The 214,964-nt window shown below is 50.8% G+C and overlaps 55 non-coding genes across 55 annotated transcripts; 29 read left to right on the top strand and 26 right to left on the bottom strand.

Annotated features, from left to right (window-relative positions):
* Positions 1-240: 240 nt before the first annotated feature.
* trnar-ccu (transfer RNA arginine (anticodon CCU)) lies at positions 241-313 on the bottom strand. Its single transcript has one exon. It is a non-coding gene; the product is annotated as a tRNA-Arg (tRNA).
* A 3,642-nt stretch (positions 314-3,955) lies between these two features.
* Positions 3,956-4,028, top strand: trnar-ucu (transfer RNA arginine (anticodon UCU)). The gene has a single exon. It is a non-coding gene; the product is annotated as a tRNA-Arg (tRNA).
* Positions 4,029-4,652: 624 nt separating this feature from the next.
* Positions 4,653-4,725, top strand: trnar-ucu (transfer RNA arginine (anticodon UCU)). The gene has a single exon. It is a non-coding gene; the product is annotated as a tRNA-Arg (tRNA).
* A 14,670-nt stretch (positions 4,726-19,395) lies between these two features.
* On the bottom strand, positions 19,396-19,468 carry trnar-ucu (transfer RNA arginine (anticodon UCU)). The gene has a single exon. It is a non-coding gene; the product is annotated as a tRNA-Arg (tRNA).
* A 5,036-nt stretch (positions 19,469-24,504) lies between these two features.
* On the top strand, positions 24,505-24,577 carry trnar-ccu (transfer RNA arginine (anticodon CCU)). The gene has a single exon. It is a non-coding gene; the product is annotated as a tRNA-Arg (tRNA).
* Positions 24,578-28,535: 3,958 nt separating this feature from the next.
* On the top strand, positions 28,536-28,608 carry trnar-ccu (transfer RNA arginine (anticodon CCU)). Its single transcript has one exon. It is a non-coding gene; the product is annotated as a tRNA-Arg (tRNA).
* Positions 28,609-35,721: 7,113 nt separating this feature from the next.
* On the top strand, positions 35,722-35,794 carry trnar-ccu (transfer RNA arginine (anticodon CCU)). Its single transcript has one exon. It is a non-coding gene; the product is annotated as a tRNA-Arg (tRNA).
* A 624-nt stretch (positions 35,795-36,418) lies between these two features.
* On the top strand, positions 36,419-36,491 carry trnar-ccu (transfer RNA arginine (anticodon CCU)). Its single transcript has one exon. It is a non-coding gene; the product is annotated as a tRNA-Arg (tRNA).
* A 4,955-nt stretch (positions 36,492-41,446) lies between these two features.
* On the bottom strand, positions 41,447-41,519 carry trnar-ucu (transfer RNA arginine (anticodon UCU)). Its single transcript has one exon. It is a non-coding gene; the product is annotated as a tRNA-Arg (tRNA).
* A 2,889-nt stretch (positions 41,520-44,408) lies between these two features.
* On the top strand, positions 44,409-44,481 carry trnar-ccu (transfer RNA arginine (anticodon CCU)). The gene has a single exon. It is a non-coding gene; the product is annotated as a tRNA-Arg (tRNA).
* A 630-nt stretch (positions 44,482-45,111) lies between these two features.
* On the top strand, positions 45,112-45,184 carry trnar-ccu (transfer RNA arginine (anticodon CCU)). The gene has a single exon. It is a non-coding gene; the product is annotated as a tRNA-Arg (tRNA).
* Positions 45,185-48,017: 2,833 nt separating this feature from the next.
* Positions 48,018-48,090, bottom strand: trnar-ucu (transfer RNA arginine (anticodon UCU)). Its single transcript has one exon. It is a non-coding gene; the product is annotated as a tRNA-Arg (tRNA).
* Positions 48,091-54,332: 6,242 nt separating this feature from the next.
* Positions 54,333-54,405, bottom strand: trnar-ccu (transfer RNA arginine (anticodon CCU)). Its single transcript has one exon. It is a non-coding gene; the product is annotated as a tRNA-Arg (tRNA).
* A 2,879-nt stretch (positions 54,406-57,284) lies between these two features.
* Positions 57,285-57,357, top strand: trnar-ccu (transfer RNA arginine (anticodon CCU)). The gene has a single exon. It is a non-coding gene; the product is annotated as a tRNA-Arg (tRNA).
* Positions 57,358-57,981: 624 nt separating this feature from the next.
* On the top strand, positions 57,982-58,054 carry trnar-ccu (transfer RNA arginine (anticodon CCU)). The gene has a single exon. It is a non-coding gene; the product is annotated as a tRNA-Arg (tRNA).
* Positions 58,055-63,009: 4,955 nt separating this feature from the next.
* trnar-ucu (transfer RNA arginine (anticodon UCU)) lies at positions 63,010-63,082 on the bottom strand. The gene has a single exon. It is a non-coding gene; the product is annotated as a tRNA-Arg (tRNA).
* A 2,889-nt stretch (positions 63,083-65,971) lies between these two features.
* trnar-ccu (transfer RNA arginine (anticodon CCU)) lies at positions 65,972-66,044 on the top strand. Its single transcript has one exon. It is a non-coding gene; the product is annotated as a tRNA-Arg (tRNA).
* Positions 66,045-66,674: 630 nt separating this feature from the next.
* trnar-ccu (transfer RNA arginine (anticodon CCU)) lies at positions 66,675-66,747 on the top strand. Its single transcript has one exon. It is a non-coding gene; the product is annotated as a tRNA-Arg (tRNA).
* A 2,833-nt stretch (positions 66,748-69,580) lies between these two features.
* trnar-ucu (transfer RNA arginine (anticodon UCU)) lies at positions 69,581-69,653 on the bottom strand. The gene has a single exon. It is a non-coding gene; the product is annotated as a tRNA-Arg (tRNA).
* A 6,242-nt stretch (positions 69,654-75,895) lies between these two features.
* On the bottom strand, positions 75,896-75,968 carry trnar-ccu (transfer RNA arginine (anticodon CCU)). The gene has a single exon. It is a non-coding gene; the product is annotated as a tRNA-Arg (tRNA).
* A 2,879-nt stretch (positions 75,969-78,847) lies between these two features.
* Positions 78,848-78,920, top strand: trnar-ccu (transfer RNA arginine (anticodon CCU)). The gene has a single exon. It is a non-coding gene; the product is annotated as a tRNA-Arg (tRNA).
* A 624-nt stretch (positions 78,921-79,544) lies between these two features.
* Positions 79,545-79,617, top strand: trnar-ccu (transfer RNA arginine (anticodon CCU)). Its single transcript has one exon. It is a non-coding gene; the product is annotated as a tRNA-Arg (tRNA).
* Positions 79,618-84,572: 4,955 nt separating this feature from the next.
* On the bottom strand, positions 84,573-84,645 carry trnar-ucu (transfer RNA arginine (anticodon UCU)). Its single transcript has one exon. It is a non-coding gene; the product is annotated as a tRNA-Arg (tRNA).
* A 2,889-nt stretch (positions 84,646-87,534) lies between these two features.
* Positions 87,535-87,607, top strand: trnar-ccu (transfer RNA arginine (anticodon CCU)). Its single transcript has one exon. It is a non-coding gene; the product is annotated as a tRNA-Arg (tRNA).
* A 630-nt stretch (positions 87,608-88,237) lies between these two features.
* trnar-ccu (transfer RNA arginine (anticodon CCU)) lies at positions 88,238-88,310 on the top strand. Its single transcript has one exon. It is a non-coding gene; the product is annotated as a tRNA-Arg (tRNA).
* A 2,833-nt stretch (positions 88,311-91,143) lies between these two features.
* trnar-ucu (transfer RNA arginine (anticodon UCU)) lies at positions 91,144-91,216 on the bottom strand. The gene has a single exon. It is a non-coding gene; the product is annotated as a tRNA-Arg (tRNA).
* A 6,242-nt stretch (positions 91,217-97,458) lies between these two features.
* Positions 97,459-97,531, bottom strand: trnar-ccu (transfer RNA arginine (anticodon CCU)). The gene has a single exon. It is a non-coding gene; the product is annotated as a tRNA-Arg (tRNA).
* A 2,879-nt stretch (positions 97,532-100,410) lies between these two features.
* Positions 100,411-100,483, top strand: trnar-ccu (transfer RNA arginine (anticodon CCU)). Its single transcript has one exon. It is a non-coding gene; the product is annotated as a tRNA-Arg (tRNA).
* Positions 100,484-101,107: 624 nt separating this feature from the next.
* On the top strand, positions 101,108-101,180 carry trnar-ccu (transfer RNA arginine (anticodon CCU)). Its single transcript has one exon. It is a non-coding gene; the product is annotated as a tRNA-Arg (tRNA).
* Positions 101,181-108,522: 7,342 nt separating this feature from the next.
* On the top strand, positions 108,523-108,595 carry trnar-ccu (transfer RNA arginine (anticodon CCU)). The gene has a single exon. It is a non-coding gene; the product is annotated as a tRNA-Arg (tRNA).
* Positions 108,596-110,670: 2,075 nt separating this feature from the next.
* trnar-ccu (transfer RNA arginine (anticodon CCU)) lies at positions 110,671-110,743 on the bottom strand. Its single transcript has one exon. It is a non-coding gene; the product is annotated as a tRNA-Arg (tRNA).
* Positions 110,744-113,568: 2,825 nt separating this feature from the next.
* Positions 113,569-113,641, top strand: trnar-ccu (transfer RNA arginine (anticodon CCU)). The gene has a single exon. It is a non-coding gene; the product is annotated as a tRNA-Arg (tRNA).
* A 1,634-nt stretch (positions 113,642-115,275) lies between these two features.
* Positions 115,276-115,348, bottom strand: trnar-ccu (transfer RNA arginine (anticodon CCU)). The gene has a single exon. It is a non-coding gene; the product is annotated as a tRNA-Arg (tRNA).
* Positions 115,349-115,746: 398 nt separating this feature from the next.
* trnar-ccu (transfer RNA arginine (anticodon CCU)) lies at positions 115,747-115,819 on the bottom strand. Its single transcript has one exon. It is a non-coding gene; the product is annotated as a tRNA-Arg (tRNA).
* A 6,374-nt stretch (positions 115,820-122,193) lies between these two features.
* On the top strand, positions 122,194-122,266 carry trnak-cuu (transfer RNA lysine (anticodon CUU)). The gene has a single exon. It is a non-coding gene; the product is annotated as a tRNA-Lys (tRNA).
* A 3,078-nt stretch (positions 122,267-125,344) lies between these two features.
* On the bottom strand, positions 125,345-125,417 carry trnar-ccu (transfer RNA arginine (anticodon CCU)). The gene has a single exon. It is a non-coding gene; the product is annotated as a tRNA-Arg (tRNA).
* Positions 125,418-126,029: 612 nt separating this feature from the next.
* On the bottom strand, positions 126,030-126,102 carry trnar-ucu (transfer RNA arginine (anticodon UCU)). Its single transcript has one exon. It is a non-coding gene; the product is annotated as a tRNA-Arg (tRNA).
* An 844-nt stretch (positions 126,103-126,946) lies between these two features.
* Positions 126,947-127,019, top strand: trnar-ccu (transfer RNA arginine (anticodon CCU)). The gene has a single exon. It is a non-coding gene; the product is annotated as a tRNA-Arg (tRNA).
* Positions 127,020-137,252: 10,233 nt separating this feature from the next.
* Positions 137,253-137,325, bottom strand: trnar-ccu (transfer RNA arginine (anticodon CCU)). The gene has a single exon. It is a non-coding gene; the product is annotated as a tRNA-Arg (tRNA).
* An 844-nt stretch (positions 137,326-138,169) lies between these two features.
* Positions 138,170-138,242, top strand: trnar-ccu (transfer RNA arginine (anticodon CCU)). The gene has a single exon. It is a non-coding gene; the product is annotated as a tRNA-Arg (tRNA).
* A 10,235-nt stretch (positions 138,243-148,477) lies between these two features.
* On the bottom strand, positions 148,478-148,550 carry trnar-ccu (transfer RNA arginine (anticodon CCU)). Its single transcript has one exon. It is a non-coding gene; the product is annotated as a tRNA-Arg (tRNA).
* Positions 148,551-149,394: 844 nt separating this feature from the next.
* Positions 149,395-149,467, top strand: trnar-ccu (transfer RNA arginine (anticodon CCU)). The gene has a single exon. It is a non-coding gene; the product is annotated as a tRNA-Arg (tRNA).
* Positions 149,468-155,321: 5,854 nt separating this feature from the next.
* On the bottom strand, positions 155,322-155,394 carry trnar-ccu (transfer RNA arginine (anticodon CCU)). The gene has a single exon. It is a non-coding gene; the product is annotated as a tRNA-Arg (tRNA).
* A 621-nt stretch (positions 155,395-156,015) lies between these two features.
* trnar-ccu (transfer RNA arginine (anticodon CCU)) lies at positions 156,016-156,088 on the top strand. The gene has a single exon. It is a non-coding gene; the product is annotated as a tRNA-Arg (tRNA).
* Positions 156,089-171,507: 15,419 nt separating this feature from the next.
* Positions 171,508-171,580, bottom strand: trnar-ccu (transfer RNA arginine (anticodon CCU)). The gene has a single exon. It is a non-coding gene; the product is annotated as a tRNA-Arg (tRNA).
* Positions 171,581-172,348: 768 nt separating this feature from the next.
* Positions 172,349-172,421, top strand: trnar-ccu (transfer RNA arginine (anticodon CCU)). The gene has a single exon. It is a non-coding gene; the product is annotated as a tRNA-Arg (tRNA).
* Positions 172,422-185,051: 12,630 nt separating this feature from the next.
* Positions 185,052-185,124, bottom strand: trnar-ccu (transfer RNA arginine (anticodon CCU)). Its single transcript has one exon. It is a non-coding gene; the product is annotated as a tRNA-Arg (tRNA).
* An 840-nt stretch (positions 185,125-185,964) lies between these two features.
* Positions 185,965-186,037, top strand: trnar-ccu (transfer RNA arginine (anticodon CCU)). Its single transcript has one exon. It is a non-coding gene; the product is annotated as a tRNA-Arg (tRNA).
* A 5,219-nt stretch (positions 186,038-191,256) lies between these two features.
* On the bottom strand, positions 191,257-191,329 carry trnar-ccu (transfer RNA arginine (anticodon CCU)). Its single transcript has one exon. It is a non-coding gene; the product is annotated as a tRNA-Arg (tRNA).
* A 613-nt stretch (positions 191,330-191,942) lies between these two features.
* trnar-ccu (transfer RNA arginine (anticodon CCU)) lies at positions 191,943-192,015 on the bottom strand. Its single transcript has one exon. It is a non-coding gene; the product is annotated as a tRNA-Arg (tRNA).
* Positions 192,016-192,849: 834 nt separating this feature from the next.
* On the top strand, positions 192,850-192,922 carry trnar-ccu (transfer RNA arginine (anticodon CCU)). Its single transcript has one exon. It is a non-coding gene; the product is annotated as a tRNA-Arg (tRNA).
* A 1,333-nt stretch (positions 192,923-194,255) lies between these two features.
* trnar-ccu (transfer RNA arginine (anticodon CCU)) lies at positions 194,256-194,328 on the bottom strand. Its single transcript has one exon. It is a non-coding gene; the product is annotated as a tRNA-Arg (tRNA).
* A 9,471-nt stretch (positions 194,329-203,799) lies between these two features.
* trnar-ccu (transfer RNA arginine (anticodon CCU)) lies at positions 203,800-203,872 on the bottom strand. Its single transcript has one exon. It is a non-coding gene; the product is annotated as a tRNA-Arg (tRNA).
* Positions 203,873-204,716: 844 nt separating this feature from the next.
* Positions 204,717-204,789, top strand: trnar-ccu (transfer RNA arginine (anticodon CCU)). The gene has a single exon. It is a non-coding gene; the product is annotated as a tRNA-Arg (tRNA).
* Positions 204,790-212,735: 7,946 nt separating this feature from the next.
* Positions 212,736-212,808, bottom strand: trnar-ccu (transfer RNA arginine (anticodon CCU)). The gene has a single exon. It is a non-coding gene; the product is annotated as a tRNA-Arg (tRNA).
* Between the last annotated feature and the right edge of the window lie 2,156 nt (positions 212,809-214,964).

Here is a 214,964-nt window from a genome sequence, read left to right as displayed (position 1 = left end):
CGTAAGGCCACAGTGCTAACCACTGTGCCACCCATCCCACTCCCGGCCTCTTCACCTTGCAAAGATTATCTTCCAGCGTTTACCCAATTGTTCTTTGGGAATCTGCTTTTCCTTCATCTCACTAAAGTCGTCGGGATTTTTAAAGAAAGCAGATTGGAGCTGACGCGAATTTGAATTGAGATCGAGATTGAATTGAGGGGTTGCATTGAGCCAGAGGGAGAATGTTTAAAAAAGGAACCACACCCCAGATGGGACTTGAACCCACAATCCCTGGCTTAGGAGGCCAGTGCCTTATCCATTAGGCCACTAGGGCCACAGGCTGAGAAGTGAAATTTGGACATCTTGATCGATTTATTGTCACATGTATCGAGGTACAGTGATAAGCATTTTTCTGTGGCCAAGGAAACGTACACAATACGTACACAGTAGACAAAAAGAATAATCGACAAAGTACATCGACAAATAGTGATTGGTTACAGTGCAGAACAAGGGGCCAAACAAAGCAAATACATGAGCAATAGCAGCACAGGGTATCGTGAACAGTGTTCTTACAGGATATACATCAGTCCGAGGGAGAGTCGTTGAGGAGTCTAGTAGCTGTGGAGAAGAAGCTGTTTCTATATCTGGATGTGGGAGTCTTCAGACTTCTGTATATTCTGCCTGGCTCTTTGGCAGGTCCATGAAACAAATTCATCCCAATCCCCTCCTTCTGCGCCTTGCAAATTGTCCCTTCCAGAAGGTCATAACAAATAGGAACAGGAGGAGGCCATTCGGCCCTTTGAGCCTGCTCTGCCGTTTAATAAGCCCATGGCTGCTCTGACACTCACTAAGCTCACGTTCCTGCCTTCTCTCCGCGTTCCCCTACTCACTTCCTCTGCTCAACTTAAAGATGCCTCTCCATTAAATATCCATGGATCAAAAATGATAGCGACAAAGTCAAAGAAATGGGAAATACAGGAATCCAAAGGAAGGACCCTGACCCCATCCATTACACACACTGCTGAAAACGCCATGGTGTCGATCTTTAACTGGACATCACTCCAGTGGCGACTCAAACCCGCTCTCCCTGGCTCAGGAGGCTAGGACCTTACCATCCCGTCCATGAGGTTCATCGCGCACTGTTACCCACCTGAGGACACGATCAGGTGGTACTCCCCTTGGCTAGATCTGGCCTCTATTCATCCTGGAACGCAATGAGAGCCACTTCTCCTCCACGAAATATCATCTCTCCCCCTCAGCCCTCATCTCCAACAATGTGTGAAGAATGACGAAGATTGACTTGTGATTTTCGTCATTAAGCCCCTGGCCATGAGGGTTGAGATCACATCCAATCAGCTGCTTCCGTTTCTTCCCGCCCTCCCCCTCGGTAACTGGGCTAAAGCTCCTCTGAGATTCCTGCTGTCCCAATGCTGAACTCGTATCTTTTTCCTAGTTGCTCCCCAATCTCCCCTCGCGCCCTCTTGTTCATGAGAACCGAATCCCGGTGCCTCAGCCCGAGACCCAACACCCTGATACCCAACACCCTGATACCCAACACCCTGATACCCAACACCCTGATACCCAACACCCTGATACCCAACACTCTGATACCCAACACCCTGATACCCAACACTCTGATACCCAACACCCTGATACCCAACACCCTGATACCCAACACTCTGATACCCAACACCCTGATACCCAACACTCTGATACCCAACACCCTGATACCCAACACCCTGATACCCAACACTCTGATACCCAACACCCTGACACCCAACACCCTGATACCCAACACCCCGATACCCAACACTCTGATACCCAACACCCTGATACCCAACACTCTGATACCCAACACCCTGATACCCAACACCCTGATACCCAACACCCTGATATCCAACACCCTGATACCCAACACTCTGATACCCAACACCCTGATACCCAACACCCTGATACCCAACACTCTGATACCCAACACCCTGATACCCAACACTCTGATACCCAACACCCTGATACCCAACACCCCGATACCCAACACCCTGATACCCAACACTCTGATACCCAACACCCTGATACCCAACACCCTGATACCCAACACCCCGATACCCAACACTCTGATACCCAACACCCTGATACCCAACACTCTGATACCCAACACCCTGATACCCAACACCCTGATACCCAACACTCTGATACCCAACACCCTGATACCCAACACCCTGATACCCAACACTCTGATACCCAACACCCTGATACCCAACACCCTGATACCCAACACCCCGATACCCAACACTCTGATACCCAACACCCTGATACCCACCACTCTGATACCCAACACCCTGATACCCAACACCCTGATACCCAACACCCTGATACCCAACACTCTGATACCCAACACCCTGATACCCAACACCCTGATACCCAACACCCTGATACCCAACACCCTGATACCCAACACCCTGATACCCAACACCCTGATACCCAACACCCTGATACCCAACACTCTGATACCCAACACCCTGATACCCAACACCCTGATACCCAACACCCTGATACCCAACACCCTGATACCCAACACCCTGATACCCAACACCCTGATACCCAACACCCTGATACCCAACACTCTGATACCCAACACCCTGATACCCAACACCCTGATACCCAACACTCTGCCCGGCTGTGCCAGCTGATAGTCAATGGGTCTTGCTCCCTGGGTACTGCCCCCCTCTCGATCAAATCTGCTGTCACCAGCCCACCCACATCACCAAACCGACTCTTGGCCAAAAATTGATCTCATATAATATTCTGTCCTGCACACGGTCAGTTTGAATTCCCTCCCCCAACCTCTCCACCTTTCTCCCCCCTGTGTGCTTTAGATCGGAATGCTACTTCAAACACCGCTCGTTGACCTCGGTTGGGTCACCTCTCTGTATCTCTTCCTGAGGTGGCTGGATGGTAAATTTTAGACAGATAGATAGAATTTACAGTGCAAAAGGAGGCCATTTGGCCCATCGAGTCTGCAATGGAACCTGGAAAGAGCACCCCATGCATCTACCCTCTCCCCGTCACCAGTAACTCCACCTAAACTTTTGTGCACGAAGGGGCAATTTAGCGTGGCCAATCCTCCTAACCTGCACTTCTTTGAACGATGGGAGGAAACCCACGCAGACACGGTGGGGAAAAGTGCAAACTCCACACAGACAGTAACGCAATGGCGGGACTGAACCCGGAACTCTGTAGCTCTGAGGCAGCAGTGCTAACCAAAAACATGCGTCACCCCAGATGGGACTCGAACCCACAATCCCTGACTGAGAAAGCTAGTGCCTTATCCATTAGGCCACTGGGGCTATATGCGCGAAGTAACGACTCCATGGTCCCTGATGACCACAGACTAATTTTTCCTTTGCCCCCCTAGCATTCAAAAGGTGAGGTGGAGTTACGTGGATATGGTGGAGGCGTGAGCTGAAGTCAGGTGCTGCTTCCAAGGGTCGGTGCAGACCCGATGGGCCGAATGGCCTCCTTCTGCACTGTAGATTCTATGATTCACTGATTCTATGCCGGCCTCGCTCTGCATCACACCAACTCTCCAGCCAACTCAGCTAAACAATCTGTATTTGGTTGGAACAAGCTCCTGAGAAGATCCTTGGATCATTAAAGGGGCTAGATAAATGCAGGCTATCGTTGTTGATGGCTCCAAGAATACATTACATTGTGTACTTATGCATGTCCTATATTTCTCTCATGTACGGAACGATCTGTCTGGACTGTACCCAGAACAATACTTTTCACTGTACCTCGGTACACATGACCATAAATTACATTCAGATTCCAATTCAGGATGTAGTTAGCAATGGCGGGAGAAAAAAGTTTCCATTCATGATGAACACTTTGAGAAACACGAGACATTTCAGAGATGTTCGGTCCCCATCGGCAGCCTAGTTTCAATTGTGCTTTGATTGAGGCAGAACAGCATGTAGCCCCAGTGGCCTAATGGATAAGGCACTGGCCTTCTAAGCCAGGGATTGTGGGTTCGAGTCCCATCTGGGGTGGTGTGTGTATTTTGAAACATTCTCTCGCTGGCTCCTCAGAACCTCTCTGTTCAAATTCATTCCAGCTCCAATCTGCTCTCTTCAACAATCCCCATGGTGACAGTGAGCTGAGGGAAGCAGATTCAATAAAAGCATCGAGGTAATTGGATGGCAGCTCCAACAAGCAAGGAAGTTGTCACAGAGTCGCTTCATCACTCTTCCTGATTCAAATGGCATTGCCTGTGCCCTATCTACCAAGCTTGGACGCACATCTGGAGCTATCCTCGGTATTGGGGTGGCAGGTTGGTACAGTGGTCAGCACTGTTGCTTCACATGACCAGGTTCCTGGCTTCAGTCACTGTCTGTGCGGAGTCTGCATGTTCTCTCCGTGTCTGCGGGGTTTCTTCCGGGTGCTCCGGTTTACTCCCGCAGTCCAAAGATGTGCCAGCCATGAACACCTTGAACAGAAAATGCTGGACAATCTCTGCAGGTCTGGCAGCTTCTGTGGAGCGAGAAGGGAGCTAATGTTTTGACTCTTTGTCAGCATCTGCGGTCTTTGGCTTTTATTAACACCCTTGAAACTTGAGAAGATTAACGCATTTCAGAGCTGTCAATTGCTCTTAGATTGGCTGCATGTCAAATGTAGCCCCAGTGGCCTAATGGATAAAGCACTGGCCTTCTAAGCCAGGGATTGTGGGTTCGAGTCCCATCTGGGGTGGGGGCCCATTTTTAAACATTCACCCTCTGGCTCATCACAGCCCTGTGTCAACTTTATCTCAATTCAAATTCACTTCAGCTCCAAGCTTGCTCTCTTTAACGAGGCCATTCGGCCCTTCGAGCCTGCCTTGCCCTTCAATGCTACTGTGGCTGATCCTCTTTCTCAACGGTGTCCCCTGCGCTTGGCCACACCCCTTCCTGCCTTTAGAGTCCAGAAATCTATCTACTTCCTCCTTAAATATATATACATTTATTCCACACATTCACCACCCTCTGAATGAAGACATTTCTCCACATCTCAGTCCGAAATGGCCTGCTCTGTATCCTCAGCCTGTGACCCTTGTTATAGACACCCCTCCCCCCAGCCAGAGGGAACACAGTCTGTCCAACCCTGTCAGCATTTTATAAATTTCAATTAGATCCCCTCTCATTCTTCCAAATTCCAGGGAATGCAGGTCCAGTTGACTCAATCACTCCTCATCCGCCAATCCTGCCATCCCAGGAATTAGTCTGGTGAACCTTCGCTGCACTCCCTCTCGGGCAAGTATATCCTTTCTTAGGTCAGGAGACCAAAACTGCCCACAATACTCCAGGTGTGGCCTTACCAAGGCTCTGTACAGCCGCAGTAACACATCCTTCCTCGTGTACGAACTGGTCTGTAATTCCCTTATTCCCGCTCCTTCCCGTTTTAAATAGCGGAGTTGCATTTGCCACCCTCCAAACTGCCGGGACTCTCCAGGTCCCTGTCTCTCCAATCCTGCCCTCTTGCCCTTCCCTGAGTTCCATCGCTCCATCGTTGGCGGCCGTGCCTGGTCCCTATGTTCTGGGATTCCATCCCTAAACACCCACCAGCTCCCTTCCCCTGTCTCCACAAGATCTCAACGCTGCTTAAACCTTGCCCCTTGGCCCTCGGTTTTGCTCACCTCTCCTGGTACCTTCCAGGTGAGGGTGGGTGTAACATTGTTGGAGCACGCTCCTGTGAAGAGCCTTGGGACGTTAAAGGGGCTTGATAAAGGCAGGTTGCTGTTGTAGATAGCTCCAGGATGTTATTTGCGACGACAGGTTTGACAGGTGAAAATAGTTTCCACTCAGGATGCGCACTTTGAAAGTTGAGAAACATGCAGAGTTTCAGGTTTGTCAATTGCTCTTAGATGGTCCCAGATTGGAAAGAGCAAAGGGGTTGATGTTAAGTTCAGGGCGGGTGTGGGGTTTGGAGTGCAAAGTCCACCACACACTGACCCAAGGCCAGAACTAAACCCAGATGAAATGAAAAATGAAAAACACTTATTGTCACAAGTAGGCTTCAAATGAAGTTACTGTGAAAAGCCCCTAGTCGCCACATTCCAGCGCCTGTTCGGGGAGGCTGTTACGGGAATTGAACCGTGCTGCTGGCCTGCCTTGGTCTTCTTTCAAAGCCAGCGATTTAGCCCGGTGCTAAACAGATCGCTGGTGCTGTGAGGCCACAGTGCTAACCACTGTGCCACCCATCCCACTCCCGGCCTCTTCACCTTGCAAAGATTATCTTCCAGCGTTTACCCAATTGTTCTTCGGGAATCTGCTTTTCCTTCATCTCACTAAAGTCGTGGAGATTTTCAAAGGGAGCAGATTGGAGGTGACGTGGATTTGAATTGAGATTGAGATTAAATTGAGGGGTTAAATGAGCCAGAGGAAAAACGTTTAAGAAGGAACCCCACCCCAGATGGGACTTGAACCCACAACCCCTGGCTTAGGAGGCCAGTGCCTTATCCATTGGGCCAGAAGGGCTACATGGTAGTGAGTGAAATTTGGAAGACTTGATTGACTGATTGTCACATGTACCGAAGTCCAGTGAAAAGCATTTTTTGCGGCCAAGGAAACGTACACAGTACGTACACAGTAGACAAAAAGAATAATCGACAAAGTACATTGACAAATAGTGATCGGTCACAGTGCGGGACAAGGGGCCAAACAAAGCAAATACATGAGCAAGAGCAGCTCAGGGTATCGTGAATAGGGTTTGTACAGGGAACAGATCAGTGCGAGGGAGAGTCGTTGAGGAGTCTAGTAGCTGTGGGGAAGAAGCTGTTTCTATATCAGGATGTGGGGGTCTTCAGACCTCTGTATATTCTGCCTGGCTCTTTGGCAGGTCCATGAAACAAATTCATCCCAATCCCCTCCTTCTGCGCCTTGCAAATTGTCCCTTCCAGAAGGTCATAACAAATAGGAACAGGACGAGGCCATTCGGCCCTTCGAGCCTGCTCTGCCGTTTAATAAGCCCATGGCTGCTCTGACACTCACTAAGCTCACGTTCCTGCCTTCTCTCCGCGTTCCCCTACTCACTTAAAGGTGCCTCTCCATTAAATATCCATGGATCAAAAATGATAGCGACAAAGTCAAAGAAATGGGAAATACAGAAATCCAAAGGAAGGACCCTGACCCCATCCATTACACACACTGCTGAAAACGCCATGGTGTCGATCTTTAACTGGACATCACTCCAGTGGCGACTCAAACCCGCTCTCCCTGGCTCAGGAGGCTAGGACCTTACCATCCCGTCCATGAGGTTCATCGCGCACTCATACCTACCTAAGTACACTATCAGGTGGTACTCCCCTTGGCTAGATCTGGCCTCTATTCATCCTGGAACGCAATGAGAGCCACTTCTCCTCCACGAAATATCATCTCTCCCCCTCAGTCCTCATCTCCAACAATGTTGAAGAATGACGAAGATTGACTTGTGATTTTCTTCATTAAGCCCCTGGCCATGAGGGTTGAGACCTCATCCAATCAGCTGCTTCCGTTTCTTCCCGCCCTCCCCCTCGGTAACTGGGCTAAACCTCCTCTGAGATTCCTGCTGTCCCAATGCTGAACTCGTCCCTTTTTCCTAGTTGCTCCCCAATCTCTCCTCGCGCCCTCTTGTTCATGAGAACCGCATCCCGGTGCCTCAGCCCGATACCCAACACTCTGATACCCAACACCCTGATACCCAACACCCTGATACCCAACACTCTGATACCCAACACCCTGATACCCAACACCCTGATATCCAACACCCTGATACCCAACACCCTGATACCCAACACCCTGATACCCAACACCCTGATATCCAACACCCTGATACCCAACACCCTGATACCCAACACCCTGATACCCAACACCCTGATACCCAACACCCTGATATCCAACACCCTGATACCCAACACCCTGATACCCAACACCCTGATACCCAACACCCTGATACCCAACACCCTGATACCCAACACTCTGATACCCAACACCCTGATACCCAACACCCTGATACCCAACACTCTGATACCCAACACCCTGATACCCAACACTCTGATACCCAACACCCTGATACCCAACATCCTGATACCCAACACCCTGATACCCAACACTCTGATTCCCAACACCCTGATACCCAACACCCTGATACCCAACACCCTGATACCCAACACCCTGATACCCAACACTCTGATACCCAACACCCTGATACCCAACACCCTGATACCCAACACCCTGATACCCAACGCTCTGCCCGGCCGTGCCAGCTGATAGTCAACGGGTCTTGCTCCCTGGGTACTGCCCCCCTCTCGATCAAATCTGCTGTCACCAGCCCACCCACATCACCAAACCAACTCTTGGCAAAGAATCGATCTCATATAATATTCTGCCCTGCACGCGAGTTTCACAGACCTGAAACTCTGCATGTTTCTCAACTTTCAAACTGCGCATCCTGAGTGGAAACTATTTTCACCTGTCAAACCTGTCGTCGCTAGCAACATCCTGGAGCTATCTACAACAGCAACCTGCCTTTATCTAGCCCCTTTCACGTCCCAAGGCTCTTCACAGGAGCGTGCTCCAACACAATGTTACACCCACCCTCACCTGGAAGGTGCCAGGAGAGGTGATCAAAACCGGGAGCCAAGGGGCAAGGTTTAAGCAGCATTGAGATCTTGTGGAGACAGGGGTAGAGAGCTGGAGGGGGTTTAGGGATGGAATCCCAGAGCATAGGGCCCAGGCACGGCCGCCAATGATGGAGCGATGGAACTCAGGGAAGGACAAGAGGGCAGGATTGGAGAGACAGGGACCTGGAGAGTCCCGGCAGTTTGGAGGGTGGCAAATGTAACTCCGCTATTTAAAACAGGAAGGAGGGGGAAAAACAGGGAATTACAGACCGGTTCGTACACGAGGAAGGATGTGTTACTGCGGCTGTACTGAGCCTTGGTAAGGCCACACCTGGAGTATTGTGGGCAGTTTTGGTCTCCTTACCTAAGAAAGGATATACTTGCCCTCGAGGGAGCGCAGCGAAGGTTCACCAGACTAATTCCTGGGATGGCAGGATTGGCGGATGAGGAGAGATTGAGTCAACTGGACCTGCATTCCCTGGAATTTGGACGAATGAGAGGGGTTCTAATTGAAATTTATAAAATGCTGACAGTGTTGGACAGACTGTGTTACCTCTGGCTGGGGGGGAGGGGTGTCTAGAACAAGTAGTTGCTTTGTTTGGCCCCTTGTTCTGCACTGTGACCGATCACTGTTTGTCGATGTACTTTGTCGATTATTCTTTTTGTCTACTGTGTACGTACTGCGTTCGTTTCCTTGGCCACAGAAAAATGCTTTACCATTCTCGCCAGCCCGGTACTCCACAAGCCCGGTAGTGGTGGCGGCCCTGAGGGTGTGGGGACAGTGGCGGCTACACCCGAGGCTGGAGGGGGCGTCGGTGCGGGCATCGATCTGTGGGAATCATGGGCGGGATTCTCCGACCCCCCCGCTGGGTCGGAGAATCGCCGGGGGCGCGCCGTGAATCCCGCCCCCGCCGGCTGTCGAATTCTCTGGCCCCGGGGATTTGGCGGGGGCGGGAATCGCGCCGCGCCAGTCAGCGGCCGCTGGCAGCGGCTCCCCCGGCGATTCTACGGCCCGCGATGGGCAGAGTGGCCGCCTGTTTTTTTTGCCGGTCCCGCCGGCACAAATTAGAGTAGGTCCTTACCGGTGGGACCTGGCGGCGCGGGCGGCCTCCGGGGTTCTCGGGGGGCCGCGGGGGTGTCTGGCCCCGGGGGGGTGCCCCCACGGTGGCCTGGCCCGCGATCGGGGCCCACCGATCCGCGGGCGGGCCTGTTCCGTGGGGGCACTCTATTCCTCCGCGCCGGGCGGCTGTAACGGTCCGCCAATGCCGCAGCGGAGACGAAGCCCCCTGTGCATGCGCTGGGGTGACGTCAGCACACGCTGGCACTCCCGCGCATGCGCCAACTCTCGCCAGCCGGCGGAGGCCCTTCGCCGCCCGCCGGTGTGGCGCAAACCACTCCGGGGCCGGCCTAGCCCCTGAAGGTGAGGAGGATTCCGCACCTTTGGGGCGTCCCGACGCGAATGAGCGTTTTGGGGATCTATTCGTGTGGAGCTGCTACTCGAGCTTGGAGGGGTTGGAGGAGGAATTTGAGTTGCCCGCCCGGAATGGGTTGCGGTATTTGCAGGTGAGTGATTTTGTCAGGAAGAAGGTACCGACCTGTCCCCACCTGCCGTCCCAGGGGCTACAGGACAAGGCGGTGTCACAAACAGGGGTAGGTGAGGGCTGAGTGTCAGACGTCTATGAAGAGTTGATGGATTGGGAGGGGTGGTGAAGCGTAAGTGGAAGGAAGAGTTGGGGAGGGAGTTGGAGGCTGGTTTGTTGGAGGAGGCTTTGAGGAGGGCGGACGCATCCTCCCGGTGTGCTAGGCCAAGCCTTATTCAGTTTCAGGTGGTCCACAGTGCATATGACCGCGGCCAGGATGAGCAGGTTTTTTGAAGGGGATAGGTGTGGGCGGTGGGCCCGCGAACCATGCCTACATGTTTTGGGCCTGTCCGAAGCTTGCGGGATTCTGGCGGGGGTTCGCCGACCTTATGTCGGAGGCCTTGAGGTTGAAGGTGGTCCCGAGTCCAGAAGTGGCGAACTTTGGAGTGTCAGAAGACCCGTGAGTCCAGGGGGGCGAGAGAGAGGCTGACGTCTTGGCCATTCTCCCGGGTAGCCCGGAGACGGATCCTATTGAAATGGCGGGACTCGGGGCCGTCGAAACCAGGGGGTTGGGTGGGTGACCTGGAAGAGTTCCTCAGGCTGGAGAAGATAAAGTTGGCCTTGAGAGGGTTTGTGGGGGGATTTGCCCGGAGATGTGGCCGTTCATCAACTTCTTCAAATATAGTTAAGATGTCAGCGGTGGGGGGTGGTTGACAAAAAGAAAATGCTGGAAGTACTCAGTAGGTTAGGCAGCAACCGCCGAGGGGAACAAAATTCATGTTACAGATCGAAGACTCTGTTTATCTCCCTAGATGCCGCCTGAACCTGCTGACTATCGCAGCACGTTTTGTTTTAATTTCAGATTTCCAGCGCCTGCGGGATTTGGCTTTTGTATCGGTGTCTGTAGAAGGAATACGGACCAGATAATAACGTCAAGAACGTCTTCAGTTCTTTAGCCTCTCGGCATTTGGCTGCAGTTCATTTATTTGGGCGGCACGGTGGCACAGTGGTTGGCACTGCTGCCTCACAGCGCCAGGGACCCGGGTTCAGTTCCGGCCTCGGGTGACTGTCCGTGTGGAGTTTGCACGCTCTCCCCGTGTCTGCGTGGGTCTCACCCCACTCCACAAAGATGTGCAGGGTAGCTGGGGTCACGGGGATAGGACGGGGGAGTGGGCCTAGATAGGGTGCTCTTTCAGGGGGTCGGTGCAGACTCGATGGGCCGAATGGCCTCTTTCTCCACTGTAGGTATTCAATGATTTGATTAACAGTTCAGTTGAGGTGAAGCTGTGCCATTGGTCTGGGGACCAATGCTTGTTATTGATCAGGAAACAGCCAATCGATCGCGGTAATCCTGCCGAACATGAATTCTCACCTGTGGAAGATAAGGACGAGTGGGTATTCGGAGAGTCTGCTCGAGGTCTGATCAACCATGACAGTCTTCGATCTCCAGCAAATGCAATGTATTGTTATCAGTGTATGTTTAATTGTTAATAGCAGTTTCTATTGTTTGTCTCATTCCTGTAACAGTCAATAAAATGTTTTAATTGCTATTTTTTAGCTGAGTCATGCATAAATTTACAATTGCTGCCTTATTTCTTAAATGTCAGGTATTGCTGCTGCCTTTTCTCTCCATTTTCTTCAAGGACAGGACTGATTCCAGTGAGTGAATGGCATTCATTAATGTCTGCCTTCATTCATTTGTTTAGTGGTAGGTTTTTGAGGAGATTCTTAATGGGAGGAAGAGGGGAATTTCTCAGCGTAGCACGATCTTATCTGAAAACAGGGCCACCCGGGCTTTGCTCATTCAGTCACAGGACCCCGTATAAGCCAATATTTATTACCTCCTTAAATACATCTGAGTGGTTTGCTGGGCCGCTCCTGAAGGTAGCTAAGAGCCAACCGCATAATAATAATGTTTATTCGTGTCACAAGTAGGCTTACATTAACACTGCGATGAGGTTACTGTGCAAAACCCCTAGTCGCCACTGTTTGGGTACACGGAGGGAGAATTCAGAATGTCCAATTCACCAAACAAGCACGCCTTTCGGGACTTGTGGGAGGAAACCGGAGTAAGCCCACGCAGACACGGGGAGAACGTGCAGACTCCGCACAGACAGTGACCCAAGCTGGAAATCGAACCCGGGTCCCTGGCGCTGTGAAGCAACAGTGCTAACGTGCTGCTCTTATTGCTGTGGGCCTAGAGTCACATATGGGCCAGGTACAGTAAGTATGGCAGATTTATTTCACCATCGGATGGGTCAATCCAGTAATTTCCAGATTTATTTGAATTAAATGAATGAAAATGAAAATCGCTTATTGTCACAAGTAGGCTTCAATGAAGTTACTGTGAACAGCCCCTAGTCGCCACATTCCAGCGCCTGTTCGGGGAGGCCGGTACAGGAATTGAACCGTGCTGCTGGCCTGCCTTGGTTTGCTTTCAAAGCCAGCGATTTAGCCCTGTGCCAAACAGAATGGGGAGGGGGGATGTTAATCGCTGATGTATTTTATTACATTTCACCCTCAGCAGTAATAAACCTGCAGATTGAGCAAATAATTGACAACTTCAATTCCCACACAGGCCAAAGTGAGATAGGAAGAATGGGGTGGTCATTTATTACTTGAAAGGTACAAACCTTGATGAGGTGGAGGAACAAAGAGATCTTAAAGAAGAAATTCACCGATCACAAAATGTTACACCATAGGTTAGCAAAGCCATTATTAAAAAATCAAACCAAGGACTAAATGAAATGAAATGAAAATCGCTTATTGTCACAAGTAGGCTTCAAATGAAGTTACTGTGAAAAGCCCCTAGTCGCCACATTCCGGCGCCTGTTCAGGGAGGCTGTTACGGGAATTGAACCGTGCTGCTGGCCTGCCTTGGTCTGCTTTCAAAGCCAGTGATTTAGCCCAGTAAATCAGTGTTTCCCAAACTGTGGGAGCGATGGCATGGTGGTTAGCACTGTTGCCCCACAACGCCAGGGAGCTGGGTTCGATTCCGGCCTCGGGTGACTGGCTGTGTGGAGTTTGCACGTTCTCCCCGTGCCTGCGTGGGTTTCCTCCGGGTGCTCCGGTTTCCTCCCACAGTCCAACAGTGTGCAGATTTGATGGATTGGCCGTGATAAATTGCCCACTTAGTGTGCAGGTTGGGCGGGGCAGTGGACCTGGGCAGAGTACTCTTTCGGAGGGTCAGTGCAGGCTGGCCTCCTTCTGCACTGTAGAGATTCTATTTCCCGATGTAACCCCACTTTAACACTTGAAAATTAAGTAGACCCCTGATGCCAACAAAAACATGAAGCAGCTACAGTAACATTCAGGATATAGTTATTAAAGTTCACATATTCTTGACCAACATCTCATAAATGCAGCATATAAATAGGAAGATATGTAATTTAAAGAATATGTGATTTGTTATAATTTTATGTGCCCGCCAGTCCATCACTCCAGCTCATGGCCTTTGGTTAGGGACAGTAGATGCTGTTGGTGATGACATTTGCATTCAGCATTACTGAACTATAGAAACATCACCCCCAAGGTTCGTTAAAGGCCATCTTGACATCATTGATTTTAACGTGCGATAATCAAATAATCTTTCAATTCTCTGCTGAGGATTTCAGTCCCTCACCCACACCCCAACACACTGTAAGCAGCCACACCCCCCTGCCCTATTACACACACAGTACGCGCTGTAAGCAACCCCTCTCAACTACATCCCCCCGCCACATACATGGGTCAACCAGCCCACGGTAGCCAGTAGGAAGGTGCAGCAGCTCTGTCAGCCCAAATCCCAGCCCAAGGCCCCATCCCGAGCCTATATGTAAGATGAGCAGGGCAAGAACAGATCCGGACATCTCCTGGGGCTCAGTGTCAATGAGGGGCGCACTCATAGATGGAGGAGGGGGGACATCGTGATCCCATTAACTCCCCCCTGGGGTTGCCACCCAAGGTTTAGCTGCCATTGGACTTGGCTTTATTTCTGGAAATTGAAAAGTAGGGAAGTTATGTTAAACCTGTCTCGAATTTTGGTTCGACTAAGAGTACTGTATGCAGGAGAGGCTAGATAAACCCGGTTTGTTCTCACTGGAACGACGGAGGTTGAGAGGCGACCTGATAGAGGTCTACAAGATTATGAGGGGCATGGACAGAGTGGATAGTCAGATGCTCTTTCCTCGGGTAGGAGAGTCAAGTACTAGGGGACAGAGGTTTAAAGTGCGTGGGGAAAAGTTTAGAACAGATGTGCGAGGCACGTTTTTTACACAGAGGGTGGTAAATATATGGGCCGCGCTGCCTGGGGAGGTGGTGGGAGCAGGTACGATAGCGGCATTTAAGGAGCATCTGGACAAACGTGTGAATAGGGTGGGAATGGAAGGATACGGACTCCGTAAGTGCAGACGGTTTTAGTTTGGGCAAGTACCATAGTCGGCGCAGGCTTGGAGGGCCGAAGGGCCTGTTCCTGTGCTCTATTGTTCTTTGTGCTTTGTTCTGGTTAACATTTTATAAAAAGATTATAGAGGAACAAGAGAGGGTGCTGAGAAGATTTACAAGGATGATAACAGAAATGTGTGGGTAGAAATATCAGGGAAGGATTGAAGAGGCTGGCTCTCTTGAAAGAGGGAGACTCGGGAATGAGTGAATAGAGGTCTTTACGATTATGAAAGAGTGGGATCAAAGAGAATGTTTTCTCTTGGTGGAGGGGGAAGTTGAACGAGAGGCGATCAAAAAGAAATCACCGAGAAATTCAAGAGGGAATTCAGAAGAAAGATCTTTATCCAATTCGTGGCAAGAACGTGGAACACGGTACAACTGGGAATGATTGAAGTAAATAATATTAATGTTGGAGAGTCACACGGTCTCCCAACTTGCATAGGGTCCCAGGGTGGCCATGGGAGCTGTTGGCCAGACCCCCACCGACATGTGGTGATGCCAAAAGAAAGCGGTGAGTTGGGGAAATCTCTACCACCTAGGGGCCTCGCGGAGGATCGGGTGGTTTCTTTGGCAGCCTCGGGGGAGTGAGGTCAGAGGCCACGGGAGGCGGATGAAGCGTGGGCAGGTGAAGAAGGAGCCTGTGAGAGAGGCCCAAGGTCTGTGTCGGTGACCAGGGACCTGGGGGCAGCAAAGTGGTACGAGGGTATTCAGTAACTACCGGGCAACGAAGACAGTCCAGATCGCCCGGAGTACCCCCAGAGTTCGAAAAGCCCCGAGATGCCAATTGTGGTCCTGTTATGTTTCTGGGGGGGGGGGGGGGGGTTTACCTTTACTCACAGTACCAACAAATGATAACTGTATTGCCACGCTGTAGGTTACTTCACCAATTGAGTTTATTGCTGAGGTGTTGCTCACGGTCTAAGATGGAAGCGGGAAAATCTCCCAGGTGCCTCTGATGATGTCACCATGGAATCATGTGACACACTACACAGAGCAGCATGGGTTACAATCCATAACATCAGCAGGTCCAGATGGCAAAGTAATTTAGGGCTCAGATGTTTGAGTGGAACTAACACCAGGTGTGCTGATTCTCAACCTTGTCTTTGCCGTCCTTCAAGTTCACTTTTAAGTCTGAGGCACTCTCAATTCCGACGAGACGAGAGTAGAGAGTAATCGAGGCTTTATGACACAGAGATGTGTGGCCTCCTACAGCAGCTGCCGAAATGGCTGCAGTTCGGAGAGCAGACACATTTATACTCCGCCTATTGGGCGGAGCCAGCAGGCAGGGATCTATCCCCGTACCTGTAGTACAGGGACCTTACCGTAATACCCTCGTATACAGTATATACAATACAACAGCGGTGACTACCACAAAGCCTTAATCCCCATTTTGAGGAGGGTGGGGAATAAATAGGAGGTAAAACGGGCAAGGGTCCAGAATCACAAGCCCTCACTTCCACTGAGAGTCAGGCATTCCAGCTCATCCTCGTTTGGCAACACCGCAGATTCGGAGCGCGTGGTGAACCACTGTAATAGGAGATGTAAGGTAGGACCTGCACTACAGGTTCACCGGTAGCTCCTGCCGGCTGGCTCCGCCCAGGGAGAACTGTATAAATATGCATGACCTCCAGTGCCCTGCCATTTCGCCAGCTGCAGCAGGAGGCCCCGCATCTGACTGTAATAAAGCCACAGTTGTCCCCAACTTTAGTCTCTGTGCAATTGATCGCGCATCAGAGCGCGGAGTACAGCTCTTCGCGGTTTCTTTGATTCGGGGTGTCGAACAATTGTCGTCCGCTGTAAGGTGTCTGCTTGGTTTTTTTCTCACAAACATTTTATTAAGGCATTTATGGTTTTATAACAACTAAAGATACAAATAAAAATGTAAACATAATTCAATGCGTAACACAACCCTCCATCTCTCACTGTTCCCGACTAACTAACCTAAACCAAACTAACCTAACTCTCCTATTGCCTAGCCCCCCCCCCCCCCCCCCCCCCCACCCCACTATTGAACTAGTTTTCCCCGAAGAAGTCGATGAACAGCTACCGCCTCCAAACGAACCCCAACATTGATCCTCGCAGGGCGAGCTTAATTTTCTCAAGCCTGAGAAACCCAGCCAGTCGTTAACCCAAACTCCCGCTTTCGGGGGCTCCGGGTCCCTACATGCTAATAAGGTCCGTCTCCGGGCTACCAAGGAGGCAACGGCCAAAACGTCAGACTCTCTCACCCCCTGGACTTCCGGGTCTTCCGAAACTCCAAATACCGCCAGCTCTGGACTCGGTGCCGCCCCTCGTTTTTAGCACCGTGGACATGACATCTGCAGATCCCCGCCAGAATTCCCTAAGCTTCGGACATGCCCAAAACATGTGGAGATGATTTGCGGGCCCTCCTGCACACCCCACACCTGTCCTCCACCCCGGAAAACCGGCTCATCCGGGCCACTGCCATTTGTGCCGGTGAACCGCCTTGAATTGAATCCGGCTGAGCCTGGCACATGATGAGGATGCGTTGAACCTGCTCAGAGCCTCCTCCCACAGACCCGCCTCTAACTCCTTTCCAAAGGAGTCTGCTCGCTAAAGAGATGCTTTTTCATGTGTGCATTTAGCAGTTTAATGCCAGTGGAATAAAGAATCATTGATCTGGGCGGCAAGGCGGTGAGCACTGCTGCGCCACAGCTCCAGCGACCTGGGTTCGATTCCGGCCTCAGGTGACGGTCTGTGTGGAGCTTGAACCTTCTCCCCGTGTCTGCGTGGGTTTCCTCCGGGTGCTCCGGTTTACTCCCACAGTCCAAAGATGTGCAGGTGAGGTGGGTCGGCCGGGCTAAATTGCCCCTTAGTGTGCAGGGATGTGCAAGTTAGGTTATTAAGGCGTGGGGTGGATCGGGGTGTGGACACGGGCAGAGTATTCATTCAAAGGGTCAGTGCAGACTTGATGGGCCAAACGGCCTTTTCTGCATTGTGGTTTTTCTCTGCTAATTGTTTCCATCCATGAACACCTTGAACAGAAAATGCTGGACAATCTCTGCAGGTCTGACAGCTTCTGTGGAGCGAGAAGGGAGCTAATGTTTTGACTCTTTGTCAACATCTGCGGTCATTGGCTTTTATTGACACCTTGAAACGTGAGAAGCTTAACGCATTTCAGAGCTGTCAATTGCTCTTAGATTGGCTGTGTGTCAGATGTAGCCCCAGTGGCCTAATGGATAAGGCACTGGCCTCCTAAGCTGGGGATTGTGGGATCAAGTCCCATCTGGGGTGGTTCTCATTTTTAAACATTCACCCTCTGGCTCATCACAGCCCTGTGTCAACTTTATCAAATTCAAATTCACTTCAGCTCCAAGCTTGCTCTCTTTAAGGAGGTCATTTGGCCCTTCGAGCCTGCCTTGCCCTTCAATACTATTGTGGCTGATCCTCTATCTCAAGGGTGTTCTCCCGCGCTCTCGCCACACCCCTTCCTGCCTTTAGAGTCCAGAAATCTCTCTACTTCCTCCTTAAATATATATACATTTATTCCACACATTCACCACCCTCTGAATGAAGACATTTCTCCTCATCTCAGTCTGAAATGGCCTACTCTGTATCCTCAGCCTGTGACCCCTTGTACTAGACAACCACCCACCAGCCCCCCCACCCCCCCCCCCCGCCCCCGGCCAAAGGGAACACAGTCTGTCCAACCCTGTCAGCATTTTATAAATTTCAATTAGATCCCCTCTCATTCTTCGGAATGCCAGGGAATACAGGTCCAGTTGACTCAATAACTCCTCATCCGCCAATCCTGCCATCCCAGGAATTAGTCTGGTGAACCTTCGCTGAGCCCCCTCTAGGGCAAGTATATCCTTTCTTAGGTAAGGAGACCAAAACTGCCCACAATACTCCAGGTGTGGCCTTACCAAGGCTCTGTACAGTCGCACAAAGACATCCTTGCTCTTGTACGAACTGGTCTGTAATTCCCTTATTCCCCCTCCTTCCCGTTTTAAATAGCGGAGTTACATTTGCCACCCTCCAAACTGCCGGGACTCTCCAGGTCACTGTCTCTCCAATCCTGCCCTCTTGCCCTTCCCTGAGTTCCATTGGCGGCTGTGCCTGGGCCCTATGTTCTGGGATTCCATCCCTAAACCCCCTCCAGCTCTCTACCCCTGTCTCCACAAGATCTCAACACTGCTTAAACCTTGCCCCTTGGCCCTCGGTTCTGATCACCTCTCCTGGCACCTTCCAGATGAGGCTGGATGTAACATTGTGTTGGAGCACGCTCCTGTGAAGAGCCTTGGGACATTAAAGGGGCTAGATAAAGGCAGGTTGCTGTTGTAGATAGCTCCAGGATGTTATTTGCGACGACAGGTTTGACAGGTGAAAATAGTTTAGACTCAGGATGCGCACTTTGAAAGTTGAGAAACATGCAGAGTTTCAGTTTTGTCAATTGCTCTTAGATGGTCCCAGATTGGAAAGAGCAAAGGGGTTGATGTTAAGTTCAGGGCGGGGGTGGGGTTGGAGGGCAAACTCCACCACACACTGACCCAAGGCCAGAACTGAACCCAGATCACTGGTGCCGTGAGGCCACAGTGCTAACCACTGTGCCACCCATCCCACTCCCGGCCTCTTCACCTTGCAAAGATTATCTTCCAGCGTTTACCCAATTGTTCTTCGGGAATCTGCTTTTCCTTCATCTCACTAAAGTCGTGGGGATTTTTAAAGAGAGCAGATTGGAGCTGACGTGAATTTGAATTGAGATCGAGATTGAATTGAGGGGTTAAATGAGCCAGAGGGAGAATGTTTAAAATTGAGCGCCACCCCAGATGGGACTTGAACCCACAATCCCTGGCTTAGAAAGCCAGTGCCTTATCCATTAGGCCACTGGGGCCAAATGCCGATAAGTGAAATTTGGACGTCTTGATCGATTTATTGTCACATGTACCGAGGTACAGTGATAAGCATTTTTCTGTGGCCAAGGAAACGTACGCAATACGTACACAGTAGACAAAAAGAATAATCGACAAAGTACATCAACAAACAGTGATTGGTTACAGTGCAGAACAAGGGGCCAAACAAAGCAAATACATGAGCAATAGCAGCACAGGGTATCGTGAACAGTGTTCTTACAGGATATACATCAGTCCGAGGGAGAGTCGTTGAGGAGTCTAGTAGCTGTGGAGAAGAAGCTGTTTCTATATCTGGATGTGGGGGTCTTCAGACCTCTGTATATTCTGCCTGGCTCTTTGGCAGGTCCATGAAACAAATTCATCCCAATCCCCTCCTTCTGCGCCTTGCAAATTGTCCCTTCCAGAAGGTCATAACAAATAGGAACAGGACGAGGCCATTCGGCCCTTCGAGCCTGCTCTGCCGTTTAATAAGCCCATGGCTGCTCTGACACTCACTAAGCTCACGTTCCTGCCTTCTCTCCGCGTTCCCCTACTCACTTCCTCTGCTCAACTTAAAGGTGCCTCTCAATTAAATATCCATGGATCAAAAATGATAGCGACAAAGTCAAAGAAATGGGAAATACAGGAATCCAAAGGAAGGACCCTGACCCCATCCATTACACACACTGCTGAAAACGCCATGGTGTCGATCTTTAACTGGACATCACCCCAGTGGCGACTCAAACCCGCTCTCCCTGGCTCAGGAGGCTAGGACCTTACCATCCCGTCCATGAAGTTCATCGCGCACTGATACCCACCTGAGGACACTATCAGGTGGTACTCCCCTTGGCTAGATCTGGCCTCTATTCATCCTGGAACGCAATGAGAGCCACTTCTCCTCCACGAAATATCATCTCTCCCCCTCAGCCCTCATCTCCAACAATGTGTGAAGAATGACGAAGATTGACTTGTGATTTTCTTCATTAAGCCCCTGGTCATGAGGGTTGAGACCACATCCAATCAGCTGCTTCCGTTGCTTCCCGCCGTCCCCCTCGGTAACTGGGCTAAACCTCCTCTGAGATTCCTGCTGTCCCAGTGCTGAACTCGTATCTTTTTCCTAGTTGCTCCCCAATCTCCCCTTGCGCCCTCTTGTTCATGAGAACCGAATCCCGGTGCCTCAGCCCGATACCCAACACCCTGATACCCAACACCCTGGTACCCAACACCCTGATACCCAACACCCTGATACCAAACACTCTGATACCCAACACCCTGATACCCAACACCCTGATACCCAACACCCTGATACCCAACACCCTGATACCCAACACCCTGACACCCAACACCCTGATACCCAACACCCTGATACCCAACACCCTGATACCCAACACCCTGATACCCAACACCCTGATACCCAACACCCTGATACCCAACACCCTGATACCCAACACTCTGATACCCAACACCCTGACACCCAACACCCTGACACCCAACTCCCTGATACCCAACACCCTGATACCCAACACCCTGATACCCAACACCCTGATACCCAACACCCTGATACCCAACACTCTGATACCCAACACCCTGACACCCAACACCCTGACACCCAACACCCTGACACCCAACACCCTGATACCCAACACCCTGATACCCAACACCCTGATACCCAACACCCTGATGCCCAACACCCTGATACCCAACACTCAGATACCCAACACCCTGATACCCAACACCCTGATACCCAACACCCTGATAACCAACACCCTGATACCCAACACCCTGATACCCAACACCCTGATACCCAACACCCCGATACCCAACACCCCGATACCCAACACCCTGATACCCAACACCCTGATACCCAACACCCTGATACCCAACACTCTGATACCCAACACCCTGATACCAAACACCCTGATACCCAACACCCTGATACCCAACACTCTGATACCCAACACTCTGATACCCAACACCCTGATACCCAACACCCTGATACCCAACACCCTGATACCCAACACCCTGATACCCAACACCCTGATACCCAACACCCTGATACCCAACACCCTGATACCCAACACCCTGATACCCAACACTCTGATACCCAACACCCTGATACCCAACACCCTGATACCCAACACCCAGATACCCAACACCCTGATACCCAACACCCTGATACCCAACACCCTGATACCCAACACTCTGATACCCAACACCCTGATACCCAACACTCTGATACCCAACACCCTGATACCCAACACCCTGACACCCAACACCCTGACACCCAACACCCTGATACCCAACACCCTGATACCCCACACCCTGATACCCAACACCCTGATACCCAACACCCTGATACCCAACACTCTGATACCCAACACCCTGATACCTAACACCCTGATGCCCAACACCCTGATACCCAACACTCTGATACCCAACACCCTGATACCCAACACCCTGATACCCAACACCCTGATACCCAACACCCTGACACCCAACACCCTGACACCCAACACCCTGATACCCAACACCCTGATACCCAACACCCTGATACCCAACACCCTGATACCCAACACTCTGATACCCAACACCCTGATACCCAACACCCTGATACCCAACACCCTGATACCCAACACCCTGATACCCAACACCCTGATACCCAACACCCTGATACCCAACACCCTGATACCCAACACCCTGATACCCAACACCCTGATATCCAACACCCTGATACCCAACACCCTGATACCCAACACTCTGATACCCAACACCCTGATACCCAACACCCTGATACCCCACACCCTGATACCCAACACCCTGATACCCAACACCCTGATACCCAACACTCTGATACCCAACACCCTGATACCCAACACCCTGATGCCCAACACCCTGATACCCAACACCCTGATACCCAACACCCTGATACCCAACACCCTGATACCCAACACTCTGACCGGCCGTGCCAGCTGATAGGCAATGGGTCTTGCTCCCTGGGTACTGCCCCCCTCTCGATCAAATCTGCTGTCACCAGCCCACCCACATCACCAAACCAACTCTTGGCCAAGAATTGATCTCATATAATATTCTGTCCTGCACGCGGTCTGTTTGAATTCCCTCCCCCAACCTCTCCACCTTTCTCCCCCCTGTGTGCTTTAGATCGGAATGCTACTTCAAACACCGCTCGTTGACCTCGGTTTGATCACCTCTCCGTATCTCTTCCTGAGGTGGCTGGATGGTAAATTTTAGACAGATAGATAGAATTTACAGTGCAGAAGGAGACCATTTGGCCCATCGAGTCTGCAATGTAACCTGGAAAGAGCACCCCATGCATCTACCCTATCCCCGTAACCCAGTAACTCCACCTAAACGTTTGTTCACTAAGGGGCAATTTAGCGTGGCCAATCCTCCTAACCTGCACTTCTTTGGACGATGGGAGGAAACCCACGCAGACACGGTGGGGCAAAGTGCAAACTCCACACAGACAGTCACACAAGGGCAGAATTGAACCCGGAACTCTGTAGCTCTGAGGCAGCAGTGCTAACCAAAAATATGCTTCACCCCAGATGGGACTCAAACCCACAATCCCTGACTTAGAAAGCTAGTGCCTTATCCATTAGGCCACTGGGGCTACATGCAGTGAGTAAAGACTCCATGGTCCCAGATGACCACAGACTAATTTTTCCTTTGCCCCCATAGCATTCAAAAGGTAAGGTGGAGTTACGGGGATATGGTGGAGGCGTGAGCTGAAGTCAGGTGCTGCTTCCAAGGGTCGGTGCAGACCCGATGGGCCGAATGGCCTCCTTCTGCACTGTAGATTCGATGATTCACTGATTCTATGCCGGCCTCGCTCTGCATCACACCAACTCTCCAGCCAACTCAGCTAAACAATCTGTATTTGGTTGGAACAGGCTCCTGAGAAGAGCCTTGGAGCATTAAAGGGGCTAGATAAATGCAGGCTATCGTTGTTGATGGCGCCAAGAATACAGTACAATGTGTACTTATGCATGTCCTATATTTTTCTCATCTACGGAACGATCTGTCTGGACTGTACGCAGAACAATACTTTTCACTGCACCTCGGTACACTTGACAATAAATTAAATTCAGATTCCAATTCAGGATGTTGTTAGCAATGGCGGGTGAAAATAGTTTCCATTCATGATGAAGGGGCTGTTTAGCACAGGGCTAAATCACTGGCTTTGAAAGCAAACCGAGGCAGGCCAGCAGCACGGTTCAATTTCCGTATCAGCCTCCCTGAGCAGGTGCCGGAATGTGCCAACTAGGGGCTTTTCACAGTAACTACATTGAAGCCTACTTGTGACAATAAGTGATTTTCATTTCATTTCAAGAGTGCTTTACTGGCTGTCAGTACTTTGATACATCTTGAGACATTTTGTAACTGCTAGTTTTTTTTGTGGGCAGCACGGTAGCATTATGGATAGCACAATTGCTTCACAGCTCCAGGGTGCCAGGTTCGATTCCGGCTAGGGTCACTGTCTGTGTGGAGTCTGCACGTCCTCCCCATGTGTGCGTGGGTTTCCTCCGGAGGTGCTCCGGTTTCCTCCCACAGTCCAAAGATGTGCAGGTTAGGTGGATTGGCCGTGATAAATTGCCCTTAGTGTCCAAAATTGCCCTTAGTGTTGGGTGGGGTTACTGGGTTATGGGGATAGGGTGGAGGTGTTGACCTTGGGTAGGATGCTCTTTCCAAGAGCCGGTGCAGACTTGATGGGCCGAATGGCCTCCTTCTGCACTGTAAATTCTATGATGAGCACTTTGAGAAACACGAGGCCTTTCAGAGATGTTCGTTCCCCATCGGCAGACTCTTTTCAATTGTGCTTTGATTGAGGTTGGGCCGCATGTAGCCCCAGTGGCCTAGTGGATAAGGCACTGGCTTCCTAAGCCAGGGATTGTGGTTCAAGTCCCATCTGGGGTGGTGTGTGAATTTTGAAACATTCTCTCGCTGGCTCTTCAGAACCTCTCCATTCAAATTCATTCCAGCTCCAATCTGCTCTCTGGTTGGCTGCATATTAAATGTAGCCCCAGTGGCCTAATGGATAAGGCACTGGCCTCCTAAGCCAGGGATTGCGGGTTCAAGCCCCATCTGGGGTGGTTCTTATTTTTAAACATTCACCCTCTGGCTCATCACAGCCCTGCGTCAACTTTATCTCAATTCAAATTCACTTCAGCTCCAAGCTTGCTCTCTTTAACGAGGCCATTAGGCCCTTCGAGCCTGCCTTGCCCTTCAATACTATTGTGGGTGATCCTCTATCTCAACGGTGTCCCCCGTGCTCTCGCCACACCCCTTCCTGCCTTTAGAGTCCAGAAATCTATCTACTTCCTCCTTAAATATATATACATTTATTCCACACATTCACCACCCTCTGAATGAAGACATTTCTCCACATCTCAGTCCGAAATGGCCAGCTCTGTATCCTCAGCCTGTGACCTCTTGTTCTAGACACCCCTCCCCCCCAGCCAGAGGGAACACAGTCTGTCCAACCCTGTCAGCATTTTATAAATTTCAATTAGATCCCCTCTCATTCTTCCAAATTCCAGGGAATGCAGGTCCAGTTGACTCAATCTCTCCTCATCCGCCAATCCTGCCATCCCAGGAATTAGTCTGGTGAACCTTCGCTGCGCTCCCTCTAGGACAAGTATATCCTTTCTTAGGTAAGGAGACCAAAACTGTGCACAATACTCCAGGTGTGGCCTTACCAAGGCTCTGTACAGTCGCACTAAGACATCTTTGCTCTTGTACGAACTGGTCTGTAATTCCCATATTCCCGCTCCTTCCCGTTTTAAATAGCGGAGTTACATTTGCCACCCTCCAAACTGCCGGGACTCTCCAGGTCTCTGTCTCTCCAATCCTGCCCTCTTGCCCTTCCCTGAGTTCCATCGCTCCATCGTTGGCGGCCGTGCCTGGGCCCTATGCTCTGGGATTCTATCCCTAAACCCCCTTCAGCTCTCTACCCCTGTCTCCACAAGATCTCAACGCTGCTTAAACCTTGCCCCTTGGCCCCCGGTTTTGATCACCTCTTCTGGTATCTTCCAGATGAGGCTGGATGTAGCATTGTGTTGGAGCACGCTCCTGTGAAGAGCCTTGGGTCGTGAAAGGGGCTAGATAAAGGCAGGTTGCTGTTGTAGATAGCTCCAGGATGTTATTTGCGACGACAGGTTTGACAGGTGAAAATAGTTTCCACTCAGGATGCGCAATTTGAAAGTTGAGAAACATGCAGAGTTTCAGTTTTGTCAATTGCTCTTAGATGGTCCCAGATTGGAAAGAGCAAAGGGGTTGATGTTAAGTTCAGGGCGGGGGTGGGGTTGGAGGGCAAACTCCACCACACACTGACCCAAGGCCAGAACTGAACCCAGATCGCTGGTGCTGTGAGGCCACAGTGCTAACCACTGTGCCAGCCATCCCACTCCCGGCCTCTTCACCTTGCAAAGATTATCTTCCAGCGTTTATCCAATTGTTCTTCGGGAATCTGCTTTTCCTTCATCTCACTAAAGTCGTGGGGATTTTTAAAGAGAGCAGATTGCAGCTGACGTGAATTTGAATTGAGATTGAATTGAGGGGTTAAATGAGCCAGAGGGAGAATGTTTAAAATTGAGCACCACCCCAGATGGGACTTGAACCCACAATCCCTGGCTTAGAAACCCAGTGCCTTATCCATTCGGCCACTAGGGCCACATGCCAATAAGTGAAATTTGGACGTCTTGATCGATTGATTGATTTATTGTCACATGTACCGAAGTCCAGTGATAAGCATTTTTCTGTGGCCAAGGAAACGTACGCAGTACGTACACAGTGGACCAAAAGAATAATCGACAAAGTACATCAACAAACAGTGATTGGTTACAGTGCAGAACAAGGGGCCAAACAAAGCAAATACATGAGCAGGAGCAGCATAGGGCGTCGTGAATAGTGCACTTACAGGGAACAGATCAGTCCAAGGGGGAGTCGTTGAGGAGTCTAGTAGCTGTGGGGAAGAAGCTGTTCCTATATCTAGATACAAACAAAGAACAAACAAAGAACAAAGAAAAGTACAGCACAGGAACAGGCCCTTCGGCCTTCCAAGCCCGTGCCGACCATGCTGCCCGACTAAACTACAATCTTCTACACTTCCTGGGTCCGTATCCCTCTATTCCCATCCTATTCATGTATTTGTCAAGATGTCCCTTAAATGTCACTAGCGTCCCTGCTTCCACCACCTCCTCCGGTAGCGAGTTCCAGGCACCCACTACCCTCTGCTTAAAAAACCTGCCTCATACATCTACTCTAAACCTTGCCCTCGCACCTTAAACCTATGCCCCCTAGTAATTGACCCCTCTACCCTGGGGAAAAGCCTCTGACTATCCACTCTGTCTATGCCCCTCATAATTTTGTAGACCTCTATCAGGTCTCCCCTCAACCTCCTTTGTTCCAGTGAGAACAAACCGAGTTCATTCAACCGCTCCACATAGCTAATGCCCTCCATACCAGGCAACATTCTGGTAAATCTCTTCTGCACCCTCTCTAAAGCCTCCACATCCTTCTGATAGTGTGGCGACCAGAATTGAACACTATACTCCAAGTGTGGCCTAACTAAGGTTCTATACAGCTGCAACATGACTTGCCAATTCTTATACTCAATGCCCCGGCTAATGAAGGCAAGCATGCCGTATGCCTTCTTGACTACCTTCTCCACCTGTGTTGCCCCTTTCAGTGACTTGTGGACCTGTACTCCAAGATCTCTTTGACTTTCAATACTCTTGAGGGTTCTACCATTCACTGTATATTCCCTACCATTAGACCTTCCAAAATGCATTATCTCACATTTGTCCGGATTAAACTCCATCTGCCATCTCTCCGCCCAAGTCTCCAAAAAATCTAAATCCTGCTGTATCCTCTGACAGTCCTCATCGCTATCCGCAATTCCACCAACCTTTGTGTCGTCTGCAAACATACTAATCAGACCAGTTACATTTTCCTCCAAATCATTTATCTCTACTACAAACAGCAAAGGTCCCAGCACTGATCCCTGTGGAACACCACTGGTCACAGCCCTCCAATTAGAAAAGCATCCTTCCATTGCTACTCTCTGCCGTCTATGACCTAGCCAGTTCTGTATCCACCTTGCCAGCTCACCCCTGAACCCGTGTGACTTCACCTTTTGTACTAGTCTACCATGAGGGACCTTGTCAAATTCCTTACTGAAGTCCATATAGACAACATCCACTGCCCTACCTGCATCAATCATCTTAGTGACCTCCTCGAAAAAGATGTGCGGGTCTTCAGACTGACCTGCACGTCTTAGGACTGTGGGAGGAAACCCACGCAGATACGGTGGGGGAAAGGGCAAACTCCACACAGACATTCGCACAAGGGCAGAATTGAATCCGGAACCCTGGAGCTGTGAGGCAGCAGTGCTAACTACTGTGCCACCCAAGCCGCCCCCAAAATAATCATCACCCCAGATGGGACTTGAACCCACAACCCATGGTTGAAGAAGCCAATGCTTTATCCATTAGGCCACTGGGGCTACATGCAGTGAGTGAAGACTCCATGGTCCCAGATGACCACAGACTGATTTTTCCTTTGCCCCACAGTATCCAAAAGGTTAGGTGGAGTTACGGGGATAAGGTGGAGGCGTGAGCTGAAGTCAGGTGCTATTTCCAAGGGCCGGTGCAGACCCGATGGGCCGAATGGCCTCCTTCTGCGCTGTAGATTCTATGATTCACTGATTCTATGCCGGCCTCGCTCTGCATCACGCCAACTCTCCAGCCAACTAAGCTAAACAATCTGTATTTGGTTGGAACAGGCTCCTAAGAGCCTTGGAGCATTAAACGGGCTAGATAAATGCAGGCTATCGTTGTTGTGTACAGAACAATACTTTTCACTGTACCTCGGGACACATGACCATAAATTAAATTCAAATTCCAATTCAGGGTGTTGTTAGCAATGGCGGGTGAAAATAGTTTCCATTCATGATGAGCACTTTGAGAAACACGAGACATTTCAGAGATGTTCGGTCCCCATCAGCAGCCTCTTTTCTATTGTGCTTTGATTGAGGCAGAGCAACACGTAGCCCCAGTGGCCTAATGGATAAGGCACTGGCCTCCTAAGCCAGGGATTGTGGGTTCAAGTCCCATCTGGGGTGGTGTGTGTATTTTGAAACATTCTCTCGCTGGCTCCTCAGAACCTCTCCGTTCAAATTCATTCCAGCTCCAATCTGCTCTCTTCAACAAACCCCATGGCAACAGTGAGCCGAGGAAAGCAGATTCAGTAAAAGCATCGAGGCAATTGGATAAACACCGTAAGATAAGATTTGTCGAGGAAAGAGGAAGGGAGTGGGATTAACTGCAAAACTCCAGCAAAGAGCTAGGACAGGACAGTGGGCCGAAGGGCCCCATTCAGCCCTGTCAGATTCTTGGCAAGTTCACACATCTGAAATGTTGGGCAGAATTCTCCGTTTGAGTCCAAGCTTTGATGCCGGGACTGAATTGCTTGCAGTGCCCGCCCCCATTGGGGGCGCTATTTGTCAACCAATTCATGACGTGCCAATGGGCCAGCACTCTGTCCACGTGAATCGGGACCAATTCTTCTTCCTGCCGCTTTGGATTCGCTGGGGCCGGAATTGGCGCTGGAGAGCTTGACAATGGAGATGCTTATAAACACCCATTGCATCCGAGACGATGGCTCCACGAAGAGCTGCTCCCCCCCCCCCCTCCCCGCCACAATTTGCGGATGTGGAGCATGATCGAATGTTGGATGTGGCACAGGAGAGGTGGGATGCCCTCTTACGCAGGGTGGGCAGGAGGCTGTCACCTCACAGTGGTCAACCGGGCCTGGGCGGAGGTGGCAGAGGCGGTGAGTGTTGAGAACCTCACCAGGCGGACTGGCACGCAGTGATGCAAGTAGGTGAACCTCCTCCATAGGGCAGCTCGGGTGAGTCACCGCCTCATTTCCCCTGGCATCATTCCTGGCATCACAGTTGAACCTTCGCCACATTGATTGTTGGGTATTTGTGGACGGATTTCTCCGAGGTCAGTGGTGCACGCTGTCATTTGCCACCTGTAGTGTATTGCAAATCCAATGTGCATGTTGTTCATGTGCACTTCCTATACGGAATAGTACCAGCAGAGGGAGTCTCAAGAATCTGTTTTCATAAAGGGGCTGATGTTTTGTGTGTTCTGGATCACAAACAGGTCACCAACACTGGAAGTGGTGCAACTCTATTTTATTATAAGGTTAACTATATTAACATACTTGAACTGTGGGTAAATGCAAAACCAGCTTTAACTGTTGACCCTTGCCAAGTCCTAACCAGGTGATGCACTCAGCACATGGTGAATGTCTGTGTTGCAGGCTGTGAGCTCTGTGCTCCGAGCTGGCTGCTACTCGAATCAGCCGGAACTCTCCTCTCCCCCGTCTTTATAGTGCATGTGCTCTCACTGGTGATTGGCTGCAGTGTTGTGTATGGTGATTGGTCCCACTGTGTGTCCATCAGTGTGTGTGTGAGTCTGCACCATAATATACTGGTGTATATTATGACATCCCCCCTTTTATATAAAGAACATGTGCCTGCGTGACAATAAATATCGTGTTGTGAATGTACCTGACTATGAGTGTGCGTGTTACTTACATGACTATGTACATGAGGCTATTCTATTTACACGGGAAGGTGCCTGGTGCAGAGAAATAGGGTGACACACCAACAACGAAATGAACATTATATACAAACTACTGGAACGATGAAACAGGATAACAGAACAGATCAAAGAGTCCAACATCGTAAAACTCATAAGTCAAGTCTCTGAGGTGGGCGACGAATTCTGGTTGACCGCCTCAAGGGTGGGTCAGGAGCCACCGGCTGAGGAACGGGCTGGGCCACGGCAGAGTGAGGAGGATGCAGAGTATTCGGAATCTCCACATAGTCCAGGTTGGGGACAACAGGAGGGCGTGGCACCGGTGGAGGATCACGTAGCGAGCGTGGAACGAGCCGAAGGGCACGCCGATTGCGGTGGCGAATGGAACCATCTGGCAGACGAACCAGGAACGAGCGAGGAGACACCTGCCGAAGAACCACAGCAGTTGCAGACCAGCCACCCTCCGGAAGATGGATGCGGACATTGTCATCCGGCGCCAGAGCAGGGAGATCAGTCGCCCGAGCGTCATGCGCCGCCTTGACTGTTCCATCCGCTGAAGGACCGGAACCTGGTCGAGGTCTGGGACGTGAATGGACGGCACCGTGGTCCTGAGGGTGCGACCCATGAGCAGCTGGGCTGGCGACAGGCCCGTGGACAGTGGGGCCGAACGATAGGCCAGCAAGGCGAGGTAGAAGTCGGATCCTGCAAGGCAGCCTTGCAGAGGAGCCATTTGACGATGTGGATGCCTTTTTTCGCTTTGCCGTTGGATTGGGGGTGCAGGGGACTGGGTGTCACATGCACAAAGTTGTACCTGCTGGCAAAGTTGGACCATTCCTGGCTCGCGAAGCAGGGGCCATTGTCCGACATCACAGTGAGTGGGATGCCGTGACGAGCAAAGGTCTCCTTGCAGGCACGGATGACCGCCGATGATGTGATGTCGTGCAGGCGTACGACCTCCGGGGAGTTCGAAAAATAGTCTACAATCAGAACATAGTCCCTGCCGAGCGCATGGAACAGGTCAACGCCTACCTTAGACCAAGAGGACGTGACCAACTCTTGGAGCTGTAGGGTCTCACGTGGTTGGACCAGCTGGAACCGCTGACAGGTGGGGCAGTTGAGCACTGTGTTGGCGATGTCCTCATTGATGCCGGGCCAGTACACAGCCTCTCGGGCCCTCCAGCGGCACTTCTCCACGCCAAGGTGGCCCTCGTGTAGCTGTTCCAAAACGAGCTGGCGCATGCTGTGCGGGATCACGATGCGGTCCAGCTTCAGGACGACATCATCGACTATGCCAGATCGTCTCTGATATTGTAGAACTGCGGGCATTGGCCCTTGAGCCACCCGTCCGTCATGTGGCGCATGACACGCTGTAGTAGGGGGTCAGCTGCAGTCTCGCACCGAATGTGGATAAGACGTTCATCCGTGACCGGCAGATTGGAGGCTGTGAAGGCCACAGGGGCGTCAACTTGCCAGACAAACCCCTCTGGGTCACACGGGGTGTTGACTACCCTGGACAAAGCGACGGCTATGATCAGGTCCTTGCCTGGGGTGTATAGGAGCTGGAAATCATACCGCCGGAGTTTAAACAGAATGCGATGGAGGCAAGGGGTCATATCATTCAGGTCCCCTCTCATTCGTCTAAATTCCAGGGAATGCAGGTCCAGTTGACTCAATCTCTCCTCATCCGCCAATCCTGCCATCCCAGGAATTAGTCTGGTGAACCTTCGCTGCGCTCCCTCTAGGGCAAGTATATCCTTTCTTAGGCAAGGGGACCAAAACTGCCCACAATACTCCAGGTGTGGCCTTACCAAGGCTCTGTACAGTCGCACAAAGACATCCTTCCTCGTGTACGAACCGGTCTGTAATTCCCTGTTTTTCCCCCTCCTTCCCGTTTTAAATAGCGGAGTTACATTTGCCACCCTCCAAACTGCCGGGGCTCTCCAGGTCTCTGTCTCTCCAATCCTGCCCTCTTGTCCTTCCCTGAGTTCCATCGCTCCGTCGTTGGCGGCCGTGCCTGGGCCCTATGTTCTGGGATTCCATCCCTAAACCCCCTCCAGCTCTCTACCCCTGTCTCCACAAGATCTCAACGCTGCTTAAACCTTGCCCCTTGGCCCTCGGTTTTGATCACCTCTCCTGGTATCTTCCAGATGAGGCTGGATGTAACATTGTGTTGGAGCACGCTCCTGTGAAGAGCCTTGGGACGTTAAAGGGGCTAGATAAAGGCAGGTTGCTGTTGTAGATAGCTCCAGGATGTTGTTAGCGACGACAGGTTTGACAGGTGAAAATAGTTTCCACTCAGGATGCGCACTTTGAAAGTTGAGAAACATGCAGAGTTTCAAGTTTGTCAATTGCTCTCAGATGGTCCCAGATTGGAAAGAGCAAAGGGGTTGATGTTAAGTTCAGGGCGGGGGTGGGGTTGGAGTGCAAAGTCCACCACACACTGACCCAAGGCCAGAACTAAACCCAGATAACTGATGCCGTAAGGCCACAGTGCTAACCACTGTGCCACCCATCCCACTCCCGGCCTCTTCACCTTGCAAAGATTATCTTCCAGCGTTTACCCAATTGTTCTTCGGGAATCTGCTTTTCCTTCATCTCACTAAAGTCGTGGGGATTTTTAAAGAGAGCAGATTGGAGCTGACGTGAATTTGAATTGAGATGAGATTGAATTGAGGGGTTGCAATGAGCCAGACGGAGAATGTTTAAAACTGAGCCTCACCCAAGATGGGACTTGAACCCACAATCGCTGGCTTAGGAGGCCGGTGCCTTACCCATTAGGCCACTGGGGCTACATGCTGATTTATTGTCACCTGTACCGAGGTACAGTGATAAGCATTTTTCTGTGGCCAAGGAAACATACGCAGTACGTACACAGTAGACAAAAAGAATAATCGACAAAGTACATCGACAAATAGTGATTGGTTACAGTGCAGAACAAGGGGCCAAACAAATCAAATACATGAGCAATAGCAGCACAGGGTATCGTGAGCAGTGTTCTTACAGGATATACATCAGTCCGAGAGAGAGTCGTTGAGGAGTCTAGTAGCTGTGGGGAAGAAGCTGTTTCTATATCAGGATGTGGGGGTCTTCAGACCTCTGTATGTTCTGCCTGGCTCGTTGGCAGATCCATGAAACAAATTCATCCCAATCCCCTCCTTCTGCGCTTTGCAAATTGTCCCTTCCAGAAGGTCATACCAAATAGGAACAGGAGGTGGCCATTCGGCCCTTCGAGCCTGCTCTGCCGTTTAATAAGCCCATGGCTGCTCTGACACTCACTAAGCTCACGTTCCTGCCTTCTCTCCGCGTTCCCCTACTCACTTCAGCTGCTCAACTTAAAGGTGCCTCTCCATTAAATATCCATGGATCAAAAATGATAGCGACAAAGTCAAAGAAATGGGAAATACAGGAATCCAAAGGAAGGACCCTGACCCCATCCATTACACACACTGCTGAAAACGCCATGGTGTCGATCTTTAACTGGACATCACTCCAGTGGCGACTCAAACCCGCTCTCCCTGGCTCAGGAGGCTAGGACCTTACCATCCCGTCCATGAGGTTCATCGCGCACTGATACCCACCTGAGGACACTATCAGGTGGTACTCCTCTTGGCTAGATCTGGCCTCTATTCATCCTGGAACGCAATGAGAGCCACTTCTCCTCCACGAAAAATCATCTCTCCCCCTCAGTCCTCATCTCCAACAATGTGTGAAGAATGACGAAGATTGACTTGTGATTTTCTTCATTAAGCCGCTGGCCATGAGGGTTGAGACCACATCCAATCAGCTGCTTCCGTTGCTTCCTGCCGTCCCCCTCAGTAACTGGGCTAAAGCTCCTCTGAGATTCCTGCTGTCCCAATGCTGAACTCGTATCTTTTTTCTAGTTGCTCCCCAATCTCCCCTCGCGCCCTCTTGTTCATGAGAACCGAATCCCGTTGCCTCAGCCCGAGACCCAACACCCTGATACCCAACACCCTGATACCCAACACCCTGATACCCAACACCCTGATACCCAACACCCTGATACCCAACACTCTGATACCCAACACCCTGATACCCAACACCCTGATACCCAACACCCTGATACCCAACACCCTGATACCCAACACTCTGATACCCAACACCCTGATACCCAACACCCTGATACCCAACACCCTGATACCCAACACTCTGATACCCAACACCCTGATACCCAACACCCTGATACCCAACACCCTGATACCCAACACTCTGATACCCAACACTCTGATACCCAACACCCTGATACCCAACACCCGGATACCCAACACCCTGATACCCAACACCCTGATACCCAACACTCTGCCCGGCTGTGCCAGCTGATACTCAATGGGTCTTGCTCCCTGGGTACTGCCCCCCTCTTGATCAAATCTGCTGTCACCAGCGCACCCACATCACCAAACCAACTCTTGGCCAAGAATTGATCTCATATAATATTCTGTCCTGCACGCGGTCTGTTTGAATTCCCTCCCCCAACCTCTCCACCTTTCTCCCCCCTGTGTGCTTTAGATCGGAATGCTACTTCAAACACCGCTCGTTGACCTCGGTTTGGTCACCTCTCTGTATCTCTTCCTGAGGTGGCTGGATGGTAAATTTTAGACAGATAGATAGAATTTACAGTGCAAAAGGAGGCCATTTGGCCCATCGAGTCTGCAATGGAACCTGGAAAGAGCACCCCATGCATCTACCCTATCCCCGTCACCAGTAACTCCACCTAAACTTTTGTGCACGAAGGGGCAATTTAGCGTGGCCAATCCTCCTAACCTGCACATCTTTGGACGATGGGAGGAAACCTACGCAGACACGGTGGGGAAAAGTGCAAACTCCACACAGACAGTAACGCAAGGGTGGAACTGAACCCGGAACTCTGTAGCTCTGAGGCAGCAGTGCTAACCAAAAACATGCGTCACCCCAGATGGGACTCGAACCCACAATCCCTGACTTAGAAAGCTAGTGCCTTATCCATTAGGCCACTGGGGCTACATGCAGTGAGTAAAGACTCCATGGTCCCTGATGACCACAGACTAATTTTTCCTTTGCCCCCATAGCATCCAAAAGGTTAGGTGGAGTTACGGGGATATGGTGGAGGCGTGAGCTGAAGTCAGGTGCTGCTTCCAAGGGTCGGTGCAGACCCGATGGGCCGAATGGCCTCCTTCTGCACTATACATTCTATGATTCACTGATTCTATGCCGGCCTCGCTCTGCATCACACCAACTCTCCAGCCAACTCAGCAAAACAATCTGTATTTGGTTGGAACAAGCTCCTGAGAAGAGCCTTGGATCATTGAAGGGGCTAGATAAACGCAGGCTATCATTGTTGATGGCTCCAAGAATACATTACATTGTGTACTTATGCATGTCCTATATTTCTCTCATGTACGGAACGATCTGTCTGGACTGTACACAGATCAATACTTTTCACTGTACCTCGGTACACATGACCATAAATTACATTCAGATTCCAATTCAGGATGTAGTTAGCAATGGCGGGAGAAAAAAGTTTCCATTCATGATGAACACTTTGAGAAACACGAGACATTTCAGAGATGTTCGGTCCCCATCGGCAGCCTGGTTTCAGTTGTGCTTTGATTGAGGCAGAACAGCACATAGCCCCAGTGGCCTAATGGATAAGGCACTGGCCTCCTAAGCCAGGGATTGTGGGTTCGAGTCCCATCTGGGGTGGTGTGTGTATTTTGAAACATTCTCTCGCTGGCTCCTCAGAACATCTCCATTCAAATTCATTCCAGCTCCAATCTGCTCTCTTCAACAATCCCCATGGTGACAGTGAGCTGAGGGAAGCAGATTCAATAAAAGCATCGAGGCAATTGGATGGCAGCTCCAACAAGCAAGGAAGTTGTCACAGAGTCGCTTCATCACTCTTCCTGATTCAAATGGCATTGCCTGTGCCCTATCTACCAAGCTTGGATGCACATCTGGAGCCATCCTCTGTATTGGGGTGGCAGGTTGGTACAGTGGTCAGCACTGTTGCTTCACATGACCAGGTTCCTGGCTTCAGTCACTGTCTGTGCGGAGTCTGCATGTTCTCTCCGTGTCTGCGGGGTTTCTTCCGGGTGCTCCGGTTTACTCCCGCAGTCCAAAGATGTGCCAGCCATGAACACCTTGAACAGAAAATGCTGGACAATCTCTGCAGGTCTGACAGCTTCTGTGGAGCGAGAAGGGAGCTAATGTTTTGACTCTTTGTCAGCATCTGCGGTCTTTGGCTTTTATTAACACCCTTGAAACTTGAGAAGCTTAACGCATTTCAGAGCTGTCATTTGCTCTTAGATTGGCTGCATGTCAAATGTAGCCCCAGTGGCCTAATGGATAAGGCACTGGCCTCCTAAGCCAGGGATTGTGGGTTCGAGTCCCATCTGGGGTGGTTCTCATTTTTAAACATTCACCCTCTGGCTCATCACAGCCCTGTGTCAACTTTATCTCAATTCAAATTCACTTCAGCTCCAAGCTTGCTCTCTTTAACGAGGCCATTAGGCCCTTCGAGCCTGCCTTGCCCTTCAATGCTATTGTGGCTGATCCTCTATCTCAACGGTGTCCCCTGCGCTCTCGCCACACCCCTTCCTGCCTTTAGAGTCCAGAAATCTATCTACTTCCTCCTTAAATATATATACATTTATTCCACACATTCAACACCCTCTGAATGAAGACATTTCTCCACATCTCAGTCCAAAATGGCCTGCTCTGTATCCTCAGCCTGTGACCCCTTGCTTTAGACACCCCTCCCCCCAGCCAGAGGGAACACAGTCTGTCCAACCCTGTCAGCATTTTATAAATTTCAATTAGATCCCCTCTCATTCTTCCAAATTCCAGGGAATGCAGGTCCAGTTGACTCAATCACTCCTCATCCGCCAATCCTGCCATCCCAGGAATTAGTCTGGTGAACCTTCGCTGCGCTCCCTCTCGGGCAAGTATATCCTTTCTTAGGTCAGGAGACCAAAACTGCCCACAATACTCCAGGTGTGGCCTTACCAAGGCTCTGTACAGCCGCAGTAAGACATTTTTGCTCTTGTACGAACTGGTCTGTAATTCCCCTATTCCCGCGCCTTCCCGTTTTAAATAGCGGAGTTACATTTGCCAACCTCCAAACTGCCGGGACTCTCCAGGTCTCTGTCTCTCCAATCCTGCCCTCTTGCCCTTCCCTGAGTTCCATCGCTCCATCGTTGGCGGCCGTGCCTGGGCCCTATGTTCTGGGATTCCATCCCTAAACCCCTCCAGCTCCCTTCCCCTGTCTCCACAAGATCTCAACACTGCTTAAACCTTGCCCCTTGGCCCTCGGTTTTGATCACCTCTCCTGGTATCTTCCAGGTGAGGCTGGATGTAACATTGTGTTGCAGCACGCTCCTGTGAAGAGCCTTGGGTCGTTAAAGGGGGTGGATAAAGGCAGGTTGCTGTTGTAGATAGCTCCAGGATGTTATTTGCGACAACAGGTTTGACAGGTGAAAATAGTTTCCACTCAGGATGCGCACTTTGAAAGTTGAGAAACATGCAGAGTTTCAGTTTTGTCAATTGCTCTTAGATGGTCCCAGATTGGAAAGAGCAAAGGGGTTGATGTTAAGTTCAGGGCGGGGGTGGGGTTGGGGGGCAAACTCCACCACACACTGACCCAAGGCCAGAACTGAACCCAGATCACTAGTGCCGTGAGGCCACAGTGCTAACCACTGTGCTACCCATCCCACTCCCGGCCTCGTCACCTTGCAAAGATTATCTTCCAGCGTTTACCCAATTGTTCTTCGGGAATCTGCTTTTCCTTCATCTCACTAAAGTCGTCGGGATTTTTAAAGAGAGCAGATTGGAGCTGACGTGAATTTGAATTGAGATTGAATTGAGGGGTTAAATGAGCCAGAGGGAGAATGTTTAAAATTGAGCCTCACCCCAGATGGGACTTGAACCCACAATCCCTGGCTTAGAAAGCCAGTGCCTTATCCATCAGGCCACTAGGGCCACATGCCAATATGTGAAATTTGGACGTCTTGATTGATTGATTGATTTATTGTCACATGGGCCGAAGTCCAGTGATAAGCATTTTTCTGCAGCCAAGGAAACGTACGCAGTACGTACACAGTGGACCAAAAGAATAATCGACAAAGTACATCGACAAATAGTGATTGGTTACAGTGCAGAACAAGGGGCCAAACAAAGCAAATACATGAGCAGGAGCAGCATAGGGCATCGTGAATAGTGTACTTACAGGGACCAGATCAGTCCGAGGGGGAGTCGTTGAGGAGTCTTGTAGCTGTGGGGAAGAAGCTGTTCCTATATCTAGATACAAACAAAGAACAAACAAAGAACAAAGAAAAGTACAGCACAGGAACAGGCCCTTCGGCCTTCCAAGCCCGTGCCGACCATGCTGCCCGACTAAACTACAATCTTCTACACTTCCTGGGTCCGTATCCCTCTATTCCCATCCTATTCATGTATTTGTCAAGATGCCCATTAAATGTCACTAGCGTCCCTGCTTCCACCACCTCCTCCGGTAGCGAGTTCCAGGCACCCACTCCCCTCTGCTTAAAAAAACTGCCTCATACATCTACTCTAAACCTTGCCCCTCTCACCTTAAACCTATGCCCCCTAGTAATTGACCCCTCTACCCTGGGGAAAAGCCTCTGACTATCCACTCTGTCTATGCCCCTCATAATTTTGTAGACCTCTATCAGGTCGCCCCTCAACCTCCTTCGTTCCAGTGAGAACAAACCGAGTTCATTCAACCGCTCCACATAGCTAATGCCCTCCATACCAGGCAACATTCTGGTAAATCTCTTCTGCACCCTCTCTAAAGCCTCCACATCCTTCTGGTAGTGTGGCGACCAGAATTGAACACTATACTCCAAGTGTGGCCTAACTAAGGTTCTATACAGCTGCAACATGACTTGCCAATTCTTATACTCAATGCCCCGGCTAATGAAGGCAAGCATGCCGTATGCCTTCTTGACTACCTTCTCCACCTGTGTTGCCCCTTTCAGTGACCTGTGGACCTGTACTCCAAGATCTCTTTGACTTTCAATACTCTTGAGGGTTCTACCATTCACTGTATATTCCCTACCTGCATTAGACCTTCCAAAATGCATTACCTCACATTTGTCCGGATTAAACTCCATCTGCCATCTCTCCGCCCAAGTCTCCAAAAAATCTAAATCCTGCTGTATCCTCTGACAGTCCTCATCGCTATCCGCAATTCCACCAACCTTTGTGTCATCTGCAAACATACTAATCAGACCAGTTACATTTTCCTCCAAATCATTTATCGCTACTACAAACAGCAAAGGCCCCAGCACTGATTCCTGTGGAACACCACTGGTCACAGGCCTCCAATTAGAAAAGCATCCTTCCATTGCTACTCTCTGCCGTCTATGACCTAGCCAGTTCTGTATCCACCTTGCCAGCTCACCCCTGATCCCGTGTGACTTCACCTTTTGTACTAGTCTACCATGAGGGACCTTGTCAAATTCCTTACTGAAGTCCATATAGACAACATCCACTGCCCTACCTGCACCAATCATCTTAGTGACCTCCTCGAAAAAGATGTGCGGGTCTTCAGACTGACCTGCACGTCTTAGGACTGTGGGAGGAAACCCACGCAGATACGGTGGGGGAAAGGGCAAACTCCACACAGACATTCGCACAAGGGCAGAATTGAATCCGGAACCCTGGAGCTGTGAGGCAGCAGTGCTAACTACTGTGCCACCCGAGCCGCCCCCAAAACATTCATCACCCCAGATGGGACTTAAACCCACAACCCTTGGTTGAGGAAGCCAATGCTTTATCCAGTAAGCCACTGGGTAAACATGCTCGAAGTAAAGACTCCATGGTCCCAGATGACCACAGACTAATTTTTCCTTTGCCCCACGGTATCCATAAGGTAAGGTGGAGTTACGGGGAGTAGGTGGAGGCGTGAGCTGAAGTCAGGTGCTATTTCCAAGGGCCGGTGCAGACCTGATGGGCCGAATGGCCTCCTTCTGCACTGTAGATTCTATGATTCACTGATTCTATGCCGGCCTCGCTCTGCATCACGCCAACTCTCCAGCCAACTCAGCTAAACAATCTGTATTTGGTTGGAACAGGCTCCTGAGAAGAGCCTTGGAGCATTAAAGGGGACATGTAGCCCCAGTGGCCTAATGGATAAGGCACTGGCCTCGTAAACCAGGGATTATGGTTTCGAGTCCCATCTGGGGTGGTGTGTGTGTTTTGAAACATTCTCTCGCACGGGCTCCTCAGAACCTCGCCATTCAATCTCCATTCAAATTCGTTCCAGCTCCAATCTGCTCTCTTCAACAATCCCCATGGCGACAGTGAGCTGAGGGAAGCAGATTCAGTAAAAGCATCGAGGCAATTGGATAAACATTGGAAGATAAGATTTGTTGAGGAAAGAGGAAGGGAGTGGGATTAACTGCAGAGCTCCAGCAAAGAGCTAGGACAGTACAATGGGCCGAAGGGCCCCGTTCGGCACTGTCAGATTCTTGGCAAGTCCACACATCTGAAATGTTGGGCAGAATTCTCCGTTTGAGTCTAAGTGTTGACGCCGGGACTGAATTGCTTGCAGTGCCTGCCCCCATTGGGGGGCGGTATTTGTCAACTATCATCAGAGCCTTGTGTCAACTCCGCTCCGCCGGTGGCGGCCGTGCCTGGGCCCTATGTTCTGGGATTCCATCCCTAAACCCCCTCCAGCTCTCTACCCCTGTCTCCACAAGATCTCAATGCTGCTTAAACCTTGCCCCTTGGCCCTCGGTTTTGATCACCTCTCCTGGCACCTTCCAGGTGAGGCTGGGTGTAACATCGTGTTGGAGCGCGCTCCTGTGAAGAGCCTTGGGACGTTAAAGGGGCTAGATAAAGGCAGGTTGCTGTTGTAGATAGCTCCAGGATGTTGCTAGCGACGACAGGTTTGACAGGTGAAAATAGTTTCCACTCAGGATGCGCACTTTGCAAGTTGAGAAACATGCAGAGTTTCAGGTTTGTCAGTTGCTATTAGATGGTCCCAGTTTGGAAAGAGCAAAGGGGTTGATGTTAAGTTCACGGTGGGGTGGGGTTGGAGGGCAAACTCCACCACACACTGACCCAAGGCCAGAACTGAACCCAGATCACTGGTGCCGTGAGGCCACAGTGCTAACCACTGTGCCACCCATCCCACTCCCGGCCTCTTCACCTTGCAAAGATTATCTTCCAGCGTTTACCCAATTGTTCTTCGGGAATCTGCTTTTCCTTCATCTCACTAAAGTTGTCGGGATTTTTAAAGAGAGCAGATTGGAGCTGACGTGAATTTGAATTGAGATTGAGATTGAATTGAGGGGTTAAATGAGCCAGAGGGAGAATGTTTAAAATTGAGCCCACCCCAGATGGGACTTGAACCCACAATCCCTGGCTTAGAAAGCCAGTGCCTTATCCATTAGGCCACTAGGGCCACAGGCTGATAAGTGAAATTTGGACGTCTTGATCGATTTATTGTCACATGTACCGAGGTACAGTGATAAGCATTTTTCTGCGGCCAAGGAAACGTACGCAGTACGTACACAGTAGACAAAAAGAATAATCGACAAAGTACATCGACAAATAGTGATTGGTTACAGTGCAGAACAAGGGGCCAAACAAAGCAAATACATGAGCAATAGCAGCACAGGGTATCGTGAACAGTGTTCTTACAGGATATACATCAGTGCGAGGGAGAGTCGTTGAGGAGTCTAGTAGCTGTGGGGAAGAAGCTGTTTCTATATCAGGATGTGGGGGTCTTCAGACCTCTGTATATTCTGCCTGGCTCTTTGGCAGGTCCATGAAACAAATTCATCCCAATCCCCTCCTTCTGCGCCTTGCAAATTGTCCCTTCCAGAAGGTCATAACAAATAGGACAGGAGGAGGCCATTCGGCCCTTTCAGCCTGCTCTGCCGTTTAATAAGCCCATGGCTGCTCTGACACTCACTAAGCTCACGTTCCTGCCTTCTCTCCACGTTCCCCTACTCACTTCAGCTGCTCAACTTAAAGGTGCCTCTCCATTAAATATCCATGGATCAAAAATGATAGCGACAAAGTCAAAGAAATGGGAAATACAGGAATCCAAAGGAAGGACCCTGACCCCATCCATTACACACACTGCTGAAAACGCCATGGTGTCGATCTTTAACTGGACATCACTCCAGTGGCGACTCAAACCCGCTCTCCCTGGCTCAGGAGGCTAGGACCTTACCATCCCATCCATGAGGTTCATCGCGCACTGTTACCCACCTAAGGACACGATCAGGTGGTACTCCTCTTGGCTAGATCTGGCCTCTATTCATCCTGGAACGCAATGAGAGCCACTTCTCCTCCACGAAAAATCATCTCTCCCCCTCAGCCCTCATCTCCAACAACGTGTGAAGAATTGACGATTGACTTGTGATTTTCTTCATTACGCCCCTGGTCATGAGGGTTGAGACCACATCCAATCAGCTGCTTCCGTTGCTTCCTGCCGTCCCCCTCGGTAACTGGGCTAAACCTCCTCTGAGATTCCTGCTGTCCCAATGCTGAACACGTCCCTTTTTTCTAGTTGCTCCCAAATCTCTCCTCGCGCCCTCTTGTTCATGAGAACCGAATCCCGGTGCCTCAGCCCGATACCCAACACCCTGATACCCAACACCCTGATACCCAACACCCTGATACCCAACACCCTGATACCCAACACTCTGATACCCAACACCCTGATACCCAACACTCTGATACCCAACACCCTGATACCCAACACCCTGATACCCAACACCCTGATACCCAACACTCTGATACCCAACACCCTGATACCCAACACCCTGATACCCAACACCCTGGTACCCAACACCCTGATACCCAACACCCTGATACCCAACACCCTGATACCCAACACCCTGATACCCAACACTCTGATACCCAACACTCTGATACACAACACCCTGATACCCAACACTCTGATACCCAACACCCTGATACCCAACACCCTGATACCCAACACCCTGATACCCAACACCCTGATACCCAACACTCTGCCCGGCCGTGCCAGCTGATAGTCAATGGCTCTTGCACCCTGGGTACTGCCCCCCTCTCGATCAAATCTGCTGTCACCAGCCCACCCACATCACCAAACCAACTCTTGGACAAGAATTGATCTCATATAATATTCTGTCCTGCACGCGGTCTGTTTGAATTCCCTCCCCCAACCTCTGCACCTTTCTCCCCCCTGTGTGCTTTAGATCGGAATGCTACTTCAAACACCGCTCGTTGACCTCGGTTTGATCACCTCTCCGTATATCTTCCTGAGGCGGCTGGATGGTAAATTGTAGACAGATAGATAGAATTTGCAGTGCAAAAGGAGGCCATTTGGCCCATCGAGTCTGCAATGGAACCTGGAAAGAGCACCCCATGCATCTACCCTATCCCCGTAACCCAGTAACTCCACCTAAACTTTTGTGCACGAAGGGGCAATTTAGCGTGGCCAATCCTCCTAACCTGCACATCTTTGGACTGTGGGAGGAAACCCACGCAGACACGGTGGGGAAAAGTGCAAACTCCACACAGACAGTCACACAAGGGCGGAATTGAACCCGGAACTCTGTAGCTCTGAGGCAGCAGTGCTAACCAAAAACATGCTTCACCCCAGATGGGACTCAAACACACAACCCATGACTTAGAAAGCTAGTGCCTTATCCATTAGGCCACTGGGGCTCCATGCAGTGAATAAAGACTCCATAGTCCCAGATGACCATAGACTAATTTTTCCTTTGCCCCATAGCATCCAAAAGGTAAGGTGGAGTTACGGGGATAAGGTGGAGGCGTGAGCTGAAGTCAGGTGCTGCTTCCAAGGGCCGGTGCAGACCCGATGGGCCGAATGGCCTCCTTCTGCACTGTAGATTCTATGATTCACTGATTCTATGCCGGCCTCGCTCTGCATCACGCCAACTCTCCCGCCAACTCAGCTAAACAATCTGTATTTGGTTGGAACAGGCTCCTGAGAAGAGCCTTGGAGCATTAAAGGGGCTAGATAAATGCAGGCTATCGTTGTTGATGGCACCAAGAATACATTACATTGTGTACTTATGCATGTCCTATATTTCTCTCATGTACGGAATGATCAGTCTGGACTGTACACAGAACAATACTTTTCACTGTACCTCGGTACACGTGACAATAAATTAAATTCAGATTCCAATTCAGGATGTTGTTAGCAATGGCGGGTGAAAATAGTTTCCATTCATGACGAGCACTTTGAGAAACACGAGACATTTCAGAGATGTTCGGTCCCCATCGGCAGCCTAGTTTCAATTGTGCTTTGATTGAGGTTGCGTGACATGTAGCCCCAGTGGCCTAATGGATAAGGCACTGACCTCCTAAGCCAGGGATTGTGGGTTCAAGTCCCATCTGGGGTGGTGTGTGTATTTTGAAACATTCTCTCGCTGGCTCCTCAGAGCCCCTCAATTCAATCTCCATTCAAATTCATTCCAGCTCCAATCTGCTCTCTTCAACAATCCCCGTGGCCACAGGGAGCTAAGGGAAGCAGATTCAGTAAAAGCACCGAGGCAATTGGATGGTAGCTCCAACAAGGAAGCTGTCACAGAGTCGCTTCATCACTCTTCCTGATTCAAATGGCATTGCCTGTGCCCTATCTCCCAAGCTTGGACGCACATCTGGAGCCATCCTCTGTATTGGGGTGGCAGGTTGGTACAGTGGTCAGCACTGTTGCTTCACAAGGCCAGGGGCCTGGCTTCAGTCACTAACTGTGCGGAGTCTGCATGTTCTCTCCGTGTCTGCGGGGTTTCTTCCGGGTGCTCCGGTTTCCTCCCACAGTCCAAAGATGTGCCAGCCATGAACACCTTGAACAGAAAATGCTGGACAATCTCTGCAGGTCTGACAGCTTCTGTGGAGCGAGAAGGGAGCTAATGTTTTGACTCTTTGTCAGCATCTGCGGTCATTGGCTTTTATTGACACCTTGAAACCTGAGAAGCTTAACGCATTTCAGAGCTGTCAATTGCTCTTAGATTGGCTGCGTGTCAAATGTAGCCCCAGTGGCCTAATGGATAAGGCACTGGCCTCCTCAGCCAGGGATTGTGGGTTCGAGTCCCATCTGGGGTGGTTCTCATTTTTAAACATTCACCCTCTGGCCCATCACAGCCCTGTGTCAACTTTATCTCAATTCAAATTCACTTCATCTCCGAGCTTGCTCTCTTTAAGGAGGCCATTTGGCCCTTCGAGCCTGCCTTGCCCTTCAATATAGAACATGGAACAATACAGCGCAGTACAGGCCCTTCGGCCCACGATGTTGCACCGAAACAAAAGCCATCTAACCTACACTATGCCATTATCATCCATATGTTTATCCAATAAACTTTTAAATGCCCTCAATGTTGGCGAGTTCACTACTGTTGCAGGTAGGGCATTCCACGGCCTCACCACTCTTTGCGTAAAGAACCTACGTCTGTCCTATATCTATTACCCCTCAGTTTAAAGTTATGTCCCCTCGTGCCAGCCATTTCCATCCGCGGGAGAAGGCTCTCACTGTCCACCCTATCTAACCCCCTGATCATTTTGTATGCCTCTATTAAGTCTCCTCTTAACCTTCTTCTCTCCAACGAAAACAACCTCAAGTCCATCAGCCTTTCCTCATAAGATTTTCCCTCCATACCAGGCAACATCCTGGTAAATCTCCTCTACACCCGCTCCAAAGCCTCCATGTCCTTCCTATAATGCGGTGACCAGAACTGTACGCAATACTCCAAATGCAGCCGTACCAGAGTTCTGTACAGCTGCAACATGACGTCCTGACTCCGGAACTCAATCCCTCTACCAATAAAGGCCAACACTCCATAGGCCTTCTTCACAACCCTATCAACCTGGGTGGCAACTTTCAGGGATCTATGTACATGGACACCTAGATCCCTCTGCTCATCCACACTTCCAAGAACTTTACCATTAGCCAAATATTCCGCATTCCTGTTATTCCTTCCAAAGTGAATCACCTCACACTTCTCTACATTAAACTCCATTTGCCACCTCTCAGCCCAGCTCTGCAGCTTATCTATATCCCTCTGTAACCTGCTACATCCTTCCACACTATCGACAACACCACCGACTTTAGTATCGTCTGCAAATTTACTCACCCACCCTTCTGCGCCTTCCTCTAGGTCATTGATAAAAATGACAAACAGCAACGGCCCCAGAACAGATCCTTGTGGTACGCCACTTGTAACTAAACTCCATTCTGAACATTTCCCATCAACCACCACCCTCTGTCTTCTTTCAGCTAGCCAATTTCTGATCCACATCTCTAAATCACCCTCAATCCCCAGCCTCCGTATTTTCTGCAGTAGCCTACCGTGGGGAACCTTATCAAACGCTTTGCTGAAATCCATTTACACCACATCAACTGCTCTACCCTCGTCTACCTGTTCAGTCACCTTCTCAAAGAACTCAATAAGGTTTGTGAGGCATGACCTACCCTTCACAAAGCCATGCTGACTATCCCTGATCATATTATTAGTACTAACCAGGCCTGAGTCTGCTTAGCTTCCGAGATCAGACGAGATCTGACGAGAATACTATTGTGGCTGATCCTCTATCTTAAGGGTGTTCTCCTGCGCTCTCGCCACACCCCTTACTGCCTTTAGAGTCCAGAAATCTACTTCCTCCTTAAATATATATACATTTATTCCACACATTCACTACCCTCTGAATGAAGACATTTCTCCTCATCTCAGTCCGAAATGGCCTTCTCTGTATCCTCAGCCTGTGACCCCTTGTTCTAGACACCCCTCCCCCCAGCCAGAGGAATACAGTCTGTCCAACCCTGTCAGCATTTTATAAATTTCAATTAGATCCCCTCTCATTCTTCCAAATTCCAGGGAATGCAGGTCCAGTTGACTCAATCTCTCCTCATCCACCAATCCTGCCATCCCAGGAATTAGTCTGGTGAACCTTCGCGGTGCTCCCTCTAGGGCAAGTATATCCTTTCTTAGGTAAGGAGACCAAAACTGCCCACAATACTCCAGGTGTGGCCTTACCAAGGCTCAGTACAGCCGCAGTGAGACATCCTTCCTCTTGTACGAACCGGTCTGTAATTCCCTGTTTTTCCCCCTCCTTCCCGTTTTAAATAGCGGAGTTACATTTGCCACCCTCCAAACAGCCGGTGCTCTCCAGGTCTCTGTCTCTCCAATCCTGCCCTCTTGTCCTTCCCTGAGTTCCATCGCTCCGTCGTTGGCGGCCGTGCCTGGGCCCTATGTTCTGGGATTCCATCCCTAAACCCCCTCCAGCTCTCTACCCCTGTCTCCACAAGATCTCAACGCTGCTTAAACCTTGCCCCTTGGCCCCCGGTTTTGATCACCTCTCCTGGTATCTTTCAGATGAGGCTGGATGTAACATTGTGTTGGAGCACGCTCCTGTGAAGAGCCTTGGGTCGTTAAAGGGGGTGGATAAAGGCAGGTTGCTGTTGTAGATAGCTCCAGGATGTTATTGGCGACGACAGATTTGACAGGTGAAAATAGTTTCCACTCAGGATGCGCACTTTGAAAGTTGAGAAACATGCAGAGTTTCAGGTTTGTCAATTGCTCTTAGATGGTCCCAGATTGGAAAGAGCAAAGGGGTTGATGTTAAGTTCAGGGCGGGGGTGGGGTTGGAGGGCAAACTCCACCACACACTGACCCAAGGCCAGAACTGAACCCAGATCGCTGGTGCTGTGAGGCCACAGTGCTAACCACTGTGCCAGCCATCCCACTCCCGGCCGCTTCACCTTGCAAAGATTATCTTCCAGCGTTTATCCAATTGTTCTTCGGGAATCTGCTTTTCCTTCATATCACTAAAGTCGTGGGGATTTTTAAAGAGAGCAGATTGTAGCTGACGTGAATTTGAATTGAGATTGAGATTGAATTGAGGGGTTGAATGAGCCAGAGGGAGAATGTTTAAAATTGAGCACCACCCCAGATGGGACTTGAACCCACAATCCCTGGCTTAGAAAGCCAGTGCCTTATCCATTAGGCCACTAGGGCCACATACCAATAAGTGAAATTTGGACGTCTTGATTGATTGATTGATTTATTGTCACATGTACCGAAGTCCAGTGATAAGCACTTTTCTGCAGCCAAGGAAACGTACGCAGTACGTACACAGTGGACCAAAAGAATAATCGACAAAGTACATCAACAAACAGTGATTGGTTACAGTGCAGAACAAGGGGCCAAACAAAGCAAATACATGAGCAGGAGCAGCATAGGGCGTAGTGAATAGTGTTCTTACAGGGAACAGATCTGTCCGTGGGAGAGTCGTTGAGGAGTCTTGTAGCTGTGGGGAAGAAGCTGTTCCTATATCTAGATACAAACAAAGAACAAACAAAGAACAAAGAAAAGTACAGCACAGGAACAGGCCCTTCGGCCCTCCAAGCCCGTGCCGACCATGCTGCCCGACTAAACTACAATCTTCTACACTTCCTGGGTCCGTATCCCTCTATTCCCATCCTATTCATGTATTTGTCAAGATGCCCCTTAAATGTCACTAGCGTCCCTGCTTCCACCGCCTCCTCCGGTAGCGAGTTCCAGGCACCCACTACCCTCTGCTTAAAAAACCTGCCTCATACATCTACTCTAAACCTTGCCCCTCTCACCTTAAACCTATGCCCCCTAGTAATTGACCCCTCTACCCTGGGGAAAAGCCTCTGACTATCCACTCTGTCTATGCCCCTCATAATTTTGTAGACCTCTATCAGGTCTCCCCTCAACCTCCTTTGTTCCAGTGAGAACAAACCGAGTTCATTCAACCGCTCCACATAGCTAATGCCCTCCATACCAGGCAACATTCTGGTAAATCTCTTCTGCACCCTCTCTAAAGCCTCCACATCCTTCTGGTAGTGTGGCGACCAGAATTGAACACTATACTCCAAGTGTGGCCTAACTAAGGTTCTATACAGCTGCAACATGACTTGCCAATTCTTATACTCAATGCCCCGGCTAATGAAGGCAAGCATGCCGTATGCCTTCTTGACTACCTTCTCCACCTGTGTTGCCCCTTTCAGTGACTTGTGGACCTGTACTCCAAGATCTCTTTGACTTTCAATACTCTTGAGGGTTCTACCATTCACTGTATATTCCCTACCATTAGACCTTCCAAAATGCATTACCTCACATTTGTCCGGATTAAACTCCATCTGCCATCTCTCCGCCCAAGTCTCCAAAAAATCTAAATCCTGCTGTATCCTCTGACAGTCCTCATCGCTATCCGCAATTCCACCAACCTTTGTGTCGTCTGCAAACATACTAATCAGACCAGTTACATTTTCCTCCAAATCATTTATCTCTACTACAAACAGCAAAGGTCCCAGCACTGATCCCTGTGGAACACCACTGGTCACAGCCCTCCAATTAGAAAAGCATCCTTCCATTGCTACTCTCTGCCGTCTATGACCTAGCCAGTTCTGTATCCACCTTGCCAGCTCACCCCTGATCCCGTGTAACTTCACGTTTTGTACTAGTCTACCATGAGGGACCTTGTCAAATTCCTTACTGAAGTCCATATAGACAACATCCACTGCCCTACCTGCATCAATCATCTTAGTGACCTCCTCGAAAAAGATGTGCGGGTCTTCAGACTGACCTGCACGTCTTAGGACTGTGGGAGGAAACCCACGCAGATACGGTGGGGGAAAGGGCAAACTCCACACAGACATTCGCACAAGGGCAGAATTGAATCCGGAACCCTGGAGCTGTGAGGCAGCAGTGCTAACTACTGTGCCACCCGAGCCGCCCCCAAAATATTCATCACCCCAAATGGAACTTGAACCCACAACCCCTGGTTGAAGAAGCCAATGCTTTATCCAGTAGGCCACAGGGTAACCATGCTCGAAGTAACGACTCCATGGTCCCAGATGACCACAGACTGATTTTTCCTTTGCCCCACGGTATCCAAAAGGTTACGTGGAGTTACGGGGATAAGGTGGAGGCGTGAGCTGAAGTCAGGTGCTTCCAAGGGCCGGTGCAGACCCGATGGGCCGAATGGCCTCCTTCTGCGCTGTAGATTCTATGATTCACTGATTCTATGCCGGCCTCGCTCTGCATCACGCCAACTCTCCAGCCAACTCAGCTAAACAATCTGTATTTGGTTGGAACAAGCTCCTGAGAAGAGCCTTGGAGCATTAAACGGGCTAGATAAATGCAGGCTATCGTTGTTGTGTACAGAACAATACTTTTCACTGTACCTCGGGACACATGACCATAAATTAAATTCAAATTCCAATTCAGGGTGTAGTTAGCAATGGCGGGTGAAAATAGTTTCCATTCATGATGAGCACTTTGAGAAACACGAGACATTTCAGAGATGTTCGGTCCCCATCAGCAGCCTCTTTTCAATTGTGCTTTGATTGATGCCGTGACTGAATTGCTTGCAGTGCCCGCCCCCATTGGGGGCGCTATTTGTCAACCAATTCATGACGTGCCAATGGGCCAGCACTCTGTCCACGTGAATCGGGACCATTTCTTCTTCTTGCCGCTTTGGATTCGCTGGGGCCGGAATTGGCGCTGGAGAGCTTGACAATGGAGATGCTTATAAACACCCATTGCATCCGAGACGATGGCTCCACGAAGAGCTGCTCCCCCACCCCCCCCTCCCCGCCACAATTTGCGGATGTGGAGCGTGATCGAATGTTGGATGTGGCAGAGGAGAGGTGGGATGCCCTCTTACGCAGGGTGGGCAGGAGGCTGTCACCTCACAGTGGTCAACCGGGCCTGGGCGGAGGTGGCAGAGGCGGTGAGTGTTGAGAACCTCACCAGGCGGACTGGCACGCAGTGATGCAAGTAGGTGAACCTCCTCCATAGGGCAGCTCGGGTGAGTCACCGCCTCGTTTCCCCTGGCATCATTCCTGGCATCACAGTTGAACCTTCGCCACATTGATTGTTGGGTATTTGTGGGCGGATTTCTCCGAGGTCAGTGGTGCACGCTGTCATTTGCCACCTGTAGTGTATTGCAAATCCAATGTGCATGTTGTTCATGTGCACTTCCTATACGGAATAGTACCAGCAGAGGGAGTCTCAAGAATCTGTTTTCATAAAGGGGCTGATGTTTTGTGTGTTCTGGATCACAAACAGGTCACCAACACTGGAAGTGGTGCAACTCTATTTTATTATAAGGTTAACTATATTAACATACTTGAACTGTGGGTAAATGCAAAACCAGCTTTAACTGTTGACCCGTGCCAAGTCCTAACCAGGTGATGCACTCAGCACATGGTGAATGTCTGTGTTGCAGGCTGTGAGCTCTGTGCTCCGAGCTGGCTGCTACTAGAATCAGCCGGAACTCTCCTCTCCCCCATCTTTATAGTGCATGTGCTCTCACTGGTGATTGGCTACGGTGTTGTGTGTGGTGATTGGTCCCACTGCATGTCCATCAGTGTGTGTGTGAGTCTGCACCATAATATACTGGTGTATATTATGACATCCCCCCTTTTATATAAAGAACATGTGCCTGCGTGACAATAAATATCGTGTTGTGAATGTACCTGACTATGAGTGTGCGTGTTACTTACATGACTATGTACATGAGGCTATTCTATTTACACGGGAAGGTGCCTGGTGCAGAGAAATAGGGTGACACACCAACAACGAAATGAACATTATATACAAACTACTGGAACGATGAAACAGGATAACAGAACAGATCAAAGAGTCCAACATCATAAAACTCATAAGACAAGTCTCTGAGGTGGGCGACGAATTCTGGTTGACCGCCTCAAGGGTGGGTCAGGAGCCACCGGCTGAGGAACGGGCTGGGCCACGGCAGAGTGAGGAGGATGCAGAGTATTCGGAATCTCCACATAGTTCAGGTTGGGGACAACAGGAGGGCGTGGCACCGGTGGAGGATCACGTAGCGAGCGTGGAACAAGACGAAGGGCACGCCGATTGCGGCGGCGAATGGAACCATCTGGCAGACGAACCAGGAACGAGCGAGGAGACACCTGCCGAAGAACCACAGCAGTTGCAGAGCAGCCACCCTCCGGAAGATGGATGCGGACGTTGTCATCCGGCGCCAGAGCAGGGAGATCAGTCGCCCGAGCGTCATGCGCCGCCTTGACTGTTCCATCCGCTGAAGGACCGGAACCTGGTCGAGGTCTGGGACGTGAATGGACGGCACTGTGGTCCTGAGGGTGCGACCCATGAGCAGCTGGGCTGGCGACAGGCCCGTGGACAGTGGGGCCGAACGATAGGCCAGCAAGGCGAGGTTGAAGTCGGATCCTGCAAGGCAGCCTTGCAGAGGAGCCATTTGACGATGTGGATGCCTTTTTTCGCTTTGCCGTTGGATTGGGGGTACAGGGGACTGGATGTCACATGCACAAAGTTGTACCACCTGGCAAAGTTGGACCATTCCTGGCTCGCGAAGCAGGGGCCATTGTCCGACATCACAGTGAGTGGGATGCCGTGTCGAGCAAAGGTCTCCTTGCAGGCACGGATGACCGCCGATGATGTGATGTCGTGCAGGCGTACGACCTCCGGGTAGTTCAAAAAATAGTCTGCAATCAGAACATAGTCCCTGCCCTGCGCATGGAACAGGTCAACGCCTACCTTAGACCAAGAGGATGTGACCAACTCATGGGGCTGTAGGGTCTCACGTGGTTGGACCAGCTGGAACCGCTGACAGGTGGGGCAGTTGAGCACAGTGTTGGCGATGTCCTCATTGATGCCGGGCCAGTACACAGCCTCTCGGGCCCTCCAGCGGCACTTCTCCACGCCAAGATGGCCCTCGTGTAGCTGTTCCAAAACGAGCTGGCGCATGCTGTGCGGGATCACGATGCGGTCCAGCTTCAGGAAGACATCATCGACTATGCCAGATCGTCTCTGATATTGTAGAACTGCGGGTATTGGCCCTTGAGCCACCCGTCCGTCATGTGGCGCATGACACGCTGTAGTAGGGGGTCAGCTGCAGTCTCGCACCGAATGTGGATAAGACGTTCATCCGTGACCGGCAGATTGGAGGCTGTGAAGGCCACAGGGGCGTCAACTTGCCAGACTAGCCCCTCTGGGTCACACGGGGTGTTGACTACCCTGGACAAAGCGACGGCTATGATCAGGTCCTTGCCTGGGGTGTATAGGAGCTGGAAATCATACCGCCGGAGTTTAAACAGAATGCGTTGGAGGCAAGGGGTCATATCATTCAGGTCCCCTCTCATTCGTCTAAATTCCAGGGAATGCAGGTCCAGTTGACTCAATCTCTCCTCATCCGTCAATCCTGCCATCCCAGGAATTTGTCTGGTGAACCTTCGCTGCGCTCCCTCTAGGGCAAGTATATCCTTTCTTAGGTAAGGGGACCAAAACTGCCCACAATACTCCAGGTGTGGCCTTACCAAGGCTCAGTACAGTCGCACAAAGACATCCTTCCTCGTGTACGAACCGGTCTGTAATTCCCTGTTTTTCCCCCTCCTTCCCGTTTTAAATAGCGGAGTTACATTTGCCACCCTCCAAACTGCCGGGGCTCTCCAGGTCTCTGTCTCTCCAATCCTGCCCTCTTGCCCTTCCCTGAGTTCCATCGCTCCGTCCTTGGCGGCCGTACCTGGGCCCTATGTTCTGGGATTCCATCCCTAAACCCCCTCCAGCTCTCTACCCCTGTCTCCACAAGATCTCAACGCTGCTTAAACCTTGCCCCTTGGCCCTCGGTTTTGATCACCTCTCCTGGTATCTTCCAGATGAGGCTGGATGTAACATTGTGTTGGAGCACGCTCCTGTGAAGAGCCTTGGGACGTTAAAGGGGCTAGATAAAGGCAGGTTGCTGTTGTAGATAGCTCCAGGATGTTGTTAGCGACGACAGGTTTGACAGGTGAAAATAGTTTCCACTCAGGATGCGCACTTTGAAAGTTGAGAAACATGCAGAGTTTCAGGTTTGTCAGTTGCTCTTAGATGGTCCCAGATTGGAAAGAGCAAAGGGGTTGATGTTAAGTTCAGGGCGGGGGTGGGGTTGGAGTGCAAAGTCCACCACACACTGACCCAAGGCCAGAACTAAACCCAGATAACTGATGCCGTAAGGCCACAGTGCTAACCACTGTGCCACCCATCCCACTCCCGGCCTCTTCACCTTGCAAAGATTATCTTCCAGCGTTTACCCAATTGTTCTTCGGGAATCTGCTTTTCCTTCATCTCACTAAAGTCGTGGGGATTTTTAAAGAGAGCAGATTGGAGCTGACGTGAATTTGAATTGAGATTGAGATTGAATTGAGGGGTTATAATGAGCCAGAGGGAGAATGTTTAAATTTGAGCCTCACCCCAGATGGGACTTGAACCCACAATCGCTGGCTTAGGAGGCCGGTGCCTTACCCATTAGGCCACTGGGGCTACATGCTGATTTATTGTCACCTGTACCGAGGTACAGTGATAAGCATTTTTCTGTGGCCAAGGAAACGTACGCAGTACGTACACAGTAGACAAAAAGAATAATCGACAAAGTACATCGACAAATAGTGATTGGTTACAGTGCAGAACAAGGGGCCAAACAAATCAAATACATGAGCAATAGCAGCACAGGGTATCGTGAGCAGTGTTCTTACAGGATATACATCAGTCCGAGAGAGAGTCGTTGAGGAGTCTAGTAGCTGTGGAGAAGAAGCTGTTTCTCTATCTGGATGTGGGGGTCTTCAGACCTCTGTATATTCTGCCTCGCTCTTTGGCAGGTCCATGAAACAAATTCATCCCAATCCCCTCCTTCTGCGCTTTGCAAATTGTCCCTTCCAGAAGGTCATACCAAATAGGAACAGGAGGTGGCCATTCGGCCCTTCGAGCCTGCTCTGCCGTTTAATAAGCCCATGGCTGCTCTGACACTCACTAAGCTCACGTTCCTGCCTTCTCTCCGCGTTCCCCTACTCACTTCAGCTGCTCAACTTAAAGGTGCCTCTCCATTAAATATCCATGGATCAAAAATGATAGTGACAAAGTCAAAGAAATGGGAAATGCAGGAATCCAAAGGAAGGACCCTGACCCCATCCATTACACACACTGCTGAAAACGCCATGGTGTCGATCTTTAACTGGACATCACTCCAGTGGCGACTCAAACCCGCTCTCCCTGGCTCAGGAGGCTAGGACCTTACCATCCCGTCCATGAGGTTCATCGCGCACTGATACCCACCTGAGGACACTATCAGGTGGTACTCCTCTTGGCTAGATCTGGCCTCTATTCATCCTGGAACGCAATGAGAGCCACTTCTCCTCCACGAAAAATCATCTCTCCCCCTCAGTCCTCATCTCCAACAATGTGTGAAGAATGACGAAGATTGACTTGTGATTTTCTTCATTAAGCCGCTGGCCATGAGGGTTGAGACCACATCCAATCAGCTGCTTCCGTTGCTTCCTGCCGTCCCCCTCGGTAACTGGGCTAAAGCTCCTCTGAGATTCCTGCTGTCCCAATGCTGAACTCGTATCTTTTTTCTAGTTGCTCCCCAATCTCCCCTCGCGCCCTCTTGTTCATGAGAACCGAATCCCGTTGCCTCAGCCCGAGACCCAACACCCTGATACCCAACACCCTGATACCCAACACCCTGATACCCAACACCCTGATACCCAACACTCTGATACCCAACACCCTGATACCCAACACCCTGGTACCCAACACTCTGATACCCAACACCCTGATACCCAACACCCTGATACCCAACACCCTGATACCCAACACCCTGATACCCAACACCCTGATACCCAACACTCTGATACCCAACACCCTGATACCCAACACCCTGATACCCAACACCCTGATACCCAACACTCTGATACCCAACACTCTGATACCCAACACCCTGATACCCAACACCCTGATACCCAACACCCTGATACCCAACACTCTGATACCCAACACCCTGATACCCAACACTCTGATACACAACACTCTGATACCCAACACCCTGATACCCAACACTCTGCCCGGCTGTGCCAGCTGATAGTCAATGGGTCTTGCTCCCTGAGTACTGCCCCCCTCTCGATCAAATCTGCTGTCACCAGCGCACCCACATCACCAAACCAACTCTTGGCCAAAAATTGATCTCATATAATATTCTGTTCTGCACGCGGTCTGTTTGAATTCCCTCCCCCAACCTCTCCACCTTTCTCCCCCCTGTGTGCTTTAGATCGGAATGCTACTTCAAACACCGCTCGTTGACCTCGGTTTGGTCACCTCTCTGTATCTCTTCCTGAGGTGGCTGGATGGTAAATTTTAGACAGATAGATAGAATTTACAGTGCAAAAGGAGGCCATTTGGCCCACGAGTCTGCAATGGAACCTGGAAAGAGCACCCCATGCATCTACCCTATCCCCGTCACCAGTAACTCCACCTAAACTTTTGTGCACGAAGGGGCAATTTAGCGTGGCCAATCCTCCTAACCTGCACATCTTTGGACGATGGGAGGAAACCCACGCAGACACGGTGGGGAAAAGTGCAAACTCCACACAGACAGTAACGCAAGGGCGGAACTGAACCCGGAACTCTGTAGCTCTGAGGCAGCAGTGCTAACCAAAAACATGCGTCACCCCAGATGGGACTCAAACCCACAATTCCTGACTTAGAAAGCTAGTGCCTTATCCATTAGGCCACTGGGGCTATATGCACGAAGTAACAACTCCATGGTCCCTGATGACCACAGACTAATTTTTCCTTTGCCCCCATAGCATTCAAAAGGTTAGGTGGAGTTACGGGGATATGGTGGAGGCGTGAGCTGAAGTCAGGTGCTGCTTCCAAGGGTCGGTGCAGACCCGATGGGCCGAATGGCCTCCTTCTGCACTGTAGATTCTATGATTCACTGATTCTATGCCGGCCTCGCTCTGCATCACACCAACTCTCCAGCCAACTCAGCTAAACAATCTGTATTTGGTTGGAACAAGCTCCTGAGAAGAGCCTTGGATCATTAAAGGGGCTAGATAAATGCAGGCTATCGTTGTTGATGGCTCCAAGAATACATTACATTGTGTACTTATGCATGTCCTATATTTCTCTCATGTACGGAACGATCTGTCTGGACTGTACACAGAACAATACTTTTCACTGTACCTCGGTACACATGACAATAAATTAAATTCAGATTCCAATTCAGGGTGTAGTTAGCAATGGCGGGAGAAAAAAGTTTCCATTCGTGATGAACACTTTGAGAAACACGAGACATTTCAGAGATGTTCGGTCCCCATCGGCAGCCTCTTTTCAATTGTGCTTTGATTGAGGCAGAAGACCACGTAGCCCCAGTGGCCTAATGGATAAGGCACTGGCCTCCTAAGCCAGGGATTGTGGGTTCGAGTCCCATCTGGGGTGATGTGTGTATTTTGAAACATTCTCTCGCTGGCTCCTCAGAACCTCTCCATTCAAATTCATTCCAGCTCCAATCTGCTCTCTTCAACAATCCCCATGGTGACAGTGAGCTGAGGGAAGCAGATTCAATAAAAGCATCGAGGTAATTGGATGGCAGCTCCAACAAGCAAGGAAGCTGTCACAGAGTCGCTTCATCACTCTTCCTCATTCAAATGGCATTGCCTGTGCCCTATCTACCAAGCTTGGACGCACATCTGGGGCTATCCTCTGTATTGGGGTGGCAGGTTGGTACAGTGGTCAGCACTGTTGCTTCACAAGGCCAGGGACCTGGCTTCGGTCACTGTCTGTGCGGAGTCTGCATGTTCTCTCCGTGTCTGCGGGGTTTCTTCCGGGTGCTCCGGTTTCCTCCCGCAGTCCAAAGATGTGCCAGCCATGAACACCTTGAACAGAAAATGCTGGACAATCTCTGCAGGTCTGGCAGCTTCTGTGGAGCGAGAAGGGAGCTAATGTTTTGACTCTTTGTCAGCATCTGCGGTCTTTGGCTTTTATTAACACCCTTGAAACTTGAGAAGCTTAACGCATTTCAGAGCTGTCAATTGCTCTTAGATTGGCTGTGTGTCAAATGTAGCCCCAGTGGCCTAATGGATAAGGCACTGGCCTCCTAAGCCAGGGATTGTGGGTTCGAGTCCCATCTGGGGTGGTTCTCATTTTTAAACATTCACCCTCTGGCTCATCACAGCCCTGTGTCAACTTTATCTCAATTCAAATTCACTTCAGCTCCAAGCTTGCTCTCTTTAACGAGGCCATTAGGCCCTTCGAGCCTGCCTTGCCCTTCAATACTATTGTGGCTGATCCTCTATATCAACGGTGTCCCCTGCGCTCTCGCCACACCCCTTCCTGCCTTTAGAGTCCAGAAATCTATCTACTTCCTCCTTAAATATATATACATTTATTCCACACATTCAACACCCTCTGAATGAAGACATTTCTCCACATCTCAGTCCAAAATGGCCTGCTCTGTATCCTCAGCCTGTGACCCCTTGCTTTAGACACCCCTCCCCCCAGCCAGAGGGAACACAGTCTGTCCAACCCTGTCAGCATTTTATAAATTTCAATTAGATCCCCTCTCATTCTTCCAAATTCCAGGGAATGCAGGTCCAGTTGACTCAATCACTCCTCATCCGCCAATCCTGCCATCCCAGGAATTAGTCTGGTGAACCTTCGCTGCGCTCCCTCTCGGGCAAGTATATCCTTTCTTAGGTCAGGAGACCAAAACTGCCCACAATACTCCAGGTGTGGCCTTACCAAGGCTCTGTACAGCCGCAGTAAGACATTTTTGCTCTTGTACGAACTGGTCTGTAATTCCCCTATTCCCGCGCCTTCCCGTTTTAAATAGCGGAGTTACATTTGCCAACCTCCAAACTGCCGGGACTCTCCAGGTCTCTGTCTCTCCAATCCTGCCCTCTTGCCCTTCCCTGAGTTCCATCGCTCCATCGTTGGCGGCCGTGCCTGGGCCCTATGTTCTGGGATTCCATCCCTAAACCCCTCCAGCTCCCTTCCCCTGTCTCCACAAGATCTCAACACTGCTTAAACCTTGCCCCTTGGCCCTCGGTTTTGATCACCTCTCCTGGTATCTTCCAGGTGAGGCTGGATGTAACATTGTGTTGCAGCACGCTCCTGTGAAGAGCCTTGGGTCGTTAAAGGGGGTGGATAAAGGCAGGTTGCTGTTGTAGATAGCTCCAGGATGTTATTTGCGACAACAGGTTTGACAGGTGAAAATAGTTTCCACTCAGGATGCGCACTTTGAAAGTTGAGAAACATGCAGAGTTTCAGTTTTGTCAATTGCTCTTAGATGGTCCCAGATTGGAAAGAGCAAAGGGGTTGATGTTAAGTTCAGGGCGGGGGTGGGGTTGGGGGGCAAACTCCACCACACACTGACCCAAGGCCAGAACTGAACCCAGATCACTAGTGCCGTGAGGCCACAGTGCTAACCACTGTGCTACCCATCCCACTCCCGGCCTCGTCACCTTGCAAAGATTATCTTCCAGCGTTTACCCAATTGTTCTTCGGGAATCTGCTTTTCCTTCATCTCACTAAAGTCGTCGGGATTTTTAAAGAGAGCAGATTGGAGCTGACGTGAATTTGAATTGAGATTGAATTGAGGGGTTAAATGAGCCAGAGGGAGAATGTTTAAAATTGAGCCTCACCCCAGATGGGACTTGAACCCACAATCCCTGGCTTAGAAAGCCAGTGCCTTATCCATCAGGCCACTAGGGCCACATGCCAATATGTGAAATTTGGACGTCTTGATTGATTGATTGATTTATTGTCACATGGGCCGAAGTCCAGTGATAAGCATTTTTCTGCAGCCAAGGAAACGTACGCAGTACGTACACAGTGGACCAAAAGAATAATCGACAAAGTACATCGACAAATAGTGATTGGTTACAGTGCAGAACAAGGGGCCAAACAAAGCAAATACATGAGCAGGAGCAGCATAGGGCATCGTGAATAGTGTACTTACAGGGACCAGATCAGTCCGAGGGGGAGTCGTTGAGGAGTCTTGTAGCTGTGGGGAAGAAGCTGTTCCTATATCTAGATACAAACAAAGAACAAACAAAGAACAAAGAAAAGTACAGCACAGGAACAGGCCCTTCGGCCTTCCAAGCCCGTGCCGACCATGCTGCCCGACTAAACTACAATCTTCTACACTTCCTGGGTCCGTATCCCTCTATTCCCATCCTATTCATGTATTTGTCAAGATGCCCATTAAATGTCACTAGCGTCCCTGCTTCCACCACCTCCTCCGGTAGCGAGTTCCAGGCACCCACTCCCCTCTGCTTAAAAAAACTGCCTCATACATCTACTCTAAACCTTGCCCCTCTCACCTTAAACCTATGCCCCCTAGTAATTGACCCCTCTACCCTGGGGAAAAGCCTCTGACTATCCACTCTGTCTATGCCCCTCATAATTTTGTAGACCTCTATCAGGTCGCCCCTCAACCTCCTTCGTTCCAGTGAGAACAAACCGAGTTCATTCAACCGCTCCACATAGCTAATGCCCTCCATACCAGGCAACATTCTGGTAAATCTCTTCTGCACCCTCTCTAAAGCCTCCACATCCTTCTGGTAGTGTGGCGACCAGAATTGAACACTATACTCCAAGTGTGGCCTAACTAAGGTTCTATACAGCTGCAACATGACTTGCCAATTCTTATACTCAATGCCCCGGCTAATGAAGGCAAGCATGCCGTATGCCTTCTTGACTACCTTCTCCACCTGTGTTGCCCCTTTCAGTGACCTGTGGACCTGTACTCCAAGATCTCTTTGACTTTCAATACTCTTGAGGGTTCTACCATTCACTGTATATTCCCTACCTGCATTAGACCTTCCAAAATGCATTACCTCACATTTGTCCGGATTAAACTCCATCTGCCATCTCTCCGCCCAAGTCTCCAAAAAATCTAAATCCTGCTGTATCCTCTGACAGTCCTCATCGCTATCCGCAATTCCACCAACCTTTGTGTCATCTGCAAACATACTAATCAGACCAGTTACATTTTCCTCCAAATCATTTATCGCTACTACAAACAGCAAAGGCCCCAGCACTGATTCCTGTGGAACACCACTGGTCACAGGCCTCCAATTAGAAAAGCATCCTTCCATTGCTACTCTCTGCCGTCTATGACCTAGCCAGTTCTGTATCCACCTTGCCAGCTCACCCCTGATCCCGTGTGACTTCACCTTTTGTACTAGTCTACCATGAGGGACCTTGTCAAATTCCTTACTGAAGTCCATATAGACAACATCCACTGCCCTACCTGCACCAATCATCTTAGTGACCTCCTCGAAAAAGATGTGCGGGTCTTCAGACTGACCTGCACGTCTTAGGACTGTGGGAGGAAACCCACGCAGATACGGTGGGGGAAAGGGCAAACTCCACACAGACATTCGCACAAGGGCAGAATTGAATCCGGAACCCTGGAGCTGTGAGGCAGCAGTGCTAACTACTGTGCCACCCGAGCCGCCCCCAAAACATTCATCACCCCAGATGGGACTTAAACCCACAACCCTTGGTTGAGGAAGCCAATGCTTTATCCAGTAAGCCACTGGGTAAACATGCTCGAAGTAAAGACTCCATGGTCCCAGATGACCACAGACTAATTTTTCCTTTGCCCCACGGTATCCATAAGGTAAGGTGGAGTTACGGGGAGTAGGTGGAGGCGTGAGCTGAAGTCAGGTGCTATTTCCAAGGGCCGGTGCAGACCTGATGGGCCGAATGGCCTCCTTCTGCACTGTAGATTCTATGATTCACTGATTCTATGCCGGCCTCGCTCTGCATCACGCCAACTCTCCAGCCAACTCAGCTAAACAATCTGTATTTGGTTGGAACAGGCTCCTGAGAAGAGCCTTGGAGCATTAAAGGGGACATGTAGCCCCAGTGGCCTAATGGATAAGGCACTGGCCTCGTAAACCAGGGATTATGGTTTCGAGTCCCATCTGGGGTGGTGTGTGTGTTTTGAAACATTCTCTCGCACGGGCTCCTCAGAACCTCGCCATTCAATCTCCATTCAAATTCGTTCCAGCTCCAATCTGCTCTCTTCAACAATCCCCATGGCGACAGTGAGCTGAGGGAAGCAGATTCAGTAAAAGCATCGAGGCAATTGGATAAACATTGGAAGATAAGATTTGTTGAGGAAAGAGGAAGGGAGTGGGATTAACTGCAGAGCTCCAGCAAAGAGCTAGGACAGTACAATGGGCCGAAGGGCCCCGTTCGGCACTGTCAGATTCTTGGCAAGTCCACACATCTGAAATGTTGGGCAGAATTCTCCGTTTGAGTCTAAGTGTTGACGCCGGGACTGAATTGCTTGCAGTGCCTGCCCCCATTGGGGGGCGGTATTTGTCAACTATCATCAGAGCCTTGTGTCAACTCCGCTCCGCCGGTGGCGGCCGTGCCTGGGCCCTATGTTCTGGGATTCCATCCCTAAACCCCCTCCAGCTCTCTACCCCTGTCTCCACAAGATCTCAATGCTGCTTAAACCTTGCCCCTTGGCCCTCGGTTTTGATCACCTCTCCTGGCACCTTCCAGGTGAGGCTGGGTGTAACATCGTGTTGGAGCGCGCTCCTGTGAAGAGCCTTGGGACGTTAAAGGGGCTAGATAAAGGCAGGTTGCTGTTGTAGATAGCTCCAGGATGTTGCTAGCGACGACAGGTTTGACAGGTGAAAATAGTTTCCACTCAGGATGCGCACTTTGCAAGTTGAGAAACATGCAGAGTTTCAGGTTTGTCAGTTGCTATTAGATGGTCCCAGTTTGGAAAGAGCAAAGGGGTTGATGTTAAGTTCACGGTGGGGTGGGGTTGGAGGGCAAACTCCACCACACACTGACCCAAGGCCAGAACTGAACCCAGATCACTGGTGCCGTGAGGCCACAGTGCTAACCACTGTGCCACCCATCCCACTCCCGGCCTCTTCACCTTGCAAAGATTATCTTCCAGCGTTTACCCAATTGTTCTTCGGGAATCTGCTTTTCCTTCATCTCACTAAAGTTGTCGGGATTTTTAAAGAGAGCAGATTGGAGCTGACGTGAATTTGAATTGAGATTGAGATTGAATTGAGGGGTTAAATGAGCCAGAGGGAGAATGTTTAAAATTGAGCCCACCCCAGATGGGACTTGAACCCACAATCCCTGGCTTAGAAAGCCAGTGCCTTATCCATTAGGCCACTAGGGCCACAGGCTGATAAGTGAAATTTGGACGTCTTGATCGATTTATTGTCACATGTACCGAGGTACAGTGATAAGCATTTTTCTGCGGCCAAGGAAACGTACGCAGTACGTACACAGTAGACAAAAAGAATAATCGACAAAGTACATCGACAAATAGTGATTGGTTACAGTGCAGAACAAGGGGCCAAACAAAGCAAATACATGAGCAATAGCAGCACAGGGTATCGTGAACAGTGTTCTTACAGGATATACATCAGTGCGAGGGAGAGTCGTTGAGGAGTCTAGTAGCTGTGGGGAAGAAGCTGTTTCTATATCAGGATGTGGGGGTCTTCAGACCTCTGTATATTCTGCCTGGCTCTTTGGCAGGTCCATGAAACAAATTCATCCCAATCCCCTCCTTCTGCGCCTTGCAAATTGTCCCTTCCAGAAGGTCATAACAAATAGGACAGGAGGAGGCCATTCGGCCCTTTCAGCCTGCTCTGCCGTTTAATAAGCCCATGGCTGCTCTGACACTCACTAAGCTCACGTTCCTGCCTTCTCTCCACGTTCCCCTACTCACTTCAGCTGCTCAACTTAAAGGTGCCTCTCCATTAAATATCCATGGATCAAAAATGATAGCGACAAAGTCAAAGAAATGGGAAATACAGGAATCCAAAGGAAGGACCCTGACCCCATCCATTACACACACTGCTGAAAACGCCATGGTGTCGATCTTTAACTGGACATCACTCCAGTGGCGACTCAAACCCGCTCTCCCTGGCTCAGGAGGCTAGGACCTTACCATCCCATCCATGAGGTTCATCGCGCACTGTTACCCACCTAAGGACACGATCAGGTGGTACTCCTCTTGGCTAGATCTGGCCTCTATTCATCCTGGAACGCAATGAGAGCCACTTCTCCTCCACGAAAAATCATCTCTCCCCCTCAGCCCTCATCTCCAACAACGTGTGAAGAATTGACGATTGACTTGTGATTTTCTTCATTACGCCCCTGGTCATGAGGGTTGAGACCACATCCAATCAGCTGCTTCCGTTGCTTCCTGCCGTCCCCCTCGGTAACTGGGCTAAACCTCCTCTGAGATTCCTGCTGTCCCAATGCTGAACACGTCCCTTTTTTCTAGTTGCTCCCAAATCTCTCCTCGCGCCCTCTTGTTCATGAGAACCGAATCCCGGTGCCTCAGCCCGATACCCAACACCCTGATACCCAACACCCTGATACCCAACACCCTGATACCCAACACCCTGATACCCAACACTCTGATACCCAACACCCTGATACCCAACACTCTGATACCCAACACCCTGATACCCAACACCCTGATACCCAACACCCTGATACCCAACACTCTGATACCCAACACCCTGATACCCAACACCCTGATACCCAACACCCTGGTACCCAACACCCTGATACCCAACACCCTGATACCCAACACCCTGATACCCAACACCCTGATACCCAACACTCTGATACCCAACACTCTGATACACAACACCCTGATACCCAACACTCTGATACCCAACACCCTGATACCCAACACCCTGATACCCAACACCCTGATACCCAACACCCTGATACCCAACACTCTGCCCGGCCGTGCCAGCTGATAGTCAATGGCTCTTGCACCCTGGGTACTGCCCCCCTCTCGATCAAATCTGCTGTCACCAGCCCACCCACATCACCAAACCAACTCTTGGACAAGAATTGATCTCATATAATATTCTGTCCTGCACGCGGTCTGTTTGAATTCCCTCCCCCAACCTCTGCACCTTTCTCCCCCCTGTGTGCTTTAGATCGGAATGCTACTTCAAACACCGCTCGTTGACCTCGGTTTGATCACCTCTCCGTATATCTTCCTGAGGCGGCTGGATGGTAAATTGTAGACAGATAGATAGAATTTGCAGTGCAAAAGGAGGCCATTTGGCCCATCGAGTCTGCAATGGAACCTGGAAAGAGCACCCCATGCATCTACCCTATCCCCGTAACCCAGTAACTCCACCTAAACTTTTGTGCACGAAGGGGCAATTTAGCGTGGCCAATCCTCCTAACCTGCACATCTTTGGACTGTGGGAGGAAACCCACGCAGACACGGTGGGGAAAAGTGCAAACTCCACACAGACAGTCACACAAGGGCGGAATTGAACCCGGAACTCTGTAGCTCTGAGGCAGCAGTGCTAACCAAAAACATGCTTCACCCCAGATGGGACTCAAACACACAACCCATGACTTAGAAAGCTAGTGCCTTATCCATTAGGCCACTGGGGCTCCATGCAGTGAATAAAGACTCCATAGTCCCAGATGACCATAGACTAATTTTTCCTTTGCCCCATAGCATCCAAAAGGTAAGGTGGAGTTACGGGGATAAGGTGGAGGCGTGAGCTGAAGTCAGGTGCTGCTTCCAAGGGCCGGTGCAGACCCGATGGGCCGAATGGCCTCCTTCTGCACTGTAGATTCTATGATTCACTGATTCTATGCCGGCCTCGCTCTGCATCACGCCAACTCTCCCGCCAACTCAGCTAAACAATCTGTATTTGGTTGGAACAGGCTCCTGAGAAGAGCCTTGGAGCATTAAAGGGGCTAGATAAATGCAGGCTATCGTTGTTGATGGCACCAAGAATACATTACATTGTGTACTTATGCATGTCCTATATTTCTCTCATGTACGGAATGATCAGTCTGGACTGTACACAGAACAATACTTTTCACTGTACCTCGGTACACGTGACAATAAATTAAATTCAGATTCCAATTCAGGATGTTGTTAGCAATGGCGGGTGAAAATAGTTTCCATTCATGACGAGCACTTTGAGAAACACGAGACATTTCAGAGATGTTCGGTCCCCATCGGCAGCCTAGTTTCAATTGTGCTTTGATTGAGGTTGCGTGACATGTAGCCCCAGTGGCCTAATGGATAAGGCACTGACCTCCTAAGCCAGGGATTGTGGGTTCAAGTCCCATCTGGGGTGGTGTGTGTATTTTGAAACATTCTCTCGCTGGCTCCTCAGAGCCCCTCAATTCAATCTCCATTCAAATTCATTCCAGCTCCAATCTGCTCTCTTCAACAATCCCCGTGGCCACAGGGAGCTAAGGGAAGCAGATTCAGTAAAAGCACCGAGGCAATTGGATGGTAGCTCCAACAAGGAAGCTGTCACAGAGTCGCTTCATCACTCTTCCTGATTCAAATGGCATTGCCTGTGCCCTATCTCCCAAGCTTGGACGCACATCTGGAGCCATCCTCTGTATTGGGGTGGCAGGTTGGTACAGTGGTCAGCACTGTTGCTTCACAAGGCCAGGGGCCTGGCTTCAGTCACTAACTGTGCGGAGTCTGCATGTTCTCTCCGTGTCTGCGGGGTTTCTTCCGGGTGCTCCGGTTTCCTCCCACAGTCCAAAGATGTGCCAGCCATGAACACCTTGAACAGAAAATGCTGGACAATCTCTGCAGGTCTGACAGCTTCTGTGGAGCGAGAAGGGAGCTAATGTTTTGACTCTTTGTCAGCATCTGCGGTCATTGGCTTTTATTGACACCTTGAAACCTGAGAAGCTTAACGCATTTCAGAGCTGTCAATTGCTCTTAGATTGGCTGCGTGTCAAATGTAGCCCCAGTGGCCTAATGGATAAGGCACTGGCCTCCTAAGCCAGGGATTGTGGGTTCGAGTCCCATCTGGGGTGGTTCTCATTTTTAAACATTCACCCTCTGGCCCATCACAGCCCTGTGTCAACTTTATCTCAATTCAAATTCACTTCATCTCCGAGCTTGCTCTCTTTAAGGAGGCCATTTGGCCCTTCGAGCCTGCCTTGCCCTTCAATATAGAACATGGAACAATACAGCGCAGTACAGGCCCTTCGGCCCACGATGTTGCACCGAAACAAAAGCCATCTAACCTACACTATGCCATTATCATCCATATGTTTATCCAATAAACTTTTAAATGCCCTCAATGTTGGCGAGTTCACTACTGTTGCAGGTAGGGCATTCCACGGCCTCACCACTCTTTGCGTAAAGAACCTACGTCTGTCCTATATCTATTACCCCTCAGTTTAAAGTTATGTCCCCTCGTGCCAGCCATTTCCATCCGCGGGAGAAGGCTCTCACTGTCCACCCTATCTAACCCCCTGATCATTTTGTATGCCTCTATTAAGTCTCCTCTTAACCTTCTTCTCTCCAACGAAAACAACCTCAAGTCCATCAGCCTTTCCTCATAAGATTTTCCCTCCATACCAGGCAACATCCTGGTAAATCTCCTCTACACCCGCTCCAAAGCCTCCATGTCCTTCCTATAATGCGGTGACCAGAACTGTACGCAATACTCCAAATGCAGCCGTACCAGAGTTCTGTACAGCTGCAACATGACGTCCTGACTCCGGAACTCAATCCCTCTACCAATAAAGGCCAACACTCCATAGGCCTTCTTCACAACCCTATCAACCTGGGTGGCAACTTTCAGGGATCTATGTACATGGACACCTAGATCCCTCTGCTCATCCACACTTCCAAGAACTTTACCATTAGCCAAATATTCCGCATTCCTGTTATTCCTTCCAAAGTGAATCACCTCACACTTCTCTACATTAAACTCCATTTGCCACCTCTCAGCCCAGCTCTGCAGCTTATCTATATCCCTCTGTAACCTGCTACATCCTTCCACACTATCGACAACACCACCGACTTTAGTATCGTCTGCAAATTTACTCACCCACCCTTCTGCGCCTTCCTCTAGGTCATTGATAAAAATGACAAACAGCAACGGCCCCAGAACAGATCCTTGTGGTACGCCACTTGTAACTAAACTCCATTCTGAACATTTCCCATCAACCACCACCCTCTGTCTTCTTTCAGCTAGCCAATTTCTGATCCACATCTCTAAATCACCCTCAATCCCCAGCCTCCGTATTTTCTGCAGTAGCCTACCGTGGGGAACCTTATCAAACGCTTTGCTGAAATCCATTTACACCACATCAACTGCTCTACCCTCGTCTACCTGTTCAGTCACCTTCTCAAAGAACTCAATAAGGTTTGTGAGGCATGACCTACCCTTCACAAAGCCATGCTGACTATCCCTGATCATATTATTAGTACTAACCAGGCCTGAGTCTGCTTAGCTTCCGAGATCAGACGAGATCTGACGAGAATACTATTGTGGCTGATCCTCTATCTTAAGGGTGTTCTCCTGCGCTCTCGCCACACCCCTTACTGCCTTTAGAGTCCAGAAATCTACTTCCTCCTTAAATATATATACATTTATTCCACACATTCACTACCCTCTGAATGAAGACATTTCTCCTCATCTCAGTCCGAAATGGCCTTCTCTGTATCCTCAGCCTGTGACCCCTTGTTCTAGACACCCCTCCCCCCAGCCAGAGGAATACAGTCTGTCCAACCCTGTCAGCATTTTATAAATTTCAATTAGATCCCCTCTCATTCTTCCAAATTCCAGGGAATGCAGGTCCAGTTGACTCAATCTCTCCTCATCCACCAATCCTGCCATCCCAGGAATTAGTCTGGTGAACCTTCGCGGTGCTCCCTCTAGGGCAAGTATATCCTTTCTTAGGTAAGGAGACCAAAACTGCCCACAATACTCCAGGTGTGGCCTTACCAAGGCTCAGTACAGCCGCAGTGAGACATCCTTCCTCTTGTACGAACCGGTCTGTAATTCCCTGTTTTTCCCCCTCCTTCCCGTTTTAAATAGCGGAGTTACATTTGCCACCCTCCAAACAGCCGGTGCTCTCCAGGTCTCTGTCTCTCCAATCCTGCCCTCTTGTCCTTCCCTGAGTTCCATCGCTCCGTCGTTGGCGGCCGTGCCTGGGCCCTATGTTCTGGGATTCCATCCCTAAACCCCCTCCAGCTCTCTACCCCTGTCTCCACAAGATCTCAACGCTGCTTAAACCTTGCCCCTTGGCCCCCGGTTTTGATCACCTCTCCTGGTATCTTTCAGATGAGGCTGGATGTAACATTGTGTTGGAGCACGCTCCTGTGAAGAGCCTTGGGTCGTTAAAGGGGGTGGATAAAGGCAGGTTGCTGTTGTAGATAGCTCCAGGATGTTATTGGCGACGACAGATTTGACAGGTGAAAATAGTTTCCACTCAGGATGCGCACTTTGAAAGTTGAGAAACATGCAGAGTTTCAGGTTTGTCAATTGCTCTTAGATGGTCCCAGATTGGAAAGAGCAAAGGGGTTGATGTTAAGTTCAGGGCGGGGGTGGGGTTGGAGGGCAAACTCCACCACACACTGACCCAAGGCCAGAACTGAACCCAGATCGCTGGTGCTGTGAGGCCACAGTGCTAACCACTGTGCCAGCCATCCCACTCCCGGCCGCTTCACCTTGCAAAGATTATCTTCCAGCGTTTATCCAATTGTTCTTCGGGAATCTGCTTTTCCTTCATATCACTAAAGTCGTGGGGATTTTTAAAGAGAGCAGATTGTAGCTGACGTGAATTTGAATTGAGATTGAGATTGAATTGAGGGGTTGAATGAGCCAGAGGGAGAATGTTTAAAATTGAGCACCACCCCAGATGGGACTTGAACCCACAATCCCTGGCTTAGAAAGCCAGTGCCTTATCCATTAGGCCACTAGGGCCACATACCAATAAGTGAAATTTGGACGTCTTGATTGATTGATTGATTTATTGTCACATGTACCGAAGTCCAGTGATAAGCACTTTTCTGCAGCCAAGGAAACGTACGCAGTACGTACACAGTGGACCAAAAGAATAATCGACAAAGTACATCAACAAACAGTGATTGGTTACAGTGCAGAACAAGGGGCCAAACAAAGCAAATACATGAGCAGGAGCAGCATAGGGCGTAGTGAATAGTGTTCTTACAGGGAACAGATCTGTCCGTGGGAGAGTCGTTGAGGAGTCTTGTAGCTGTGGGGAAGAAGCTGTTCCTATATCTAGATACAAACAAAGAACAAACAAAGAACAAAGAAAAGTACAGCACAGGAACAGGCCCTTCGGCCCTCCAAGCCCGTGCCGACCATGCTGCCCGACTAAACTACAATCTTCTACACTTCCTGGGTCCGTATCCCTCTATTCCCATCCTATTCATGTATTTGTCAAGATGCCCCTTAAATGTCACTAGCGTCCCTGCTTCCACCGCCTCCTCCGGTAGCGAGTTCCAGGCACCCACTACCCTCTGCTTAAAAAACCTGCCTCATACATCTACTCTAAACCTTGCCCCTCTCACCTTAAACCTATGCCCCCTAGTAATTGACCCCTCTACCCTGGGGAAAAGCCTCTGACTATCCACTCTGTCTATGCCCCTCATAATTTTGTAGACCTCTATCAGGTCTCCCCTCAACCTCCTTTGTTCCAGTGAGAACAAACCGAGTTCATTCAACCGCTCCACATAGCTAATGCCCTCCATACCAGGCAACATTCTGGTAAATCTCTTCTGCACCCTCTCTAAAGCCTCCACATCCTTCTGGTAGTGTGGCGACCAGAATTGAACACTATACTCCAAGTGTGGCCTAACTAAGGTTCTATACAGCTGCAACATGACTTGCCAATTCTTATACTCAATGCCCCGGCTAATGAAGGCAAGCATGCCGTATGCCTTCTTGACTACCTTCTCCACCTGTGTTGCCCCTTTCAGTGACTTGTGGACCTGTACTCCAAGATCTCTTTGACTTTCAATACTCTTGAGGGTTCTACCATTCACTGTATATTCCCTACCATTAGACCTTCCAAAATGCATTACCTCACATTTGTCCGGATTAAACTCCATCTGCCATCTCTCCGCCCAAGTCTCCAAAAAATCTAAATCCTGCTGTATCCTCTGACAGTCCTCATCGCTATCCGCAATTCCACCAACCTTTGTGTCGTCTGCAAACATACTAATCAGACCAGTTACATTTTCCTCCAAATCATTTATCTCTACTACAAACAGCAAAGGTCCCAGCACTGATCCCTGTGGAACACCACTGGTCACAGCCCTCCAATTAGAAAAGCATCCTTCCATTGCTACTCTCTGCCGTCTATGACCTAGCCAGTTCTGTATCCACCTTGCCAGCTCACCCCTGATCCCGTGTAACTTCACGTTTTGTACTAGTCTACCATGAGGGACCTTGTCAAATTCCTTACTGAAGTCCATATAGACAACATCCACTGCCCTACCTGCATCAATCATCTTAGTGACCTCCTCGAAAAAGATGTGCGGGTCTTCAGACTGACCTGCACGTCTTAGGACTGTGGGAGGAAACCCACGCAGATACGGTGGGGGAAAGGGCAAACTCCACACAGACATTCGCACAAGGGCAGAATTGAATCCGGAACCCTGGAGCTGTGAGGCAGCAGTGCTAACTACTGTGCCACCCGAGCCGCCCCCAAAATATTCATCACCCCAAATGGAACTTGAACCCACAACCCCTGGTTGAAGAAGCCAATGCTTTATCCAGTAGGCCACAGGGTAACCATGCTCGAAGTAACGACTCCATGGTCCCAGATGACCACAGACTGATTTTTCCTTTGCCCCACGGTATCCAAAAGGTTACGTGGAGTTACGGGGATAAGGTGGAGGCGTGAGCTGAAGTCAGGTGCTTCCAAGGGCCGGTGCAGACCCGATGGGCCGAATGGCCTCCTTCTGCGCTGTAGATTCTATGATTCACTGATTCTATGCCGGCCTCGCTCTGCATCACGCCAACTCTCCAGCCAACTCAGCTAAACAATCTGTATTTGGTTGGAACAAGCTCCTGAGAAGAGCCTTGGAGCATTAAACGGGCTAGATAAATGCAGGCTATCGTTGTTGTGTACAGAACAATACTTTTCACTGTACCTCGGGACACATGACCATAAATTAAATTCAAATTCCAATTCAGGGTGTAGTTAGCAATGGCGGGTGAAAATAGTTTCCATTCATGATGAGCACTTTGAGAAACACGAGACATTTCAGAGATGTTCGGTCCCCATCAGCAGCCTCTTTTCAATTGTGCTTTGATTGATGCCGTGACTGAATTGCTTGCAGTGCCCGCCCCCATTGGGGGCGCTATTTGTCAACCAATTCATGACGTGCCAATGGGCCAGCACTCTGTCCACGTGAATCGGGACCATTTCTTCTTCTTGCCGCTTTGGATTCGCTGGGGCCGGAATTGGCGCTGGAGAGCTTGACAATGGAGATGCTTATAAACACCCATTGCATCCGAGACGATGGCTCCACGAAGAGCTGCTCCCCCACCCCCCCCTCCCCGCCACAATTTGCGGATGTGGAGCGTGATCGAATGTTGGATGTGGCAGAGGAGAGGTGGGATGCCCTCTTACGCAGGGTGGGCAGGAGGCTGTCACCTCACAGTGGTCAACCGGGCCTGGGCGGAGGTGGCAGAGGCGGTGAGTGTTGAGAACCTCACCAGGCGGACTGGCACGCAGTGATGCAAGTAGGTGAACCTCCTCCATAGGGCAGCTCGGGTGAGTCACCGCCTCGTTTCCCCTGGCATCATTCCTGGCATCACAGTTGAACCTTCGCCACATTGATTGTTGGGTATTTGTGGGCGGATTTCTCCGAGGTCAGTGGTGCACGCTGTCATTTGCCACCTGTAGTGTATTGCAAATCCAATGTGCATGTTGTTCATGTGCACTTCCTATACGGAATAGTACCAGCAGAGGGAGTCTCAAGAATCTGTTTTCATAAAGGGGCTGATGTTTTGTGTGTTCTGGATCACAAACAGGTCACCAACACTGGAAGTGGTGCAACTCTATTTTATTATAAGGTTAACTATATTAACATACTTGAACTGTGGGTAAATGCAAAACCAGCTTTAACTGTTGACCCGTGCCAAGTCCTAACCAGGTGATGCACTCAGCACATGGTGAATGTCTGTGTTGCAGGCTGTGAGCTCTGTGCTCCGAGCTGGCTGCTACTAGAATCAGCCGGAACTCTCCTCTCCCCCATCTTTATAGTGCATGTGCTCTCACTGGTGATTGGCTACGGTGTTGTGTGTGGTGATTGGTCCCACTGCATGTCCATCAGTGTGTGTGTGAGTCTGCACCATAATATACTGGTGTATATTATGACATCCCCCCTTTTATATAAAGAACATGTGCCTGCGTGACAATAAATATCGTGTTGTGAATGTACCTGACTATGAGTGTGCGTGTTACTTACATGACTATGTACATGAGGCTATTCTATTTACACGGGAAGGTGCCTGGTGCAGAGAAATAGGGTGACACACCAACAACGAAATGAACATTATATACAAACTACTGGAACGATGAAACAGGATAACAGAACAGATCAAAGAGTCCAACATCATAAAACTCATAAGACAAGTCTCTGAGGTGGGCGACGAATTCTGGTTGACCGCCTCAAGGGTGGGTCAGGAGCCACCGGCTGAGGAACGGGCTGGGCCACGGCAGAGTGAGGAGGATGCAGAGTATTCGGAATCTCCACATAGTTCAGGTTGGGGACAACAGGAGGGCGTGGCACCGGTGGAGGATCACGTAGCGAGCGTGGAACAAGACGAAGGGCACGCCGATTGCGGCGGCGAATGGAACCATCTGGCAGACGAACCAGGAACGAGCGAGGAGACACCTGCCGAAGAACCACAGCAGTTGCAGAGCAGCCACCCTCCGGAAGATGGATGCGGACGTTGTCATCCGGCGCCAGAGCAGGGAGATCAGTCGCCCGAGCGTCATGCGCCGCCTTGACTGTTCCATCCGCTGAAGGACCGGAACCTGGTCGAGGTCTGGGACGTGAATGGACGGCACTGTGGTCCTGAGGGTGCGACCCATGAGCAGCTGGGCTGGCGACAGGCCCGTGGACAGTGGGGCCGAACGATAGGCCAGCAAGGCGAGGTTGAAGTCGGATCCTGCAAGGCAGCCTTGCAGAGGAGCCATTTGACGATGTGGATGCCTTTTTTCGCTTTGCCGTTGGATTGGGGGTACAGGGGACTGGATGTCACATGCACAAAGTTGTACCACCTGGCAAAGTTGGACCATTCCTGGCTCGCGAAGCAGGGGCCATTGTCCGACATCACAGTGAGTGGGATGCCGTGTCGAGCAAAGGTCTCCTTGCAGGCACGGATGACCGCCGATGATGTGATGTCGTGCAGGCGTACGACCTCCGGGTAGTTCAAAAAATAGTCTGCAATCAGAACATAGTCCCTGCCCTGCGCATGGAACAGGTCAACGCCTACCTTAGACCAAGAGGATGTGACCAACTCATGGGGCTGTAGGGTCTCACGTGGTTGGACCAGCTGGAACCGCTGACAGGTGGGGCAGTTGAGCACTGTGTTGGCGATGTCCTCATTGATGCCGGGCCAGTACACAGCCTCTCGGGCCCTCCAGCGGCACTTCTCCACGCCAAGATGGCCCTCGTGTAGCTGTTCCAAAACGAGCTGGCGCATGCTGTGCGGGATCACGATGCGGTCCAGCTTCAGGAAGACATCATCGACTATGCCAGATCGTCTCTGATATTGTAGAACTGCGGGTATTGGCCCTTGAGCCACCCGTCCGTCATGTGGCGCATGACACGCTGTAGTAGGGGGTCAGCTGCAGTCTCGCACCGAATGTGGATAAGACGTTCATCCGTGACCGGCAGATTGGAGGCTGTGAAGGCCACAGGGGCGTCAACTTGCCAGACTAGCCCCTCTGGGTCACACGGGGTGTTGACTACCCTGGACAAAGCGACGGCTATGATCAGGTCCTTGCCTGGGGTGTATAGGAGCTGGAAATCATACCGCCGGAGTTTAAACAGAATGCGTTGGAGGCAAGGGGTCATATCATTCAGGTCCCCTCTCATTCGTCTAAATTCCAGGGAATGCAGGTCCAGTTGACTCAATCTCTCCTCATCCGTCAATCCTGCCATCCCAGGAATTTGTCTGGTGAACCTTCGCTGCGCTCCCTCTAGGGCAAGTATATCCTTTCTTAGGTAAGGGGACCAAAACTGCCCACAATACTCCAGGTGTGGCCTTACCAAGGCTCAGTACAGTCGCACAAAGACATCCTTCCTCGTGTACGAACCGGTCTGTAATTCCCTGTTTTTCCCCCTCCTTCCCGTTTTAAATAGCGGAGTTACATTTGCCACCCTCCAAACTGCCGGGGCTCTCCAGGTCTCTGTCTCTCCAATCCTGCCCTCTTGCCCTTCCCTGAGTTCCATCGCTCCGTCCTTGGCGGCCGTACCTGGGCCCTATGTTCTGGGATTCCATCCCTAAACCCCCTCCAGCTCTCTACCCCTGTCTCCACAAGATCTCAACGCTGCTTAAACCTTGCCCCTTGGCCCTCGGTTTTGATCACCTCTCCTGGTATCTTCCAGATGAGGCTGGATGTAACATTGTGTTGGAGCACGCTCCTGTGAAGAGCCTTGGGACGTTAAAGGGGCTAGATAAAGGCAGGTTGCTGTTGTAGATAGCTCCAGGATGTTGTTAGCGACGACAGGTTTGACAGGTGAAAATAGTTTCCACTCAGGATGCGCACTTTGAAAGTTGAGAAACATGCAGAGTTTCAGGTTTGTCAGTTGCTCTTAGATGGTCCCAGATTGGAAAGAGCAAAGGGGTTGATGTTAAGTTCAGGGCGGGGGTGGGGTTGGAGTGCAAAGTCCACCACACACTGACCCAAGGCCAGAACTAAACCCAGATAACTGATGCCGTAAGGCCACAGTGCTAACCACTGTGCCACCCATCCCACTCCCGGCCTCTTCACCTTGCAAAGATTATCTTCCAGCGTTTACCCAATTGTTCTTCGGGAATCTGCTTTTCCTTCATCTCACTAAAGTCGTGGGGATTTTTAAAGAGAGCAGATTGGAGCTGACGTGAATTTGAATTGAGATTGAGATTGAATTGAGGGGTTATAATGAGCCAGAGGGAGAATGTTTAAATTTGAGCCTCACCCCAGATGGGACTTGAACCCACAATCGCTGGCTTAGGAGGCCGGTGCCTTACCCATTAGGCCACTGGGGCTACATGCTGATTTATTGTCACCTGTACCGAGGTACAGTGATAAGCATTTTTCTGTGGCCAAGGAAACGTACGCAGTACGTACACAGTAGACAAAAAGAATAATCGACAAAGTACATCGACAAATAGTGATTGGTTACAGTGCAGAACAAGGGGCCAAACAAATCAAATACATGAGCAATAGCAGCACAGGGTATCGTGAGCAGTGTTCTTACAGGATATACATCAGTCCGAGAGAGAGTCGTTGAGGAGTCTAGTAGCTGTGGAGAAGAAGCTGTTTCTCTATCTGGATGTGGGGGTCTTCAGACCTCTGTATATTCTGCCTCGCTCTTTGGCAGGTCCATGAAACAAATTCATCCCAATCCCCTCCTTCTGCGCTTTGCAAATTGTCCCTTCCAGAAGGTCATACCAAATAGGAACAGGAGGTGGCCATTCGGCCCTTCGAGCCTGCTCTGCCGTTTAATAAGCCCATGGCTGCTCTGACACTCACTAAGCTCACGTTCCTGCCTTCTCTCCGCGTTCCCCTACTCACTTCAGCTGCTCAACTTAAAGGTGCCTCTCCATTAAATATCCATGGATCAAAAATGATAGTGACAAAGTCAAAGAAATGGGAAATGCAGGAATCCAAAGGAAGGACCCTGACCCCATCCATTACACACACTGCTGAAAACGCCATGGTGTCGATCTTTAACTGGACATCACTCCAGTGGCGACTCAAACCCGCTCTCCCTGGCTCAGGAGGCTAGGACCTTACCATCCCGTCCATGAGGTTCATCGCGCACTGATACCCACCTGAGGACACTATCAGGTGGTACTCCTCTTGGCTAGATCTGGCCTCTATTCATCCTGGAACGCAATGAGAGCCACTTCTCCTCCACGAAAAATCATCTCTCCCCCTCAGTCCTCATCTCCAACAATGTGTGAAGAATGACGAAGATTGACTTGTGATTTTCTTCATTAAGCCGCTGGCCATGAGGGTTGAGACCACATCCAATCAGCTGCTTCCGTTGCTTCCTGCCGTCCCCCTCGGTAACTGGGCTAAAGCTCCTCTGAGATTCCTGCTGTCCCAATGCTGAACTCGTATCTTTTTTCTAGTTGCTCCCCAATCTCCCCTCGCGCCCTCTTGTTCATGAGAACCGAATCCCGTTGCCTCAGCCCGAGACCCAACACCCTGATACCCAACACCCTGATACCCAACACCCTGATACCCAACACCCTGATACCCAACACTCTGATACCCAACACCCTGATACCCAACACCCTGGTACCCAACACTCTGATACCCAACACCCTGATACCCAACACCCTGATACCCAACACCCTGATACCCAACACCCTGATACCCAACACCCTGATACCCAACACTCTGATACCCAACACCCTGATACCCAACACCCTGATACCCAACACCCTGATACCCAACACTCTGATACCCAACACTCTGATACCCAACACCCTGATACCCAACACCCTGATACCCAACACCCTGATACCCAACACTCTGATACCCAACACCCTGATACCCAACACTCTGATACACAACACTCTGATACCCAACACCCTGATACCCAACACTCTGCCCGGCTGTGCCAGCTGATAGTCAATGGGTCTTGCTCCCTGAGTACTGCCCCCCTCTCGATCAAATCTGCTGTCACCAGCGCACCCACATCACCAAACCAACTCTTGGCCAAAAATTGATCTCATATAATATTCTGTTCTGCACGCGGTCTGTTTGAATTCCCTCCCCCAACCTCTCCACCTTTCTCCCCCCTGTGTGCTTTAGATCGGAATGCTACTTCAAACACCGCTCGTTGACCTCGGTTTGGTCACCTCTCTGTATCTCTTCCTGAGGTGGCTGGATGGTAAATTTTAGACAGATAGATAGAATTTACAGTGCAAAAGGAGGCCATTTGGCCCACGAGTCTGCAATGGAACCTGGAAAGAGCACCCCATGCATCTACCCTATCCCCGTCACCAGTAACTCCACCTAAACTTTTGTGCACGAAGGGGCAATTTAGCGTGGCCAATCCTCCTAACCTGCACATCTTTGGACGATGGGAGGAAACCCACGCAGACACGGTGGGGAAAAGTGCAAACTCCACACAGACAGTAACGCAAGGGCGGAACTGAACCCGGAACTCTGTAGCTCTGAGGCAGCAGTGCTAACCAAAAACATGCGTCACCCCAGATGGGACTCAAACCCACAATTCCTGACTTAGAAAGCTAGTGCCTTATCCATTAGGCCACTGGGGCTATATGCACGAAGTAACAACTCCATGGTCCCTGATGACCACAGACTAATTTTTCCTTTGCCCCCATAGCATTCAAAAGGTTAGGTGGAGTTACGGGGATATGGTGGAGGCGTGAGCTGAAGTCAGGTGCTGCTTCCAAGGGTCGGTGCAGACCCGATGGGCCGAATGGCCTCCTTCTGCACTGTAGATTCTATGATTCACTGATTCTATGCCGGCCTCGCTCTGCATCACACCAACTCTCCAGCCAACTCAGCTAAACAATCTGTATTTGGTTGGAACAAGCTCCTGAGAAGAGCCTTGGATCATTAAAGGGGCTAGATAAATGCAGGCTATCGTTGTTGATGGCTCCAAGAATACATTACATTGTGTACTTATGCATGTCCTATATTTCTCTCATGTACGGAACGATCTGTCTGGACTGTACACAGAACAATACTTTTCACTGTACCTCGGTACACATGACAATAAATTAAATTCAGATTCCAATTCAGGGTGTAGTTAGCAATGGCGGGAGAAAAAAGTTTCCATTCGTGATGAACACTTTGAGAAACACGAGACATTTCAGAGATGTTCGGTCCCCATCGGCAGCCTCTTTTCAATTGTGCTTTGATTGAGGCAGAAGACCACGTAGCCCCAGTGGCCTAATGGATAAGGCACTGGCCTCCTAAGCCAGGGATTGTGGGTTCGAGTCCCATCTGGGGTGATGTGTGTATTTTGAAACATTCTCTCGCTGGCTCCTCAGAACCTCTCCATTCAAATTCATTCCAGCTCCAATCTGCTCTCTTCAACAATCCCCATGGTGACAGTGAGCTGAGGGAAGCAGATTCAATAAAAGCATCGAGGTAATTGGATGGCAGCTCCAACAAGCAAGGAAGCTGTCACAGAGTCGCTTCATCACTCTTCCTCATTCAAATGGCATTGCCTGTGCCCTATCTACCAAGCTTGGACGCACATCTGGGGCTATCCTCTGTATTGGGGTGGCAGGTTGGTACAGTGGTCAGCACTGTTGCTTCACAAGGCCAGGGACCTGGCTTCGGTCACTGTCTGTGCGGAGTCTGCATGTTCTCTCCGTGTCTGCGGGGTTTCTTCCGGGTGCTCCGGTTTCCTCCCGCAGTCCAAAGATGTGCCAGCCATGAACACCTTGAACAGAAAATGCTGGACAATCTCTGCAGGTCTGGCAGCTTCTGTGGAGCGAGAAGGGAGCTAATGTTTTGACTCTTTGTCAGCATCTGCGGTCTTTGGCTTTTATTAACACCCTTGAAACTTGAGAAGCTTAACGCATTTCAGAGCTGTCAATTGCTCTTAGATTGGCTGTGTGTCAAATGTAGCCCCAGTGGCCTAATGGATAAGGCACTGGCCTCCTAAGCCAGGGATTGTGGGTTCGAGTCCCATCTGGGGTGGTTCTCATTTTTAAACATTCACCCTCTGGCTCATCACAGCCCTGTGTCAACTTTATCTCAATTCAAATTCACTTCAGCTCCAAGCTTGCTCTCTTTAACGAGGCCATTAGGCCCTTCGAGCCTGCCTTGCCCTTCAATACTATTGTGGCTGATCCTCTATATCAACGGTGTCCCCTGCGCTCTCGCCACACCCCTTCCTGCCTTTAGAGTCCAGAAATCTATCTACTTCCTCCTTAAATATATATACATTTATTCCACACATTCAACACCCTCTGAATGAAGACATTTCTCCACATCTCAGTCCAAAATGGCCTGCTCTGTATCCTCAGCCTGTGACCCCTTGCTTTAGACACCCCTCCCCCCAGCCAGAGGGAACACAGTCTGTCCAACCCTGTCAGCATTTTATAAATTTCAATTAGATCCCCTCTCATTCTTCCAAATTCCAGGGAATGCAGGTCCAGTTGACTCAATCACTCCTCATCCGCCAATCCTGCCATCCCAGGAATTAGTCTGGTGAACCTTCGCTGCGCTCCCTCTCGGGCAAGTATATCCTTTCTTAGGTCAGGAGACCAAAACTGCCCACAATACTCCAGGTGTGGCCTTACCAAGGCTCTGTACAGCCGCAGTAAGACATTTTTGCTCTTGTACGAACTGGTCTGTAATTCCCCTATTCCCGCGCCTTCCCGTTTTAAATAGCGGAGTTACATTTGCCAACCTCCAAACTGCCGGGACTCTCCAGGTCTCTGTCTCTCCAATCCTGCCCTCTTGCCCTTCCCTGAGTTCCATCGCTCCATCGTTGGCGGCCGTGCCTGGGCCCTATGTTCTGGGATTCCATCCCTAAACCCCTCCAGCTCCCTTCCCCTGTCTCCACAAGATCTCAACACTGCTTAAACCTTGCCCCTTGGCCCTCGGTTTTGATCACCTCTCCTGGTATCTTCCAGGTGAGGCTGGATGTAACATTGTGTTGCAGCACGCTCCTGTGAAGAGCCTTGGGTCGTTAAAGGGGGTGGATAAAGGCAGGTTGCTGTTGTAGATAGCTCCAGGATGTTATTTGCGACAACAGGTTTGACAGGTGAAAATAGTTTCCACTCAGGATGCGCACTTTGAAAGTTGAGAAACATGCAGAGTTTCAGTTTTGTCAATTGCTCTTAGATGGTCCCAGATTGGAAAGAGCAAAGGGGTTGATGTTAAGTTCAGGGCGGGGGTGGGGTTGGGGGGCAAACTCCACCACACACTGACCCAAGGCCAGAACTGAACCCAGATCACTAGTGCCGTGAGGCCACAGTGCTAACCACTGTGCTACCCATCCCACTCCCGGCCTCGTCACCTTGCAAAGATTATCTTCCAGCGTTTACCCAATTGTTCTTCGGGAATCTGCTTTTCCTTCATCTCACTAAAGTCGTCGGGATTTTTAAAGAGAGCAGATTGGAGCTGACGTGAATTTGAATTGAGATTGAATTGAGGGGTTAAATGAGCCAGAGGGAGAATGTTTAAAATTGAGCCTCACCCCAGATGGGACTTGAACCCACAATCCCTGGCTTAGAAAGCCAGTGCCTTATCCATCAGGCCACTAGGGCCACATGCCAATATGTGAAATTTGGACGTCTTGATTGATTGATTGATTTATTGTCACATGGGCCGAAGTCCAGTGATAAGCATTTTTCTGCAGCCAAGGAAACGTACGCAGTACGTACACAGTGGACCAAAAGAATAATCGACAAAGTACATCGACAAATAGTGATTGGTTACAGTGCAGAACAAGGGGCCAAACAAAGCAAATACATGAGCAGGAGCAGCATAGGGCATCGTGAATAGTGTACTTACAGGGACCAGATCAGTCCGAGGGGGAGTCGTTGAGGAGTCTTGTAGCTGTGGGGAAGAAGCTGTTCCTATATCTAGATACAAACAAAGAACAAACAAAGAACAAAGAAAAGTACAGCACAGGAACAGGCCCTTCGGCCTTCCAAGCCCGTGCCGACCATGCTGCCCGACTAAACTACAATCTTCTACACTTCCTGGGTCCGTATCCCTCTATTCCCATCCTATTCATGTATTTGTCAAGATGCCCATTAAATGTCACTAGCGTCCCTGCTTCCACCACCTCCTCCGGTAGCGAGTTCCAGGCACCCACTCCCCTCTGCTTAAAAAAACTGCCTCATACATCTACTCTAAACCTTGCCCCTCTCACCTTAAACCTATGCCCCCTAGTAATTGACCCCTCTACCCTGGGGAAAAGCCTCTGACTATCCACTCTGTCTATGCCCCTCATAATTTTGTAGACCTCTATCAGGTCGCCCCTCAACCTCCTTCGTTCCAGTGAGAACAAACCGAGTTCATTCAACCGCTCCACATAGCTAATGCCCTCCATACCAGGCAACATTCTGGTAAATCTCTTCTGCACCCTCTCTAAAGCCTCCACATCCTTCTGGTAGTGTGGCGACCAGAATTGAACACTATACTCCAAGTGTGGCCTAACTAAGGTTCTATACAGCTGCAACATGACTTGCCAATTCTTATACTCAATGCCCCGGCTAATGAAGGCAAGCATGCCGTATGCCTTCTTGACTACCTTCTCCACCTGTGTTGCCCCTTTCAGTGACCTGTGGACCTGTACTCCAAGATCTCTTTGACTTTCAATACTCTTGAGGGTTCTACCATTCACTGTATATTCCCTACCTGCATTAGACCTTCCAAAATGCATTACCTCACATTTGTCCGGATTAAACTCCATCTGCCATCTCTCCGCCCAAGTCTCCAAAAAATCTAAATCCTGCTGTATCCTCTGACAGTCCTCATCGCTATCCGCAATTCCACCAACCTTTGTGTCATCTGCAAACATACTAATCAGACCAGTTACATTTTCCTCCAAATCATTTATCGCTACTACAAACAGCAAAGGCCCCAGCACTGATTCCTGTGGAACACCACTGGTCACAGGCCTCCAATTAGAAAAGCATCCTTCCATTGCTACTCTCTGCCGTCTATGACCTAGCCAGTTCTGTATCCACCTTGCCAGCTCACCCCTGATCCCGTGTGACTTCACCTTTTGTACTAGTCTACCATGAGGGACCTTGTCAAATTCCTTACTGAAGTCCATATAGACAACATCCACTGCCCTACCTGCACCAATCATCTTAGTGACCTCCTCGAAAAAGATGTGCGGGTCTTCAGACTGACCTGCACGTCTTAGGACTGTGGGAGGAAACCCACGCAGATACGGTGGGGGAAAGGGCAAACTCCACACAGACATTCGCACAAGGGCAGAATTGAATCCGGAACCCTGGAGCTGTGAGGCAGCAGTGCTAACTACTGTGCCACCCGAGCCGCCCCCAAAACATTCATCACCCCAGATGGGACTTAAACCCACAACCCTTGGTTGAGGAAGCCAATGCTTTATCCAGTAAGCCACTGGGTAAACATGCTCGAAGTAAAGACTCCATGGTCCCAGATGACCACAGACTAATTTTTCCTTTGCCCCACGGTATCCATAAGGTAAGGTGGAGTTACGGGGAGTAGGTGGAGGCGTGAGCTGAAGTCAGGTGCTATTTCCAAGGGCCGGTGCAGACCTGATGGGCCGAATGGCCTCCTTCTGCACTGTAGATTCTATGATTCACTGATTCTATGCCGGCCTCGCTCTGCATCACGCCAACTCTCCAGCCAACTCAGCTAAACAATCTGTATTTGGTTGGAACAGGCTCCTGAGAAGAGCCTTGGAGCATTAAAGGGGACATGTAGCCCCAGTGGCCTAATGGATAAGGCACTGGCCTCGTAAACCAGGGATTATGGTTTCGAGTCCCATCTGGGGTGGTGTGTGTGTTTTGAAACATTCTCTCGCACGGGCTCCTCAGAACCTCGCCATTCAATCTCCATTCAAATTCGTTCCAGCTCCAATCTGCTCTCTTCAACAATCCCCATGGCGACAGTGAGCTGAGGGAAGCAGATTCAGTAAAAGCATCGAGGCAATTGGATAAACATTGGAAGATAAGATTTGTTGAGGAAAGAGGAAGGGAGTGGGATTAACTGCAGAGCTCCAGCAAAGAGCTAGGACAGTACAATGGGCCGAAGGGCCCCGTTCGGCACTGTCAGATTCTTGGCAAGTCCACACATCTGAAATGTTGGGCAGAATTCTCCGTTTGAGTCTAAGTGTTGACGCCGGGACTGAATTGCTTGCAGTGCCTGCCCCCATTGGGGGGCGGTATTTGTCAACTATCATCAGAGCCTTGTGTCAACTCCGCTCCGCCGGTGGCGGCCGTGCCTGGGCCCTATGTTCTGGGATTCCATCCCTAAACCCCCTCCAGCTCTCTACCCCTGTCTCCACAAGATCTCAATGCTGCTTAAACCTTGCCCCTTGGCCCTCGGTTTTGATCACCTCTCCTGGCACCTTCCAGGTGAGGCTGGGTGTAACATCGTGTTGGAGCGCGCTCCTGTGAAGAGCCTTGGGACGTTAAAGGGGCTAGATAAAGGCAGGTTGCTGTTGTAGATAGCTCCAGGATGTTGCTAGCGACGACAGGTTTGACAGGTGAAAATAGTTTCCACTCAGGATGCGCACTTTGCAAGTTGAGAAACATGCAGAGTTTCAGGTTTGTCAGTTGCTATTAGATGGTCCCAGTTTGGAAAGAGCAAAGGGGTTGATGTTAAGTTCACGGTGGGGTGGGGTTGGAGGGCAAACTCCACCACACACTGACCCAAGGCCAGAACTGAACCCAGATCACTGGTGCCGTGAGGCCACAGTGCTAACCACTGTGCCACCCATCCCACTCCCGGCCTCTTCACCTTGCAAAGATTATCTTCCAGCGTTTACCCAATTGTTCTTCGGGAATCTGCTTTTCCTTCATCTCACTAAAGTTGTCGGGATTTTTAAAGAGAGCAGATTGGAGCTGACGTGAATTTGAATTGAGATTGAGATTGAATTGAGGGGTTAAATGAGCCAGAGGGAGAATGTTTAAAATTGAGCCCACCCCAGATGGGACTTGAACCCACAATCCCTGGCTTAGAAAGCCAGTGCCTTATCCATTAGGCCACTAGGGCCACAGGCTGATAAGTGAAATTTGGACGTCTTGATCGATTTATTGTCACATGTACCGAGGTACAGTGATAAGCATTTTTCTGCGGCCAAGGAAACGTACGCAGTACGTACACAGTAGACAAAAAGAATAATCGACAAAGTACATCGACAAATAGTGATTGGTTACAGTGCAGAACAAGGGGCCAAACAAAGCAAATACATGAGCAATAGCAGCACAGGGTATCGTGAACAGTGTTCTTACAGGATATACATCAGTGCGAGGGAGAGTCGTTGAGGAGTCTAGTAGCTGTGGGGAAGAAGCTGTTTCTATATCAGGATGTGGGGGTCTTCAGACCTCTGTATATTCTGCCTGGCTCTTTGGCAGGTCCATGAAACAAATTCATCCCAATCCCCTCCTTCTGCGCCTTGCAAATTGTCCCTTCCAGAAGGTCATAACAAATAGGACAGGAGGAGGCCATTCGGCCCTTTCAGCCTGCTCTGCCGTTTAATAAGCCCATGGCTGCTCTGACACTCACTAAGCTCACGTTCCTGCCTTCTCTCCACGTTCCCCTACTCACTTCAGCTGCTCAACTTAAAGGTGCCTCTCCATTAAATATCCATGGATCAAAAATGATAGCGACAAAGTCAAAGAAATGGGAAATACAGGAATCCAAAGGAAGGACCCTGACCCCATCCATTACACACACTGCTGAAAACGCCATGGTGTCGATCTTTAACTGGACATCACTCCAGTGGCGACTCAAACCCGCTCTCCCTGGCTCAGGAGGCTAGGACCTTACCATCCCATCCATGAGGTTCATCGCGCACTGTTACCCACCTAAGGACACGATCAGGTGGTACTCCTCTTGGCTAGATCTGGCCTCTATTCATCCTGGAACGCAATGAGAGCCACTTCTCCTCCACGAAAAATCATCTCTCCCCCTCAGCCCTCATCTCCAACAACGTGTGAAGAATTGACGATTGACTTGTGATTTTCTTCATTACGCCCCTGGTCATGAGGGTTGAGACCACATCCAATCAGCTGCTTCCGTTGCTTCCTGCCGTCCCCCTCGGTAACTGGGCTAAACCTCCTCTGAGATTCCTGCTGTCCCAATGCTGAACACGTCCCTTTTTTCTAGTTGCTCCCAAATCTCTCCTCGCGCCCTCTTGTTCATGAGAACCGAATCCCGGTGCCTCAGCCCGATACCCAACACCCTGATACCCAACACCCTGATACCCAACACCCTGATACCCAACACCCTGATACCCAACACTCTGATACCCAACACCCTGATACCCAACACTCTGATACCCAACACCCTGATACCCAACACCCTGATACCCAACACCCTGATACCCAACACTCTGATACCCAACACCCTGATACCCAACACCCTGATACCCAACACCCTGGTACCCAACACCCTGATACCCAACACCCTGATACCCAACACCCTGATACCCAACACCCTGATACCCAACACTCTGATACCCAACACTCTGATACACAACACCCTGATACCCAACACTCTGATACCCAACACCCTGATACCCAACACCCTGATACCCAACACCCTGATACCCAACACCCTGATACCCAACACTCTGCCCGGCCGTGCCAGCTGATAGTCAATGGCTCTTGCACCCTGGGTACTGCCCCCCTCTCGATCAAATCTGCTGTCACCAGCCCACCCACATCACCAAACCAACTCTTGGACAAGAATTGATCTCATATAATATTCTGTCCTGCACGCGGTCTGTTTGAATTCCCTCCCCCAACCTCTGCACCTTTCTCCCCCCTGTGTGCTTTAGATCGGAATGCTACTTCAAACACCGCTCGTTGACCTCGGTTTGATCACCTCTCCGTATATCTTCCTGAGGCGGCTGGATGGTAAATTGTAGACAGATAGATAGAATTTGCAGTGCAAAAGGAGGCCATTTGGCCCATCGAGTCTGCAATGGAACCTGGAAAGAGCACCCCATGCATCTACCCTATCCCCGTAACCCAGTAACTCCACCTAAACTTTTGTGCACGAAGGGGCAATTTAGCGTGGCCAATCCTCCTAACCTGCACATCTTTGGACTGTGGGAGGAAACCCACGCAGACACGGTGGGGAAAAGTGCAAACTCCACACAGACAGTCACACAAGGGCGGAATTGAACCCGGAACTCTGTAGCTCTGAGGCAGCAGTGCTAACCAAAAACATGCTTCACCCCAGATGGGACTCAAACACACAACCCATGACTTAGAAAGCTAGTGCCTTATCCATTAGGCCACTGGGGCTCCATGCAGTGAATAAAGACTCCATAGTCCCAGATGACCATAGACTAATTTTTCCTTTGCCCCATAGCATCCAAAAGGTAAGGTGGAGTTACGGGGATAAGGTGGAGGCGTGAGCTGAAGTCAGGTGCTGCTTCCAAGGGCCGGTGCAGACCCGATGGGCCGAATGGCCTCCTTCTGCACTGTAGATTCTATGATTCACTGATTCTATGCCGGCCTCGCTCTGCATCACGCCAACTCTCCCGCCAACTCAGCTAAACAATCTGTATTTGGTTGGAACAGGCTCCTGAGAAGAGCCTTGGAGCATTAAAGGGGCTAGATAAATGCAGGCTATCGTTGTTGATGGCACCAAGAATACATTACATTGTGTACTTATGCATGTCCTATATTTCTCTCATGTACGGAATGATCAGTCTGGACTGTACACAGAACAATACTTTTCACTGTACCTCGGTACACGTGACAATAAATTAAATTCAGATTCCAATTCAGGATGTTGTTAGCAATGGCGGGTGAAAATAGTTTCCATTCATGACGAGCACTTTGAGAAACACGAGACATTTCAGAGATGTTCGGTCCCCATCGGCAGCCTAGTTTCAATTGTGCTTTGATTGAGGTTGCGTGACATGTAGCCCCAGTGGCCTAATGGATAAGGCACTGACCTCCTAAGCCAGGGATTGTGGGTTCAAGTCCCATCTGGGGTGGTGTGTGTATTTTGAAACATTCTCTCGCTGGCTCCTCAGAGCCCCTCAATTCAATCTCCATTCAAATTCATTCCAGCTCCAATCTGCTCTCTTCAACAATCCCCGTGGCCACAGGGAGCTAAGGGAAGCAGATTCAGTAAAAGCACCGAGGCAATTGGATGGTAGCTCCAACAAGGAAGCTGTCACAGAGTCGCTTCATCACTCTTCCTGATTCAAATGGCATTGCCTGTGCCCTATCTCCCAAGCTTGGACGCACATCTGGAGCCATCCTCTGTATTGGGGTGGCAGGTTGGTACAGTGGTCAGCACTGTTGCTTCACAAGGCCAGGGGCCTGGCTTCAGTCACTAACTGTGCGGAGTCTGCATGTTCTCTCCGTGTCTGCGGGGTTTCTTCCGGGTGCTCCGGTTTCCTCCCACAGTCCAAAGATGTGCCAGCCATGAACACCTTGAACAGAAAATGCTGGACAATCTCTGCAGGTCTGACAGCTTCTGTGGAGCGAGAAGGGAGCTAATGTTTTGACTCTTTGTCAGCATCTGCGGTCATTGGCTTTTATTGACACCTTGAAACCTGAGAAGCTTAACGCATTTCAGAGCTGTCAATTGCTCTTAGATTGGCTGCGTGTCAAATGTAGCCCCAGTGGCCTAATGGATAAGGCACTGGCCTCCTCAGCCAGGGATTGTGGGTTCGAGTCCCATCTGGGGTGGTTCTCATTTTTAAACATTCACCCTCTGGCCCATCACAGCCCTGTGTCAACTTTATCTCAATTCAAATTCACTTCATCTCCGAGCTTGCTCTCTTTAAGGAGGCCATTTGGCCCTTCGAGCCTGCCTTGCCCTTCAATATAGAACATGGAACAATACAGCGCAGTACAGGCCCTTCGGCCCACGATGTTGCACCGAAACAAAAGCCATCTAACCTACACTATGCCATTATCATCCATATGTTTATCCAATAAACTTTTAAATGCCCTCAATGTTGGCGAGTTCACTACTGTTGCAGGTAGGGCATTCCACGGCCTCACCACTCTTTGCGTAAAGAACCTACGTCTGTCCTATATCTATTACCCCTCAGTTTAAAGTTATGTCCCCTCGTGCCAGCCATTTCCATCCGCGGGAGAAGGCTCTCACTGTCCACCCTATCTAACCCCCTGATCATTTTGTATGCCTCTATTAAGTCTCCTCTTAACCTTCTTCTCTCCAACGAAAACAACCTCAAGTCCATCAGCCTTTCCTCATAAGATTTTCCCTCCATACCAGGCAACATCCTGGTAAATCTCCTCTACACCCGCTCCAAAGCCTCCATGTCCTTCCTATAATGCGGTGACCAGAACTGTACGCAATACTCCAAATGCAGCCGTACCAGAGTTCTGTACAGCTGCAACATGACGTCCTGACTCCGGAACTCAATCCCTCTACCAATAAAGGCCAACACTCCATAGGCCTTCTTCACAACCCTATCAACCTGGGTGGCAACTTTCAGGGATCTATGTACATGGACACCTAGATCCCTCTGCTCATCCACACTTCCAAGAACTTTACCATTAGCCAAATATTCCGCATTCCTGTTATTCCTTCCAAAGTGAATCACCTCACACTTCTCTACATTAAACTCCATTTGCCACCTCTCAGCCCAGCTCTGCAGCTTATCTATATCCCTCTGTAACCTGCTACATCCTTCCACACTATCGACAACACCACCGACTTTAGTATCGTCTGCAAATTTACTCACCCACCCTTCTGCGCCTTCCTCTAGGTCATTGATAAAAATGACAAACAGCAACGGCCCCAGAACAGATCCTTGTGGTACGCCACTTGTAACTAAACTCCATTCTGAACATTTCCCATCAACCACCACCCTCTGTCTTCTTTCAGCTAGCCAATTTCTGATCCACATCTCTAAATCACCCTCAATCCCCAGCCTCCGTATTTTCTGCAGTAGCCTACCGTGGGGAACCTTATCAAACGCTTTGCTGAAATCCATTTACACCACATCAACTGCTCTACCCTCGTCTACCTGTTCAGTCACCTTCTCAAAGAACTCAATAAGGTTTGTGAGGCATGACCTACCCTTCACAAAGCCATGCTGACTATCCCTGATCATATTATTAGTACTAACCAGGCCTGAGTCTGCTTAGCTTCCGAGATCAGACGAGATCTGACGAGAATACTATTGTGGCTGATCCTCTATCTTAAGGGTGTTCTCCTGCGCTCTCGCCACACCCCTTACTGCCTTTAGAGTCCAGAAATCTACTTCCTCCTTAAATATATATACATTTATTCCACACATTCACTACCCTCTGAATGAAGACATTTCTCCTCATCTCAGTCCGAAATGGCCTTCTCTGTATCCTCAGCCTGTGACCCCTTGTTCTAGACACCCCTCCCCCCAGCCAGAGGAATACAGTCTGTCCAACCCTGTCAGCATTTTATAAATTTCAATTAGATCCCCTCTCATTCTTCCAAATTCCAGGGAATGCAGGTCCAGTTGACTCAATCTCTCCTCATCCACCAATCCTGCCATCCCAGGAATTAGTCTGGTGAACCTTCGCGGTGCTCCCTCTAGGGCAAGTATATCCTTTCTTAGGTAAGGAGACCAAAACTGCCCACAATACTCCAGGTGTGGCCTTACCAAGGCTCAGTACAGCCGCAGTGAGACATCCTTCCTCTTGTACGAACCGGTCTGTAATTCCCTGTTTTTCCCCCTCCTTCCCGTTTTAAATAGCGGAGTTACATTTGCCACCCTCCAAACAGCCGGTGCTCTCCAGGTCTCTGTCTCTCCAATCCTGCCCTCTTGTCCTTCCCTGAGTTCCATCGCTCCGTCGTTGGCGGCCGTGCCTGGGCCCTATGTTCTGGGATTCCATCCCTAAACCCCCTCCAGCTCTCTACCCCTGTCTCCACAAGATCTCAACGCTGCTTAAACCTTGCCCCTTGGCCCCCGGTTTTGATCACCTCTCCTGGTATCTTTCAGATGAGGCTGGATGTAACATTGTGTTGGAGCACGCTCCTGTGAAGAGCCTTGGGTCGTTAAAGGGGGTGGATAAAGGCAGGTTGCTGTTGTAGATAGCTCCAGGATGTTATTGGCGACGACAGATTTGACAGGTGAAAATAGTTTCCACTCAGGATGCGCACTTTGAAAGTTGAGAAACATGCAGAGTTTCAGGTTTGTCAATTGCTCTTAGATGGTCCCAGATTGGAAAGAGCAAAGGGGTTGATGTTAAGTTCAGGGCGGGGGTGGGGTTGGAGGGCAAACTCCACCACACACTGACCCAAGGCCAGAACTGAACCCAGATCGCTGGTGCTGTGAGGCCACAGTGCTAACCACTGTGCCAGCCATCCCACTCCCGGCCGCTTCACCTTGCAAAGATTATCTTCCAGCGTTTATCCAATTGTTCTTCGGGAATCTGCTTTTCCTTCATATCACTAAAGTCGTGGGGATTTTTAAAGAGAGCAGATTGTAGCTGACGTGAATTTGAATTGAGATTGAGATTGAATTGAGGGGTTGAATGAGCCAGAGGGAGAATGTTTAAAATTGAGCACCACCCCAGATGGGACTTGAACCCACAATCCCTGGCTTAGAAAGCCAGTGCCTTATCCATTAGGCCACTAGGGCCACATACCAATAAGTGAAATTTGGACGTCTTGATTGATTGATTGATTTATTGTCACATGTACCGAAGTCCAGTGATAAGCACTTTTCTGCAGCCAAGGAAACGTACGCAGTACGTACACAGTGGACCAAAAGAATAATCGACAAAGTACATCAACAAACAGTGATTGGTTACAGTGCAGAACAAGGGGCCAAACAAAGCAAATACATGAGCAGGAGCAGCATAGGGCGTAGTGAATAGTGTTCTTACAGGGAACAGATCTGTCCGTGGGAGAGTCGTTGAGGAGTCTTGTAGCTGTGGGGAAGAAGCTGTTCCTATATCTAGATACAAACAAAGAACAAACAAAGAACAAAGAAAAGTACAGCACAGGAACAGGCCCTTCGGCCCTCCAAGCCCGTGCCGACCATGCTGCCCGACTAAACTACAATCTTCTACACTTCCTGGGTCCGTATCCCTCTATTCCCATCCTATTCATGTATTTGTCAAGATGCCCCTTAAATGTCACTAGCGTCCCTGCTTCCACCGCCTCCTCCGGTAGCGAGTTCCAGGCACCCACTACCCTCTGCTTAAAAAACCTGCCTCATACATCTACTCTAAACCTTGCCCCTCTCACCTTAAACCTATGCCCCCTAGTAATTGACCCCTCTACCCTGGGGAAAAGCCTCTGACTATCCACTCTGTCTATGCCCCTCATAATTTTGTAGACCTCTATCAGGTCTCCCCTCAACCTCCTTTGTTCCAGTGAGAACAAACCGAGTTCATTCAACCGCTCCACATAGCTAATGCCCTCCATACCAGGCAACATTCTGGTAAATCTCTTCTGCACCCTCTCTAAAGCCTCCACATCCTTCTGGTAGTGTGGCGACCAGAATTGAACACTATACTCCAAGTGTGGCCTAACTAAGGTTCTATACAGCTGCAACATGACTTGCCAATTCTTATACTCAATGCCCCGGCTAATGAAGGCAAGCATGCCGTATGCCTTCTTGACTACCTTCTCCACCTGTGTTGCCCCTTTCAGTGACTTGTGGACCTGTACTCCAAGATCTCTTTGACTTTCAATACTCTTGAGGGTTCTACCATTCACTGTATATTCCCTACCATTAGACCTTCCAAAATGCATTACCTCACATTTGTCCGGATTAAACTCCATCTGCCATCTCTCCGCCCAAGTCTCCAAAAAATCTAAATCCTGCTGTATCCTCTGACAGTCCTCATCGCTATCCGCAATTCCACCAACCTTTGTGTCGTCTGCAAACATACTAATCAGACCAGTTACATTTTCCTCCAAATCATTTATCTCTACTACAAACAGCAAAGGTCCCAGCACTGATCCCTGTGGAACACCACTGGTCACAGCCCTCCAATTAGAAAAGCATCCTTCCATTGCTACTCTCTGCCGTCTATGACCTAGCCAGTTCTGTATCCACCTTGCCAGCTCACCCCTGATCCCGTGTAACTTCACGTTTTGTACTAGTCTACCATGAGGGACCTTGTCAAATTCCTTACTGAAGTCCATATAGACAACATCCACTGCCCTACCTGCATCAATCATCTTAGTGACCTCCTCGAAAAAGATGTGCGGGTCTTCAGACTGACCTGCACGTCTTAGGACTGTGGGAGGAAACCCACGCAGATACGGTGGGGGAAAGGGCAAACTCCACACAGACATTCGCACAAGGGCAGAATTGAATCCGGAACCCTGGAGCTGTGAGGCAGCAGTGCTAACTACTGTGCCACCCGAGCCGCCCCCAAAATATTCATCACCCCAAATGGAACTTGAACCCACAACCCCTGGTTGAAGAAGCCAATGCTTTATCCAGTAGGCCACAGGGTAACCATGCTCGAAGTAACGACTCCATGGTCCCAGATGACCACAGACTGATTTTTCCTTTGCCCCACGGTATCCAAAAGGTTACGTGGAGTTACGGGGATAAGGTGGAGGCGTGAGCTGAAGTCAGGTGCTTCCAAGGGCCGGTGCAGACCCGATGGGCCGAATGGCCTCCTTCTGCGCTGTAGATTCTATGATTCACTGATTCTATGCCGGCCTCGCTCTGCATCACGCCAACTCTCCAGCCAACTCAGCTAAACAATCTGTATTTGGTTGGAACAAGCTCCTGAGAAGAGCCTTGGAGCATTAAACGGGCTAGATAAATGCAGGCTATCGTTGTTGTGTACAGAACAATACTTTTCACTGTACCTCGGGACACATGACCATAAATTAAATTCAAATTCCAATTCAGGGTGTAGTTAGCAATGGCGGGTGAAAATAGTTTCCATTCATGATGAGCACTTTGAGAAACACGAGACATTTCAGAGATGTTCGGTCCCCATCAGCAGCCTCTTTTCAATTGTGCTTTGATTGATGCCGTGACTGAATTGCTTGCAGTGCCCGCCCCCATTGGGGGCGCTATTTGTCAACCAATTCATGACGTGCCAATGGGCCAGCACTCTGTCCACGTGAATCGGGACCATTTCTTCTTCTTGCCGCTTTGGATTCGCTGGGGCCGGAATTGGCGCTGGAGAGCTTGACAATGGAGATGCTTATAAACACCCATTGCATCCGAGACGATGGCTCCACGAAGAGCTGCTCCCCCACCCCCCCCTCCCCGCCACAATTTGCGGATGTGGAGCGTGATCGAATGTTGGATGTGGCAGAGGAGAGGTGGGATGCCCTCTTACGCAGGGTGGGCAGGAGGCTGTCACCTCACAGTGGTCAACCGGGCCTGGGCGGAGGTGGCAGAGGCGGTGAGTGTTGAGAACCTCACCAGGCGGACTGGCACGCAGTGATGCAAGTAGGTGAACCTCCTCCATAGGGCAGCTCGGGTGAGTCACCGCCTCGTTTCCCCTGGCATCATTCCTGGCATCACAGTTGAACCTTCGCCACATTGATTGTTGGGTATTTGTGGGCGGATTTCTCCGAGGTCAGTGGTGCACGCTGTCATTTGCCACCTGTAGTGTATTGCAAATCCAATGTGCATGTTGTTCATGTGCACTTCCTATACGGAATAGTACCAGCAGAGGGAGTCTCAAGAATCTGTTTTCATAAAGGGGCTGATGTTTTGTGTGTTCTGGATCACAAACAGGTCACCAACACTGGAAGTGGTGCAACTCTATTTTATTATAAGGTTAACTATATTAACATACTTGAACTGTGGGTAAATGCAAAACCAGCTTTAACTGTTGACCCGTGCCAAGTCCTAACCAGGTGATGCACTCAGCACATGGTGAATGTCTGTGTTGCAGGCTGTGAGCTCTGTGCTCCGAGCTGGCTGCTACTAGAATCAGCCGGAACTCTCCTCTCCCCCATCTTTATAGTGCATGTGCTCTCACTGGTGATTGGCTACGGTGTTGTGTGTGGTGATTGGTCCCACTGCATGTCCATCAGTGTGTGTGTGAGTCTGCACCATAATATACTGGTGTATATTATGACATCCCCCCTTTTATATAAAGAACATGTGCCTGCGTGACAATAAATATCGTGTTGTGAATGTACCTGACTATGAGTGTGCGTGTTACTTACATGACTATGTACATGAGGCTATTCTATTTACACGGGAAGGTGCCTGGTGCAGAGAAATAGGGTGACACACCAACAACGAAATGAACATTATATACAAACTACTGGAACGATGAAACAGGATAACAGAACAGATCAAAGAGTCCAACATCATAAAACTCATAAGACAAGTCTCTGAGGTGGGCGACGAATTCTGGTTGACCGCCTCAAGGGTGGGTCAGGAGCCACCGGCTGAGGAACGGGCTGGGCCACGGCAGAGTGAGGAGGATGCAGAGTATTCGGAATCTCCACATAGTTCAGGTTGGGGACAACAGGAGGGCGTGGCACCGGTGGAGGATCACGTAGCGAGCGTGGAACAAGACGAAGGGCACGCCGATTGCGGCGGCGAATGGAACCATCTGGCAGACGAACCAGGAACGAGCGAGGAGACACCTGCCGAAGAACCACAGCAGTTGCAGAGCAGCCACCCTCCGGAAGATGGATGCGGACGTTGTCATCCGGCGCCAGAGCAGGGAGATCAGTCGCCCGAGCGTCATGCGCCGCCTTGACTGTTCCATCCGCTGAAGGACCGGAACCTGGTCGAGGTCTGGGACGTGAATGGACGGCACTGTGGTCCTGAGGGTGCGACCCATGAGCAGCTGGGCTGGCGACAGGCCCGTGGACAGTGGGGCCGAACGATAGGCCAGCAAGGCGAGGTTGAAGTCGGATCCTGCAAGGCAGCCTTGCAGAGGAGCCATTTGACGATGTGGATGCCTTTTTTCGCTTTGCCGTTGGATTGGGGGTACAGGGGACTGGATGTCACATGCACAAAGTTGTACCACCTGGCAAAGTTGGACCATTCCTGGCTCGCGAAGCAGGGGCCATTGTCCGACATCACAGTGAGTGGGATGCCGTGTCGAGCAAAGGTCTCCTTGCAGGCACGGATGACCGCCGATGATGTGATGTCGTGCAGGCGTACGACCTCCGGGTAGTTCAAAAAATAGTCTGCAATCAGAACATAGTCCCTGCCCTGCGCATGGAACAGGTCAACGCCTACCTTAGACCAAGAGGACGTGACCAACTCATGGGGCTGTAGGGTCTCACGTGGTTGGACCAGCTGGAACCGCTGACAGGTGGGGCAGTTGAGCACAGTGTTGGCGATGTCCTCATTGATGCCGGGCCAGTACACAGCCTCTCGGGCCCTCCAGCGGCACTTCTCCACGCCAAGATGGCCCTCGTGTAGCTGTTCCAAAACGAGCTGGCGCATGCTGTGCGGGATCACGATGCGGTCCAGCTTCAGGAAGACATCATCGACTATGCCAGATCGTCTCTGATATTGTAGAACTGCGGGTATTGGCCCTTGAGCCACCCGTCCGTCATGTGGCGCATGACACGCTGTAGTAGGGGGTCAGCTGCAGTCTCGCACCGAATGTGGATAAGACGTTCATCCGTGACCGGCAGATTGGAGGCTGTGAAGGCCACAGGGGCGTCAACTTGCCAGACTAGCCCCTCTGGGTCACACGGGGTGTTGACTACCCTGGACAAAGCGACGGCTATGATCAGGTCCTTGCCTGGGGTGTATAGGAGCTGGAAATCATACCGCCGGAGTTTAAACAGAATGCGTTGGAGGCAAGGGGTCATATCATTCAGGTCCCCTCTCATTCGTCTAAATTCCAGGGAATGCAGGTCCAGTTGACTCAATCTCTCCTCATCCGTCAATCCTGCCATCCCAGGAATTTGTCTGGTGAACCTTCGCTGCGCTCCCTCTAGGGCAAGTATATCCTTTCTTAGGTAAGGGGACCAAAACTGCCCACAATACTCCAGGTGTGGCCTTACCAAGGCTCAGTACAGTCGCACAAAGACATCCTTCCTCGTGTACGAACCGGTCTGTAATTCCCTGTTTTTCCCCCTCCTTCCCGTTTTAAATAGCGGAGTTACATTTGCCACCCTCCAAACTGCCGGGGCTCTCCAGGTCTCTGTCTCTCCAATCCTGCCCTCTTGCCCTTCCCTGAGTTCCATCGCTCCGTCCTTGGCGGCCGTACCTGGGCCCTATGTTCTGGGATTCCATCCCTAAACCCCCTCCAGCTCTCTACCCCTGTCTCCACAAGATCTCAACGCTGCTTAAACCTTGCCCCTTGGCCCTCGGTTTTGATCACCTCTCCTGGTATCTTCCAGATGAGGCTGGATGTAACATTGTGTTGGAGCACGCTCCTGTGAAGAGCCTTGGGACGTTAAAGGGGCTAGATAAAGGCAGGTTGCTGTTGTAGATAGCTCCAGGATGTTGTTAGCGACGACAGGTTTGACAGGTGAAAATAGTTTCCACTCAGGATGCGCACTTTGAAAGTTGAGAAACATGCAGAGTTTCAGGTTTGTCAGTTGCTCTTAGATGGTCCCAGATTGGAAAGAGCAAAGGGGTTGATGTTAAGTTCAGGGCGGGGGTGGGGTTGGAGTGCAAAGTCCACCACACACTGACCCAAGGCCAGAACTAAACCCAGATAACTGATGCCGTAAGGCCACAGTGCTAACCACTGTGCCACCCATCCCACTCCCGGCCTCTTCACCTTGCAAAGATTATCTTCCAGCGTTTACCCAATTGTTCTTCGGGAATCTGCTTTTCCTTCATCTCACTAAAGTCGTGGGGATTTTTAAAGAGAGCAGATTGGAGCTGACGTGAATTTGAATTGAGATTGAGATTGAATTGAGGGGTTATAATGAGCCAGAGGGAGAATGTTTAAATTTGAGCCTCACCCCAGATGGGACTTGAACCCACAATCGCTGGCTTAGGAGGCCGGTGCCTTACCCATTAGGCCACTGGGGCTACATGCTGATTTATTGTCACCTGTACCGAGGTACAGTGATAAGCATTTTTCTGTGGCCAAGGAAACGTACGCAGTACGTACACAGTAGACAAAAAGAATAATCGACAAAGTACATCGACAAATAGTGATTGGTTACAGTGCAGAACAAGGGGCCAAACAAATCAAATACATGAGCAATAGCAGCACAGGGTATCGTGAGCAGTGTTCTTACAGGATATACATCAGTCCGAGAGAGAGTCGTTGAGGAGTCTAGTAGCTGTGGAGAAGAAGCTGTTTCTCTATCTGGATGTGGGGGTCTTCAGACCTCTGTATATTCTGCCTCGCTCTTTGGCAGGTCCATGAAACAAATTCATCCCAATCCCCTCCTTCTGCGCTTTGCAAATTGTCCCTTCCAGAAGGTCATACCAAATAGGAACAGGAGGTGGCCATTCGGCCCTTCGAGCCTGCTCTGCCGTTTAATAAGCCCATGGCTGCTCTGACACTCACTAAGCTCACGTTCCTGCCTTCTCTCCGCGTTCCCCTACTCACTTCAGCTGCTCAACTTAAAGGTGCCTCTCCATTAAATATCCATGGATCAAAAATGATAGTGACAAAGTCAAAGAAATGGGAAATGCAGGAATCCAAAGGAAGGACCCTGACCCCATCCATTACACACACTGCTGAAAACGCCATGGTGTCGATCTTTAACTGGACATCACTCCAGTGGCGACTCAAACCCGCTCTCCCTGGCTCAGGAGGCTAGGACCTTACCATCCCGTCCATGAGGTTCATCGCGCACTGATACCCACCTGAGGACACTATCAGGTGGTACTCCTCTTGGCTAGATCTGGCCTCTATTCATCCTGGAACGCAATGAGAGCCACTTCTCCTCCACGAAAAATCATCTCTCCCCCTCAGTCCTCATCTCCAACAATGTGTGAAGAATGACGAAGATTGACTTGTGATTTTCTTCATTAAGCCGCTGGCCATGAGGGTTGAGACCACATCCAATCAGCTGCTTCCGTTGCTTCCTGCCGTCCCCCTCGGTAACTGGGCTAAAGCTCCTCTGAGATTCCTGCTGTCCCAATGCTGAACTCGTATCTTTTTTCTAGTTGCTCCCCAATCTCCCCTCGCGCCCTCTTGTTCATGAGAACCGAATCCCGTTGCCTCAGCCCGAGACCCAACACCCTGATACCCAACACCCTGATACCCAACACCCTGATACCCAACACCCTGATACCCAACACTCTGATACCCAACACCCTGATACCCAACACCCTGGTACCCAACACTCTGATACCCAACACCCTGATACCCAACACCCTGATACCCAACACCCTGATACCCAACACCCTGATACCCAACACCCTGATACCCAACACTCTGATACCCAACACCCTGATACCCAACACCCTGATACCCAACACCCTGATACCCAACACTCTGATACCCAACACTCTGATACCCAACACCCTGATACCCAACACCCTGATACCCAACACCCTGATACCCAACACTCTGATACCCAACACCCTGATACCCAACACTCTGATACACAACACTCTGATACCCAACACCCTGATACCCAACACTCTGCCCGGCTGTGCCAGCTGATAGTCAATGGGTCTTGCTCCCTGAGTACTGCCCCCCTCTCGATCAAATCTGCTGTCACCAGCGCACCCACATCACCAAACCAACTCTTGGCCAAAAATTGATCTCATATAATATTCTGTTCTGCACGCGGTCTGTTTGAATTCCCTCCCCCAACCTCTCCACCTTTCTCCCCCCTGTGTGCTTTAGATCGGAATGCTACTTCAAACACCGCTCGTTGACCTCGGTTTGGTCACCTCTCTGTATCTCTTCCTGAGGTGGCTGGATGGTAAATTTTAGACAGATAGATAGAATTTACAGTGCAAAAGGAGGCCATTTGGCCCACGAGTCTGCAATGGAACCTGGAAAGAGCACCCCATGCATCTACCCTATCCCCGTCACCAGTAACTCCACCTAAACTTTTGTGCACGAAGGGGCAATTTAGCGTGGCCAATCCTCCTAACCTGCACATCTTTGGACGATGGGAGGAAACCCACGCAGACACGGTGGGGAAAAGTGCAAACTCCACACAGACAGTAACGCAAGGGCGGAACTGAACCCGGAACTCTGTAGCTCTGAGGCAGCAGTGCTAACCAAAAACATGCGTCACCCCAGATGGGACTCAAACCCACAATTCCTGACTTAGAAAGCTAGTGCCTTATCCATTAGGCCACTGGGGCTATATGCACGAAGTAACAACTCCATGGTCCCTGATGACCACAGACTAATTTTTCCTTTGCCCCCATAGCATTCAAAAGGTTAGGTGGAGTTACGGGGATATGGTGGAGGCGTGAGCTGAAGTCAGGTGCTGCTTCCAAGGGTCGGTGCAGACCCGATGGGCCGAATGGCCTCCTTCTGCACTGTAGATTCTATGATTCACTGATTCTATGCCGGCCTCGCTCTGCATCACACCAACTCTCCAGCCAACTCAGCTAAACAATCTGTATTTGGTTGGAACAAGCTCCTGAGAAGAGCCTTGGATCATTAAAGGGGCTAGATAAATGCAGGCTATCGTTGTTGATGGCTCCAAGAATACATTACATTGTGTACTTATGCATGTCCTATATTTCTCTCATGTACGGAACGATCTGTCTGGACTGTACACAGAACAATACTTTTCACTGTACCTCGGTACACATGACAATAAATTAAATTCAGATTCCAATTCAGGGTGTAGTTAGCAATGGCGGGAGAAAAAAGTTTCCATTCGTGATGAACACTTTGAGAAACACGAGACATTTCAGAGATGTTCGGTCCCCATCGGCAGCCTCTTTTCAATTGTGCTTTGATTGAGGCAGAAGACCACGTAGCCCCAGTGGCCTAATGGATAAGGCACTGGCCTCCTAAGCCAGGGATTGTGGGTTCGAGTCCCATCTGGGGTGATGTGTGTATTTTGAAACATTCTCTCGCTGGCTCCTCAGAACCTCTCCATTCAAATTCATTCCAGCTCCAATCTGCTCTCTTCAACAATCCCCATGGTGACAGTGAGCTGAGGGAAGCAGATTCAATAAAAGCATCGAGGTAATTGGATGGCAGCTCCAACAAGCAAGGAAGCTGTCACAGAGTCGCTTCATCACTCTTCCTCATTCAAATGGCATTGCCTGTGCCCTATCTACCAAGCTTGGACGCACATCTGGGGCTATCCTCTGTATTGGGGTGGCAGGTTGGTACAGTGGTCAGCACTGTTGCTTCACAAGGCCAGGGACCTGGCTTCGGTCACTGTCTGTGCGGAGTCTGCATGTTCTCTCCGTGTCTGCGGGGTTTCTTCCGGGTGCTCCGGTTTCCTCCCGCAGTCCAAAGATGTGCCAGCCATGAACACCTTGAACAGAAAATGCTGGACAATCTCTGCAGGTCTGGCAGCTTCTGTGGAGCGAGAAGGGAGCTAATGTTTTGACTCTTTGTCAGCATCTGCGGTCTTTGGCTTTTATTAACACCCTTGAAACTTGAGAAGCTTAACGCATTTCAGAGCTGTCAATTGCTCTTAGATTGGCTGTGTGTCAAATGTAGCCCCAGTGGCCTAATGGATAAGGCACTGGCCTCCTAAGCCAGGGATTGTGGGTTCGAGTCCCATCTGGGGTGGTTCTCATTTTTAAACATTCACCCTCTGGCTCATCACAGCCCTGTGTCAACTTTATCTCAATTCAAATTCACTTCAGCTCCAAGCTTGCTCTCTTTAACGAGGCCATTAGGCCCTTCGAGCCTGCCTTGCCCTTCAATACTATTGTGGCTGATCCTCTATATCAACGGTGTCCCCTGCGCTCTCGCCACACCCCTTCCTGCCTTTAGAGTCCAGAAATCTATCTACTTCCTCCTTAAATATATATACATTTATTCCACACATTCAACACCCTCTGAATGAAGACATTTCTCCACATCTCAGTCCAAAATGGCCTGCTCTGTATCCTCAGCCTGTGACCCCTTGCTTTAGACACCCCTCCCCCCAGCCAGAGGGAACACAGTCTGTCCAACCCTGTCAGCATTTTATAAATTTCAATTAGATCCCCTCTCATTCTTCCAAATTCCAGGGAATGCAGGTCCAGTTGACTCAATCACTCCTCATCCGCCAATCCTGCCATCCCAGGAATTAGTCTGGTGAACCTTCGCTGCGCTCCCTCTAGGGCAAGTATATCCTTTCTTAGGTCAGGAGACCAAAACTGCCCACAATACTCCAGGTGTGGCCTTACCAAGGCTCTGTACAGCCGCAGTAACACATCCTTCCTCGTGTACGAACCGGTCTGTAATTCCCTTATTCCCGCTCCTTCCCGTTTTAAATAGCGGAGTTGCATTTGCCACCCTCCAAACTGCCGGGACTCTCCAGGTCTCTGTCTCTCCAATCCTGCCCTCTTGTCCTTCCCTGAGTTCCATCGCTCCGTCATTGGCGGCCGTGCCTGGGCCCTATGTTCTGGGATTCCATCCCTAAACCCCCTCCAGCTCCCTTCCCCTGTCTCCACAAGATCTCAACGCTGCTTAAACCTTGCCCCTTGGCCCTCGGTTTTGATCACCTCTTCTGGTATCTTCCAGATGAGGCTGGATGTAACATTGTGTTGGTGCACGCTCCTGTGAAGAGCCTTGGGACGTTAAAGGGGCTAGATAAAGGCAGGTTGCTGTTGTAGATAGCTCCAGGATGTTATTTGCGACGACAGGTTTGACAGGTGAAAATAGTTTCCACTCAGGATGCGCACTTTGAAAGTTGAGAAACATGCAGAGTTTCAAGTTTGTCAATTGCTCTTAGATGGTCCCAGATTGGAAAGAGTAAAGGGTTGATGTTAAGTTCAGGGCGGGTGTGGGGGTTGGAGTGCAAACTTCACCACACACTGACCCAAGGCCAGAACTAAACCCAGATGAAATGAAAAATGAAAATCACTTATTGTCACAAGTAGGCTTCAAATGAAGTTACTGTGAAAAGCCCCTAGTCGCCACATTCCGGCGCCTGTTCGGGGAGGCTGTTACGGGAATTGAACCGTGCTGCTGGCCTGCCTTGGTCTGCTTTCAAAGCCAGCGATTTAGCCCGGTGCTAAACTGATCGCTGGTGCTGTGAGGCCACAGTGCTAACCACTGTGCCACCCATCCCACTCCCGGCCTCTTCACCTTGCAAAGATTATCTTCCAGCGTTTACCCAATTGTTCTTCGGGAATCTGCTTTCCCTTCATCTCACTAAAGTCGTGGAGATTTTCAAAGGGAGCAGATTGGAGCTGACGTGAATTTGAATTGAGATTGAGATTAAATTGAGGGGTTAAATGAGCCAGAGGGAAAACGTTTAAGCAGGAACCCCACCCCAGATGGGACTTGAACCCACAATCCCTGGCTTAGGAGGCCAGTGCCTTATCCATTAGGCCAAAGGGGCTACATGGTAGTGAGTGAAATTTGGAAGACTTGATTGACTGATTGTCACATGTACCGAAGTCCAGTGAAAAGCATTTTTTGCGGCCAAGGAAACATACACAGTACGTACACAGTAGACAAAAAGAATAATCGACAAAGTACATTGACAAATAGTGATCGGTCACAGTGCGGAACAAGGGGCCAAACAAAGCAAATACATGAGCAAGAGCAGCTCAGGGCGTTGTGAATAGTGTTCGTACAGGGAACAGATCAGTCCGAGGGGGAGTCGTTGAGGAGTTTAGTAGCTGTGGGGAAGATGCTGTTCCTATGTCTGGATGTGCGGGTCTTCAGACTTCTGTATCTTGTGCCTGATGGAAGGGTCTGGAAGAGGGCAAAGCCTGGGTGGGTCGGGTCTCCGACAATGCTGGCTGCCTTCCTGAGGCAGCGGGAGGTGTAGACAGAATCAATGGGAGGGTGGCGAGCTTGTGCGATGCTTTGGGCTGAGTTCATCCTTTCTCCTTTTAAGGGCCATCCTTTCCCCTTTAAATACTTCCTCAACTCTTCTTCCCATATGGGGCACTGCTCTGCACTGTTGGTCGCTGCGACCTCGGGTTCCTGTGGGTTCATTAAACGTTCCATCGCTTTTGTGGCCATTTCGTCTAATATCTCTTCTATTTCCTCTAATCTCTCTTGCTCTATTTTTAACTTCATTTTCCCTCCCTTTCATTTGGGACAGGGCGATAAGGCGACGATTTGAACTGTGGGTATGGCCTAAGCTATTTTCCGGTTCACAATTCCCTCGATAGTTTTGACACAATATAATGAGTTTACCTTATATCCCTGTTAGTACGCATGCAGGTTAGTACACACTTCCGAAATATGGTGATTTGGTCGATATGGGCTTGCACTTGTGGTTCTTTCTCTTTCATACAATTGGATTTCAAAGTTTTTAGGCTCTCTCGGAGTGACAAAATCACTTCTAATTCGAGTCCCGTCAGATGTCGCCAATAACGTTGCCAATCGGCACCAATAATGTTGCCAATTGGTAATGATGCTCTTTAGAGTCGCCAGGTATCAAATGATACCACCACAAGGCTTTATCTGATATCGATCAAAGGACCACACAACCAGTTAGTCAGTTCAAGTTTAAAGATGGTTTATTTACACCCAAGGGTTACTTCGACATGCAACGCAAAACACGACAAGTTAAACTACACCTAACAACTACAATAACCTGCACTTAACTTCAGGGCAACCGGCTCTATGCAGATGGACAAGGCCTTTGGCCGGACCTTGCGTGGCTGGGTGGAAGAAGTGGCTCTGTTTCTGCTGGGCTCATCCGTCAGATAGCGATCGTTGGTCTTGAACTTGTCTGCCTGGTCGTTATGCTGCACTGGGGTTGGCATAGGCCGGATCCAAGAGAGACCGAGCACACGGCTGTGTCTCTTCTTATCCCTCTGGGATTTCGCGCTATTTGGGGCGGTCCTTAACTTGGACCCAATAATTCGACAGGCTTCGATCACTGCCTTCGCTTTTGGCCAATAAAGGGGCGGGTTCCTTGGTGGCTGGGCGTGTCCTTACAAGTCATTGACCTTGTCTGTTTGGGCTCGCTGAGTAAAAGGAGTGGCGCCGATCAGTCTGTATCGGTTACCTGAGTACAGTTCTTTTGTTCTGGGGAAATGGGCCATTAGAATGCAAATGAGCGGGGGTTTCGATCACGTCTAGCTATCTGAGTTGCAAATACACACACAAGCCCTGAGTGTGTCTGAGTCCTGGGTTGGCCATAATTCCCATGGTCCTTTGCAGGTGGCCATCTGAGATGTCTACAAGTTTTCTGCATCTGGGGAGGGGATTCAAATAACAGGAGAGGCTGCTTCAGGTGAGAGAAACAGGTAACATTTCAGGTGAATTAATTTGCCGAGAATCTGACAGGCCATTCATCCCATTGTGTCCGTACTGGCTCTTTGGCAGGTCCATGAAACAAATTCATCCCAATCCCCTCCTTCTGCGCCTTGCAAATTGTCCCTTCCAGAAGGTCATAACAAATAGGAACAGGACGAGGCCATTCGGCCCTTCGAGCCTGTCCTGCCATTTAATAAGCCCATGGCTGCTCTGACACTCACTAAGCTCACGTTCCTGCCTTCTCTCCGCGTTCCCCTACTCACTTAAAGGTGCCTCTCCATTAAATATCCATGGATCAAAAATGATAGCGACAAAGTCAAAGAAATGGGAAATACAGAAATCCAAAGGAAGGACCCTGACCCCATCCATTACACACACTGCTGAAAACGCCATGGTGTCGATCTTTAACTGGACATCACTCCAGTGGGGACTCAAACCCACTCTCCCTGGCACAGGAGGCTAGGACCTTACCATCCCGTCCATGAGATTCATCGCGCACTGATACCCACCTGAGGACACTATCAGGTGGTACTCCCCTTGGCTAGATCTGGCCTCTATTCATCCTGGAACGCAATGAGAGCCACTTCTCCTCCACGAAATATCATCTCTCCCCCTCAGCCCTCATCTCCAACAATGTGTGAAGAATGACGAAGATTGACTTGTGATTTTCTTCATTCAGCCCCTGGCCATGAGGGTTGATACCCAACACCCTGATACCCAACACCCTGATACCCAACACCCTGATACCCAACACCCTGATACCCAACACCCTGATACCCAACACCCTGATACCCAACACTCTGATACCCAACACCCTGATACCCAACACTCTGATACCCAACACCCTGATACCCAACACCCTGATACCCAACACCCTGATACCCAACACCCTGATACCCAACACCCTGATACCCAACACCCTGATACCCAACACTCTGATACCCAACACCCAGATACCCAACACCCTGATACCCAACACCCTGATACCCAACACCCTGATACCCAACACCCTGACACCCAACACCCTGATACCCAACACTCTGATACCCAACACTCTGATACCCAACACCCTGATACCCAACACCCTGATACCCAACACCCTGATACCCAACACCCTGATACCCAACACTCTGATACCCAACACTCTGATACCCAACACTCTGATACCCAACACCCTGATACCCAACAGCCTGATACCCAACACTCTGATACCCAACACTCTGATACTCAACACTCTGATACCCAACACCCCGATACCCAACACCCTGATACCCAACACCCTGATACCCAACACCCTGATACCCAACACCCTGATACCCAACACCCTGATACCCAACACCCTGATACCCAACACTCTGATACCCAACACCCTGATGCCCAACACCCTGATACCCAACACCCTGATACCCAACACCCTGATACCCAACACTCTGATACCCAACACCCAGATACCCAACACCCTGATACCCAACACCCTGATACCCAACACCCTGATACCCAACACCCTGACACCCAACACCCTGATACCCAACACTCTGATACCCAACACTCTGATACCCAACACCCTGATACCCAACACCCTGATACCCAACACCCTGATACCCAACACCCTGATACCCAACACTCTGATACCCAACACTCTGATACCCAACACTCTGATACCCAACACCCTGATACCCAACAGCCTGATACCCAACACTCTGATACCCAACACTCTGATACTCAACACTCTGATACCCAACACCCCGATACCCAACACCCTGATACCCAACACCCTGATACCCAACACCCTGATACCCAACACCCTGATACCCAACACCCTGATACCCAACACCCTGATACCCAACACTCTGATACCCAACACCCTGATGCCCAACACCCTGATACCCAACACCCTGATACCCTACACCCTGATACCCAACACCCTGATACCCAACACCCTGATACCCAACACCCTGATACCCAACACCCTGATACCCAACACCCTGATACCCAACATCCTGATACCCAACACTCTGATATCCAACACCCTGATACCCAACACTCTGATACCCAACACCCTGATACCCAACATCCTGATACCCAACACCCTGATACCCAACACCCTGATACCCAACACCCTGATACCCAACACCCTGATACCCAACACTCTGATACCCAACACTCTGATATCCAACACCCTGATACCCAACACTCTGATACCCAACACCCTGATACCCAACACCCTGATACCCAACTCCCTGAAACCCAACACTCTGATACCCAACACCCTGATACCCAACACCCTGATACCCAACACCCTGATACCCAACACCCTGATACCCAACACCCTGATACCCAACACTCTGATACCCAACACCCTGATACCCAACACCTTGATACCCAACACTCTGCCCGGCCGTGCCAGCTGATAGGCAATGGGTCTTGCTCCCTGGGTACTGCCCCCCTCTCGATCAAATCTGCTGTCACCAGCCCAACCACATCACCAAACCAACTCTTGGCCAAGAATTGATCTCATATAATATTCTGTCCTGCACGCGGTCTGTTTGAATTCCCTCCCCCAACCTCTCCACCTTTCTCCCCGCTGTGTGCTTTAGATCGGAATGCGACTTCAAACACCGCTCGTTGACCTCGGTTTGATCACCTCTCTGTATCTCTTCCGGAGGTGGCTGGATGGTAAATTTTAGACAGATAGATAGAATTTACAGTGCAAAAAGAGGCCATTTGGCCCATCGAGTCTGCGCCGGCCCTTGGAAAGAGCACCCCATGCATCTACCCTATCCCCGTAACCCAGGGACTCCACCTAAACTTTTGTTCACTAAGGGGCAATTTAGCGTGGCCAATCCTCCTAACCTGCACTTCTTTGGACGATGGGAGGAAACCCACGCAGACACGGTGGGGAAAAGTGCAAACTCCACAATGATAGTAACACTAGGGTGGAATTGAACCCGGAACTCTGTAGCTGTGAGGCAGCAGAGCGAACCAAAAACATACTTCACCCCAGATGGGACTCAAACCCACAATCCCTGGCTTTGGAAGTCAGTGCCTTATCCATTAGGCCACTGGGGCTACATGCAATAAGTAGCGACTCCATCGTCCCAGATCTCTATACACAAGTTTTTCCTTTGCCCCATAGCATCCAAAAGGTAAGGTGGAGTTACCGGGATAAGGTGGAGGCGTGAGCTTAAGTCGGGTACTCTTTCCAAGGGCCGGTGCAGAGCTGATGGGCCGAATGGCCTCCTTCTGCACTGTAGATTCGATGATTCACTGATTCTATGCCGGCCTCACTCTGCATCACACCAACTCTCCAGCCAACTCAGCTAAACAATCTGTATTTGGTGGGAACAGGCTCTTGAGAAGAGCCTTGGAGCATTAAAGGGGCTAGATAAATGCAGGCTACTGTTGTTGATGGCTCCAAGAATTCATTACATTGTGTACTTGTGTATGTCCTGTGTTCTTTTCTTGTACGGAACGATCTGTCTGGACTGTACACAGAACAATACTTTTCACTGTACCTCGGTACACATGACAATAAATTAAATTCAGATTCCAATTCAGGGTGTTGTTAGCAATGGCGGGTGAAAATAGTTTCCATTCATGATGAACACTTTGAGAAACACGAGACATTTCAGAGATGTTCGTTCCCCATCGGCAGCCTCTTTTCAATTGTGCTTTGATAGAGGCAGGACCGCACATAGCCCCAGTGGCCTAATGGATAAGGCACTGGCCTCCTAAGCCAGGGATTATGGGTTCGAGTCCCATCTGGGGTGGTGTGTGTATTTTGAAACATTCTCTCGCTGGCTCCTCAGAGCCCCTCAATTCAAATTCATTCCAGCTCCAATCTGCTTTCTTCAACAATCCCCATGGCGCCAGTGAGCTGAGGGAAGTAGATTCAGTAAAAGCATCGAGGCAATTGGATAAACACCGGAAGATAAGATTTGTTGAGGAAAGAGGAAGGGAGTGGGATTAACTGCAGAGCTCCAGCAAAGAGCTAGGAGAAGTACAGTGGGCCGAAGGGCCCAATTCCTCACTGGCAAGTTCCGCATTCTAAGCAAGTCCATGCATCTGAAATGTTTGGGTAAAATTCTCCGTTTCAGAGCCTAAGTGTTGACGCCAGGACTAAATTGCATGCGGTTGGCGCTCCCATTGGGGGCGTTATTTCTCGAGCAATTCATGACGTGCCAATGGGCTAGCTCTCTGCCCACGTGAATCGAGAGCAATTCTCGTTCCCGCCGCCGTTGGATTGGCTGGGGCCGGAATTGACCCTGGAGATGCTTATAAACACCCATTCCATCCGAGAAGAGCTCCTGCACCCCCTCCAACCGATTAGCGGATGTGGAGCGTGACCGAATGTTGGATGCGGCGGAGGAGAGATGGGACACACCCTTCCGCAGGGTGGCCAGGAGGCTACCGCCTCGCGGTGGTCAACCGGGCCTGGGCAGAGGTGGCAAGAGGCGGTGAATGCTGCGAACCTCACCAGGCGGACTTGCAGTTAGTGACGCAAGAAGATGAACAACCTCCATAGGGCAGCTTGGGTGAGTCACCACCTCTGTTCCCCGGGCATCACAGTTGAATCTTCGCCACATTGATTGTTGGGTACTTGTGGACGGATTTCTCCGAGGTCAGTGGTGAGCGCTGTCATTGCCATCTGTAGTGCATTGAAATTCCAATGTGCTTATTGTTCATGAACAGTTACTGTACGGAATAGTACCAGCAGAGGGAGTCTGAAGAATCTGTTTCCATAAAGGGGCCATGCCGATTTTACATGTGTTCTGTTCATTCTGGGCTTTCTCTGCCCGTTTCCTGTCCCAAGAGCCTCACACTGATGGCGAGGATGATGTAAGATGTGAAGCCATGAATCTTTTCGGAGGGGTGTTTGCACATTTTATGCGGAGGAGGCAGCATTTTAAGTTGCGGGTTTACAGCCGCAATCAGACGGGCACACAAGCTGCTCAGCTCTAACAAGCAAGGAAGCTGTTCCAGAGTCGCTTCATCACTCTTCCTGATTCAAATGGCATTGCCTGTGCCCTGTCTACCAAGCTTGGACGCACATCTGGAGCCATCCTCTGTATTGGGGCGGCACGTTCGGCCTACCTGGGGGGGCGACTGTAGGCCAACCTAGAGGGCGGTGAAATGTATCTTGGACCAATTAAAAGACAGACAAAATGAACCTTCCAGTACAATAAAGTAAATGAATGCAGGTAAGAGAAATGTGATGTATATATACAATTGATTATAAATATGAGAATGCCATTAAAAAGATTTTTTTTAAAAATCTGCTTCCCTCAGCTCACTGTTGCCATGCGGATTGATGAACATAAGAACATAAGAACTAGGAACAGGAGTAGGCCATTTGGCCCCTCGAGCCTGCTCCGCCATTCAATGAGATCATGGCTGATCTTTGTGGACACAGCTCCACTCTCCGGCCCGTACACCATATCCCCGAATCCCTTTATTCTTTTGAAAGGCATCTATCTTTTTTTTTAAACCGTTTAAAGAAGGAGCCTCAACTGCTTCACTGGGCAAGGAATTCCAGAGATTCACAACCCTTTGGGTGAACAAGTTCCTCCCACACTCCGTCCTAAATCTACCTCCCCTTATTTTGAGGCTATGCCCCCTAGTGCTGCTTTCACCCGCCAGTGGAAACAACCTGCCCGCATCTATACTATCTATTCCCCTTCATAATTTTATATGTCTCAATAAGATCCCCCCGCATCCTGCTAAACTCGAATGAGTACAGTCCCAGTCTGAAGAGAGCAGATTGGAGCTGGAATGAATTTGAATGGGGATTGAATTGAGGGGCTCTGAGGAGCCAGCGAGAGAATGTTTCAAAATACACACAAACCACCCCAGATGGGACTTGAACCCACAACCCCTGGCTTAGGAGGCCAGTGCCTGATCCATTAGGCCACTGGGGCTACATGCTACACTATCTCAATCAAAGCACAATTGAAAAGAGGCTGCTGATGGAGAACGATCATCTCTGAAATGTCTCGTGTTTCTCAAAGTGCTCATCATGAATGGAAACTATTTTCACCCGCCATTGCTAACAACACCCTGAATTGGAATCTGAATGTAATTTATTGTCACGTGTCCCGAGGTACAGTGAAAAGTATTGGATAAGGCACTGGCCTCCTAAGCCAGGGATTGTGGGTTCAAGTCCCATCTGGGGTGATGTGTGTATTTTGAAATATTTGCTCGCTGGCTCCTCAGAGCCCCTCAACAAACAGTGATTGGTTACAGTGCGGAACAAGGGCCAAACAAAGCAAATACATGAGCAAGAGCAGCTCAGGGTATTGTGAATAGTATTTGTACAGGGAACAGATCAGTGCGAGGGAGAGTCGTTGAGGAGTCTAGTAGCTGTGGGGAAGAAGCTGTTTCTATATCTGGATGTGGGGGTCTTCAGACCTCTGTATATTCTGCCTGGCTCGTTGGCAGATCCATGAAACAAATTCATCCCAATCCCCTCCTTCTGCGCCTTGCAAATTGTCCCTTCCAGAAGGTCATAACAAATAGGAACAGGAGGAGGCCATTCGGCCCTTCGAGCCTGCTCTGCCGTTTAATAAGCCCATGGTTGCTCTGACACTCACTAAGCTCACGTTCCTGCCTTCTCTCTGCGTTCCCCTACTCACTTAAAGGTGCCTCTCCACTAAATATCCATGGATCAACACCCTGATACCCAACACCCTGATACCCAACACTCTGATACCCAACACCCTGATACCCAACACCCTGATACCCAACACTCTGATACCCAACACCCTGATACCCAACACCCTGATACCCAACACCCTGATACCCAACACCCTGATACCCAACACTCTGATACCCAACACCCTGATACCCAACACCGTGATACCCAACACCCTGATACCCAACACCCTGATACCCAACACCCTGATATCCAACACTCTGATACCCAACACTCTGATACCCAACACCCTGATACCCAACACCCTGATACCCAACACCCTGATACCCAACACCCTGATACCCAACACTCTGATACCCAACACCCTGATACCCAACACCCTGATACCCAACACCCTGATACCCAACACCCTGAAACCCAACACCCTGATACCCAACACTCTGATACCCAACACCCTGATACCCAACACTCTGATACCCAACACCCTGATACCCAACACTCTGATACCCAACACCCTGATCCCCAACACCCTGATTCCCAACACTCTGATACCCAACACCCTGATACCCAACACTCTGATACCCAACACCCTGATACCCAACACCCTGATACCCAACACCCTGATACACAACACCCTGATACCCAACACTCTGATACCCAACACCCTGATACCCAACAGCCTGATACCCAACACCCTGATACCCAACACCCTGATACCCAACACCCTGATACCCAACACTCTGATACCCAACACCCTGATATCCAACACCTTGATACCCAACACTCTGCCCGGCCGTGCCAGCTGATAGGCAATGGGTCTTGCTCCCTGGGTGCTGCCCCCCTCTCGATCAAATCTGCTGTCACCAGCCCACCCACATCACCAAACCGACTCTTGGCCAAGAATTGATCTCATATAATATTCTGTTCTGCACGCGGTCTGTTTGAATTCCCTCCCCCAACCTCTCCACCTTTCTCCCCCTGTGTGCTTTAGATCGGAATGCTACTTCAAACACCGCTCGTTGACCTCGGTTTGATCACCTCTCTGTATCTCTTCCTGAGGTGGCTGGATGGTAAATTTTAGACAGATAGATGGAATTTACAGTGCAGAAGGAGACCATTTGGCCCATCGAGTCTGCACCGGCCCTTGGAAAGAGCACCCCATGCATCTACCCTATCCCCGTAACCCAGGGACTCCACCTAAACGTTTGTTCACTAAGGGGCAATTTAGCGTGGCCAATCCTCCTAACCTGCACTTCTTTGGACGATGGGAGGAAACCCACGCAGACACGGTGGGGGAAAGTGCAAACTCCACAATGATAGTAACACTAGGGCGGAATTGAAACCAGAACTCTGTAGCTATGAGGCAGCAGTGCTAACCAAAAATATGCTTCACCTCAGATGGGACTCAAACCCACAATCCCTGGCTTTGGAAATCAGTGCCTTATCCATTAGGCCACTGGGGCTACATGCAATAAGTAGCGACTCCATAGTCCCAGATCACCATACACTAATTTTTCCTTTGCCCCACAGCATCCAAAAGGTAAGGTGGAGTTACGGGGATAAGGTGGAGGCGTGAGCTTAAGTCGGGTACTCTTTCCAAGGGCCGGTGCAGAGCTGATGGGCCGAATGGCCTCCTTCTGCACTGTAGATTCTATGATTCACTGATTCTATGCCGGCCTCGCTCTGCATCACGCCAACTCTCCACCCAACTCAGCTAAACAATCTGTATTTGGTGGGAACAGGCTCTTGAGAAGAGCCTTGGAGCATTAAAGGGGCTAGATAAATGCAGGCTGCTGTTGTTGATGGCTCCAAGAATTCATTACATTGTGTACTTGTGTATGTCCTGTGTTCTTTTCTTGTACAGAACGATCTGTCTGGACTGTACACAGAACAATACTTTTCACTGTACCTCGGTACACGTGACAATAAATTAAATTCAGATTCCAATTCAGGGTGTTGTTAGCAATGGCGGGTGAAAATAGTTTCCATTCATGATGAGCACTTTGAGAAACACGAGACATTTCAGAGATGTTCGTTCCCCATCGGAAGCCTCTTTTCAATTGTGCTTTGATTGAGGCAGAACAGCACGTAGCCCCAGTGGCCTAATGGATAAGGCACTGGCCTCCTAAGCCAGGGATTGTGGGTTCGAGTCCCATCTGGGGTGGTGTGTGTACTTTGCAACATTCTCTCGCTGGCTCCTCAGAGCCCCTCAATTCAATCTCCATTCAAATTCATTCCAGCTCCAATCTGCTCTCTTCAACAATCCCCATGGCGACAGTGAGTTGAGGGAAGTAGATTCAGTAAAAGCATCGAGGCAATTGGATAAACACCGGAAGATAAGATTTGTTGAGGAAAGAGAAAGGGAGTGGGATTAACTGCAGAGCTCCAGCAAAGAGCTAGGAGAAGTACAGTGGGCCGAAGGGCCCAATTCCTCACTGGCAAGTTCCGCATTCTAAGCATGTCCATGCATCTGAAATGTTTGGGTAAAATTCTCCGTTTCAGAGCCTAAGTGTTGACGCCAGGACTAAATTGCATGTGGTTGGCGCTCCCATTGGGGGTGTTATTTCTCGAGCAATTCATGACGTGCCAATGGGCTAGCTCTCTGCCCAGGTGAATCGAGAGCAATTCTCGTTCCCGCCGCCGTTGGATTGGCTGGGGCCGGAATTGACGCTGGAGATGCTTATCCCATTCCATCCGAGAAGAGCTCCTGCACCCCCTCCAACCGATTAGCGGATGTGGAGCGTGACCGAATGTTGGATGCGGCTGAAGAGAGATGGGACACCCCCTTCCGCAGGGTGGGCAGGAGGCTACCGCCTCGCGGTGGTCGACCGGGCCTGGGCAGAGGTGGCAAGAGGCGGTGAATGCTGCAAACCTCACCAGGCGGACAGGCACACAGTGACGCAAGAAGATGAACAACCTCCATAGGGCAACTTGGGTGAGTCACCATCTCTGTTCTCCGGGCATCACAGTTGAATCTTCGCCTCATTGATTGTTGGGTTCTTGTAGACGGATTTCTCCGAGGTAAGTGGTGAGCGCTGTCAATTGCCACCTGTCGTGCATTGAAATTCCAATGTGCTTATTGTTCATGAACAGTTACTATACGGAATAGTACCAGCAGAGGGAGTCTGAAGAATCTGTTTCCATAAAGGGGCCATGCCGATTTTACATGTGTTCTGTTCATACTGGGCTTTCTCTGCCCGTTTCCTGTCCCAAGAGCCTCACACTGATGGCGAGGATGATGTAAGATGTGAAGCCATGAATCTTTTGGGAGGGGTGTTTGCACATTTTATGCGGAGGAGGCAGCATTTTAAGTTGCCGGTTTACAGCCGCAATCAGACGGGCACACAAGCTGCTCAGCTCTAACAAGCAAGGAAGCTGTTCCAGAGTAGCTTCATCACTCTTCCTGATTCAAATGGCATTGCCTGTGCCCTGTCTACCAAGTTTAGACGCACATCTGGAGCCATCCTCTGTATTGGGGCCCCACGTTAGATCTACCTGGGGGGGAGGACTGTAGGCCAACCTAGAGGGCGGCGAAATGTATCTTGGACCAATTAAAAGACAGACAAAATGAACCTTCCAGTACAATAAAGTAAATGAATGCAGGTAAGAGAAATGTGATGTATATATACAATTGATTATAAATATGAGAATGCCAATAAAAATATATTTTTTTAAAATCTGCTTCCCTTAGCTCACTGTCGCCATGGGGATTGTTGAAGAGAGCAGATTGGAGCTGGAATGAATTTGAACGGAGAGGTTCTGAAGAGCCAGCGAGAGAATGTTTCCAAATACACACACCACCCCAGATGGGACTCGAACCCACAATCCCTGGCTTAGGAGGCCAGTGCCTTATCCATTAGGCCACTGGGGCTACATGTCACACAAGCCCTCAATCGGAGCGCCAACCGCAGCAATTTCGTCCTGGCGTCAACACTTAGGCTCTGAAACGGAGAACTTTACCCAACATTTCAGATGCATGGACTTGCCTAGAATGTGGAACTTGCCAGTGTGGAATTGGGCCCTTCAGCCCACTGTACTTCTTCTAGCTCTTTGCTGGAGCTCTGCAGTTAATCCCACTCCCTTCCTCTTTCCTCGACAAATCTTATCTTCCGGTGTTTATCCAATTGCCTCGATACTTTTACTGAATCTGCTTCCCTCAGCTCGCTGTCGCCATGGGGATTGTTGAAGAGAGCAGATTGGAGCTGGAATGAATTTGAATGGAGAGGTTCTGAGGAGCCAGCGAGAGAATGTTTCAAAATACACATACACCACCCCAGATGGGACTCGAACCCACAATCCCTGGCTTAGGAGGCCAGTGCCTTATCCATTAGGCCACTGGGGCTACGTGCTGTCCTGCCTCAATCAAAGCACAATTGAAAAGAGGCTGCCGATGGGGAACGAACATCTCTGAAATGTCTCGTGTTTCTCAAAGTGCTCATCATGAATGGAAACTATTTTCACCCGCCATTGCTAACAACATCCTGAATTGGAATCTGAATTTAATTTATTGTCATGTGTACTGAGGTACAGTGAAAAGTATTGTTCTGCGTACAGTCCAGACAGATGGTTCCGTACAAGAAGAGAACATACAACATACATAAGTACACAATGTAATGAATTCTTGGCGCCATCAACAACAATAGCCTGCATTTATCTAGCCCCTTTAATGCTCCAAGGCTCTTCTCAAGAGCCTGTTCCAACCAAATACAGATTGATTAGCTCAGTTGACTGGAGGGTTGGCGTGATGCAGAGCGAGGCCAGCATAGAATCGACAGTGCAGATGGAGGCCATTCGGCCCATCAGTCTGGACTGTACACAGAACAATACTTTTCACTGTACCTCGCTACACGTGACAATAAATTACATTCAGATTCCAATTCAGGGTGTTGTTAGCAATGGCGGGTGAAAATAGTTTCCATTCATGATGAGCACTTTGAGAAACACGAGACATTTCAGAGATGTTCGGTCTCCATCGGCAGCCTCTTTTCAATTGTGCTTTGATTGAGCCTGCATGACATGTAGCCCCAGTGGCCTAATGGATAAGGCACTGGGATTGTGGGTTCGAGTCCCATCTGGGGTGGTTTATGTGTATTTTGAAACATTCTCTCGCTGGCTCCTCGGAGCCCCTCAATTCAATCCCCATTCAAATTCATTCCAGCTCCAATCTGCTCTCTTCAACAATCCCCATGGAGACAGTGAGCTGAGGGAAGCAGATTCAGTCAAAGCTTCGAGGCAATTGGATAAACACCGGAAGATAAGATTTGTCGAGGAAAGAGGAAGGGAGTGGGATTAACTGCAGAGCTCCAGCAAAGAGCTAGGACAGGACAGTGGGCCGAAGGGCCCAATTCCACACTGGCAAGTTCCGCATTCTCGGCAAATCCATGCATCTGAAATGTTGGGTAAAATTCTCCGTTTCAGAGCCTAAGTGTTGACGCCAGGACTAAATTGCATGCGGTTGGCGCTCCCATTGGGGGCGCTATTTCCCGAGCAACTCATGACATGCTATCGGGCTAGATCTCTGCCCACGAGAATCGAGAGCAATTCTCGTTCTCGCCGTAGTTGGATTCGCTGGGGCAGGAATTGGCGCTGCAGAGCTTGACAAGCTGGAGCTGCTTATAAACACCCATTCCATCCGAGACGATGGCTCCGTGAAGAGCTGCCCTGCCCCCCCAACCGATTAGCGGATATGGAGCGTGACCGAATGTTGGATGCGGCGGAGATGAGATGAGACACCCGCTTCCGCAGGGTGGGCAGAAGGCAACCGGCTCGTGGTGGTCAACCAGACCTGGGCGGAGATGGCAAGAGGCAGTGGGTGCTGCGACCCTCACCAGGCTGACTGGCACGCAGTGATGCAAGAAGATGAACCACCTCCTTAGGGCAGCTCGGGTAAGTCACCACCTCTGTTCCCCTGGCATCATTCCTGGCATCACAGCTGACTCTTCGCCACATTGATTGTTGGGTATTTGTGGGCGGATTTCTCCGAGGTCAGTGGTGAGCGCTGTCATTTGCCACCTGTAGTGTATTAAAATTCCAATGTACGTATTGTTCATGTGCACTTACTATACGGAATAGTACCAGCAGAGGGAGTCTGAAGAATCGGTTTTCATTAACGGACCATGCCGATTTTACATGTGTTCTGTTTATTCTGGGCTGTCTCTGCCCATTTCCTGTGCCAAGAGCCTCACACTGATGGCGAGGATGATGTAAGATGTGAAGCCATGAATCTTTTCGGAGGAGTGTTTGTACATTTTATGCGGAGGAGGCAGCATTTTAAGTTGCGGGTATACAACCGCAATCAGACGGGCACACAAGCTGCTCAGCTCCAACAAGCAAGGAAGCTGTTCGCTGTTCCAGAGTAGCTTCATCACTCTTCCTGATTCAAATGGCATTGCCTGTGCCCTATCTACCAAGCTTAGACGCACATCTGGAGCCATCTTCTGTATTGGGGCGGCACATTAGACCTACCTGGGGGGACGGACGGACGGACGGACGGGGGTGGGGGGGGGGGGGGGGGGGACTGTAGGCCAACCTAGAGGGCGGCAAAATGTATATAGGACCAATTAAAAGAAAGACAAAATGAACCTTTCAGTACAATAAAGTAAATGAATGCAGGTAAGAGAAATGTGATGTATATATACAATTGATTATAAATATGAGAAATGCCATTAAAAAGATTTTTTTTGAAAATCTGCTTCCCTCAGCTCACTGTCACCATGGGGATTGTTGAAGAGAGCAGATTGGAGCTGGAATGAATTTGAATGGAGATTCTCTGAAGAGCCAGTGCAAGAACGTTTGAAAATCCACACACCACCCCAGATGGGACTTGAACCCACAATCCCTAGCTTAGGAGGCCAGTGCCTTATCCATTAGGCCACCGGGGACATGTATCACCCTGTCTCAATCAAAGCACAATTGAAAAGAGGCTGCCGATGGAGACCGAACATCTCTGAAATGTCTCGTGTTTCTCAAAGTGCTCGTCATGAATGGAAACTATTTTCACCCGCCATTGCTAACTACACCCTGAATTGGAATCTGAATTTAATTTATGGTCACGTGTCCCGAGGTGCAGTGAAAAGTATTGTTCTGTGTACAGTCCAGACAGATCGTTTCGTGCAAGAGATGAACATAGGACATGCACAAGTACACAATGTAATGTACTCTTGGAACCATCAACAACAACAGCCTGCATTTATCTAGCCCCTTTAATGCTCCAAGGCTCTTCTCCGGGGCCTGCTCCAACCAAATACAGATTATTTAGCTCAGTTGGCTGGAGAGTTGGCGGGATGCCGAGCGAGGCCGGCATACCGGGTGCTCCGGTTTCCTCCCACAGTCCAAAGATTAGGTGGACTGGCCACGTTAAATTGCCCCTTAGTGAACAAGAGTTTAGGTGGGTGTCATGTGAGAGTACCTTTAAGAAATGGATGTTTAAGCAATGTACCTTTAAGAAATGGAGCTGATCATATTACTGAGTTGATGTCAGAGGGTGGGGGGAGCTGAGCTCACTTCTGCTTTTTTGAGTTTCAGTTTGAGAAGGCAGCTAGGAGTGCCTGCGAGTTTTGCTGAGAGCTGCAGGAAGAAACACAGAGCTGTCTGTTGATGTCTGCAATCCAAAGACTATAAATATATTGAATGTAACCTAATGTGTTATTATTTTTGAAGGTTTGAAGTCTTTTGGATGTTTAAAGGAACAGTTTGAAGGATTATTTTGTGTTGTACTCTTTTGGGGTTATCTTTGAAGTAATGGGTGTTAAGATATTCAATGTTTGTTTTTAAAAGGTTAACTTGAGTTCATAGAATAAACATTGTTTTGTTTTAAAAACCATTTGTCCATTTCTGCTGTATCACACCTGGAGAGTATGCCGTCTGCTTCCCACACCACAATTGATTAAAAGTTGTGAGTCGGTTGAACTCCATGAAACACTTTGGGGTTCTGTAAACCCGGATCCATAACAGTGGGGTTACTGGGTTACGGTGGAGGCGTGGGGTGCTTTTTCCAAGGGCCAGTGCAGACTCGATGGGCCAAATGACCTCTTTTTGCACTGTAAATTCCATCTATCTGTCTAAAATTTACCATCCAGCCACCTCAGGAAGAGATACAGAGACGTGATCAAACCGAGGTCAACGAGCGGTGTTTGAAGTAGCATTCTGATCTAAAGCACACAGGGGGGAGAAAGGTGGAGAGGTTGGGGGAGGGAATTCAAACAGACCGCGTGCAGGGCAGAATATTATATGAGATCGATTCTTTGCCAAGAGTTGGTTTGGTGATGTGGGTGGGCTGGTGACAGCAGATTTGATCGAGAGGGGGGCAGTACCCAGGGAGCAAGACCCATTGCCTATCAGCTGGCACGGCCGGGCAGAGTGTTGGGTATCAGGGTGTTGGGTATCAGGGTGCTGGGTATCAGAGTGTTGGGTATCAGGGTGTTGGGTATCAGGGTGTTGGGTATCAGGGTGTTGGGTATCAGGGTGTTGGGTATCAGGGTGTTGGGTATCAGGGTGTTGGGTATCAGGGTGTTGGGTATCAGGGTGTTGGGTATCAGGGTGTTGGATATCAGGGTGTAGGGTACCAGAGTGTTGGGTATCAGGGTGTTGGGTATCAGGGTGTTGGGTATCAGGGTGTTGGGTATCAGGGTGTTGGGTATCAGGGTGTTGGGTATCAGGGTGTTGGGTATCAGAGTGTTGGGTATCAGGGTGTTGGATATCAGGGTGTAGGGTATCAGAGTGTTGGGTATCAGGGTGTTGGGTATCAGGGTGTTGGGTATCAGGGTGTTGGGTATCAGGGTGTTGGGTATCAGGGTGTTGGGTATCAGGGTGTTGGGTATCAGGGTGTTGGGTATCGGGCTGAGGCACCGGGATTCGGTTCTCATGAACAAGCGGTCGCGAGGAGAGATTGGGGAGCAACTAGGAAAAAGATACGAGTTCAGCATTGGGACAGCAGGAATCTCAGAGAAGGTTTAGCCCAGTTACCGAGGGGGAGGGCGGGAAGCAACGGAAGCAGCTGATTGGATGTGATCTCAACCCTCATGGCCAGCGGCTTAATGAAGAAAATCACAAGTCAATATTCGTCATTCTTCACACGTTGTTGGAGATGTAGCCACCTGGGTTGGCCACTTCCCGACTTAAAATGGAGAACCGCAAAGACTACAGGGAAATTCAGCCAACACAGGCAAAAACTAGCAAATACAGAAATCCTGTGTATTAGAACTTGCAAAAACCAGACAGCACTGAAACCAGCAGCCACCTGCATATTAATGAGCGATCCCCGAGAACAATTGAAACATTTAAGGTGAATAAGGCCAAGCCAGACTCCTCGGCGCCAGCAGGAGCCAAGACAAAGGGAGGCCAACGGACATTTAGGGACCGCTCAGCGATCAGGGAACAACTCCAGTATTGGAGAAATCGATCCAAGTGATCGGAACGTAGTCCAATCACTTGGAACCAGATACGGGGTCCGCCCCGAAGGGCGGGAAGCCCCTGGGGACTATGAAGTAGAGTCCCCAAGTCCAAATCGACCTTCTTGGCAGGGTCACGCAGCAACTCGAATCAACCCTTGAGAGTGAACTGTCTAAGCTTCCGCATCAACCAAGTAAGTCTCCAGTCGACGCTCGCTACGAGATAGGCGCTCCTAGCTACCAGCCCATACCAGCTTTTGAATCCTGCAGACTCAGATCGAACGAAAGACCCTGACCTGGTGGGCCAATTCCGAAGCTAAGTATAGGCCTTTTAGTGATAGAGAATAGTCTATAAAGTAGAGTTTATGCATGAGTAGTGATTGACTGTGTATAATAAAGGTGTTTTGATTTGAATCTTACTAATTGGTGTGTCGAGTTATTGATCAGTACTTGAACTTGAACCTCGTGGCAGTATCATAAAGATACCTGGAGACTCTAGAGCAAAGGTTATAGAAACAGAGCAAATTAAGTAAAGATACAACGGGCAACATTTAAGAGCCGACCAAAAGTTAGCAACAGAGATGAGGGCTGAGGGATGAGAGATGATTTTTTGTGGAGGAGAAGTGGCTCTCATTGCGTTCCAGGATGAATAGAGGCCAGATCTAGCCAAGGGGAGTACCACCTGATAGTGTCCTCAGGTGGGTATCAGTGCGCGATGAACCTCATGGACGGGATGGTAAGGTCCTAGCCTCCTGAGCCAGGGAGAGCGGGTTTGAGTCGCCACTGGAGTGATGTCCAGTTAAAGATTGACACCATGGCGTTTTCAGCAGTGTGTGTAATGGATGGGGTCAGGGTCCTTCCTTTGGATTCCTGTATTTCCCATTTCTTTGACTTTGTCGCTATCATTTTTGATCCATGGATATTTATTGGACAAATGCCTTTAAGTTGAGCAGAAAAAGTGAGTTGGGGAATTCAGGGTTGTGTAGAGAAAGCAGGAACGTGGGCTGAGTGAGTGTCAGAGCAGCCATGGGCTTATTAAACGGCAGAGCAGGCTCGAAGGGCTGAATGGCCTCGTCCTGTTCCTATTTCTTGTGGTCTTATGGAAGAGAAAATTTGCTGCTATTGCTCATGTATTTGCTTTGTTTGGCCCCTTGTTCTGCACTGTGACCGATCACTGTTTGTCGATGTACTTTGTCGATTATTCTTTTTGTCTACTGTGTACGTATTGCGTTCGTTTCCTTGACCACAGAAAAATGCTTATCACTGGACTTCGGTACATGTGACAATAAATAAATCAAGACGTCCAAATTTCAATCACTAACATGCAGCCCCAGTGGCCTAATGGATAAGGCACTGGCCTCTTAAGCCAGGTATTGTGGGTTCGAGTCCTATCTGGGGTGGTGCTTAATTTTAAACATTCTCCCTCTGGCTCATTGCAACCCCTCAATTCAATCTCAATCTCAATTCAAATTCACGTCAGCTCCAATCTGCTCTCTTTAAAAATCCCGACGACTTTCGTAGTGACTTTAGATGAAGGAAAAGCAGATTCCCGAAGAACAATTGGGTAAACGCTGGAAGATAATCTTTGCAAGGTGAAGAGGCCGGGAGTGGGATGGGTGGCACAGTGGTTAGCACTGTGGCCTCATAGCACCAGTGATCTGGGTTTAGTTCTGGCCTTGGGTCAGTGTGTGGCGGCGTTTGCCCCCCAACCCCACCCCCGCCCTGAACTTAACATCAACCCCTTTGCTCTTTCCAATCTGGGACCATCTAAGAGCAACTGACAAACCTGAAACTCTGCATGTTTCTCAACTTGCAAAGTGCGCATCCTGAGTGGAAACTATTTTCACCTGACAAACCTGTCGTCGCAAATAACATCCTGGAGCTATCTACAACAGCAACCTGCCTTTATCTAGCCCCTTTAACGTCCCAAGGCTCTTCACAGGAGCGTGCTCCAACACAATGTTACACCCACCCTCACCTGGAAGGTGCCAGGAGAGGTGATCAAAACCGAGGACCAAGGGGCAAGGTTTAAGCAGCGTTGAGATCTTGTGGAGACAGGGGTAGGGAGCTGGAGGGGGTTTAGGGATGGAATCCCAGAGCATAGGGCCCAGGCACGGCCGCCAATGATGGAGCGATGGAACTCAGGGAAGGGCAAGAGGGCAGGATTGGAGAGACAGGGACCTGGAGAGTCCCGGCAGTTTGGAGGGTGGCAAATGTAACTCCGCTATTTAAAACAGGAAGGAGGGGGAAAAACAGGGAATTACAGACCGGTTCGTACACGAGGAAGGATGTGTTACTGCGGCTGTACAGAGCCTAAGGCCACACCTGGAGTATTGTGGGCAGTTTTGGTCTCCTTACCTAAGAAAGGATATACTTGCCCTAGAGGGAGCGCAGCGAAGGTTCACCAGACTAATTCCTGGGATGGCAGGATTGGCGGATGAGGAGAGATTGAGTCAACTGGACCTGCATTCCCTGGAATTTGGAAGAATGAGAGGGGAGCTAATTGAAATTTATAAAATGCTGACAGGGTTGGACAGACTGTGTTACCTCTGGCTGGGGGGGAGGGGTGTCTAGAACAAGGGGTCACAGGCTGAGGATACAGAGCAGGCCATTTAGGACTGAGATGAGGAGAAATGTCTTCATTCAGAGGGTGGTGAATGCGTGGAAGAAATGTATATATATTTAAGGAGGAAGTAGAGAGATTTCTGGACTCTAAAGGCAGGAAGGGGTGTGGCGAGAGCGCGGGAAAACGCCCTTGAGATAGAGGATCAGCCACAATAGAAAGCTGAAAATAGATAAGTCCCCGGGACCTGATGGGATTTATCCTCGGATTCTCTGGGAGGCCAGGGAAGAGATTGCTGGACCTTTGGCTTTGATTTTTATGTCATCATTGGCTACAGGAATAGTGCCAGAGGACTGGAGGACAGCAAATGTGGTCCCTTTGTTCAAAAAGGGGAGCAGAGACAACCCCGGCAACTGTAGACCGGTGAGCCTCACGTCTGTAGTGGGTAAAGTCTTGGAGGGGATTATAAGAGACAAGATTTATAATCATCTAGATAGGAATAATATGATCAGGGATAGTCAGCATGGCTTTGTGAAGGGTAGGTCATGCCTCACAAACCTTATTGAGTTCTTTGAGAAGGTGACTGAACAGGTAGATGAGGGTAGAGCAGTTGATGTGGTGTATATGGATTTCAGCAAAGCGTTTGATAAGGTTCCCCACGGTAGGCTATTGCAGAAAATACGGAGGCTGGGGATTGAGGGTGATTTAGAGATGTGGATCAGAAATTGGCTAGCTGAAAGAAGGCAGAGGGTGGTGGTTGATGGGAAATGTTCAGAATGAAGTACAGTCACAAGTGGAGTACCACAAGGATCTGTTCTGGGGCCGTTGCTGTTTGTCATTTTTATCAATGACCTAGAGGAAGGCGCAGAAGGGTGGGTGAGTAAATTTGCAGACGATACTAAAGTCGGTGGTGTTGTCGATAGTGTGGAAGGATGTAGCAGGTTACAGAGGGATATAGATAAGCTGCAGAGCTGGGCTGAGAGGTGGCAAATGGAGTTTAATGTAGAGAAGTGTGAGGTGATTCACTTTGGAAGGAATAACAGGAATGCGGAATATTTGGCTAATGGTAAAGTTCTTGAAAGTGTGGATGAGCAGAGGGATCTAGGTGTCCATGTACATAGATCCCTGAAAGTTGCCACCCAGGTTGATAGGGTTGTGAAGAAGGCCTATGGAGTGTTGGCCTTTATTGGTAGAGGGATTGAGTTCCGGAGTCGGGAGGTCATGTTGCAGCTGTACAGAACTCTGGTTCGGCCGCATTTGGAGTATTGCGTACAGTTCTGGTCACCGCATTATAGGAAGGACGTGGAGGCTTTGGAGCGGGTGCAGAGGAGATTTACCAGGATGTTGCCTGGTATGGAGGGAAAATCTTATGAGGAAAGGCTGATGGACTTGAGGTTGTTTTTGTTGGAGAGAAGAAGGCTAAGAGGAGACTTAATAGAGGCATACAAAATGATCAGGGGGTTGGATAGGATGGACAGTGAGAGCCTTCTCCCGCGGATGGAAATAGCTAGCACGAGGGGACATAGCTTTAAACTGAGGGGTAATAGATATAAGACAGAGGTCAGAGGTAGGTTCTTTACGCAAAGAGTGGTGAGGCCGTGGAATGCCCTACCTCCAACAGTAGTGAACTCGCCAACATTGAGGGCATTTAAAAGTTTATTGGAGAAACATATGGATGATAATGGCATAGTGTAGGTTAGATGGCTTTTGTTTCGGTGCAACATCGTGGGCCGAAGGGCCTGTACTGCGCTGTATCGGTCTATGTTCTATGTTCTATATTGAAGGGCAAGGCAGGCTCGAAGGGCCAAATGGCCTCCTTAAAGAGAGCAAGCTTGGAGCTGAAGTGAATTTGAATTGAGATAAAGTTGACACAGGGCTGTGATGAGCCAGAGGGTGAATGTTTAGAAATGAGAACCACCCCAGATGGGACTTGAACCCACAATCCCTGGCTTAGGAGGCCAGTGCATTATCCATTAGGCCACTGGGGCTACATTTGACATGCAGCCAATCTAAGAGCAATTGACAGCTCTGAAATGCGTTAAGCTTCTCAGGTTTCAAGGTGTCAATAAAAGCCAAAGACCGCAGATGCTGACAAAGAGTCAAAACATTAGCTCCCTTCTCGCTCCACAGAAGCTGTCAGACCTGCAGAGATTGTCCAGCATTTTCTGTTCAAGGTGTTCATGGCTGGCACATCTTTGGACTGCGGAGGAAACCGGAGCACCTGGAAGAAACCCCGCAGACACGGAGAGAACATGCAGACTCCGCACAGTTAGTGACCGAAGCCAGGTCCCTGGCCTTGTGAAGCAACAGTGCTGACCACTGTACCAACCTGCCACCCCAATACAGAGGATGGCTCCAGATGTGCATCCAAGCTTGGTAGATAGGGCACAGGCAATGCCATTTGAATGAGGAAGAGACTCTGTGACAGCTTCCTTGCTTGTTGGAGCTGCCATCCAATTGCCTCAATGCTTTTATTGAATCTGCTTCCCTCAGCTCACTGTGGCCATGGGGATTGTTGAAGAGAGCAGATTGGAGCTGGAATGAATTTGAATGGAGAGGTTCTGAGGAGCAAGCGAGAGAATGTTTCAAAATACACACATCACCTCAGATGGGACTCGAACCCACAATCCCTGGCTTAGAAGGCCAGTGCCTTATCCATTAGGCCACTGGGGCTACGTGTTGTCCTGCCTCAATCAAAGCACAATTGAAAAGAGGCTGCCGATGGGGAACGAACATCTCTGAAATGTCTCGTGTTTCTCAAAGTGCTCATCATGAATGGAAACTATTTTCACCCGCCATTGCTAACAACACCCTGAATTGGAATCTGAATGTAATTTATGGTCATGTGTACCGAGGTACAGTGAAAAGTATTGTTCTGCGTACAGTCCACAAATGGTCAGCACGGCAGCACAGTGGTTAGCACTGTTGCTTCACAGCTCCTGGGTCCCAGGTTTGATTCTAGGTTTGGTTCACTGTCTGTGCGGAGTCTGCACGTTCTCCCCGTATCTGCGTGCGGTTCCTCCGGAAGCTCCGGTTTCCTCCCACAAGTCCCGAAAGATGTGCTATTAGGTAATCTGGACATTCTGAATTCTCCCTTAGTGTAACCGAACAGGCGCCAGAGTTTGGCGACTAGGGGTTTGTCACAGTAACTTCATTGCAGTGTTAAGGTAAGCCTACTTGTGACAATAAAGATTACTTCAGAAAAGATTGTTCCATGCATGAAAGAAAACACAGAACATGCATAAGTCACAATGCAATGAATTCTTGGAGCCATCAACAGCAACAGTCTGCATTTATCTAGCCCCTTTAATGCTCCAAGGCTGTGCTCAGGAGCTGGTTCCAATGAAATACAGATTGATTAGCTCAGTTGGCTGGAGAGTTGGGATGAATTTGTTACATGGATCCGCCAAAGAGCCAGTACGGACACAGTGGGCTGAATGGCCTGTCAGATTCTCGGCAAATTAATCAACTATCAATCAATCAATCAATACCTCCAAATGTCTCAAGCTACCATGTGGCCCCAGTGGCCCAATGGATAAGGCACTGGCCTCCTAAGCCAGGGATTGTGGGTTCGAGTCCCATCTGGGGTGAGGAATGTTTTTGGGGTGGCAGTATTGTTAGCACTGCTGCCTCAGAGCTCCAGGATTCCTGATTCAATTCTGCCCTTGTGTGACTGTCTGTGTGGAGTTTGCACTTTCCCCCACCGTGTCTGCGTGGGTTTCCTCCCACAGTCCAAAGAAGTGCAGGTTAGGAGGATTGGCCACGCTAAATTGCCCCTCAGTGAACAAACGTTTAGCTGGGGTTACTGGGTTACGGGGATAGGGTAGATGCATGGGGTGCTCTTTCCAAGGGCCGGCGCAGACTCGATGGGCCAAATGGCCTCTTTTTGCACTGTAAATTCTATCTATCTGCCTAAAATTTACCATCCAGCCACCTCAGGAAGAGATACAGAGAGGTGATCAAACCGAGGTCAATGATTGGTGTTTGAAGTAGCATTCCGATCTAAAGCACACAGGGGGGAGAAAGGTGGAGAGGTTGGGGGAGGGAATTCAAACAGACCGCGTGCAGGACAGAATATTATATGAGATCAATTCTTTGCCAAGAGTCGGTTTGGTGATGTGGGTGGGCTGGTGACAGCAGATTTGATCGAGAGGGGGGCAGTACCCAGGGAGCAAGACCCCTTGACTATCAGCTGGCACGGCCGGGCAGAGTGTTGGGTATCAGGGTGTTGGGTATCAGGGTGTTGGGTATCGGGGTGTTGGGTCTCGGGGTGTTGGGTATCAGGGTGTTGGGTATCAGGGTGTTGGGTATCAGGGTGTTGGGTATCAGGGTGTTGGGTATCAGAGTGTTGGGTATCAGGGTGTTGGGTATCAGGGTGTTGGGTATCAGGGTGTTGGGTATCAGGGTGTTGGGTATCAGGGTGTTGGGTATCAGGGTGTTGGGTATCAGGGTGTTGGGTGTCAGGGTGTTGGGTATCAGAGTGTTGGGTATCAGAGTGTTGGGTATCAGGGTGTTGGGTATCAGGGTGTTGGGTATCAGGGTGTTGGGTATCAGGGTGTTGGGTAGCAGGGTGTTGGGTATCAGGGTGTTGGGTATCGGGCTGAGGCACCGGGATTCGGTTCTCATGAACAAGAGGGCGCGAGGGGAGATTGGGGAGCAACTAGAAAAATGATACGAGTTCAGCACTGGGACAGCAGGAATCTCAGAGGAGGTTTAGCCCAGTTACCGAGGGGGAGGGCGGGAAGCAACGGAAGCAGCTGATTGGATGTGGTCTCAACCCTCATGGCCAGGGGCTTAATGAAGAAAATCACAAGTCAATCTTCGTCATTCTTCACACATTGTTGGAGATGAGGGCTGAGGGGGAGAGATGATTTTTCGTGGAGGAGAAGTGGCTCTCATTGCGTTCCAGGATGAATAGAGGCCAGATCTAGCCAAGAGGAGTACCACCTGATAGTGTCCTCAGGTGGGTATCAGTGCGCGTTGAACCTCATGGACGGGATGGTACGGTCCTAGCCTCCTGAGCCAGGGAGAGCGGGTTTGAGTCCCCACTGGAGTGATGTCCAGTTAAAGATCGACACCATGGCGTTTTCAGCAGTGTGTGTAATGGATGGGGTCAGGGTCCTTCCTTTGGATTCCTGTATTTCCCATTTCTTTGACTTTGTCGCTATCATTTTTGATCCATGGATATTTAATGGAGAGGCACCTTTAAGTTGAGCAGAGGAAGTGAGTAGGGGAACGCGGAGAGAAGGCAGGAACGTGAGCTTAGTGAGTGTCAGAGCAGCCATGGGCTTATTAAATGGCAGGACAGGCTCGAAGGGCCGAATGGCCTCCTCCTGTTCCTATTTGTTATGACCTTCTGGAAGGGACAATTTGCAAGGCGCAGAAGGAGGGGATTGGGATGAATTTGTTTCATGGACCTGCCAAAGAGCCAGTACGGACACAATGGGCTGAATGGCCTGTCAGATTCTCGGCAAATTAATTCACCTGAAATGTTACCTGTTTCTCTCACGTGAAGCAGCCTCTCCTGTTATTTGAATCCCCTCTCCAGATGCAGAAATCTGATCCACAATTTAGCAATAAATCTTTACACAACACAGCATTGACCCATTCTTTCTGTCCAGTCTGGTAGCTTCTCCTGAAAGGTTGGCTGTGCAGGGTTTGAGTTTGATTGATTTATCTACTGTCCCGTTGCAGGAGAATGGGGGGGGGGGGGGGGGGGGGCACAGTAGTGAACTAAGACCAACGCATCACACAAGCTCGCTATCATAATATACACCAGTATATCATGGTGCAGACACACACTGATGGACACACAATGGGACCAATCAACACACACATCACCGCAGCCAATCACCAGTTAGAGCACACGCACTATAAAGTCACGCATCAGAGTTCCCGCTCATTCGGAGTTGCAGCTAGCTAGGAGGACAGAGCTCACAGCCTGCAACACAGACATTCACCGTGTGCTGAGTGCATCGACTGTTTAGGACAAGGCAAAGGTCTTTAGTTAAAGCTAGTATCGTGTTAACCCACAGTCAGAGTGTGTTAAACTGTTAATGATTCAATAAAATAGTGTTGCACTATTTCAAGTGTTGGTGACCTGTATGTGTTCCACGGATCCAGAACACCCAACACAACACTCGCCACCCTCCCATTGATTCGGTCTACACCTCCCACTGCCTCAGGAAGGCAGCCAGCATTGTCGGAGACCCGACCCACCCAGGCTTTGCCCTCTTCCAGACATAGGAACAGCTTCTTCCCCACAGCTACAAGACTCCTCAACGACTCTCCCTTGGACTGATCTGTTCCCTGTAAGAACACTGTTCACGACGGCCTATGCTGCTCTTGCTCATGTATTTGCTTTGTTTGTCCCCTTGTTCTGCACTGTAACCGATCACAATTTGTCGATGTGCTTTGTCGGTTATTCTTTTTGTCTACTGTGTACGTATTGTGTACATTCCCTTGGCCGCGTAAAATGCATCAGGCAGTCAATCAGTCAATCCCTCGCTACCATGTAGCTCCAGTGGCCTAATGGATAAGGCACTGTCCTCCTAAACTAAGGATTGTGGGTTCATGTCCCATCTGGGGTGGGGCTCAATTTTAAACATTCTCCCTCTGGCTCATTTAACCCCTCAATTCAATCTCAATCTCAATTCAAATTCACATCAGCTCCAATCTGCTCTGTTTTTAAAATGATTTTGAGTGCCCAATTCATTTTTTCCAATTACGGGTCGATTTAGCGTGTTCAATCCACCTACCCTACACACCTTTGAATTGTGGGGGCGAAACCCACGCAAACACAGGAAGAATGTGCAAACTCCACACGGACAATGACCCAGAATCGAACCTGGGACCTCGGCGCCGTGAAACTGCGATGCTAACCACTGCGCCACCGTGCTGCACTTCCAATCTGCTCTCTTTGAAAATCCCCACCACTTTAGTGAGATGAAGGAAAAGCAGATTCCCGAAGAACAATTGGGTAAACGCTGGAAGATAATCTTTGCAAGGTGAAGAGACCGGTAGTGGGATGGGTAGCACAGTGGTTAGCACTGTGGCCTCACGGCACCAGTGATCTGGGTTCAGTTCTGGCCTTAGGTCAGTGTGTGGTGGAGTTTGCCTCCGCCCCCGCCCTGAACTTAACATCAACCCCTTTGCTCTTTCCAATCTGGGACCATCTAATAGCAATTGACAAACCTGAAACTCTGCATGTTTCTCAACTTTCAAAGTGCGCATCCTGAGTGGAAACTATTTTCACCTGCCAAACCTGTCGTCGCTAGCAACATCCTGGAGCTATCTCCAACAGCAACCTGCCTTTATCTAGCCCCTTTAACGTCCCAAGGCTCTTCACAGGAGCGTGCACCAACACAATGTTACACCCAGCCTCATCTGGAAGATACCAGGAGAGGTGATCAAAACCGAGGGCCAAGGGTCAAGGTTTAAGCAGTGTTGAGATCTTGTGGAGACAGGGGTAGAGAGCTGGAGGGGGTTTAGGGATGGAATCCCAGAACATAGGGCCCAGGCACAGCCGCCAACGACGGAGCGATGGAACTCAGGGAAGGACAAGAGGGCAGGATTGGAGAGACAGAGACCTGGAGAGTCCCGGCAGTTTGGAGGGTGGCCAGTGCCTTATCCATTAGGCCACTGGGGCTACATTTTTTTTTTTTTAAATAATATTTTATTGAAAATTTTTGGTCAACCAACACAGTACATTGTGCATCCTTTACACAACATTGTAACAGTACAGATAATAATGACCTTTTTAAATTAAACAAAAACAACAAATAAATAAATATTAAATAACAAAAAATAAAAACTAGCCCTAATTGGCAACTGCCTTGTCTCAGGCCACCCCCCCCCCCCCCATCCCCCCCCCATCGCTCCCCCCCGCCCCCCCAAGTCCTGGGCCGCTGCTGCTGCCTTCTTTGTTCTCCCCTATCTATCTTTCCGCAAGATATTCGACGAACGGTTGCCACCGCCTAGTAAACCCTTGAGCCGACCCCCTTAGGACGAACTTAATCCGCTCTAACTTTATGAACCCCGCCATATCATTTATCCAGGTCTCCACCCCCGGGGGCTTGGCTTCTTTCCACATTAGCAATATTCTGCGCCGGGCTACTAGGGACGCAAAGGCCAAAACATCGGCCTCTTTCGCCTCCTGCACTCCCGGCTCTTGTGCAACCCCAAATATAGCCAACCCCCAGCTTGGTTCGACCCGGACTCCTACTACTTTCGAAAGCACCTTTGTCACCCCCATCCAAAACCCCTGTAGTGCCGGGCATGACCAAAACATATGGGTATGATTCGCTGGGCTTCTCGAGCACCTCGCACACCCATCCTCCACCCCAAAAAATTTACTGAGCCGTGTTCCAGTCATATGTGCCCTGTGTAATACCTTAAACTGAATCAGGCTTAGCCTGGCGCACGAGGACGACGAGTTTACCCTGTTTAGGGCATCTGCCCACATCCCCTCCTCAATCTCCTCCCCTAGCTCTTCTTCCCATTTCCCTTTTAGTTCGTCCATCATAGTCTCCCCTTCGTCTCTCATTTCCCTATATATATCCGACACCTTACCGTCCCCCACCCATTTCTTTGAGATGACTCTGTCCTGCACCTCTTGTGTCGGGAACTGCGGGAATTCCCTCACCTGTTGCCTCGCAAAAGCCCTCAATTGCATGTACCTGAATGCATTCCCTTGGGGCAACCCATATTTCTCGGTCAGCGCTCCCAGACTCGCAAACTTCCCATCCACAAATAGATCTTTCAATTGCGTTATACCTGCTCTTTGCCACATTCCATATCCCCCATCCATTCCCCCCGGGGCAAACCTATGGTTGTTTCTTATCGGGGACCCCCCCAGTGCTCCGGTCTTTCCCCTATGTCGTCTCCACTGTCCCCAAATCTTCAGTGTAGCTACCACCACCGGACTCGTGGTATAGTTCCTTGGTGAGAACGGCAATGGGGCTGTCACCATAGCCTGCAGGCTGGTCCCCCTACAGGACGCCCTCTCTAATCTCTTCCACGCCGCTCCTTCCTCCTCTCCCATCCACTTACTCACCATTGAAATATTAGCGGCCCAATAATACTCACTTAGGCTCGGTAGTGCCAGCCCCCCCTATCCCTACTACGCTGTAAGAATCCCTTCCTCACTCTCGGAGTCTTCCCGGCCCACACAAAACCCATGATACTCTTTTCTATCCTTTTGAAAAAAGCCTTCGTGATCACCACCGGGAGACACTGAAACACAAAGAGGAATCTCGGGAGGACCACCATCTTAACCGCCTGCACCCTCCCTGCCATTGACAATGCTACCATATCCCATCTCTTGAAATCTTCCTCCATCTGTTCCACCAACCGCGTCAAATTTAGCCTGTGCAATGTGCCCCAATTCTTAGCTATCTGGATCCCCAGGTAACGAAAGTCTCTTGTTACCTTCCTCAACGGTAGGTCTTCTATTTCTCTACTCTGCTCCCCTGGATGCACCACAAACAGCTCACTCTTCCCCATGTTCAATTTATACCCTGAAAAATCCCCAAACTCCCCAAGTATCCGCATTATTTCTGGCATCCCCTCCGCTGGATCCGCCACATATAGTAGCAGATCATCCGCATATAAAGATACCCGGTGTTCTTCTCCTCCCCTAAGTATTCCCCTCCATCCCTTGGAACCTCTCAGCGCTATCGCCAGGGGCTCAATCGCCAGTGCAAACAGTAATGGGGACAGAGGACATCCCTGCCTTGTCCCTCTATGGAGCCGAAAATATGCCGATCCCCGTCCATTCGTGACCACACTCGCCACTGGGGCCCTATATAACAGCTGCACCCATCTAACATACCCCTCTCCGAACCCAAATCTCCTCAACACCTCCCACAGATAATCCCACTCCACTCTATCAAATGCTTTCTCGGCATCCATCGCCACTACTATCTCCGTTTCACCCTCTGGTGGGGCCATCATCATTACCCCTAACAACCTCCGTATGTTCGTGTTCAGCTGTCTCCCCTTCACAAACCCAGTTTGGTCCTCATGAACCACCCCCGGGACACATTCCTCTATTCTCATTGCCATTACCTTGGCCAAGACCTTGGCATCTACATTGAGGAGGGAGGTTGGTCTGTAGGACCCGCATTGTAGCGGATCCTTTTCCTTCTTTAAAAGAAGCGATATCGTTGCTTCTGACATAGTCGGGGGCAGTTGTCCCCTTTCCTTTGCCTCGTTAAAGGTCCTCGTCAGTAGCGGGGCGAGCAAGTTCAAATATTTTCTGTAAAATTCAACTGGGAATCCGTCCGGTCCCGGGGCCTTTCCCGTCTGCATGTTCCTAATTCCTTTCACCACTTCTTCTACCGTGATCTGTGCTCCCAATCCCATCCTTTCCTGCTCTTCCACCTTGGGAATTTCCAGCCGATCCAAAAACTCCATCATTCTCTCCCTCCCATCCGGGGGTTGAGCTTCATACAATTTTTTATAAAATGTCTTAAACACTTCATTCACTCTCTCCGCTCCCCGCTCCGTCTCTCCATCTTCGTCTCTCACCCCCCCTATTTCCCTCGCTTCTCCCCTTTTCCTCAATTGGTGTGCCAGCAATCTGCTCGCCTTCTCTCCATATTCATACTGTACACCCTGTGCCTTCCTCCATTGTGCCTCTGCAGTGCCTGTGGTCAGCAAGTCAAATTCCACATGCAGCCTTTGCCTTTCCCTATACAGTCCCTCCTCCGGTGCTTCCGCATACTGTCTGTCCACCCTCAAAAGTTCTTGCAACAACCGCTCCCGTTCCTTACTCTCCTGCTTCCCTTTATGTGTCCTTATTGATATCAGCTCCCCCCTAACCACCGCCTTCAACGCCTCCCAGACCACTCCCACCTGAACCTCCCCATTGTCATTGAGTTCCAAGTACTTTTCAATGCATCCCCTCACCCTTAAGCACACCCCCTCATCCGCCATTAGTCCCATGTCCATTCTCCAGGGTGGACGCCCTCTTGTTTCCTCCCCTATCTCCAAGTCTACCCAGTGTGGGGCATGATCCGAAATGGCTATAGCCGTATATTCCGTTCCCCTCACCCTCGGGATCAATGCCCTACCCAACACAAAAAAGTCTATGCGTGAATAGACTTTATGGACATAGGAGAAAAACGAGAACTCCTTACTCCTAGGTCTACTGAATCTCCACGGGTCCACCCCTCCCATCTGCTCCATAAAATCCTTAAGCACCTTGGCTGCTGCCGGCCTCCTACCAGTCCTGGACTTCGACCTATCCAACCTTGGTTCCAACACCGTGTTAAAGTCTCCCCCCATTATCAGCTTTCCGGTCTCTAGGTCTGGGATGCGTCCTAGCATTCGCCTCATAAAATTGGCATCGTCCCAATTCGGGGCATACACGTTTACCAACACCACCATCTCTCCCTGTAATTTGCCACTCACCATCACGTATCTGCCCCCGTTATCCGCCACTATAGTCTTTGCCTCGAACATTACCCGCTTCCCCACTAATATAGCCACCCCCCTGTTTTTCGCATCCAGCCCCGAATGGAACACCTGCCCTACCCATCCTTTGCGCAACCTAACCTGATCTATCAGTTTCAGGTGCGTTTCCTGTAACATGACCACATCTGCTTTAAGTTTCTTAAGGTGCGCGAGTACTCGTGCCCTCTTTATCGGCCCGTTAAGCCCCCTCACGTTCCACGTGATCAGCCGAGTTGGGGGGCTTCCCACCCCCCCCCCTTGCCGGTTAGCCATCATCTTTTTCCAGCTTCTCACCCAGTCCCCACGCAGCTGTATTTCTCCCAGACGGTCCCCCCCCGCCCATCCTTTCCCATACCCACTCCCCCCTTTCCCCAGCAGCAGCAACCCAGTAATTCCCCCCCCCCCCCCCGCTAGCGTAATTACTCCCCCCATGTTGCTCCCAGAAGTCAGCAAACTCTGGCTGACCTCGGCTTCCCCCCGTGATCACGGCTCGCCCCGTGCGGCGCCCCCTCCTTCCTGCTTCTCTATTCCCGCCATAATTATCATAGCGCGGGAACCAAGCCCGCGCCTCTCCCTCGGCCCCGCCTCCCATGGCCAACGCCCCATCTCCTCTCCCTCCCCACCTCCCCCCATCACCACCTGTGGGAGAAAGAAAAGTTACCATACCGCAGGATTAATCATACAATCCCTCTTCGCCCCCCCCCACTCGTCCCACCACTTTGTCCAAACGTTCATTTTCGTAGTCCAATCATTCCAATTTTTCTTCTACAATAAAAGTCCACGCTTCATCCGCCGTCTCAAAGTAGTGGTGCCTCCCTTGATATGTGACCCACAGTCTTGCCGGTTGCAGCATTCCAAACTTTATCTTTTTTTGTGAAGTACCGCTTTGGCCCGATTAAAGCTCGCCCTCCTTCTCGCCACCTCCGCACTCCAATCTTGATAGACGCGGATCACCGCGTTCTCCCATTTACTACACCGAGTTTTCTTCGCCCATCTAAGGACCATTTCTCTATCCTTAAAACGGAGAAATCTCACCACTATGGCTCTGGGAGCTTCTCCTGCTCTCGATCCTCGCACCATAACTCGGTATGCTCCCTCCACCTCCAACGGACCCGTCGGGGCCTCCACTCCCATTAACGAGTGCAGCATCGTGCTCACCTCACATATGCCCCGACGTCCGCCCCCTCCACACCTTCAGGAAGGCCAAGAATCCTCAAGTTGTTCCTCCTTGCGTTATTTTCCAGTGCCTCCAGCCTCTCCACAGATCGTTTCTGGTGTGCCTCCTGTATCTCCGACTTCACCACCAGGCCCTGTATATCGTTTTCATTCTCTGCTGCTTTCGCCTTCACGGCCCGAAGCTCCTGCTCCTGGGTCTTTTGTTCCTCTTTCAGCCCTTCAATCGCCTGTAATATCGGGGCCAACAACTCTTTCTTCATTTCCTTTCTCCTCCATGCAGCGTTTCAAAAACTCTTGTTGTTCAGGGCCCCATATGAAACTGCCACCTTCCGACGCCATCTTGGTTTCTGCTTGCCTTCCTTGCCGCTGCTCCAAAGGATCCGCTGCAATCCGGCCACTTTCCTCTCCTTTTTCCATCCGTGTCCAGGGGGAACACCCTTCTGGTTTACCGCACGGTGTTTTCAGCCGTTAAAATTGCCGTTGGGGCTCCTATCAAGAGCCCAAAAGTCCGTTTCACAGGGAGCTGCCGAAACGTGCGACTCAGCTGGTCATCGCCGCACCCGGAAGTCACTGGGGCTACATTTGACACACAGCCAATCTAAGAGCAAATGACAGCTCTGAAATGCGTTTATCTTCTCAAGTTTCAAGGTGTCAATAAAAGCCAATGACCGCAGATGCTGACAAAGAGTCAAAACATTAGCTCCCTTCTCGCTCCACAGAAGCTGCCAGACCTGCAGAGATTGTCCAGCATTTTCTGTTCAAGGTGTTCATGGCTGGCACATCTTTGGACTGTGGGAGTAAACCGGAGCACCCGGAAGAAACCCCGCAGACACGGAGAGAACATGCAGACTCCGCACAGTTAGTGACCGAAGCCAGGTCCCTGGCCTTGTGAAGCAACAGTGCTGACCACTGTACCAACCTGCCACCCCAATACAGAGGATGGCTCCAGATGTGCGTCCAAGCTTGGTAGATAGGGCACAGGCAATGCCATTTGAATGAGGAAGAGACTCTGTGACAGCTTCCTTGCTTGTTGGAGCTGCCATCCAATTGCCTCGATGCTTTTATTGAATCTGCTTCCCTCAGCTCACTGTCACCATGGGGATTGTTGAAGAGAGCAGATTGGAGCTGGAATGAATTTGAATGGAGAGGTTCTGAGGAGCCAGCGAGAGAATGTTTCAAAATACACACATCACCCCAGATGGGACTTGAACCCACAATCCCTGGCTTAGGAGGCCAGTGCCTTATCCATTAGGCCACTGGGGCTATGTGCTATCCTGCATCAATCAAAGCACAATTGAAAAGAGGCTGCCGATGGGGAACGAACATCTCTGAGATGTCTCGTGTTTCTCAAAGTGCTCATCATGAATGGAAACTATTTTCACCCGCCATTGCTAACAACACCCTGAATTGGAATCTGAATGTAATTTATGGTCATGTGTACCGAGGTACAGTGAAAAGTATTGTTCTGCGTACAGTCCACAAATGGTCAGCACGGCAGCACAGTGGTTAGCACTGTTGCTTCACAGCTCCTGGGTCCCAGGTTTGATTCTAGGTTTGGTTCACTGTCTGTGCGGAGTCTGCACGTTCTCCCCGTATCTGCGTGCGGTTCCTCCGGAAGCTCCGGTTTCCTCCCACAAGTCCCGAAAGATGTGCTATTAGGTAATCTGGACATTCTGAATTCTCCCTTAGTGTAACCGAACAGGCGCCAGAGTTTGGCGACTAGGGGTTTGTCACAGTAACTTCATTGCAGTGTTAAGGTAAGCCTACTTGTGACAATAAAGATTACTTCAGAAAAGATTGTTCCATGCATGAAAGAAAACACAGAACATGCATAAGTCACAATGCAATGAATTCTTGGAGCCATCAACAGCAACAGTCTGCATTTATCTAGCCCCTTTAATGCTCCAAGGCTGTGCTCAGGAGCTGGTTCCAATGAAATACAGATTGATTAGCTCAGTTGGCTGGAGAGTTGGGATGAATTTGTTACATGGATCCGCCAAAGAGCCAGTACGGACACAGTGGGCTGAATGGCCTGTCAGATTCTCGGCAAATTAATCAACTATCAATCAATCAATCAATACCTCCAAATGTCTCAAGCTACCATGTGGCCCCAGTGGCCCAATGGATAAGGCACTGGCCTCCTAAGCCAGGGATTGTGGGTTCGAGTCCCATCTGGGGTGAGGAATGTTTTTGGGGTGGCAGTATTGTTAGCACTGCTGCCTCAGAGCTCCAGGATTCCTGATTCAATTCTGCCCTTGTGTGACTGTCTGTGTGGAGTTTGCACTTTCCCCCACCGTGTCTGCGTGGGTTTCCTCCCACAGTCCAAAGAAGTGCAGGTTAGGAGGATTGGCCACGCTAAATTGCCCCTCAGTGAACAAACGTTTAGCTGGGGTTACTGGGTTACGGGGATAGGGTAGATGCATGGGGTGCTCTTTCCAAGGGCCGGCGCAGACTCGATGGGCCAAATGGCCTCTTTTTGCACTGTAAATTCTATCTATCTGCCTAAAATTTACCATCCAGCCACCTCAGGAAGAGATACAGAGAGGTGATCAAACCGAGGTCAATGATTGGTGTTTGAAGTAGCATTCCGATCTAAAGCACACAGGGGGGAGAAAGGTGGAGAGGTTGGGGGAGGGAATTCAAACAGACCGCGTGCAGGACAGAATATTATATGAGATCAATTCTTTGCCAAGAGTCGGTTTGGTGATGTGGGTGGGCTGGTGACAGCAGATTTGATCGAGAGGGGGGCAGTACCCAGGGAGCAAGACCCCTTGACTATCAGCTGGCACGGCCGGGCAGAGTGTTGGGTATCAGGGTGTTGGGTATCAGGGTGTTGGGTATCGGGGTGTTGGGTCTCGGGGTGTTGGGTATCAGGGTGTTGGGTATCAGGGTGTTGGGTATCAGGGTGTTGGGTATCAGGGTGTTGGGTATCAGAGTGTTGGGTATCAGGGTGTTGGGTATCAGGGTGTTGGGTATCAGGGTGTTGGGTATCAGGGTGTTGGGTATCAGGGTGTTGGGTATCAGGGTGTTGGGTATCAGGGTGTTGGGTGTCAGGGTGTTGGGTATCAGAGTGTTGGGTATCAGAGTGTTGGGTATCAGGGTGTTGGGTATCAGGGTGTTGGGTATCAGGGTGTTGGGTATCAGGGTGTTGGGTAGCAGGGTGTTGGGTATCAGGGTGTTGGGTATCGGGCTGAGGCACCGGGATTCGGTTCTCATGAACAAGAGGGCGCGAGGGGAGATTGGGGAGCAACTAGAAAAATGATACGAGTTCAGCACTGGGACAGCAGGAATCTCAGAGGAGGTTTAGCCCAGTTACCGAGGGGGAGGGCGGGAAGCAACGGAAGCAGCTGATTGGATGTGGTCTCAACCCTCATGGCCAGGGGCTTAATGAAGAAAATCACAAGTCAATCTTCGTCATTCTTCACACATTGTTGGAGATGAGGGCTGAGGGGGAGAGATGATTTTTCGTGGAGGAGAAGTGGCTCTCATTGCGTTCCAGGATGAATAGAGGCCAGATCTAGCCAAGAGGAGTACCACCTGATAGTGTCCTCAGGTGGGTATCAGTGCGCGTTGAACCTCATGGACGGGATGGTACGGTCCTAGCCTCCTGAGCCAGGGAGAGCGGGTTTGAGTCCCCACTGGAGTGATGTCCAGTTAAAGATCGACACCATGGCGTTTTCAGCAGTGTGTGTAATGGATGGGGTCAGGGTCCTTCCTTTGGATTCCTGTATTTCCCATTTCTTTGACTTTGTCGCTATCATTTTTGATCCATGGATATTTAATGGAGAGGCACCTTTAAGTTGAGCAGAGGAAGTGAGTAGGGGAACGCGGAGAGAAGGCAGGAACGTGAGCTTAGTGAGTGTCAGAGCAGCCATGGGCTTATTAAATGGCAGGACAGGCTCGAAGGGCCGAATGGCCTCCTCCTGTTCCTATTTGTTATGACCTTCTGGAAGGGACAATTTGCAAGGCGCAGAAGGAGGGGATTGGGATGAATTTGTTTCATGGACCTGCCAAAGAGCCAGTACGGACACAATGGGCTGAATGGCCTGTCAGATTCTCGGCAAATTAATTCACCTGAAATGTTACCTGTTTCTCTCACGTGAAGCAGCCTCTCCTGTTATTTGAATCCCCTCTCCAGATGCAGAAATCTGATCCACAATTTAGCAATAAATCTTTACACAACACAGCATTGACCCATTCTTTCTGTCCAGTCTGGTAGCTTCTCCTGAAAGGTTGGCTGTGCAGGGTTTGAGTTTGATTGATTTATCTACTGTCCCGTTGCAGGAGAATGGGGGGGGGGGGGGGGGGGGGGGGGGGCACAGTAGTGAACTAAGACCAACGCATCACACAAGCTCGCTATCATAATATACACCAGTATATCATGGTGCAGACACACACTGATGGACACACAATGGGACCAATCAACACACACATCACCGCAGCCAATCACCAGTTAGAGCACACGCACTATAAAGTCACGCATCAGAGTTCCCGCTCATTCGGAGTTGCAGCTAGCTAGGAGGACAGAGCTCACAGCCTGCAACACAGACATTCACCGTGTGCTGAGTGCATCGACTGTTTAGGACAAGGCAAAGGTCTTTAGTTAAAGCTAGTATCGTGTTAACCCACAGTCAGAGTGTGTTAAACTGTTAATGATTCAATAAAATAGTGTTGCACTATTTCAAGTGTTGGTGACCTGTATGTGTTCCACGGATCCAGAACACCCAACACAACACTCGCCACCCTCCCATTGATTCGGTCTACACCTCCCACTGCCTCAGGAAGGCAGCCAGCATTGTCGGAGACCCGACCCACCCAGGCTTTGCCCTCTTCCAGACATAGGAACAGCTTCTTCCCCACAGCTACAAGACTCCTCAACGACTCTCCCTTGGACTGATCTGTTCCCTGTAAGAACACTGTTCACGACGGCCTATGCTGCTCTTGCTCATGTATTTGCTTTGTTTGTCCCCTTGTTCTGCACTGTAACCGATCACAATTTGTCGATGTGCTTTGTCGGTTATTCTTTTTGTCTACTGTGTACGTATTGTGTACATTCCCTTGGCCGCGTAAAATGCATCAGGCAGTCAATCAGTCAATCCCTCGCTACCATGTAGCTCCAGTGGCCTAATGGATAAGGCACTGTCCTCCTAAACTAAGGATTGTGGGTTCATGTCCCATCTGGGGTGGGGCTCAATTTTAAACATTCTCCCTCTGGCTCATTTAACCCCTCAATTCAATCTCAATCTCAATTCAAATTCACATCAGCTCCAATCTGCTCTGTTTTTAAAATGATTTTGAGTGCCCAATTCATTTTTTCCAATTACGGGTCGATTTAGCGTGTTCAATCCACCTACCCTACACACCTTTGAATTGTGGGGGCGAAACCCACGCAAACAGAAGAATGTGCAAACTCCACACGGACAATGACCCAGAATCGAACCTGGGACCTCGGCGCCGTGAAACTGCGATGCTAACCACTGCGCCACCGTGCTGCACTTCCAATCTGCTCTCTTTGAAAATCCCCACCACTTTAGTGAGATGAAGGAAAAGCAGATTCCCGAAGAACAATTGGGTAAACGCTGGAAGATAATCTTTGCAAGGTGAAGAGACCGGTAGTGGGATGGGTAGCACAGTGGTTAGCACTGTGGCCTCACGGCACCAGTGATCTGGGTTCAGTTCTGGCCTTAGGTCAGTGTGTGGTGGAGTTTGCCTCCGCCCCCGCCCTGAACTTAACATCAACCCCTTTGCTCTTTCCAATCTGGGACCATCTAATAGCAATTGACAAACCTGAAACTCTGCATGTTTCTCAACTTTCAAAGTGCGCATCCTGAGTGGAAACTATTTTCACCTGCCAAACCTGTCGTCGCTAGCAACATCCTGGAGCTATCTCCAACAGCAACCTGCCTTTATCTAGCCCCTTTAACGTCCCAAGGCTCTTCACAGGAGCGTGCACCAACACAATGTTACACCCAGCCTCATCTGGAAGATACCAGGAGAGGTGATCAAAACCGAGGGCCAAGGGTCAAGGTTTAAGCAGTGTTGAGATCTTGTGGAGACAGGGGTAGAGAGCTGGAGGGGGTTTAGGGATGGAATCCCAGAACATAGGGCCCAGGCACAGCCGCCAACGACGGAGCGATGGAACTCAGGGAAGGACAAGAGGGCAGGATTGGAGAGACAGAGACCTGGAGAGTCCCGGCAGTTTGGAGGGTGGCCAGTGCCTTATCCATTAGGCCACTGGGGCTACATTTTTTTTTTTTAAATAATATTTTATTGAAAATTTTTGGTCAACCAACACAGTACATTGTGCATCCTTTACACAACATTGTAACAGTACAGATAATAATGACCTTTTTAAATTAAACAAAAACAACAAATAAATAAATATTAAATAACAAAAAATAAAAACTAGCCCTAATTGGCAACTGCCTTGTCTCAGGCCACCCCCCCCCCCCCCCCATCCCCCCCCCATCGCTCCCCCCCCGCCCCCCCAAGTCCTGGGCCGCTGCTGCTGCCTTCTTTGTTCTCCCCTATCTATCTTTCCGCAAGATATTCGACGAACGGTTGCCACCGCCTAGTAAACCCTTGAGCCGACCCCCTTAGGACGAACTTAATCCGCTCTAACTTTATGAACCCCGCCATATCATTTATCCAGGTCTCCACCCCCGGGGGCTTGGCTTCTTTCCACATTAGCAATATTCTGCGCCGGGCTACTAGGGACGCAAAGGCCAAAACATCGGCCTCTTTCGCCTCCTGCACTCCCGGCTCTTGTGCAACCCCAAATATAGCCAACCCCCAGCTTGGTTCGACCCGGACTCCTACTACTTTCGAAAGCACCTTTGTCACCCCCATCCAAAACCCCTGTAGTGCCGGGCATGACCAAAACATATGGGTATGATTCGCTGGGCTTCTCGAGCACCTCGCACACCCATCCTCCACCCCAAAAAATTTACTGAGCCGTGTTCCAGTCATATGTGCCCTGTGTAATACCTTAAACTGAATCAGGCTTAGCCTGGCGCACGAGGACGACGAGTTTACCCTGTTTAGGGCATCTGCCCACATCCCCTCCTCAATCTCCTCCCCTAGCTCTTCTTCCCATTTCCCTTTTAGTTCGTCCATCATAGTCTCCCCTTCGTCTCTCATTTCCCTATATATATCCGACACCTTACCGTCCCCCACCCATTTCTTTGAGATGACTCTGTCCTGCACCTCTTGTGTCGGGAACTGCGGGAATTCCCTCACCTGTTGCCTCGCAAAAGCCCTCAATTGCATGTACCTGAATGCATTCCCTTGGGGCAACCCATATTTCTCGGTCAGCGCTCCCAGACTCGCAAACTTCCCATCCACAAATAGATCTTTCAATTGCGTTATACCTGCTCTTTGCCACATTCCATATCCCCCATCCATTCCCCCCGGGGCAAACCTATGGTTGTTTCTTATCGGGGACCCCCCCAGTGCTCCGGTCTTTCCCCTATGTCGTCTCCACTGTCCCCAAATCTTCAGTGTAGCTACCACCACCGGACTCGTGGTATAGTTCCTTGGTGAGAACGGCAATGGGGCTGTCACCATAGCCTGCAGGCTGGTCCCCCTACAGGACGCCCTCTCTAATCTCTTCCACGCCGCTCCTTCCTCCTCTCCCATCCACTTACTCACCATTGAAATATTAGCGGCCCAATAATACTCACTTAGGCTCGGTAGTGCCAGCCCCCCCTATCCCTACTACGCTGTAAGAATCCCTTCCTCACTCTCGGAGTCTTCCCGGCCCACACAAAACCCATGATACTCTTTTCTATCCTTTTGAAAAAAGCTTCGTGATCACCACCGGGAGACACTGAAACACAAAGAGGAATCTCGGGAGGACCACCATCTTAACCGCCTGCACCCTCCCTGCCATTGACAATGCTACCATATCCCATCTCTTGAAATCTTCCTCCATCTGTTCCACCAACCGCGTCAAATTTAGCCTGTGCAATGTGCCCCAATTCTTAGCTATCTGGATCCCCAGGTAACGAAAGTCTCTTGTTACCTTCCTCAACGGTAGGTCTTCTATTTCTCTACTCTGCTCCCCTGGATGCACCACAAACAGCTCACTCTTCCCCATGTTCAATTTATACCCTGAAAAATCCCCAAACTCCCCAAGTATCCGCATTATTTCTGCATCCCCTCCGCTGGATCCGCCACATATAGTAGCAGATCATCCGCATATAAAGATACCCGGTGTTCTTCTCCTCCCCTAAGTATTCCCCTCCATCCCTTGGAACCTCTCAGCGCTATCGCCAGGGGCTCAATCGCCAGTGCAAACAGTAATGGGGACAGAGGACATCCCTGCCTTGTCCCTCTATGGAGCCGAAAATATGCCGATCCCCGTCCATTCGTGACCACACTCGCCACTGGGGCCCTATACAACAGCTGCACCCATCTAACATACCCCTCTCCGAACCCAAATCTCCTCAACACCTCCCACAGATAATCCCACTCCACTCTATCAAATGCTTTCTCGGCATCCATCGCCACTACTATCTCCGTTTCACCCTCTGGTGGGGCCATCATCATTACCCCTAACAACCTCCGTATGTTCGTGTTCAGCTGTCTCCCCTTCACAAACCCAGTTTGGTCCTCATGAACCACCCCCCGGGACACATTCCTCTATTCTCATTGCCATTACCTTGGCCAAGACCTTGGCATCTACATTGAGGAGGGAGGTTGGTCTGTAGGACCCGCATTGTAGCGGATCCTTTTCCTTCTTTAAAAGAAGCGATATCGTTGCTTCTGACATAGTCGGGGGCAGTTGTCCCCTTTCCTTTGCCTCGTTAAAGGTCCTCGTCAGTAGCGGGGCGAGCAAGTTCAAATATTTTCTGTAAAATTCAACTGGGAATCCGTCCGGTCCCGGGGCCTTTCCCGTCTGCATGTTCCTAATTCCTTTCACCACTTCTTCTACCGTGATCTGTGCTCCCAATCCATCCTTTCCTGCTCTTCCACCTTGGGAATTTCCAGCCGATCCAAAAACTCCATCATTCTCTCCCTCCCATCCGGGGGTTGAGCTTCATACAATTTTTTATAAAATGTCTTAAACACTTCATTCACTCTCTCCGCTCCCCGCTCCGTCTCTCCATCTTCGTCTCTCACCCCCCTATTTCCCTCGCTTCTCCCCTTTTCCTCAATTGGTGTGCCAGCAATCTGCTCGCCTTCTCTCCATATTCATACTGTACACCCTGTGCCTTCCTCCATTGTGCCTCTGCAGTGCCTGTGGTCAGCAAGTCAAATTCCACATGCAGCCTTTGCCTTTCCCTATACAGTCCCTCCTCCGGTGCTTCCGCATACTGTCTGTCCACCCTCAAAAGTTCTTGCAACAACCGCTCCCGTTCCTTACTCTCCTGCTTCCCTTTATGTGTCCTTATTGATATCAGCTCCCCCCTAACCACCGCCTTCAACGCCTCCCAGACCACTCCCACCTGAACCTCCCCATTGTCATTGAGTTCCAAGTACTTTTCAATGCATCCCCTCACCCTTAAGCACACCCCCTCATCCGCCATTAGTCCCATGTCCATTCTCCAGGGTGGACGCCCTCTTGTTTCCTCCCCTATCTCCAAGTCCTACCCAGTGTGGGGCATGATCCGAAATGGCTATAGCCGTATATTCCGTTCCCCTCACCCTCGGGATCAATGCCCTACCCAACACAAAAAAGTCTATGCGTGAATAGACTTTATGGACATAGGAGAAAAACGAGAACTCCTTACTCCTAGGTCTACTGAATCTCCACGGGTCCACCCCTCCCATCTGCTCCATAAAATCCTTAAGCACCTTGGCTGCTGCCGGCCTCCTACCAGTCCTGGACTTCGACCTATCCAACCTTGGTTCCAACACCGTGTTAAAGTCTCCCCCCATTATCAGCTTTCCGGTCTCTAGGTCTGGGATGCGTCCTAGCATTCGCCTCATAAAATTGGCATCGTCCCAATTCGGGGCATACACGTTTACCAACACCACCATCTCTCCCTGTAATTTGCCACTCACCATCACGTATCTGCCCCGTTATCCGCCACTATAGTCTTTGCCTCGAACATTACCCGCTTCCCCACTAATATAGCCACCCCCCTGTTTTTCGCATCCAGCCCCGAATGGAACACCTGCCCTACCCATCCTTTGCGCAACCTAACCTGATCTATCAGTTTCAGGTGCGTTTCCTGTAACATGACCACATCTGCTTTAAGTTTCTTAAGGTGCGCGAGTACTCGTGCCCTCTTTATCGGCCCGTTAAGCCCCCTCACGTTTCCACGTGATCAGCCGAGTGGGGGGCTTCCCACCCCCCCCCCTTGCCGGTTAGCCATCATCTTTTCCAGCTTCTCACCCAGTCCCCACGCAGCTGTATTTCTCCCAGACGGTCCCCCCCCGCCCATCCTTTCCCATACCCACTCCCCCCTTTCCCCAGCAGCAGCAACCCAGTAATTCCCCCCCCCCCCCCCCGCTAGCGTAATTACTCCCCCATGTTGCTCCAGAAGTCAGCAAACTCTGGCTGACCTCGGCTTCCCCCCGTGATCACGGCTCGCCCCGTGCGGCGCCCCCTCCTTCCTGCTTCTCTATTCCCGCCATAATTATCATAGCGCGGGAACCAAGCCCGCGCCTCTCCCTCGGCCCCGCCTCCCATGGCCAACGCCCCATCTCCTCTCCCTCCCCACCTCCCCCCATCACCACCTGTGGGAGAAAGAAAAGTTACCATACCGCAGGATTAATCATACAATCCCTCTTCGCCCCCCCCCACTCGTCCCACCACTTTGTCCAAACGTTCATTTTCGTAGTCCAATCATTCCAATTTTTCTTCTACAATAAAAGTCCACGCTTCATCCGCCGTCTCAAAGTAGTGGTGCCTCCCTTGATATGTGACCCACAGTCTTGCCGGTTGCAGCATTCCAAACTTTATCTTTTTTTGTGAAGTACCGCTTTGGCCCGATTAAAGCTCGCCCTCCTTCTCGCCACCTCCGCACTCCAATCTTGATAGACGCGGATCACCGCGTTCTCCCATTTACTACAACCGAGTTTTCTTCGCCCATCTAAGGACCATTTCTCTATCCTTAAAACGGAGAAATCTCACCACTATGGCTCTGGGAGCTTCTCCTGCTCTCGATCCTCGCACCATAACTCGGTATGCTCCCTCCACCTCCAACGGACCCGTCGGGGCCTCCACTCCCATTAACGAGTGCAGCATCGTGCTCACCTCACATATGCCCCGACGTCCGCCCCCTCCACACCTTCAGGAAGGCCAAGAATCCTCAAGTTGTTCCTCCTTGCGTTATTTTCCAGTGCCTCCAGCCTCTCCACAGATCGTTTCTGGTGTGCCTCCCTGTATCTCCGACTTCACCACCAGGCCCTGTATATCGTTTTCATTCTCTGCTGCTTTCGCCTTCACGGCCCGAAGCTCCTGCTCCTGGGTCTTTTGTTCCTCTTTCAGCCCTTCAATCGCCTGTAATATCGGGGCCAACAACTCTTTCTTCATTTCCTTTCTCCTCCATGCAGCGTTTCAAAAACTCTTGTTGTTCAGGGCCCCATATGAAACTGCCACCTTCCGACGCCATCTTGGTTTCTGCTTGCCTTCCTTGCCGCTGCTCCAAAGGATCCGCTGCAATCCGGCCACTTTCCTCTCCTTTTTCCATCCGTGTCCAGGGGGAACACCCTTCTGGTTTACCGCACGGTGTTTTCAGCCGTTAAAATTGCCGTTGGGGCTCCTATCAAGAGCCCAAAAGTCCGTTTCACAGGAGCTGCCGAAACGTGCGACTCAGCTGGTCATCGCCGCACCCGGAAGTCACTGGGGCTACATTTGACACACAGCCAATCTAAGAGCAAATGACAGCTCTGAAATGCGTTTATCTTCTCAAGTTTCAAGGTGTCAATAAAAGCCAATGACCGCAGATGCTGACAAAGAGTCAAAACATTAGCTCCCTTCTCTCTCCACAGAAGCTGTCAGACCCTGCAGAGATTGTCCAGCATTTTCTGTTCAAGGTGTTCATGGCTGGCACATCTTTGGACTGTGGGAGTAAACCGGAGCACCCGGAAGAAACCCCGCAGACACGGAGAGAACATGCAGACTCCGCACAGTTAGTGACCGAAGCCAGGTCCCTGGCCTTGTGAAGCAACAGTGCTGACCACTGTACCAACCTGCCACCCCAATACAGAGGATGGCTCCAGATGTGCGTCCAAGCTTGGTAGATAGGGCACAGGCAATGCCATTTGAATGAGGAAGAGACTCTGTGACAGCTTCCTTGCTTGTTGGAGCTGCCATCCAATTGCCTCGATGCTTTTATTGAATCTGCTTCCCTCAGCTCACTGTCACCATGGGGATTGTTGAAGAGAGCAGATTGGAGCTGGAATGAATTTGAATGGAGAGGTTCTGAGGAGCCAGCGAGAGAATGTTTCAAAATACACACATCACCCCAGATGGGACTTGAACCCACAATCCCTGGCTTAGGAGGCCAGTGCCTTATCCATTAGGCCACTGGGGCTATGTGCTATCCTGCATCAATCAAAGCACAATTGAAAAGAGGCTGCCGATGGGGAACGAACATCTCTGAGATGTCTCGTGTTTCTCAAAGTGCTCATCATGAATGGAAACTATTTTCACCCGCCATTGCTAACAACACCCTGAATTGGAATCTGAATGTAATTTATGGTCATGTGTACCGAGGTACAGTGAAAAGTATTGTTCTGCGTACAGTCCACAAATGGTCAGCACGGCAGCACAGTGGTTAGCACTGTCGCTTCACAGCGCCCGGGTCCCAGGTTTGATTCTAGGTTTGGGTCACTGTCTGTGCGGAGTCTGCACGTTCTCCCCGTATCTGCGTGCGTTTCCTCCGGAAGCTCCGGTTTCCTCCCACAAGTCCCGAAAGATGTGCTATTAGGTAATCTGGACATTCTGAATTCTCCCTTAGTGTAACCGAACAGGCGCCAGAGTGTGGCGACTAGGGGTTTGCCACAGTAACTTCATTGCAGTGTTAAGGTAAGCCTACTTGTGACAATAAAGATTACTTCAGAAAAGATTGTTCCATGCATGAAAGAAAACACAGAACATGCATAAGTCACAATGCAATGAATTATTGGAGCCATCAACAACAACAGTCTGCATTTATCTAGCCCCTTTAATGCTCCAAGGCTCTGCTCAGGAGCTGGTTCCAATGAAATACAGATTGTTTAGCTCAGTTGGCTGGAGAGTTGGGATGAATTTGTTTCATGGATCTGCCAAAGAGCCAGTACGGACACAGTGGGCTGAATGGCCTGTCAGATTCTCGGCAAATTAATCAACTATCAATCAATCAATCGATACCTCCAAATGTCTCAAGCTTCCATGTGGCCCCTGTGGCCTAATGGATAAGGCACTGGCCTCCTAAGCCAGGGATTGTGGGTTTGAGTCCCATCTGGGGTGAGGAATGTTTTTGGGGTGGCAGTATTGTTAGCACTGCTGCCTCAGAGCTCCAGGATTCCTGATTCAATTCTGCCCTTGTGTGACTGTCTGTGTGGAGTTTGCACTTTCCCCCACCGTGTCTGCGTGCGTTTCCTCCCACAGTCCAAAGAAGTGCAGGTTTGGTGGATTGGCCACGCTAAATTGCCCCTCAGTGAACAAAGGTTTAGCTGGGGTTACTGGGTTACGGGGATAGGGTAGATGCATGGGGTGCTCTTTCCAAGGGCCGGCGCAGACTCGATGGGCCAAATGGCCTCTTTTTGCACTGTAAATTCTATCTATCTGTCTAAAATTTACCATCCAGCCACCTCAGGAAGAGATACAGAGAGGTGATCAAACCGAGGTCAACGAGCGGCGTTTGAAGTAGCATTCCGATCTAAAGCACACAGGGGGGAGAAAGGTGGAGAGGTTGGGGGAGGGAATTCAAACAGACCGCGTGCAGGACAGAATATTATATGAGATCAATTCTTTGCCAAGAGTTGGTTTGGTGATGTGGGTGGGCTGGTGACAGCAGATTTGATCGAGAGGGGGGCAGTACCCAGGGAGCAAGACCCCTTGACTATCAGCTGGCACGGCCGGGCAGAGTGTTGGGTATCAGGGTGTTGGGTATCGGGGTGTTGGGTGTCGGGGTGTTGGGTGTCGGGGTGTTGGGTGTCGGGGTGTTGGGTGTCGGGGTGTTGGGTGTCGGGGTGTTGGGTGTCGGGGTGTTGGGTGTCGGGGTGTTGGGTGTCGGGGTGTTGGGTGTCGGGGTGTTGGGTGTCGGGGTGTTGGGTGTCGGGGTGTTGGGTGTCGGGGTGTTGGGTGTCGGGGTGTTGGGTGTCGGGGTGTCAGGGTGTCGGGGTGTCTGGGTGTCAGGGTGTTGGGTGTCGGGGTGTTGGGTGTCGGGGTGTTGGGTGTCGGGGTGTTGGGTGTCGGGGTGTTGGGTGTCGGGGTGTTGGGTGTCGGGGTGTTGGGTGTCGGGGTGTTGGGTGTCGGGGTGTTGGGTGTCGGGGTGTTGGGTGTCGGGGTGTTGGGTGTCGGGGTGTTGGGTGTCGGGGTGTTGGGTGTCGGGGTGTTGGGTGTCGGGGTGTTGGGTGTCGGGGTGTTGGGTGTCGGGGTGTTGGGTGTCGGGGTGTTGGGTGTCGGGGTGTTGGGTGTCGGGGTGTTGGGTGTCGGGGTGTTGGGTCTCGGGGTGTTGGGTGTCGGGGTGTTGGGTCTCGGGGTGTTGGGTCTCGGGGTGTTGGGTCTCGGGGTGTTGGGTCTCGGGGTGTTGGGTCTCGGGGTGTTGGGTCTCGGGGTGTTGGGTCTCGGGGTGTTGGGTCTCGGGGTGTTGGGTCTCGGGGTGTTGGGTGTCGGGGTGTTGGGTCTCGGGGTGTTGGGTGTCGGGGTGTTGGGTGTCGGGGTGTTGGGTGTCGGGGTGTTGGGTGTCGGGGTGTTGGGTGTCGGGGTGTTGGGTGTCGGGGTGTTGGGTGTCGGGGTGTTGGGTGTCGGGGTGTTGGGTGTCGGGGTGTTGGGTGTCGGGGTGTTGGGTGTCGGGGTGTTGGGTGTCGGGGTGTTGGGTGTCGGGGTGTTGGGTGTCGGGGTGTTGGGTGTCGGGGTGTTGGGTGTCGGGGTGTTGGGTGTCGGGGTGTTGGGTGTCGGGGTGTTGGGTGTCGGGGTGTTGGGTGTCGGGGTGTTGGGTGTCGGGGTGTTGGGTGTCGGGGTGTTGGGTGTCGGGGTGTTGGGTATCGGGCTGAGGCACCGGGATTCGGTTCTCATGAACAAGAGGGCGCGAGGGGAGATTGGGGAGCAACTAGAAAAATGATACGAGTTCAGCACTGGGACAGCAGGAATCTCAGGAGGTTTAGCCCAGTTACCGAGGGGGACGGCGGGAAGCAACGGAAGCAGCTGATTGGATGTGGTCTCAACCCTCATGGCCAGCGGCTTAATGAAGAAAATCACAAGTCAATCTTCGTCATTCTTCACACATTGTTGGAGATGAGGGCTGAGGGGGAGAGATGATATTTCGTGGAGGAGAAGTGGCTCTCATTGCGTTCCAGGATGAATAGAGGCCAGATCTAGCCAAGAGGAGTACCACCTGATAGTGTCCTCAGGTGGGTATCAGTGCGCGATGAACCTCATGGACGGGATGGTATGGTCCTAGCCTCCTGAGCCAGGGAGAGCGGGTTTGAGTCGCCACTGGAGTGATGTCCAGTTAAAGATCGACACCATGGCGTTTTCAGCAGTGTGTGTAATGGATGGGGTCAGGGTCCTTCCTTTGGATTCCTGTATTTCCCATTTGTTTGACTTTGTCGCTATCATTTTTGATCCATGGATATTTAATGGAGAGGCACCTTTAAGTTGAGCAGAGGAAGTGAGTAGGGAAACGCGGAGAGAAGGCAGGAACGTGAGCTTAGTGAGTGTCAGAGCAGCCATGGGCTTATTAAACGGCAGAGCAGGCTCGAAGGGCCGAATGGCCTCGTCCTGTTCCTATTTGTTATGACCTTCTGGAAGGGACAATTTGCAAGGCGCAGAAGGAGGGGATTGGGATGAATTTGTTTCATGGACCTGCCAAAGAGCCAGTACGGACACAATGAGCTGAATGGCCTGTCAGATTCTCGGCAAATTAATTCACCTGAAATGTTACCTGTTTCTCTCACCTGAAGCAGCCTCTCCTGTTATTTGAATCCCCTCTCCAGATGCAGAAATCTGATCCACAATTTAGCAATAAATCTTTACACAACACAGCATTGACCCATTCTTTCTGTCCAGACTGGTAGCTTCTCCTGAAAGGTTGGCTGTGCAGGGTTTGAGTTTGATTGATTTATCTACTGTCCCGTTGCAGGAGAATGGGGTGGGGGGGGGCACAGTAGTGAACTAAGACCAACGCATCACACAAGCTCGCTATCATAATATACACCAGTATATCATGGTGCAGACATACACTGATGGACACACAATGGGACCAATCAACACACACAACACCGCAGCCAATCACCAGTTAGAGCACACGCACTATAAAGTCACGCATCAGAGTTCCCGCTCATTCGGAGTTGCAGCTAGCTAGGAGGACAGAGCTCACAGCCTGCAACACAGACATTCACCGTGTGCTGAGTGCATCGACTGTTTAGGACAAGGCAAAGGTCTTTAGTTAAAGCTAGTATCGTGTTAACCCACAGTCAGAGTGTGTTAAACTGTTAATGATTCAATAAAATAGTGTTGCACTATTTCAAGTGTTGGTGACCTGTATGTGTTCCACAGATACAGAACACCCAACACAACACTCGCCACCCTCCCATTGATTCTGTCTACACCTCCCGCTCCCTCAGGAAGGCAGCCAGCATTGTCGGAGACCCGACCCACCCAGGCTTTGCCCTCTTCCAGACATAGGAACAGCTTCTTCCCCACAGCTACAAGACTCCTCAACGACTCCCCCTCGGACTGATCTGTTCCCTGTAAGAACACTGTTCACGACGGCCTATGCTGCTCTTGCTCATGTATTTGCTTTGTTTGTCCCCTTGTTCTGCACTGTAACCGATCACAATTTGTCGATGTGCTTTGTCGGTTATTCTTTTTGTCTACTGTGTACGTATTGTGTACATTCCCTTGGCCGCGTAAAATGCATCAGGCAGTCAATCAGTCAATCCCTCGCTACCATGTAGCTCCAGTGGCCTAATGGATAAGGCACTGTCCTCCTAAACTAAGGATTGTGGGTTCATGTCCCATCTGGGGTGGGGCTCATCTTTAAACATTCTCCCTCTGGCTCATTTAACCCCTCAAGTCAATCTCAATCTCAATTCAAATTCACGTCAGCTCCAATCTGCTCTGTTTTTAAAATGATTTTGAGTGCCCAATTCATTTTTGCCAATTACGGGTCGATTTAGCGTGTTCAATCCACCTACCCTACACACCTTTGAGTTGTGGGGGCGAAACCCACACAAACACAGGAAGAATGTGCAAACTCCACACGGACAGTGACCCAGAATCGAACCTGGGATCTCGGCGCCGTGAGACTGCAGTGCTAACCACTGCGCCACCGCGCTGCCCTTCCAATCTGCTCTCTTTGAAAATCCCCACCACTTTAGTGAGATGAAGGAAAAGCAGATTCCCGAAGAACAATTGGGTAAACGCTGGAAGATAATCTTTGCAAGGTGAAGAGGCCGGGAGTGGGATGGGTAGCACAGTGGTTAGCACTGTGGCCTCACGGCACGAGCGATCTGGGTTCAGTTCTGGCCTTGGGTCAGTGTGTGGTGGATGATGTGTTGGGTGTTCTGGATCCGTGGAACACATACAGGCCGCCAACACTTAAAATAGTACAACACTATTTTATTAAGTCAGAAACTGTTGAACGTACTTTCACTGTGGGTTAACATGATGTTAGATTGAACTAAAGACCTATGCCTTGTCCTAACCAGTCTATGCACTCAGCACATGGTGAAGGTCTGTGCTGCAAGCTGTAAGCTCTGTCCTACTAGGAGGCTGCATCTCGAATGAGTGGGAACTCTGATGCCCCCTGTCTTTATAGTGCGTGTGCTCTAACTGGTGATTGGCTGCGGTGTTGTGTGTGTTGATTGGTCTTGCGGTGTGTCCATCAGTGTGTGTGTATCTGCACCATGATATGCTGGTGTATATTGTGACAGTGGAGTTTGCCCTCCATCCCCACCCCCGCCCTGAACTTAACATCAACCCCTTTGCTCTTTCCAATCTGGGACCATCTAGGAGCAATTGACAAACCTGAAACTCTGCATGTTTCTCAACTTGCAAAGTGCGCATCCTGAGTGGAAACTATTTTCACCTGTCAAATCTGTCGTTGCAAATAACATCCTGGAGCTATCTACAACAGCAACCTGCCTTTATCTAGCCCCTTTAACGTCCCAAGGCTCTTCACAGGAGCGTGCTCCAACACAATGTTACACCCAGCCTCATCTGGAAGATACCAGGAGAGGTGATCAAAACCGAGGGCCAAGGGGCAAGGTTTAAGCAGTGTTGAGATCTTGTGGAGACAGGGGTAGAGAGCTGGAGGGGGTTTAGGGATGGAATCCCAGAGCATAGGGCCCAGGCACAGCCGCCAATGACGGAGCGATGAAACTCAGAGAAGGGCAAGAGGGCAGGATTGGAGAGACAGAGACCTGGAGAGTCCCGGCAGTTTGGAGGGTGGCAAATGTAACTCCGCTATTTAAAACGGGAAGGAGGGGGAAAAACAGGGAATTACAGACCGGTTCGTACAAGAGCAAGGATGTCTTAGTGCGACTGTACTGAGCCTTGGTAAGGCCACACCTGGAGTATTGTGGGCAGGTTTGGTCTCCTTACCTAAGAAAGGATATACTTGCCCTAGAGGGAGCGCAGCGAAGGTTCACCAGACTAATTCCTGGGATGGCAGGATTGGTGGATGAGGAGTTATTGAGTCAACTGGACCTTTATTCCCTGGAATTTGGAAGAAAGAGAGGGGATCTAATTGAAATTTATAAAATGCTGACAGGGTTGGACAGACTGTGTTCCCTCTGGCTGGGGGGGAGGGGTGCCTAGAACAAGGGGTCACAGGCTGAGGATACAGAGCAGGCCATTTCGGACTGAGATGAGGAGAAATGTCTTCATTCAGAGGGTGGTGAATGTGTGGAATAAATGTATCTATATTTAAGGAGGAAGTAGATTTCTAGACTCTAAAGGCAGGAAGGGGTGTGGCGGAAGCGCGGGGGAACACCGTTGAGATAGAGGATCAGCCACAATAGTATTGAAGGGCAAGGCAGGCTCGAAGGGCCTCCTTAAAGAGAGCAAGCTTGGAGCTGAAGTGAATTTGAATTGAGATAAAATTGACACAGGGCTGTGATGAGCCAGAGGGTGAATGTTTAAAAATGAGAATCACCCCAGATGGGACGTGAACCCACAATCCCTGGCTTAGGAGGCCAGTGCCTTATCCATTAGGCCACTGGGGCTACATTTGACATGCAGCCAATCTAAGAGCAATTGACAACTCAAAGTGCTCATCATGAATGGAAACTATTTTCACCCGCCATTGCTAACTACACCCTGAATTGGAATCTGAATGTAATTTATGGTCATGTGTACCGAGGTACAGTGAAAAGTATTGTTCTGGGGTGAAGCTCCGGTTTCCTCCCACAAGTCCCGAAAGATGTGCTATTAGGTAATCTGGACATTCTGAATTCTCCCTCAGTGTACCCGAACAGGCGCCGGAGTGTGGCGACTAGGGGTTTGTCACAGTAACTTCATTGCAGTGTTAAGGTAAGCCTACTTGTGACAATAAAGATTACTTCAGAAAAGATTGTTCCATGCATGAAAGAAAACATAGAACATGCATAAGTCACAATGCAATGAATTCTTGGAGCCATCAACAACAACAGTCTGCATTTATCTAGCCCCTTTAATGCTCCAAGGCTCTGCTCAGGAGCTGGTTCCAATGAAATACAGATTGTTTAGCTCAGTTGGCTGGAGAGTTGGGATGAATTTGTTTCATGGACCTGCCAAAGAGCCAGTACGGACACAGTGGGCTGAATGGCAATCAATCAATACCTCCAAATTTCTCAAGCTTCCGTGTGGCCCTAGTGGCCTAATGGATAAGGCACTGGCCTCCTAAGCCAGGGATTGTGGGTTCGAGTCCCATCTGGGGTGAGGCTCAATTTTAAACATTCTCCCTCTGGCTCATTGCAACTCCTCAATTCAATCTCAATTCAAATTCACGTCAGCTCCAATCTGCTCTCTTTAAAAATCCCCACGAATTTTGTGAGATGAAGGAAAAGCAGATTCCCGAAGAACAATTGGGTAAACGCTGGAAGATAATCTTTGCAAGGTGAAGCGGCCAGGAGTGGGATGGCTGGCACAGTGGTTAGCACTGTGGCCTCACAACACCAGTGATCTGGGTTCAGTTCTGACCTTGGGTTCAGCTCTGGCCTTGGGTCAGTGCGAGGTGGAGTTTGCACTCCAACCCCACCCCCGCCCTGAACTTAACATCAACCACTTTGCTCTTTCCAGTCTCTCGTACTGAAGGGCAGTGCAGGCTCAAAGTGCAGATGGCCTACTTGAAGAGAGCAAGCTTGTAGCTGAAGTGAATTTGAATTGAGATAAAGTTGACACAGGACTGTGATGAGCCAGAGGCCCACAATCCCTGGCTTAGGAGGCCAGTGCCTTATCCATTAGGCCACTGGGGCTACCTTAGACATGAAGCCAATGTAAGAGCAATTGACAGCTCTGAAATGCATTACGCTTCTCAAATTTCAAGGTGTGAATAAAAGTAAATGACTGCGGATGCTGACAAAGAGTCTGTGGTGATCCACTGTATTAGGAGATGTAAGGTAGGACCTGCACTACAGGTTCGCCGGTAGCTCCTGCCGGCTGGCTCCGCCCAGGGAGAACTGTATAAATATGCATGACCTCCAGTGCCCTGCCATTTCGCCAGCTGCAGCAGGAGGCCACGCATCTGACTGTAATAAAGCCACAGTTGTCCCCAACTTTAGTCTCTGTGCAATTGATCGTGCATCAATTTATTACAGTCAGACTTTCCACAGAATGGATATCCGAATTAAGCCCGATCACCTGCAGCTGGATCCGCACTCGCCCGACGCCAGGAAAGACTTTACTCACTGGCTAGCATGTTTTGAGGCCTACATCAACGCGGCAGACCCCGCGCCAACGGCGGCTCAGAAGATAAACGTCCTGTACTCCAGACTGAGCTCCAGCGTGTTCCGCGTCGACGATGGTGAAAATCAACAGCCACGCGACCTCGTGCCTGCTGGACTCCGGGAGATCCGAAAGCTTCGTTCACCCAGATACGGTAAGGCGCTGCTCCCTCGTGGTCCACCCTGCCAATCAAAGGATCTCCCTCGCCTCCGAACCCCACTCCGGCCCGGTCTGAGGCTTTTGTATAGTCACCCTCATGGTCCAGGGCGTAGAATTTAGTAACTTCCGCCTCTATGCCCTTCCTAATCTCCGCGCTGCACTCCTGTTGGACCTGGACTTCCAGTGCAACCTCCAGAGCCTCACCCTTAAATTCGACGGGCCCGCACCCCCCCTTACCTTTGCGGCCTCGGGACCCTCAAGGTCAATCCCCCCTCCCTTTTTGTCAATCTAACTGCTGATTGCAAGCCCATTGCCACTAGGAGCAGACGGTACAGCACCCAGGACAGGACCTTCATCAGGTCTGAAGTCCAGCGGATGGTCGTGGACTACAGCCAGACCATCAATCGGTACACGCAGCTCGACGCGTACACCATTCCACGCATATCTGATATGGTCAATCAGATTGCACAGTACCGGGTCTGCCCAACAATTAACCTGAAATCCGCCTACCACCAGCTCCCCATCCGGAAGTCGGACCGGCCATACACGGTGTAGCGCACAAAGACTCCGTGAGACGAATAGAGTGAAGTCGATGAGGCTTTATTAAGCGTGTCTGTTCCCCCGCAGCTCGATAGTAAACTGGCCTGCGGGGGAAGACTCCGGCTTCTTATACTCCGCCTTCAGGGCGGAGCTAGAGGTCAACGGCCAACCAGGACCCGGGATCTGTCAGCCAATGACATTAGGGCTTCCAGTCCCACATGACCCCCAATACATACTACCACATTCACCCCTTGTCAAAAATGAACCCGGTGGGGTGATGCTTCGTATGGTGGTAAGGGGAGCCTTACGGTTTCAGCCTGGGCTTTATTCTTGGTCTGTGCTGAGGGGAGGGGAACCGATCCTCCTGGGAAGGGGGCGGTCGCGGGGTACGGCGGTGGCAGGAAGGGGGGGGTTGGGTTGATGGTGTCGGGGGGGTGTGCGTGTTGCCGGCGGGCGCCAGATCCCGCAGGGAGACCGTGTCCTGTCGGCCGTCGGGGTACTCCACGTAGGCGTACTGGGGGTTCGCGTGGAGGAGGTGAACCCTTTCGACCAACGGGTCCGCCTTATGTGCCCGCACATGCTTTCGGAGCAGGATGGGTCCTGGGGCCGCCAGCCAGGTCGGCAGCGACGTTCCAGAGGAGGACCTCCTAGGGAAGACAAGGAGACGCTCGTGAGGCGTTTGATTAGTGCTCGTACATAATAACGACCGGATGGAGTGGAGAGCGTCCGGGAGGACCTCCTGCCACCGTGAAACTGGGAGGTCCCTGGACCGTAGGGCCAGTAGGACGGCCATCCAGACCGTGCCGTTCTCCCTCTCTACTTGCCCGTTCCCCCGGGGGTTGTAGCTGGTCGTCCTGCTTGAGGCTATGCCCTTACTGAGCAGGAACTGGCGCAGCTCGTCACTCATGAAAGAGGACCCCCTGTCGCTGTGGATGTATGCGGGGTAACCGAACAGTGTGAAGATGCTGTTCAGGGCTTTAATGACTGTAGCCGCGGTCATGTCAGAGCAGGGAATGGCAAAAGGGAAGCGGGAGTATTCGTCCACCACATTAAGAAAATATGCGTTGCGGTCGGTGGAGGGGAGGGGCCCTTTGAAATCGAGACTGAGGCGTTCAAAGGGGCGGGAAGCCTTAATCAGGTGCGCTCCATCCGGCCTGAAAAAATGCGGCTTGCATTCCGCGCAGATGTGGCAGTCCCTTGTGACTGTACGGACCTCCTCTAAAGAGTATGGGAGATTGCGGGACTTGATGAAGTGGTAAAACCGAGTGACCCCCGGGTGGCAGAGGTCCTCGTGGAGGGTTTGGAGGCGGTTAATTTGTGCGTTGGCACATGTGCCGCGGGATAGGGCATCGGACGGCTCGTTCAGCTTTCCGGGACGATACAAAATCTCATAGTTGAAGGTGGAGAGCTCGATCCTCCACCTTAAGATCTTGTCGTTTTTGATTTTGCCCCGCTGTGCATTATCGAACATGAAGGCTACCGAGCGTTGGTCAGTGAGGAGAGTGAATCTCCTGCCGGCCAGGTAATGCCTCCAATGTCGCACAGCTTCCACTATGGCTTGGGCTTCCTTTTCCACTGAAGAGTGGCGGATTTCTGAGGCGTGGAGGGTCCGGGAGAAAAAGGCCACGGGTCTGCCCGCTTGGTTAAGGGTGGCCGCTAGAGCTACGTCGGAGGCGTCGCTCTCGGCCTGGAAGGGGAGGGACTCGTCGATGGCGCGCATCGTGGCCTTTGCGATATCCGCTTTGATGCGGCTGAAGGCCTGGCAAGCCTCTGTCGACAGAGGGACGGTCGTGGTCTGTATTAGGGGGCGGGCCTTGTCTGCGTACTGGGGGACCCACTGGGCGTAGTATGAAAAGAACCCCAGGCAGTGTTTCAGGGCTTTTGGGCAGTGCGGGAGGGGAAATTCCATGAGTGCGCGCATACGTTCGGGGTCGGGGCCTATTATCCCATTGCGTACTATGTAGCCCAGAATGGCTAGCCGGTCGGTGCTAAAAACGCACTTGTCCTCGTTGTACGTGAGGTTCAAGGCTTTGGCGGTCTGGAGGAATTTTTGGAGGTTGGCGTCGTGGTCCTGCTGATAGTGGCCGCAGATGGTTACATTGTCGAGATACGGGAACGTGGCCCGCAACCCATGTTGATCAACCATTCGGTCCATCTCCCGTTGGAAGACCGAGACCCCGTTTGTGACGCCAAAAGGGACCCGTAGGAAATGGTATAATCGCCCGTCTACCTCGAAGGCTGTGTACTTGCGGTCACTTGGGCGGATGGGGAGCTGATGGTAGGCGGACTTGAGGTCCACGGTGGAGAAGACTTTATATTGGGCAATCCGGTTGACCATGTCGGATATGCGGGGGAGAGGGTACGCGTCTAGTTGTGTGTACCTGTTGATGGTCTGGCTATAGTCAATGACCATCCTTTGGTTCTCCCCTGTCTTCACTACTACCACCTGCGCTCTCCAGGGACTATTGCTGGCCTGGATTATGCCCTCCTTTAGTAGCCGCTGGACTTCAGACCGAATGAAGGTCCGGTCCTGGGCGCTGTACCGTCTGCTCCTAGTGGCGACGGGTTTGCAATCCGGGGTGAGGTTCGCAAACAAGGACGGGGGGTTGCACCTTGAGGGTTGCGAGGCCGCAGATAGTGAGTGGGGGTATTGGGCCACCGAATTTGAACGTAAGGCTCTGTAGATTGCATTGGAAATCTAATCCCAGCAAGGTGGGGGCACAGAGTTGGGGAAGGACGTTAGTTTGTAGTTTTTGAACTCCCTCCCCTGCACCGTTAGGGTAACTATGCAGAATCCCTGGATCTGTACGGAGTGGGATCCTGCAGCTAGGGAAATCTTTTGTGCGCTGGGATAGGTGGTCAAGGAACAGCGTCTTACCGTGTCGGGGTGTATAAAGCTCTCCGTGCTCCCGGAGTCGGCTAGGCATGGCGTCTCGTGGCCGTTTATTAGCACCGTTGTCGTCGTTGTCTGGAGTGTCCGGGGCCGAGCTTGATTGAAGCGAGACATGGTTGTAGTAGTGGATTGGGGTCCGTTGTTGCCGTCCGAGATGGCGTCGGGGATGGACAAAATGGCCGCCCCCATACAGCGCACGTGGCTGGGGGGTCACAAGATGGCGGCGGGGGTGGACAAAATGGCCGCCCCCACGCGTCGTACAGGTCTGGGGCGGTCCAAGATGGCGGCGCCCCTCCTCCCCTCGTGGTGGCCGGGACCCAAAATGGCGGCGTCTGTGGGTCGCACATGGTGCGCTGGGGGGGGCTGGGGAGCGCTAGGGCCGCTAGCGCTAGGATCGCGAGCGCTAAGACCGCGCGGAGCTCCCTCACCGGGGACAGCAGTGGTCGGGGCCCAAGTAGGTGGCGCCGGCGGGTCAGGCGTGGGGCGCGGGGTGGGGGTTAGTGGGGCGTTAGGGACGCGCAAAACTCCCTCCTCTCCGTGGAGAGTGTTGGCCGGGACCCAAAGCGGTAGCGCCGGCGGCGGGTCATACATGGGCTGCGGGGAGGGGGGTTGGGGAGCGTAGGCGGCGTGCAGGGCTCCCTGTTCTCCCGGGACCGCGGTGGTCGGGACCCAGAGCGGCTGCGCCTGCGGGTCGTACATGGCGTGCTGGGGGGGTTGGGGCGCGTAAACGGCTTGCAGGGCTCCCTGTTCTCCCGGGACAGCGGCGACCTCGCGGGACCGGCACACAACCGCATAATGGCCCTTTTTCCCGCAGCTTTTGCAGATAGCTGCGCGGGTCGGGCAGCGCTGTCGGGGGTGTTTCGCCTGGCCGCAGAAATAACAGCGGGCGCCCCCGGTGCGACTCGGCGTTTGGACCGCGCAAGCCTGTGGGGTGTCCGGGGGGGGGGGGTAGGGGGTTTGCTGCGACGGGTACGTACGGGGCCCAATGGGCTGCCGCGCAGTCGGGGCCGTAGGCGCGGGTATTACGCGCGGCCACGTCTAGGGAGGCTGCTAGGGCCCGTGCCTCTGAGAGTCCTAGCGACTCTCTTTCTAGAAGGCTTTGGCGGATTTGGGAGGATTGCATACCTGCCACAAAAGCATCGCGCATTAACATGTCCGTATGTTCGTTTGCGTTTACCGACGGGCAGCTGCAGGCTCGTCCCAAAATCAGCAGCGCGGCGTAGAATTCGTCCATCGATTCTCCGGGAGCTTGCCGTCTCGTCGCGAGCTGGTAGCGAGCGTAGATTTGGTTAACTGGGCGGACATAGAGACTTTTCAGTGCTGCAAACGCCGTCTGGAAATCTTCCGCGTCTTCGATGAGGGAGAAAATCTCCGTGCTCACCCTCGAGTGCAGGACCTGCAGTTTTTGGTCTTCTGTGACCCGGCCGGTGGCCGTTCTGAGGTAGGCCTCGAAGCAAGTCTGCCAGTGCGTGAAGGCTGCTGCCGCGTTCACTGCGTGGGGGCTGATCCTCAGGCATTCCGGAATGATCCTGAGCTCCATAGTCCTTTTTAGGCACGCTTAATAAATTGTAGTGCACAAAGACTCCGTGAGACGAATAGAGTGAAGTCGATGAGGCTTTATTAAGCGTGTCTGTTCCCCCGCAGCTCGATAGTAAACTGGCCTGCGGGGGAAGACTCCGGCTTCTTATACTCCGCCTTCAGGGCGGAGCTAGAGGTCAACGGCCAACCAGGACCCGGGATCTGTCAGCCAATGACATTAGGGCTTCCAGTCCCACATGACCCCCAATACATACTACCACACACGGCCTTCGAGGCGCACGGTCGCCTCTACCACTTCCTTAGGGTCCCTTTCGGCGTCACAAATGGGGTCTCGGTCTTCCAAAGAGAGATGGATCAAATGGTCGACCAGTACGGTTTGCGGGCCACCTTTCACCATCTGCGGCCATGACCAGCAGGACCACGATGCCAACCTCGATAAATTCCTCCGCACTGCCACTCTTCTCAACCTGACCGAGAACAAAGAGAAGTGTGTGTTCAGCACGACCCGGTTAGCCATTCTCGGCTATATAGTCCAAAACGGACTTCTTGGACCCGACCCCGACCGCATGCACCCCCTCATGGAACTTCCCCTCCCCCACTGCCCCAAGGCCCTCAAACGCTGCCTGAGGTTCTTTTCCTACTACGCTCAGTGGGTCCCAAACTATGCGGACAAGGCCCGCCCACTCATCCATTCCATCCAATTTCCCCTCGCGGTCGAGGCACAACACGCTTTCGCCCGCATCAGAGCAGACATCGCCAAGGCCGGGATGCGCGCAGTGGACGAGTCACTGCCTTTCCAAGTAGAAAGCGACGCTTCAGACGTCGCCCTTGCCGCCACTCTAAACCAGGCAGGCAGACCCGTGGCATTCTTTTCCCGCACCCTTCATGCCTCTGAAATTCGACACTCATCCGTCGAAAAGGAGGCCCAAGCTATCGTTGAAGCTGTGCGGCATTGGAGGCATTACCTGGCCTGTAAGAGATTGACTCTCCTTACGGACCAACGGTCGGTAGCCTTCATGTTCAATAACACACAGCGGGGCAAGATCAAAAATGATAAAATCTTGCGGTGGAGAATCGAGCTCTCCACCTATAATTACGAGATTTTGTATCGCCCCGGTAAAGTCAACGAGCCCCCAGACGCCCTCTCCCGAGGTACATGTGCCAGCGCACAAGTGGACCAACTCCGGGCCCTACACGACAGCCTTTGTCACCTGGGGGTCACTCGATTGTACCATCTGGTCAAAGCTCGCAATCTGCCCCACTCCGTTGAGGAAGAAAGGACAGTCACCAGGGACTGCCAGGTCTGTGCGGAGTGCAAGCCGCACTTCTACCGGCCAGACCGTGCGTGCCTGGTGAAGGCTTCCCGCCCCTTTGAACGCCTCAGCGTGGATTTCAAAGGGCCCCTCCCCTCCACCGACTGTAACACGTACATTCTCAGTGTGGTCGATGAGTACTCCAGATTCCCCTTCGCCATCCCATGCCCCGATATGATGTCTGCCACCGTCATCAAGGCCCGCAGCATCATCTTCGCTCTGTTCGGTTTCTTCGCCTACATCCACAGTGTTAGGGGATCCTCATTCATGAGCGATGAGCTGCGTCAGTTCCTACTGAGAAGGGGTATAGCCTCCAGCAGGACGACCAGCTACAACCCCCGGGGAAACGGGAAAGTAGGGCAGGAGAATGGGACGGTTTGGAGGGCCGTCCAGCTGGCCCTACGGTCCAGGAACCTCCCAGCCTCTCGCTGGCAGGAGGTCCTCCCTGACGCTCTACACTCCGTCCGGTCACTATTGTGCACCGCCACTAATAACACACCCCATGATCGCGTTTTTACCTTCCCCAGGAAGTCCACATCTGGGGTGTCGCTCTCGACTTGGCTCACAGCTCCAGGACCGGTCCTTCTCCGTAGGCACGTCCGACTCCACAAGGCGGACCCCTTGGTGGACAGGGTTCACGCCAACCCTCAATATGCCTACGTTGAGTTCCCTGACGGCCGCCAAGATACTGTCTCACTCAGGGACCTGGCACCATCAGGTTCCACCCCAACACACCCCCCCCCCACCCATGCGCACCCTCCCCTCCCACCGTGCCGCCAATATTGACCCCACCAGACCAACCACCCCCCCCCTCCCCTTTTCCACACAAGAGGACGAAGAGGACTTTGGCATGCTGCCGGAGTTCCCCGGTGACTGGAGCATCAGCACCGCCACCACCGCCAGCGGTGCCACCTCCACCACCGCCAGCACCGACTTCGCCGCCACCGTTACGCCGCTCCCAACGAAGCACCAAAGCACCGGACCGGCTGAACCTTTTTTTTTTATTAAATATTTTATTGAAAATTTTTGGTCAACCAACACAGTACATTGTGCATCCTTTACACAATATTATAACAACACAAATAACAATGAACTATTTTATAAACAAAAAATGAATAAATAATAAATAACAAAAATGAAAACTAGCCCTAATTGGCAACTGCCTTGTCACAAGTAACACTCTCCAAAAATATAATTTAACAGTCCAATATATAATTATCTGTAGCAACGACCTATACATACTATACAGTATATATTAACAACCCTGAGAGTCCTTCTGGTTCCTCCCCCCCCCCCCCCCCCCCCCCCCCGATCCTGGGCTGCTGCTGCTGCCTTCTTTTTCCCATTCCGTCTATCTTTCTGCGAGGTATTCGACGAACGGTTGCCACCGCCTGGTGAACCCTTGAGCCGACCCCCTTAGGACGAACTTAATCCGTTCCAGCTTTATAAACCCTGCCATGTCATTTATCCAGGTCTCCACCCCCGGGGGCTGGCTTCTTTCCACATTAGCAATATCCTGCGCCGGGCTACTAGGGACGCAAAGGCCAAAACATCGGCCTCTCTCGCCTCCTGCACTCCCGGCTCTTGTGCAACCCCAAATATAGCCAACCCCCAGCTTGGTTCGACCCGGACTCCTACTACTTTTGAAAGCACCTTTGTCACCCCCATCCAAAACCCCTGTAGTGCCGGGCATGACCAAAACATATGGGTATGATTCGCTGGGCTTCTCGAGCACCTCGCACACCTATCCTCCACCCCAAAAAATTTACTGAGCCGTGCTCCAGTCATATGTGCCCTGTGTAATACCTTAAACTGAATCAGGCTTAGCCTGGCACACGAGGACGACGAGTTTACCCTGCTTAGGGCATCTGCCCACAGCCCCTCCTCGATCTCCTCCCCCAGCTCTTCTTCCCATTTCCCTTTTAGTTCATCTACCATAGTCTCCCCTTCGTCCCTCATTTCCCTATATATATCTGACACCTTACCATCCCCCACCCATGTCTTTGAGATCACTCTGTCCTGCACCTCTTGTGTCGGGAGCTGCGGGAATTCCCTCACCTGTTGCCTCGCAAAAGCCCTCAGTTGCATATACCTGAATGCATTCCCTTGGGGCAACCCATATTTCTCGGTCAGCGCTCCCAGACTCGCGAACTTCCCATCCACAAACAGATCTTTCAGTTGCGTTATTCCTGCTCTTTGCCACATTCCATATCCCCCATCCATTCCCCCCGGGGCAAACCTATGGTTGTTTCTTATCGGGGACCCCCCCAAGGCTCCAGTCTTTCCCCTATGCCGTCTCCACTGTCCCCAAATCTTCAGTGTAGCCACCACCACCGGGCTTGTGGTGTAGTTCCTCGGTGAGAACGGCAATGGGGTTGTCACCATAGCCTGTAGGCTAGTCCCCCTACAGGACGCCCTCTCTAATCTCTTCCACGCCGCTCCCTCCTCCTCTCCCATCCACTTACTCACCATTGAAATATTAGCGGCCCAATAATACTCACTTAGGCTCGGTAGTGCCAGCCCCCCCCTATCCCTGCTACGCTGTAAGAATCCCTTCCTCACTCTCGGGGTCTTCCCGGCCCACACAAAACCCATGATGCTCTTTTCAATCCTTTTAAAAAAAGCCTTCGTAATCACCACCGGGAGGCACTGAAACACAAAGAGGAATCTCGGGAGGACCACCATCTTAACCGCCTGCACCCTCCCTGCCATTGACAGGGATACCATATCCCATCTCTTGAAATCCTCCTCCATCTGTTCCACCAACCGCGTTAAATTTAACCGATGCAATGTGCCCCAATTCTTAGCTATCTGGATCCCCAGGTAACGAAAGTCCCTTGTTACCTTCCTCAACGGTAGGTCCTCTATTTCTCTACTCTGCTCCCCTGGATGCACCACAAACAACTCACTTTTCCCCATGTTCAATTTATACCCTGAAAACTCCCCAAACTCCCCAAGTATCCGCATTATTTCTGGCATCCCCTCCGCCGGGTCCGCCACGTATAGTAGCAAATCGTCCGCATACAAAGATACCCGGCGCTCTTCTCCTCCCCTAAGTACTCCCCTCCACTTCTTGGAACCCCTCAACGCTATCGCCAGGGGCTCAATCGCCAGTGCAAACAATAATGGGGACAGAGGGCATCCCTGCCTTGTCCCTCTATGGAGCCGAAAATATGCAGATCCCCGTCCATTCGTGACCACGCTCGCCACTGGGGCCCTATACAACAGCTGCACCCATCTAATATACCCCTCTCCAAAACCAAATCTCCTCAACACCTCCCACAAATAATCCCACTCCACTCTATCAAATGCTTTCTCGGCATCCATCGCCACTACTATCTCCGTTTCTCCCTCTGGTGGGGCCATCATCATTACCCCTAACAACCTCCGTATATTCATGTTCAGCTGTCTCCCCTTCACAAACCCAGTTTGTGGACCACCCCCGGGACACATTCCTCTATTCTCATTGCCATTACCTTGGCCAGGACCTTGGCATCCACATTTAGGAAGGAAATAGGTCTATAGGACACGCATTGTAGCGGGTCCTTTTCCTTCTTTAAGAGAAGCGATATCGTTGCTTCAGGCATAGTCGGGGGCAGTTGTCCCCTTTCCTTTGCCTCATTAAAGGTCCTCGTCAGTACCGGGGCGAGCAAGTCCACATATTTTCTATAGAATTCGACTGGGAATCCATCCGGTCCCGGGGCCTTTCCCGCCTGCATGCTCCTAATTCCTTTCACCACTTCTTCTACCTCGATCTGTGCTCCCAGTCCCACCCTTTCCTGCTCTTCCACCTTGGGAAATTCCAGCCGATCCAAGAAGCCCATCATTCTCTCCCTCCCATCCGGGGGTTGAGCTTCATATAATTTTTTATAAAATGTCTTGAACACTCCATTCACTCTCTCCGCTCCCCGCTCCATCTCTCCTTCCTCATCCCTCACTCCCCCTATTTCCCTCGCTGCTCCCCTTTTCCTCAATTGGTGTGCCAGCAACCTGCTCGCCTTCTCCCCATATTCGTACTGTACACCCTGTGCCTTCCTCCATTGTGCCTCTGCAGTGCCTGTAGTCAGCAAGTCAAATTCTACATGTAGCCTTTGCCTTTCCCTGTACAGTCCCTCCTCCGGTGCTTCCGCATATTGTCTGTCCATCCTCAAAAGTTCTTGCAGCAACCGCTCCCGTTCCTTACTCTCCTGCTTCCCTTTATGTGCCCTTATTGATATCAGCTCCCCTCTAACCACCGCCTTCAACGCCTCCCAGACCACTCCCACCTGGACCTCCCCATTATCATTGAGTTCCAAGTACTTTTCAATGCACCCCCTCACCCTTAGACACACCCCCTCATCTGCCATTAGTCCCATGTCCATTCTCCAGGGTGGGCGCCCTCCTGTTTCCTCCCCTATCTCCAAGTCCACCCAGTGTGGAGCGTGATCCGAAATGGCTATAGCCGTATACTCCGTTCCCCTCACCTTCGGGATCAATGCCCTACCCAGCACAAAAAAGTCTATTCGCGAGTAGACTTTATGGACATAGGAGAAAAACGAGAACTCCTTACTCCTAGGTCTGCTAAATCTCCATGGGTCTACACCTCCCATCTGCTCCATAAAATCTTTAAGTACCTTGGCTGCTGCCGGCCTCCTTCCAGTCCTGGTCTTCGACCTATCCAGCCCTGGTTCCAACACCGTATTAAAATCTCCCCCCATTATCAGCTTTCCCATCTCTAGGTCCGGAATGCGTCCTAGCATCTGCCTCATAAAATTGGCATCATCCCAGTTCGGGGCATATACGTTTACCAAAACCACCGTCTCCCCCTGTAGTTTGCCACTCACCATCACGTATCTGCCCCCGTTATCCGCCACTATAGTCTTTGCCTCGAACATTACCCGCTTCCCCACTAATATAGCCACCCCCCTGTTTTTCGCATCTAGCCCCGAATGGAACACCTGCCCCACCCATCCTTTGCGTAGCCTAACCTGGTCTATCAGTTTCAGGTGCGTTTCCTGTAACATAACCACATCTGCCTTAAGTTTCTTAAGGTGTGCGAGTACCCATGCCCTCTTTATCGGCCCGTTCAGCCCTCTCACGTTCCACGTGATCAGCCGAGTTGGGGGGCTTCCTACCCCCCCCCCCCCCTTGTCGATTAGCCATCACCTTTTTCCAGCTCCTCACCCGGTTCCCACGCAGCTGTATCTCCCCCAGGCGGTGCCCCCCCGCCCATCCTCTCCCATACCAGCTCCCCCCTCTCCCCAGCAGCAGCAACCCAGTAATTCCCCCCTCCCACCCCCCCCCGCTAGATCCCCCGCTAGCGTAATTACTCCCCCCATGTTGCTCCCAGAAGTCAGCAAACTCTGGCTGACCTCGGCTTCCCCCCGTGACCTCGGCTCGCACCGTGCGACGCCCCCTCCTTCCTGCTTCTCTATTCCCGCCATGATTATCATAGCGCGGGAACCAAGCCCGCGCTTCTCCCTTGGCCCCGCCCCCAATGGCCAACGCCCCATCTCCTCCACCTCCCCTCCTCCCCCCATCACCACCTGTGGGAGAGAGAAAAGTTACCACATCGCAGGATTAGTACATAAAACCCCTCTTTGCCCCCCACATTCGCCCCACCACTTTGTTCGAACGTTCTTTTTAATAACCCGCTCATTCCAGTTTTTCTTCCACAATAAAAGTCCACGCTTCATCCGCCGTCTCAAAGTAGTGGTGCCTCTCTCGATATGTGACCCACTGTCTTGCCGGTTGCAGCATTCCAATTTTTATCTTCTTTTTATGAAGCACCGCCTTGGCCCGATTAAAGCTCGCCCTCCTTCTCGCCACCTCCGCACTCCAGTCTTGATAAACGCGGATCACCGCGTTCTCCCATTTACTGCTCCGAGTTTTCTTCGCCCATCTAAGGACCATTTCTCTATCCTTAAAACGGAGGAATCTCACCACTATGGCTCTGGGAATTTCTCCTGCTCTCGGTCCTCGCGCCATCACTCGGTATGCTCCCTCCACCTCCAACGGACCCGCCGGGGCCTCCGCTCCCATTAACGAGTGCAGCATCGTGCTCACATATGCCCCGACGTCCGCTCCCTCCACACCTTCAGGAAGACCAAGAATCCTCAGGTTGTTCCTCCTTGCGTTGTTTTCCAGTGCCTCCAACCTTTCCACACATCGTTTCTGATGTGCCTCCTGCGTCTCCGTCTTCACCACCAGGCCCTGTATATCGTCCTCATTCTCGGCTGCCTTTGCCTTCACGACCCGAAGCTCCCGCTCCTGGGTCTTTTGTTCCTCCTTTAGCCCTTCGATCGCCTGTAGTATCGGGGCCAACAGCTCTTTCTTCATTTCCTTTTTGATCTCTTCCACACAGCATTTCAAGAACTCTTGTTGTTCAGGGCCCCATGTTAAACTGCCACCTTCCGACGCCATCTTGGTTTTTGCTTGCCTTCCTTGCCGCTGTTCTAAAGGATCCACTGCAATCTGGCCACTTCCCTCTCCTTTTTCCATCCGTATCCAGGGGGGATTCCCTTCTGGTTTACCGCACAGTGTTTTTAGCCGTCAAAATTGCCGTTGGGGCTCCTATCAAGAGCCCAAAAGTCCGTTTCACAGGGAGCTGCCGAAACGTGCGACTCAGCTGGTCATCGCTGCACCCGGAAGTCGCCGACCGGCTGAACCTTTGACGGACTCCGGACAATCAACATGGACTTTTCTTTCCCTACCCCTGTACACAATTGCGCTAATTGTATATAGTTTCACGTCACCCCCGCCGGACTCATTTTTAACAGGGGGTGAATGTGGTGAACCACTGTAATAGGAGATGTAAGGTAGGACCTGCGCTACAGGTTCGCCGGTATCTCCTGCTGGCTGACTCCGCCCACGGAGAACTGTATAAATATACATGACCTCCAGGGCCCTGCCATTTCGCCAGCTGCAGCAAGAGGCCACGCATCTGGCTGTAATAAAGCCACAGTTGTACCCAACTTTAGTCTCTGTGCAATTGATCGTGCATCAGAGTCAAAACGTTAGCTCCCTTCTCTCTCCATAGATGCCGTCTGACCTGCTGAGACTGTCCAATATTTTGTGTTCAATGTGTTCATGGATAACACATCTTTGGACTGTGGGAAGAAACCGGAGCACCCGGGGAAAACCCACACAGACACGGGAGAACATGCAGGCTCTGCACAGACAGTGGCCAAAGCTGGGAATCGAACCCGGGTCCCTGGCACTGTGAAGCCACAGTGCTTATCACTGTGCTACCATGCCGCCCAATACAGATGATGGCTCCAGATGTACATCTAAACTTGGTAGATAGGGCACAGGCAATGCCATTTGAATCAGGAAGAGTGATGAAGCTACTCTGGAACAGCTTCCTTGCTTGTTGGAGCTGAGCAGCTTGTGTGCCCGTCTGATTGCGGCTGTATACCTGCAACTTAAAATGCTGCCTCCTACGCATAAAATGTGCAAACATACCTCCGAAAAGATTCATGGCTTCACATCTTACATCATCCTCGCCATCAGTGTGAGGCTCTTGGGACAGGAAATGGGCAGAGACAGCCCAAAATGAACAGAACACATGTAAAATCGGCATGGCCCCTTTATGAAAACAGATTCTTCAGACTCCCTCTGCTGGTACTATTCCGTACAGTAAGTGCACATGAACAATATGCACATTGGAATTTTAATACACTACAGGTGGCAAATGACCACTGTACCAACCTGCCACCCCAATACAGAGGATGGCTCCAGATGTGTATCTAAGCTTGGTAGATAGGGCGCAGGCAATGCCATTTGAATCAGGAAGAGTGACGAAGCGACTCTGTGACAGCTTCCTTGCTTGTTGGAGCTGCCATCCAATTGCCTCGATGCTTTTATTGAATCTGCTTCCTTCAGCTCACTGTGGCCATGGGGATTATTGAAGAGAGCAGATTGGAGCTGGAATGAATTTGAATGGAGAGGTTCTGAGGAGCCAGCGAGAGAATGTTTCAAAATACACACACCACCCCAGATGGGACTTGAACCCACAATCCCTGGCTTAGGAGGCCAGTGCCTTATCCATTAGGCCACTGGGGCTACGTGCTGCTCTGCCTCAATCAAATCACAATTGAAACTAGGCTGCCGATGGGGACCGAACATCTCTGAAATGGAATCTGAATGTAATTTATGGTCATGTGTACCGAGGTACAGTGAAAAGTATTGTTCTGCGTAGTCCACAAATGGTCAGCACGGCAGCACAGTGGTTAGCACTGTCGCTTCACAGCGCCCGGGTCCCAGGTTTGATTCTAGGTTTGGGTCACTCTCTGTGCAGAGTCTGCACGTTCTCCCCGTATCTGCGTGCGGTTCCTCCGGAAGCTCCGGTTTCCTCCCACAAGTCCCGAAAGATGTGCTATTAGGTAATCTGGACATTCTGAATTCTCCCTTAGTGTACCCGAACAGGCGCCAGAGTGTGGCAACTAGGGGTTTGCCACAGTAACTTCATTGCAGTGTTAAGGTAAGCCTACTTGTGACAATAAAGATTACCTCAGAAAAGATTGTTCCATGCATGAAAGAAAACACAGAACATGCATAAGTCACAATGCAATGAATTCTTGGAGCCATCAACAACAACAGTCTGCATTTATCTAGCCCCTTTAATGCTCCAAGGCTCTGCTCAGGAGCTGGTTCCAATGAAATACAGATTGTTTAGCTCAGTTGGCTGGAGAGTTGGGATGAATTTGTTTCATGGATCTGCCAAAGAGCCAGTACGGACACAGTTGGCTGAATGGCCTGTCAGATTCTCAGCAAATTAATCAACTATCAATCAATCAATCAATACCTCCAAATGTCTCAAGTTTCCATGTGGCCCCAGTGGCCTAATGGATAAGGCACTGGCCTCCTAAGCCAGGGATTGTGGGTTCGAGTCCCATCTGGGGTGAGGAATGTTTTTGGGGTGGCAGTATTGTTAGCACTGCTGCCTCAGAGCTCCAGGATTCCTGATTCAATTCTGCCCTTGTGTGACTGTCTGTGTGGAGTTTGCACTTTCCCCCACCGTGTCTGCGTGGGTTTCCTCCCACAGTCCAAAGAAGTGCAGGTTAGGTGGATTGGCCACGCTAAATTGCCCCTCAGTGAACAAAGGTTTAGCTGGGGTTACTGGGTTACGGGGATAGGGTGGATGCATGGGGTGCTCTTTCCAAGGGCCGGCGCAGACTCGATGGGCCAAATGGCCTCTTTTTGCACTGTAAATTCTATCTATCTGTCTAAAATTTACCATCCAGCCACCTCAGGAAGAGATACAGAGAGGTGATCAAACCGAGGTCAATGATTGGTGTTTGAAGTAGCATTCCGATCTAAAGCACACAGGGGGGAGAAAGGTGGAGAGGTTGGGGGAGGGAATTCAAACAGACCGCGTGCAGGACAGAATATTATATGAGATCAATTCTTTGCCAAGAGTTGGTTTGGTGATGTGGGTGGGCTGGTGACAGCAGATTTGATCGAGAGGGGGGCAGTACCCAGGGAGCAAGACCCCTTGACTATCAGCTGGCACGGCCGGGCAGAGTGTTGGGTATCAGAGTGTTGGGTATCAGGGTGTTGGGTATCAGGGTGTTGGGTATCAGGGTGTTGGGTATCGGGGTGTTGGGTCTCGGGGTGTTGGGTATCAGGGTGTTGGGTATCAGGGTGTTGGGTATCAGGGTGTTGGGTATCGGGGTGTTGGGTCTCGGGGTGTTGGGTATCAGGGTGTTGGGTATCAGAGTGTTGGGTATCAGGGTGTTGGGTATCGGGGTGTTGGGTCTCAGGGTGTTGGGTATCAGGGTGTTGGGTATCAGGGTGTTGGGTATCAGGGTGTTGGGTATCAGGGTGTTGGGTATCAGGGTGTTGGGTATCAGGGTGTTGGGTGTCAGGGTGTTGGGTATCAGGGTGTTGGGTATCGGGGTGTTGGGTATCGGGCTGAGGCACCGGGATTCGGTTCTCATGAACAAGAGGGCGCGAGGGGAGATTCGGGAGCAACTAGAAAAATGATACGAGTTCAGCACTGGGACAGCAGGAATCTCAGAGGAGGTTTAGCCCAGTTACCGAGGGGGATGGCGGGAAGCAACGGAAGCAGCTGATTGGATGTGGTCTCAACCCTCATGGCCAGCGGCTTAATGAAGAAAATCACAAGTCAATCTTCGTCATTCTTCACACATTGTTGGAGATGAGGGCTGAGGGGGAGAGATGATATTTCGTGGAGGAGAAGTGGCTCTCATTGCGTTCCAGGATGAATAGAGGCCAGATCTAGCCAAGAGGAGTACCACCTGATAGTGTCCTCAGGTGGGTATCAGTGCGCGTTGAACCTCATGGACGGGATGGTACGGTCCTAGCCTCCTGAGCCAGGGAGAGCGGGTTTGAGTCCCCACTGGAGTGATGTCCAGTTAAAGATCGACACCATGGCGTTTTCAGCAGTGTGTGTAATGGATGGGGTCAGGGTCCTTCCTTTGGATTCCTGTATTTCCCATTTCTTTGACTTTGTCGCTATCATTTTTGATCCATGGATATTTAATGGAGAGGCACCTTTAAGTTGAGCAGAGGAAGTGAGTAGGGTAACGCGGAGAGAAGGCAGGAACGTGAGCTTAGTGAGTGTCAGAGCAGCCATGGGCTTATTAAATGGCAGGACAGGCTCGAAGGGCCGAATGGCCTCCTCCTGTTCCTATTTGTTATGACCTTCTGGAAGGGACAATTTGCAAGGCGCAGAAGGAGGGGATTGGGATGAATTTGTTTCATGGACCTGCCAAAGAGCCAGTACGGACACAATGGGCTGAATGGCCTGTCAGATTCTCGGCAAATTAATTCACCTGAAATGTTACCTGTTTCTCTCACCTGAAGCAGCCTCTCCTGTTATTTGAATCCCCTCTCCAGATGCAGAAATCTGATCCACAATTTAGCAATAAATCTTTACACAACACAGCATTGACCCATTCTTTCTGTCCAGTCTGGTAGCTTCTCCTGAAAGGTTGGCTGTGCAGGGTTTGAGTTTGATTGATTTATCTACTGTCCCGTTGCAGGAGAATGGGGGGGGGGGGGGGCACAGTAGTGAACTAAGACCAACGCATCACACAAGCTCGCTATCATAATATACACCAGTATATCATGGTGCAGACACACACTGATGGACACACAATGGGACCAATCAACACACACATCACCGCAGCCAATCACCAGTTAGAGCACACGCACTATAAAGTCACGCATCAGAGTTCCCGCTCATTCGGAGTTGCAGCTAGCTAGGAGGACAGAGCTCACAGCCTGCAACACAGACATTCACCGTGTGCTGAGTGCATCGACTGTTTAGGACAAGGCAAAGGTCTTTAGTTAAAGCTAGTATCGTGTTAACCCACAGTCAGAGTGTGTTAAACTGTTAATGATTCAATAAAATAGTGTTGCACTATTTCAAGTGTTGGTGACCTGTATGTGTTCCACGGATCCAGAACACCCAACACAACACTCGCCACCCTCCCATTGATTCTGTCTACACCTCCCGCTCCCTCAGGAAGGCAGCCAGCATTGTCGGAGACCCGACCCACCCAGGCTTTGCCCTCTTCCAGACATAGGAACAGCTTCTTCCCCACAGCTACAAGACTCCTCAACGACTCCCCCTTGGACTGATCTGTTCCCTGTAAGAACACTGTTCACGACGGCCTATGCTGCTCTTGCTCATGTATTTGCTTTGTTTGTCCCCTTGTTCTGCACTGTAACCGATCACAATTTGTCGATGTGCTTTGTCGGTTATTCTTTTTGTCTACTGTGTACGTATTGTGTACATTCCCTTGGCCGCGTAAAATGCATCAGGCAGTCAATCAGTCAATCCCTCGCTACCATGTAGCTCCAGTGGCCTAATGGATAAGGCACTGTCCTCCTAAACTAAGGATTGTGGGTTCATGTCCCATCTGGGGTGGAGCTCATCTTTAAACATTCTCCCTCTGGCTCATTTAACCCCTCAATTCAATCTCAATCTCAATTCAAATTCACTTCAGCTCCAATCTGCTCTGTTTTTAAAATGATTTTGAGTGCCCAATTCATTTTTGCCAATTACGGGTCGATTTAGCGTGTTCAATCCACCTACCCTACACACCTTTGAGTTGTGGGGGCGAAACCCACACAAACACCGGAAGAATGTGCAAACTCCACACGGACAGTGACCCAGAATCGAACCTGGGATCTCGGCGCCGTGAGACTGCAGTGCTAACCACTGCGCCACCGCGCTGCCCTTCCAATCTGCTCGCTTTGAAAATCCCCACCACTTTAGTGAGATGAAGGAAAAGCAGATTCCCGAAGAACAATTGGGTAAACGCTGGAAGATAATCTTTGCAAGGTGAAGAGGCCGGGAGTGGGATGGCTGGCACAGTGGTTAGCACTGGGGCCTCACAACACCAGTGATCTGGGCTCAGTTCTGAACTTGGGTTCAGCTCTGGCCTTGGGTCAGTGCGAGGTGGAGTTTGCACTCCAACCCCTTTGCTCTTTCCAGTCTCTCGTACTGAAGGGCAGTGCAGGCTCAAAGTGCAGATGGCCTACTTGAAGAGAGCAAGCTTGTCGCTGAAGTGAATTTGAATTGAGATAAAGTTGACACAGGACTGTGATGAGCCAGAGGGAGAATGTTTAAAAATAAGAACCACCCCAGATGGGACTCAAACCCACAATCCCTGGCTTAGGAGGCCAGTGCCTTATCTATTAGGACACTGGGGCTACCTTGGGCACGAAGCCAATGTAAGAGCAATTGACAGCTCTGAAATGCGTTACGCTTCTCAAATTTCAAGGTGTGAATAAAAGTAAATGACTGCGGATGCTGACAAAGAGTCTGTGGTGATCCACTGTATTAGGAGATGTAAGGTAGGACCTGCACTACAGGTTCGCCGGTAGCTCCTGCCGGCTGGCTCCGCCCAGGGAGAACTGTATAAATATACATGACCTCCAGTGCCCTGCCATTTCGCCAGCTGCAGCAGGAGGCCACGCATCTGACTGTAATAAAGCCACAGTTGTCCCCAACTTTAGTCTCTGTGCAATTGATCGTGCATCAATTTATTACAGTCAGATTTTCCACAGAATGGATATCCGAATCAAACCCGATCGCCTGCAGCTGGATCCGCACTCGCCCGACGCCAGGAAAGACTTTACTCACTGGCTAGCATGTTTTGAGGCCTACATCAATGCGGCGGATCCCGCGCCAACGGCGGCTCAGAAGATAAACGTCCTGTACTCCAGACTGAGCTCCAGCGTGTTCCCGTTGATCCAGGACACCACGAATTGCACAAAAGTCCTCACTGCTACTTCTGCGGTCAGCAGAAGCACCCCCGCCAAAACTGCCCGGCCCGCTCTGCCGTTTGTAAAGCCTGCAGTAAAAAGGGCCACTTCGCAGCTGTGTGCCAGGCCCGCGCAGTCGCTGCGATCGCGCCCGCTATCGTCCTCTCCCCCACGCCAGACGCACAATGGGAGCCGCCATCTTCTCCTCCCGGGTCCATGTGCGACCAATGGGCGCCGCCATCTTGTCCACGTGCACCTCATGGGTGCCGCCATCTTGTCCCGACACCGCAATGTGCGCACCATGGGCACCGCCATCTTGTCCCCCACAGGGTCTCCCGACATCCCAGCATCAGAACCGCACACGCTCGCCACCCGAATCATCCGACGGCTACCCATAGCTCGCTTCCTTGATGCTGGACCAATCTCGCCCGCACAACCTGGCTAGCATGTTTTGAGGCCTACATCAACGTGGCGGACCCCGCGCCAACGGCGGCTCAGAAGATAAACGTCCTGTACTCCAGACTGAGCTCCAGCGTGTTCCGCGTCGACGATAGTGAAAATCAACAGCCACGCGACCTCGTGCCTGCTGGACTCCGGGAGATCCGAAAGCTTCGTTCACCCAGATACGGTAAGGCGCTGCTCCCTCGTGGTCCACCCTGCCAATCAAAGGATCTCCCTCGCCTCCGAACCCCACTCCGTCCCGATCTGAGGCTTTTGTATAGTCACCCTCATGGTCCAGGGCGTAGAATTTAGTAACGTCCGCCTCTATGCCCTTCCTAATCTCCGCGCTGCACTCCTGTTGGACCTGGACTTCCAGTGCAACCTCCAGAGCCTCACCCTTAAATTCGACGGGCCCGCACCCCCCCTTACCTTTGCGGCCTCGGGACCCTCAAGGTCAATCCCCCCTCCCTTTTTGTCAATCTAACTGCTGATTGCAAGCCCATTGCCACTAGGAGCAGACGGTACAGCACCCAGGACAGGACCTTCATCAGGTCTGAAGTCCAGCGGATGGTCGTGGACTACAGCCAGACCATCAATCGGTACACGCAGCTCGACGCGTACACCATTCCACGCATATCTGATATGGTCAATCAGATTGCACAGTACCGGGTCTGCCCAACAATTAACCTGAAATCCGCCTACCACCAGCTCCCCATCCGGAAGTCGGACCGGCCATACACGGTGTAGCGCACAAAGACTCCGTGAGACGAATAGAGTGAAGTCGATGAGGCTTTATTAAGCGTGTCTGTTCCCCCGCAGCGCGATAGTAAACTGGCCTGCGGGGGAAGACTCCGGCTTCTTATACTCCGCCTTCAGGGCGGAGCTAGAGGTCAACGGCCAACCAGGACCCGGGATCTGTCAGCCAATGACATTAGGGCTTCCAGTCCCACATGACCCCCAATACATACTACCACATTCACCCCTTGTCAAAAATGAACCCGGCGGGGTGATGCTTCGTATGGTGGTAAGGGTTTACAGGGCTGGTCCTGGGAGGAAAAAAAACATTCACATGGCAATACAGTATTGTACAATTTTGTCCTGTTGCAACTATTTACAGAGGGTATAGGAAGAAAGCAAAATGTTCTTGTGAAAGTCCATATTTAGTTTTAGATCGACGCCACGAGTCGGTCGGGCGGTCTGGTCGTCCGTGTCGATCGCCTCGGCCCCGGTGGTGGTGGTGCTTGTACCGGTGTTGATGCCTCCAGGAGCCTTACGGTTTCAGCCTGGGCTTTATTCTTGGTCGGTGCTGAGGGGAGGGGAACCGATCCTCCTGGGAAGGGGGCGGTCGCGGGGTGCGGCGGTGGCAGGAAGGGGGGGGGGTTGGGTTGATGGTGTCGGGGGGGTGTGCGTGTTGCCGGCGGGCGCCAGATCCCGCAGGGAGACCGTGTCCTGTCGGCCGTCGGGGTACTCCACGTAGGCGTACTGGGGGTTCGCGTGGAGGAGGTGAACCCTTTCGACCAACGGGTCCGCCTTATGTGCCCGCACATGCTTTCGGAGCAGGATGGGTCCTGGGGCCGCCAGCCAGGTCGGCAGCGACGTTCCAGAGGAGGACCTCCTAGGGAAAACAAGGAGACGCTCATGAGGCATTTGATTAGTGCTCGTACATAATAACGACCGGATGGAGTGGAGAGCGTCCGGGAGGACCTCCTGCCACCGTGAAACTGGGAGGTCCCTGGACCGTAGGGCCAGTAGGACGGCCATCCAGACCGTGCCGTTCTCCCTCTCTACTTGCCCGTTCCCCCGGGGGTTGTAGCTGGTCGTCCTGCTTGAGGCTTTGCCGTTACTGAGCAGGAACTGGCGCAGCTCGTCACTCATGAAAGAGGACCCCCTGTCGCTGTGGACGTATGCGGGGTAACCGAACAGTGTGAAGATGCTGTTCAGGGCTTTAATGACTGTGGCCGCGGTCATGTCAGAGCAGGGAATGGCAAAAGGGAAGCGGGAGTATTCGTCCACCACATTAAGAAAATATGCGTTGCGGTCGGTGGAGGGGAGGGGCCCTTTGAAATCGAGACTGAGGCGTTCAAAGGGGCGGGAAGCCTTAATCAGGTGCGCTCCATCCGGCCTGAAAAAATGCGGCTTGCATTCCGCGCAGATGTGGCAGTCCCTTGTGACTGTACGGACCTCCTCTAAAGAGTATGGGAGATTGCGGGACTTGATGAAGTGGTAAAACCGAGTGACCCCCGGGTGGCAGAGGTCCTCGTGGAGGGTTTGGAGGCGGTTAATTTGTGCGTTGGCACATGTGCCGCGGGATAGGGCATCGGACGGCTCGTTCAGCTTTCCGGGACGATACAAAATCTCATAGTTGAAGGTGGAGAGCTCGATCCTCCACCTTAAGATCTTGTCGTTTTTGATTTTGCCCCGCAGTGCATTATCGAACATGAAGGCTACCGAGCGTTGGTCAGTGAGGAGAGTGCATCTCCTGCCGGCCAGGTAATGCCTCCAATGTCGCACAGCTTCCACTATGGCTTGGGCTTCCTTTTCCACTGAGGAGTGGCGGATTTCTGAGGCGTGGAGGGTCCGGGAGAAAAAGGCCACGGGTCTGCCCGCTTGGTTAAGGGTGGCCGCTAGAGCTACGTCGGAGGCGTCGCTCTCGGCCTGGAAGGGGAGGGACTCGTCGATGGCGCGCATCGTGGCCTTTGCGATATCCGCTTTGATGCGGCTGAAGGCCTGGCAAGCCTCTGTCGACAGAGGGACGGTCCTGGTCTGTATTAGGGGGCGGGCCTTGTCTGCGTACTGGGGGACCCACTGGGCGTAGTATGAAAAGAACCCCAGGCAGTGTTTCAGGGCTTTTGGGCAGTGCGGGAGGGGAAATTCCATGAGTGCGCGCATACGTTCGGGGTCGGGGCCTATTATCCCATTGCGTACTATGTAGCCCAGAATGGCTAGCCGGTCGGTGCTAAAAACGCACTTGTCCTCGTTGTACGTGAGGTTCAAGGCTTTGGCGGTCTGGAGGAATTTTTAGAGGTTGGCGTCGTGGTCCTGCTGATCGTGGCCGCAGATGGTTACATTGTCGAGATACGGGAACGTGGCCCGCAACCCATGTTGATCAACCATTCGGTCCATCTCCCGTTGGAAGACCGCGACCCCATTTGTGACGCCAAAAGGGACCCGTAGGAAATGGTATAATCGCCCGTCTGCCTCGAAGGCTGTGTACTTGCGGTCACTTGGGCGGATGGGGAGCTGATGGTAGGCGGACTTGAGGTCCACGGTGGAGAAGGCTTTATATTGGGCAATCCGGTTGACCATGTCGGATATGCGGGGGAGAGGGTACGCGTCTAGTTGTGTGTACCTGTTGATGGTCTGGCTATAGTCAATGATAGGTGGTCAAGAAACATCGTCTTACCGTGTCGGGGTGTATAAAGCTCTCCGTGCTCCCGGAGTCGGCTAGGCATGGCGTCTCGTGGCCGTTTATTAGCACCGTTGTCGTCGTTGTCTGGAGTGTCCGGGGCTGAGCTTGATCGAGCGTAATTGAAGCGAGACGTGGTTGTAGTAGTGGAGTGGGGTCCGTTGTTGCCGTCCGAGATGGCGTCGGGGATGGACAAAATGGCCGCCCCCATACATCGCACGTGGCTGGGGGGTCACAAGATGGCGGCGGGGGTGGACAAAATGGCCGCCCCCACGCGTCGTACAGGTCTGGGGCGGTCCAAGATGGCGGCGCCCCTCCTCCCCTCGTGGTGGCCGGGACCCAAAATGGCGGCGTCTGTGGGTCGCACATGGTGCGTTGGGGGGGGCTGGGGAGCACTAGGGCCGCTAGCGCTAGGATCGCGAGCGCTAAGACCGCGCGGAGCTCCCTCACCGGGGACAGCAGTGGTCGGGGCCCAAGTAGGTGGCGCCGGCGGGTCAGGCGTGGGGCGCGGGGTGGGAGTTAGTGGGGCGTTAGGGACGCGCAAAACTCCCTCCTCTCCGTGGAGAGTGTTGGCCGGGACCCAAAGCGGTAGCGCCGGCGGCTGGTCATACATGGGCTGCGGGGGGGGGGGTTAGGGAGCGTAAGCGGCGTGCAGGGCTCCCTGTTCTCCCGGGACCGTGGTGGTCGGGACCCAGAGCGGCTGCGCCTGCGGGTCGTATATGGCGTGCTGGGGGGGTTGGGGCGCGTAAACGGCTTGCAGGGCTCCCTGTTCTCCCGGGACAGCGGCGACCTCGCGGGACCGGCACACAACCGCATAATGGCCCTTTTTCTCGCAGCTTTTGCAGATAGCTGCGCGGGTCGGGCAGCGCTGTCGGGGGTGTTTCGCCTGGCCGCAGAAATAACAGCGGGCGCCCCCGGTGCGACTCGGCGTTTGGACCGCGCAAGCCTGTGGGGTGTCCGGGGGGGGGGTAGGGGGTATGCTGCGACGGGTACGTACGGGGCCCAATGGGCTGCCGCGCGGTCGGGGCCGTAGGCGCGGGTATTACGCGCGGCCACGTCTAGGGAGGCTGCTAGGGCCCGTGCCTCTGAGAGTCCTAGCGACTCTTTTTCTGGAAGTCTTTGGCGGATTTGGGAGGATTGCATACCTGCCACAAAAGCGTCGCGCATTAACATGTCCGTATGTTCGTTTGCGTTCACCGACGGGCAGCTGCAGGCTCGTCCCAAAATCAGCAGCGCGGCGTAGAATTCGTCCATCGATTCTCCGGGAGCTTGCCGTCTCGTCGCGAGCTGGTAGCGAGCGTAGATTTGGTTAACTGGGCGGACATAGAGACTTTTCAGTGCTGCGAACGCCGTCTGGAAATCCTCCGAGTCTTCGATGAGGGAGAAGATCTCCGTGCTCACCCTCGAGTGCAGGACCTGTAGTTTTTGGTCTTCTGTGACCCGGCCGGTGGTCGTTCTGAGGTAGGCCTCGAAGCAAGTCTGCCAGTGCTTGAAGGCTGCTGCCGCGTTCACTGCGTGGGGGCTGATCCTCTTTATCGGCCCGTTCAGCCCTCTCACGTTCCACGTGATCAGCCGAGTTGGGGGGCTTCCTACCCCCCCCCCCCCCTTGTCGATTAGCCATCACCTTTTTCCAGCTCCTCACCCGGTTCCCACGCAGCTGTATCTCCCCCAGGCGGTGCCCCCCCGCCCATCCTCTCCCATACCAGCTCCCCCCTCTCCCCAGCAGCAGCAACCCAGTAATTCCCCCCTCCCACCCCCCCCCGCTAGATCCCCCGCTAGCGTAATTACTCCCCCCATGTTGCTCCCAGAAGTCAGCAAACTCTGGCTGACCTCGGCTTCCCCCCGTGACCTCGGCTCGCACCGTGCGACGCCCCCTCCTTCCTGCTTCTCTATTCCCGCCATGATTATCATAGCGCGGGAACCAAGCCCGCGCTTCTCCCTTGGCCCCGCCCCCAATGGCCAACGCCCCAACTCCTCCACCTCCCCTCCTCCCCCCATCACCACCTGTGGGAGAGAGAAAAGTTACCACATCGCAGGATTAGTACATAAAACCCCTCTTTGCCCCCCACATTCGCCCCACCACTTTGTTCGAACGTTCTTTTTAATAACCCGCTCATTCCAGTTTTTTTTCCACAATAAAAGTCCACGCTTCATCCGCCGTCTCAAAGTAGTGGTGCCTCTCTCGATATGTGACCCACAGTCTTGCCGGTTGCAGCATTCCAAATTTTATCTTCTTTTTATGAAGCACCGCCTTGGCCCGATTAAAGCTCGCCCTCCTTCTCGCCACCTCCGCACTCCAGTCTCGATAAACGCGGATCACCGCGTTCTCCCATTTACTGCTCCGAGTTTTCTTCGCCCATCTAAGGACCATTTCTCTATCCTTAAAACGGAGGAATCTCACCACTATGGCTCTGGGAATTTCTCCTGCTCTCGGTCCTCGCGCCATCACTCGGTATGCTCCCTCCACCTCCAACGGACCCGCCGGGGCCTCCGCTCCCATTAACGAGTGCAGCATCGTGCTCACATATGCCCCGACGTCCGCTCCCTCCACACCTTCAGGAAGACCAAGAATCCTCAGGTTGTTCCTCCTTGCGTTGTTCTCCAGTGCCTCCAACCTTTCCACACATCGTTTCTGATGTGCCTCCTGCGTCTCCGTCTTCACCACCAGGCCCTGTATATCGTCCTCATTCTCGGCTGCCTTTGCCTTCACGACCCGAAGCTCCCGCTCGTGGGTCTTTTGTTCCTCCTTTAGCCCTTCGATCGCCTGTAGTATCGGGGCCAACAGCTCTTTCTTCATTTCCTTTTTGATCTCTTCCACACAGCATTTCAAGAACTCTTGTTGTTCAGGGCCCCATGTTAAACTGCCACCTTCCGACGCCATCTTGGTTTTTGCTTGCCTTCCTTGCCGCTGTTCTAAAGGATCCACTGCAATCCGGCCACTTTCTCCTTTTTCCATCCGTATGCAGGGGGGATTCCCTTCTGGTTTACCGCACAGTGTTTTTAGCCGTCAAAATTGCCGTTGGGGCTCCTATCAAGAGCCCAAAAGTCCGTTTCACAGGGAGCTGCCGAAACGTGCGACTCAGCTGGTCATCGCCGCACCCGGAAGTCGCCGACCGGCTGAACCTTTGACGGACTCCGGACCATCAACATGGACTTTTCTTTCCCTACCCCTGTACACAATTACGCTAATTGTATATAGTTTCACGTCACCCCCGCCGGACTCATTTTTAACAGGGGGTGAATGTGGTGAACCACTGTAATAGGAGATGTAAGGTAGGACCTGCGCTACAGGTTCGCCGGTAGCTCCTGCTGGCTGACTCCGCCCACGGAGAACTGTATAAATATACATGACCTCCAGGGCCCTGCCATTTCGCCAGCTGCAGCAGGAGGCCACGCATCTGGCTGTAATGAAGCCACAGTTGTACCCAACTTTAGTCTCTGTGCAATTGATCATGCATCAGAGTCAAAACGTTAGCTCCCTTCTCTCTCCACAGATGCCGTCTGACCTGCTGAGACTGTCCAATATTTTGTGTTCAATGTGTTCATGGATAACACATCTTTGGACTGTGGGAGGAAACCGGAGCACCCGGGGAAAACCCACACAGACATGGGAGAACATGCAGGCTCTGCACAGACAGTGGCCAAAGCTGGGAATCGAACCCGGGTCCCTGGCACTGTGAAGCCACAGTGCTAATCACTGTGCTACCATGCCGCCCAATACAGATGATGGCTCCAGATGTACATCTAAACTTGGTAGATAGGGCACAGGCAATGCCATTTGAATCAGGAAGAGTGATGAAGCTACTCTGGAACAGCTTCCTTGCTTGTTGGAGCTGAGCAGCTTGTGTGCCCGTCTGATTGCGGCTGTATACCCGCAACTTAAAATGCTGCCTCCTACGCATAAAATGTGCAAACATACCTCCGAAAAGATTCATGGCTTCACATCTTACATCATCCTCGCCATCAGTGTGAGGCTCTTGGGACAGGAAATGGGCAGAGACAGCCCAGAATGAACAGAACACATGTAAAATCGGCATGGCCCCTTTATGAAAACAGATTCTTCAGACTCCCTCTGCTGGTACTATTCCGTATAGTAAGTGCACATGAACAATATGCACATTGGAATTTTAATACACTACAGGTGGCAAATGACCACTGTACCAACCTGCCACCCCAATACAGAGGATGGCTCCAGATGTGTGTCTGAGCTTGGTAGATAGGGCGCAGGCAATGCCATTTGGATCAGGAAGAGTGACGAAGAGACTCTGTGACAGCTTCCTTGCTTGTTGGAGCTGCCATCCAATTGCCTCGACGCTTTTATTGAATCTGCTTCCTTCAGCTCACTGTGGCCATGGGGATTATTGAAGAGAGCAGATTGGAGCTGGAATGAATTTGAACGGAGAGGTTTTGAGGAGCCAGCGAGAGAATGTTTCAAAATACACACACCACCCCAGATGGGACTCGAACCCACAACCCCTGGCTTAGGAGGCCAGTGCCTTATCCATTAGGCCACTGGGGCTATGTGCTGTTCTGCCTCAATCAAAGCACAATTGAAACCAGGCTGCCGATGGGGACCGAACATCTCTGAAATGTCTCGTGTTTCTCAAAGTGCTCAAAATGAATGGAAACTATTTTCACCCGCCATTGCTAACAACACCCTGAATTGGAATCTGAATTTAATTTATAGTCATGTGTACCGAGGTACAGTGAAAAGTATTGTTCTGCGTACAGTCCACAAATGGTCAGCACGGCAGCACAGTGGTTAGCACTGTCGCTTCACAGCGCCCGGGTCCCAGGTTTGATTCTAGGTTTGGGTCACTGTCTGTGCGGAGTCTGCACGTTCTCCCCGTATCTGCGTGTGTTTCCTCCGGAAACTCCGGTTTCCTCCCACAAGTCCCGAAAGATGTGCTATTAGGTAATCTGGACATTCTGAATTCTCCCTTAGTGTACACGAACAGGCGCCGGAGTGTGGCAACTAGGGGTTTGCCACAGTAACTTCATTGCAGTGTTTAAGCCTACTTGTGACAATAAAGATTACCTCAGAAAAGATTGTTCCATGCATGAAAGAAAACACAGAACATGCATAAGTCACAATGCAATGAATTCTTGGAGCCATCAACAACAACAGTCTGCATTTATCTAGCCCCTTTAATGCTCCAAGGCTGTGCTCAGGAGCTGGTTCCAATGAAATACAGATTGTTTAGCTCAGTTGGCTGGAGAGTTGGGATGAATTTGTTTCATGGATCCGCCAAAAAGCCAGTACGGACACAGTGGGCTGAATGGCCTGTCAGATTCTCGGCAAATTAATCAACTATCAATCAATCAATCAATACCTCCAAATGTCTCCAGCTTCCATATGGCCCCAGTGGCCTAATGGATAAGGCACTGGCCTCCTAAGCCAGGGATTGTGGGTTCGAGTCCCATCTGGGGTGAGGAATGTTTTTGGGGTGGCAGTATTGTTAGCACTGCTGCCTCAGAGCTCCAGGATTCCTGATTCAATTCTGCCCTTGTGTGACTGTCTGTGTGGAGTTTGCACTTTCCCCCACCGTGTCTGCGTGGGTTTCCTCCCACAGTCCAAAGAAGTGCAGGTTAGGAGGATTGGCCACGCTAAATTGCCCCTCAGTGAACAAAGGTTTAGCTGGGGTTACTGGGTTACGGGGATAGGGTAGATGCATGGGGTGCTCTTTCCAAGGGCCGGCGCAGACTCGATGGGCCAAATGGCCTCTTTTTGCACTGTAAATTCTATCTATCTGTCTAAAATTTACCATCCAGCCACCTCAGGAAGAGATACGGAGAGGTGATCAAACCGAGGTCAACGAGCGGTGTTTGAAGTAGCATTCCGATCTAAAGCACACAGGGGGGAGAAAGGTGGAGAGGTTGGGGGAGGGAATTCAACAGACCACGTGCAGGACAGAATATTATATGAGATCAATTCTTTGCCAAGAGTTGGTTTGGTGATGTGGGTGGGCTGGTGACAGCAGATTTGATCGAGAGGGGGGCAGTACCCAGGGAGCAAGACCCCTTGACTATCAGCTGGCACAGCCGGGCAGAGTGTTGGGTATCATGGTGTTGGGTATCGGGGTGTTGGATATCAGGGTGTTGGGTATCAGAGTGTTGGGTATCAGGGTGTTGGGTATCAGAGTGTTGGGTATCAGGGTGTTGGGTATCGGGGTGTTGGGTCTCGGGGTGTTGGGTATCAGGGTGTTGGGTATCAGGGTGTTGGGTATCAGGGTGTTGGGTATCAGAGTGTTGGGTATCAGGGTGTTGGGTATCAGGGTGTTGGATATCAGGGTGTTGGGTATCAGAGTGTTGGGTATCAGGGTGTTGGGTATCAGGGTGTTGGGTATCAGGGTGTTGGGTATCAGGGTGTTGGATATCAGGGTGTTGGGTATCAGGGTGTTGGGTATCAGGGTGTTGGGTATCAGAGTGTTGGGTATCAGGGTGTTGGGTATCAGGGTGTTGGGTATCAGGGTGTTGGGTATCAGGGTGTTGGGTATCAGGGTGTTGGGTATCAGGGTGTTGGGTATCGGGCTGAGGCACCGGGATTCGGTTCTCATGAACAAGAGGGCGCGAGGAGAGATTGGGGAGCAACTAGAAAAATGATACGAGTTCAGCACTGGGACAGCAGGAATCTCAGAGGAGGTTTAGCCCAGTTACCGAGGGGGACGGTAGGAAGCAACGGAAGCAGCTGATTGGATGTGGTCTCAACCCTCATGGCCAGGGGCTTAATGAAGAAAATCACAAGTCAATCTTCGTCATTCTTCACACATTGTTGGAGATGAGGGCTGAGGGGGAGAGATGATATTTCGTGGAGGAGAAGTGGCTCTCATTGCGTTCCAGGATGAATAGAGGCCAGATCTAGCCAAGAGGAGTGCCACCTGATAGTGTCCTCAGGTGGGTATCAGTGCGCGATGAACCTCATGGACGGGATGGTACGGTCCTAGCCTCCTGAGCCAGGGAGAGCGGGTTTGAGTCGCCACTGGAGTGATGTCCAGTTAAAGATCGACACCATGGCGTTTTCAGCAGTGTGTGTAATGGATGGGGTCAGGGTCCTTCCTTTGGATTCCTGTATTTCCCATTTGTTTGACTTTGTCGCTATCATTTTTGATCCATGGATATTTAATGGAGAGGCACCTTAAAATTGAGCAGAGGAAGTGAGTAGGGGAACGCGGAGAGAAGGCAGGAACGTGAGCTTAGTGAGTGTCAGAGCAGCCATGGGCTTATTAAACGGCAGAGCAGGCTCGAAGGGCCGAATGGCCTCGTCCTGTTCCTATTTGTTATGACCTTCTGGAAGGGACAATTTGCAAAGCGCAGAAGGAGGGGATTGGGATGAATTTGTTTCATGGACCTGCCAAAGAGCCAGTACGGACACAATGGGCTGAATGGCCTGTCAGATTCTTGGCAAATTAATTCACCTGAAATGTTACCTGTTTCTCTCACCTGAAGCAGCCTCTCCTGTTATTTGAATCCCCTCTCCAGATGCAGAAATCTGATCCACAATTTAGCAATAAATCTTTACACAACACAGCATTGACCCATTCTTTCTGTCCAGTCTGGTAGCTTCTCCTGAAAGGTTGGCTGTGCAGGGTTTGAGTTTGATTGATTTATCTACTGTCCCGTTGCAGGAGAATGGGGTGGGGGGGGCACAGTAGTGAACTAAGACCAACGCATCACACAAGCTCGCTATCATAATATACACCAGTATATCATGGTGCAGACACACACTGATGGACACACAATGGGACCAATCAACACACACAACACCGCAGCCAATCACCAGTTAGAGCACACGCACTATAAAGTCACGCATCAGAGTTCCCGCTCATTCGGAGTTGCAGCTAGCTAGGAGGACAGAGCTCACAGCCTGCAACACAGACATTCACCGTGTGCTGAGTGCATCGACTGTTTAGGACAAGGCAAAGGTCTTTAGTTAAAGCTAGTATCGTGTTAACCCACAGTCAGAATGTGTTAAACAGTTAATGATTCAATAAAATAGTGTTGCACTATTTCAAGTGTTGGTGACCTGTATGTGTTCCACGGATCCAGAACACCCAACACAACACTCGCCACCCTCCCATTGATTCAGTCTACACCTCCCGCTCCCTCAGGAAGGCAGCCAGCATTGTCGGAGACCCGACCCACCCAGGCTTTGCCCTCTTCCAGACATAGGAACAGCTTCTTCCCCACAGCTACAAGACTCCTCAACGACTCCCCCTCGGACTGATCTGTTCCCTGTAAGAACACTGTTCACGACGCCCTATGCTGCTCTTGCTCATGTATTTGCTTTGTTTGTCCCCTTGTTCTGCACTGTAACCGATCACAATTTGTCGATGTGCTTTGTCGGTTATTCTTTTTGTCTACTGTGTACGTACTGTGTACATTCCCTTGGCCGCGTAAAATGCATCAGGCAGTCAATCCCTCGCTTCCATGTAGCTCCAGTGGCCTAATGGATAAGGCACTGTCCTCCTAAACTAAGGATTGTGGGTTCATGTCCCATCTGGGGTGGGGCTCATCTTTAAACATTCTCCCTCTGGCTCATTTAACCCCTCAATTCAATCTCAATCTCAATTCAAATTCACGTCAGCTCCAATCTGCTCTGTTTTTAAAATGATTTTGAGTGCCCAATTCATTTTTGCTAATTACGGGTCGATTTAGCGTGTTCAATCCACCTACCCTACACACCTTTGGGTTGTGGGGGTGAAACCCACACAAACACAGGAAGAATGTGCAAACTCCACACGGACAGTGACCCAGAATCGAACCTGGGACCTCGGCGCCGTGAGACTGCGATGCTAACCACTGCGCCACCGCGCTGCACTTCCAATCTGCTCTCTTTGAAAATCCCCACCACTTTAGTGAGATGAAGGAAAAGCAGATTCCCGAAGAACAATTGGGTAAACGCTGGAAGATAATCTTTGCAAGGTGAAGAGGCCGGGAGTGGGATGGGTAGCACAGTGGTTAGCACTGTGGCCTCACGGCACGAGCGATCTGGGTTCAGTTCTGGCCTTGGGTCAGTGTGTGGTGGATGATGTGTTGGGTGTTCTGGATCCGTGGAACACATACAGGCCGCCAACACTTAAAATAGTGCAACACTATTTTATTAAGTTAGAAACTGTTGAACGTACTTTCACTGTGGGTTAACATGATGTTAGATTGAACTAAAGACCTATGCCTTGTCCTAACCAGTCTATGCACTCAGCACATGGTGAAGGTCTGTGCTGCAAGCTGTAAGCTCTGTCCTACTAGGAGGCTGCAGCTCGAATGAGCAGGAACTCTGATGCCCCCTGGCTTTATAGTGAGTGTGCTCTAACTGGTGATTGGCTGCGGTGTTGTGTGTGTTGATTGGTCTTGCGGTGTGTCCATCAGTGTGTGTGTATCTGCACCATGATATGCTGGTGTATATTGTGACAGTGGAGTTTGCCCTCCATCCCCACCCCCGCCCTGAACTTAACATCAACCCCTTTGCTCTTTCCAATCTGGGACCATCTAAGAGCAACTGACAAACCTGAAACTCTGCATGTTTCTCAACTTTCAAAGTGCGCATCCTGAGTGGAAACTATTTTCACCTGTCAAATCTGTCGTCGCAAATAACATCCTGGAGCTATCTACAACAGAAACCTGCCTTTATCTAGCCCCTTTAACATCCCAAGGCTCTTCACAGGAGCGTGCCCCAACACAATGTTACACCCAGCCTCATCTGGAAGATACCAGGAGAGGTGATCAAAACCGAGGGCCAAGGGGCAAGGTTTAAGCAGCGTTGAGATCTTGTGGAGACAGGGGAAGGGAGCTGAAGGGGATTTAGGGATGGAATCCCAGAACATAGGGCCCAGGCACGGCCGCCAACGACGGAGCGATGGAACTCAGGGAAGGACAAGAGGGCAGGATTGGAGAGACAGAGACCTGGAGAGCACCGGCAGTTTGGAGGGTGGCAAATGTAACTCCGCTATTTAAAACGGGAAGGAGGGGGAAAAACAGGGAATTACAGACCGGTGCGTACAAGAGCAAGGATGTCTTAGTGCGACTGTATAGAACCTTGGTAAGGCCACACCTGGAGTATTGTGGGCAGTTTATGTCTCCTTACCTAAGAAAGGATATACTTGCCCTAGAGGGAGCGCAGCGAAGGTTCACCAGACTAATTCCTGGGATGGCAGGATTGGCGGATGTGGAGTGATTGAGTCAACTGGACCTTTATTCCCTGGAATTTGGAAGAATGAGAGGGGATCTAATTGAAATTTATAAAATGCTGACAGGGTTGGACAGACTGTGTTCCCTCTGGCTGGAGAGGGGGGGGAGGGGTGTCTAGAACAAGAGGTCACAGGCTGAGGATACAGAGCTGGCCATTTCGGACTGAGATGAGGAGAAATGTCTTCATTCAGAGGGTGGTGAATGTGTGGAATAAATGTATATATATTTAAGGAGGAAGTAGATAGATTTCTAGACTCTAAAGGCAGGAAGGGGTGTGGCGGAAGTGCGGGGGAGAACACCCTTGAGATAGAGGATCAGCCACAATAGTATTGAAGGGCAAGGCAGGCTCGAAGGGCCTAATGGCCTCCTTAAAGAGAGCAAGCTTGGAGCTGAAGTGAATTTGAATTGAGATAAAGTTGACACAGGGCTGTGATGAGCCAGAGGGTGAATGTTTAAAAATGAGAACCACCCCAGATGGGACTTGAACACACAATCCCTGGCTTAGGAGGCCAGTGCCTTATCCATTAGGCCACTGGGGCTACATTTAATATGCAGCCAATCTAAGAGCAATTGACAGCTCTGAAATGCGTTAAGCTTCTCAAGTTTCAAGGTGTCAATAAAAGCCAAAGACCGCAGATGCTGACAAAGAGTCAAAACATTAGCTCCCTTCTCGCTCCACAGAAGCTGTCAGACCTGCAGGGATTGTCCAGCATTTTCTGTTCAAGGTGTTCATGGCTGGCACATCTTTGGACTGCGGGAGGAAACCGGAGCACCTGGAAGAAACCCCGCAGACACGGAGAGAACATGCAGACTCCGCACAGTTAGTGACCGAAGCCGGGTCCCTTGCCTTGTGAAGCAACAGTGCTGACAACTGTACCAACCTGCCACCCCAATACAGAGGATGGCTCCAGATGTGCGTCCAAGCTTGGTAGATAGGGCACAGGGAATGCCATTTGAATGAGGAAGAGACTCTGTGACAGCTTCCTTGCTTGTTGGAGCTGCCATCCAATTGCCTCGATGCTTTTACTGAATCTGCTTCCCTCAGCTCACTGTCGCCATGGGGATTGTTGAAGAGAGCAGATTGGAGCTGGAATGAAGTTGAATGGAGAGGTTCTGAGGAGCCAGCGAGAGAATGTTTCAAAATGCAGACAGCACCCCAGATGGGACTTGAACCCACAATCCCTGGCTTAGGAGGCCAGTACCTTATCCATTAGGCCACTGGGGCTACGTGCTGTTCTGCCTCAATCAAAGCACAATTGAAAAGAGGCTGCCGATGGAGACCGAACATCTCTGAAATGTCTCGTGTTTCTCAAAGTGCTCATCATGAATGGAAACTATTTTCACCCGCCATTGCTAACAACATCCTGAATTGGAATCTGAATGTAATTTATGGTCATGTGTACCGAGGTACAGTGAAAAGTATTGTTCTGCGTACAGTCCACAAATGGTCAGCACGGCAGCACAGTGGTTAGCACAGTCGCCCGGGTCCCAGGTTTGATTCTAGGTTTGGGTCACTGTCTGTGCGGAGTCTGCACGTTCTCCCCGTATCTGCGTGTGTTTCCTCCGGAAGCTCCGGTTTCCTCCCACAAGTCCCGAAAGATGTGCTATTAGGTAATCTGGACATTCTGAATTCTCCCTTAGTGTACCCGAACAGGCGCCGGAGTGTGGCGACTAGGGGTTTGCCACAGTAACTTCATTGCAGTGTTAAGGTAAGCCTACTTGTGACAATGAAGATTACTTCAGAAAAGATTGTTCCATGCATGAAAGAAAACACAGAACATGCATAAGTCACAATGCAATGAATTCTTGGAGCCATCAACAACAACAGTCTGCATTTATATAGCCCCTTTAATGCTCCAAGGCTGTGCTCAGGAGCTGGTTCCAATGAAATACAGATTGTTTAGCTCAGTTGGCTGGAGAGTTGGGATGAATTTGTTTCATGGACCTGCCAAAGAGCCAGTACGGACACAGTGGGCTGAATGGCCTGTCAGATTCTCGGCAAATTAATCAACTATCAATCAATCAATCAATACCTCCAAATTTCTCACGCTTCTTTGTGGCCCTAGTGGCCTAATGGATAAGGCACTGGCCTCCTAAGCCAGAGATTGTGGGTTCGAGTCCCATTTGGGGTGAGGCTCAATTTTAAACATTCTCCCTCTGGCTCATTGCAACCCCTCAATTCAATCTCAATTCAAATTCACGTCAGCTACAATCTGCTTTCTTTAAAAATCCCCACGAATTTTGTGAGATGAAGGAAAAGCAGATTCCCGAAGAACAATTGGGTAAACGCTGGAAGATAATCTTTGCAAGGTGAAGCGGCCGGGAGTGGGATGGCTGGCACAGTGGTTAGCACTGTGGCCTCACAACACCAGTGATCTGGGTTCAGTTCTGACCTTGGGTTCAGCTCTGGCCTTGGGTCAGTGCGAGGTGGAGTTTGCACTCCAACCCCACCCCCGCCCTGAACTTAACATCAACCCCTTTGCTCTTTCCAGTCTCTCGTACTGAAGGGCAGTGCAGGCTCAAAGTGCAGATGGCCTACTTGAAGAGAGCAAGCTTCAGGTTACAGAGGGATATAGATAAGCTGCAGAGCTGGGCTGAGAGGTGGCAAATGGAGTTTAATGTAGAGAAGTGTGAGGTGATTCACTTTGGAAGGAATAACAGGAATGCGGAATATTTGGCTAATGGTAAAGTTCTTGAAAGTGTGGATGAGCAGAGGGATCTAGGTGTCCATGTACATAGATCCCTGAAAGTTGCCACCCAGGTTGATAGGGTTGTGAAGAAGGCCTATGGAGTGTTGGCCTTTATTGGTAGAGGGATTGAGTTCCGGAGTCGGGAGGTCATGTTGCAGCTGTACAGAACTCTGGTACGGCCGCATTTGGAGTATTTGGAGTTCTGGTCACCGCATTATAGGAAGGATGTGGAGGCTTTGGAGCGGGTGCAGAGGAGATTTACCAGGATGTTGCCTGGTATGGAGGGAAAATCTTATGAGGAAAGGCTGATGGACTTGAAGTTGTTTTCGTTGGAGAGAAGAAGGTTAAGAGGAGACTTAATAGAGGCATACAAAATGATCAGAGGGTTAGATAGGGTGGACAGTGAGAGCCTTTTCCCGCGGATGGATATGGCTGGCACGAGGGGACATAACTTTAAACTGAGGGGTAATAGATATAGGACAGAGGTCAGAGGTAGGTTCTTTACGCAAAGAGTAGTGAGGCCGTGGAATGCCCTACCTGCTACAGTAGTGAACTCGCCAACATTGAGGGCATTTAAAAGTTTATTGGATAAACATATAGATGATAATGGCATAGTGTAGGTTAGATGGCTTTTGTTTCGGTGCAACATCGTGGGCCGAAGGGCCTGTACTGCGCTGTATTGTTCGAAAGCTTGTAGCTGAAGTGAATTTGAATTGAGATAAAGTTGACACAGGGCTGTGATGAGCCAGAGGGAGAATGTTTAAAAATGAGCCCCCACCCCAGATGGGACTCGAACCCACAATCCCTGGCTTAGGAGGCCAGTGCCTTATCCATTAGGCCACTGGGGCTACCTTGGATATGAAGCCAATGTAAGAGCAATTGACAGCTCTGAAATGCATTACGCTTCTCAAATTTCAAGGTGTGAATAAAAGTAAATGACTGCGGATGCTGACAAAGAGTCTGTGGTGATCCACTGTATTAGGAGATGTAAGGTAGGACCTGCACTACAGGTTCGCCGGTAGCTCCTGCCGGCTGGCTCCGCCCAGGGAGAACTGTATAAATATGCATGACCTCCAGTGCCCTGCCATTTCGCCAGCTGCAGCAGGAGGCCACGCATCTGACTGTAATAAAGCCACAGTTGTCCCCAACTTTAGTCTCTGTGCAATTGATCGTGCATCAATTTATTACAGTCAGACTTTCCACAGAATGGATATCCGAATTAAGCCCGATCGCCTGCAGCTGGATCCGCACTCGCCCGACGCCAGGAAAGACTTTACTCACTGGCTAGCATGTTTTGAGGCCTACATCAACGCGGCAGACCCCGCACCAACGGCGGCTCAGAAGATAAACGTCCTGTACTCCAGACTGAGCTCCAGCGTGTTCCGCGTCGACGATGGTGAAAATCAACAGCCACGCGACTTCGTGCCTGCTGGACTCCGGGAGATCCGAAAGCTTCGTTCACCCAGATACGGTAAGGCGCTGCTCCCTCGTGGTCCACCCTGCCAATCAAAGGATCTCCCTCGCCTCCGAACCCCACTCCGTCCCGATCTGAGGCTTTTGTATAGTCACCCTCATGGTCCAGGGCGTAGAATTTAGTAACGTCCGCCTCTATGCCCTTCCTAATCTCCGCGCTGCACTCCTGTTGGACCTGGACTTCCAGTGCAACCTCCAGAGCCTCACCCTTAAATTCGACGGGCCCGCACCCCCCCTTACCTTTGCGGCCTCGGGACCCTCAAGGTCGATCCCCCCTCTCTTTTTGTCAATCTAACTGCTGATTGCAAGCCCATTGCCACTAGGAGCAGACGGTACAGCACCCAGGACAGGACCTTCATCAGGTCTGAAGTCCAGCGGATGGTCGTGGACTACAGCCAGACCATCAATCGGTACACGCAGCTCGACGCGTACACCATTCCACGCATATCTGATATGGTCAATCAGATTGCGCAGTACCGGGTCTGCCCAACAATTAACCTGAAATCCGCCTACCACCAGCTCCCCATCCGGAAGTCGGACCGGCCATACACGGTGTAGCGCACAAAGACTCCGTGAGACAAATAGAGTGAAGTCGATGAGGCTTTATTAAACGTGTCTGTTCCCTCGCAGCTCGATAGTAAACTGGCCTGCGGGGGAAGACTCCGGCTTCTTATACTCCGCCTTCAGGGCGGAGCTAGAGGTCAACGGCCAACCAGAACCCGGGATCTGTCAGCCAATGACATTAGGGCTTCCAGTCCCACATGACCCCCAATACATACTACCACATTCACCCCTTGTCAAAAATGAACCCGGCGGGGTGATGCTTCGTATGGTGGTAAGGGTTTACAGGGCTGGTCCTGGGAGGAAAAAAAACATTCACATGGCAATACAGTATTGTACAATTTTGTCCTGTTGCAACTATTTACAGAGGGTATAGGAAGAAAGCAAAATGTTCTTGTGAAAGTCCATATTTAGTTTTAGATCGACGCCACGAGTCGGTCGGGTGGTCTGGTCGTCCGTGTCGATCGCCTCGGCCCCGGTGGTGGTGGTGCTTGTACCGGTGTTGACGCCTCCAGGAGCCTTACGGTTTCAGCCTGGGCTTTATTCTTGGTCGGTGCTGAGGGGAGGGGAACCGATCCTCCTGGGAAGGGGGCGGTCGCGGGGTACGGCGGTGGCAGGAAGGGGGGGGGTTGGGTTGATGGTGTCGGGGGGGTGTGCGTGTTGCCGGCGGGCGCCAGATCCCGCAGGGAGACCGTGTCCTGTCGGCCGTCGGGGTACTCCACGTAGGCGTACTGGGGGTTCGCGTGGAGGAGGTGAACCCTTTCGACCAACGGGTCCGCCTTATGTGCCCGCACATGCTTTCGGAGCAGGATGGGTCCTGGGGCCGCCAGCCAGGTCGGCAGCGACGTTCCAGAGGAGGACCTCCTAGGGAAGACAAGGAGACGCTCGTGAGGCGTTTGATTAGTGCTCGTACATAATAACGACCGGATGGAGTGGAGAGCGTCCGGGAGGACCTCCTGCCACCGTGAAACTGGGAGGTCCCTGGACCGTAGGGCCAGTAGGACGGCCATCCAGACCGTGCCGTTCTCCCTCTCTACTTGCCCGTTCCCCCGGGGGTTGTAGCTGATCGTCCTGCTTGAGGCTATGCCCTTACTGAGCAGGAACTGGCGCAGCTCGTCACTCATGAAAGAGGACCCCCTGTCGCTGTGGACGTATGCGGGGTAACCGAACAGTGTGAAGATGCTGTTCAGGGCTTTAATGACTGTGGCCGCGGTCATGTCAGAGCAGGGAATGGCAAAAGGGAAGCGGGAGTATTCGTCCACCACATTAAGAAAATATGCGTTGCGGTCGGTGGAGGGGAGGGGCCCTTTGAAATCGAGACTGAGGCGTTCAAAGGGGCGGGAAGCCTTAATCAGGTGCGCTCCATCCGGCCTGAAAAAATGCGGCTTGCATTCCGCGCAGATGTGGCAGTCCCTTGTGACTGTACGGACCTCCTCTAAAGAGTATGGGAGATTGCGGGACTTGATGAAGTGGTAAAACCGAGTGACCCCCGGGTGGCAGAGGTCCTCGTGGAGGGTTTGGAGGCGGTTAATTTGTGCGTTGGCACATGTGCCGCGGGATAGGGCATCGGACGGCTCGTTCAGCTTTCCGGGACGATACAGAATCTCATAGTTGAAGGTGGAGAGCTCGATCCTCCACCTTAAGATCTTGTCGTTTTTGATTTTGCCCCGCTGTGCATTATCGAACATGAAGGCTACCGAGCGTTGGTCAGTGAGGAGAGTGAATCTCCTGCCGGCCAGGTAATGCCTCCAATGTCGCACAGCTTCCACTATGGCTTGGGCTTCCTTTTCCACTGAAGAGTGGCGGATTTCTGAGGCGTGGAGGGTCCGGGAGAAAAAGGCCACGGGTCTGCCCGCTTGGTTAAGGGTGGCCGCTAGAGCTACGTCGGAGGCGTCGCTCTCGGCCTGGAAGGGGAGGGACTCGTCGATGGCGCGCATCGTGGCCTTTGCGATATCCGCTTTGATGCGGCTGAAGGCCTGGCAAGCCTCTGTCGACAGAGGGACGGTCGTGGTCTGTATTAGGGGGCGGGCCTTGTCTGCGTACTGGGGGACCCACTGGGCGTAGTATGAAAAGAACCCCAGGCAGTGTTTCAGGGCTTTTGGGCAGTGCGGGAGGGGAAATTCCATGAGTGCGCGCATACGTTCGGGGTCGGGGCCTATTATCCCATTGCGTACTATGTAGCCCAGAATGGCTAGCCGGTCGGTGCTAAAAACGCACTTGTCCTCGTTGTACGTGAGGTTCAAGGCTTTGGCGGTCTGGAGGAAGTTTTGGAGGTTGGCGTCGTGGTCCTGCTGATCGTGGCCGCAGATGGTTACATTGTCGAGATACGGGAACGTGGCCCGCAACCCATGTTGATCAACCATTCGGTCCATCTCCCGTTGGAAGACCGAGACCCCGTTTGTGACGCCAAAAGGGACCCGTAGGAAATGGTATAATCGCCCGTCTGCCTCGAAGGCTGTGTACTTGCGGTCACTTGGGCGGATGGGGAGCTGATGGTAGGCGGACTTGAGGTCCACGGTGGAGAAGACTTTATATTGGGCAATCCGGTTGACCATGTCGGATATGCGGGGGAGAGGGTACGCGTCTAGTTGTGTGTACCTGTTGATGGTCTGGCTATAGTCAATGACCATCCTTTGTTTCTCCCCTGTCTTCACTACTACCACCTGCGCTCTCCAGGGACTATTGCTGGCCTGGATTATGCCCTCCTTTAGTAGCCGCTGGACTTCAGACCGAATGAAGGTCCGGTCCTGGGCGCTGTACCGTCTGCTCGTAGTGGCGACGGGTTTGCAATCCGGGGTGAGGTTCGCAAACAAGGACGGGGGGTTGCACCTTGAGGGTTGCGAGGCCGCAGATAGTGAGTGGGGGTATTGGGCCGCCGAATTTGAACGTAAGGCTCTGTAGATTGCATTGGAAATCTAATCCCAGCAAGGTGGGGGCACAGAGTTGGGGAAGGACGTTTAGTTTGTAGTTTTTGAACTCCCTCCCCTGCACCGTTAGGGTAACTATGCAGAATCCCTGGATCTGTACAGAGTGGGATCCTGCAGCTAGGGAAATCTTTTGTGCGCTGGGATAGGTGGTCAAGGAACAGCGTCTTACCGTGTTGGGGTGGATAAAGCTCTCCGTGCTCCCGGAGTCGGCTAGGCATGGCGTCTCGTGGCTGTTTATTAGCACCGTTGTCGTCGTTGTCTGGAGTGTCCGGGGCCGAGCTTGATCGAGCGTAATTGAAGCGAGACGTGGTTGTAGTAGTGGAGTGGGGTCCGTTGTTGCCGTCCGAGATGGCGTCGGGGATGGACAAAATGGCCGCCCCCATACATCGCACGTGGCTGGGGGGGTCACAAGATGGCGGCGGGGGTGGACAAAATGGCCGCCCCCACGCGTCGTACAGGTCTGGGGCGGTCCAAGATGGCGGCGCCCCTCCTCCCCTCGTGGTGGCCGGGACCCAAAATGGCGGCGTCTGTGGGTCGCACATGGTGCACTGGGGGGGGCTGGGGAGCGCTAGGGCCGCTAGCGCTAGGACCGCGAGCGCTAGGACCGCGCGGAGCTCCCTCACCGGGGACAGCAGTGGTCGGGGCCCAAGTAGGTGGCGCCGGCGGGTCAGGCGTGGGGCGCGGGGTGGGGGTTAGTGGGGCGTTAGGGACGCGCAAAACTCCCTCCTCTCCGTGGAGAGTGTTGGCCGGGACCCAAAGCGGTAGCGCCGGCGGCGGGTCATACATGGGCTGCGGGGAGGGGGGTTGGGGAGCGTAAGCGGCGTGCAGGGCTCCCTGTTCTCCCGGGACCGTGGTGGTCGGGACCCAGAGCGGCTGCGCCTGCGGGTCGTACATGGCGTGCTGGGGGGGTTGGGGCGCGTAAACGGCTTGCAGGGCTCCCTGTTCTCCCGGGACAGCGGCGACCTCGCGGGACCGGCACACAACCGCATAATGGCCCTTTTTCCCGCAGCTTTTGCAGATAGCTGCGCGGGTCGGGCAGCGCTGTCGGGGGTGTTTCGCCTGGCCGCAGAAATAACAGCGGGCGCCCCCGGTGCGACTCGCCGTTTGGACCGCGCAAGCCTGTGGGGTGTCCGGGGGGGGTAGGGGGTTTGCTCCGACGGGTACGTACGGGGCCCAATGGGCTGCCGCGCGGTCGGGGCCGTAGGCGCGGGTATTACGCGCGGCCACGTCTAGGGAGGCTGCTAGGGCCCGTGCCTCTGAGAGTCCTAGCGACTCTTTTTCTGGAAGTCTTTGGCGGATTTGGGAGGATTGCATACCTGCCACAAAAGCATCGCGCATTAACATGTCCGTATGTTCGTTTGCGTTCACCGACGGGCAGCTGCAGGCTCGTCCCAAAATCAGCAGCGCGGCGTAGAATTCGTCCATCGATTCTCCAGGAGCTTGCCGTCTCGTCGCGAGCTGGTAGCGAGCGTAGATTTGGTTAACTGGGCGGACATAGAGACTTTTCAGTGCTGCGAACGCCGTCTGGAAATCTTCCGCGTCTTCGATGAGGGAGAAAATCTCCGTGCTCACCCTCGAGTGCAGGACCTGCAGTTTTTGGTCTTCTGTGACCCGGCCGGTGGTCGTTCTGAGGTAGGCCTCGAAGCAAGTCTGCCAGTGCTTGAAGGCTGCTGCCGCGTTCACTGCGTGGGGGCTGATCCTCAGGCATTCCGGAATGATCCTGAGCTCCATAATCCTTTTTAGGCACGCTTAATAAATTGTAGCGCACAAAGACTCCGTGAGACGAATAGAGTGAAGTCGATGAGGCTTTATTAAGCGTGTCTGTTCCCCCGCAGCTCGATAGTAAACTGGCCTGCGGGGGAAGACTCCGGCTTCTTATACTCCGCCTTCAGGGCGGAGCTAGAGGTCAACGGCCAACCAGGACCCGGGATCTGTCAGCCAATCACATTAGGGCTTCCAGTCCCACATGACCCCCAATACATACTACCACACACGGCCTTCGAGGTGGACGGTCGCCTCTACCACTTCCTTAGGGTCCCTTTCGGCGTCACAAATGGGGTCTCGGTCTTCCAAAGAGAGATGGATCGAATGGTCGACCAGTACGGTTTGCGGGCCACCTTTCACCATCTGCGGCCATGGCCAGCAGGACCACGATGCCAACCTCGATAAATTCCTCCGCACTGCCACTCTTCTCAACCTGACCGAGAACAAAGAGAAGTGTGTGTTCAGCACGACCCGGTTAGCCATTCTCGGCTATATAGTCCAAAACGGACTTCTCGGGCCCGACCCCGACCGCATGCACCCCCTCATGGAACTTCCCCTCCCCCACTGCCCCAAGGCCCTCAAACGCTGCCTGAGGTTCTTTTCCTACTACGCTCAGTGGGTCCCAAACTATGCGGATAAGGCCCGCCCACTCATCCATTCCATCCAATTTCCCCTCGCGGCCGAGGCACAACACGCTTTCGCCCGCATCAGAGCAGACATCGCCAAGGCCTGGATGCGCGCAGTGGACGAGTCACTGCCTTTCCAAGTAGAAAGCGACGCTTCAGACGTCGCCCTTGCCGCCACTCTAAACCAAGCAGGCAGACCCGTGGCATTCTTTTCTCGCACCCTTCATGCCTCTGAAATTCGACACTCATCCGTCGAAAAGGAGGCCCAAGCTATCGTTGAAGCTGTGCGGCATTGGAGGCATTACCTGGCCGGTAAGAGATTGACTCTCCTTACGGACCAACGGTCGGTAGCCTTCATGTTCAATAACACACAGCGGGGCAAGATCAAAAATGATAAAATCTTGCGGTGGAGAATCGAGCTCTCCACCTATAATTACGAGATTTTGTATCGCCCCGGTAAAGTCAACGAGCCCCCAGACGCCCTCTCCCGAGGTACATGTGCCAGCGCACAAGTGGACCAACTCCGGGCCCTACACGACAGCCTTTGTCACCCGGGGGTCACTCGATTGTACCATCTTGTCAAAGCTCGCAATCTGCCGTACTCCGTCGAGGAAGTAAGGACAGTCACCAGGGACTGCCAGGTCTGTGCGGAGTGCAAGCCGCACTTCTACCGGCCAGACCGTGCGTGCCTGGTGAAGGCTTCCCGCCCCTTTGAATGCCTCAGCGTGGATTTCAAAGGGCCCCTCCCCTCCACCGACCGTAACACGTACATTCTCAGTGTGGTCGATGAGTACTCCAGATTCCCCTTCGCCATCCCATGCCCCGATATGATGTCTGCCACCGTCATCAAGGCCCTCAGCATCATCTTCGCTCTGTTCGGTTTCTTCGCCTACATCCACAGTGTTAGGGGATCCTCATTCATGAGTGATGAGCTGCGTCAGTTCCTACTGAGCAGGGGTATAGCCTCCAGCAGGACGACCAGCTACAACCTCCGGGGAAACGGGAAAGTAGGGCAGGAGAATGGGACGGTTTGGAGGGTCGTCCAGCTGGCCCTACGGTCCAGGAACCTCCCAGCCTCTCGCTGGCAGGAGGTCCTCCCTGACGCACTACACTCCGTCCGGTCACTATTGTGCACCGCCACTAATAACACACCCCATGATCGTGTTTTTACCTTCCCCAGGAAGTCCACATCTGGGGTGTCGCTCTCGACTTGGCTCACAGCTCCAGGACCGGTCCTTCTCCGTAGGCACGTCCGACTCCACACGGCGGACCCCTTGGTGGACAGGGTTCACGCCAACCCTCAATATGCCTACGTTGAGTTCCCTGACGGCCGCCAAGATACTGTCTCACTCAGGGACCTGGCACCATCAGGTTCCACCCCAACACCCCCCCCCCCACCCATGCGCACCCTCCCCTCCCACCGTGCCGCCAATATTGACCCCACCAGACCAACCACCCCCCCCCTCCCCTTTTCCACACTAGAGGACGAAGAGGACGTGGGCATGCTGCCGGAGTTCCCCGGTGACTGGAGCATCAGCACCGCCACCACCGCCATCGGTGCCACCTCCACCACCGCCAGCACCGACTTCGCCGCCACCGTTACGCCGCTCCCAACGAAGCACCAAAGCACCGGACCGGCTGAACCTTTGACGGACTCCGGACCATCAACATGGACTTTTCTTTCCCTACCCCTGTACACAATTGCACTAATTGTATATAGTTTCACGTCACCCCCGCCGGACTCATTTTTAACAGGGGGTGAATGTGGTGAACCACTGTAATAGGAGATGTAAGGTAGGACCTGCGCTACAGGTTCGCCGGTAGCTCCTGCCGGCTGACTCCGCCCAGGGAGAACTGTATAAATATGTATGACCTCCAGTGCCCTGCCATTTCGCCAGCTGCAGCAGGAGGCCACGCATCTGACTGTAATAAAGCCACAGTTGTACCCAACTTTAGTCTCTGTGCAATTGATCGTGCATCAGAGTCAAAACGTTAGCTCCCTTCTCTCTCCACAGATGCCGTCTGACCTGCTGAGACTGTCCAATATTTTGTGTTCAATGTGTTCATGGAGAACACATCTTTGGACTGTGGGAGGAAACCGGAGCACCCGGGGAAAACCCACACAGCCACGGGAGAACATGCAGGCTCTGCACAGACAGTGGCCAAAGCTGGGAATCGAACCCGGGTCCCTGGCACTGTGAAGCCACAGTGCTTATCACTGTGCTACCATGCCGCCCAATACAGAGGATGGCTCCAGATGTACATCTAAACTTGGTAGATAGGGCACAGGCAATGCCATTTGAATCAGGAAGAGTGATGAAGCGACTCTGGAACAGCTTCCTTGCTTGTTGGAGCTGAGCAGCTTGTGTGCCCGTCTGATTGCGGCTGTATACCCGCAACTTAAAATGCTGCCTCCTACGCATAAAATGTGCAAACATACCTCCGAAAAGATTCATGGCTTCACATCTTACATCATCCTCGCCATCAGTGTGAGGCTCTTGGGACAGGAAATGGGCAGAGACAGCCCAGAATGAACAGAACACATGTAAAATCGGCATGGCCCCTTTATGAAAACAGATTCTTCAGACTCCCTCTGCTGGTACTATTACGTATAGTAAGTGCACATGAACAATATGCACATTGGAATTTTAATACACTACAGGTGGCAAATGACCACTGTACCAACCTGCCACCCCAATACAGAGGATAGCTCCAGATGTGCGTCTAAGCTTGGTAGAGAGGGTGCAGGCAAATGCCATTTGAATCAGGAAGAGTGACGAAGCGACTCTGTGACAGCTTCCTTGCTTCTTGGAGCTGCCATCCAATTGCCTCGATGCTTTTATTGAATCTGCTTCCTTCAGCTCACTGTGGCCATGGGGATTATTGAAGAGAGCAGATTGGAGCTGGAATGAATTTGAACGGAGAGGTTCTGAGGAGCCAGCGAGAGAATGTTTCAAAATACACACACCACCCCAGATGGGACTTGAACCCACAATCCCTGGCTTAGGAGGCCAGTGCCTTATCCATTAGGCCACTGAGGCTATGTGCTGTTCTGTCTCAATCAAAGCACAATTGAAACCAGGCTGCCGATGGGGAACGAACATCTCTGAAATGTCTCGTGTTTCTCAAAGTGCTCAAAATGAATGGAAACTATTTTCACCCGCCATTGCTAACAACACCCTGAATTAGAATCTGAATGTAATTTATGGTCATGTGTACCGAGGTACAGTGAAAAGTATTGTTCTGCGTACAGTCCACAAATGGTCAGCACGGCAGCACAGTGGTTAGCACTGTCGCTTCACAGCGCCCGGGTCCCAGGTTTGATTCTAGGTTTGGGTCACTGTCTGTGCGGAGTCTGCACGTTCTCCCCGTACCTGCGTGCGTTTCCTCCGGAAGCTCCGGTTTCCTCCCACAAGTCCCGAAAGATGTGCTATTAGGTATTCTGGACATTCTGAATTCTCCCTTCGTGTAACCGAACAGGCGCCGGAGTGTGGCGACTAGGGGTTTGCCACAGTAACTTCATTGCAGTGTTAAGGTAAGCCTACTTGTGACAATAAAGATTACCTCAGAAAAGATTGTTCCATGCATGAAAGAAAACACAGAACATGCATAAGTCACAATGCAATGAATTCTTGGAGCCATCAACAACAACAGTCTGCATTTATCTAGCCCCTTTAATGCTCCAAGGCTCTGCTCAGGAGCTGGTTTCAATGAAATACAGATTGTTTAGCTCAGTTGGCTGGAGAGTTGGGATGAATTTGTTTCATGGATCCGCCAAAAAGCCAGTACGGACACAGTGGGCTGAATGGCCTGTCAGATTCTCCGCAAATTAATCAACTATCAATCAATCAATCAATACCTCCAAATGTCTCCAGCTTCCGTGTGGCCCCAGTGGCCTAATGGATAAGGCACTGGCCTCCTAAGCCAGGGATTGTGGGTTCGAGTCCCATCTGGGGTGAGGAATGTTTTTGGGGTGGCAGTATTGTTAGCACTGCTGCCTCAGAGCTCCAGGATTCCTGATTCAATTCTGCCCTTGTGTGACTGTCTGTGTGGAGTTTGCACTTTCCCCCACCGTGTCTGCGTGTGTTTCCTCCCACAGTCCAAAGAAGTGCAGGTTAGGAGGATTGGCCACGCTAAATTGCCCCTCAGTGAACAAAGGTTTAGCTGGGGTTACTGGGTTACGGGGATAGGGTAGATGCATGGGGTGCTCTTTCCAAGGGCCGGCGCAGACTCGATGGGCCAAATGGCCTCTTTTTGCACTGTAAATTCACCAGTTAGAGCACACGCACTATAAAGACAGGGGGCATCAGAGTTCCCACTCATTCGAGCTGCAGCTTCCTAGTAGGACCTTCACCATGTGCTTAGTTCAATCTGACATCATGTTAACCCACAGTGAAAGTACGTTCAACAGTTTCTGACTTAATAAAATAGTGTTGCACTATTTTAAGTGTTGGCGGCCTGTATGTGTTCCACGGATCCAGAACACCCAACACATCATCCACCACACACTGACCCAAGGCCAGAACTGAACCCAGATCGCTCGTGCCGTGAGGCCACAGTGCTAACCACTGTGCTACCCATCCCACTCCCGGCCTCTTCACCTTGCAAAGATTATCTTCCAGCGTTTACCCAATTGTTCTTCGGGAATCTGCTTTTCCTTCATCTCACTAAAGTGGTGGGGATTTTCAAAGAGGGCAGATTGGAAGTGCAGCGCGGTGGCGCAGTGGTTAGCACTGCAGTCTCACGGCGCCGAGGTCCCAGGTTCGATTCTGGGTCACTGTCCGTGTGGAGTTTGCACATTCTTCCTGTGTTTGTGTGGGTTTCGCCCCCACAACTCAAAGGTGTGTAGGGTAGGTGGATTGAACACGCTAAATTGACCCGTAATTGGAAAAAATGAATTGGGCACTCAAAATCATTTTAAAAACAGAGCAGATTGGAGCTGATGTGAATTTGAATTGAGATTGAGATTGAATTGAGGGGTTAAATGAGCCAGTGGGAGAATGTTTAAAATTGAGCCCCACCCCAGATGGGACATGAACCCACAATCCTTAGTTTAGGAGGACAGTGCCTTATCCATTAGGCCAAAGGGGCTACATCGTAATGAGGGATTGACTGATTGACTGCCTGATGCATTTTACGCGGCCAAGGGAATGTACACAATACGTACACAGTAGACAAAAAGAATAACCGACAAAGCACATCGACAAATTGTGATCGGTTACAGTGCAGAACAAGGGGACAAACAAAGCAAATACATGAGCAAGAGCAGCATAGGCCGTCGTGAACAGTGTTCTTACAGGAAACAGATCAGTCCAAGGGAGAGTCGTTGAGGAGTCTTGTAGCTGTGGGGAAGAAGCTGTTCCTATGTCTGGAAGAGGGCAAAGCCTGGGTGGGTCGGGTCTCCGACAATGCTGGCTGCCTTCCTGAGGGAGCGGGAGGTGTAGACTGAATCAATGGGAGGGTGGCGAGTGTTGTGTTGGGTGTTCTGTATCCGTGGAACACATACAGGTCACCAACACTTGAAATAGTGCAACACTATTTTATTGAATCATTAACAGTTTAACACACTCTGACTGTGGATTAACACGATACTAGCTTTAACTAAAGACCTTTGCCTTGTCCTAGTCGATGCACTCAGCACACGGTGAATGTCTGTGTTGCAGGCTGTGAGCTCTGTCCTCCTAGCTAGCTGCAACTCCGAATGAGCGGGAACTCTGATGCGTGACTTTATAGTGCGTGTGCTCTAACTGGTGATTGGCTGCGGTGTTGTGTGTGTTGATTGGTCCCATTGTGTGTCCATCAGTGTGTGTCTGCACCATGATATACTGGTGTATATTATGATAGCGAGCTTGTGTGATGCGTTGGTCTTAGTTCACTACTGTGCCCCCCCCACCCCATTCTCCTGCAACGGGACAGTAGATAAATCAATCAAACTCAAACCCTGCACAGCCAACCTTTCAGGAGAAGCTACCAGACTGGACAGAAAGAATGGGTCAATGCTGTGTTGTGTAAAGATTTATTGCTAAATTGTGGATCAGATTTCTGCATCTGGAGAGGGGATTCAAATAACAGGAGAGGCTGCTTCAGGTGAGAGAAACAGGTAACATTTCAGGTGAATTAATTTGCCAAGAATCTGACAGGCCATTCAGCCCATTGTGTCCGTACTGGCTCTTTGGCAGGTCCATGAAACAAATTCATCCCAATCCCCTCCTTCTGCGCCTTGCAAATTGTCCCTTCCAGAAGGTCATAACAAATAGGAACAGGAGGAGGCCATTCGGCCCTTCGAGCCTGTCCTGCCATTTAATAAGCCCATGGCTGCTCTGACACTCACTAAGCTCACGTTCCTGCCTTCTCTCCGCGTTCCCCTACTCACTTCCTCTGCTCAACTTAAAGGTGCCTCTCCATTAAATATCCATGGATCAAAAATGATAGCGACAAAGTCAAAGAAATGGGAAATACAGGAATCCAAAGGAAGGACCCTGACCCCATCCATTACACACACTGCTGAAAACGCCATGGTGTCGATCTTTAACTGGACATCACTCCAGTGGCGACTCAAACCCGCTCTCCCTGGCTCAGGAGGCTAGGACCTTACCATCCCGTCCATGAGGTTCATTGCGCACTGATACCCACCTGAGGACACGATCAGGTGGTACTCCCCTTGGCTAGATCTGGCCTCTATTCATCCTGGAATGCAATGAGAGCCACTTCTCCTCCACGAAATATCATCTCTCCCCCTCAGCCCTCATCTCCAACAATGTGTGAAGAATGACGAAGATTGACTTGTGATTTTCTTCATTAAGCCCCTGGTCATGAGGGTTGAGACCACATCCAATCAGCTGCTTCCGTTGCTTCCCGCCCTCCCCCTCGGTAACTGGGCTAAACCTCCTCTGAGATTCCTGCTGTCCCAGTGTGAACTCGTATCATTTTTCTAGTTGCTCCCCAATCTCGCCTCGCGCCCTCTTGTTCATGAGAACCGAATCCCGGTGCCTCAGCCCGATACCCAACACCCTGATACCCAATACCCTGATACCCATCACCCTGATACCCAACACCCTGATACCCAACACTCTGATACCCAACACCCTGATATCCAACACCCTGATACCCAACACCCTGATACCCAACACCCTGATACCCAACACTCTGATATCCAACACCCTGATACCCAACACCCTGATACCCAACACCCTGATACCCAACACCCTGATACCCAACACTCAGATACCCAACACCCTGATACCCAACACCCTGATATCCAACACCCTGATACCCAACACTCTGATACCCAACACCCTGATACCCAACACTCTGATACCCAACACCCTGATACCCAACACCCTGATACCCAACACTCTGATACCCAACACCCTGATACCCAACACCCTGATACCCAACACCCTGATACCCAACACCCCGAGACCCAACACCCCGATACCCAACACCCTGATACCCAACACCCTGATACCCAACGCCCTGATACCCAACACCCTGATACCCAACACCCTGATATTCAACACTCTGCCCGGCCGTGCCAGCTGAAAGTCAATGGGTCTTGCTCCCTGGGTACTGCCCCCCTCTCGATCAAATCTGCTGTCACCAGCCCACCCACATCACCCATCCAATTCTTGGCAAAGAATTGATCTCATATAATATTCAGTCCTGCACGCGGTCTGTTTGAATTCCCAAATTTTATCATTTAAATAATAATCCCTTTTGCTGTTATTCCTACCAAAATGGATAATCTCACATTTGTCAACATTGTATTCCATCTGCCAGACTCTAGTCCATTCACTTAGCCTATCCAAATCCCTCTGCAGACTTCCAGTATCCTCTGCACTTTTTGCTTTGCTACTTATCTTAGTGTCGTCTGCAAACTTGGACACATTGCCCTTGGTCCCCAACTCCAAATCATCTATGTAAATTGTGAACAATTGTGGGCCCAACACTGATCCCTGAGGGACACCACTAGCTACTGATTGCCAACCAGAGAAACACCCATTAATCCCCACTCTTTGCTTTCTATTAATTAACCAATCCTCTATCCATGCTACTACTTTCCCCTTAATGCCATGCATCTTTACCTTATGCAGCAACCTTTTGTGTGGCATGCCTCGCTATTTCTTCCTTGATGATAGATTCCAGCATCTTCCCTACTACCGAAGTTAAGCTCACTGGCCTATAATTACCCGCTTTCTGCCTACCTCCTTTTTTAAACAGTGGTGTCACGTTTGCTAATTTCCAATCCGCCGGGACCACCCCAGAGTCTAGTGAATTTTGGTAAATTATCACTAGTGCATTTGCAACTTCCCTAGCCATCTCTTTGAGCACTCTGTGATGCATTCCATCAGGGCCAGGAGACTTGTCTACCTTTAGCCCCATTAGCTTGCCCATCACTACCTCCTTGGTGATAACAATCCTCTCAAGGTCCTCACCTGTCATAGCCTCATTTCCATCAGTCACTGACATGTTATTTGTGTCTTCCACTGTGAAGACCGACCCAAAAAACCTGTTCAGTTCCTCAGCCATTTCCTCATCTCCCATTATTAAATCTCCCTTCTCATCCTCTAAAGGACCAATATTTACCTTAGCCACTCTTTTTGGTTTCATATATTTGTAGAAACTTTTATATTCTGAGCAAGTTTACTCTCATAATCTATCTTACTCTTCTTTATAGCTTTTTTAGTAGTTTTCTGTTGCCCCCTAAAGATTTCCCAGTCCTCTAGTCTCCCACTGATCTTTGCTACTTTGTATGTTTTTTCCTTCAATTTGATACTCTCCCTTATTTCCTTAGATATCCACGGTCGATTTTCCCTATTTTTACCGTCCTTCCTTTTTGTTGGTATAAACCTTTGCTGAGCACTGTGAAAAATCACTTGGAAGGTTCTCCTCTGGTCCTCAACTGTTTCACCATAAAGTCTTTGCTCCCAGTCTACCTTAGCTAGTTCTTCTCTCATCCCATTGTAATCTCCTTTGTTTAAGCACAAAACACTAGTGCTTGATTTTACCTTCTCACCCTCCATCTGTATTTTAAATTCCACCATATTGTGATCGCTCCTTCCGAGAGGATCCTTAACTATGAGATCCTGAATCAATCCTGTCTCATTACACAGGACCAGATCTAGGACCGCTTGTTCCCTCGTAGGTTCCATTACATACTGTTCTAGGAAACTATTGCGGATACATTCTATAAACTCCTCCTCAAGGCTGCCTTGACCGACCTGATTAAACCAATCGCCATGTAGATTAAAATCCCCCATGATAACTGCTGTACCATTTCTACATGCATCAGTTATTTCTTTGTTTATTGCCTGCACCACCACAATGTTACTATTTGGTGGCCTATAGACTACTCCTATCAGTGACTTTTTCGCCTTACTATTCCTGATTTCCACCCAAATGGATTCAACCTTATCCTCCATAGCACCGATGTCATCCCTTACTGTTGCCCGGATGTCATCCTTAAATAACAGAGCTACACCACCTCCCTTACCATCCACTCTGTCCTTCGGAATAATTTGATACCCTCGGATATTTAACTCCCAGTCGTGACCATCCTTTAACCATGTTTCAGTAATGGCCACTAAATCATAGTCATTCACGATGATTTGCGCCATCAACTCATTTACCTTATTCCGAATGCTACGAGCATTCAGGTAAAGTACACTTATGTTGGCTTTTTTTTTACCTCTGTTCTGAATCTTAACACCTCGATCAGTAACCTCTCCTAAGTTATATTTCCTCTTAACCTTTCTCCTAATTTTCCTTGTCGTTGAACCCATATCTTCATGTAACAACCTGCCGCGTCGCTTACCATTAATGTTTTCACTTCCTGTTTTATTCCATTCAGTATTACTGGGCCTATACACTGAGCTCCCCTCAGTCACTGTACCTTGTACTGTCGCCCTTTTTGATTTTTGACTATGGCTTCTCTGCCTTACACTTTCCCCCTTACTGCCTTTTGTTTCTGTCCCTGTTTTACTACCTTCCAACCTCCTGCATCGGTTCCCATCCCCCTGCCACATTAGTTTAAACTGTAGCCACGTAAAATGGCTGCGTTCCGATTAATCTGGCCAAAACCCAGTTTGAAATGGCTAACCCGAAAGGCTGCTGGGAAAAGCAGCTAACAAGACACAAGCAGGCAGCTGCAGACAGTATTGCATATTCGGCTCTGGGAAGTTAGCCCAGATCGATACTCAGGGCTATCAACAGCCCATCAACCCAGGTATTCGCAGTTGCATTCAGGACTGTTTGCAGCCAATCTATTCAGACATCCACAGTTAAATCGGCTATCCCCGGGAACAATTGCAACATATTAGCAATTGAATACCGGGCCAGACCTGTCGGCGCCTGCAGTGGCCGAAACAAAGACAGGTGAACGACCACCCCCCGATCGAGGAATCGCCTCACCATTGGACACATCGACCCCAGGGATTGGGGACAAATCCAATCAATTGGGACTCAGGGCCAAGGGCCACCCCAGGAGGCGGGAAGCCCCTGGGCCCTATAAAAGTGAGGGTCCAAGTTCAGATCTCTCTCTCTCATCTTCGCCTGCTCGAGACCTTCGCAAGAACAGCAACCGGCAACAGTAAGTTTGAATCTAGCGATCGTTATCTGGTAGACACCTAGCCACCGACCTGTAGCAGCCTTTTGAATCCCGCGGGTCAGATCTGATTGGACAAGCCATTCGTTTCCCTGACCTGGTGGGCTCTTCCTAAGTTAAGTATTGGCCAGTAGGGATAGGTTTATTATATAGAAAGTAGTATTAGGGTATTAATATTGCTTGTTGTGTATAATAAATGACTGTTGTTTTAATCCTTACTAAGCGGTGTGCTGTATTATTAATCATAACCTGAACTTGAACCACGTGGCGGTATCATAAAGATACCTGGCGACTCAAGAGCAAAGGTGACGTAATCAGAGCCAATAGACTAAGGTTAAAAAGAGCAACAAAACTCTCCCCAACAGCTCTAGCAAACAGTTTATTGACGGTTTATTTTTTTTCTTGGGGGGAGGTGTCATGTGAGAGTACCTTTAAGACATGGATGTTTAAGCAATGTACCTTTAAGAAAACAGTGATGTCAGAGAGTGGGTGGAGCTGGGCTTTAAATCACCCATTTTGCAGTTTAGTTTTGCAGTTTGAAAAATAGCTTGATGTGTGTCTGGGTGTTTCCAGAGAGCTGCAGTTTTTAAAAAGCAGCTTGTGTGTGTCTGTGTGTTTCCAGAGAGCTGCAGTTTGGAGAAAAAGAGCTTGGGAGTATCTGTGTTTGCAGTGAGCTGGATCTCTGCCATGAAAGACTATCTCTGGATCATTTGGGTGCTTTAAACCAGTAAAGCCTTTAACCTGATGTGATTCTGTTTAAAGGTATTAAGTCTCTTGGAAGTTTGAAGGAACATTTTGAGGAATTATTTACTGTTGCAATATTCTTTGAGTTATCTTTGAAGTAAGGGGTGTTAAGAGATCCAATGTTTATTTAAGATGTTAAGTTGAGTTCATGGAATAAACATTGTTTTGTGTTTAAAAACCCACGTGTCCATATTTGTAATCCCACACCTAGGAAACAAGCCATGTGGTAGGAAAAGCAACAAATACATTAAAGGGAGAGGTTGGTTGAACTCCATGATACATTTTGGGGTTCTGAAAATGCCTCGCCCATAACAATATATTTAAGAAGGAAGTAGATAGATTTTTAGACTCTAAAGGCAGGAAGGGGTGTGGAGAGAGCGCGGGGGGACACCGTTGAGATATAGAATCAGCCACAATAGTATTGAAGGGCAGTACAGGCTCGAAGGGCCAAATGGCCTCCTTAAAGAGAGCAAGCTTGGAGCTGAAGTGAATTTGAATTTGATAAAGTTGACACAGGGCTGTGATGAGCCAGAGGGTGAATGTTTAAAAATAAGAACCACCCCAGATGGGACTTGAACGCACAATCCCTGGCTTAGGAGGCCAGTGCCTTATCCATTAGGCCACTGGGGCTACATTTGACATGCAGCCAATCAAAGAGCAATTGACAGCTCTGAAATGCGTTAATCTTCTCAGGTTTCAAGGTGTCAATAAAAGCCAAAGACCGCAGATGCTGACAAAGAGTCAAAACATTAGCTCCCTTCTCGCTCCACAGAAGCTGTCAGACCTGCAGAGATTGTCCAGCATTTTCTGTTCAAGGTGTTCATGGCTGGCACATCTTTGGACTGCGGGAGTAAACCGGAGCACCCGGAGAAAACCCACACAGACATTGGGAGAACGTGGAGACTCCGCACAGACACTGGTCCAAGCTGGGAATTCAAACTTGGACCCTGGTGCTGTGAAGCAACAATGCTACCCACTGTACTACCATGGTGCATTATAACACCGTAGCAATGTAATTGACAAGACGCTAAGAAATGCACCAGTTGTGTTTTTATAAACAACAATAATAAAGACACCATTCATTCATTTTTAAAAAAAGTTTAAAGTGCCCAATTCTTTCTTTCCAATTAAGGGGCAACTTCGCGTGGTCAATCCACCTACCCTGCACATCTTTGGGTTGGGGGGGCGAAACCCACACAGACACTGGGAGAATGAGCAAACTCCACACGGACAGTGGCCCAGAGCCGGGATCGAACCTGGGACCTCGGCGCCGTGAGGCAGCAGTGCTAACCACTGTGCCCCCCCCGTGCTGCCCTCATTCATAGGCGATTGCATAAAAACCTGCAGGTTAATGTGATTGGCGTGCGCCAAGGCTGCAGTCCGGGCTCCCTGCAAGGCCACATTTGTGCCAATTTGCTTCACAAAGGCCTTGGCCAATGCATAAACGGTTGAGGAGTGCCCAATGTTGGCGCATGAGGTTGAAGTCGGGCAGTCGGGTCGTGGGATCTGTGATGAGGAAGTGTTTTTTTAATGGTGGCCTGTTGGTTCCACTCCTGCTGCCACAGGTCCTCTGCTGCTATTCCTTGGCACGGTGACCTTAGCCATGCAGGCTGGCGTGATGGGGGCGAGCAACTGGGGGATTGGTAAGGCCCTTGTGTAGCGGCAGGCTTGGGTTGATGTAAACCTTCTCCAGGAGCTTTCTTGTTGCAATCCCCCTCCTTATGTGAGGGAGTGAAATGTTGCTCAGGATTGGGAGCTAGGGGAGTTGAGTTGATCAGAGGTTCCCTGAGAGGAGAAACATTGTTGTGCTGAGTTGGGTATTTACAAGACGGGTATGAGATGCGTTGTGTCAAACTGGTGCACAGTAATCTGCGGTCGAGTAGACGATGGCTAGAGTTGAGGTCCTTAAGGTTTGAGCATTTTTCGCTCATGAAGAGCCAGCAGGTTTGCTGAGGAGATTGTTTCACATTTTGATTTTTTGCTGCTGCCTTGCTCAGGTGTTTGTTGTATGTTGGTGTTTGGTCAAGGCTGACACCAAGATAGACGGGATGTTGTTTGTGATTCAGTCTCTTGCCAGTCAAGGAGATGTTGAGTTGTCTTTTAGTGCTGGCATGGTGGAGGTGGAATATGCTGGAGACTGTTTTGTTGCTGTTGTCTTCCAGCAGTTGACCAACTTTGCAACATCGCCCTGGATATCTGATGAACTGAGATCAGCCATGATTGAATAGCGGAGCAGCCTCGATGGGCCAAATGGCCTAATTCTGCTCCGATATATCTTATCTTATGAACTTATCTTATCATTGTTTGGTGTTGTCTCTAGCTTAGAAAGTATCGGAGCCTGAGAGGTACAGCAGATGTAGTCAGCATAAAGGAACTTCTGAGACAGGGTTGGAGGCAGGTCGTTGATTAAAAAGTGTGGGGGCTAGGGCGGCATGTGGTGCAGTGGTTAGCACTGGGACTGTGGCGCTGAGGACCTGGGTTCAAAACCTGGCCCTGGTTCACTGTCCGTGTGGAGTTTGCACATTCTCTTCCTGTCTATGTGGGTTTCACCCCCACAACCCAAAGATGTGCAGGGTAGGTGGATTGGCCACGCTAAATTGCCCCTTTATTGGAAAGAAAATAACTGGTTACTCTAAATTTATTTTAAAAAGAGGGTTGGGACTGGAACAGATCCCTGGGGGAACCCGTTGGACTGTTTCCTCCAGGCGCTTGTCTCATCACCCATGTGGAGCCTGAACCATCTATCTTGGAGGAATAGTTTGATGGCGTCAGTAACCCATGAAGGC

Source organism: Scyliorhinus torazame, chromosome 29 (assembly GCF_047496885.1).
Source record: "Scyliorhinus torazame isolate Kashiwa2021f chromosome 29, sScyTor2.1, whole genome shotgun sequence".
Classification (NCBI taxonomy): Eukaryota; Metazoa; Chordata; class Chondrichthyes; order Carcharhiniformes; family Scyliorhinidae; genus Scyliorhinus; species Scyliorhinus torazame.
Note: the sequence above shows the minus strand (reverse complement) of the source record. Positions and strands in the feature narration are given on the sequence as shown.